At 38.7% G+C, this 288,358-nt stretch overlaps 2 pseudogenes; one reads left to right on the top strand and one right to left on the bottom strand.

Moving 5' to 3' along the window:
- Positions 1-152,449: 152,449 nt before the first annotated feature.
- LOC143400043 (transcription factor AP-2 gamma pseudogene) lies at positions 152,450-159,489 on the bottom strand (annotated as a pseudogene).
- A 28,895-nt stretch (positions 159,490-188,384) lies between these two features.
- Positions 188,385-189,403, top strand: LOC143400044 (dolichyl pyrophosphate Glc1Man9GlcNAc2 alpha-1,3-glucosyltransferase pseudogene; annotated as a pseudogene).
- Positions 189,404-288,358: the final 98,955 nt, after the last annotated feature.

The raw sequence follows: 288,358 nt of genomic DNA on the forward strand, positions 1-288,358 counted from the left end.
AACCCAAATATAAAAACTGCTACTGTAGACGAACGCTTCAACCTAGAAGAACAAAATATGGTGGGCCAAGTGGGATTTGTGTACTGATCATTACCACCAAGTATCATCAAGATTGGGTGAAAATATATTTGCTGGAATTTCGGAAACTCGTTATTTCTTTGAAGTCGGCAACCCCTCTCAATGAAAGTACTTTTCCACAATCTGTGCCTATGGCTACTGGAAGAGAAAACAAACCATAGAGACAAAACTGAGAACTCCTTTATTTTCTCATGTTTCCTAAAAAGCTACTACAAACCATGTTGGGTTTAGAATTCCAAATTCATCTATCTGTATAGGAGAGAACAGAGGGAAACCTAAAAATATACAGAGCTACTGTAAACGAACGCTTCAAACTAGAAGTACAAAATTTGGTGAGTCAAGTGGGATTTGTGTACTGATCATTACCACCACGTATCATCAAGATTGGGTGAAAAAATATTTGCTGGTATTTCGGAAACTCATTACTTCTTAGAAGCTTGGCAACCCCTCTCAAATAAATTGCTTTTCCACAGTCTGTGCCTAGGGCTACTTGAAGAGGAAACAAATCATAGAGACAAAACTGAGAAATACTTTTTTTGTCAAGTTTCAAAAAGCTCCTACAAACCTTGTTGGATTTAGAGATCCAAATTCATCTATCTATATAGGAGAGAACAGAGGGTAACCTAAAAATATAAACTGCTACTGTAAACGAACGCTTCAAACTAGAAGAACACAATTTGGTGAGCCAATTGGGATTTGTGTACTTGTCATTACCACCACGTATCATCAAGATGTAGTGAAAAATTATTTGCTGCTATTTCGGAAACTCGTAATTTCTTGGAAGCTTGGCTACCCCATTCAAAGAAAATGCTTTTTCACAGTCTCTGCTTAGGGCTACTTTAAGAGGAAACAAAACATAGAGATAAAACTGAGAACTACTTTATTTTGTCAAGTTTCAAAGAGCTACTACAAACCATGTTGGATTTAGAGTTCCAAATTCATCTATCTATATTGGAGAGAAAAGAGGGAAACCTAAATATAAAAACTGCTACTGTAGAAGAATGCTTCAACCTAGAAGAACAAAATTTGGTGAGCCAAGTGGGATTTGTGTACTGATCATTACCAAAAAATATCATCAAGATTGGGTGAAAAAATATTTGCTGGTATATCGGAAACTCGTTATTTCTTAGAATCTTGGCAACCCCTCTCAATGAAAGTGCTTTTCCACAGTCTGTGCCTAGGGCTACTTGAAGAGGAAACAAAACATAGAGAAAAAACTGAGAACTACTTTATTTTGTCAAGTTTCAAAGTGCTACTACAAACCATGTTGGATTTAGAGTTCCAAATTAATCTATCTATTTAAGAGAGAACAGAGTGAAACGTACATATAAAAACTGCTACAGTAGACGAACGCTTCAACCCAGAAGAACAAAATTTGGTGAGCCAAGTGGGATTTGTGTACTTGTCATTACCACCACGTATCATCAAGATTGGGTGAAAAAATATTTGCTGGTATTTCGGAGACTCGTAATTTCTTGGAAGCTTGGCATCCCCTTTCAAAGAAAGTGCTTTTCCACAGTCTGTGCCTAGGGCTACTTGAAGAGGAAAGAAACCGTAGAGACAAAACTGAGAACTCCTTTATTTTGTTAAGTTTCAAAGAGCTACTACACACCATGTTGGATTTTGAGATCCAAATTCATCTATCTATATAGGAGAGAACAGAGTGAAACCTAAATATAAAAACTGCTACTGTAGACGAACGCTTCAACCTAGAAGAACAAAATTCCGTGAGCCAAGTGGGATTTGTGTACTGATCGTTACCACCAAGTATCATTAAGATTGGGTGAAAAAATATTTGCTGGTATTTCGGAAACTCGTTATTTTTTGAAAGCTTGGCAACCCCTCTCAATGAAAGTGCTTTTCCACAGTCTGTGCCTAGGGCTAATTGAAGAGGAAACAAAACATTGACACAAAACTGAGAACTCCTTTATTTAGTCAGGTTTCAAAGAGCTAGTACAAACCATGTTGGATTTATAGTTCCAAATTCATCTACCTATATAGGAGAGAACAGAGTGAAACCTAAATATAAAAACTGCTACTGTAGACGAAAGCTTAAACCTAGAAGAACAATATTTGGTGAGCCTAGTGGAATTTGTGTACTGATCATTGCCACCAAGTATCATCAAGATGGGTGAAAAAATATTTGCTGGTATTTCGGACACTCGTTTTTTCTTGGAAGCTTGGCAACCCCTTTCAATGAAAGTGCTTTTCCACAGTCTTTGCCTAGGGATACTTGAAGAGGCAACAAACCATAGAGACAAAACTGAGAACTCCTTTTTTTTGTAATGTTTCAAAGAGCTACTACAAACCATGTTGGATTTAGAGTTACAAAATTCATCTATCTATATAGGAGAGAACAAAGTGAAATCTAAAAATGAAAATTGCTACTGTAAACGAACGCTTCAAACTAGAAGAACAAAATTTGGTGAGCCCAGTGAGATTTGTGTACTTGTCATTACCACCATGTATCATCAAGATTGGGTTAAAAATATTTGCTGGTATTTCGGAAATTCGTAATTTCTTTGAAGCTTGGCAAACCCTTTCAATGAAAGTGCTTTTCCACTGTCTCTGCTTAGGGATAATTGAAGAGGAAACAAATCATAGACACAAAACTGAGAACTACTTTTTTTTTCAAGTTTCAAAGAGCTACTACAAACCATGTTGGATTTAGAGTTCCAAATTCATCTATCTATATAAGAGAAAACAGAGTGAAACCTACATATAAAAACTGCTACTGTAGACGAACGCTTCAACCTATAAGAACACAATTTGGGGAGCCAAGTGGGATTTGTGTACTTGTCATTACCACCATGTATCATCAAGATTGTGTGAAAAAATATTTTTTGGTCTTTCGGAAACTCATAATTTCTTTTAAGCTTGGAAAACCCTTTCAATGAAATTTTCTTTCCACAGTCTGTGCCTAGGGCTACATGAAGAGGAAACAAACCGTAGAGATAAAACTGAGAACTCCTTTATTTTGTTAAGTTTCAAAGAGCTACTACACACCATGTTAGATTTTGAGATCCAAATTCATCTATCTATATAGGAGAGAACAGAGTGAAACCTAAATATAAAAACTGCTACTGTAGACGAACGCTTCAACCTAGAAGAACAAAATTCGGTGAGCCAAGTGGGATTTGTGTGCTGATCATTACCACCAAGTATCATCAAGATTGGGTGAAAAAATATTTTCTGGTATTTCGGAAACTCGTTATTTTTTGAAAGCTTGGCAACCCCTCTCAATGAAAGTGGTTTTCCAGTGTCTGTGCCTAGGGCTAATTGAAGAGGAAACAAATCATAGACACAAAACTGAGAACTCCTTTATTTTTTCAGGTTTCAAAGAGCTACTACAAACCATGTTGAATTTAGAGTTCCAAATTCCTCTACTATATAGGAGAGAACAGAGTGAAACCTAAATATAAAAACTGCTACTGTAGACGAAAGCTTCAACCTAGAAGAACAATTTTTGGTGAGCCTAGTGGAATTTGTGTACTGATCATTACCACCAAGTATCATCAAGATGGGTGAAAAAATATTTGCTGGTATTTCGGACACTCGTTATTTCTTGGAAGCTTGGCAACCCCTTTCAATGAGAGTGCTTTTCACAGTCTGTGCCTAGGGCTAGTTGAAGAGGAAACAATCCATAGAGACAAAACTGAGAACTCCTTTATTTTGTCAAGTTTCAAAGAGCTACTACAAACCATGTTGGATTTACAGTTCCAAATTCATCTATCTATATAGGAGAGAACAAAGTGAAACCTAAAAATAAAAACTTCTACTGTAAACGAACGCTTCAAACTAGAAGAACAAAATTTGGTGAGCCCAGTGGGATTTGTGTACTTTACATTACCACCACGTATCATCAAGATTGGGAGAAAAAATATTTCCTGGTATTTCGGAAACTCGTAATTTCATGGAAGCTTGGCAAACCCTTTCAATGAAAGTGCTTTTCCACAGTCTCTGCTTAGGGATAATTGAAGAGGAAACAAATCATAGACACAAAACTGAGAACTACTTTTTTTTCAAGTTTAAAAGAGCTACTACAAACCCTGTTGGATTTAGAGTTCCAAATTTATCTATCTATATAGGAGAGATCAGAGGGAAACCTAAATATAAAAACTGCTACTGTAGACGAACGCTTCAACCTAGAATAACACAATTTGGTGAGCCAAGTGGGATTTGTGTACTGATCATTACCACCACGTATCATCAAGACTGGGTGAAAAAGTATTTGCAGGTATTTCGGAAACTCGTTTTTTCTTAGAAGCTTCTCAACCCCTCTCTATGAAAGTGCTTTTCCACAGTCTGTGCCTAAGGCTACTTGAAGAGGAAACAAACCGTAGAGACAAAACTGAGAACTCCTTTATGTTGTCAAGTTTCAAAGAGCTACTACAAACCATGTTGGATTTTGAGATCCAAATTCATCTATCTATATAGGAGAGAACAGAGTGAAACCTAAATATAAAAACTGCTACTGTAGACGAACGCTTCAACCTAGAAGAACAAAATTCGGTGAGCCAAGTGGGATTTGTGTACTGACCATTACCACCAAGTATCATCAAGCTTGGGTGAAAAAATATTTGCTGGTATTTCAGAAACTCGTTATTTCTTTGAAGCGTGGCAACCCCTTTCAATGAAAGTGCTTTTCCACAGTCTGTGCCTAGGGCTTCTTGAAGAGGAAAAAACCATAGAGACAAAACTGAGAACTCCTTTATTTTGTCAAGTTTCAAAGAGCTACTACAATCCATGTTAGATTTAGAGTTCCAAATTCATCTATCTATATCAGAGAGAACAAAGTGAAACCTAAAAATGAAAACTGCTACTGTAAACGAACGCTTCAAACTAGAAGAACAAAATTTGGTGAGCCCAGTGGGATTTGTGTACTTGTCATTACCACCACGTATCATCAAGATTGGGTGAAAAATTATTTGCTGGTATTTCGGAAACTCGTTATTTCTTGGAAGCTTGGCAACCCCTCTCAATGAAAGTGGTTTTCCACAGTCTGTGCCTAGGGCTACTTGAAGAGGGACAAACCATTGAGACAAAACTGAGAACTCCTTTATTTTTTCAAGTTTCAAAGAGCTACTAAAAACCATGTTGGATTTAGATTTCCAAATTCATCTATCTATATAGGAGAGAACTGAGTGAAACCTAAATATAAAAACTGCTGCTGTAGACGAACGCTTCAAAAAAGAAGAACAAAATTTGGTGAGCCAAGTTGGATTTGTGTACTGATCATTACCACCGGGGGGGAGGCTCGGGAAGCTGGAGTCTGGAGAAAAGAGGACTTGCATTGGTTGGTGATCCAGCGCCAATCGGGAGTCTAGAGTTGTGGGATGGTTGTCAAGACTAAGGCCATGAGAAGGATGCTTCTGTGGGATTTGGGGAGTCCTTGATGCTTCCCTTGTTCCAGCGGTGATTGAAAGAGCTCTTTAAGGAGCTCCTTTTGCAGTTCTCTGACCCCTTGGAAGCGCTGGTGTTTGGGGATAGTAGCTGGAGTCTAGCCTCATAGCATTAGGAAATGGGAACAGCCCGCGTTCTGGTTCCAGGGGCCGGGGGCTCCTCTCCTTACCCCAGCTTGGGTCTGGGGCACGGGCTATGCCTTGGTGCTGGCCCAAAGCAGCTCTCTGGGCATGAGGGCTGTTAAGAAAGATGGGTCTCTCAACCCTTTCCTTGGCTGCTTTGCCTTGCCGGGCTGCCGTGGTCGGGACGCAGGGGGCGCATCAGCGTCTGGGTTGCCATTTGTGCAGGATTTTTTTCCTGCCTCTCACGCCCTGCCTACCTTCATCTTTGCCCTTTTCAGGCTGTTTGCGGCTGACAGACCCAGACCCGCTCCTTTCTGACCAGGTTAAGACAGGAACAATATTGGCCACTGGTGACAATAATAAATCACTGCACGTAATGGTGTGCAGCTCGGCGACCCTCCACTTCCCGCAGCCGGCAGACACCCTCCCCACTTTGGGAGGGCAGAGGCCAGCTGCCTTTCTCTCCCTTCTGTCTGGGCCCCCGTGCTGCATCCCTAAGCTCCCTCAAAGCTGTCCAGCTCCTTCCCTGGGGATGGAGGCCATGTCCTCTGCCCTAGCCTGGGGGAAAGAGTGGGGGTAAAAGGAGGCAACTCTTCATTTCTCACTCCCCTAAGGACATAAAATCTCCCGTTTTTTCTGCCTTCTCATCCACCAGTTCTTGGGTACTTGGAGATGGGGGTTATCTGAATAAAACAAAAAGAGGCTTGTGTCCCAATGTTTCAGCTTTCCCTGGCAAGAGCCACCTGTCCCCTGCAGTCAGAGGCCAGGTTTTGATGCAGCAGGTCCCGTAGCCCCTTTGTGTTTCCCAGAGCAGGGCACAGGCGTCCTGGTTGCCCTCGGGACCCTCTCCAGTGGGACTGGCTGCGAGTGCACCCTTTGCAGGCTCTGGGGTGGCTTTGAGGGACAAAGAGGCAAAACACAGTCTTTTTTTTCAGCACCCCCTTTTTTTCTCTGCACATCCTTCAGTCCCCAGAGCTGCACTGAATGCTTGCCATAGTACAGAAACCCAGCCCTGAGGCTGAGTGAGTATGTATGTCCACAGTAACCTGGAGGCCTGTTATTTGCCCACCAAAGTCCTGCCTCGACGGGATTGAGGACCATGGGGCATCTCTCTTAAGAAAGAGCCACCCATTCCCCCTTAAAGGCCACCGGTCAGTGTTTGTATTAGTAGACTCCCCTTGCTAGGAGCTCCTTTGGCATGGACTTGGCGACTGAGTAGGTTCAGGTACACACAGGGACTTTGTGAGGGCCATCTTTAAATAGGGGAAGGCAATGAAGGGCAGCCTTGAGAAACCAATTCCCATTGTCATTTCTGGCCTTCTTATTCAGTGATGGAGTTAATGTTCCCATTCCTCAGACAGGGAAATAGAGGTACTTGATCTGTTAATCCTTTGCAAATATTTACCAAGGGCCAAAAGCATGCACTGACAACTTTGACTTAATATGTGTCCTGGCCACATTGTTCTGTGATATATTCAGTGACAGTTGCCAAATTCCACAAGAAGGTCTCACAGTCTCGGAACATTTCTCATTTGCCTGAGCCCCTCCCTCTACCTCAGCAGTGGCTGCTGGCTTGACCCAGATTGAGCCTTGGTGGAGAATTCAGAGTTGGGACCCTCTTTCTTGGCTTCTACAACATTATTAGATTTTATTCCTGTTGAGAGCCACAGCCAAGTTGGCATGGCTCCTGGCTTTTTGCCGGAGGGAGTGGTTGAGAGCTGATGCCATTGAGCCATTGGGATGATGATAATTAAGTTAAGCTGTATATAATTGCTGTGACTGGATGATGCTGGATGGGGCAGGCTGTGTACTGGTTTTTTTATTTGTATAATGTACATATGATGAGTTTTTGTGCTTGCCCTTGCTACTGGAGTTGGAGAAGAAGGACAGGCTGGAGATCATCCCGGGTCAAATGAGTAAAACTGTTAAATTTTGAGGTTGAAGAGATGAGATCCTCTCTACGAGGTGTAAGGTATTGCCTTGTCTCTCCTTGTCTGCATAGTATCCCTGTATCTCTGTTTTCACAGATCCAGACCTGCCAATGGAATGAGAGGGAACCCCCAGATCCAGGCACAGCCCCTGCCCTCTAATCATTTTTTTTCTTTCAGACTGAAATCAGCCTGATGGTTTTCTGACCAAACAACAAAATGTGATTTTAAACTACTCAGTTTAGCTATTTTGGGGGCATAGCAAAGTGACACAGTTGGCTGCTGAAATCTAGCAACTGAAAAGGGAGGAATGAAAGCATAGTTCATGGAATATATAACACTTCCATGGAAGAAAAAAGGACAACTGGTCTTATTTTGGGGTCTGTGATACTATCTTTCTAGCAAGGTGAGTGAGGAGCGGTTGTTGTATAATGTAGCAGGTTTGCTTTTGAGGAATTCATATCAGTTACTCTGTGAATCAAAGAGCTGAGTTCTCATGCTGCCACTGCCTCCCAAATTCCTCAGAGAACTTCAATCAGATAAACTCATTAATTTGTAATAATTTGGGTAGGGGGATGCAGCCAGAAGCCATTTACCAAGCAGAGTCTGGATGAGTAGGGACATGCAGTTGATGTCAAGATTGTTTTTAAAACTATTTCAAAATTCTTAGGAGGGTCTGTTATGTATTAATAGTCCTGTCCATTTAAAAAAATAATACCCCTTAGCTGGGTGCACACCTGTAATCCTATCAGCTTGGGAGACTGAGGCAGGATGATCAAGAGTTCAAAGCAACTTAGGGAGACCCTAAGTAACTCAGCGATACCCTGTCTCCAAATAAAAAATAAAAAGGACTGGAAGTGTGGCTCAGTGGTTAAGCATCCCTGGGATCATTCCTCAGTACTAAAAATAAATAAATAAATAGATAATAATACCCTTTATATTGAAGTGTTGCCATTTGGGGACTGTAGAGGCTCAGAGCTGGTGGCTGCTCTTAGTGCTGGCACTGGATGGCAACACTGCCTTCGGCAAGTGACCCAACATATATTGGAAGTGGGATTGGGTGGTGCTGAGGGTCTGGGAATTCCAGGTATATATAAATTTTATTTAGAAATCATACAAAGTCCTGACACACTGAGGCTGGACTTCTAGGTCCATTGTAGCCGTTGTCTTGGGCAAACAGATCTTAGCTTTTTCATCTCTAAAATGGGTGCAATGGTTATAATAGCCCATACTCATCGAGCATGTGCACCATCTAGGCCCTGTGCCTGGGTTTTTTACATGCCTTTACTTCTCTTTGGAAGTAGAAACCATGCCTATTGCCACTTTGGAATGAGCAAACTTGAGCAGGGGGAAATTTTCACTCATCTGAGGTCACCTGGGCAATTAGTGGGGGTGGCTATAGTAGGTTTCTCTAATGATCTCTCAGGATTATTTTAGTTTTCAGAGCAGTTGCTGTTTGAAGGCAGTTTCCAGTTTTTTTCCTAATTGCACAGGAGAGACAATTAAAAGACCCAGCTTTATGCCTTCTACTATATTATTTTTCCTATGTATGTAAGTCCCCTAAATGCTAGGTGGAATTAAGGTGTCTTCCTGTATTTGCTACAATTAAGTAATGAAGTAATGCAATTAGCATAGGATTTTATTTGGTTCTAGGGACCACCTTTTAGCAAATTACTTCTGCTTCTGAATAAGCAGAAAATAACTGCAGATAGAGTGAATTTGTTGGTGGTGAGGTTTTTTTTCTTTTTTTATTCTCCTCTTAAGAATAATCAAAATCTATTTGATTTGTCATTTGAGAACTACTGTTTGGGGGCGTTGACTATAGTTATTTGGTAATAATGTGGTATTTTTATTATCCTGTATATCATCTGAGTGCAGGATACAGGCTCTGAATCATGTGTGACTTCAGGCACAGGTCTGAGGGAGCTGGACTTGAACTTGGCAAGAGATGGTTTGGGTTTTGGATTTTTTCCTCTGGAATTTTGTCAAAAGTGGCTGGCTAGGCAGCTGTGGGATCATGTGAAGTGTTTTGATTACTTTAGGGATGTTTTCTTCATCCTTAACTAAATAGCTTCTAAAATTCTTTTGGAATTTTTGTGATTATGTACCCTATGCTCAGTAGTTTGGCAGGGTCGTGGCCCTATTGCAATGTGCAAATCAGGTGCCTCGTGCTTATTGTGATTTGTGAGGTGCACTTCCTGTTCCTTTTTCCTGTGAATTTGCTTCCTACAGAGCTAAGATCCCTTCCATTATCTTGCTAACTTTGCTACCTCCAGAAAGGCCAGGTGTTTTATAAATCTCAAAGGGAAGAAAATATTGCCTCCACTTTTATCTATAGGTTGTAAAATTTCAAGAAGGTACCATTGAGCTGAGAAGGTGTTGCACTCTGTTAATCCCAGCAGCTCAGGAGCCCCAAGGATCGCAAGTTCAAGGTCACCTCAGCAATTTAATGAGCCCCTGAGGAACTTAGCAAGACCCTGTCTTAAAATGAAAACTAAAAAATTGGCTGGAAATGTGGCTCAGTGGTTAAGTGCTCCTGGGTTCAATGCATGATACAAAAACAATTTTTAAAAGGGGAAAAACAAAATATCTCCAGGTAGTAGCAACAAGGTGGTGGGCAGATTATGGTTAATTGAATGCTGTATGTTTCCCTACACAAAGAAACTCATTTATTCAGCAGATATTTGTTGAGCACCTATGGCCAAGGGTAGTGATAGAGTGGTAAACAAGAAGGACTTTTATCTGCTTTTTAGGGCTGGGGATCTAGCTTAGTTTTTAGAGTGCTTGCCTAGCATGCATAAGGCCTTGGGTTCAATCCCCAGGCCCACAAAAAATTATAATAATAAACGGCATCTACTTTTCTTATCTGCTTTTGTGGCATTTAATTACAATAGTGAATAGCAAAGCCATTCCATGGTATGTTAGTATGAATTTGTAATCCAGAGACCTGACCCTGATTGGGGATCAGAGTTCTTGGTCTTTGAGGCTATAAATAAGCAGGAGGTGTTTGCGTTGGTGACATGAATGAGCTAATGTGGGTGAAAAAGCAACAAGTAAACTGCAGAGGGTTCATTGTGAAAAAGGAGAAGGTGGGTTGGAGTGGAGGTGCACACTTCTAATTCCAGTGGTCCGGGAGGCTGAGGCAGGTGGATTGTGAGTTCAAACCCAGCCTCAGCATAAGTCAGGCACTAAGAAAGTCACTGAGGCTCTGTCTCTAAATAAAACATAAATAAGGGCTGGTTTTGTGGCTCAGTGGTAAAATACCCTTGGGTTCAATCCTTGTTACTAAAAAATACATACATATGTACATACATACATAAGATGAAAGGAGTAGGTGACAGTGTGCCTTAAATGTCAGCAGAAGTGCAGATCAAAGGCAGTGACATCAGAAAGAGATCAGGTTTACAAACTCATGCTGTTAGTAGGAGTTCAGGGACTCCAAGTTTGCCAAGGAAGGATACAAGAAAAATGCTGTTGTCAAGACCTGGAGATGAGGCATCATGGATGAGTTATCCTATCATAACTCCTGCCACAGGGTTGGTATTCTAAAATGACTAATGGGGGTAAAGTGGGCAGTATTTTATTTTATTTTTTGGTACCAGGGATTGAACCCAGAGGTGCTTATACACTCAGCCACATCTCCAGTCCTTTTTAAATATTTTACTTAGAGACAGAGTCTTGCTGAGTTACTTAAGGCCCCACTAACTTTCTGAGGCTGTCTTTGAACTCGAAATCCTCCTGCCTCGGCCTACCTGAGCTGCTGGGATTACAGTGCACCACCAAGACTGGCAAGTGGATAGTATTCTAATTAGGTGTTCTAAAGTAACTAATGGGGGAAAATTGAACACTCATCTCAGTCAGGTGTCATAAGGTAGTCAATGGGAGCAAACGAAGTAAGGTCTTCTATCAGGTCTCTATAGGAAAGAGAACAGCTCACAGCTCAGCATATAAGGTACAAATTTCCAGACATGGGGCCTTGAGCCTCTCTCTTGCTGGTCCCACTCTGCTATATGTTTTGTAGTGCTATTTCTTCCTTTTCCTTTAACTGATCTGTACTTTGCTATTATTTCTGTGTGTCTTGCTCCGTTCTTTGTTGAGGACACCAAGGAACCACGTCCCAGCTGCATATCCCAAAGATAACAGCGATGCTACAGAAGTCCAGCAGGAGTTAGTCTGAGTTTTTTTACATTAAAACAAGATAATAATACCTGATTCAGGAAACATGACTACATGTATAATACTCCTCAATAACACTGTCCCAGGCTTGCTTTTTTCGTGCTTTTTAAATGAACATTCAACCTTATTTCTTCAAAACTTCAGATTAATAAAATCAGAGATTTGTGCATGCCAATAAAGTTACAAGGTAACTTTAAAAACTGACTCTAAAAATACGTGAAGCTGGGTGTGGTGTCATTTGCCTGTAATTCCAGCAACTCCGGAGGTTGAAGCAGGAGAGTTATAAGTTTAAGAACAGCCTGTAGCTACAGCCTGGCTTAAAAAAAAAATGGGGGGGTGCTGGGGATGTAGCTCAGGGGTTGAGCATTCCTGATTCCATCCCAGGACTAAAATAAAGCAAACAAACAAACAAAAATCTAATGGTTGGGTTGGTGAGAAAGGAATCTCTCTAAAATGAGAAATCAAGGCTAGTTCTGGATTTTTTTTGGTCTCAATGTAGAAGACAGAAGTGGAGAAAGGACATTTTTTTCGATGATCTGAATTTTGGTAGAGGGAATTAAGCCAACAGATGCTCTGATTGTCCAGACTGGGTTTAAAATAAAAGAGAAAAAAATGTAGCCTTTCACATTCATGCCTTAGAGTGTCTTCCAAGAACCTTCTATGTGCCAGGTGCTGTTCTATGCACTGGTAAGATAATCGTGACCCAAACAGATGGAACCTCCTGTCCTCGTGGGAGATTCCCATAAAAAGCTCAGGAAATTCCCATAAAAAGGTTGGAAAACTCGGGATTTAGGCAGCCTCCTCATTGGTTGGCAATGTCGCTAAGCTAGAATTAAATAGCTGCTGCCCCTTGGGATAGGGTGCGCACCTGGTCCTCAGTGGTTATTTACAACAGTAGCTGATCCCTGAAGGTGTTGGCTGGCCTTGGATAGGTGATTACTACCTGAGAGATAGGCTATTTTAAATGCTTGTTCAGGGTTTATACTGCCTTGATTGGTTGCATGTATTTGCACGGGCACTAGTGTAAGCACACATGGGTGGTTGACTGTTAATCAATGGGATGTTTTTGCTGTCATCTAGCCTATGAAGCTGAAGCTCAGCTGGGCTAGTTGGGTCCTTTTTTTGGCTCTTCTAATGGCCTGCTATTTGCATGTTTCACAGTCATCTGTTGACATCGGTTGATGATCTAAATAACTGTTAGCTTGATCAATAAAAAAAAAAAGTGATTCAAATACTCTCCTTTGATGGAAGGATTGGCTCTCTTTGGACTTTCTTGTTATTAAAGTATGCAAAATGGGGATGATGTGGGGTGTTTTAGTCAGGTTTTTGTTGCTGTTACCCAATGATCTGATGAGAACAATGTAGAGGAGAAAAAGTTTACTTTGGTTCATGGTTTCAGTGGTTTGGTTCATGGTTGGCTGACCCTTTAACTCTGGGCCAAAGGTGAAAATCAGCTCAGGATTTGACAACAGGAAGCAGAAGAGCACTGTGCTCACCAGGGACCAGATGTAAACCTCAAAGGCATGCCTCCAGTGGCCTACCTCTTCCAGCCACACCTTACCTGCCTACAGTTTCTGCCCAGTTAATCCATGCCAGTGGATTAATCTACCGGTTAAGACTCAGAACCTAATCATTTCATTTCTAAAAATTCTTGCAAGACTTTTTGGGGGACACTATATATCTAAACCATGACATGGGCCAATAAAGGAGGCCAGTGATCAATATGGTATAATTGGAATAGGTCAGTATTGGAGATGCTGTATTAGTGGGTCCCTTGCCACTTATTTTTATGCACCCCTGATTTTTGCAGATGGATTTCTAAGAAGTGATAGAAGTGTTACATACTTAAAATTTTCCAACACAACCTATGAAAGCCTGTGGTTTTTATTGAGTAGAGTTGCCTGCTTTTGACTTGGACAGAGAGAAGACTTGAGGGAATGGATTCCCCATCTGTGACTCCATGCCTGATTAGACTGTCGGTGAGGACAGGCCCATGTCCCTTCTCCCATCTGTTGTATCCTCAGTGTCCAGGTGGCACTAGTCACATTTGAGGACTGACAGGATGAGTAGCATCATGCTCTTTAGAAGGACCACAGGACATTTGACAAGACACCGATATCATTGCATGTTGTTCCCAGACATCTCACATTTGTATATTGTGTCCTCTTAGAGAGATGATAATGTCAGAGGTAGACGTCTTCCTTAAAAGAATTTGGAGGGTAGATGTTGTCTTCCAAAACGGAAAAGCTCAATTTGCACCTTGGTGGCTGGCCAGCAAGGTTGTCTATTTCTGATGACAGGCTGTATTCTAGTTCAAGGTCAGGGTTTTGGGCTGGATGGTTGTTGTGGTAGCAAACCTCACCTCCCTTCTGGAATAACTTAGGCTACATTCTCTTCTTCTGGTGGTCATTGTGTCACAAACGGCCTTGGCTTTAGAGTTACCTAGAAGCAGCACTCTCATTTCTGCTTTGGTTGTTCTAGAAACAGGACCTTGAGGTATGTAGAGGGCAGCAGAGCCTGCTACAGCTGATCGGATGGCGGGAAGATGCATGTTCATCGGTTGCTTAGAGATAGCTCTAAGCAGGTCCGTCTAGGAGAAGGAGAATACAAATGACCATTTTTGCTTGGATGACAAATACTGACTGGGCTACCCACCTTGGCTAGTGCCCTCAGTTAGACACACGTTGGCCTGTGTGTCAGGATGATTCTAAATGTGTTTGGGAAGAAACACATTTCTAGGAAATTGGCTAGTCCATGCCTGGCCTATTTTATTCGTGATCCAACTAGATTTTTTTTCCTTTTTCTTGCATGAGTGTAAACATGGTGAGTGGAGGGTGTGGACCATCCCTTGACATTTTTAGGCATCAGTCCATCATTTTTCAATTGGTCAATTTGAGAAGAAACTGCTGAAATTATTTCATGTTATACGAGTTGAGTCAGTTTGGCATTAGAATATTTTTGAACTTAATTTTTTTTAATTGTAGATGGACACAATACCTTTATTTATTCATTTATTTTTATATGGTGCTGAAGCCAGATTTAAAGTTAGGTAGTCAGTGTAGTTAGGTAAATCGGGTCTAATATCAAGTGAAATCTAAAATGGAGGCCATGCGGGGAAAACGCAGGACAACTCATGGAATGTTAATGAAGTCCTGAAAAGGCCCTAGGCGAAAGTCCACCTAAAAGAAATGTTAATGGAGCCCAGGAAACAGCCCCAGCAAACTTGAAGGTGCTAACTCAGAAGTCCTTCCTGCTCAGACTACATCTTTGGCCCACCTGTGTCCCACCCCTTGGGCTTTCCCACCTACATTCCATCACCATAACTATAAAAAGGGGAAACAACCGCACTTCTCTGACCTTGACTCTTTGGTGTTATTCTTCAACATTGGGGAAGCAAGAACTCATCACCGGTCAACAGCGGTATCAGTGCTGAGGATGGAACCCAGTGCCTCACACATACTAGGCAAGCAGTCCAACACTGAGCTACAACTGTAACTCTTAAACATTTTTAATGCTTTCTAGAAGAGTAAGTTTTTAGTTGTTATTGCTATTAATTTTTTAATTTTTCAATAACTTTGGTATTGGGGATTGAACCTGGGGGTATTTTAACATTGAGCCACATCCCAAGCCTTTGTCTTTTTTAAATTTTATTTTGAGACAGGTTCTCACTTAGTTGTTGAGGCTGGCCTCGAACTTGTGATCCTCCTGCATCAGCTTCCTGAATCACTGGGATTACAGGCATGTGCCACCGTGCCTGGCTGTACTTTATTAATGTTTGTCTAGTTACTTAGCCTATTTGGTTTCCTCATCTGTAAAGTGGGGATAATGTGAGTTTCAAACTCTTAGGCTCCTTGTGAAGATGAAATGAGATTTTTGAGCAAATCATCAGAAAAGCATTGGGGATACAGAAACTTATAAATTGTTCCTGTTTTAATAGCTGTTTTCAAGATATAGGCAACAAATATTTGCATAATCATGCTCTTAATGAATGCTATGCAATGCCACGAAGAGTTGAGGAGGCTGAAGCTCAGCAAGAGTGGGCAGCCCACAGATATTGAAGTGGCAGAACCAGGTTGGAACTGGCTCGCTGAATGCTGTCATGCTTCTTCTTTGTTAAGAGAGCTGATGGAAGATGAATTTAAGGTCCCCATGGCTATTCAGGAAGATTTTTTATTGACAGAAATTTAGCAGAGATGACTCTTGTGGGGCTCATTTTCCTTGCTGTAACAAAATACCTGAGATAATCAACTTAAAAGAATAAATGTTTATTTTGGCTCAGTCCCTGCTGGTTTGGATCTGTGGCAAGGCATTCCATCATGGTGGGAGCAGAGAGTACAGGAAGTGTGTTTACATTTGAGTGTTGGAGAAGTCACTTCCTAAAGGTTGAACCACCTCCTTCAAGGTCCAAAGATTCAGCTACCTCCTCAAGGTCCTACCACAGGATGATGATCAAACCTTTAACCCATGGGCCTTTGGAAGACACTTTAAATCCAAACTGTAACAGCTGTTGAAGTTTAATCTACCCTGTATGTCCTATAGTTTGAAGAAATGGATTTACAGGTATAGGTTTTTCTTCCTAATACTGTTGGTATTTTCATTATCTTTATGGATATGAATTGTTACACAGCTCTTTCATATCCTCTGGGTGCATAGGAACAGTGCAAGTGAGCAGTGTGTCTTTTTATCCTCGTGTTATTTTGCAAATTCTCTACACAGGGTTAGAAGTTGGCATTTGAGCCCAGGGTTCCCAGTTCCTTAGATATGGCAGACATTGCTAATCAATCACAGAGTTGTCTGTACTCTATTAAAGACATATTAGCCCACCTTTGAAAATGCCATTAACAATGGGAACCACACCCAAAGTCTTTTACATCCTTGGAATTAGTTGTGTTGCTAAATGGGCAATTTTTAAAGTTCTATGATCTATGAAGTTGTTTTGGTTTTGTGTTTGACTCACACATTTTTATTCAGGGTTAAAAAACAAATCCATTCTATCTCTTGATGGTGGTTACATCATATTGTAATTGGTGAGATCTACTTATGGAGATTTAGGGGATCTAAAATTACTTGGTTATATTTTCTTTCTTTAAAGCCCTGTGGTTTTGCATCAGATTCTGGCACTCCAGAACTGTTTGTATTCCAATGTAACACCATTCTGAATTCTTAGCTAGTAAAGTTAAGTGTTAAGTATGGGCTTGGTGACAGCAATTTTTAAAACTGTGACTGACTTAATGGGTCTCTTTCCTCTTGTTGTTTATACCTGGTTAAGTATCTTGTGTTTACTCTGAATAAGTTCATTGTTATCTTTAGGGTAGCTTGTTTCTCAAAATTTGAGTGGTCCTCTGATGAGTGTTATTTTTGTAAGGACATTTGGGAGTTGGGATGAAAGACAAAAGGAATTCTTTTTTGAAGCTGACATGAGACCCATTATTAATGAATGGGACATACCAAATTCTGAGATGGCACCAGGTAATTCTGTGTTTGGTTCCTGGATGTGCAATTTTTCCTCCAAAATTTTCTTCTGATGGTAACATCTTGCTTGACTCATTTACCAGCAAATGTCTGTGAAACTTCTGTGTCTAGTTTGGTAGCTGCTAGCCCTCATATGTCTGTTGCAAGTTTGCAATGTGGCTTGTCTGATTTTCTTTGCGCTTTATGTATAAATACGCATCAGATTTCAAAGACACAAGAAAAAAGGTATGTAAAACATCCTATTAAAGTTTTATATTGACCGCCTATTGAACTGATAGTGTTTTAGATATAACAAGTAGAAAAATACCATTAAAATTTATAACATCTGTTTCTTTGTACTGTTTCATGGGACTACAATAAGGCTTAAAGTTTTAAATTAAAAGAAGTTTAAAATGGAGCTCCTATGCACAGCACATGTCATCTGGGTACACACCGTGTTATCATCTGCATGATCATCTGGAGTAATCCCTTCTGCCTTACCTTATCTTACCTTGTAGATGAGCAGGTTAGACTTACAGTCCTGTGTAACCCAGATTACCACTTCTTCCATCCTTACCCCCTCAAAACTTAGAGCCAAGAGAAACTCTTGGCCTTCTGGAAGACACTGTGGCTAGCAAACATTGGAGTTTGGGTATCAGGACAGGGTGCTGGGTTATTTAACTTTGTGTCTTTGTTTGTGAAGTGGGGCTGACAGCCCCTGCTCCCTGACGTTGTTTGAGTAATGCATTAAGTAAGGCTCTAATAATTTAGATATGAGATATCCCCCAAAAGCACATGTGGGAGACAGTGAAGGAAAATTTAGAGGTGAAATGATTGAGAGCCTTAACCTAATCAGTGCATTAATCCATTTTAGTGGATTAACTGGTTGGTAAGTCTTGGCAAGCAGGGTGTGGCTGGAGAATGTAGGTCTTTGGGAAGGATGACTTTAGGGCTTATATTTTGTCCTTGTTGAGCAGAGTTCTCTCCGTTTGCTTCCTGATGGCCGTGTCCTGAGCTGCTTCCCTCTGCCACACTCTTCCACTATGATGTTCTGCCTCATCTTGGGCCCAGAGCAATTGAGTCAGCTGTCTCTCGACCGAGATCTCTGAAACTGAGACCCAAAATAAACTTCTCCTCCTCTAAGATCATTCTTGGCAGGTCTTTGGGTCATGACAGTAAAAAGCTGACTAAAACCAAGGCCATAGAAGGTGCTATAACAGGCACAGGGACACTGCCAGGCATAGAGAAAGCACTTGGAAATAATAGCCTTTATTGTCATTTTACCTGCTTTCAACTGAGAATTGAGCAGAGTTCCTGGCATTGATTTCTTCCTCTGGTTCCTGTTGATGATGTGTTATGGGTCTTGTGGGGGATTGCAAAGCACACTGGCCTCTGCTGCCCAAGAAATCTAGAGGCAGCAGCGGACACTTTGAGCATTGTAATTGAGCGCCTGTTCCACAGTATGAAATGCAGAAGGGACCTTGGAACTCTTCAGACATTTCACGTGGCCCACAGAAGATCCTTGACAAAAGTGCCCCTGGGTATCAGCCCTGGTCCCTCCTGCCTAATGGAGGATACTTTGTAATCTTTTCTCATATCCCATCCTAGACCCTGGTTTTTGCTGTCCTGGTTATTTTGTTTTATCCAAGTCCAGATTCCCATGTTTAGTGTCTAGCTTAAGTCCAGAAGGATCTGAGCTCTGGACTCCACATTATTTCCAGGGGTCCAGGCTTTATTCAATACAGCTATGGGTTTATTTGGTCAGTAGGATTTGGTGGTGGTCTCTGCATCCAAACTTCCTTTAGGATGTTTGGTTCCTTTCTCCAACATAATTTTAAAATGAGTGGCTCTTTCAAGTGGAGTAAATATTTTATACTTTCCACTTTTCTACAGTCATCCCTTGGTATCTGTAGGGATCTGGTTCCAGGACTGCCCCAAAACATCCAAATCCACAAATGCTCAAGTCCCTTAAACAAAATGGTATAATATTTGCATATAATCTCTGTTCATCTCCCATATACTTTAAATTCTTTCTAGATTACTTCTGATGTTCAATAAAATGTAAATACTATGTAAATAATTGTTATACTCTATAATTGTTATACTTTATTGTTTAGGGAATGTGATAAGAAAAAAGTTGGTGCATGTTTAAAAGAGATGGAAATTTATTTATAATATTTTTTTCAGATTGATTTATTTCTCTTAACATGATATTCTCCAGTTCATCCACTTACCAGCAAATGCCATAATTTTATTCTTTTAATGGCTGAGTAATATCCATTGTGTATATGGACCACGTTTCTTTACCCATTTATCTGTTAAGAGCTCTTAGGTTGGTCCCATAGTTTAGCTATTGTGAATTGAGCTGATATATACTTTGATGTGGCCACATCAATATAGTATGCTTATTTTAAGTCTTGGGTATAAGCTGAGGAGTGGGATAACTGGGTCAAATGTGGTTCCATTCCAAGTTTTCTGAGGAATCTCCGTATTGCTTTCCAAAGTGGTTGCACTATTTTGCAGTCCCACCAGCAATCTATGAGTGTATCTTTTTCTTCCACATCCTCATTAGCATTTATTTTTACTTGTATTCTTTTTTAAAGGTTTATTTATTTCTGCTATCAAAGAACAAAATTATGACAGTGTAATTTAACAATCCTAATTGGCTTCATTTTTAATTTTAAAATCAGGTAACACTTCATCCCATAAAACACAATCAGTTTTCCTATGAGCCAAACACTCATCAAAAAAAATCGATGAATTAATATCAGATTATTTATTTTGCTTACACAAAATAACGACAAGGGAACATCACTATTTTACCAGTTGAGAATAGCTGTTCTTCCTCCAATCCAGATTTATCTTGGAGGACTAGATGTGTCAGCTTGGTTTGATTGACTCCATATTGCCCCCCCCACACCCCGGAATATTGTCTCTGTTGAAAAACTGGCTTCACAAAGAAGGTGGCAGCAGGAAAATTTCAGAATCCAAAGCTTAAAAATAAGTCTTGGGCAGTGTGGGGTTATTTTCTATCTCTGGGAGGGATCATCCAGTGTCTGAGACCTGGGCATAGAAGCAAAGTCCTCAGCCACCCATCCAAGACATGTCACTCTTATTAGCGTCTGGGGTCCTGACCTTTGCTCATCCAGGATGATGGTGGGTAAAGAGCAGCAGGTCACAGGGGCCCCATGACCCTCAGGGAGAAAGAGTTCTTCCTGGGCAGACCCAAGGATGAGAGTCAGTGGCCAGAGGAGAGTAATGTCAATGACTCACCGCTTGTGGTCCCTGAGGTCCTGGGGCAGGAATGCAGGAGGCAGCTAGAGTCATTAGACGTCTCCATCCCCATCCAGGCTGGGCACCTGGCTAAGTGAGAAGAAAGTCGGTGTTTCGCCTCAGGGCTTGGCCCCTGCAATTGGTCTCACTTCCTCCTTGGCACCACCTGGAAGGGGAGGAAATGACACCCAGGGGAAGACCGGGAAGTGAGGCCACCACTGTAACATTCAAGTTCAGGGTGTGACAGCTCAGTCTGCCCCCCAACAGGCACCATACTCGGCTCCCCTTCATGGGCCACATCCCTTCTGAGAGTCATGTCCTGCCCTTTATAGGCACAAGGACCCAGAAGTTCCAGGGACACGTCCATGTTTAGACTCTAGGATCTGGAAGTGCCTCAAGCATCTATATTCAGGCCCCCAGATCTGGAAGTTCCTCAGACATCCATGTTTAGCCCCCCAGATCTGGATCCAGCAGTTTCAAAGGTGCATGTCCATGTGTAGGCACCTGGATCTGGAAGTTCCTCGGGTGCACATCCATGTTTAGGCTGTAGAATTCAGAAGTGCTTCAGCTACACATCCATGTTTAGGCTCTAGGATCTGGAGGTTCCTCAGATGTCCATGTTTAGGCCCCTGGATCGAGAAGTTCCTCAGGCATCCATATTTAGGCTCGCAGATACAGAGGTTCCTCAGGTGCATATCCATGTTTAAGCCCCTGAGTCCAGAAGTTCCTCAGCATCCATGTTTAAGCTCTAGGATCTGGAAGTACCTCAGGCATCCATGTTTAGGCCCCAGGATCTGGAATGCCTCAGGCATCCATGTTTAGGCCCCCTGGATCTGGAAGTTCCTTAGGCGCACATCCATATTTAGGTCCCCAGATCCGGAAGTTCCTCAGCCACACGTCCATGCTTAGGCCCCTGAATCCAGAAGTTTCTCAGGTGCATGTCCATTTTTAGGCCCCCTAGATCCCGATATTCCTCAGGTGCACGTCCATCTTTAGGCCCTCAAATCTCGAAGTGTCTCAGGTGTCCATGTTTAGGCCCCAGGATCTGGAATGCCTCAGGCATCAATGTTTAGTCCCCCAGATCTGGAAGATCCTGAGGTGCACATCCATATTTAGCCCCAAGTCTGGAAGTTCCTCAGGTCCTCAGATCCGGAAGTTCCATAGTTCTCTAGGTTTAGGCTGTAGCATCCAGAAGTTCCTCAGATGCACGTCCAGGTTTAGGCCCTCGGGTCTGGAAGTGCCTCAGGCGTCCATGTTTAGGCTGCAGCATCCGAAAGTTCCTCAAGTGCACGACCATGCTTAAACCCCCAGGTCCAGAAATTTCTCAGCATCCATGTTTAGGATCTAGGACTCAGAAGTGTCTCAGGCATCCATGTTTAGGCCCCAGGAACCAGAGGTTCCTCAGGCGCATGTTCATGTTTAGGCCTCCAGACACAAAAGTTCCTCAGAGATTCATGTTTAGCCCCCAGGATCCGGATCCAGAAGTTTCAAAGGTGCATGTACATGTTTAGTTTCCCAGATCCAGAAGTTCCTCGGGCGCACATCCATGTTTAGGCCGTAATATCCAGAAGTGCCTCAGGTGCACATCCATGTTTAGGCTCTAGGATTTGGAAGTTCCTCAGGTGTCCATATTTAGGCTCCTGGATCCAGAAGTTCCTCAGGCATCCATATTTAGTCCCACGGATCCAGAGGTTCCTCAGGTGCACATCTATGTTTAAGCCCCCAGGTCCGGAAGTTCCTCAACATCCATGTTTAGGCTCTAGGATCCAGAAGTTCCTCATGTGCATGCCCATGTTTAAACCCTTGGATCTGGAATTTTTTGGGGTGCATGTTGGTTCAGAAGTTTCTCAGGCATCCATGGTTAGGCTCTAGGATCCAGAAGTGCCTCAGGCGTCCATGTTTAGGTCCCAGGATCTGGAATGCTTCAGGCATCCATGATTAGGCCCCTAGATCTGAAAGTTCCTGAGGCACACATCCATATTTAGGCCCCCAGATCCAGAAGTTCCTCAGGTGCATGTCCATCTTTGGGCCATCGGATGCAGAAGTTCCTCAGTCCTCCATGTTTAGGCCATAGCATCCGGAAGTTCCTCAGGCACACATCCATGTTTAGGTCCCCAGATCCGGAAGTTCTTCAGATGCACATCCATGTTTAGGCCCCCGGATCCGGAAGTGCCTCAGGCATCCATGTTTAGGGCGCAGCACCTAGTTGCAAAACCCATGGGTAAGTAACTGGTAGGTAAGGAAGCCATGGACATAGAAGGCCAACAGAACTGACAGAAAGCTCTGTTAGATTTGCCCAGAATCTCTGTAGCATGGGATCCTGTAGTGTTATTGTGCCAAGAATGTGGTCCAGGGTGGCTAGTGTTGGGGAAGAAAGCCAAGGGACAGGTGGGAAAAAGCCCATTTCTCTTTAATTGTTTTCCAGGTTCCCACTGGGAATACTTCCTTTGCAGGGAGCTTGGCCCAGTGGATACCTACTTCTTTGTTTGGTGCAGGTGATAAGAATCTGGGTTTCACTTGGAAGTTCTTTTACAAGGAATAAACAAGGATGCTCAAGTCTTCCAGAGAGGGTGGCCGGGGGTTGTGGGATGAGGTTGCTTTGGAAACCCAGGAGAGGGCTGTTGGAGCAGCTGTGTTGCCCACGTGGGAGGGGGGGAAGAGGACTTCTCAGAACTTCTGAGGAAGAGGAGTCTGAGGACTTCTTGACACTCTGCAGCTCAGCCAGATTTCAGAGTGACCTTTTTTTATGTTTAGTTTTTATTTTTCTGTGGACACAACATCTTTGTTTGTATGTGGTGCTGAGGATCGAACCTGGGCCGCATGCACTCCAGGCGAGCATGCTACTGCTTGAGCCACATCCCCAGGCCCCAGAGTGACTTTTGAAGAAGACTGGTTCCCCTGTTCGGTAGGCGGCAAACCCCTTTGTGGAGATGGCTGCGGTGGCCTGTATCTTCCCCAGTGACAGCTGCTTTCTTCCCTGTCCCTTTACTGTCATATTTTCCACTGTAAGCCCTGAGCCATCTTCCTTCCATCCAGCTTGTAGGGCCAGGGAAGGTGTCTTGAAATTCTGCTGCTACTTCTTGCACTGTGTTTTCATAATGCAGCTAAGGGAAACCATCATGTATTGAGCACCTACTGTGAGCGTGAACCAGAAAAATAGAATTGCCTCCTTTTAGGTCAGGATACATACACCTTATCTGTTCATCATTACATTTCCAGGAGTTTCTTAACTAAAAGTGCTGGCTTCATAGCTTGCCATCTTTCAGACTCCATGGTGCTTCTGTTGATACATAGATAACCGTCTACACATCCTTGGTGAATTGCACTTACTGTTTTAAGCTCTGAGTACTTTGCTGGTGGCTGAGTTCTGAAAAGGGGAAAGGATTGAAGGCCAACTTGGACAGATGTCTTAATTCTGTGGCACTTGGCCACCATAGGGATCCATAGGGTAGGGTTATGTCCTTGAATATGCTTTAGGGGTGATGAAATGCTCCAATGCATTTGAAATTTAGTAAATGACATATATGCTAATAAGAGTAAGGGAAAAAAATAAGTCTTGCCGGGTGTTTTGTTCCTTTGTTTTCTTGTACCAGTGATTGAACCCAGGGGTGCTTAACCACTGAGCCACATTCCTCGCTCTTTATATTATTCATTTTGAAACAAGGTTTCACTAAGTTGCTTAAAACCTGGCTAAGTTGCTTAAATAACTGAGGCTGGCTTTGAACTTGTGATCCTCAGGCTTCAGCTACCCAAGCTACTGGGATTACAGGCATGTGCCACCCCCACCCTCCCACCCCCAGCCCAGGTACGTGTGTTTGACTCCTGTGTTCAAGAATTAAGTAAAATGACTTAAAGCTCATTATTTTCTTCTGGCTGCAGAAACCCTTCCAGAGCTCTTAACGCTTTGCCTTGGGTAGCAGATATAATGACACCCTTTGTCTGCAGAGGGCATGTTAGTATAAGGTATTCTGTGTTTGGACTTGTTTCCAGAGGCTTCCAAGTAGATATAGAGAAGTCATGTTTTTTGATGGAGAGAAAATATTTGTGTTTCCTTCATTGCCATCTTAGTCAGGGAACATGGCAAACACATGTTCTTGGCCCTCTGACTTTCTGTATCTGGGGCTTGCTCCAATCAGGGGCTTTTGCTGATGATACTGTGTATCTATAACCAAGGAGGCACTCATGTAGCCAGTAATAAATTTTGAACTTCTGCTGGCAGTGGATACTTCTGAAGGCTGAATAGGTGGACACTGATTGAATAATGACTCCCACCCCAGGATGCCAGCAGTTCCTTCTAGCCAGCAGGAGCTCTGTGTTGCAAACCCACACTCATCAACTCTCAGAGAGAAAGTTGCCAAGGTTGGTGTGTTTCTTTCTTTCTCAACACACCTGTTAATTAGTTGTAGACTCTAGTTAATCAGACTGCAAGTGTGAAAGCCCAGGGGTGACTAGGAAGGTCAGACGGGTTGTCCTTCTGCACACACAGTGGAAGCCCTTGTTTTAATAGAGAGGTTTGGTGTGGGGTCCCCCCTCCCCCTGTGTTCCCTAATGCTGGGTGTGATTCATGTCTGAGTGCATGATACTGGCTGAGTGGCATTTGTGTCCTGTGATGTTGGATTTGTGCATATTGATTTAAGAAGGTGACAGCAGGATGGGGGGGCAGGGGTGGTGACTTAATGGTAAAGTGCTCCCCTAGCACGTTAGAGACTCTGGATTTGATCCTGAGCACCACATAAAAATAAATAAATAAAATAAAGATGTTGTGTCCATCTTTAACCAAAAAAAGAAAAAAAGAAGGTCAGCTGGGGTAGCCAGAGGCCAAGGAAGGCTAGAAGAGATGAGAAGCCGGGTTGTTTCTTTACCTGGGCAACTGCCACACCTTTATTTTTATTTTGGCTGGAAGTGTGAAATACATAATGCAAATTTACATGTGTTTGAGTGCAGTTTGAGGATCCCTGATCCAAGATGCACACCACTGGCATCTGATCAGATGTCAGATTATCCCCCTCCCTCCATTTTAGAATATTTGCATATTCATGATGAGGTAGCTTGGGGATGGGATCCAAGTCCCAGCATGAAATTCACAGATGTCTCATGCACTGTACACACAGAGCCTGGAGGTAATTTTTATGTGGTATTTTCAGTGCACCTGCCTTTTGACTGTGGCCCCTGGCATGCACCAGGTGTGCACTGCCCACGGGCCACATTGATGGGCAAAACATTTCACATTTTGAAGCATTTTGAATTTGAGATTTTCTAACCTGTATATAAGAGCTGAAAATTATAAGGGTAGTAACTAAGTGTGACCAAAATCTTTATATAGAGTTTTTTTTTTTAAAAAAAAAAAAGAAACACATGCATATATATATTAGTTGTAGATGGACACAATACCTTTATTTTATTTATTTATTTTTATGTGTTGCTGAGGATCCAACCCAGTGCCTCACACATGCCAGGCAAGCGCTCTACCACTGAGTCCTTGCCCCAGCCCTTGAAGAGGTTTGAATACATTGTTTCTCAGAAGCTGCTTCTGTGTGAGTAGTGGGGTGCATCTAGCGGCTAAGAGTAGCATAATTTGAACTGAGGACACCATGCTTATTTTTGACAAGAGTGGGGTTAGTGTTGAATTTTGCTGTGGATGATTTTTTGGGGGGTGGGGGGAGCAGGTATGGGTAAATGAACCTAGGGGCACTTAATCACTGAGTCACATCCTCAGCCTCCCCCTTTTTGTTTTAATTTTTAATTTTGAGACAAGGTCTTGCTAAGTTCTTTAGGGCTTTGCTAAGTTGTTGAGGCTGGTCTCAACCTTGTGATTCTCTTGGCTTCCATGGACTTGTGTGTTGGGATGCTTGAAGGGGGGCAGAGGATAACCAGACCCACTCTTAGCTGAAGCAGTATGCTTTGGGACACTTCTCTTCCTAGTCTCTACTGATGGAAATAAAGGTCTGAGCAGTCCCATGGGACAGGCTGGTTTTTTATTGTGGTGACCCTTCTCTTGCACATGATTCCAAGGAAAGGCATCATCAGTCCAAGTCAAGTCTTAGTGAAAACTTAATGAGTTAGCACTTTGCCTGGGGTGATTGGGGTTCTTTGAATGTTTTCAAATTGAGAACTAAGATAAAGGTCCCTAAAACAGCTTGTGTTGCTGAAGATCATAAATTGCTTAGATACTGATTCAGATCTGAAAATTTTCAGGAGCCACAGAGAATTGAGCTACAATACCTCCCTGAGAGGAGGAGGTTTTGTTACCCTTTTTTAAATTTTTTAAAGTATTTATTTATTTTTTAGTTTTCGGCAGACACAACATCTTTGTTTGTATGTGGTGCTGAGGATTGAACCCGGGCTGTACGCATGCCAAGTGAGCACGTTAGTGCTTGAGCCACATCCCCAGCCCTGTGAACTTTTGAAAGAATTTTCACATGTGTTCATGGGAACAGTGGGTCAGCTCACAGAGTTGACTAATTTGCGAATGTGCTTACTCCTAGGGCAAAGTCAGATGCCTCTGGGACTTGAACCCCTGTCTACATTGTGCCTCTGCTGCTTCTTCATGGAATGAGTCCTTTCATAACTAGATTTACAGATGGGTGCTTTCAGAGATTTTTTTTTTCTTTTTTAGGGTATTGGAATTTGAACCCACTTTAACACTGAGCCATATCCCCAGCCTTTTTATTTATTTATTTATTTATTTATTTGAGACAAGGTCTTGCTAAATTGCTTATGGCCTCACTAAATTGCTGAGGGTGGCCTCAAACTTGTGATCCTAGTGCCTCAGCCTCCCAAGTCCCTAGAATTATAGGTGTACACCACCTCTCTTCCCTGAGACTTGAGAGACATGGAAACCAGTGTTGGATGCCTTGTATGACACTTGACTGAGAGGTAGAGACATTTAGACTTGATTGTCTTGTCCTTGGAAACTCCCACGTACAGAGAAAGCTTCAATGCCTTTCTCATAGTGATCTTGTGAACAGAGACCACACTCTCTCCTTGCTTTGTCACAGACCAATTTTTTGTCCCTAGTCCCTCATTTCTTCATATATAAGACGGTCTGATGCTCTTGTATCCGTAGAGTTGATGTAAGGATTAAATTAAGTAAATGCTAGTCTCTTGAAAGCATGTGACTGTGATGGATTTTTTTATTATATTGCTATTTCTTTTCTTCCTGTCCGGCATCTCTTTACCGTTTTTGGCCACCTTTGCTGTTCTTGGGGTATTGATACTCCTCCCACAGTCTTGATAGGACCTTCTGCCAATCAAGGGGCTATGTCATTCCTGATCAAGGGTGGTACAAAGCCCAGGCGAGACTGATCACACTTTTTCTCCCTGGATTTGATTGTTCCAGCCAGGTGACACAAGGATGCCATTATCTCTCTCTCAGTTCCAACTCTGTGAATCCTCACAACCACTCTAATCCCTGCGCTTTCCAAAGGTGGCTTGTTAGGCATTTGATTGGATTCTTTGAGATGTCCAGGTCCCTTTCAGTATATTCTTTCTCTGCCGGTATTATCCCTGTTTGATTCTGGTAATTTTCAATCAAATGTCCCAATCTTGACTGGGAGCAACAAAAAGATGAATGCCTGTATGTTGAGAAGGAAAAGGAACCTTCTCCCTGTCTTAACCAAATAGGCTTTTCATAGTAGTTTTGTCCCTGTCTGCTGGGTGATTCAAGTTCATTCATTTAGACATTTTTGTAAGAATCCATGGACTTTTCTTTTGCTGTTAGGGGACAGCCTCTCTTGAGGAGACACGCTGCAAACACTTAGCCTTATCTGCTTCTGTTGATTTTATTTGAAAATTAGAATCCTAAGGATCTGGAAGGAAATGAGTAAAACTTAATTGAACAACATTTTTGCAGCCAGAATTAAGAAAAAAATAAATAATAAAGAGACTGTAATGGTTAAGAGCCCCTCAGGGATGAGAGGGATGTAAAGCCATGTGTCACACCTAATTCTTCTGGTCATGTTTCAACTGCTGCTTAGACTGGAGGTCAGCAGAGTGTCTGATTGCCCCCAGAGTCCTCCCTTATCATGTCGGGTCCTCAGGAGACATTTCCTCTTTTGACATTATTGGACAGCAAGTGTTCTAAACTAAATTAAAATCAAAAAGGAGCAATTTTATTTGTGTTTAACTACGAAGATGAGCATTTTCAGCTGAGCACTGTACTTCCAAGTAAAGCTCAATTTGGGGGGGGGGTTGTTTTTGTTTTAATTCTTTTTAGTTGGTGTTCAAAATGCATTAATTTTTATCCAGGCACAATAGCGCACACCTATAATCCCAGTGACTCACGAGGCTGAGGCAGGAGGACCAGAAATTCGACACCAGCCTCAACAACTTAACAAGGCCCTAAGCAGTTTAGTGAGACCCTGTCTCAAAGTAAAAAATAAAAAGGGCTGGGGAGTGTCTTAATGTTTAAGTGCCCCTGAAGTTGAATTTCTGGTAGCAAAAGAAAAAAAAAAAGCATATATTTTCAGTGTAAACCCTGCTTTGATTTTTGATTTTGTTGCTTACTGTCATCGTTTTCAAACTGGGATTGTGGCATCTGAATTGTTTTTTTGTTTTATAGATCCTGAGCAATCAAAGCACCATAAAGCTTGTGGGGCCCTTGCAAAGGATCTTGTTGGAAAATCAGGAGCCCAGCCCTGCCCTGGCCAGGGGAACCAGAATTTGCATTGCTACTGGCTCCCCAGGCAATTTGGTACACTGCAGAGTCTGAAGGCTGCTCTCTGAATGGGAATGTTATTTTAATCTTGTTGTTTTCATCATTTCTTCACTGATTATTGAAATGTAACAAATGTTCATTATAGAAAACAAAAGACTTCTTAAAGATACATGAGAAAAAATATAAATCATCTGTAATGTCAACACACAGGGATAAAGCATGGCTCATTACTGGGTCTGTGGCCTGTTGGTGGGTCATTGGCATGTTAAAAAATGGTATAGATTCATACTGTGAATATGAAACTATCTTCAGCACAAAGCTTAATTCTCAGGAAGGTGAAGGTGAGAATTCTCAGAAATTCTCAGAAAGTTCAAGTTCTCCTTGGATTAGTGGTAGAAGAGTTTTTGGAGAAAGCTGACTTGTATCCAGAAGTTTAGAGGCAGAATTTGAACATAATAAAAAAAAAAGAGAGTCCACAATGGTAAGTGAATGTAAAACCGAGTGTCACACCCCATGTTTTAACTACTGCTTATACTGATGGTCAGTGGAGTGTGATCACCTCCAGAGTTCTTCTCTCTTTTCATATCTTGTAGTATTTATGGGGGACCTACTATGTGCCAGATGCTTCTCCCTGCATGATGGAACCATCATGTCAATCAAGTGGATAATCTCAACTTGATTCCTAAATGGAAATTAAGGCATGGATTTGGATTTTCAATTTTTTTTCTTAAAATTTTCTATAATTTTAGTTGTATATAGACCTTTACTTTATTTATTTATTCACTCATCTATCTATCTATCTACCTATTTATTTACTTACTTATTTATTTATATGTGGTGCTAAGAATTGAGACCAGTTCCTCATACTTGCCAGCCAAGCACTTTCCCAGTGAGGCACAAGCCCAGCCCCCTAGTGTGCGTTTTTTTTTATGAAGCCTCTGGACAGTTGAGGCATAGGAAATTATTCATATAGGTTGCTTTTTGCTTAATTTTCCTCCTATTAAAATATATTTATTGCCTTGTTTTTTCTGAATGGATTTTGAATTAATTGCATCTTTAATTGCTTTCATTAGGTAATAGATTTCTCTGATTGAGTAGACATTTTCCATCTCACTATATCCTGGAGTTGAAACATAAGGTCAGCAAGGACAAGTTCTTCAGCAGGGAAATTTTTAAAAAAAGAAGAAGAATAAGAAAGTAAATAAAAGGTTTTTGTCTTGGTAGGATCTGCTTGCTAATCACACAACCAGTTGTAGTATCTATTTATGATGGAGGCACTGGGGACCTGATTAGCAGGTCATGTTCATGTAAGGGCTTTGGGATTGGACCCTGGTGTATGAGGATGATATTGCAATTGGTGATTGCCTTCTCCAGGCAGGGGAGCTGGGGATGCTGTTAGATCTCCTTGCCTTGGATTGTCATCCTTCGTTGACAGGAGACTAAAGCTCCACTGTTCCTTCTCATGGGTGCAGAGCAGGATGTTACTCACTTGGGGGCTTCCAAGGGCAGAGAGAGATTTGTGTTGAAGCCACTATTAAAAGGATGGGAGAAGATGGGCATGGTGGTGCACACCTGTAATTCCAGTGATTCTGGAGGCTGAGGCAGGAGGTTTGAAAGTTTGAGTATGACCTCAGGAGCTTAGCGAGACACTGTCTCAAAATAAAATATAAAAGGGGCTGGGAGAAGCACTTTGATTCCTTTTATTTTGCTCAGGGTTGAAATTAAGGGCCTGTGGTGACAACAGACAGAATCTTGATGTTAGCTTATTTGCAGTGTGAATGGCAGATATTACATTACCTGATTTTGTAAGGTAAAAACCTAGAAAGCAAACAGGTGTGTTCTCTCTACCAAGGGCTTTAATATAATTTGTTCTTTATCTTTCAATTTTGAAATAATTTCAGCTTTCCAGAGAAGTCTCCAAAGGATTCTCCCAATATTAAATTTCTCATATTTGTTTTGTTTTTCTCATTATATACACATATGCAGTCTCTCTCTTATTCCCTCTCCCTCTGTCTCTTCTTAATTCTCTCTCTCTCTCTCTCTCTCTCTCTCTCTCTCTCTCTCTCTCTCTCTCTCTCTCCCTCTCTCCCTCTCTCTGAGTTTGTTTCTGGACAGTTTGAAAGTAAGTTACAGATACCACACTCCTGTACCCTTAAATACCAAGGTGTATTTCCTCAAAACAATTTTCTTACATAAGTATAACAAGGATACAGTTCTGTAATCTAATTGATAATTGATAGTTTTTACTCATATTTGCTCAATCATTCCACTAATGCTCTTTGTATAAAACCAAGAGATTTTTAAAGTTTTTTAAATTTATTTTTTATTTCTTTTTTAACTTTTTTTCCCCCTGGGGCTGATGCTGTAGCTCAGTGGTAGAGTGCTTTCCCAGCATTCTTTTCCCAGGGTCACATCCATGATCACACGTTCCGTTGCTGTGTTTTACTTCTTTGGTCTCCTTCCATCTGGAACTTGCCCATGACAAGGACCAGCCACTTACATTTCAGACTCTTTATCTTTACTGGGTTTGTAAAGACACATCTTCATTATTTGATTCAGGTTGTGGTTTGCTCTGTATTGCAGTCAGGTGTCCTGTTTGAAAAGAGACACCTATCACTCACTTTAATTTTTTTTTTTTTTTGGTGGCACTAGGGATTGAACCCAGGGCATTGTGCACTCGAGGCAAGCACCCTACCAACTGAGCTAGATCCCAATCCCCTCACCTTAACTTTTGGATCTGATTCTCTTTTTGGGGGAGAAAAAGTTTTCAACATAGACTCCTAAAATCCCTATTTTTATAAATTATAGCTGTACCACTATACTGATATAATACAAAATAGAATATTTCCCCACAGAGGGATAAATTAATATTTATGTAATATGTTCATATGTATATATACAAGTACCTATAAAACTACCTGTGTGTCTCAGTATTCAGATGGTCTCTTTATTTCTTTAAGTAGCCTGGTGCTGGAGGGTTCTGCAGGCACCATCAGTGACGGCTCTCCACATGGTGGAAAGACTTATTATGGGATAGGTTGGCAGTTATTTTTCTATATTATAGGATTTCTTCTAATACAGGGGTCAGCAAACCAGGTGTGGCTCCTGCCTGTAATGCCAGCTCCTTGGGAGGCTGAAGCAAGATAATCACAAATTCAAAGTCACCCTTAGTAACTTAGCAAGACTTTGTGTTAAAATTTATAAAAAGCCTGGGGATGTAGCTCAGTAGTAGAGCACCCCTGGGTTCAATCCCTTGTACTCCCCCTAGCTCCCCCTCACGCCCCTGAAAAAAATCACCCAGCCACAAATAACAAAAAAAAAATGGCAATGATAAACTCAACAACAACAACAACAACAAATCCCAAAAGCAAACAAAATAAACTTCTCTCTAATATGTGAATATGTTATTGTTCAGGGCATTTCAGCTAAAGCTTTAATCTGTTGACTACTTCCTCCATCCTGCATGTAGACAGCACAAAACTATTTGAATAGTTTTATATAAGTGTTTATACAAATACATAGATAACTTTTACACAAAGAATACTGAATTTATCATCCCACTGCTTGTCTTTTTAAATTCAGTAGTGTTTTTTTAAAGAAAAATTTATTGTTGATCTCTCATATATTTAACAATAGTCCTTTTCATTGCTGTATAGTATTCCTTTATTAGAATTATGCCACACAGGTGATTTCATCTGTTCTTGCTACTAGTCATTAAGACAACTTCACAGAGAAAAGTCGTTGTATGTACTTCCTTGTGTACATTCATCAGTATTTGTTTAAAGTCAGTACATGGACTTGGACCTGCTGGGTCATAACAGAAAAGGGTGGTCTTGGATAGCTTGTGGCTCTGGTCCTGATAACCTAGCTCTTCCCTAGGTTCTGATTCAGCCTTCTCTAGCTGATTCTCTTGTCCCTGTTTCTTGTATGCATCATTTCTCATTCTTTCTTTGTGCAGGTGGAGAGGGCTCAGGGATCAGCCTGCTGTAATATTTGCAGGCCACGTATGCACAAATCTAGGGACATCCTGCATTCTTTGTCACCAGCCAGGATACATTTGCCTTAGTTCTCTCTGTGTATTGAGCAAGAGAGGCCAGCGGCAACCCCTCTGCTTGGATCCTGCAGAAAACAGTAGGCAGAGGAGAGAGCAGTGACGAGTGTGGACGATTTAGAGAGAATCCTGATTATGGGATGTGCTCCTGATGAGAAATATTCTTGAGAATCCCATGGCATAGTTTCAGAGGAACAGGAGGTTGGAGGGCAAGTGGATGGGCTTTGGAGCTGGATAGATAGATTTGGTTCAAATCTTCTTTGAATGCACGACCAGCCTAGTCAGTCAACTTGCTCTGAGCCTTGACTTACCTGAGAATCCTTTGAGATTCATTCTTCAAAGTAGACATAACCCAGAAAATGATGGGCATCAAGTGCTACACATGTGCCTCAAACTTAAGAACCTTGTTAATTATTAGTTCTCTGCTAGGTGTCGTTTACTCAGTAACTAAGACATGCTCTAGCCTAGAATGCTCCTGGTTATAAAATTCCATGTAAGGAGGGCGCAGTGGCACACACCTGTAATCCCAGTGGCTTGGGAGGCTGAGATAGGAGGTTTCCAAGTTCAAGGGTAGCCTCAGCAACGTAGCAATACCCCATCTCAAAATAAACATTTTTAATAAGGACTAGGGGTGGAAAGGTTGTGGCTCAGTGGTATAGCACTTACCTAACATGTGTGAGGCATTGGGTTTGGCTCTCAGCACCATAAATAAATAAATAAATAAATAAATGTCCATCAACAACTTAAGAAAAATAAAAAAGGACTGAGCATTGACTTAATGGTTAACCACCTCTGGGTTCAATCCCTGGTGCCAAAACAAACAAAGAAAAAACACCAGAAACTCCCAAAGTTACTTGTAAGTCAAAATTACTATTTGATGAGCATGAATTGCAGAATCTTAGGACTGATTCTTACTGGACCCATTCGGAGTGTGGTGTCTCCTCTTTGGCCTAAGTGTGGTGGCCAAGGGGACCTACTGAAGGTGGTTTCCTAGGGAGAAAGATGCTGGGGGTCATATCAGCAGAGGCTCTGTATGGGGCTAGGCATTCTGGGCTATGCAGTATCTCACTTCTCAAAGTCTCCTTTGATTGGTTGCATTGGCATCACTTGGGAACTTGTAAGATGCAGAATCTTAGACTATCAGCCCCCACACGGGGACCTCCTGGATCAAAATCTGTACTCTTAAGTGATTCTTAGGCAGGTTGAAACATTCTTCTTTCAACCAAGGGCCTTACATATGCCAACACTTGCTGTCCACCATGAGCTACTCCCACTCCACCTCCACATGGGAAATTTGAGATGCACTCAGCTGGGACCAGTCAGGGCCACTCTGCCCACATCCACCATGCATGTCCTCTGCAGACACTTTGAAAGGATACAACTGTGTGTCAAGAAAGACCCCATGTTGGGGAATTGCTTTCAGGTGGCCCATTCAGTTCAGGAATCAGCATTTTCTTTGTTAGCTAGGTAAAAACAATGACACTTAAAAAAGAAGGCCCACATTTTCCTCATAGTCCAAATAACTGTGGTTTCATGGGTGGGAATTGCTGCTTTAAAGGCTGGAAGTCTGTTCCTTCAGAATAAGCTGTGTATACAGTTCTCTTCCCGTAGCTAAACAAAATGAAATGACTTTCAAAAATTGAGGATGAATGAGGTTTTTATAATAATCACTTGCATTTACTCACCAGCTGTTGTGTCTTCATTTTCTTTTCAGATGGAGGCTTTTTTTTTAAACCAGGAAAGGAATTGGAAGGGGGGGAGGAGAGGGGTTAAGGGAAACCAACACACATGAAGAAAAATTCTGCTGAGCTCCATAGCCCTTCTCAGTTCTTTAAAGTGCTTGAAAAGTAAAATTTTGTTGCTACTACATCTAATTAACAGTGGACTGGTACTCATCAAGGCCCCATTTATTTCAACCTTGAAGGCAATTGTAAAGATACACAGTTCTGTGTATTAACACCACGAACACATTCTCATTTTTCCTTAAACACTTAGAGCTTTATCAGCAAGGTAGACAGCAGATGGACAGCTGAATTTAAAAAAAATAAAACACTTCTCAGGGTGTTCACTGTGGCATGTAATGAATGTGTATTGATTATGAGAATTACTTTTTTTAAAAGTGTGATTTTTGAAAGCAGCATGAAAACATGCTTAAACTATGTACTAAGCATGTTTCTTAAATTGAGTACCACAACGTGCTCCTGAGCATCTGGATGAAATGAACAAGTATTTGGAAGCTGGATTGGACAAATCAGAAAGTCATGGACCCAGATGGTTTTAAATATAGTGAGAGAGCCAGGTGTCTAGGTGCATGCCTATAATTCCAGTGGCTCAGGAGGCTGAGGCAGGAGGATCGTGAGTTCATAGCCAGCCTCAGCAGTTTAATGAGACCCTAAGCAACTTGGGGAGATCCTGTTTCAAAATAAAGTATTCATGCAATTTCCATTTCTGTTCATCTTCCAGTCAACATATAAACAATCATGAAGTAGCAAGTGGGAAAGAGATGGGTTTCAAATCCAATTGTAACTCACTGTGATCTACAATGGGTCTCAGACTCTTTGGACCTAAGTTTTTCTCTCATCAGGAGTGAGAGATGATTTCCACTAGTTCAAAAACAAACGTGTTTTCTTAAAGCCTTATGATAGCAAAGATCTCATTCTGCTGCTGTTTGTACTTACACACAGATTTGACCAATCCATTCCCCAGGATTTTCCCTTTCCCTCCCCATTCTCCTTCTGTCTGGTACCTTTTCTTTATTCTGCTGATCTCTGTTCAATTTTTTGAATTTTTCCTTTTATGAGGAACCCAATTCTGCTGTCATGAACCCACTTCAAGGATGACAGTGACCCACTCGTGAGAGCAGTACCCCTACATCCAACACACCTCCCTTAGGCCTCACTTACCACTGTGGCTCCAACTTCTAATCCATGAAATATGGGGGATTCTTTCAAACCAGAGGAATACATATATAATTGAAATAAAAGATTGGAGAATGTTTCCCTTGTCTGTTAGCTTAAGATACCACCAGCTGCCCTTGTTGTCTAGGGTAACCAAGTTATTTGTTAAAGAGTCTGATATTATTATTATTGGTACCAAGGGTAGAATGCAGGGGCACTTAACCACCAAGACACATCCCCAGTCCTTTTTATTTTTCATTTTGAGATGGAGTCTCACTGAGTTACTTAGTTCCTCTTCTTTGAACTTGCGATCCTTCTGCCTCAGCCTCCCAAGCTGCTGAGATCACAGGCCTGCACCACCCACCTGGCCAAGGGTCTTATTTAATTGTACCATGTACAATTTCATGTCAGGTCCTTGTCCTCAACATAATGGGTTTGTTTTAACATCTTATGTGTTGCATGCTCATGTCATGTTTCATTAAATCCATTAAATAATTCGAAAGGTTGTTGAAGATCCTGAATTTCTTGAACAGATTTTTGCGAACCCTTTAATGACTTTATTTTTTTGCCACCTATTGATATTTACAGAAAAGGAAATGGAGTGGCTTGCATTAGTATTTAGGGTCATTTTACTAATAAGAAATTTATCCTCTTAAAGCTTTCATGGTCATTATCATGGAGCATAAAATAAAACAAAAAAACAAACAGTGTTCCAGCATGGCCAGTCCACTTAATAGGCAAAATTTGTTGCCACAGTTTTTTTTTTTTTTTAAGCAACCAAAGATATGGCTTTGAAAATCAGTGGCATTGGCCTTGGGAAGGAGCCATGGCCACTGAGGGATTGGAGCTTCTGCACATGCTTGTTGTGAAATTCCACTCCCCTTGTTCGGGGTGGACTTGTCTCAGTGGAAACAAGCTTAAAATGAAATAATGCCCTTTTGCCAACACCATCTTGATTCCTCTTGTATGGACCTCTGGAGCCAATGCAACACATAATGTAGAGTAAAACAAGGAATCGATAAAGCCATTAAGCTGTTCACTGTCTAGTGAGTAATGTTGATGAATGGGTCCCTGTTTCCCCTTGTGTGTTTTTATTCACTGCAGCAAGAAAAGGAGAGGTTCAGCTCAGCAGAGGAATGGAGACCAGCCCTTATCCACAGACTGGGGCCACCCAGCCAGTTTCTCTTGTCTTTTTACCTTGTCCTCTTACATGTGTACCTGGGTTTGAGGTTGGCTTCTCTGTGCTGTCCCTTCCCTGTCTTTTTAATTTTGGGGGGCTCCTTACTTAATCAAAGAGAGAAGGAGGTGTAAATCGCACTCAGGAAACTCAGCCACCTGTTAAGTTTAAGACAGCTTAGGTAGACATGAACAGTGCCCTAGAACTTGGGTTTGACAGCCATGGCAGACTCAAGCTGCAGAAGAAAGTGTGAGCTTTTAGTGTGTTTTAGGTAACCTTTAACAAGACACAGCATGGGTGGGTTGGACAACAGATGGAGCGTTTCATAGGTCTGGAGGCTCCAAGTCTGAGGTCAAGGTCAGGTAGGATTGGCTAGGGAATGCTGTTCTGTGCCTCTCCTTTAGCTTCTGCCAACAAAGGCTGGCAGTCTTTTGCTTATAGAAGTACCACCTCCTGCCTTCTTGCTCATGTGACATTCTCCAGATTTCCCCTTTTTGTAAAGACACCAGCACTTATTGGATGAAGGGCCTCCCTAATGACCTCATCTTAACTCATTACATTTGCAGTTGCCCTGTTTGCAATTAAGGACAGATTTCAAGGCACTCACTGAGATTAAACAATGGGTGTTAGGGCATTGGGAGTTTGGGGGATATGATTCAACCCATTGTGGATAGAAATATAATTAGTTTTGTGTCTCTAAAAATCCACATCAAGAGTGACCCCAGCCAGATGTGGTGATGCACACCTGTACTCCCAGAGGCATGGGAGGCTGAGTCAGAAGTATGGTAAGTTTAAAGCCAGCCTCAGCAATTTAATGAGGCCCTAAGCAACTCAGCGAGACCCTGTCTCCAGGTAAAATGCTGGGGATATGGCTCAGTGATTAAGGGCCCCTGGATTCAATCCCTGCTACTAAAAAAAAGTGACTCAAGCAAGCAACCTACAGATTCAAAATGGGAGACACCTGCGATGTCAGGATATATTTTCAGCATTTTAACACACCCTGCATTCCTTATTACAACAGTCAACTATATTCATGTGTCTAGAAGCTGCAGAGGCATTCTTAGTAGAATAAAAGAGAACAACCCTATAGGTGAATGGACACGCTCCAGAATCTTCTACTCACCTTGTGTTCTTTTGGGGGTACTGAAAAGCAATTCTAATCCCCACTCATTTACCTGAAGGCTTTGATTTTAATCCAGCTAAGTGGGTGTCAAATGTAGGCATTAAACAAAACATGTACTTTGGGTTGGGCTATTCAAAAATTCCTCAAGGGTCATTTTGACTGTGACTGAAACCTTGTGTACTGACTGGCTTTACCAGAGTTTGGTGATGATGTGTCTTTGTTTTGTTTTAAAATGTCTTCACGTTGAGTGTTTTCAAGACTGCCTTTAGCAATGGAACATGTTTTGCAAATAAAATCATATTTAAAATGTGAATATAAAAACAGATTTTTTAAAATTGCTTCATTGATTAACTCAGGGTAGATGCTTCTGGTCAAGCTCTTCCTCCTCATCATCTTTCCTTGGCAAGCTAGTGAGCTCATTTCATCCAGAACACGATTGGGGAAAACTTAGAGAAATATTGAGCTTGTTTGCCTTTGTGTGTAGGGGTGTGTGTGTGTGTGTGTGTGTGTGTGTGTGTGTGTGTGTTTTGTGTTTGTGATTTCTATTTTTAAATTTTTGTTTATGTTTTGGTACTAGAGACAGAAACCAGGGGCACTTTACCACTGGAGCTAATGCCCCATCACTTTTTATTTTGAGACAGGGTCTCACTAACTCATTTAGAGCCTCACTAAGTTGCAGAGACTGGCCTCAAAGTTGGGATCCTCCAGCATCTGCCTCCTAATTTGCAGGGAGTACAGGTGTGCTGCACCAAGCCTGGTTATTTTTTATTTTGGGGGGATACCGAAGATTGAACCCAGATCTTCATAAATGCTAAGCAAGTACACTACCACTGAACTACAATCCAGTCCATGATCAGCATTTTAATACCTAGGGGAAAATTGCAATAAGTACAAATATTTTATGCTTTAGGTTGTCACAGGTTATTTATATTCTCAAATCAGTGTTCATGGTATATTCTTTATTCAGCAAAAATTGAATGTAATTTGTGTAAGATGTTGGAGATTTGAAGATCAGTGATAATACATAATCTCCTAGAGTTCATCCATTCATCCATCTATGGAGTACCTCCTATGCGCTATAGCCCTTTTTAGGTCACTGAGAAAATCACAAAACCAATAAATAAAATCTGTTCTTATGGTGCTTGTGTTTTAGTTGGGGAGGGTGGTAAGTGTCAGGAAATGGGAGAGAAGGATAAGGGAGTTTGGGAGTTCCTGGAGGTAGAGAGTTGGATAGGTTGTCACCTATTTTAATTAAGCCTCATCAGAAAAAGTTGACATTTGACAAAAATACAAAGGAGAAAAGTAAAGCCTGTAGGATCTTGGAGCAGAGGGACAGACACCTCCCTGCAAGAGTGGGCAGTGTCACAGCCCAGCTGAAGTTCAATTGTCCAGTACCAGGTGGCTAGGAGACAGTGGCGGAATTGCAGCCAGTTGGTGGCTTTGTGCTAGATGCACCTGGCTAATAGGACAGAAGTGTCTGTAACTCTATTGATGGGAGCCTTCTTGGGGCTTCTGTTTCAGGCTCTCTCTAACCTTTTTCCAGCCCCTGCATGTCAGGAGGACCGGGGCTTTTGTGTCTGTCTTGCTCACATGGTCTTGAGTGTGCCTAGCTCAAGGTGGTTGCTCACTGTATATGTGTGAGTAGACCAAGAGAGATGGAGTCCTCCCCACCCCCTGCCTGCTATGTAATTAGCAAGAGGTTCAAACACCCAAGGCAATAGTGTGAAGAAAACAGTCCCCAGAGTCCCTGGAGAGTAAGCCTGGCTTCTGTCTTGTACTACAAGTGGAGCATCATTATGTAAGGCAGCTGGGGCTTCTGTAGCTGCCTTACATAAGCAGGCCTCTAATTTTCTCTGCGGGTCACACTAAACAGTCCATTGTTCTTCAAAGAGAGCGGAAGTTGATTTCAAATTACTGCTGTATTTGTTAAAAACTGAACTGCCATGAATGCTTTATGGGATCATGGAGAAGATAGGCCCAGGGTTTTAGCTTCAGTAAAACCTGCTTAATTAACCAAACACTGTCTATTACCATGTGACAGACAGTGGGACCCTCTTCTGCACAGGGGCTTTGTTTTGAAGACCATGTTCCCAGGGCCAGGTGTAGTTGAGAGGATGGGGGATTTGTATTGTGAGCTCTTCTTATTTTCATCTCCTTGCCGGAGACACTGCTTGTGCTGGCTACTGAGGTCATCAGAGGAGTTTCTGGCCAGGAGGCCTGGACTCAGGGCCAGTAGGGTCCTTGGCATATGTGATGGAAAAAACAATTCAGTACACACTTGTCAGAGACACAGGTTTATTTAGGAAGCAGATGCACAGGTTCAAATGAGGATGCCAGTCATCTCCAGAGGAAGAGACAGCAACCTCTTTGTCTAGGGTGTTAATATTTAAGGAAGGATGCTGGGGATGTGGCTCAAGCAGGAGTGCGCTCGCCTGGCATGTGTGCATCCCAGGTTTGATCCTCAGCACCACATACAAAACAAAGATGTTGTGTCTGCCGAAAACTACAAAGTATTTAAAAATTCTCTCTCTCTCTCTCTCTCTCTCTCTCTCTCTCTCTCTCTCTCTCTCTCTCTCTATCTCTCTTTCTCTCTCTCTCTTTAAAAAATATTTAAGGAGAGGCAGGAGCCCCAGCTTACAGAAGCCCCAGCTGCAGCTAGTGGCTAGGCTAGAGGTGAAGTGAGGTTGGAGTTACATTGCCTGTGTTGGGGTATTGCCTAAGTCATGTTTTCTTTTGCTTGCCTGGACACCTGCTAAGGACTTAGGCTAAGGAAGGACAGGCTGGGCTGCTCATGAGTTGCCTGTTTTGCATTTCAAAGTTTCTTGGATGTTTCCTGCAAGGCTTCCTGGGCTCTTCACTTTTGAGACTCAATATATCTTTCTTTTTCTGTATCCTCAGATTCTTGTCTCAGTGAGAACTGATTATTGCATATTAAGGAATGTTGACAGCTGGTAATTAAATAGTCTTTTAAAAACACAGAATTGTGTAAACTTACAATTAAATTATATTTAAGAAGTAATTAATACCCCCAAACTCATCATTTTTAAGAAGTAATAAATACCCCCAAACTCATCATTTTCCAATCATTTCACTACATTTTCTATCATCTATACTCCTGAGGCTATGTCGTGTGTGTGTGTGTGTGTGTGTGTGTGTGTGAAAGAGAGAGAGAGAGAGAGAGAGAGAGAGAGAGAGAGAAGAAGAAGAAGAAGAAGAAGAAGAAGAAGAAGAAGAAGAAGAAGGAGGAGGAGGAGGAGGAGGAGAAGAAGTAGGAGGAGGAGGAGGAGGAGGAGAAGGAGGAGGAGGAGGAGGAGGAGAAATAATGCTGTTTGCTACTGCACATCTCTTTCCTGCTTCACATTTGTTTTTTGGTTTTGGCTTTTTACAATTTAATTTTTTTGTTTTAATTAATTTATTTATTTTTGGTACTGAGGATTGGACCCAGGGTGCTTCACTACTGAGCCACATCCCAGCCCTTTTAAAAAATATTTTACTTAGAGGCAGGGTCCTGCTGAGTTGCTTAGAACCTCGCTAAGTTCCTGGGGCTGGCTGTAAACTTTCGATCCTGCTGCCTCAGCCTACTGAGCTGCTGGGATTATGGACATGCACCACCACATCTGGCAATACCATGTCATTTTGGTAGCTTGAAATTGACCATGGAAAATGAGCTGCCTTGGGGATGGAGTTATAGCTTAGTGGTATAGAGTGCTCGCCTAGCCTGGGCAAGGCCCTTGGTTCAATCCTCAGCACCACTAAAAAAGAAATAAATAAAGATATTGTGGGCGACTACAACTAAAAAAAAAAAGAAAAGAAAAGAAAATGAGCTGCTTTTCCAGAGCTGGGTGGTAAACTTGTATCAAAACACCACTGACCAAGATCATCTTCTGTGTTCGGTTCTCACGGTGGCCATAACAAAGAAGCATGACAGAAATTTGTTACCTTTTTGTTCTAGAGGCCAGAGTCCAAAGTCCAGGCATTGGCAGACTTGGCTCCATCTTGGAGGCTCTGGGAGAGGTTCCATTCTTGTCTCTTCCTGGCTTCAGGTCCTCCCTGGCTGTCCTTGGCATTTCTTGTATTGTGTGTGTCCCTGTAGATTTCTGCCTCTGCCGGCTCTTGTTGTTCCCTGTGTCTGTGTTCACAGGGGCACCTTCCCTCTGTTTCTCTCCTTAGCATGAGGACACAGTCACGTTGGCTGAAGGACCCATCACTCTCCAGAATGAATTTATTTTAGCTAAATATAACTATAACGACCCTATTACCAAATCTCATCCCTCACATGGTGAGGGATTAGGAATTCAAGTTTTAATGTATCTTTTTTGGGGATGGGCTGTTCATGAGTTGTGCTCAAGGTTAACTTCTTAGATATCCTACAGTGGTCTTCAGTTACCTGTTGGGGTACCTTGCCTGTGTAGGAGCCCAGCTCAGATAAATAAATGTAAGAACCCTTCCATGATTATTCAAGTGGGTTCCTGCAGGCTAGGGGGGTGGGGATTGTATTATTTATTTTGCTCCCGTTTACTCTCAAACTCCTGAAAATGAACTGACATTGGTCCCATTTTACAGACTAGGAAGTGGGGTTTGGGTAAGTTGGAATAGGTGTTCTAGGTAGCAAGTGGCATATTAGTTATTTGAACCCAGATCTGGGACCACTATATTATCATAGTGTCTGACATCAATTTGTCATATGAGTTTTTATTTTTATTTTTTAAGTTGTAGATGTACATAGTACCTTTTTAAATTTATTAAAATTTATTTTTGTTTCATTTTTATGTGGTGCTGAGAATCGAACCCAGTGCCTCCCATGTGCTAGGCAAGCAATCTACCACTCAGCCCCAGCCGCAGCCCCAGCCCGTCATGAATTTTATTTCTCCAGAACCCATTAGTTGTAGGAAGTCCACACGAAGGGTTAATTATGTCAGAGTAGGAGAGATGAGGGAGGTTACACACACACACACACACACACACACACACACACACACATGCACTATATATAAATATATGCACACACATGTACATATATGTGTATATATTTTCTTCCTTTTTATTTTATTATTATTTTATTATCACTTTGTTATTATTTGTTTCACATGTATGTGTATGTGTGTGTGTGTATCTGTGTGTATGTGTGAATATGTGTGTGTTAGTTACTGGGGACTAAACCCAGGGGTGCTCCACCATGGAGTTCTTTTCCCTGCACTTTTATTTTGAAACAGGTTTTGTTAAATTGCTGATGCTGGCCTTGAACTTGGTGATCCTCCTGCCTCAGCCTCCTGAATTGCTGAGATTACAGGCATGTACCACCATACCCAGCCTGCTTTTTAATAAAATTACTCATACTCTCAGGCACCAAGCCAAAGGCCTTGATATATATATTGCTTGATTCAGTTCTGAGATGGGGCCTCAGGATTCTCCTGACTCACAGCCCTCCTTATGGGATCCTACCACATTGACCTTGAGCACATCCCACATCTGATAAACTGGCACCTCCCATTCCTGGTCTTTCTCCTTGGTGGAGGATTTAGCTACACATTTTTTTTTCTCATTCTGTTAATAAGTATTGACGAAACCGTGTCCGTGTACTCAGGCTGTTAGGGGATGACTTGTACCTTGAAAAGAAACATCACCAGTTCAACTGTTAGTACTAGAAAACAGTCCACTACAGCCATGTGCCCTTGGAAGGGCACTAGGTCCCCACCTCTGTCTCTGTCATTTTCCTGCTGGCTGGCAACTCTCAGTACATCTGGTGTATACAGTTTCTTTTGCTGAGTCATAAGTGTCATTTTCTATGGAAAGAGAGGTCTTTGCCAAGAGAAGAGGGCAGTATCCTTTTAGCATGTGAAAGTGACAGATGCCACTTTAGAGAGACATGCATACCCATGCCTATCACAACACAGTGCACAGTAGATGAGTTACAGGATCAACCTGGGTGTTGGACAGCAAATGAGTGGATCAAGACAAGGTGGTATATGTTTGCAGTGGAGTTTGATTCAACCATGAGAATAAATTTATTTGCAGAAAAATGGATGGACCTGGAGATCATTAAGTGGAAATTAGCCGAACTCAGAAGGTCAAGGGTTGTATGTTTTATCGCCTATGGGGAAGCTAGAAGGAAAAAATAAATGGTCGTCATTAAAGCAGAAGGGAGACCACAAGGGGAGAGGGATTGAGCAGAGGAGAGAGGATGAGAGGACAGGGGGAGTGACTGGGTAGTGAAATTAAGCAAATGATGTTAAATGCATGTGTGAATATGCCACAATGAAAACCCACCATTCTGTATTATTACTATGTACCAATAAAAATGACAGATGCTGCTGGGTGTATTGGTAAATGCCTGTTACCCCAGTGGCTTGGGAGGCTAAGGCATGAGTATTGCAAATTCTAAGCCAGAGTCAGCAATTTAGAGAGGCCCTAAGTAACTCAGTGAGACCCTGTCTCTAAATAAAATACCAAAAAAGGGCTGGGGATGTGGCTCAATGGTTAAGTGCCCTTGGGTTCAATCCCCAGTACGAAATAAAAGAAAGACAGATGCCCACCTTGGAAACTGGGGTGACTGGCACATCTTCCACGTGGACCTGACATAGTTCTATGGGTCTAGAATTGGAACTCTGTCCTTCTGCCTCTACTACAGCTGGTGAAGATGGAAGCTGCGTGGATAGCCCCAGGTGGCTGCGGGTTAAGTGTTCATCCCTGCTAGGTGTTTGATTTGGTATAAGTCCTCTGTCTTCTTGACATCAGCATCCTTTTAAATACTTTTGAATATAGTCCTGAGAAAATGCCACAGGACTTTAGAAGGCAGATTAAACTGTGTTCCTTGGGATTCATTAAATCTAGAATGCCCAGAGCCAAATGCTAGCAAGATGCATCAAATGATCAAGTCAATCTGGATCACATCTCTATGATGCTTTCATTTCACTGGGTTTCCTGACCACAATAAGGCCATCCACCAAGTCTTTACATTTTATGTGTGTATGTATTTTTTTTTCCATTTTTTTGGAAGGGGGAGGAATTTGAATGGAGCAAAGATGTCAGAATGGGGCTAGAAATTTGGTGAATAACGTGGATCTCCCCTCCTGCCTCTTTTTTGGAAGTAAATGCTCCGGGAGGAGACCTAGAGATGGGAGTTCTATCTACTGGATTTTCTCTGTTTGAGGGACCACTTTCTTCTGCAGGTCTCTGTAGTCACTAATGCAGTGGTGTCCTATTCAAATAAATTCCATTGTGTTCAGGAGGCTATAGATAAGTCAGGCTTAGGCTGGTTATTACACTGTGGGTTTGTTTACTCTAGTACTTTTGTAGAACCTGGAGATCTGAAATTTCACCTAATTTTTCTAATGAATTCTCTCTGTTATATCACAAGGCCTGGTTTAGGCTTTTCCTATGGGTAACGAGTTTTAATCTCTGGTCTGTATCTTGCCCAGGTAGGAAGGTTTTGGGGCATCCATTTCTGATTGCCTTTTTCCTAATAGAGTCTCAGTAGATTTTTGGTACTGAGGATTGAACCCAGGGATTCTCTACAACTGAACTACATCCTCAATCCTTTTTGACTTTGAGGCAGAGTCTCACCAAGTTGCCCAGGCTGTCATCCACCTGTGTCAGCTTCTCTGGTACCTGGTTTCACAGGTTTGTGCCACGGTAACCCACTAGACATTCAGGTTTGCACAGGTGCCTACCTTTCCTTGTGGAGCCCTTTAGCTCATGATAAGCTCTGTTTTGGATTTATTGAGTTAACATCCCTTATTCATGATTGGTTCAGTACTGATCATATGGTTTAACTCTGTCCAATGAAATGGGAAAGTGTGCTTTTGGTCCCTCCCCATGGAAAACATCATCTTTCCTTGAATCCTGAGAAGTTTGCTCAAGTGGCTGTTGGGCTGTGCCACCTGCCACTTACTGCCTGACTGAGGATGGAGTCCAGAATCCCACCCAGGAAGGGAAGGGAAGGGAAAATCCTGGACTCTTGAGCTGCTCAATCAGCTGCCTCTGAAACCTGTCCTTTATTTGGACTTCTGTTTGTGGGAGATAATAAATTTTTTATTGCCCTTCTTTACTGTTGAAGACAGCTGGAAATTGCCTGAGCAGCAGACTGGGGGAGAGGTTCCAGTCCACTCCTTGACCTCAGAAACATTTGTTGATAAAGAATGCCTTTCTTGATGCTGAGTTAGGGGATAAATGATGGTGGAAAGATTTTTGTCTTCTTTTTCTTTCTGTGTGTGTGTTTGGTACCATGGGCACTCAAACACTGAGCCACATTCCCAGTTCTCTCTCTCTCTCTCTCTCTCTCTCTCTCTCTCTCTCTCTCTCTCTCTCTCTCTTTGTTTGGTACCAGGTACCAGGGATTGAAATTGAAGGCTCTTTACCACTAAGCACAACTACCACCCATTTTGAGACAAGGCCTTGCTGAGTTACATAGAGCCTCACTAAGTTGCTAACACTGGCTTTGAACTTGAGATCCTCCAGTCTCAGCCTCCTGAGGTGCTGGGATTATAGGCATGTGCCACTGCACCAGGCTAGTATATTTATCTTATATCTTTACACCGATCCTTTGCTGTTAGCTCTTTGGAAGATGATCCAAGGCAAATTTTCATCCTTCTTGAGAAGGAAGCCACCTTTCTGGACTTGGGGGAGAAGAGGAATATGATCAGTTATATTTGCTTCAGGGGCTCAAGGTAAGGACTGTCAGTGACATCTTGTGTTCACCATCTGTGGTTCAAGATCTGGTGAGCCTGATCATGATCCCAAGAACTTGGGTCTCTGCAGAGGATTAGATAAAGATGAATACTAACTACAAACTCTGACCTTTTCCATTTATGAAAATTATTCATCAGGATGTCCCTTTATTATGGAAAGAGCCTCTCACCCTTCAACGGAGGCTGAATTATAGTCAGTGCAATCCAAAAAGTTTTAGGTACTTAGAAAAGTTACCATCAGAAAAGCAATTCCTGCCTGACCATTGGTTCTCCATGAAAATAAATAAACTTGAAGCACTCCACATCTCTGCACATTCCTGATGTTTCTCTCTTTAGTTAAAAATGAGAAAATAACATTGCATTTTAAGAAAATGTTTTTATTATTTCTGTAATTTTGTGCAGGTTATCCTCACAACATTTTTCCAGATAGTTAAAAATTAAAGACTGCTTTTTTTCAAAATAGCACAGCTAAGTTTCAATTGTGCACAACTGATTTGCACACTTGCATATATTATATTTCCTTTGTGTCTAGTGTGATGAGATGGTGAGGTTTTTGATATGGGGTGTAAATTCTGGAGCCATGTTATCTGGGTTTGAATCCTAGTTCTCCTATGAGATGTATTGGCCATCTGGCCTTGGCAGTTAGCTTACTTCTGTGTGGCTTAGTTTCCTAATCTGTGAAACAAAAGTAATTCTGGGACCAATCATGGGGGGATATGAGAATTAATAATTTAATGCATTAGTACATTTGAAGTCATTGGAACAGTGTCTGGAACACTGTAAATTCTATCTCTGTGAATTTGCTGTTAGGCATAGTCAAAAAAAAAAAAATGGTAGTAAAATCTGTTGTACTCTGGCTGACTGTATCATCAGTCTCCGCTAAGAGATTTTGGAAGACCGAAATAATTTGGTAGATGTATTGACACTGTGTCTTATATTACAAGTGATTTATTGCTATACATTAAAAAAATGCCCTGTGGGGTGAGCTTGGGGGAAGGAGTATCCTTGTGACAAGAATACTGGGCTGTACCAGCCGTCTTCATGGCAGATGGATAAAGAGATTATATAGTGATATTTCCTAGGATAAATGTGGCTGTCCTCAGGCTGATAGTAAGTACAGGAACAAAATGTTACTTAAGAGCTCAACACCAAAGCATGTGGCATTTAGCGAGACAAATCTTTCTTTGTCAGATGGCCATTCCTCTCAGAACTAGGTGAAGCTCTTCCTTTAATTTACTTATCATTATTCTTCTTTTGTCTCACCCACTCTCTTTCTCAATGTTAAGAGCTGTGGAAGTGTGCGGGCACCAATCCTAATCATCTTGTAGTAGAAAAGATGTGGATTCCAAATAGTAAAACCTGTACATGAACTCTGACGACATCGTGGAGTGCTGTGACCTCAAGAGGAGGTTATTAATCTCTCTTGAACTCAGTCACTTCATCTATGAAATGGGGACATGCATCTCTCAGGAAGCTTGCTGGATGAATCAAATGGAATCAAGTGTGTAAAGTGACCAGCACTGTGACATTCTCATTTTTTTTCCTCCTCTTTTTTTCTGGTCTATTTCTAACCAGCATCTTGGTTACCAAGTCAGAGAATCTGACAACTTTTTTGGAGGACTATTATATTGTGTGCTATTTTTTTTTCTTTCTGATAATTCCAGTAGAGTTTTCTGAGATGGGAACCTATTTTTAGGCTAAAAAAAATAATAATCACTTTTTTCCTCTCTCATGAGTAACTTCATTTTTATCCTGTGTTTTTTGGGATACAGGGTTTCACTGTTTCCTAGGAACTCCTGGGCTCAGGCCATACTCCTGCCTCAGTCTCCCAGGTAGCTGGGACCACAGGCAGGTACCTCTGTACCCAGCTAAGTTACTACGTTTTTCTAAAGGGGATTTTAGTGAATTTGGGGTTGTTTCTTGATATTTTTGTGTGAGTCAAGCCAGAGGATGGCAAACTTTCTGCAAAGAACCAGATAAAAGACATTTAGGGCCTGTGGGCTGTCCATTTTATCTGTACCCACTCAGTAGGTTGCAGCACAAATGTAGCCACAGACATACATCAATGAGTGGGCCTGGCTGTCTACAAATAAAGCTTTATTTATGCACCTTGAAATTTGTATTTCATATACTTCCATGCTTTTGATTTTTTTTCAGCCACTTAAAAATGCTAAAATAATTCTTCACTTGATATTGTACAAAAAATGCCATCAAGTCGAAGTTTGTTACCTCCTGTAATAAAGGGTTTGATAAATAACATTAGAACCTGTCTAGGGGAGAGGCTGTCATTTAAAGACCTGGCCTGGTCAATTAAATACCTGGCCTGGCCATATGCAGTGGTTTATGCCTGTAATCCCAGTGCCCTGGGAGGCTGAGGCAGGAGGATCTCAAGTTCAAAGCCACCCTCAGCAACTTATTGAGGCCCTAAGCAACTCTGTGAGACCCTGTCTCTAAATAAAATACAAAATAGGGCTGGGGATGTGGCTCAGTGTTCGAGTGCCCCTGAGTTCAATCTCTGGTACCAAAAAAAAAATAAAAAAAGAAAAGAAAAAAGACCTGATGTGGTGAACATCTTTGGTGTAAAGCATCATTCTGGAATATTTGTAAGGACTCTGCCATTTGATCCTGTCGAAACTGTTTTCTTGGCCAGCCTTTGCCTAAAGTGAGATGCACTCATGCTTTCTTCCCAGTTCAGTGCCTGGTAGTTCTGGGCAGAGTAGCATGTAACATGTTTTCAGTTACCAATGCTCACATTGTGAGCCCCAGAAGCTGTGGATGGCCACCCTGAAAGGCTGTCAACTTCCCCCGACAGCTCCTCTGAAACAGCTTCAGCTTTGTGCTGTCATTCCTGTGCCGATTTTCTTTCTTTGGCGTCCCCCACACCTGGCTTCTTCTTAGACTGTTAAAAAGTAGAAAGCACAGTTATTCCTCCATATTCAAAACTGAAGAAAATCACACCCTTCCCACCAGGACACTCAAAAGACTGGCAGCATCCTAGCAAAATGCAGTTGCTAGCAATAGAAAGTGAAGGGCTTTATCTGTTTTCCAGTGAATAAACTGTGCTTTTTACTTTCTAACTTAATACAGAGAGATAAAAATATGCTAAAATTTCTCTTCTCTCTCTCTCTCTCTCTCTCTCTCTCTCTCTCTCTCTCTCTCTCTCTCTCTCTTTAAGAGATAGACCAAAGACATTCTGAAACCCTTTTATCTTGCAAAGCCAGCTTCCCTTAAAGCAAAGCAGCAGGATTGCTTCAATATTTAGGTATTAATATTCCCTTGTGGTTCAATCAGCTCTTTGAAAATAAATTTCTCTGCAGACTGGCATGCTGAGGTGAATGGGAATTTGTGTGTTTCTTAGATAGGAAGAATGTGTTTAGTCAAATGAACATCCTCTCAAGGTTAAGTTATCTATTTAAATCCCTTCCAATTACAGTGCTACGGACAATCTCTGATGAGATTCAGGGAGAATAAATGACTTCATCTGTGGGACAGAGATTCTCTTTGTATGAAGGCGAGGCTATGAAATCAGAATGAACTGGACATTGTTTACTATGAAGGGAAAAATAGTTACATAAATTGAACATGGTGTAGTCTTGATAAGACACAAGTCATTATTGGGTGACTGAAGACGTCACTATAGAAGGGAGGAGGAGTGATTTCCTTGCTAGTTGTTAATGGTTTGGATATTTTTGTTGCTGTTGTTACCAGGGATTGAACTCAGGAGCATTCAACCACACTTCCAGCCCTATTTTGCATTTTATTTAGAGACAGAGTCTCACTGAGTTGCTTTGGGCCTCACTTTTGCTGAAGCTGGCTTTGAACTTGCGATCCCCCTGCCTCAGCCTCCCGAACCACTAGGATCACAGGCCTATGCCACCATGCCTGGCTGCTTTGGGTCTTAAATGACACCCAAATGCTTGTGCATTGAAGGCTTGGTTCCCACCTGATGATGTTCTTGGGAGCTAGTGAATCCCAGTAGAAAGGAATTAGCTTATTGGGAGAGGTCTCCTTGAAGGAGATATCAGGACTCTGGCCTCTTCCTCTCTCTAGTTCCCAGATGTTATGAGGTGAACATGTTTCCTCAGCCATGCACTCTTGCCTTGATTATTCTGCTTTATTACAAGGCCTAAAGCAACCAGGTCAATGGACCAAGGCCAAACCTCTGAAACTCTGAGCCAAAATACAGTTTTTCTCAACTTAAGTTGTTTGTCTCAGGTTTTTTGTAACAGTGACAGAAAGCTGACTAAAATACTAATTGTGCTTTTATGGGGGAAACAATCATGAGATGAACAGAACAAAAACCCACCAGCAATTGATGCTGTGACCCTTCTGTATTGCAGAGTGTTACTGAAGGAATTTGGTTGGGACTACAGTTTTTTTTTTTAAAGATGATCTTCTGGTGTGACTTTTCCAGAATCATTACCCAAGTCCTGTTGATTTTTTCCTCCAAAATAAATCAGGAACTAGGCCTGGGGTTGTGGCTTAGTGGCAGAGGGCTTGTCTAGCATGCATGAGGCACTGGGTTCGACCCTCAGCACCACATGAAAAATACTAAATAAACAAAATAAAAAAATTTTTCCAACTAAAACTATATTAAAAAAAAGTCAGGGTCTCTGTGGCCAGTTCTTTTTATCCCTACCACTACTGACTTGGTAGGACATTGTTTGTCCTCTTGTAGTTAAAACATGGTGACTTAAGTATGTCTCTGTATTCAGAAATATCTTCCCATTACACATGCTAAAAATCTGAACTCTGAGCCAAGGATCTGCCTTCAACTTTTCTTTAATTTGCTCCTGCTCCAGACTTTGTGGCTGAGATGCTCCAATGGATTTGTTTCCATTTTGCCTCAAAATCCTTTGCAGTTTGTGACTTGGGGTTACTGGAACTAGAATGGTAGGTTCAAATCAGAGCTGTGCTACTAACCAACGTATGACCTTGGGTGAGTCATTGAAAACTTTCTGTGTCTCAGTTTTCTTATCTTTGAAGGTAATAGTAATTCAACTTTAATAATAATAATTCCTCTTTAAGTTTGTATTGAGGAGTAAATGATTTAGCATATGGGAAGAATTTAAGCCATGGCTTTGTTCTCATTTTTAAGCACTGCTTAGATGCTGCTGCTGATTAGTTATTAAATACCTATTGTAATTATCATCTTTGCCCCCTTTTTTTGTATAGTTTGTATAGGACACCTCCATCTCTTGCACATCTTAGCTCAAGTGCCCTTTTCTTTCTTTTTGACTTCCCTTTTCTACCTTCTGGAAAGAACCTCCCACTTCCAAACATACCTTGCATTCTATTTCAGATTAAAAAAGAAAATTAAAAATCAGCTAGGCATTGATGCATGGTGCATTCCTATAATCCTAGTGGCTTGGGAGACTGAGGTATGAGGCTCTGATCTCAAATTCAGAGTGAGGATTAGCAATTTAGTAACATCCTGAGCAATTTAGGGAGACCTTGACTGAAAGTAAATAATAAAAAGAGCTAAGGATGTGGCTCAGCGGTTAAGTGCCCCTGGGCTCAATCTTTGGTATCAAAAGGAAAAAAAAATCACAACAGCATGTAAGAATTCTTTTCTGCTGAACCACCTGGGTTCATTTATCAACCTGATGTCTTATCATCTCTGAGCACTTGAATATATATTTCCTTCAAAGAAAGAACTCCTACAGTACCACAACATATCAGTCTAAATTGGGAAGTTAGCTTACACCATACTATCTAATCCCCAGATACCATTCAAAATTGCCTTGACTGTGCCAATAACGAGAAACAACTTAGAATCCCGTGTCACTTGTTAAGTCTCCTTCAGACCTGGAGCAGTTTCTTGGGTTCTTCTTGATGTTTATGACCTTGACACTTTTGAAGCTAACATGCCATTTCCTTGCTTGGCTGCCCTTTGGTTTTGATTTGTGTGTCTTTGTTGTTGATTAGACTCAGGTTGTGGGTCTAGCAGAACACCACAGAAGGCCTTTTTTATTTCTTCCTGCTGCCTCCCATCACATAATTTTGCTTTGCCCCTTGCTGGTGGCATTAACTTTGATCACTTGATAAAGTCAGCATCTGCTGAGTTTCTCCACTGTCAAGTTACTTTCTTTCTCCCCTTTTGGTAAACATTTTGTTTTTAGGGACTTGGAAAATATTTTTCTAATTTTCAGTTTATTCATGTATTACATATATTTGAACTTAAAAGTATCATTATATGGTACTCAGTTTGCCCCACATTTAGATAGTGGAAATTTCTTTCAGTTGGTTCCTGTGTCCTTTCAGACATATCTCCATTATTATTTTAATATTTCTTAGTTTCTGGATCAAGAAATTCCAGGTTCATGTATTTTGCTGGACACAACCCTGATTTCTTGGCCAAGGACCTGAAGAGCCAAGGAGCTCTTATTTCTTTTAGAGAAGAATGGTATTGAGTAGCCAAGATGTGGGCATTATGTATCCTCATTATTCTTAGAAAGTTACAGCTCCTAAACCTTTGAGTGATTAATAAACATGTCCATTCATGTGTCTATACACACTCAAATCTGTTTTTCCCCTACCATTTTATATATTAAAAATCACAATTTCACACTGATATCTCCAATTCAGTTAAACACTGCATAGTTCATGTTGGTATATTCTCTTTCATAGATACGTGTTTTCATTAGTTTTTTTCATTGCTATGAGCCTAAGATCTGATAAGAACAGCATAGAAGAAGAAAAGTTTATTTTGGCTCATAGTTTCAGAGGTTCAGTACATTGTTGGCCAACTCTATAGCTTTGGGTCCAAGGTGAAGGAAAACATGGCAGAAGAATGTGTCAGAGGAAGGCTGCTTAGCACAGGACAGCCTGAAAGCAGAGAGAGTGCTTCACTCACAGAAGGACAAAGCAAACCCCAAAGGCATGCCCCTAGTGACCCACTTCCTTCAGGTACCCCCATCTGCCTATACTTACCACTCAGTAACTGGATTAATCCATCGATTAGGTCACACCTCTCATCATCTAATTATTTTACCTCTGACCATTCTTGCATTGTCTAACACATAAGTTTTGGGGAGACACCTCCTATCTAAACCAACAATGTAGAAGTCCTTTTTCCAGCAAGAGAAAAATTTTGTTCTCACTGAGTGTATTTACCTAGTCAGTCCATTGCATCTCATGTTGTGCCACTCCCCTGTATAGACATCCTCCTCAAGTTTGCTAGACAACAACACTTCACACCAAGTTCTTCCTATGGGGTATAGATGCCCTCATCACTCCACTTGGATATCTCTTCTGGGCAGAGAATGCCTTTGGGCAGTAAGACCCTTCTGGGTGGACAGTAGTGCCATGCTAGGGTGTACTCAGCTTGGCAAGCAAGCTGTGGGGGTTTGATGTCATTTTCCTTAGCTGACCCTGCATGTTTGTATTATGTTTAAAGCACCCAACTTTATGTGGCAACCCTGAAGACTTTTGGTCCCTGGTTTCAGTTGATTTCCATGGTGATAGGCTTCTGACCCACCTTGGGACTGAGATGCCACTGCTGTGGCTGCCATCACTGTGTTGAACCAAGGAGATTGGAGATACAGCAACTGGTAGTTGACTTCTTGGTCTTAATGGTGGAAGACAAAAATCTTGACTCAGTGAGAAGGAAATAAAACTGATAGGGCAGAGAAGGGATGGAAAAAGAGAACTGTTGGAAGCTTGGGTTCGTGTTTGGATCCTGGTTTGTGTCTGAAGTTTTTGGCAGGAACAATCCTATATTCTTAAAATACAGTTATCTGCAAGTTAAACTGACAAGTCATATGGAAAGCCACAAGACAAGGGACAGAGTGGTGCATTGTGTGGGAGGTGCTGTGAAGGTACCTGGCCAATTACCTAGACACAGGGACCAAGTATCCAGTCTACTTAGAGAGAGGTCAAGTTGTTTGCCAAAGGCCAACTCTTCAATAAGTGGTAGAGCTAGGAATCCAATGAGGTCTGTCCAGCTAGGTTGATGGCATACACTCCTCCATGTCTTCTGGATAAAATACTCAGGGATTTGATCTGTAGTTTTTTTGGGGGTGTACAAGTGATCCCAAGGTCTCTCTCTCTCTCTCTCTCTCTCTCTCTCTCTCTCTCTCTCTCTCTCTCTCTCTCTCTCTCTCTTCTTTCTCCTGTCTTCTTGTACATAAGGAAGTTTACTTTCAAGAAGACAGTGTTAATCAGACACACATCTTCCAAAAACCAGATGGCTTTCATTTCTTTCTCCCTGATTAGCTATATAAAACTAATTGTCCACCTGAGAAAGGCTTAATTTTAGAGGCTTATAGGGGAGGCAAGTTTATTGTTTACAGCTTTTTGCCCCCTTTTTGCCTCCCTTGCCAGAGGGCTCTGCTCCAGCAGGGGGATCTGCATCTAATAATTGAAGACTTTTGTAAGAAGTCGGATTTTTTTTTACAAGGAGTTGTCACCTAACAGGTATGAGACCCATCAATTCTGTGAAGTTCAAGTTGTGTCTGTGAGGTTCTTCTTCCTCCATTCTATGTTCTCTTTTAAATGGCTTCAACCAGCAGTGGGAGTTCCGAATGGTGTTTTTTTGGAGAATGTCTGCATTCATGTCCTGTAGGCTGAGGCCCAGTAGTGCCACAGTCCAGAGTTAGTAATTGTAATATAAAAATTAGGCTGCATTGTAAATGTGCAGGAACACATTATTCTAACTAATTATTAAGCTTACAAAGAGGCCAATTGGTACTTGATAAATCTGATTATTTAGTGTGGCAGAAAAACCATTTTTGCATCGTGGAAATATTATACCAAAGCATTGGGCCTTTTATGTGGAGTGAAGATAATAGTGGCTAGAATACAGGATTAGCCATGTGCTGTGTAAAAGATGGCAGGCTCTAAAAATCCATTTTTATTTTTTGGCAAATTATCTTAATAGAATCCAACATGCCTTTCTAATTTAAAATACAAAAGTTACATAAAGTTTATGCCAGAGTTCTATCCATTAAGAAACCGGTAAAAGAGTAAAGTCATGAAGCCTGGACTCTTGCATTTGGGGTGTGGGTGTGTGTGTCCCTCTAACATTTGAACTGTAAATTCACTTTGTATTTTTTAATTAAAACTAAAACATGGCGGGGTATTCTAAATTAGGACTGATTATAATTGTACATGGCAATTGAGCTTTTGGAAGCTGTTTAAAAAAAAAAACTCTTAAGTAAAAATTGTCTTTTTTAGTATTGGTTTGTGAAAGTTCAATAGTAGTTATGGGGGAAGGATATCTTTCACCTCTATATTTCCAGTCAACTAAATATCACAGCATATCCACCTACTAAGTTTGTTTGGCTCTGAATTTTTTTTTCTTAAGATTTTCTGAACAATGGATCAAGTAAGAAGTCTTGGCCCTTAACTTTTGCTGAGTGCTGTGGCACAGGCCTGTAATCCCAGCAGCTCAGGATGCTAAGGCAGGAGGATCTCAAGTTCAATGCCAGCCTCGGCAAATTAGCAAGTCCCTAAGCACCTAAGTGAGACCCTGTCTCTAAATAAAATACAAATAGGGCTGGGGATGGGACTCAGTAAAAGAGAGCCCTTAGTTTAATCTCCAATACCAAATAAAAGAAAAACCAAACCAACAAAATAATAACAAGAAAAAAAAAAACACAACTAAACCCTTCTACAGACTTTCTCTTGATAAATATGGAAAATTCATGATAAATGTTTTCTAGATGTTGTTCTCTGGATAATTTTTGAAGCAATGCAATATAAACTGGTAAATTTTGGGGTTTGTATTGCAGTCTAAACTCACTCTACCACTGAGCTACATACCCAGCCCTTTTTATTTTGAGATAAATTGTCTCTTATTTGACCAGTTTGGCCTTGACCTTGCCAGCCTCCTGCCTCAACCACCTGAGTCACTGGGGGAATCACTGGGATTCCAGATGTGAGCCACAACAAGGGGCCTGTTCTTTTTTTATGGCAAAGAACCCACTGGACCATGAGTTCCCTGTTAAAGATCACAGTCAGTATCTTACTTTAGCCTTCTGTTGGGGAGACAAACTCTTTGTTTCAGGTTTGAGAAAGGATATGTGGGCATGATAGGCTGTTGCCTGGGTATGGAATGGGTTTGTGCATGGAGTTTTCTGTGGATAGAAATGATTGACATACAGCGCCAGTTTCTACCTGTTTATGGTGTGTAAATTCACCAGACCTGCAGTTCACAACTGGGATTTCAGTTTTGTTCTGCCAGCATTTTCCATTTTCAGGACTAGGGGCTGATGTCCCTGGCATTTGCAAGCTAGAGGCTGGGATGCCTGGAATGCCACCAAATGTCCTGTAGTTCACAGGACAACTCCCTGCCTCCTGGAAGAATTATCTACTGCAACACATTCAGAGTGCAGCTGTTGGAAAACCCAGCACTGAACCCTGAGGCTATGGTGCCTCCCCTGGTCTCCACTGTACAAATGGACTTGGAATCACCATGAACCTACTGTATCTTATCCTCTTATTACAGTACCTGTGGGTTGTCTGGTGAATTAAAAGTGACTTGATAAGAACTAGTTTTCTGACTGAGGGTGAAGCTCAGTGGTAGAGCGCTTACCTAGCAGGCTCAAGGTTCTGTGTTTGATTCAGAGTACTTCTTACCACCCCCCAAACTTTTTTTTTTTCTGGAAGAAGTTAACAAGGAAGTAAGAGCTGAGCCATGAATTAGTTTTGAACTGGGTAACTGGTATCCTGGATCAAAGCAGAGGTTATAGGAGGCCAGGTGGTGGATTGATTAGTGGGCTCTGAGGAAACAGGATGCTGTGATCCCTAGTAGTTGACTTCTGGTGGGGGGCAAGTGGTGTTGGGGATTGAACTTAGAGGCACTCTACCACTGAGCCATATTCCCAGCCCTATTTTGTGTTTTATTAGGGAAAGGGTCTCCCTGAGTGGCTCAGGGCCTCGCTTTTGCTGAAGCTTGATTTGAACTGACGATCCTCCTACCTCAGCCTCCCAAGCCTGTGGGATTATAGGTATGCACCACTGCCCCTGATTTAGGAAGTCGACTTTAAAAAAATTATTTAGGGGCTGAGGCTATAGCTCAGTGATAGAGTGCTTGCTTAGCCTGGGTGAGTAACTGGGTTTGATCTTTAGCACCACATAAAAATAAATAAATAAAATAAAGGTATTGTGTCTATCTACAATTTAAAATTTAAAAAATTATTTATTTGCAGGTGGGTACTGGGGATTTAATTCAGGGGCTCTTTAACACTGAGTCACATCCCAGCCCTTTTTATTTTATTTTATTTTTTTATTTCAATATATTTTCACTAAGTTTCTTAGGCAGGGCCTCATTAAGTTGCTGAGGCTGGGTGGTCCTCCTGCCTCTGCCTCCCTGATTGCTGGGGATATATGCCTGTTCCACTGCACTCAGCAGAAATCAACTTTTTCACAGGGCCCATCTTGTCCCTGAAACATTAGTTCTCCTGAGTGCTGCATTCTTGCAAAGGTGCTATGAAAACATCTTAGTAAATAACATCCCATAACTGTGTTATCTTTCACACTGAATTCTGCCTAATGAGGATTGCCTGTGTATGGCCACCACTGCTTCATTTTATTACACTTGGTATACACTGCTCAGAAAATTAAGAGACCCAGGGAACAAGTATTGAGTAGAAAAATAAAAGTAATTTTTTGAATGGTGGCACTTGGGATACTTCTTTCTGCTTTCCACGACTGGAGGAATAAGGATGTCATGGGGTTTATAAACAGCTGATAACAACAGGCTTCATTTATATTTTGTAGCTCGTGTGCCCACCTCCTTCAGGCACGTGCGGAGGGAATTCAAATTGCAGTTTGTCTATTATGTGTTGGCAGTAATCTTTCAAAAGAAAAATTTTTATGTTTCAAAATCAGGCAGCCAGCAGCAGTAGCCAGTGATCTATGGGGCTATTGATGTGAATTGAATTTGCAGAGGGAAAATGGGATTTGGTTGCAGTATGAACTCATAATGAGGTGGCCCCACACATTTGTAATTGTTTATGCCCAGAATCAGCTAGAAATCAAATATCTTCTGAGCAGAGACTGAAATGAAACTTGAGAGCTTTAAAAAATGTTTTTTTCCTCTAATGCAAATAAGTCATTCCAAGTTGATGTCATTTAGTTGGGCTGTCAAAGATGTGAAAAATTAACAAAATGACCCCTTTTGATAAGTGAAGTTGGATCAGGGATCTTCACTATTTTCATTATCTTATTGATAAGGAAATGGGACCCAGACCCCCAATATATTTAATCTATAAATATATAAAATACATGCATCATTTTTATCAGTAATCTATATGTGTTAATATACTGAAATCTTATGTAAAGTAGAAAACATAAAAAATGCAAAGTCTGAAGGAAAAAATAGTTTTTACTGGTTACTTGTTTGAAGGGTAGGTATCTTTTCTCACAGGCCCAATGTACTTTCTTACGAACCACTGTGCTCATGATGGAAATGACAGTCACTAGTTAATATGCTTTAGGTGACAGTGGCAGGTGAGGGAGGACCCTGGCTGGGCTGCCCTTCCTATCAGAGTGTAGCAACTGGCTGAGATACGTGAGTTCATCCTGAGCATTTCCTCTTATGATTTTGTGGAAGCAGTAGACAAGGATGGGTTAGTATTGAAGATTCAGAAGCTGTTTTCCTCCACTGTGGAGTGTGGGCTAGGAAGAAGTTCAGCCAAAGGAAGGGCACCCACCCGCCATGTGTTACCCGGATGTAGTGCCTAAGAAGTTCATTTCCTGAGTCATTGCAACATTTACTTTTTTACTTCCTCTCTCCCTTTCTTCCTCACTCCTTCACTCCTATTTAAACCTCACTTATTTTTGTTGTTGGGAGACTGGGGCACTGTATTTCCTGTAAATATATTTCTTCTCTGAGGTCAGAGTTTTGGGTTTAGAGTATGGCTTTGAAGTTACAGTGATTGCTGTATTAAAATAAGTTGCATGAATGAATATTGGGATCTGTTCTCGTAGTCCACATTGTGATGCTTAGGCAAGCTGGTAAAGCCCTCTGATTTGACATTTCCTTAATGGTGGGCCATGTGAACCTAGGTGCTTCTCTGTAGGTTTAAGTAAAGGGCATGTGACATAGCCTGCATAGGGTTTGGCATTGTGTAAAGACTCATTTAATCTTGGTGGGTGTGATCATTCTCATGGTGGTTTTGTCCTTCCTATGAGTCTTCAAAGTTTTTCTTTCTTTTTTTTTGGCACTAGGTATTGAACCCAGGGGTGTTTAACCACATCCTAGCCCTTTTGATTTTATATTTTGTGACAGGATCTCTCTAAGTTGTTTATAGCCTTGCTATGTTGCTGAGGCTGGCTTTGAACTCACGATCCTCCTGCCTTGGCCTCCAGAGCTCCTGGGACTATAGGCCTGTGCCCACCATGCCAAACATTAAAATATTTTTTAAAGCCTTATCTTAACCTCAGAACATCTTATATACCCAAGTGATAACTGGGACAATATATACTGGGCCTGGGACATACACTTTGGTGTTCTTCTTTTTTGGAGGTTTGGAATTAAATAACTTTCTATTATGGTTCATGTGTCTTACCTTTTCCCCAACCCCAGGCCAAAAGGGGAAACCAAACCGCTAATCTTTAGTTGTCAGGTGAAAAGGGATATTTGATGTTTGAGTATGGCCTTAGATTTGATCAGAGGAGTTGTTTTTAGTATTACAGAAGTTGAATGAGGAAAGGAGGAGCTGGAAGGATTTCAGAAAGTAGATTTTGCTAATTGTAATTAGTGTTGAACAGAAGTTGGTGGATTTCTGTAGTTTTCTGATGTCAATCACTTTCAGTAAAAAAAAATGCTATTATTTTTAAGTGACAGATTGCAGTATGTATTTTAGGACCTGCCACCCATTTTGATTGGAAAAATTATGTTGTTTGAATTTTAGATAATGCAGGTAAAGTTCTCATTTAACTAAATAACAGGGACTTAAGGATCTTAAAAATTACTCTTGTAATCGAAGGTGTTTTTCTCTAACTTCTTATTCAGATAAGTGTATATCCTATAACTGAGCAGAATAAAATTTTTCATGTTCTTTAGAATCTGTTTTCTGGCTTCATCTGTAATGGTCTTACCTTAATAGGCAAGAAGTATAAGTTGTGTGGATTATGGAGCAAAGATGAAGGGCAGTATATTTTGTTTATTTGTGGTTTGAAGCTGCCTTTTACTGCATCAGATTGAATGCTGAAGCTACTTACCTTTATCCAAGGTGTCTTTGGTAAGGCACATTTGCATCTTTTTTGAGGGGGGGGGTCATAGGGGCCAGGCATTGAACTCAGGGGCACTCAACTGAGCCACATTCTAGCCCCATTTTTTATTTTATTGGGAGACAGCATCTCACTGAGTTGCTTATGGCCTTGCCATTGCTGAGGCTGGCTTTGAACTCATAATCCTCCTGCCTCAGCTTCTAGAGTAAATGGAATTACAGGTGTGTACCACTGTGCCCAGAACATTTGCACCTGAAATGCTAGACAGATTGTTATTTTGCTCTTTATTTAGTAAAAAGCAATAATGTCCTTATTTGTTGATTCTAGAATTCTAGGCATCAACCCCTGAAGCTGAAGGAGAATCTAATTTTGCAACATATATGTTAATATCAGGGATGTATCTCAAATGCACTTCAAGCCAATGACACATAATTTTTCTTTGCAGGCAGCAGAGTGGGTTTTGACTGACTTGGCTTTGAAAGGGTACTACAGATTTCTCAGGATAAAGGAAAAGAATGGAATCATCAAAACTTAGAAAGTACAGGAGCTAGTAACAGTGGGGACTGAGGAACAATTGGCATTGGAATGAGTTGGTCCCTACTATGTTGTCTTTTTAGGGATGCCACTCAACACCCAGATCCCTCTCTAGGAAAGCTTCTGACCAGCTTGGTGGGGAAGACAAGGTGCTTGCATGGATAATGTAGTGGAACATTGGGAAGTATGACATGGAGAAGTGGGGAAAGGACCATGGAGTTAACTACAGCTGGGCCTTCTGTCATAAAGTGGCTTATCAATCATGGGTGCCAGAATGAGCTCTGAGCCTCCTCATGCAAGCCCTAAGGATGTCCTTGTCTGGAAGGCATAGCCAGTTCTGTAACTGATGACTTAGCCTCCTTTTCTTTACCTTTGCCCCAGGCTAGAGAATTTGGTTTCTGAGTGATGCTCTCTCAAAGTGGGAAAGAAAAATCTCTCTTAAAAGCAAAGATAAAGTTTTGACAGTGCTATGGAGCAGATGCTTGGAAACATAGGCCTTCTATAATTGGAAAGGAGCATTTAAAGAAGACACAAAGAAAACTTCCAGTTGATGCTTGTAGAAGCCAAGTTAAAGTTTACCTGTGAAAGGCTTCAGCTATTTAAGGATCTTAATGATTCCTTGAACAAGGAGGGCACCTGAGGGCAGGGTAGCATGCAGGCATGTCTATTCCCAAATTTCACTGACCAGCACCGATTACAGCCTCTTGTATTTAATTGGAAAAAGATCTTTTTAAGGTTGGGGCATGGGGGAGGTCTCTGCTCACTCTATTACTTCTTTGGACTTGTTCCAAAAAGGTTCTCAGTTTACCTTGAAACCCCAAGGAGGGGTCACTGAGCTCAGAAGCAGCTCTTGGGAAGCCAGACTCTACAACCCCCTTTCACATAGGATCACCACTTTATACAGGTTTTGTGTTTTCTGGGGATGTAGTACAGTCTGGAGATTCTGAGTGTATGTCAATGAATCCTACTTTTCCACTAAAGAGCTGGGCATGTTTTTTAACCTCTTTGGGTCAGTTTTAACTCAGTTTTGTGGGTTGTGACCAAAAGACTATTGAAGAACAGTTGGGTGGGCTGGGATGTAGCTCAGTGGTAGAGTGCTTGCCTCGCATGTATAAGGCACTGTGTTTGATCCTGAAAATTCTTGCACTATCTGGCACATGAACTTTAGGGGGACTCCTCATAGTTGAAGCATAACCAGGATTTTTTGCTGGATTGGCCTAATCAGAAGCTGCACCTCTTTTTTCCTTCTTAATTGAATCTGCTATTTTGATGATAGTGAACCCTTAAAAAGAATGGTATTTACCAGCTCCCCTGCCTGTAGGGATGGTTGTTGAGTTAAATGTAAAACTTGTTGTTTGGGGCATCTGGAAATTTTATTCTTGAATTTTTACATTTTGCATTTCAGATGTGAAACAGATGTAATAGCTTGGAGCTGCATCACCCATTTTGGGACCATTGGGGAAAGGCCAAAAGATTTACAGAGATTGGGGGTTTCTTCACACTGCTGTGTATCAGTAGCTACTGAAAGAAATCAATCCTTAAGTATTGCATCCCCTGTAATGGGTCTCCAATAGGGTTGATAGTAGAGGTAAGACGGGGAGGGATATGGTAATATAGTTACAAGGGTTGGTTTTGTATTTTGATGTTGTTGCATGATGGAAACAGTGTTAGGATTGTTTAATAAATAAGTCAAGCAGGAACAGAATACAGCTTTTGATATCAAAACTCAAGGTTTCCCATATGGAAACTGAGGATACGAGCTCTTACCTTGTAGGGTCATTTCACAGGATTAATTGACAACATACAATCTGCCCCTGCACTGACAACCAACACCTGGTACTTTTCACTTTAAATTATTATCACATAGTGCAGAGAAACCACTATTAGTTTGCTAGAGTTGCTATAACAAAATACCACAAACTAAGTGGCTTATTTATTGCCTTGTGGTTCTGGGGACTAGAAGTTTAAGATCAAGGTGTTGGTAGGGTTGGTTAAATTTGAGGACTTGAAAAGAAGGCTCTGTTATGGATCTTTCTCCTTGAAGGAGATGGCTCACTAAAGGCAGATTACTGTGTTTTCCCTCCTTTTTACATCTTATCCTTTCTCTCCTTGTCTTGTTTCCAAATTGCAAGGCTACCAGTCATGTTGATATAGGGTCCATTCTAAGGTCAACTTGTAACTTTATTACCCAGACAAAAGCTTATTTCCAAATGAGTTCATGTCCTGAGGTTACTAGGTAGAGCAGAGAACTCCAGCATACCTTTTTTTCAGGGCACAATTGAACCCATAAATTGTACCTATATAAAATACTGCCAGTGAAGCTTTACCTTTCACTCTTTTTCTGATTATAGAATCTCTCTCTCTTTTATGGTAGTGAGAATTGAACCCAGGGGCACTTCACTACTGAGCCTTTTTTTAGATTTTTATTTAGAGACAGGGTCTTGCTAAGTTTCTGAGGGCCTTAATAAGTTGCTGAGGCTAGTTTGAACTTGCAATCCTCTTGCCTTAGCCTCCTAAGCCCTGCTGATTATAGAAACTTTACAAACAAATCAAATACCTGTAATCCCACATACACACACATAGATATATAAGTGTTGTATTGAGAGAAAAATATAGATAGATGGATAGATAGATAGATAATTAGATAGATATTGTATGGAGAGAAAGATATATATATATATATATATATATATATATATATATATATATATATATATATATATATACACACACACACACACACACACACACACATATAGATATATAAATATTGTATGGAAAGAAAGATAAAATAATTAGAATATAATCCCTACCTTGGAATATTTCAAAGCAATAAAATTTTATTAGCTTCATGTAAATATACTACATATTTTATGTGAAGTTAGTAGTAACAATAATATAATATTATGTACAAGTTTTAGTAGGTGTATCTTTGAGAGTATAAATTTCCGAAAAGGGATTTGACACATTTTAAATTCTAGAATTTTTGTAATGGTAAAAGTACCTGGCTGTTAAATTATTATTCTTCAAGAAATTTTATACTTTAAAAATCACTCATGTGAGATAATAATACTTACAATATTATAAATTGCAATATTACAATGATTTAAAAAAATAAAATTTTATGTAAATAATAACTCTGCTAATATTAAAGAAAGTAGTGTATCACATTAAAAACAAATACATGTGTCCTGGTTATGATGTATTAAGAGTTAGATTTTAAAATTCCTTCCTTCATCCCTTAACTAGAAGTCTTCTTTTTCTTCTCTTCCACTCATCTTTGCAGCTGAGGCTTCCAAAGTGAGGTAACATGGAACATACAGATTTAGCTGATGTCTCATTAGATTAGTAGTGTTGGTGTTGCATCTGAAGTCTGACAGTACCTGTCTTGGAGTAGTTAGAGAAGATGTTCTCAAAGGAAAACAAAACAAAACAAATTAAAAAAAAACCTAATTCTTCCATCATCAGACAATGGTAAATTAGCCCAATCTAGACAAAAATTTTTTTGTCTGTAGCTCTAATTTTGCAAAGCAAAAAGTCTTGGAATTTTTTAGGGGGGGTGGTTAATAATTATAAAAAACAGATCTTAGTTCTCTTTTGTTAGATTTATTCCAATGCATTGCATTTTTACATGCAAGTGCAAATAAATTTTTTAAAAATTTGTATTGATTTGATCATTACTGGTTACGGTTATATAATAGATGATCTTTTTTAGTATTTATCTCATAATCTATAATTTTCCTGAGTTCATTCTATAGGATCTGGTACTTGTATTTTTCACTCAGATTCTTTGGGATATTATGTGTATGGGATCATGTCACCTGCAACAGGAATAGTTTTACTTCTCCCTATTGAATTTGAATGTCTCCTCTTTTCTTTTCTTTTTTTTTTTTTTTTTTTTTTTTTTTGCCTAATTTATCTACCTAGAATTTTCAGTACAGTGTTTTTCCCAGCAGAAGGGAAAGAGGGTATACCTGTCTGATTCTTGTATGGGGAAAAGTTTTAGTTTTTCACCATTCAGGATGATGTCAGGTGTGGGTTTTTTATAAATATGCTTTACTATGTTGAGAAGGTCCTTTTCTTTCCCTAGTTTTCTGAGTTTTTAAACAAAATAATAATACAAGTCTTTTCAAATATCTTTTAAATATCAATTGAAATAATTGTTGAGGTTTTTCTGTGTTAATTTGTTACATTGCAGTTACTGACTTTCTAATATTTTATGATCATTGCATTAATAGAATAAAATCCTTTTGGTAAATATTTATTCCAAAAATTCCATAGTTCACATTATTCTTGGTTTTGAATATTTTATGGGTTTTGACTAATATATAATTATATTATCTTTTTTTTTCTTTTTTTCTTTGGTATCAGCATAATTCTGCTTTATGGTACCAATTAGACAATATACACTACAAATTTTATTTTGGAAGCGTTTGAGAAGTATTGATGTTAATTCTTCTAACATTTAATAGACTTTACCAGTAAACTCATGAAGTATTGGACTTTTTCTTTTTTAGAAAGTAATTGAAAATTTCTTTGATTTTTACAATTCTTACATATCTGTTCAAATTTTTTATATCTTCTTTTTCTCATATAATTTAAGGCACAATGGGTATTGTGATCAGGATCATTTTACCACTGAGCTTCATATAAGCCATTTTAATTTTGAATGTTGAGACAAGGTCTTATCAATAAGCCGTCAAAGATGGTCTGAAACTTGCCTTCATCCTGTCTTGGCTTCTTGAGTTGCTGCAACTACAAGAGTGTACCACAGATTCTTGCTCAAATTTATTATTTTTTCTAAAAGGCAATTTTGGTAATTTATGTTTCTAGTCAATGTCTTTATATTCATTTCTGATTTTAGTTGATTTGCATCTGTCTTTTTGTTACAGTGTGTTTAGATATAATTTTATCAATTTTGTTCACATTTTTAGAGTCAAATTTTGGCTTTGTGCTTTTCTTTTTCAGTTTTTCTGCTGTGTTGTTTATCTCTTCTCTAATATTTACTATTTTCTTCGTTGGGCTAAAATTGCATTCACTTGCCTCTTTTAAAAATTTCTTGAGGTGTAAAATTAGGTTATTATTTTTATTTCTTTCTTCCATTTAATATAGACTTTCACAGTTAAACAATGTAAGTGAATTCTATTAACATGACTTTTTCCTCTAGAGAGATTTTTAAATATATATTTTAGTTGTGGATGGACACAATACCTCTACCTCATTTATTTTTATGTGCTGAGTTTTAAACCCATGTGAGGCAAGCACTATACCAGTGATCTTCAACCCCAGACTGAGAGATAGTTTTTGAAGTACAGTCTACTTTTTGTGATGTAAGTATATTCTGCACTTATTTATATGTGGAAACCTGAGTACATTGCTTATGTTCACATTATTTAAGCACTAAATGCTGAGTAGTTTATGCACTTTTTCCCCAAACAAACAAAAAAGTAAAAACAAACAAACAAACAAAACAAAAAAAAACAAAACCTCTGTCTGTTCTTTGGGAACTCACTACCTCTACTAATAGACAAGCAAACCTGGGCATGGAGTCCAGGTTCAAATTGTGCTACAGTTAATCTAAGAACAAGATGTTATTTAAGTCCAAGTGATGTAAGTTGATCTGTCTCAGTTTTATAGTTGATGCTCAGTGCAGGGTGACCCAGCTGTTCTCACAGACTCAGAAAGCCACAGGATTAGTTGCATTCTCCCTGGCTATGTGCAAACAGATGGTCAGCTGCACCTGGTGTCTTTAACATTTTCTACATAAAGATACACATTAAGTAAACAGGGATGATTCAGTTTTCTTTTTTCCTATGTAGGTTCCCCTTTTTCTGTCTTTTACTGCTCTGAGTAAAACTTCCAATAAGAGCAGTTGAAGCCAGACACCTTGGTCTTATTTCTGATCTTAGAGAATATGATTTCATCATTATTCCATTCAGAATTTCTCCAGTATAATGTTGACTATGTGTTTTTTTATGTAGGCAGCAGTTTGCATTATTCTATATCTGTTTGAAGAGATTTAATTATGAAGAGATGTTGTGTTATATTGAATGTCTATTATTGGGATATTGCAATGGTTTTTGTCTTCCATTCTATTGATATAGTACTTTACATTATTGATTTGTTTATGTGTAAGCATCCTTGCATCTTATGGTCAATTCCACTTAGTCAGGGTGTATAATATCTTTTATGTGCTGTTAGTTTCAATTTGCTTGAATTTGGTTGAGAAGTGTTGCATTTATTCTCATCAGGGGTATTGAATTGTATTTCTTTTGTATAGTTGTCTGGTTTTTCATGGGGATAATGATAAACCCAAGTTCAAGGAAAAAATTTATTAACAAAATCACAATTTTATTGAAAGAGAATTGAATTAAGCAAAGTGTACTTTTTAACACAAGAGCCCAAGATCAACCTAAACATGTAATAAGAACCTTGCCAGAGGATCATGAATGATATATACAAAAGAGTACAAAAACAGCAGCAGGTATATTTCCATGTACATTTTATGCTTATTTTTCCACTTTCTGTTGAACTTCACCAATAAAACATAAGCACAAAGATGAAATTAATAATTGGATAAGGCCACTCTGAGCACAGAGACAAGTGTGATTATATAGGTTGAACACCCATGCAGCTAGCTCCAGTCTCCTCTCTCTCTCTCTCTCTCTCTCTCTCTCTCTCTCTCTCTCTCTCTCTCTCTCTCTCTCTCTCTCTATATATATATATATATATATATATATATATATATATATATACCTTTTCAAAAAAGAATACTATCCATGAAATACACCCTCTTAACAAACTTTTAAGTGCTACAACATTGACAACTCTAGACCTAATGATATACTGATATACACGGTGTGATAGTAGGTGCAAATGTGACTCCATTTTGTTTTATGACTTCATCCTGTAAAACAACCATGCCAAGTAGAAGAGTCATGACTGGTGCAAGATGTTCTTTTCCTTTTGTTATTGAAACCTTTAAGAACACAAAACTACCTAATGGGGTATTGTTTCCATAACTTGGGTAACAGGGCTCTGTTTCTGTAACTGGGGTGACTGGGCTAACTGTGATTGGATAGGCTTCCCTCCGCTTGACTACTCTGTCCAGCTTCTGTAACCTGGCTTGTTTGCATTGAATAGACCCCTCGAACATCCCTTTTGCGGTTTTCAGGCTTATAAGTTGTGTCCTTGCAATTGTTTGGGGCAGATCAGGGGAAAAGTTTTATGTTCTGGTGAGCTGCCACCATTGTGCTTCAATAAAGGCTTGATTCGATTATACATGAGAGGTCTGGAAGTCAGTTTATGAAACCCTGGGATGAAGCTTTAACTATAACATCTGGGCGTTCATGCTGGATCCATTTCTTCCCTACCCTCATGCCAGAATTGCCTCCAACTACGGGTCTTTGAACCTTGGCCCCGGAGTAAAGGTGAGCTCCTGAGAGATGTTCCTCAGCCTCACTCCAAGGACAACTCCAATCCATCCTAGGATGCTATGAAAAGCCTCCTGCCTCCCTGTCAGCTCTGGTGAGTCGACTCTTCTGGGGGAAAAGGTCAGATTGGACGCAGTTATTTACACCTCCCCCAGGATAGGACAAGATGTTGTCACTGTCTCCATGGAGGTCTCCCTGTGTGACCTCATCTGTCTGTATCTGGGGCCCACTGGAGGCCTCCCTGGGAGGCCTCATCTGTCTGGGGACAGGACGAGATGTCATCTGTGCCCCATTAGAGATTTTCCTGTGTGACCTCAGTGATTGTTGCTTGTCCTGTTGTTTGTCATTTCTCCAGTGTCTTCTGCTGTTGGTCATTTGTCCAGTGTCATTTTGCCATCGTTTTTTCTGTTTGCATGGTCTCTGCCCCATTAGAGGTCTCCCTCAGTGATTGTTTCTTGTCCTGTGTCTGTTCTGCTGTTTGTTGTTTCTCCAGCATCCTCTTGCTGTTTGTCATTTGTCCCATGTCTCTTTGCCAGCCATTTGTCTTGTGTTTATCTGTCTGTGTGTTGTGCACGGGCCCTTTTCTTGTTCTCATAACTGCTCTTCTTTCCTCAGGACTACTTCGCTCCACATACATCATGGGACAATGAAGTGCTACAGAGATCTCTACCTGGACCCCTTTAACATGTTTTCTTAACAATTTTCAGAACTTTGTCAGTTGTTTTTTTGTTTTGTTTTGTTTTGTTTTAAGAGAAAGTGAAAGAGAGAGAGAGAGAGAGAGAGAGAGAGAGAGAGAGAATTTTTTAAATATTTATTTTTTTAGTTTTTCAGTGGACACACCATCTTTTTTTGTATGTGGTGCTGAGGATCAAACCCTGGCCTCACGCATGTCAGGCGAGAACGCTACCACTTCAGCCACATCCCCAGCCCAGTTGGTTTGTTTTTGTTTGTTCCCTTTGTGTTCTGTGTTAATTTCTACCTCAGTTTGTTTCTAATGGGAAAAAGATGGTTTACATGGTTTTAACTATGCTCACTACAGCTTGCATTAAAATGTATAGTGCTGCCAACAGGACTAAAAGAATTGTCAAAAGTAAAAGCTAAAGGTAAAAAGAAAAAGGCATTCTAGAGATTGCCTTCATTTAGGAACTGGGCCAAGTGGCCAACTGGGTGAATCCTGTCAGTTCCTATAGAGGACAGATTAAAACTAAAGTGTTTTATAAAATTATTATTCTTAAATTGTATAACAAAAAGCATAATTTTGTCTAGAAAATTTGGCTTTTGTCTCTCAGTATTTGCAAGCATGAATAACTCCCAACTATTAAATAATGGTCTAAAGATTTTTCAATGTCAGGCTAAAAGTTGGTGGCCGCTATCCAAGAAACCTCCTCCTTCTTCTCAGGATTCAACTGGAACAGATGCTTTCTTGGCCCTCTGTTCTTATCTCTTTAAAGTCTCTCCCTTTGAAAGATCTTTCTGCCTCTCTAACACATTGATTTCATCATATGATCTTTTTTTTTTCTGCTTTCTCACCATTCAATGTGCTGAATCTTTTGACTCTAAATTATTTTTGCAAACTGAGACTTATCTCAGTTCTCCATTTCAAATATTCTGCCTCAAACATGCCTTATAAACAAGGCTTGGTACTTGCTCCCCTGGACTCTGGGTTCTGGCCTCTGTTTTACTTGGTCTCCACTAACAACTACTGTCCACCCATGAAAATGTTAAGTACATCTTTAGGGAGAAGAAAAAATCTTCAGGAAGTCATTTCTGTGCCCATGGTGACGCCCTCCATCTCTTCCCTCCATTTTTTAAAAATTGCCTTCTCCCTGCCCTTCCTTGTTACCCTGGTAGTGTCTTGCAGTAGTTGAGAACACAAGCTCAGAAATTAGACTAGTGGATGCTTAGTGCAGCCTCAAGGCTTACTTGATTTGTAAACTACAACAATTTATTACATCTCATCAATAAAATAGGAATAATAATAGCTAACCCAAGAAATATATACTATGATGATTGAGTTAATTAATCTTTTGATTGATTGTCACAGTTAAGATTAGAAATGCCTATCATATTCAGTGGTTAAGTGCCCCTGTGTTCAATCCCTGGTATAAGAAAATAAATAAGTAAATAAATAAATAAAAAGAAGAGAAATGCCTGCCATGTAGAATTTAGCACAGATTAACTATTATTATTACTCAGTTATGTATAGAAATGTGTAACATCTCTGGTGATGGCATTTAACTTCTGTAGGGTTTCCTATCTCTTTCATTTCCTATAGTCCACTCTCACCTTGTTCGTTTTTATTTTATCTGAGCCAGACCTGAAGTTGAATCCAATGAATTGGTCTGTTTTTCTGGATTTTCTGAAGTTGTCACTTGTCCTATATTCAAATCACTTCTGTTTTTCATGTTTTCCATTTGTTACAGTTTGGATCTTAAGTGGCCCCAAATGACATATGTTAGAAGCTTAGACCTCAGGCTAAGTGAGGGAAGTGGTTGGAGCCTTTAAGAGGTGAAGATCTTTAGGTCAAAGGGGGCATGACCTTGAGGAAGATTCTGGAATGCTGATCCCTTCCTTCCTCTCTCTTTTACTTCCCAGCCATGAGGGAGGAGTTTTATTCTACCACATACTCCTATTATGGTGTGTCACCACAGCCCTAAATCAACAGGGTTAACCAATCATGTGTTGGAATGTTCAAAACTGTTTGCTACAGTGAGGGGAAACTGACTAACATAGTGTTGACAACAGATTCATTCTCGCTATTATAGTCCAATGTTATGACCTTTGTAATTCCATCCTATCATCTCCTTGAAACTACTCAACTATATTTTAAGACTATTAAAAAGGAGGAGCTGGAGTTGTGGCTCAGTGGTAGAGTGTTCGCCTAGTGCATGCAAGGCCCAAGTTTCCATCCTAAGCACCACATAAAAAATTAAAATAAATAAATAAATAAATAAATAAATAAATAAATAAAACAATGGTATTGTGTCCAACTACAACTAAAAAAATAAATATTTTTTTAAAAGGAGAACTATTTTTTGAAAATGTTTTAAATTATTTATTCATTAAATTGATGACATAAAAATAGAGATATTCATGGCTTATTATTATTCAGTTTCCCAAAAAAAGACATTTTATATCAGTGAAAATTGACTGGATCCAGTGAAAGCTGAATTTTAGTCGGTTAAAAGAGATATTCAGAACATTTTATTTGGTTATAAAAATAACCAAGCACTTTTACCTCTTACAAGCAATAACACTTTAAAAAAACCTCTATTTCGGGAACCAGATGCTGGCGGTGCCCCAGCCACTTGTGTTGGTGGCCACCACCGCTGCCCAAGCCTGAGACCAAGCTGCCGCCTTAGTTCCGGCGCGTCGCTGCTTCCCAGAGCAGTGGAATGCAGGGGAAAGAGGTATTCGGAGGTGGCAGTGGCACCAAAGCGCCAAAGCCCTCCTTAGTGTCGTACTTGCGCCCAGAGTGCTGGGGATTGAACCTTTTGGATCTCTGGCATACTATGCAGCGTATTTCTGGGCCAGAACCAACACCACATAACTTCTGCAGATGGAGCATCATAAAGCATCATGAGGCTCTGCCAAGCAACACTTCCTGCAGCATTATCAAACAGCTGCCACGTGTATAGCCTTCAGCTGAGAGCCAGAAACTCCTCTGTAGCCTTCCATCTGCAGTGTTACAATAAGGACTATTGAAGGTGCAGGTATAGCTCAGTGGTAGAGCACATGCTTAGCAGGTGCAAGGCCCAGGGTTTGATCTTTAGTGTGCATGTGCACCCCCCCCACACACACACACAGTACTACTATCAGAATCTTAGTTTGTGGGATCACACTTAGAAGTTTAAAAGTTCTAGATCTTTCTATGAATATCCTCAGTAGAATGTTGGATATTTTGGAATACTTCCACATAAAACTATACTATACAACAGTGTGCTTTAGAGAGAATATGATTTTCAGGGACCAGAAATCTTTGTAAAAAGTCCATACTTTGTTACAGTAAAGTCAAGTGTAATAACATTGGTATTTGGAAGTTAATTTTTTTTTAATTGCCCTTATTTATGGTACCCTAGCCAAAGCAATTATTCCATTTTAATAGTATACCCAAGCTTTGTTCTTGTGTGTATCTCATGTGATTCTACTTGTGTGTAAAAATATATAGCTTTCATGTGTAGTAAAAAAAAATCCCTATTTCATTAATGGAGAGTGTCTATTTGCTTATGGCTCCTGGAAGACAGGAATTTGATATTGATTCTCAGGGAATTGGAAAATTGATTTTACCCACTTAGGAGTTTAACAATGAATTCATAACTGTTGCCAAGAAGTCCAAAAAGAACAAGTGCATCAATTGATCAATAGTGCATTTAAGAAGAGAAGGGGCTCACAATCAAGGAATGTAAACACACTGCAGAAGAACATTTTATTCAGATAATTAAATCATAAAGTGTCACAGCAGGTAAAAAGAAAATGAGTTAGATGTTTCTTTAACTTAGGATGCCAAAAGGGAGGTGTGGAGGGCTCCAAACTCTTTCTTGTCACTGGAAAATCAACATCCCCATCCCACTCAAAACCTCTGGGTCATTGACCAAATTTAATTCCATCGTGTGGTCAGTCCCTGATGTCAATTTGAAGAAATTGTGGCTTCCCATAAAGTATGTGCTCTTAGCCTTTTCTTGGGGACAATCAGATTCATAGATAGAGTAATAAACCCCAGGGAGCCCTGATGAAAAAGATTTGTTTAGGCAGAGGCTGAGTGGCTCTTTACATTGAAAACCAGCCAGAAAATCAATGAGCAGTTTGCAATTTTTCTAATTACTTCTACAAAAAACACCAGCAACATGGGGGGAAAAATCCCATCAGTCATTATCTGGAATTGATTCTGCTAGATTCCTAGAAAATTCCAGTTTAATGAGTTTGTTTCTGATGTTCCCAGATCCATTGGCTTTCTTCTCTTTCTCTAATTGCTCTAGCTCCTGGGACACAGCCACTCTTGTGTTCTGTATCATGTATATCCATGCGCCTAGCAGTCTTACTTCTCTGAAAGTCATTGTCGCCCACTTCCAATGCCTCCCCTGTGCCACTTACTCTGATGCATAGAGCAAGATGGCTGAAACCCTAGGAGTATTTTCTGCATGATGTCACTGTGCACTTACCAGACCAGTCCACTATCTATGTGATCAGCTTTGTGCTGCCTGTCAAAACAGAACTGGACTGGAGGAGGCATCACACTCTGCCCCATCATGGTTCCAGTGGCTATGGCTGCCCCTGCTGTACTGTTGCTCCCTTTTTCATGATGCCCCAAGAATATAGATCAGCTACTTCCTCACCAAGGCTACAAATCTTTTCCTTGACCTTATTAAGAATAGGGTGACTTGAAGCATCAATCAGAGGGACAGATGCCTGCCTCTGAAAACAACATTCCTGATCTCTGGAATGTTGCCCTCTCACAAAGAAAACTAAACAATTTGGACTAAATATAGAACCCAGGCACAGAAACATGCCCCATATATTTTAATCTCATTTCCAGTACAGGGTTAAACATAGGCTTTCTGAGTCTTGATTTTCTTTTCTAAAGTTATTGTGATAATAATAAAGATCATCCTTTACATGTTCCTCTTTCTCATAAATAACTGGTCAAGCAAAAGGTCTATATGCAGACCATGATGGGTAAGATCATTACCCTCCAAGTCAAACCCAATAACACCACAAAGAGGCATCCTGCCTGTCCATCATGTGTGATGTTTGCAGGCAGATTGCTATAGAATGCCAACTTTTTTTAACCAACATCCAGAAGGAGTCCATCTGCTCCCAATGCTTCATCATGGGGCTCGACCTTTTCCTTAGTTAGCTTACACAGAAATAGAAAAACATGAAGATTATTCACACAAGTTGCCAACTTGGCCACAGTCCCTATAGCTCACATCCCAACCCAGCCAAAAAGGCCTCTTCAACTAACTCTTTCTGACATCTCAGAATGACCTCCTTCCCGAGCCCCTGGTTCTGGTACTTAAATAAATTTGCCATCCTTAAATGGGAAAAAAATCATGCAGGTAATGGTGTTAACACAGAGGTTCCTTATAGCATGACCACCATAGATGGTGGTGAGGGGTGGTTGATGGTTTTTTGGTGTAGCTGATGTTGCTGAAAGCCACACCTTCTTTCAAGGTTCTAGTCCAGAGAGTTAGCACACTGTTGTACATACCACGACTCTATGTTCATCATTGTGGAGATGCAGCTGTGACAATGTACCCTCTTGTTTCACAAAGCCTGTCTTCTAAATATCTTTAGAGATAAAAATATTTTTATCTGTATATCCCACTAGAACATCTAATTGCATATTTGTGTCTCCATAGGATCTGTAATGTATTGTCCAGTAGTTACTAATTTTTTAGTTGTGCACGCACACAACTAGAAACTTAGTAACCACTGGAAAACAATATCTTATTATATATATATATATATATATATATATATATATATATATATATATATACTTGTGGGAAGCCACTCTTGAGCTATTTAGTGTCTTCACTCAGCCTAAGCCAAGGAGATTTTGTTTTGGCATTGCAAGTCATTTTGTGTCTCCTCCTAGTTAAGAGATTATGCAATGCACATGACCTCAGTATTCACTGGAAAAGAAAGGCTGCTTTCCTATCTCCCCTGGGCATGACCCATTGGGACTAGACAGCCCAACTCCTTCTTTATTTAGCAGAAGAACATTCTGTGGAAAACCTTTGAAGTTTTCTCCACATACAATAAAGCAAATGTGGGCTCTTACTCTCTCTCATTCCAGTGTGAAAGCTTGACCCCTAAGGTTGTAGAGCCATCTTGCCTTTGCTTTTCAAAATTACTTTCTGTGTCCTGTGATTTTTTGCCACCTTTTTTTTTTTTAGTTTTACTTTGTATCCAGTCTCCTTCATGCAGAAGAAACACAAATTCCATCACCCATGTGGGATGTGAATGAGATAAAATTATATATTACAATTTATATATATATATATATATATATATATATATATATATATATATATATATATATATATATTATATATACACACACACACACACACACACACACACACACACACACACACACAATACCGGCATGCATACTTCTGCATACTTGGACAAGTACTTCAAGGTAATTATCCCATCTCTTTCCATCATAGATGCTAGGACATTGAAAAATCAGAGGAACCCTCCCCATAAAGATCTGGTCTCCATGCCACAATGGCTCCCCTCTTCCTGTCCTAGCCTTCATCACAGAGGATCACAAGGGACCCCTTCCCTACCCATGGCCCCTGGAGGCAGTAAACACCCAACGCCCTGATCTATTGGCATTTGCTGAGTGCTGAACAGACCCAGCTCCCCTGGTTGCCATCTCTGCGTCCTTTCAACTGGTGGCTTGGCTTAAAGGGCAGTGCCAGTGAGCTCCCCCCATGTGACCATTCTAGTCAGCAATTGCTTGTCACTTGTGTGTGTGTTGGGGGGTTATGGCTCATGGTCAGCAGGGCTGTTCTCTCAGCACAGACATTGGAGAGGCGGTGGGGCATCTGAAGGCACCCCCTGAGTTGCCCACGGCCCTGCCTCCATGCTCCGGAGCTGCAGCCTCCCTCCCTCCATCCACCATGGCCTCTGAGAGCATGAGATCAGGGAGGGGGCTGATCAATCACAGAACTTTAAAGGACTGGCGTTTGGACACTGTGACCCCCAGTGTTTCTCTTAGCTACATGGTAACACCCGTTTGTTTAGAACTCACAGCAAATACATCTTGGAGAGGACTTTGATCCCTGGCAGCTGCGTATGTGTGAGTGACGTCGAGTCCCAGGGCAGAGAGGACCTGGGAAGGAGGCAGGCTGCGCCGGTCTCCCTCATGCCCTCTGGGCTTGGCACTTCACTCCAGACATCACTCCAGCATGCCATGCTTGGAGACCAAAGTGAAAGTAATAGCTCAAGCTCCAATATCAGAGGGTCCTGTGTTCAAATCCCAGCTCTGCCACTTTTCAGCTGAGTGACCTTGGGCAAGTCACTCAACCTCTCTCAGCATCACTTTCTTCATCTGTAAAATAGACATAATCGTAGTTCTTGAAGTCAGTAGCTTGCGCGGGAGTAAATGGGATCATGCACTTGAAGAACCTGGGGTAAGGCAGGAACCTAACAGGCCTTTGAATGAACAAGACCTTTTGCTGTGCTTACTGGAAAGGCAGCGTAACCCTATAACTGAAGTGTTACAGATGGCAGCCCCATGACTGCCTGTGAGTTAATCCCCTTTCTGAGCCTCAGTCTCCTCATCCATAAAAGGGAAATGATAAATCTCTCCCTAAATGAGCTGAGGCAATACTTTAAAGTGCTTAGAATATACCTCAGCACATGGTGACCTCTGTATACATACCACCTCCCTTGCAAGTGTGACCATCAGCAGCAGCTGCTGCTGTGTGACCACAGGTATTGCCCCTACCTCTCTGAGAAGCTTCTTATCAGAAAAAGGGTAGTCATAAAAATAACAAAGAAAAAAAAAATGGTAAGCTGTCCTCCCGGGTAGAGTTGAGGAAGTCATGAAGTGAGATCACAGGGAGCAGGGGGAGGAGGGGGACAACAGGCACACATTACGGTTATCCAAGGACAGATGGTGCCAACTTTGCCTCAGTTTCCCACCTGGCACAGCACAGGAAGGCTGTGGACAGAGGCTGGCCTGCCCCCACACACAAGCAGGGCCTGGCTGGAGGGGGAGGAAGAGGGGGTGTCCGCGTCCCCTCCCCCTCTGAATGGAAAGAAACTTGGCTCAAGTTCACAGTAACTCAAATCCCGCAGCTTAACCAAAAAAAAAAAAAAATGATGCTTATGAATGCCCCCCCCCAAAGAACAGCACATAGGAACATTGAGCAGGAAAGAAAATCTGCTGAACCCCAAGGGGGCCAGATGCTGGGCTCCCGGGGCCTGGACATCCACCTGCTACTTGCTGCACTCCTCACTTACACTCCTGCTCTCCAGAGGTCAGCTCCTGCTTGGGGAGCCCCAGAAAACCACAAAGAGAAGTCATCAGGACATCAGGACACCTGACCAAAGGTGTCTCCTCTTGAGACGAGGGAACCACCTCTGCCCAAGTGTTTCTGTGAATGTACAAATGGATGCTTGGGTGTCACCATTGGAATCTGGACCCTCCCTGTGTTGCAGGCTTGGTTTCCAGTGCAGCAGTATTCAGAGGTGGGGCTGTGGGTGTCACTAGCTGGGAGTGGGTGGGTCCCTGGGGACATGGCCTTGGGGCTCTATCTGGTCCCTCATCTCTTTCTTTCACTCTCTGCTCTAGGCTGCCAAGAGGTGAGCAGCCTTCCTCCCCCTCGCCCTTCCTCCATGATGCTCTGCTTCTCTGCAGTTGGGAAGCAATGGAGCCAGGGCAGGATGTGGAAATGAAACCTTGGAAACCAAGAGATGAATTTCACCTTTCCTCCTCTAAGTGGCTTTTCTCAGGTATCTTGTCACAGCATCAGACTGACGCCATGGCTTTGGGGATACTTTGTCACACAGCCTTTGTAACTAGAACTTCAGGGTGTTCTCTCTTTAGGGCTGCTAAAAAGAAAGTACCACAATCTAGGGAATTTAAACAATGGAAATGTATTCTCCCACGGTTTTGTGGGCCTGAAGTCCAAAACCAAGGAATCAGCAGAGCCATGCTCCCTCTGAAGGCTCTGGGGACAATCTGTTCTGTGTCTTTTATCCATTTCCTCGGCTGCTGGTGGTCCTTGACCCTCCTTGCCAAGGGCATGAATGCATGGCTCCACTCCATGTCTCTGCTGCCACAAGATGTCCCCCTGATCATCTCTTATAAGAACAGCAACCATTTTGGACTAGAATCCCCTTCATCCAATACAAACCTATCTGATTTTGAGTACATCTGAAAAGACCATATTTCTCAGTCAGGTCAAATCCACAGATACTGTGAGTCAGGACTGCCAGGTCTCTCTGGGAAGAACACAGTTCAACCCCCCTACACAAGTAGTCAAGGTAGGTAGTGCATTTTCTGGATGAGCCAACCAAGGCTCAGAGAGGTGGAGTGCCATCCCCAAGGCCACACCTTTGGCTAATGGCTGAGCCAGGGTTGGAACCCAAGTTTGATTCAACAGGTTTGTCCTCATGTCACCACTCTGATACCTTGGTGGAGACAGTACTGGGATAATTTTCCATGCCAGCTCAGAGAGGTTAGGTAACTACTCCAAGGACACACAGCTTCTAAGTTTAGCATCTAGACTTTGAACCCCCAAGCCTAACAACCTCCCTCAAGCCTCACCAACTCCACCAGGTCAGGAGGCCAGCCTTTCAGCTGGGATGTAGAAGGTAGGCCTCCCTGCAGGGTCAGGATGCCAAGACACCGTTCTCTCGTGAGGAAGTCGAACAACTTCACCAGCTTAGATTCTCTGGCTCTTCTCCCCAAGGATCCCAGAGATTCAATTCTTGGGCTTGTTGACAGCACAGAATTTAATGGCTTCCCCCTCCTTGCCCTACAGAGGCAGCCCAGAGGTCCCAAGCCCCATCGAACATCCCCTACGGGGGGGAGGGGAGCAGCACCCCTTCCCCTTCTTTGCCCCGCCTTCCCTCCTGGCATCTTCTCCATCCTGCATGGAAGGATGGCTCTGTCCTCTGGCGTCCAGGTGAGCACAATCAAAAGGAGATCTCCACTTGGGTTCACAAGAAGGGAAGACCCTTGGGTTGGGATGTTTTTTGCATGTCTCTCCTGCAGGGCGGCCTCGGTCTGGATGCATCCCTGAGGGTCCCAGCTGCCCTAGATAGTGCCGTATACATGCCCCACTGGGCTCAGGAGCCAGGCCCTCCCCTCCCCACTTCAGCACGAGAGATGGCTACTGTGCCTCTCTGGGACCATCCCTGGGTCCTGGGCGCTCTCAGTTTTACAGGTCACAGGCCTACACTTCCTAAGAAGCCCTCCGGGAGGGACCATCCTTTGTGTCTTCTCATTTCGGGAGGCTCCCACAATCACTGGGGCTGTAGCCCCATCACCCCATCCCCATTCCTCTCTCTGTGTGGGCCAAGTCCCAGGGTCCACCTGAGAGATCCAGAACGATCCCAACTCAGGACCCTTGGCTCCTTGAAACCACAATTTTTAGGGTGTGGACAGCCTATGGTGGCCACTTTTTGGGCTCCCTCATTGCAGGGTCTTGGCTTTCCCTTAGGCTGCCTACACCTCTGGGGGCCATCTCTCCAGCCAAGTCCCTGAAGAGCCCCAGGGGCTGCTTTCCTGCCTAGGATCCTGCCCAGCACCTCCCCTGCCCCCCTCCCCAGCCGGACCTCCCTCTGGAGCAACCTGCACTTAGCCGCCTTTGACTTCTCCAACTTACAGGTTCAAATCAATGTGTGGATGCAGAAATGTTGACCAATTCTGTAGCCCGGCGCTGCGTTGAGCTCGGTAGCAGGGTTCTGTCTCCCAGCAGCGGCAAAATCAGGAATAAACCTCACCCTCTGTGCACCTGGCCAGCTTGGGAAGGAGGCTGGGTTTCAGGAAGCCAGCCCTATTCTGTGCTTCCGCTTATCCATGGTCCTCTGGCGCCCCCTGCTGACCACGGTGTAGAACTGTGGGCAATTTTTTAGCATGTGCAAAGGTGCTCTGAGCCCAGATGCCTCCTGGTCATTAAGCAGCAGGGAAAGTGAGATGGGTACAGTGGAAACCAAAACCTAAAGCAAGCAAAGAGGCATCGAGCTGGCCCGGGCCATGGCAACTAGGATGCGGGCTCCAAATTCTCGCCTCCTACTCCCAGCTCCATGAGCTCAGAGAAGTTATTTCATGTCTCTGCTGAGTGTCTTCATCTGTAATAATTGTCCCTGTATCACTGGGTTGTTTGGAGGTTTTTTTGTGACCCAACAAAATATGATTTTGTGGTTGCTGTTATGGGTACTGTACTGGATGGTATGAATATATCATCTCTAATCCTCGCCACCACCCCGAAAGTGGGTGTCGGTGGTCCTGCTTTACAAATGAGGTAAGAGGTTCAGAGAAGGTGACTGACTTACCCAAGGTCCCACAGCATGAAATGTCAGGGTTGGAATTTGAGCCCAGATCTCCTCATTTCCTATGTCCACCCACATACTTTCCAGGGCTCCATATCCCTGAGGATCTCAGGATTAGCTAGTTCACGTCACGGTGTTCCAGGGTTTACCTTAGCAGCACAAGGGGAGAGGACAGGCAGGTAGATGGTTGCACTATTTATTCTTAAAGAAAAGCCAGGAGACAGGAGGCCACATGTGGGAACAGACGTTAGATGTGACCTTGACGTCACAGCCACCTTCACTTCTAACAAGGTGCCCATGATGGCAAAGCACATGACCCACAGGGAATGTGTTCAGTGACAACCTTAAAGGTTTGTCTTAACTTTAGTCTCATCCACTAGATAGGACCTACGGAGGCAGGGACTTGTCTGACCAATTGCCACCTCATGCTCAATGGCTGGCCATGGCTGGTACAGGACAGGTTCTCCACAGACACCCGGATTAATAAGCATATTCGCTCACATGTGAAGGTAGTGATGATCTTAAGGTGACATTTTCCACCAATGGCCGCTCTGTGGTCTAAGGACCTGAGGCTCAAATAACTTGAGAGGAAGCTGCTGCCCATGGGCAATATCTGTGGAGTAGGTGAAGGGCATTGGTCAGTGGCTGAACCTCGAAGCTGCAGTCAAGAAATGGACTCATCACAGGCACTCAGGGTCACAGATGCACAGGGATTCGCAGCCTCCAGAGCCCAGGACAAGACACAACCAGCTCATCGTCTTCTAATGAGTTTGGCTTAGCTGCACACCCGCAATCCCTGCAGCTTGGGAGGCCGAGCCAGGAAGATCACAGGTTCAAAGCCAGCCTCAGAAATTTAGTGAGCCTTTAAGCATCCTGATAAGACCCTGTCTCAAATTTGAAAAAATAAAAATAAAAAGTGCTGGGGATGTGACTCAGTCATGTAGCACCCCTGGGTTCAGACCCTGGTACCAAAGAGAGAGAGAGAGAGAGAGAGAGAGAGAGAGAGAGAGAGAGAGAGAGAGAATGAGTTGGGCCTTTCCCTGGTCCCACCCTGTGTGATGGATGGCCTGTGGATTCTGAAGTTCCTGGAAAACTTTTATGGTTTCCTGCCATGATCAGGAGGGACCCCCACATCTCTATGGTTCAGCCCCGGCTGGGTCTATGGGGAGGTAAGGCTCAGCTGCCTCCTGATCACACAAGTGTGGCTGAGACCGGTCACACCTGGTCTCCTGTGTAGGTTCCTCTGGCCACCTGGGAAGTTGTTGACCTAAGAAAGCTCTGCCTGACACCCCTTAAAGTCATGCAATTTGTCATTGGGGACAAGGTGACATCACAGTCAAAGACTCATCAGGCAACCAGTAAGTAAATAAACTAAGGCGAGGGGCACAGCCTGACCCCATGGCCACGCAGAGTGCTCCTGGGGGTACTTCCACGTCTAGGCCCACAGACCACCTGTGACCGTCCTTCCTTGCACTTAAAATATCTTCTAAATACGTCGGGCAAACTCTACTTTTGTTCCGGCACACCACCCTGGTGCAGAGTCCTTAGCTCTGCTATGGTTCTTAGACACAGTCAACCAGCATGGACGCATCGTCAGTTACTAAGGTCTGACATCATTCAGATTTTCTTAGCTTTTACTCTGTGTCCTTTCTCTGTCCCAGGATCCCACGTTACGCCGAGCCCCCGGGTCTCCATGGTCTCCTCCTGGCTTGGACGTGTTCACAGTTATCCCTTGTTGTTTGCGACCCTGACAACTCTGGGGAGTGCTGGTAGATTTTATGGAGTGTCCCTCACAGTGCCGTTGGTGTTCTCATGGGTGGACCTGATTATGGTCTTGGGCAAGATGTCACAGAGGCTCAGATGCCACTGATGTGATGTCAAACCAGGGCCATGTGCAGTCACTGTGACTGGTCACTGTTGACATTGACTTTTACCACTTAGTCTGAAAGGTGGGAGCACATCCGTCTTGGGGCCCCCAGAGGGAGGCAGCCTAACCACCCCCTGACTTGGGTGTCCTTCAGTCCTGGAGAACTAAAGACTGTGGTGAGTACGGTTCTCAGTCACTAAACTTGCAGCACCTCCAGGGACACAGAGGGTGCCAGGATCAGGTTAAGACAGTGGGGACAGGGGGAGAATGGGTGGGTGACCAAACTGGCCAACAGAGTAAACAGGCTGAGGACACTAGAGGGGTCTCAGGAGAGGCCCAGGTTTCCAGGGAATGTTGATCCTGAACATTTGGCCTGAGACCCAACAATCTTTGCAAGACGCCAAGAGACCAGACCCAGGAGCATCTCCCCACCACAGGCCTTTCCCTGGGTGGGATGTAGTTCCCTTGGGGACCAGCCCAGACTTCTCACAGCCTGGAGGGCACCCCACTGTGGCAGGAGCTGGTCAGACATCCCTGGCTGACTCAATCCCGAGGCACAGTCCCTGGTGGGGTCCAGGGACCCCCAGATTGTATTTGCAGGGACAGAACGGGAGTCAAAAGACCAGGAGGGCTAATGATAACGTCCAATAATGTGCGTGCTTATGAAGGGCATGCAACACGGAGCATCTGAATGGCGCTCTCCTTCTGATATGTGGTGGCCACATTTCCCGGCCAGGCCTGGGGATGTGGATATATGTAAAGAGCATTCCACTTTCTTTTAATACATTTAAAACACCTTCTGATTTGTGAATGTCTTTGGGGAAGGCTATATTTAGTCGTATGTTTCAATAAAGGCCATTCATGAGGATCATAAGAAAATCTTATGAAGCCAGCCAGGGCTGGTGGGCAGCCCCCATCTGACCTCTCATCCAAGGCTGATACCTCGAAGCCACCCTCAAAAGGCATCCTGACAGGGCCATAGGCACAGAACACCCCCACCCCACCTCCACCTTGGTCATTTAATTAAAGACATCAATAAATAGAAATAGCCATTGAATAAATGAACAATCTGGAAACAAGGACCCCCCAAGTCATTGCCGGGGGGGGAGGGTATGTTTTTAAATTTAAAAAAATTAATTGACACATGATAATTGTTCTTTTGACAAAAAAGATTAGAAGAACAAGAACAAAGTATAGCAGCACCAATACAAATAAATCAAGGAACGGATAGACATGGGTTGGATTTTCAGAAGGGGTCACTGAGACAATAAAAATTACTTGGAAATCAGAAAGACAAGTATGGGTTCCTCAGTGGCCCCTGACTAAAGAAAAGATACAAGCAGCCCATAACCTTGTCAAACAACATTTACTTGAAGGACATATACAACCTTCTGTAGCTCCCCATAATACTCCCATTTTTGTCATCAAAAAGAAATCTGGTAAATGGAGATTATTGCAAGATTTAAGAGCCATTAATAATGAGATGGTTATTATGGGACCTGCTCAATCAGGGATTCCTCAATTGACTTATTTGCCAAAAACCTGGTATGTTTTAGTTATAGATATTAAAGTTTCTTTAAAATTCCAATTCATACTGAGGATAGTCCAAGTTTTGCATTTACTATCCCTGCACTGAATGATGAAGGTCCTGATCAGAGATATGAATGGAAAGTACTCCATCAAGGGATGGCTAACAGCCCAATTATGTGTCAAATTTATGTTACAAAGTAATCCAGCCACTTAGAAATCAAAATTCTGAACTACAAATATTTCACTATATGGAGGATGTATTATTAGCATACAAAGATAAAAACACATAGCTAGAATGTTATGCCACATTTAAAAAATTATTATAAAATTACAATCTAGAGATAGCAATAGATAAATTACAATTAAATTTTCCAATTAATTATTTAGGAGTTCAATTATGCTCAACCATGATTCATCCACCAAAAATTCAAATACGAGTAGATCAACTCAGATCACTTAACGACTTTCAAAAGTTATTAGGAGACATAAATTGGATAAGGTCTTATCTAGGTATACCAACAGGAGAGGTGGGACCTTTATTTGATATCCTAAAAGGTCCATCAGATCCAGATTCACCCCGAATGTTAATGCCTGAAGCAAGAAAGACATTAAAAATTATTGAAACATATATGGAAAATACACATTTGAATAGAATTGATATGTTTGCCTTTATTATTTATTGTACTACCAACAAAAAATATTCCTGCAGGAGTATTTTGGCAAGAAGGTCCATTATTATGGATACATTTATCTTATTATCCTAATACTATTCTAATTAGGTATCCTGAGGCTGTAGGACAATTAATATTCAAAGGAATAAAAGCAGCAAAAAGAGTGTTTGGAATTTCTCCAAATAAAATTATTGCTCCATATACTATGGATCAAATTGATGAGTTAGCTAATGAATTAAATACTTTGGCAATAATCATGTGCAAATCTAATGTTTCATTTGATATCCACTTACCATCTAATCCTTTATTGTCTTTTTGGTCATTGCATCCTGTAATTTTTCCAAAAATGACAAGAAAAACACCTATCATGAATGCTCCAAATATATTCACTGATGGGTCAAATAATGGTACAGCAGCAATAGTTACACCTGATCAAACTTTAACATTTTTAGTACCCAAAAAATCAGCTCAAAATGTAGAGCTTAATGTAGTATTACAAGCTTTTGTGATGTTTAAAGATTCCGTATTTAACTTATTTTCAGATAGTCAGTATATAGTTAATGCTATAGTATCCCTTGAAGATGCTGGTAGGATTTCCCCTTCCTCTACTGTTTTATTTTTTCTTTCACTATACAAAATCTAATCTGGGTCAGAAAAGATCCATTCTTTATAGGACATATCAGGGAACATACAGGATTGCCTGGAGCCCTTAGTTTGGGCAATGATTTAGCAGATAAAACTACACATGACATACATATTTTCTCTACACTAGAAGAAGCTACAAATTTTCATAAAAAGTTCCATGTCAATGCTAATACTTTGCAAAAGCATTTTAAAATAACTAAGGAACAAGCTAGACAAATAATAAAACAATGTCAAAAGTGTGTGACCTTTTTACCACAAGTTAATCTTGGAGTCAATCCTAGAAGACTGATAACTAACCATATTTGGCAGATGGACGTCACACACTTGCCAGAATTTGGAAAATTAAAATATTTGCATGTTACAGTTGATTGTTCTTCTGGATTTTTGATGGGCTCCCTTCATGCTGAAGAAAAACTTAAGATATTATAGCTCATTGCTTACAAAATTTTGCCACTGTGGACTTTCCAAAACAGTTAAAAACAGATAATGCCCCTGGTTATACTTCTACCTCTTTTAAACAATTTTGCTCATCATTTGGCATTACTCACATAACAGGAATCCCATACAATCCACAGGGACAAGGCATAGTTGAAAGAGCTCATCAAACTATTAAAATGTACTTATTTAAGCAAAAAGAGGGAATTGGGAAGGAGTATATATTTTCCAAAGATAAACTTAAAATAACACTCTTTACTCTAAACTTTTTAAATTTGGATTCATCAGGGCTTAGTGCTGCGAATAGGCATATGTGTCAAAAAAAAATGTACATAAGCCCAAGGTACTTTGAAAGGATATTCTAACAGGACAATGGAAAGGTCCTGACCCAGTAATTGTATGGAGTTGGGGGTCTGTTTGTGTGTTTCCACAGGGAGAACAGAAGCCGATTTGGATTTCAGAAAGATTAACTAAAGCGATTTCTACAGACTGAAAAGAAGATTATTTGGCTCAAATACATAACAACTGATATCCAAAACTCCAGTTTGGCTAATCTGACATATGAGAAAGAACCAGGATGCTTTTTACAATATCTATTTTATTTTTACCCTTTCCCACATTATGAAGATCTATTTTGTTTTTTGAGCTCATACAGACCTAGGTTAATGTTTGGCTGATCAGTTCTATTTTTTGACTATACAGTTTTCAAACATTGTAATGGAGATTTCACCTGTAAAAAGTTTTAAGGCCTTTATTATTATGTTATGTGTTGCATATATTCTATTATGTGTGCACACTTGTGTTTTATGTTGTATGTTTGTATGTACATATGTCCATATATCATATATGATGAGCGCTCATGAAAAATGCATCCAAATATTTTTTTATTCACGTGATTTAAATGGTTTAATTTAAATTGGGTAAACAGTTGTTGAGGATTGTTTTAATATGTGAACAAATAAGGAGGTTAACAGATCTGTTTGTTTACTTTCACCTTTCCCTTTCATTATATTTAATAATTCTGTTCAAGATAATGCAAATTGTTCAGAAAATTGTTTTCTTTTAGTGCCTTCTGGAATGTTGCACATTTTTTTTTCTTTAGCCATTATTGCCAGAATTGCTATCTTCATCCCAGTGCCGGTGAAGACAAAGATAAAACCAATCTACAGCTTCTGCAAGAGCCGTCACTGAACTGCTTGCAGAACTTGCCTGGACTATGTATCACTTGTATGCATTGTGAACTCACTTGTATGCATTGTGAACTATGTGTTGGTGCAGCGACTTATGGTAGTGTTGGGGTATTTTTGCTGATGATGTCATCAGTGGTACAATTTTTCCAAAAGGAGCTGTCAATTGGCTTGGTTTATCCTCCTCCCTTATGTTTGTGATGGTTGTTTCAGCTAAAATTTGGGGGCCAACAGAGGTGAGGCAAAGAACCTCACCCCCCCACCTAGTACAAAGACCTATCCACAGGTGTGGCTGTATGCTGAACCGGTAGTCAATGACAGGTAAGATCCAATTGCAATGGTACCAACCTAAGTCAGGAGGCTGACACCTTGAGGTCAGTTCATCTGATGACGGGTAAGGACCATGTGTAGTATTGGACTGTCAGACCGCCCTCCGACAGAGGTTGAGGAGAATCACTGGACCAGGTAGTGAGTGTCTCCGGGTTGAGCGAGAGGGTAAGTGTCGCAACCCGGCCTGCCACCCAGCCTGGCAAAAATTACACCCAGTCGGGAGTTGAGTCAGCTGAGATGGCACAGCAACTCAGTTTATTGTGGAGGAAGAGGACTTATATAGAGGGAGGAGAAGGAGGGGAGGACAAAGGCAGGGGCCAATCAGAGATCAGAGAGTACCCCAGGTTGGGGTAGCCTAGGCACCCCAGTTACAGAAACAGAGCCCCATTACCCCAGATACAGAAACAGAGCCCCGTTACCCCGGTTACAGAAACAGTACCCCATTAGGTATGTGTGTCCTGTTGCTGGGGAGTTATTTTTTGTGTTTGCAGAAAGATAAAACCAAACTATAGCTTCTTCGATAGCCATTACAATAAACTGTATAAACTGATGCATCAATGAATAATAACTCAACAAGTAATGCTCAATCAAGGAGTTGATTTACTTTGGGAGGAAATGGACATATTGATAGATTCCTCCACTTTGAACTGCTTGCAGAACTTGCCTGGACTATGTATCACTTGTATACATTGTGAACTATCTGTTGGTACAGTGAATTGTGGTAGTGCTGGCGTATCTTTGCTGATGGTGTCACTGGTAATACAATTTTTTCAAAGCAGCCGTCAATAGGTTTGGTGTTGTGGCATTTCTGTATCCTCCTCCCTTATACTAGTGATGGTCTAAAATTTGGGGGCCAACAGAGGTGAGGAAAAGAACTTCACCACCCCCACTGGCACCAAGGCCAAATTTGGGGGCCAACAGAGGTGAGGCAAAGAACGTTACCCCCCCACACACTGGTGCCAAGGCCTATTCACAAGTTTGGCTGTATGCTGGACCCGTAGTCAGTGACAGGTATGATCCAATTGCAGTGGTACCAACCTAAGACAGGAGGCTGATGCCTAGAGGTCAGCTCATCTGATGACAGGTAAGAACCATATGTTGTATTGCACAACCTAACAGGCATGGTCCCTAAACCACATTGCTTTTTGTTTAATTAAACAGAAGGGGGGAGATGCTGAGAGCCATAGCCAAGTAGGAATGATGCATGGCGTTTTTGGTTGAAAGGTGTTTCCAGCAAGCCATTGAGATGATAATGATTATGTTAAGATGTGCATTCCATTGGAGATTAGACCCCTGCTGTCTGCCTCAGCCTGCTACTTTTGAGCTCTCACAGGATTCCTGGAGAGTTCCTATTGGTTGGGGAAGTGCGGTAGAAAGGAATTCCGGAGGAGGGATTTTCTACTGGTGTAGTGTGTCCTGGGAGAAGGCCGTGTGCATGGCATTGGCGGGAGTTTTTGAAATAAAGTTTGTTCCTGCTTGAGTGGCTCATGATTTTTGTGTCCAGCCAGACTGTGGCAAGTGATGCCTGTGTGAATCTTGGAATAGTGCAGATGGAACCACCCAGCGTTGATTCCGGCGAAAACACCAATCTCCATGGAAGGCATTTTGTCCCCATGAAACATTAGGCAGTATATGGAGACATTTTTTAGTTGTTACATCTTGAAAGGAAGGAGGTGGCTGCTAACATTTAGTGGGAAGCAGCCTGAGACACTGCTAGACATTGTGCAGGGCATGCAGCAGAGCCACAGCCCTGAGTTATCTGGCCTCAAATGTCAGTGGTGCATGGGGTGAGAAATGGAGTAACCACAAAACTCTGACATGGGAATTAAAAAAACTTTTTTTTTTTTTTAGTGGTGTGTGTGTGTGTGTGCAGGGGGTGCCAGGGATTGAACTCAGCGACACTCGACCACTGAGCCACATCCCCAGTCCTATTTTTTTTTTTTATTTAGAGACCTGGTCTCACTGAGTTGCTTAGGGCCTCGCTTTTTGCTGAGGCTGGCTTGAAACTCGAGAACCTCCTGCCCCAGCCTCCGCGTGTGCCACCACACCTGGCCAGAATGAGCTTCATCTGACAAAGAGGCACAAGGCTAATATGGATGGAAGGGTGGGGAGGCCTGGGAGGAGTGAAATGTGAAAGAGGGATGGAGAGGAGGAAGGCCTGAAGAGCAAATCATATGGGACATTTTGGGGCGTGAGTGAAAATGAGTACACCTCCATTGTGGTAGTTTGGAACAATTAACCTGAATTCCATAATAGCTGCAATATAGGATTTTAGATGGATAAGTTATTTTCTTTTTCTCTTTATTTATTTCTTTCCTTCTTTCTTTCTTTTTTTTTTTCTTTTTCTCTTTTGTGGTGCTGGGGATGAGACCCAGGGACTCACCCATGCTAGGCAAGTGCTCTACCACTGAGCTGCACCCCCTGCCCCAAGGAACTTCCTTTAATAACTTTAAAATAAACATGTCATCCTAGGCTGGTTGCTATTCCAAGCTCTCTGCTATTCCAATAATAGAGGGAGGAAAAAAAAAAAAACGATTTCAGTATAATTTTCTTCAAAGAGTTTGGGGAAAAAAAGAACTTGCAAACAATTGGCCCCTTCATTCTGTGGATCAAAAAAAATTTCGGCAGCAAAGAGGGACCCAGAAAATGGAATCTTGTTTAACCTTGTTTGATCCAATTCTCCAGTCCTCTGTCATACTTCTTTATGGCTCTTTCGCCCACCTAAATTGCTAATGTGGGAAGAAAAACACCTTCATTACCGAGAGCTCAGACATGGTGAATGATGATGTAATGATTGATTGGCCCTTGTTGGAAAATGGAGCTGTGCTGCAGTCTGGTTGGGCACAATTCAGGAGCCACTTGTCAAAAGGAACAAACTTTATTTTTAGAACACACACCAAACCACACAGCTTTTCAGGAAAACCTTCAGAGCCCAACTGCCACCACCGGCTTCCCACAGGTCTCTCCACCTCCCCCAACTACTCCTGCTCTTGAGGCCAATTGGCTGGGTCACATGGGTGGAGCCAAAAAAGTCCCCCAATGAGCAGCTCCGTGGTCTGAAAGGGTGGGGAAACAACCCAATGAGCATCACCACAGAGGAGCCAATCAGTTGGCAGCTAGAAGTTTGCTGGGGTCGCTGTAAGCCAATCATAAGCTGGCAGCTGGAAGTTTGCTGGCAGCTGGAAGTCTGCTGGGACCCTTCGGCTGTGGCTCTCAATAGAGCTGTACATGTTAAAACCTCATTGAGAGAAGCAAGAATGAATGGGAACGTGGCTATTTATGGGGTTGCAGAGAAACATGAAATAATGTGCCTTCAGGGTTTTTTTGTGTGTGTTCACACAAAGATATAGCTTTATAAACATATTCATAAATGCTTGGTTTTCTGTCATGCTTGCTGTTAATACTATGGAGCTACTACTCTGCAGAGGAGAATGTGTACAGTATTCAAATCTGAATGGAAAATAAGGCAGAGTCCTTGGTTTGATTCCCACTTACCCTTATACCACTGGGTGTGAACACAGGACCCAAGCCCAGCCAAAAGCATATTCCATTCCTTTGGCCACAGGTGAGCATGGCCCATGATCCCAGGATGTACACATGACCTACATTGGTCCAAAGAGAATCAACCCCATTAAAAATAAAGTCTCTACCTTTCATGACCTCTCGCTGCCCCTACCACCCTTCTGCCCTATCTAGAGTTCTTCTAATCCTCCCATGCCCCCCCTTCCTATCCCACTATGAGTCAGCCTCCTTATATCAGAGAAAGCATTTGACATTTGTTTTTTTTTGGGGGGGGGGGATTGGCTAACATCACTTAGCATTATCTTCTCCAACTCCATCCGTTTACCTGCAAATGCCATGATTTTATTTTATTGAGATGATCATGTGATTCTTTAAGTCTATTGATGTGATGAATTACAGTTGTTGATTTCCATATGTTGAACCAACCTTCCATCCCTGGGATGAATCCCACTAAATTGTGATGTACTCTCTTTTTAATGTTTTTACATTTGATTTGCCAGAATTTTGTTGATAATTTTTGCATCTTTGTTCATTAGAGATATTGGTCTGAACAAACAGAATCTTTTTTCAAAGGCAATTTAATGTATACTTATTTTAATTGTGTGTGCATTGGTTTATATTTGCTACAGTGTAGTGCTTACAAGTAGCCATTCAATAAATTTATATTGAAAATATGAATGTTAAAAAAAAAGAAAGTCTCTCTGAGACTATATCCAACATAGAGCAAACGAGACAAGAGTTGGAGGAGGTTAAGTCTTTTTGGCATTGTTTAAGCTCCTAGATTCAGCCATGCCTGAAGTCAAATAAAGAAATAAATAAATAAATAAATAAATATATATATATATATATATATATATATATATATATATATATATATATATTAAATTACATGCAGAAAAGCATCAATAGTTCTATTGATTTTTAACACATGTATATATTTATGTAGCTAGCACCACAATTAAGATCAGGAAAATTCCATCACCCCCTAAAACTCCCTCCTTCATGATATTGTAATCAGACTCTTTCCATAGCAGGTTCTGTTTCTTTCCCTATAGTTTTAACTTTTCCAGTATATTACATAAATAAAACCATGAAAATTTAACTTTTTGAGACTCATGTCTTCCTTCAAGGATGATTCCTTTGAAACTCACACAAGGTTTTACATATATTAGTATTCATATATTTGTATTGCTGAGAAGTATTTCCTGGGAAAGACATATCACTGTTTATCTGTCTCCCTTTGAAAGGAATTTGGGTTGCTTCCAATTTTTTAATGTTTATGAATAGAGCTTGTGATCACATTCACATGCCAGGTTTGGTGCATACATAGGTTTTTCATCTCACTTGAGTAGGTGCCTAAAATTAGATTGTTGGATTGTATGATAAAAATATATTTAACCTTAGAAAACTGCCAAATTTTTTTTTCCAGAATAGCTGTGTATACTATATTCCCACTAGCAATGAATAAGAGTCCAATATACTATGAATCCCAGGCAACCCTGGGCTTTGTCAGTCTTTCTTAAAGCCCTTTTAACAGATGTGTAGTAATATTGTGAATTAGCTTGCCCATATCTATGAAAAGTCCTTCTGGAATATTGTTAGGAAATGCTTACATCTTTAGATTGATTGAAAAGGGACTTCGGAACTGTAACAAGTCTTCCAATCAATGAGCATGGTATAGTTATCATTTGTTTAAATTGTATTCTATGTTTCATCAGCATTTTGTAGTTTTCAGTATACTGATCCTGTGGATGGGTTGCTAGATTTATACCAAAGTGTTTAATTAATGAGAGGGGGGTATTGTAAATGTCCTTTAAAATATTTTGGTGTCAAATTATTTCCTGTTCATATGTGAACAAACAACCGGTGTGTACAGATTAACCTTGTATCCTAGACCCTTGCTAAACTCACTAGGATTTTTTTTTAATAGATTCCTTGGGTTTCTCCATATAGACAGTCATGTCATCTGCAAACAAGGGCAGCTTTATTTCTTCCTTTTAAACATATGTCTCTATCTATCTATCTATCTATCTATCTATCTATCTATCTATCTATCTATCTATCTATCTATTTATTTATATTTGGTACCAGGGATTGAACCCAGAGTTGATTATCTGCTGAGCCATGTCCCCTGCCCTTTTTTTATTTTGAGACAGGATCCTGCTAAATTGCTTAGGGCCTCACTAAGTTGCTGTGGCTGGCTTTGAAATTTTGATCCTCCTGCCTCAGCCTCCCCAGCCTCTGGGATTATAGGCATGCACCACAGCACCCACCCATATATGACTTTGTAACTTGTCTTATTGTATTGATCAGGATTTCTAGTGTAATGATGACTAAGAGTAGTGACAGTGGATATCCTTGTGTTGTTGCCAGTTTTAGAAGCAAAGAATTCAGTCTTTGACAAATAAATATGAGATTAACTATTAAAAAAAAAAACATAGATGTCCTTTACCACATTAAGGAAATTCCCTTCTGTTCCTAGTAGGCTGAGAGTTTTTGTCATCAATGGATTTTGAATTTTGTCACATCCTTTTCTGTTCTAATGGATATGATCATATAGTTTTTTTAGTCTGTCAATATGATAGAATAAGCTAGGCACAGTGGTTCATGCCTGATACCAGCTGCTCAGGAGGTGGAGACATGATGATTACCAAGTTCAAAGCCAGCCTATGCAACTTAGTGAGACCCTGTTGCAAAATAAACTAAAAAGGGCTGGGGAGGGCTGGGATTGTGGCTCAGTGGCAAAGCACTCGCCTAGCATGGGTGGGATCCGGGTTCAATTCTCAGCACCACATAAAAAAATAAAGGCATTGTGTTGAGTACATCTACAAAAAAGATTCTCTCTCTCTCTCTCTATCTATCTATCTATCTATCTATCTATCCTTAAATAAAGGGATGGGGATTCTGCTCAGGGGTAGAGTATTTGCATATATATGAATGATGTAATATATTGACTGACTTTCAAATATTGAACCAGCCTGGATTCCTAGGGTGAATCACAATTGGTTATGGTTCATTCATTCATTCATTTTATTTGTTATATATCATGAAACTTAATTTGCCATTAAGTTTTTGAGGATTTTAAAGTCTTGTTATTCATTTATTTGTTTTTTTATTTGTTTGTTTGTTTATTGTGTGGTGCTAGGCATTAAACGCAGGGTCTTGTGCATGCAAGGCAAGTGCTCTAACAACTGAGCTATATCCCAGCCTATATATATATATATATATATATATATATATATATATATATATATATGTATTCTTGTTTAAGGCAGTTAAAGTTTTATTTCTGTCACTTACAACTATAGATTCAAGAAACTAGTGTGAGAACTAAGAAGAAAATAGAATAATTTCTGAATGTTATATTCAGGGACGATTACTCAGAAGAGGTATGTAATACCTGTCACAAATTGTAGCTGGGTGCAGTGGCACATGCATTTAATTCCAGCTACTTGGCGGGAGGATCACAAATTTAAGGTCAGCCTCAGCAACTTACTAAGACCCTGTCTCAAAATAAAAATTAAGATGTAGTTCAGTGGTAGAAGTGGTGAGTTCGATCTCTAGTACTGAGAAAAAAAAAGTAATAAACATAAAAAAAGTGATGGAATTAAATTATTGTAGAGTTTCCTATAGTTGTTTTAATACATATTCTTAGACTTCCATCACAAAAGCAAGTTGTTTTTATAATTCAAGTAGCTTTACTTTTTGAGATTGTGCAGGTCATATGTACAGACAACATAAAATGTCCAAAATAGGGAGACATTTCTGTAAGACAGAAAAAAGATCAGGAGTTTTTCAGGAGCTGGAGGGTTGAGAAATGGGACATGAATAGTTATTAGGCATAGAGTTTGTTCTGGGAGTGGTGAACATCTTCTAGAATTAAGTACCCGGGATGGTTTGCACAACCTTGTAAGTATGTCAAATGCCAACCAATTGTGCATTTCTGAATTTTAAATTTCATAAATTTTATATTCTGTGAATAATATCTCAATAAAAGTGTTATTAGAAAAAAGAAAGAATACAGAGAGATTCCAGGTGTTCAAATGGTAACATCTCACAAAAACATATCATGACGTCACAACCAGGATATTGACGGGAAAAGCCCATTGGCCATCTGTGGGGTCCTTTCATGTCTTTTGCCCACTTTCTAATTAGTTTATTGATTAATTTTCATTCTGTTGAGCTTTGAGCAGTCTTTAAGTACTTTAGATACTAGTCCTTTGTTGGATAATTGTTTTGCAACTATTTTCTCCTACCCTTGTCTTTTTGAGCTTTCTATATGAACTTTTGCAAAGCAAACACTGTTAATTTTGATGAGGTAGAGTTTAATCAGGCTCTTATGCTTTTAATGTTGATTCTAAGTATTCTTTGCCCAGCACTAGATTCTAAATATGTTCTCTTTTTTTTTGCTCCAAATTTACATTTGACATTTGAGTACATGATATACTTGGCTAATTCATTTATATATTGGGGAAAAACATATATATATATATATATATATATATATATATATATATATATATATATATATATATCAGGGATTGAACCCAGGGATACTTAACCACTGAGCCACATTCCTAGCGCTTTTTTTATATTTTATTTAGAGACAGGGTTTAACTAAGTTGCTTAGGGACTTGGTAAATTGCTGAGGCTGGCCTTGGACGTGCGATTCTTCTGCCTGAGCCTCCCAAGTCACTGGAATTATAGGAGTGCACCACTGTGCCTGGCTATATGTTTATATATTTGACTGCAAATGCCCAATTGCTCCAACTCCATTTATTGAAAAAGCTATTCTTTTTTTAAAAAAAATATGTATTTTTAGTTGTAGTTGGACATAATACCTTTATTTATTTATTTTTATGTAGTGCTGAGGATCGAACCCAGGGCCTCACATGTTCTAGGTGAGCACTCTACCGCTGAACCACAAACCCAACCTGAATCTGTTCTTAATATATTGAATCATTATTCCATCTTTATGAAATAGTTTTGGGACTGGTGCTATTCAAGAGGGCTTTCCTGCAGTGGTGGAAACACTCTAATCTGCACTCTCCATTATGGCTGTCAATAGCCCCTGATGGCTACTGAGCCATTGGAAAGTAGGTAGGAAATGGAATTTTAAAAAAATATATGTATTTAGTTTTCATTCATTGTAATAACCATGGGTGACTTTGGCCTCCCACACTAGATAGCACAATTTTGGATGTCTTCCCATATCAGAATTTACACCTCTATAACTTAATTTTTAAAATTAAGCAAAAATTGATATATTTTGTGTATTAAGTCTCTCTGCCTAAACTGTTCTGCCTAACAACCAACACTCCGTACCAAATTCACTCACTTACTAATTACCACCTGTCTTCCTTCCTTTCTTGCAGTACTAGGAACTGAACCCAGGGACTTGCAAATGTGTTACACTGAGCTCTGTCCCCAATCCCCAAATATATATATATATATATATATATTTAAAAATGGATATTTTTGTAAAGAAGTTTTACTTTCCAGATAATGGTGGGAAAGGACATGGAAATCTCAGTTTTGAGAAAGATTTATTATAAAACAATTATATCTGAGTTGCTTTGGACAATAACTAACAGAAAACTGTTGCAACAGTAGCTTAAGAAAACACAAATGTGTTTGCTATAGGAAGTCTGAAGCTCATGAACATCACCAAAGACCCAGGATTCCTTCCATATTTCTGCTCTGCCCTTCTCATCTTCTGCTCTTAAGCCTCGTGGTAGCAGGAATGATAGCTCCAACATCACACCCATTTCCAAATGAAGGGAAAGGAGAAAAAGGAAAGTATCAGCTAAATCCACTAACCATGTGCACTTTTAAGACATTCTGGGAAATTTCAAACTTATGCCAAAGTATACACATAAATGTAACAAACTCCATGTATCCATCATGTACATTTCAAGGAAGATCAACTAATAGGCAAAATGGTCTAATCTATCTCCCTATCTACTTCTCCCACTCCAAAGATATTCTGAAGTAAGTTTGAGCCTTCACTATTATTTTGTTTTCAAACATTTTAATATGCATCTCCAAAACCCACGGTGAGGCATGAATAAAATGCTAAATATCATCACTACTCTTACAAATAAATTCATCTTTTTTTTTGAATTTGGGGCCTCTGCTAATGGTTGATATGACTCTCAAGTCACTTTTAAATCTATAGATTATATATTTTTTTCCTTCACAATGAGTTTGCTGATAAAATAAGGCTTTCCCCTGGTTTTCTTTGGTCAGGGTTCTGATGTTAGTGATGTGAGGTCCTCCTCAGGGCCTGGCCTCTACGCTTGGTCTCACTTCCTCCCTGGCAGCGCCTGGAAGGGGAGGAAATGACACCCAGGGGAAGGCAGGGAAGTGAGGCCACCACCGTCACATTCAAGTTCAGGGTGTGACAGCTCAGTGTGCCCCCAACAGGCCCCATACTCAGCTCCCCTTCATGGGCCACATCCCTTCTGAGAGTCACACCCTGCCTTTTATAGGCACAAGGACCCAGATGTTCCAGGGTCACGTCCATGTTTAGGCTCTCTAACCTGGAAATGCCTCAAGCATCCATATTTAGGCCCCCGGATCTGGAAGTTCCTCAGACATCCATGTTTCGGCCCCTGAATCTGGATCCAGAAGTTTCAAAGGTGCATGTCCATGTTTAGGCACCCGGATCCAGAAGTTCCTAGGACGTACATCCATGTTTAGGCTGTAGAATCCAGAAGTGACTCAGCTACACATCCATGTTTAGGCTCTAGGATCCGGAAGTTCCTCAGGTGTCCATGTTTAGGCTCCTAAATTCAAAAGTTCCTCAGGCGTCTATATTTAGGTTCATGGATGCAGAGGTTTTTCAGGTGCACATCCATGTTTAAGCCCCCGAGTCCGGAAGTTCCTCAGCATCCATGTTTAGGCTCTAGGATCCGAAAGTGCCTCAGGCATCCATGTTTAGGCCCCAGGACCTGGAATGCCTCAGGCATCCATGTTAAGGCCCCCCCGGATCCAGATGTTTCTTAGGCACACATCCATATTTAGGTCCACAGATCCGGAAGTTTGTCAGGCATACATTCATGCTTAGGCCCCTGGATCTGGAAGTTTCTCAGGTGCATGTTCTTTTTTAGGCTCCTAGATCTTGATATTCCTCAGGTGCACGTCCATCTTTGGGCCCTTGGATCTGGAAATGTCTCAGGTGTCCATGTTTAGGCCCCAGCATCTGGAATGCCTCAGGCATCCATGTTTAGTCCCCCAGATCTGAAAGATCCTGAGGTGCACATCCATATTTAGGCCCCCATATCTGGAAGTTTCTCAGGTGCATCTCCATCTTTGGGTCCTCAGATCTGGAAGTTCCATAGTTCTCCAGGTTTAGGCTGTAGCATCCGGAAGTTCCTCAGGCTCACGTCCATGTTTACGTCCTCAGATGCAGAAGTTCTTCAGGTGCATGTCCATGTTTAGGCCCCCCAGAACCAGAAGTTCCTCAGGTGCATGTCCCTTTTTCGGCCCCAAGATCTGGAAGTTTCTTTATGTCCATCTTTGGGCGCTCGGATCTGGAAGTGCCTCAGGCGTCCATGTTTAGGCCACAGCATCCAGAAGTTCCTCAGGCGCACGTCCATGTTTAAGCCCCTGGGTCCAGAAGTTCCTCAGCATCCATGTTTAGGCTCTAGGATACAGAAGTGCCTAGGGCATTCATGTTTAGCCCCTCGTATCCCTAATATTTTTGATTCTTAGTTGCAAAACCCATGGGTAAGTAACTGGTAAGTAAGGAACCCATGGACATAGAAGGCCAACAGTACTGACAGAAAGCTCTGTTAGATTTGCCCAGAAGCTCTGTAGCATGGGATCTTGTTGTGTTATTGTGCCAAGAATGAGGTCCAGGGTGACTAGTGCTGGGGAGGGAAGCCAAGGGACAGCTGGAAAAAAGCTCATGCCTCTTTAATTGTTTTCCAGGTTCCCACTGGGAATACTTCCTTTGCAGGGAGCTTGGCCCAGTGGATACCTACTTCTTTGTTTGCTGCAGGTGAAAAGAATCTGGGTTTCACTTGGAAGTTCTTTTACAAGGAATAAACAAGGATGCTCAAGTTTTCCAGAGAGGGTGGCCAGGGGTTGTGGAAGGAGGCTGCCTTGGAAACCCAGGAGAGGGCTGTTCGAGCAGCTGTGCTGCCCACGTGGGAGAGGGCAAGAGATGGAGTTTTCTGAGGACTTCTTGACACTCTGCAGCTCAGCCAGACTTAAGAGTGACATTTTTTTAATGTTTACTTTTTATTTTTCAGTGGACACAACATCTTTCTTTGTATGTGGTGCTGAGGATCGAACCTGGGCCGCATGCACTCCAGGCGAGCATGCTACCGCTTGAGCCACATCCCCAGCCCCCAGAGTGACTTTTAAAAGAGACTGGTTCCCCTGTTCAGTAGGCGGCAAACCCCTTTGTGGAGATGGCTGTGGTGGCCTGTATCTTCCCCAGTGACAGCTACTTTCTTCCCTTTCCCTTTACTGTTGTATTTTCCACTGTAAGCCCTGAGCCATCTTCCTTCCATCCAGCTTGTATGGCCAGGGAAGGTGTCTTGAAATTCTGCTCCCACTCCTTGCACTGTGTTTTCATAATTCAGCTAAGGGAAACCATTATGTATTGAGCACCTACTGTGAGCGTGCACCAGTAAAATAGAATGGCCTCCTTTTAGGTAAGGATGCATATACCTTATCTGTTCACCATTACATTTCCAGAAGTTTCTTAACTAAAAGTGCTGGCTTTATAGCTTGCCACCTTTCAGACACCATGGTGCTTCTGTTCGTGCATTGATAACCATCTACATATTTTTTTTGAATTGCACTTACTGTTTTAAGCACTGAGTACTTTGCTGGTGGCCAAGTTCTGACAAGGGGAAAGGATTGAATTCTAACTTGGACAGATGTCTTAATTTTGTGGCACTTGGCCACCATAGGGATCCATAAGGTAGGGTCATATAATTGAATATGCTTCAGGGTTGATGAAATGCTCCAATGCATTTGAAATTTAGTAAAAGACATATATGTTAATAAGAGTAAGGGAAAAAATAAGTCTAGCTGGGTGTTTCGTTCCTTTGTTTTCTTGTACCAGTGATTGAACCCAGGGGTGCTTAACCACTGAGCCACATCCCCTGTTCTTTATATTTTTCATTTTGAAACAAGGTTTCAATAAGTTGCTTAAGACCTGGCTAAGTTGCTTAGGGCCTTGCTACTTTTGTGTTAACTTAAGAAACACCAAAATGGCAACTACATGATTGACTTGCACCTATATTTTACCAAATGCTTTTAGTCTGAGCTTTATGCTCACCTTGGCTGCAAATTTCACTACTTTTATCATCAGGTGAGAAAAGAAGAAAAATATAACATGCAAATGACATTTCCAAGTTAAGAGTAAATTATTAAGCTGTAGGGGATTGTACAAAAGAACGTTCCACAGGGAAGCAGAGAAAAGTTGAGGAGAACCAATTTATCCTAGGTTATGGGAAAAAAATGGACATCTGCACCCAGCAGTCACAGTGTGTCCCGTACTGATGGCCATGCCCCAGTATATTACTGTTGTTGACTAGAAAATCATTTGTTGTTTTTTTGATGTGTGTGTGTGTGTGTGTGTGTGTGTGTGTGTGTGTGTTTTAGGTGTAGATGGACACAACAAAATGCCTTTATTTTTATGTGGTGCTGAGAATCAAACCTGGGTCCAGCCCATGCTAGGCTAGCGTTTTACCACTGAGCCACAATCCCAGCCCCACATCATTAGATTTTTAACTGCTTACTCTGAAGCAGTTAGTTTACTAACCTCTGACAACTTAAAGGTAAATAAAGCTCCTTTCAAGTACTCCTTTGAAGTCAACTGTATCACAAAGTACATTATGGAGGCTTTCTGTTAATAAAAAAAATCTGCTCCAATAGAAATGTAGAGGATAAAAAGTTGCATCCACTTTCAGTGTGGCTCTTACAATATGTCACTCTGGGGTTGAGGCAGGGAGAAAGACACTGTATGCACATCAATATGCTTTAATCCACATCCCAATTCTGCCTTTGGGGTTCCAAGTTACAGGCAGGAAATGCAGGAACCTGGCTTTAAGGGAGGCTGGAGACTGTAGCGCACCAAGGTGTCTAAGTTTGTGTTCCTGGAAAGCCCTGCAAAATATCTGTGAAATGCATTTTCCTCATCAATGAGAAGTGCCTTGTTCACATTGTGAATATGTAAAAGGTGCTAGTGTTTAAGCAGATGTGACCCCCTCTCCCTAGTCTTTGAATTAGTAGCCATGGCCCAAGGTCAATTATTTCCAGGATGGTTCAAAATTCATCAGCACCATTAAACCAGCCATACACATTCTACTCTTAATGGCTTGTTTTTAGAAAGTAGTTCATCCCCTAGTCCCTTTCACTAATCTTCAAGCATAGCAACAGAAACACAGGAACACACATTCCCTGCCCTATAGCTTCCTCTATATATTGAATATAGTTAACATATAAAATAGAATATTTGGGTAAAATTTAGGAAACTTTCTCACTGTGAAATGCCATTCACTGTAAATAATGTGATTTTGCATTTATTCCAGCATTAAAATGCTCCAAAAGGTAGAAAATTTATTTCACTTACCATCTGGATCAATCTGGGGTAGATTTGGAGAGTTCTTTGATCAGTAAGGCTCTTCTCAGAGCCCTAATTGATTATACTCATATCCTCAGAACCTCATTGAAGAACAATGTGCTGTTGGTGCCATGCAAGACATGAACTCATCACCATCAATTATGTTAGAATTATTTCCCAGGAGATTTAAAATCTATCCATGACTAGTTCAATTCTGGCAAATGAGAAGCACTCAATGGCACTGCTGCAGGACAGATGTTCCTTGACTTACAATGGGAATATGCTTCCAATTAATCCACTGTACACTGAAAAAATGATGACTCTAAAAGGCATTTAATACACCTCACCCACCAAACACAGTGTATCAACTCAAGACACTGAAGACATAGTATCTCTTGGTTCCCCATGAGATGCATAAATGACTGAGCTGGGCTCACTGCCATTGCCCAGCATTCTTTTGCCTAAGCTATTAGAACAATTTGTATTGTGATGAACAGATACTTTATTTCTGGGGACGTGAAGTTTGATATTTGCTACACAGAGGATGCTACATAGTTGGCACCTTTATAAAGCCATTGTCTCCCAGGCTTGGGGTAATGTCATGATTGTCAACATTTTGTGTTTGTCCACTCAGGTCACTGCTGGAGAATCTGAGCATGTCCCACTGCAGCTCCACTGGGGAAGGAATCTGGGGACCTAGCATCTATTTTCTTCTACATCTTGCATATACATCAGGTTGTTTATCCTACAATTATAAAACTCATGTGCTGAGTTCTGTGACTCTCCTGGTGAATCACTGAACCCAGAGGTGGTATTGGAAACTCCTTACACAATACCTATTAAGTGCAAAATTCAGAGGCAAAATCTCAGAATTGAAAAAGCCTAGTACAACTTCTACCTTGGTGAAAACCCCACAGAGCGAGGTCTGTATCACCAGCCTTCCTTTCATCTTACACAGATGAGCTTTTTTTCTTTCCCCCCTCCTAGTATTCTTTATTATAAACCATCAAATAAAAATATAAGTATGCATTTGAAGGATAATCAAAGCCAAGGTAATTATTATCAAAAGTATTGCTTCCCTCAACTAGAGATAGTTTCTTTTCTGGTTAGTGTGTATTACATGCATTTGAACTTATCTTTAATGTTCCAATTTGAAATGCAGGTTATATTTTAATTATTTATTTCTTGAATATATATACAAAATATTTCAGACACAAAGTTAGGAGCTTAATTTCTGCCAAGTAATATTTATAAGATATTTTTGTTACTGTTATTGTTTGCTGTTATTGGAATATCTATATCTACAAGAGAAAATCAAAAGGGATCCTAAATGCTAGCAGTTGGCCAACTTTTCCTGATTTATGCTGAGTTAAAAAAAATAACATATTAAGTATATGTATTAAAAAGTGACAGCTTGGTTCCAAAGCACTGGAAGTTATTAACTCATTATCTAGCTAAAACAAACTTTTCACATCTCATTTTTTAACAGACAAAAAAGTACTAGATTTCTTGTAAGCAGGCCTAGATGTTACTGTTCTCTGTCTCATGATCCTTGTCTATTGCAACCTGAAACATGATTGTGATGATGCTGTATTAAAATGAGCACCCTCTCCTCAGAGGATTCTTTCCCTGAATTTTAACACTTTGAATAAGAATCACAGGGCAGAGGAATGTTCTGGAATGCTTGTACCACCAGATAACTAGAGCATTTCTATTTCTTTCTCAACATGTTGCACGTTTGGCTACTTAACTGCTCCTCAGAATGACCTATTGTGCTTACTATAAAGTATGCAAATAAATGAATGCACTGATGTCTTTACTAACTGTAAGATTTTGGTAGACTAGTGTAGGCAATGTATGGTAGGACTAATTCTTACATTTATCTTATACTGTGCTTTTAAGGGTAACATACTGACAATCACCAAGTTTGTTAGCATTTGTTAAAAATTACTAGTCATTTCAGGGTGGTGGTCCCACCTCTGCTTTCAAAGAAAGTGTTCATTGAAAAATATTTAGCCAAACATAAAAAAATACGTCAAGATGATATTACCGTTTTTCTAATTTTGTATCTAAAGCTAAACTTATAGTTTTAGTGATGAAATAAAGATTTTTTTTCTAGAATTTTAAGTTTGAATTGTCACCTGGTTGACTATAGGCTTAAACAGATTAACAAATGATTACAAAAGAAGAGTCTGGAGGTACTTAACACAAATAAACTGGGCACAGGAGACAAATAAGCGTAATGTCACTCATAGGTGAAATTTTAAAAAGTTGATCTCTTAGAAACTGAGAGGGGAATAATGATTACCTGAGCCAGTGAGAGGAGGGCTGAACGTGAGAAAGGTTTTTCACTAGCTACAATGTCAAATTTAGTTAAATTTAGATGGAAAAAAATAAGCTCTGGTGTTCTATTGAAGGACACAGTGACTATGGTGAAAAATAATATAGATTTCAAGATAGCTAGAAGAGGGGATTTTGTTTGGTTTAAAACAAAGACATGATAAATGATGGAAATGATGAATATTTCAATTACCTTGGTTTAATTAATGTATTATTTATCTATCTATTTACTTATTAATTGGTATGAGGAATTTAAGCCAGGGGCACTTAACCACTTAGCCACATCCCCAGCACATTTAATTAATTAAATTAATTTATTTACTTATTTTACTTTGAGACAGGATTACAAAAGAAGAGACTGGATGTCACTAAGTTGTGCTAAGTTGCTTAGGGCCTCACTATGTTATGGAGGCTAGCTTTGAACTTGCTGTCCTTCTGCCTTGGCCTCCCAAGCCACTGGGATTGCAGGTGTGTGCCACCACAACCAGCAATTACCTTGTTTTTATCTTTAGAGTGTATATATGTGAAAATATCACACTCTATCTCACAAGTATGTACAATTATCACATCAATAAAAATGAAATAAAATTTATTTCAAAAAGCCATTATGTCACTTTAAGAATCAGAAAGAAAAGAAGAAAGAAGAAAAAGAGTGAAGAAGGAAGGGAGGAAAGAAGAATAGGAAAAAAGGAAGGAAGATTATACAGATTAACAAAATCCATTTAATAATTCCTAAGCAAATCACAATGTATGATTTTTAGTACACAGGAAAGTGGTTACTCTGTCTCCAAATGTCTCTTCCCATCTTCCCTATAGTGTCTGAGGGGCTATCATTAGGTTAAAATCTTGATTTACCCAAGTCTTTAAAGTTATTGAAACTTTAGAAGTCTTTAGCTGAAATGATTTGGGCCTCTCACAGGTTTGGGTCTCACATCCATGTGCCCTTCCACAGGTATTCACACAGTGAACAGCCTGGACAGGTGCTGACTGGGCTGCAGAGCAAGGGCAAGTATAACAGGTGGGACTGCTTTCCGAGAGGAGATTATGTTCCAGTATCCTTTACACTTACCTGACACCAATTTACTTATGTATCATAAAAAAACACTCATCTCTGAGGAAATGAGATGACAAAGGGCTTTCTATGACCCCCGTCCTATTTTTGCCTCAGACTGGTTCTGTGGACAGAATGTAAACCATGCAGAAATGCTGTGTTGGGGTAAGTTCTTTTACACCAAGTCTTTCTATGATTGTGTTATGGTCTTACCATTTTTCACATTTATTGTACAACTGTGCCATTTCTGGGTACATTTCAGAGATAAAATTCTTAAGCGAGATTCAGCTAAATCTATAAAATTGTACTGCAGTGTGACCAAGTGGTTATTTAAACAGTTTATAATTATAGCTTCTAACATAAAAGCTGCTTCACACTTCACATATGAGGCTTGTTAAAAGTCAGATAAATTCCTGAATGTGAGCAAACTCCATTGTATTTCTGTCCTGACCTTTTTTTATAAGCATTTCTATAGTAGTTTTTAAGAGGTGACTTTAAGGAAAAACTTTGACTTCTATCTTTTATTTTTATTTATTTATTTTTAATTTTTATATTGGTATGTTAGAATTACATAGAATAGTAGGCTTCATTGTTCACATATTTATACATGCACATAATTTGGTCAGTTTCATTTCTCAGCATATCCCCTTTCATCTACTCTTCCCTCCCCTTGATCCCCTTGTTCTATTTTACTGATATACCAATTTTCATGATTATTTGGTATTTCAATACTTCAAGTACTATAGAAACAATAGAAGAAATAACTCAGCCTTGAAGAAGGTTTCTAGTTTATTATTTTGAGTGTGAATTGTTTTTAACCTTGCATAAGAGTGGTAGATGTTCCAGTGCAAGGTTGGCATTTTTAATTCATTGTCCACTGCTCAGAGATTCACTTCAGCCAAATAATATCCTCTGTCTTCAGTTGCTTCGACTTTCTTGTCATTGAACTTGCCTCAGACCCTGTGTGCCTTGGGTCATAGGCCTTGAGGGGTCTCTATACAGATTTCTGGTTTCTAAGATGGACATACTGGAGGAACCTGTATACCAGAGGAACACTCACAGGGTCCTGTTATCAAGACAGAAGAGTAGAAGAACTGTGGATGGTGAGATTGTTTAGAGCTGCTGCCCCCATATTTCCTTCCCTGGGCAGTGCCCTGATTCTGAGGAGGCAGCTATAGATGCTCAGATATTAAATTCCTCAGAGCTTTCTGCCATGTCTGAAGTCTGTAAAAACTTAGGTAAACAGTGATTGATTTTTTGTAGGGGTGAAATCTCTCTCTCTCTCTCTCTCTCTCTCTCTCTCTCTCTCTCTCTATATATATATATATATATATATATATATATATATATATATATATATATATATAAATTTTTACTTGCCCCTGCCCTACCTTGCAGTTTAGGGGGTATAGCAGCTGGATCTTCAGAGACAGCAGAGAATGATTTGCAACTCTGCCTGAGCACCAAACTTAAGAGCTTAAAGAGCCAGAAATGGCTCAGAATAGGAGAAACCATTGGAAGTAATATGTACAATTCATGAAAAACATTCTTATAGAAACTACAGATGCTTAAGTCAGAAGACCACTGACTGAGTAATATGATAGAAAAGCTCAAAGTCCCTAGAAAAAGATGGAGTAGATTCCCAGGGAAATTCAAACAGGATGCAAGCACACACAGGCATGCAAAGGAGGCAAGAGAGACAAACAGGTAAGGAAGTTAATGCATAAGAATTCTCAGAAGGCACAAGCCTTTAAGCAGGCTGGCTAGTGAGGGCTCTTCATGAACAGAACTAGTGTGGTGGCTGTTTTCTTTAATGCTCAATTTTCAACAAACAAAGAAACAATAAAACTTGGTCTACTCAAAAGAACAAAATGAAGCTTCTGAAATCATAGGTTTTGGACTTACTAAAGAAAGTTGTTTTTATTTTCTTTTTTGCTGTACTAAGGATGGGACACAGGTCCTCATTCATGCTAGGCCAGTATTCTAACACAGTATTCTAACATGCCCAGTACTTTTAGAATTTATTTTGAGTCAGATGTCATCACTAAGTTGGCCAGGATAGACTTGAACTTGCAATTCTCCTGAATCATTCTCACATAAACAGTGGCTAATAGAGTCCATTTTCATTATACCTGCCCTACAAAAAATGCTAAAAAGAGTTCTTCAAGTTTAAATAAAAGAATGCTAAAAAGTAACCCAAAGTCATATAAGAGTATCAAGTTCTCTAGTAAATGTAAGTACATGGTGCAATTTCCCTAAAGCAGAGATGTTCAATGATACATTATGTTCCTGAATGTCTCCTCTCTGTTCCCAAAATACCCCACCAAGTTAAGAGAATAATGAAAGTAAGAGTAAACTGGAAAGTCTGGATGCATACTATCTGAAAGGACACTTGCTTTCTCTTTTGCACACTGGAAACTGCAGTACACCAGTGCTATCTGTAGAAAGCTACTTTCTTGCATATATCCTCAGAATATAGTCAGGCTATGCCTGCTAATGCTGATGACATCACTGCTTCTGCAGTTTAACCTAAAACAAACAAACAAAGAAAAAAAAAACTTTTCTGAGTGGGGACAGACATGGAACACAGAGCTTTGTGTAAAGGCTATATATCACTTGTCTAGCCACCCACCAGTGAAAAAAACACTGACAGAGAAGAGTCATTTAACTAGCAAAGTACTGTGAGGGCAGAAGTGCTGTCAGCCTGTCAGCATTGAACTCTTCTTGGAGCAGTCACTGACCTTTCGCAAGCTTTCTCCAGCAAACCACAGGTCTCCCATACTGCACTCAGTCACTTTCTTTGGTCTGTCTATAACGACCCCAGTACCCTGGCTCACTTGGGCTATAGATAAATTGGACATGAATAAATTTAAGACCAGTTATTACTAAAATTTTGGTTTATAGCTACAATTCATTTTTCTATAAGATTTGAAAGCCAAAGACATAAAATAGTTATAAATCTATGTTGATGGGTAAAAAATACATAAAGATGTAATTTGTAACACCAATAATAAAAAATGAAGGAGGAAGTACTAAAGAGTTTTGTATGTGATGATATTAAGCTGGTATCAATTTAAAGTAGATTGCTTTACCTTTTGGATGTTACATGTAAAATCTATGATAATTACAAAAAATTACAGAATTTACACAAAAAGAAAATAGAAGGATCTAAAAAACTCTTTACAACAAAAACTCAATTAAGCACGAAGAAAGCCACTAAACAAAACAAATGTAAATTGAAGAAACCAAATTACCAAGTCGTAACTGAGGCACTGAGAAGTTCAATTAGACCCCATTTATAAATAAAATATAAAATAATACTCAGGATGTGCCTCAGTAGTTGAGTGTCCATGAGTTCAATTCCTGGTACCCCCACACACAAAAAAATGCCAATTGTAAGGCCATCAGTAGAAGTCTGTACTTTAAATAAAATAGGGTTAAATTATCCAATCCAAAGGTACACGTTATAGTAATGGTTTAAAAATCCAAACAGGGTTGAACTAAATGGCCTACAGGGAAGTCACTTAAGACTCAAGAATACAAGTAAAGGTTGAATGTGAAAGAATAGAAATAGATAGTTTATGAAATTTGGAGGAGAGTCAGGCATGGTTATTAGTAACAGCAGACAGAAACAGACTATGCCAAAAAATTGTTTTAAGAGGCAAATAACATAATAACATGATGTATTGACCAAAATGATGTAAAAATCATAATAAATATATATGTAGCAAACATCAAACCACTTCAAATTAAATAGAAAAACAGAAATTGAAAATATGAACACAACAAAAATTGAACATAAATTACACATACCCAAAAGAATGGTTGGAGACTTCAGTAGCACACTTTCAATAATGGACAGAATATAATAAGATCAAAATGAATTAAAAGACTTAGCCAATATGATTAACCAATTAGACCTAACAAGATATAGAAAACATTTGGCCTAAAAATAAGCATATACATTTTTTTCAAATGCACATGCAGCATATTCCAGCATCATAAATCATAAGAGAATAATTAATAAATTTTGAAAAATTCAAAGTATCTGTATCATACAAAGTATCTTTTTATCACAATTCAAAGACAACAAAGTAGTGAGTGAAAGAAAACTGGAAAATGTTCAAATACATGGAAATCAAAAAACATAACTTGAAATAAACAACCAATGAGTCAATGAAAAAATTGCAAAAGAAATATAATGAGATTGATGAAAATAAGAAGATATCATGCGAAAATTTTATACCACAAGTGCCTGGAATAAGAACAAATTAAACCAAGAGCTGACAAAATTAAATTAAAATAAAGTGAAGAGATAAAATGTATTTCCCCCTCTCTCTCTAACATGAAAGATATTATGCTGAATGAAATAAGCCAATCTGCTTCTATGCGGTAAAAAGAGCAGCCAAATTCATAGAGAAGAAAGAATGATGGTACTCACAGGAGCTCAGAAAAAAAAAAAAGGTCAGTATTGAATGGCCATACATTTTCCCTTTGGGAAAACAAATACTTCTGAAGATGGATAATGATGATGATGACACAGCAATGAGAATGTATTTAATGCCAATGAACTATTCACTTAAAATTGGTTTTAAATTGTCAATTATGTGTATTTGCCCACCATAAAAAATTAAACAAACAAAAGAATATCTTAATTAATGTGAAGATTGCCAATGAAGCCAACAGTGATTAGTGGTACAGAAAGAAGTTTAGAACTTCTGGCATATAATCTTCCTGTGGTGATGGGAACTCATCCACCTGGTAACACATGTACAGACTTCCTGTGCACTCTGGGCTTCTGCCATCTGTCCTCATCCTCATTTCCAGGCCATGAAGACACTTGCCATTACACTTTATATTGAGCCACCCAGTGGTGGGACACAAGTCCTCATCCGACTTACCCACCAGGCAATGTGAACAAGAATTTCTCTACCAACAAAAACTTCAAACAGTAAGAGTCCCACTATTTCATCGACATATTGCCATTACTAATACCTTTCCATCTTAAATTAATAAATACTAAAAGACAGAAAGCACTGGGTACAGTGGCACACCCCTGTAATCCTAGTAGCTCAGGAGGCTGAGACAGGAGGAGCACAAGTTCAAAGCCAGCCTCAGTAACCTAGTGAGGCCCTGTCTCAAAATAAAATATAAAAAGGGATAAGGATGTAACTCAGTGGTAAAATTACCCTGGTACCAAAAAACACAACAACAACAAAACATACAAATAAACAAAACCCAGAAAGCTTCACACCCAGGATTTCATTGAGAGGAAAGCTAAGGATCCATAGCCTCCTAGCCTATGACATGGATGCTTACACCAACCAACTACTGTCAGCTGGTTTTGATTGAAAGCACCTCCAACTGAAATCAGCCAGTTAATAGAACACTGAGAGCAGATTTCCCAGGTGAATGCCTTTTAGACTGGATCCCTTGGGATCAAAATGGGGCTGCCAAATAGATGAAACAGATATAAAGACTACAAAGTCAGCATCTGGCATGCAGAAAAAAAATGGTGTTAATAAGGAAAATAGTACCTGAATAAAGAAATAACTTGGAATAATACAACTAAAATCAGGAGAAACAAAACAAAACAAAAAGTGAAAACAAAGCAAGCTCAACTGAAAATTAAGCTTACCTGAGAAAATAAATTTGAAATGGAATTTGAAAATTTCATAATGAATTATAAATAGATAAGGGTCAGTCTAGGCATATTCTTTGACCACCATCTGGGAGGACAAGTGAAATAAGGCTGCAACAATCAGGTGGAATCACTCCTCTTCTGCAGGTGGGTCATACCCCTCCAACTTCTCACCTGTATCCTCAATTCATTCTTTCTCCCTTTGCCTTGTTGATTCTTGGCCTGAATCAGAAAGAAAGCATTTTGCCCAAAACTGAATGCCTCCTCAATGCTGCCTTATGAACTTGGGGAACCATGCCTGTTCTCTGTCTCACCCTTGCTAGGAAGACAGAATCCATATAGGCACCATACAGTTTTAGACCTTTGCTTTCTTGTGAAAATTTGAAAAAAGGTGACAGGCATCTATGAACAGGAGTACAGCAAAATGACATAACTCAGCATCCTCACATGAGCAATGCCCCAGGACTCCTCTGGCCACTGTCCTCATGCTTGTGTACTATTGAAATGATTAAAACAAAGCCTGGTACACAGAATATTAAATGACACTGTTCTTCATCTTTACTCAAACATGGACTTCTTTTCTGGATCTAATGCCACATAGCCCTCGGAGTTGCTGTTCTCTCATGCACACACATTCTGTTTGATGAAGAGTTCAAAGCAATTTGTAATAAATTTCTTATTAACCCCCAGATCTTAGTTCTTCTTCCCTTCTAAAAACCAAATCAAACTAAATGATAAAATGCCTTTTCTCTTAGAAAACTATCACTTATGCTGTTATAGTTAAAGCTTTGTCCCAGGGTTTCATAAACTGACTTCCAGACCACTCACATATAATTGAATCAAGCCTTTATTGAAGCACACCAGTGGCGGCTGACCAGAACATAAAGCTGTTCCCCTGATAAGCCCCGAACAATTGCAAGGGCACTCCTTATAAGCCTGAAAACCGCAAAAGGGATGTTCAGGGGGTCTAGCCAATGCAAGCAAGCCAAGTTACAGAAGCGAGACAGTGCAGTCAAGCAAAGGGAAGCCTAACCAATAATAGTTAGCCCAGTCACCCCAGCTACAGAAACAGAGCCCTGTTACCCTAGTTACAGAAACAATACCCCATTAGATAGTTCTGTGTTCTTAAAGGTTTCTATAGAAAAATGAAAAGAACATCTTGCTCCAGGCATGACTCTTCTACTTGTCATGGTTGTTTTAGAGAATGAAGTCATAAAACAAAATGGAGTCACATTTGCTCCTACTATCACATTCCCCACTGTTTTTGGTAAGTTTGATGTCAATCTTGCACATCATTAGGCCTCAGTTTTTGTTCCAACCTTCTGAGTCTAAGGGACTAAACTGGGCTCGCAAGACCATAAGTCTGACCTCACCTACATTCTTTTGTATATGGTTAGGAGGGTTTTTTTAAGAATCGGTGTGCTACAGTAATGCCAATCAGGAGAAGGGACTAGGAGCCCAACTATGGCTGGACTCATGGTAGTCAACCAAGGGGACCATGAGAATAGGTTTTGGAACCAATTGCCTGAAATTTCTAGTGTTTCATCTCTTTCCTTTAACCTGTTTCTCACAAGTGCCAAACTGTCCTTTATTATCCCAGAATGGTTTGCATAGACACAAGTTTCTCCTGGAGCCATACAAAGTCCTCCTTGTTTCAGAAAGAAACCATCTAGACTTATCTGTTTTGTAAGACTATTTCTGTCAGAGAGTATAGTGAAATCTTTAGTTTGGAGAATGACCTTTCTAGTTTTCCTAAATCTATATTTATTTGATGGCTGAGAGACTTAAAATTTTTAGAGCTTGTGATAAGACCTGTAGTTCCTAAAGCAGTAGATTTAGCTATTTCCAAACCTGTTAGGAGGGGTATTAAAATGGGGACAGCCAGTCTATGTTGATAAATCAGTGGAGCCTGGCCTTTTAATAAGTCCAGGTGTTCTTTCCCTTTACTCCACCACAATAGTAGGTTACATAGTTCAGAGTTATTGACAGGTAGTACAATTTTTGGTGAACGGGGAGTTGTCCCACTTATAAGTTGGGTTGTGGAAGCAAGTGTCTCTTTCTGGGAGATCACCCAGGGTGATCTTGGGAGTAGTTTTCTGGGTGCATCTTCCTGAGCTAGACATATTGGCGAACATTTATATTGACTGCAATTTTTCCTCTAATATTAGACACCTCCAACTGCCATAAGGAAAAAGGGCAATGACCGTTCTTGCTACTTCCAGCTGAAAAAGGGGCAATGTGCAGTGGGCAAGCAGTTTGGAGTCCCTTTTTAGAAACTGAGTGGGTCAAGGAGTCCATGGTAAAAATCTGGCTCAGGAAAAACAGGATGTAAATTCACCTGGGGTGGGCACTTCTATGAGAGAAACAAAAAGACATGAGTGCTGAAATAAGATTAATACAAAATAGCAGTTGTAGCATCTGGAACCTGTCCATGAATATCATGAAAATGACAGAAATTAATAATTGATTACCAGGAGGCAGAAGACCTGAGAAAATATCCCAATAACAAGGCCTAACAAAGCCTAATAAGGCACTATTTAGGGAACATAAATCTTTAACATTGTCAGAATTATCAGGAATGTAGACACAACATTTAGTTAAATTAGTTAATGTCATCTGATTTTTGTAAAAATACCTTTTTTGGCATGACCACTGTGTTCAGTAAAGACCCTTTTGTTGCTTAAGGCTAGATAATTATATTAATAAATATTGATTACATCTGCCTGTGTAGGAAGTTAGGAAGATCTGCAGGCCTTGAACTGACTAAAAACTTCTGGCAGGTTTTTTTTTTTGTTGTTGTTTTTTTGTTTTTTTTTTTTTTAATTGATGGTTATCAGGCAATTTTGCCTAAGAATTTTTCTTTTCTTGCCTCCAGTTTTACTTATTTTGGGGAATGCTCATGCTAGTGTACATTTTAAGTTACATTAAAATAACTGTTGTTTCTTTTTAAATGTTCAGGAATGGCTGTGCTTTGGTTTTAACTATTTTTGCTAAGTGTTTAAGACGAAGCTGGTCAAACTGACCTTGTTTTTATCTATTGGTAAGAGTCAGCTGAGTTTCCTTGGAGGACATTCTTGGGGAACGTGTGAGTAGCATTTTAGCTCTGTTGGTGTCATCTGCATTAGGATGGGTCAAGGTCTTGCTGACCATATGGCTTCCATTGGAAGCATCAGGCATGTCTCTTTTTTAAATGACCCTCCTCTTTCGCAGCATGTACACTAATTGGCTTTCTGTTCTCCAGCGGTCTCATTAATCTCCCTTATCTGGAGATTATGTGGCTCAGAGTTGCAAAGCTTTTCCCCCTTTCCTGGGTTCAGGCTGACTTAGAGGGCAACAGCCAAATATTGGTTTCTTTGGCCCCTTTATTTTAAACTTAATTTTTAAGTTTGGCCTTAAACATCCAGCAAGTCAGCTTTACCAGTTTTAAAGTAAGAATTCTGGGCTTTAACTTTAATCTTTATAACTTTACAGTTAATTTTTATATAACACATTATCCTTATTTTATTTATTAATTTACATAATGCTGAACATCTGCCTGAAGGCAAAGATGACACCTTAGCATCTACTGTATGATCCAATCACTGTACACCAACAAGGCAGCTTGCAGATGCAAAGAGCCCATTAGATTTTGGCTATAAAAATTCTCTCTTGCCAGGTCCCCCTCTCTTGCTCTCTCCTTTTTCTCTCACTTTCCCTGTCTCTCATTCTCCCTTTCACTTGTTTCCTCTCTTTCTCTCTCTCTCTCTCTCTCTTTGTGTTAATCAGACACTGTCACAGTAAAGGTCTCTTGGTTGCTTTGAGTGTAGTGGTCACATTTTTTAAGATATAATAAAAATATAAAGTGAAATTAACAATAATAAAAACATATTTAGCTTGTATATAATTTTGAACCTTGGATGAGTTATACATTATATTTTCTATATGAGATCACAGTAATCTTTTTAATAAATTAATCTTTGAATATAACTTTAAATTAACTGAAATCTGGCCTTCTTTGAAGTTATTTTGACATGTTGTAAAGTGGGAGGCAGACCCTTATCTCAGGTAAGGCAGGGCTCTTCACAATTTTAAGTAAAGTGTTTTAGTTTTAAAACTGATCTTTGTCTCTCTTTTTAGATATCATTTTATAAAGTTTACATATATTGTTTCCTGACTCTGTATGAATGTTAGTAGTACAATATGACATACATCTGAAACATTAATTAAGGAAAGGTTGAGAGCTCTTAACATATTTTTTAATGTGAAAAAGTGGCAGAATGTTTTATAATATTTAACCTTTAAATAGATTAGGCTCTCATTACTTTTTAAAGTTAGGGTAAAAGGTAACATAAGATTTGGTTACAAAACATCAATTGATATAAAAAAAAATCTCCAAAAAAACTTATTATCTCTATAAGTTTAAATTACCATTACAGACAATTTTAGTTTTGGAGAATTGATAAAATGTTTCTTTAAACCTTTTTCCTTAAAGACTTGTATACCTGAAAGATATGAAGACATTTAATCTAAAGAGAAGAGTAATGTACCACACTTTTATTGATGTTTTTATATTAACCAAGATTAGCTTTTAAAGGAAAATCTAGACTTTGTAATGTAAGACAATACTTTAAAAGAACAGTTGCTGTTTAGTTACAGATGTAAAAACCTTAATTTCTGCAAGATTACTTGTTCTAGGGGATAAACCTTAACAGACATAATGTAACTAATATTTTTATAAGTTTTTGTCATTTTCACATATAAATATATCAGTACATTATTATTTCTCCTTAGGGAACAACCTTGAATAGTTTTAAATTTGTGAAACATGTATAACCAACTTAGTTGTATATAAACCTTTTAATATTTGTCTTTTATTTATAGACCTTTATATTACTTAATTAGACCCTTTTGTTGTTTACTTAAATGTATTATAATTATATTTTATTACATAAAGACTTTTTACCTGGAAATGTTTTTCATTAAATATATTTTTATATTTAGAACTTTTTAATAATTTTTAACCCATTGATCTTTTTTTGTTTGTACCTTGAAATAACTCATAGATTTTTGAATTTAGATAAATTAATCCATTTTATTAAGATAAAATATTTGTTATTTATAATATTTTAATTAAAATATAGTTGAAACATTTTGACTTCTTGTATGTAGAATTATAACGTTGGGACTTTGTAATTTAGAGTAACATTGTTTTTATAATAACTCAAATTTTAAATTTCTTTTTTTAGTTTACCAACTAATAAAAACACCAACGTTGTTTAAGTATTTAACCTTATGGAATTTAAGGAGTTAAGAGTATTTGATATTATATTTAACAGTCAGCATTTTAACTTTGTACCAATTAGATGTCTCTAACGAACATGTCTATGATAAATTTTAAATACGCTTAGATGTAATTTACGTATTTTTTTTTAAAAAAAGGTATCAGACAAGTGCATTGAATAGTATTAGTCATCTTTTTTTCCTGTTGAAGAGAAATTCTAGAGACAATGGATGCTAGACATTTTATAGACATTAACATTTTAACAGCTGTTTAATCATCTAGAAACAAAACTGTGTATTAGTAACTTTAAAGACATTTGTACTTTTATCTATTTTCCCAATTTAAATTGAACCTTTTAAGATACATTAACCAAAAGTATTTAGATCCATTTTTTTAAATTTTAATTTATGAGCTCATATGTCAATTTTTGTACCAAATATATGTAGACATGGCAGTACATGTAGACAGAAAGTACACCGGTGCACACACACAAAGAAAACATACAAACAAAAGTCTTGTAGCTTATTTTTTAAAAAAGCCTATTAGATTGAGAGTTAGGCTTTGTAAACTGGCCTCAGAATAAAGCAGAGTGTAATCAGAAAAACATATTAACCTAGGCATATTGGATCAAAATTTTGAGTTTAACAAATATAGAATTTTAAAAGTTTTCTGACCTTTTTCCTGAGATGGTCCTGTGCATGAAAGCTGAAAAGAGTTGAGGGAACATAGACAAACAAATGGGGCTTATTTCTCCCTGGAGGAACTTTCCAAAGATGCAGCTTTATTGGTCTCCTTGGGAGAGTCCCCCAGGTTGGGGTCCCATTTTAAACTGGTTTTTCTGGTTTCTTGGATAGCAGCCACCAATTTATTTAGCCTGACAATGAAAAATCTTTAGACCATTTTTTACTAGTTGGGAGTTATTCATGTTTGTAAATACTGAGAGACAAAAGCCAATTTTCCTAGACAAAATTGTGTTTTTTTATTATAGACTTTAGGAGCAATAATTTTATAAAACACTTTGGTTTTAATCTGTCCTCTATAGGAAGTTACATGATTTACCCAGTTGGCCACCTGGCCCAGTTCCTAAATGAAGGCAATCTCTAGAATGTCTTTTTTTTTTTTTTTTTTTACCTTTAGCTTTTACTTTTGACAATTCTTTTTACTCCTGGTGGCACCAATTTACATTTTAATGCAAGCTGTAGTGAGCACAGTTAAAACAGTTTTAACCATTTTTTTTTTCATTAAAAACAAACTGAGGTAGAAATTAACACAGAAAACAAAGGGAACAAACAAAAACAAACCAACAGACAAAGTCCTGAAAATTGTTAAGAAAACAAGTTAAAGGGGTCCAGGTAGAGAGCTCTGTAGCGCTTCCTTGTCTCTGGTGTCAGTGGAGCGAAGGAGTCCTGGTGAAAGAAGAGTGGTTATGAGAACAAGAAAAGGGCCCGCATACAACACACAGACAGACAAACACAAGACAAATGGCCGGCGAACAGACACGGGACAAATGACAAACAGCAAGAAGATGCTGGAGAAACTACAAACAGCAGAACTGACACAGGACAAGTAACAATTGCTGAGATCACATAGGGAGACCTCTAATGGGGCAGAGACCCCACAAACAGAACAAACGGCCGGCAAACTGACACTGAACAAATGACCAATAGCAGTAGACACTGGAGAAATGACAAACAGCAGAACAGACACTGGACAAGCAACAATCGCTGAGGTCGCACAGGGAGCCCTCTAATGGGGCAGGGACAACGTCTCGTCTTGCCCCCAGACAGAGGAGGCCCCGCAGGGAGGCCTCCAGTGGGATAGAGATAACGCCTCATCCTGCACCCAGACAGATGAGGCCTCCCAGGGAGGCCTCCTGTGGGTACCAGATACAGACAGATGAGATCTCACAGGGAGACCTCCAGGGAGACAGTGACAACATCTCCTCCTGTCCCGGGGAAGGTGTAAGCGACTGTGTCCAATCTGACCTTTTCCCCCAGAGAAGAGTAGACTCACCAGAACTGACAGCCAGCAGGAGGCTTTTCAGTGCGTCCTAGGACGGATTGGAGTCTTCCTCGCAGTGAGGCTGAGGAGCATCTCTCAGGAGCTCCCCTCTAATCCAGGGCCGAGGTTCAAAGGCCCATCACCGGAGGCAAATTTGGCATGAGGGTAGGGAAGAAATGGATCCTGGACAAGCCCCCAAATGTTATAGTTCAAGCTTTGTCCCAGGGTTTCATAAACTGACTTCCAGACCACTCACATATAATCGAATCAAGCCTTTATTGAAGCACACCAGTGGCGGCTGACCAGAACATAAAGCTGTTCCCCTGATTAGCCCCTAACAATTACAAGGGCACTCCTTATAAGCCTGAAAACCGCAAAAGGGATGTTCAGGGGGTCGAGCCAATGCAAGCAAGCCAGGTTACAGAAGCGAGACAGTGCAGTCAAGCTAAGGGAAGCCTAACCAATCATAGTTAGCCCAGTCACCCCAGTTACAGAAACAGAGCCCCATTATCCTAGTTACAGAAACAATACCCCATTAGGTAGTTCCGTGTTCTTAAATATTTCTATAGCAAAAGGAAAAGAACATCTTGCTCCAGTCATGACTCTTCTACTTGCCATGTTTGATTTACAGGATGAAGTCATAAAACAAAATGGAGTCACATTTGCTCCTACTATCACAATACCACCTCTGACTTTCCTGGCTACATTTGCCAAGACTCATCAAAGAAAAAATCAACAGGAGATGCAGACAGATGACAGATATATAAAAAGATAAGACAGATGAATATATATGGAGGCTTATTCTAGTAAATGGCTTACATCATTATAGAAGCCAAGAAGTCTCACAATCTGCTGTATGCAAGATTTAAGCCTGAAGGTCTAAAAAGCAGGAAGCCAAAGGGTTAAGTCCAAGACTAAGCCTGAAAGGCCTCACAACCAGGCCTGAATGTCCAAGGGCAGGAGGACAACAATATCTCAGCTCAAACAGGAAGGAAACCTGCTGTTCCTACAACTTTCCATTTTGGGCAGGCCCTAAATAGATGGGATGAGGTTGAGGGCAATCTTCTTTATTCAGTCTACCAATTCAAGTGTTAATGTTTTTCAAAAACAACCTCCACTACATACTTAAATAATATTTTGACAACTATCTGGGCATTCCTTAGGCTAGTCAACTTAACACATAAAATTAACCATCACAGTGACCACTATCATGTTGAAATGTTGTCACGTTGTTAAGAATTTGTCTTAATCTATTCTTTTTATTGCTATGACAGAATGTCAAAGACCACATAATTCATAGAGAAAAGAGATTGATTTTGACTCATAATTCTGAAGGTTAGAAAGTACAAAACAAAGGTATGCTACATTATAACATGTAGGATGGCATCAGTTAGGAGAGTGGTGAGTGGGTACATTCAAAGAGGCAAAACACTTTGCATAAACTTGCTTTAGAATAAACGCCCTCTCACTGACTAATCCAATCTCATGAGAGCAAGGACTCACTGTTGCAAGACACGCATTAATTACTCCTAAGGATTTAATCACCTTTTAGGCCTTAAGCCACCACAGTGAGGATCAAGTCTCAACAAGAGTTTTGATGAGGACAAAATGTATTCAAACCCTAGCAACTCCAGGAATCTTTCAATGTCACTTTATTTGAAAAAATTGTCTTTGCACATATTATCAAGATGAGGTGATTGTGGGGGGCTCTAATACAGTATAACCACTACAGTTATAAGAAGAGGAAAAACACAAATAGACATAAAAGAATTCTTATGGTTTAGGTATGAGGTGTCCCCCAAAAGCTCATGTGTGAGACAATAAAAAATGTTCAGAGGGGAAATAATTAGATTATGAAAGCCTAAACTCAATCAGTGAATTAATCCACTGATAGGAATTAACTAGATGGTAACTCTAGACAGGTAGTAACTGGCTAAAGGAAACACTGGGGGGTGTGCATTTGGGATTTATATTTTGTCCCTTGGGAACAAATCAGAAATACCCACCACCTCTATTTCTCCCTTTTCTGTTTATCATAATATGAGTTGCTTCCCTCTCCCATGCCTGTCAACCATAATGTTCTGCCTCACCTCTGGCCTTACCTCTGCCTCACCTCTGACTAATCCAATCTCATGAGAGGAAGAACTCATTGTTGCCCAGAGCTATAGAGTTGTCCAATGATGGACTGTATCTCTGAATCCATGAGTCAAAATTAGCTTTTCCTATTCTAAGTAGTTCTTGTCAGATCTTTTTGTCACACTGAAACAAAGCTGACTAAAAAAGGAAATCAGTAATGAGAGTGGGGCATTTGTGTGAACCTGTGGTTTACAAAGCTGGTTACCTGGGGCAGGACTTTGAAAAGTTTAGAGACCCAAGCTGGAAAAGCTTTAGAATACTGTAAATAGAATTTAATTGGTGATTCTGCTGGGAGTTTAAAACACCAGAATGCTGATAGAATTGTGAAAAGTAAAGACTGGGCTCATGAAGTTTCAGTAGAGGAGGATTTTATTGGAAATTTGATTAGGGGCCATTAGTGTTATAGTTAGGCAAAAAATTTGGCTATGTTTTGTCAATGCGTTGAGACTTTCTGAGACACTTAACTTAAATGTGATTAAATTAATCTGGTGGAGGAAATCTCAAGGCAATACAGCATTCAGGTGCCGGCATGGATATTGCTGGTGGCTTTTAACCATCTTTTTTTGTGATAATCAGAAACAGAAAGCGAAGCACACAGATTTGAAAATCTTAGACTTTGGCCAGAAAAGTGTGAATAAAACTGGGACTGAGATAGTTGTGATTGTTAAAGAGTTTATAGTCACTTAAGAGATGCTAAGTAATTGGCATAGAGAAAACAGGAAAATAGACCGAGGGCATCTTGGAAATTGAAGGACCATACCCATTTCAGATTCAAGGGTTTAAAACAAAAATTCCATTGAGAAGAAGCCAACGGGGGGATCTTGCTTGCACAGGGTGGGGGTCTAAGAAGTTGTTTCAACATGCTTAATTGCCCAGGCACTCAGAGGCTTCTGTAGCCAATAGTGTAAGAGGCTTGAGTACTGCTCACAATGATGGCTGACCTTGGCTTCAAGCATGTGGTGCTTTTTTTTTTTTTTTGAAGGAATTTAGGATGGTGGAGTTATGGGGTCATGGAGGCTTCCACTGGGATTTCGAAGGAAGACCTAGGAGACCAGGCAAAATGCAGTAGGTTTGGAGTTAGAGGGCTAGCCCTGAGAGGATAATACAGGAATATGTGAGAAGGAACCCAAAGCTACACTGGAGACCCTCAAGGGTGTTAGTAACATGGAGCATCTGCTCAGGAAAACTGTAGAAACAGATCAGAAAAAAAGCAAAGAAGAATTCCATGTGGACTAAAAACAGCAAGTCCGGAGGTTAAGTTATACAAGCTTCACCTTGTATAAGAAAGAATTGTGGTGCCAGGTGCTCCAGATATTGGACATGGAACTTCAGAACTTGTTTTCTCAGGTGGATTTAGTTCTTGCTTTGGTCCCATACCTTCTATCTATGTCTCTATTTCTCTTTTATTGAAAGAAAATGTTTATTCTATGCAAAATTTAGGATATATGTGACTTACTTTTGATCTTTACAGGGAAAAAAATATTCACGAGTTTGCTTTGAATCTTAGATGAGAGTTTGAACTTAGACTTTTGGATAATGCTAAAACTGTTAAGATTATGGGGACTCTTCAAAATAGACTAAGTCTATTTTGCACTGTGAAATAGACATGAGTGTTTAGGGGTTTGGGCGGATTGTTATGATTTAGACATGAAGTCAAAAGCTCATTTGTGAGACAATACAAGAATATTCTAATGTAAAATGATTAGATTGTGAGAGGTTTAACTTAATCATTGGTTTGATTCATTGGTATGGATTAACTGAGTGATAATGGTAGGCACAGCAGAATGTGGCTGGAAAAAGTAGGTCACTGTGGGATGTGCCTTTGGAGTTTATATTTTTTTCCTGTGAGTAGACATCTCCCGCTCCTTCCTTATTTCTGTGTCCTGAGCTAACATCCTCTGCCACACATTTGTACCATGTTATCTGACCATTATCTGAGTTATGAGCTATGAAGTTATCTGACCATGAACTGAGCTTATAAATCCATGAGCCAAAATAAACTCTTCCTCCTTTAAGTTTTTTTTTTTTTTTTTTTTGTCAGGTCGTTTGGTCACAGTGAAGCACAGTTTAATAATACAATGATGTAACACAAATAGAGTGCCACATGATGACAGATTGGAGTTATGCATCTGCAAACCAAGGAACACCAATAATAGCTGACAGCATCAGAACCTGAGAACAGATATTCCCCTAGAACATTCAGAGGAACACATCCCTGCTTGCACATTGCCTTTCGATATCTAACCTCCAGAACCGTGAGAGAATAATTTTTTTGTCATTCACACCATCCAGTTTCTGGTACTTTGGTAAAGGACCCATAGGAAACTGAGACAGAACTCTTTCATTTTAGTTTTAAAATTCATTGCTCTGACTGACAGGCAGGTGTATTAATAAAGCCTGGATATTGCTGGAAGCTAATTGAGTGTATACACTTGTTGATCTACTTCAAGGAGATCTATTTAATTCACCCTTTCCTTCATTACCTAGTGATATACAGATTAAAAAATAGTACCACAGCAATTTGTATTCACTTCTTTATATAAAATATTTATTTTTACTTGTACACAATACCTTTATTTTTGTTAATTTATTATTATGTAGTGCTGAGGATCAAACCCAGGGCCTCGCTCATGCTAGGTGAACACACTAAGGCTGAGGCATAACCCCAGCCCCTGTATTCACTTTTTAGAATTTTTTTTGATAGCTCTAAAACTTTTTTGCAATTCAGAATTGTATAGAATTCTTAAAATTCAAACTTTTAAAAAGAACAGACTAATATAAAATAGATGACAGGTGCTCAAACCCAAAAAACTTGCATTTGCCTGATGAACAGGAAATGTGATTTATTTTGAGCATTCCTCAGTGTGTTGCAGACATATTTTGAAGAAAATTTCTGGCATTTCTTTTGCCTGCCCTTCTTTTTTGTTTGCAGCTACTTTTAGAAAAGTGCCCTGATCTTTTAATATTTTTTTTTCCAAATCTCTGCTCTCCCTCAGCTCTTAGCAAGGGAAGACCTGTGTTCTTTCTTAAGGACAAAGTAAAAGATTGTCTTGCCAATCATAAATCAGGGAGAAGAGAGTACCTAGGATATGAACAGAAAGTGAGCCGCATGCTGCTGTCCTGAAACTGTCCTTGTATGTATTTACAAAGACACCATATCAGACGTAATAAGTAGATACATCCCAAGAGAACTTCACCTTTTGTCTTTTAAGCAGAAATATATTTTATGTGTATCTGTTAAGACTATTTTTAACAAAACTAAATATAAGTAGAAGAAAACCAGTAGAGAAAAAGAAAGGAAGTGAGGAGGGGAGGAAAAGGAGAAGTACTGGGGCCTGAATAGGAACAAATTATGCTTGTATAATTATGTCAAAATGAACCCCAATATTATTTATAATGATAATGTACTAATTTAATTTTAATAAAATGTAGTGGGGCACAGTGGCAAACACCTGTAATTCCAGCAGATCAGGAGGCTGAGGCAGGAGGATCGTGAATTCAAAGCCAGCCTCAACAAAAGCAAGGTGCTAAGCAATTCTGGAAGACTCTGTCTCTAAATAAAATACAAAATAGTGCTGAGATGTGACTCAGTGGTAGAGTGTCCCTGAGTTCAATCCCTGGTAACATAACAAAAACTTTTTTTTAAAAAAAATGCGGTGGTATTTATTTTTATTTTTTATCAAAGAGCTTGTATTAGGAATATATTCCTGGTAGAGATAAATGATTTAGATTGTATAGATATGAAGGAACCTCAAGACTAAATCATCACTTGACCAAAGTTTCAAAAAGCAATGAGTTTTTTAAATGTATCAAATTAATTTAATTTTAATTCATTAAATTTTGCAAAATGAATAGAAATAATGTCTTCTAGCCATTATCATATATATGTTATATATGAAAAAATTTATGTCAAATGTGTAATTGAAGGAAGAGATCAACATGGAAGACCAAGAGAAAAAAAATAACTGAAAGTGCTTTAAATACATAATGGAAAGCTTAGGCAGGAAGCTGTAGATCTGCCAATACAGGAAACTCTCTAGACAGTGGCAGGATTTTAGAAACCATCCCACAACAGAGGAGACTAGGCTCAGTGAAGATCATGTGGATTTTCTGGGCCTCCCTAAGTAATGACCCAAAGTGTAGCATGTGTGCTGGAGCACACAGCAGAGCACTCCACAGCAGAGGAATGCTGAGCCACAGGAAGGACAGCAGCAGCAGGCGTCCCCTGAGGTGCAAGAGCACCTCACTTCTCAGGACTATTGTTTTAAATACACCTGGCCTGGATAAGCTGAAGCCAGAGCCTTGTGTTTCTGGGAAATACAACAAGAAAATGCAACAATAAATCAGGGTGTTCAAACCCAAAAAAACTTGCATTTGCAGACTTCCTCTCCCTACACATCCTAAGGGTACAATAGTCCCCCTATCCCAAAGGGAGCCAAATTTGGACACCCCAGAGGAGGCCCGATAATGCCAAATCCTAAATATACTAGGTTTTGCCGATACATGCACAATTTCGATAAAGTTTAATTTATAAATTACACACAGTAAGAGATTATAAACAACTGATAATAAAATAGAATAATTATAATGATATGATAAATGTCATTTATGTGATTGTGGTATCTCTCTCTTCAAAGAATAAAGACAAATGTTAGTGTTTTTAAGAAATGGTTGACCATAGTAAGAAAACACAGAAAGAGAAGCATGGATAAGAAAGAACTACTTACTATATTTCAATGGGTAATGAAAATAAATGAAAACAATTTTATGGGAAGAGTGAAGAGAAATTACAATCCATATGTGCTGTTGATAAAAGAAAAATAATGTAGCCACTAGGAAAACATAAAAGTTTCTAAAAAAAAATAATAATAAAGAACTATCATCTAATCCAGCAATCCTACTTCTGAATATATATATATATATATATATATATATATATATATATATATATATATATATCAAAAACATTGAAATCCAGATATCAAAGAAATATATGTATACCCATATTAACCAAAGCATTATTTGCAGTAGCCAAGAAGTAGAAACAACCAAAGTATCTATGAACACATTAATGGATGAAGAAAATGTGGAATGTACATATAGTGGAATATAGGAAGCCTCATAAAAAAGAATAGAAATTCAATCACATGCTGCAACATGGATAAACCTTAAAGACAATATGTTAAGCAAAATAAGTCTGTAATAAGAGGTTATACACTGTATAATTTAACTTGGTACAAACTATTTAAAATATTCAAAATCATAGAAACAAAAAAATTGCTTCCAAAAGACAAAAAGATGGAATTAGTGTTCAGGGGTACAAAATTTTAGTTTTGCAAGATAAAAAAGTTCCAGAGATCTGTAGCCTAACAATGTAAGCCTTTTTAACACAACTGAACTACCTACTTTAAAAAAGGTTAAAATAGAAAATTGAATGCGGATCCAACATGGCGGCGGGTGTTAAGAAATCAAGTCTCTGACCTCTTCAGCTGCACGGGCATAGGGAGTCTTAAACCATCTAAATGCCATTTGCTCAGGATCACTAGGCAATGGTTAGTTGACACGGATCTGGGGCAAACAGTCTGTGCCTCTCAGAAAACACACCGAGCCCGGATCGGCTGAATTCAATCTCCCATTCACCTGCGTCTCACAGACAAACCGCTGTGACTCAGCACTAAACGATACCGCTGAAATAACTGGTTGACCCTTCTGAACCTGTGGAGGTTAATACCAACCGAGCCTCAATAGGCAGTGGCCACAGGACTGAGACGGGGCTTGGGGGAGCCATTCAGGATGCACCCGTTGCATTGGTAACCCGGGAAAGGGAACAAACTGTCGCCATTTGAATTGGATACCACCATGGCTGAGAACTGATGTCACCAGAATTCAGCAGAGGAGATAACTTCATTAAAACCGGCGGCGACAGGTGTGTAACGCCCTAGCCTTCCCTCTCCACACAGTGGGGAAACCTTAAGGGCCCCTTGAGCTCTCCCGTGATCACGATAGTCAGACCGAGGGAATTAGGAGTGGCACAGAACCCGTGCCGCAGGACCCCCGGCTACAGCTCCCACCAGTGCTGACAACTGAGGTCTCTTGCACCAGCTACCGAGGGCGTGGCTACCAGAGGGCAAGGAAAATACACTGAGGATTCTCAGCCACAAGCTCCACAAACTTAGGGTCTGAGGGAATGGCAAACAGGGAGAGTGTGCCCAATTGTTAAAGAAAATAGGGCTCCCGAAAGCAACAGTCCTGGCATGTAGCCAGTATTGTGGTGAGCATCACCGGTGAGTGGGACCTGCTTGAAGAAAAGTGGGGAAGTAACTAGAAACAAGAAAAGGCCCTAGGAACTCAGGATTGGAGAACCACTCAATCTGGGAGGAGGAGCTGCTGCACAGTGATTGGTTCCTGCGTATTGAGAGGAGAAGCTTGGCCCAGTGGGCACAGCTCCACCTACTGGAAGAGAAGTTAACCAAACTCTAAGACTGCATTTATTAATTTTTTTTATTTGTTTTTTTTTCATTTTCATGTTTTTTATTTTTTAAAATTTTATTTTTATTTTTTTAATATTTTTTTATTATTTTATTATTTTTTATTTTTATTTTTTTGATTATTTTTTTAAATTTTTTTTTCTTTTTTTCTATTTTTTTCGATTGTCTTTTAATTTCTTTTCAATTTCCTTATTCCCCGTTCCTTGAATTCTACCTGTTTACTCTCATTCTCTTTAGTGACTACTTCCCGTACCTTGTAATACCTTTCCTCCAAAGCATCAAATAAATTTATAGGAGTAAACAGTAACTCAGCAGTCAAACAGAACAAGAAGTAACATGAGCAGCATGAAAAAGCAAGAAAAAAAAAGGAGTACAAACAATGCAGGACAGCCTAAATATTTAGGAGGAACTAGAGGCATCAGAAAAATGGTTAAATAAAGAAGTCAAGGAACACCTTAGACAGATGCAATGGAATCTTAAAAAGAATATGAGACAGCAAATTCAAACAATTAAAGAACACATTGAAAATGAATTACATAAACAGTAAAAAAAAGCAAATAAGCATCTTTATCAGGAGATAGAAAAATATAAAAACAATCAAACAATAATTTTAGAAATGGAGGAAACTATAAACCAAATTAAAAACTCAAATGAGAGTATCACTAACAGAGTGGAGCAAGTAGAAGCCAGAACATCAGATAATGAAGACAAAATATATCATCTTGAAAAGAGTCTAGCCCACTCAGAAAGGCTGGTAAAAAATCACAAGAAAAACATCCAAGAGATATGGGATAACATAAAAAAACAAAACATAAGAGTCATCATGATAGAGGAGTCATCATGATAGAGGTTCAAACAAAGGGAATGAGCATCCTGCTGAATAAAATAATTATAGAAAACATTCCAGAAATAAAAAAGGAAACGAATGTACAAATTGTAGATGCATACAGGACACAGAGCATACAAAATCACAGTAGACCAATGCAAAGGCACATTGTTATGAAGATATCCAATATACAAAACAAAGAGAAATTATTAAAAGCTACAAGAGAAAGGAGGCAGATTACATTCAGGGGTAAACCAATAAGGTTAACAATGGATTTTTCATCACAGATGCTGAAAGCGAGAAGATCCTGGAGCAACGTATTTCAAACACTGAAAGACAATGGATGCCAACCAAGAATTTTGTATCCAGCAAAATTAAGCTTCGGGTACGACAACAAAATAAAAATCTTTCATGACAAACAAAAGTTAAAAGAATTTGCAGCCAGAAAACCAGCAATGCAAAGCAACTTGAGCAAAACACTACATGAGAAGAAATGAAAAAACAATAATCAAAAGTAACAGTGGGAAGTAACTCAGTAAAGCCAGAGGGCAGGGGGAAAGCTAAACATCAAGAAACAAAACAAATTTAAAAAAAAAAGATAAATAATCAAACATGGCTGGAAGTACAAACCATATATCAATAGTAACTCTAAAAGTTAATGGCTTCAACTCTCCAATAAAGCGACATAGGCTGGTAACATAGATTAAAAAAAAAAAATCCAACAATATGCTGCCTCCAGGAGACACATCTGTTTGGAAAAGCATACACAGACTGAAGGTGAAAGTTCGGGAAAAAATATACCACGCACACAATCCTCGTAAGCAAGCATGGGTGGCCATCCTCATATCAAATAAAATCGAGTTTAAGACTAAGTCAATCAAAAGGGATAAGGAAGGACATTATATACTGTTAAAAGGAACCATTCACCAACAAGACATAACAATTATCAATATTTATGCACCAAATAAGGGTGCTGCAACGTTCATAAAACAAACTCTCCTCAAGTTCAAGAATCAAATAGACCACAACACAATAATTATGGGTGACTTCAACAAACCTCTCTCACCATTGGACAGATCCTCCAAACAAAAGTTGAATAAAGAAACTATAGAACTCAATATCACAATCAATAACCTAGACTTAACTGACATAGAATATATCAACCATCATCAAGTGGTTATACTTTTTTCTCAGTAGCACATGGATCCTTCTCAAAAATAGACCATATATTATTTCATAGGTTAACCCTCAGTAAATATAAAGGGGTGGAGATAATACTATGCATTTTATCTGATCATAATGGAATGAAACTGGAAATCAATAATAAAAGAAGAAAAGAAAAATCCTACATCACATGGAAAATGAACAAAATGTTACTGAATGATGAATGGGTTACAGAAGACATAAAGGAGGAAATAAGAAAATTCTTAGAGAAAATGAAAATACAGACAAACATATCGAAATCTATGGGACACAATGAAAACAGTTTTAAGAGGGAAAGTCATTGCCTGGATGTCATTCCTCAAAAACAGAAAAAAAAACAACAACAAATAAATGAGCTCACACTTCATCTCAAAGCCCAAAAAAAGAAAGAGCAAAACTACAGCAAATGTAGCAGAAACAAGAAATAATTAAAATCAGAGCGGAAATTAACAAAATTGAAACAAAAGAAACTATTGAAAAAATTGACAAAACTAAAAGTTGGTTCTTTGAAATAATAAATAAGATTGACAGACCCTTAGCCATGCTAACAAAGAGAAAAAGTTAGATAACTCAAATTACTAACATACGGGATGAAAAAGGCAATATCACAGCAGATGCTACAGAAATACAGAAGACAATTAGAAATTATTTTCAAACCCTATATTCCAATAAAATAGAAGATCGTGAAGACATCAATAAATTTCTTAAGTCATATGATTTGCCCAGATTGAGTCAGGAGGATTCACACAATTTCAACAGACCAGTATCAATGGATATAATAGAAAAAGCAAACAAAAGACTACCAATCAAAAAAAGCCCAGGACTGGATGAGTATACAGCAGAGTATTACAAAACCTTTAAAGAAGAATGAATACCAATACTTTTCAAGTTTTTTCAGGAAATAGAAAAAGAGGGAGCTAGTCCAAATTTATTCTGTGAGGCCAACATCACCCTGATTCCGAAAACAGACAAAGACACCTCAAAGACAGAAAATTACAGACCAATATTTCTAGTAAACCTAGATGCAAAAATCCTCAATAAAATTCTGGCAAATCGGATACAAAAACACATCAAAAAAATTGTGCACCATGATCAAGTAGGATTCATCCCTGGGATGCAAGGATGGTTCAATATACATGAATCAATAAATGTTATTCACCACATCAATAGACTTAAAGATAAGAATCATATGATCATCTCGATAGACGCAGAAAAAGCATTTGACAAAGTCCAGCATCCCTTTATGTTCAAAATACTAGAAAATATTGGTATGACAGAAACTTACCTCAACATTGTAAAAGCTATCTATGCTAAGACTCAGGCTAGAATCATTCTGAATGGAGAAAAATTGAAGGCATTCCCTCTAAAATCTGGAACCGTACAGGGATGCCCTCTATCACCACTTCTATTTAATATAGTTCTTGAAACACTGGCCAGAGCAATTAGACAGATGAAAGAAATTAAAGGCATAAAAATATGAAAAGAAGAACTTAAATTATCACAATATGCAGACAACATGATTTTATACCTAGAAGACCCAAAAGGGTCTACAAAGAGACTCCTGAACTAGCAAATGAATTCAGCAAAGTGGCAGGATATAAATTCAACATGCATAAATCAAAGGAATTTCTGTACATCAGTGACAAAATTTCTGAAATGGAAATGAGGAAAAACACCACATTCACAATATCCTCAAAAAAATAAAATAAAATACTTGGGAATCAACCTAACAAAAGAAGTGAAAGATTTATACAATGAAAACTACAGAAACCTAAAGAGAGAAATACAAGGAGATCTTAGAAGATGGAAAAATATACCCTGTTCATGGATAGGTAGAATTAACATCATCAAAATGGCGATATTTCCAAAAGTTCTCTATAGGTTTAATGCAATGCCAATCAAAATCCCAATGGCTTTTCTTGCAGAAATAGATAAAGCAATCATGAAATTCATATGGAAAACTAAAAGACCCAGAATAGCAAAAGCAACTCTAAGCAGAAAGTGTGAAACTGGCGGCATAGCGAAACCAGATTTCAAACTATACTACAGAGCTATAGTAACAAAACCAGCATGGTACTCCTACCAAAACAGGCGGGTGGATCAATGGTACAGAATAGAGGACACAGAGACTAATCCACAAAGTTACAACTATCTTATATTTGATAAAGGGGCTAAAAGCATGCAATGGATGAAAGTTGGCATCTTCAAAAAATGATGCTGGGAAAACTGGAAATCCATATGCAACAAAATGAAACTGAATCCCCTCCTCTCGCCATGCACAAAAGTTAACTCAAAATGGATCAAGGAGCTTGATATCAAATTAGAGACTCTGTGTCTGATAGAAGAAAAAGTTGGCTCTGATCTACATATTGTGGGGTCGAGGTCCAAGTTCCTTAATCGGACACCCATAGCACAAGAGTTAATAGCAAGTATCAGCAAATGGGATTTACTTAAACTAAAAAGTTTTTTTCTCAGCAAGAGAAACAATAAGAGAGATAAATAGGGAGCCTGAATCCTGGAAACAAATTTTTACTCCTCACACTTCAGATAGAGCCCTAATATCCAGAGTATACAAAGAACTCAAAAAATTAAACAATAAGATAACAAATAACTCAATCAGCAAATGGGCCAAACACCTGAACAAACACTTCTCAGAGGAGGACATACAATCAATCAACAAGTACATGAAAAAATACTCACCATCTCTAGCAGACAGAGAAATGCAAATCAAAACCACCCTAAGATACCATCTCACTCCAGTAAGATTGGCAGCCTTTATGAAGTCAAACAACAAGTTTTGGCGAGGATGTGGGGAAAAGGGTACACTTGTACATTGCTGGTGGGACTGCAAATTGGTGCGGACAATTTGGAAAGCAGTATGGAGCTTCCTGGGAAAGCTGGGAATGGAACCACCATTTATTTTTTAATTTTTTTTAATTTATTTTTTTTATTGATTGTTTAAAACATTACAAAGCTCATGACGTCATCTTTCATACATTTGATTTAAGTGGGTTATGAACTCTCATTTTTACCCCAAATACAAGTTGCAGAATCACTGAGAAGTGTTTGTTCAGGTGTTTGGTTCTTATCTTTAATTCTATTGATTTGGTAAATAACATTTATTGATTTCTGTATATTGAACCAGCCTTGCATCCCAGGGATGAATTCTACTTGATCATGGTTCACAATTTTTTGGATATTCTTTTGTGTTCGATTCGCCAGGATTTTATTGAGAATTTTTGCGTCTATGTTTATTAGAGATATTGGTCTCTAGTTTTCTTTTTTTGAAATGTCTTTGTCTGGTTTTGGGATCAGGGTAATGTTGGCCTCATTGAATAAATTTGGAATAGCTCCTTTTTTTCCTATTTGTTGAAATAGCTTGAAACGTAATGGTATTAATTCTTCTTTGAAGGTTTTGTAAAACTGCACTGTATATCCATCCGGTCCAGGGCTTTTCTTGGTTGGTAGTCTTTTGATGGCTTCTTCTATTTCTTCCTTTGTTATTGGTCTGTTTTAACTGTGTGTGTCTTCTTGACTCAATCTGGGCAGATCATATGACTTAAGAAAATTATCGATATCTTCACTATCTTCTATTTTATTAGAATATAGGTTTTCAAAATAGTTTCTAATTATCTTCTGTATTTCTGTAGTGTCTGTTGTGATATTGCCTTTTTCATCCCATATGTTAGTAATTTGAGTTTTCTCTTTTCTTCTATTTGTTAGCATGTTTAAGGGTCTGTTGATCTTATTTATTTTTTTTAAAGAACCAACTTTTAGTTTTATCAATTTTTTCAATAGTTTTTTTTGTTTGTTTGTTTCAATTTCATTGATTTCCACTCTGATTTTAATTATTTCTTGTCTTCTGCTATATTTGCTGTTTTTTTCCTCTTCCTTTTCTAGGGTTTTGAGATGTAGTGTGAGTTCATTTATTTGTTGTTTTTTTTTCTTTTTTTGAGGAATGAACTCCAGGAAATGAATTTCCCTCTTAAAACTGCTTTCATTGTGTCCCATAGATTCCAGTATATTGTGTCTGTATTGTCGTTTATCTCTAAGAATTTTTTGATTTCCTTCTTTATGTCTTCTGTAACCCATTGATCATTCAGTAACATATTGTTTATTTTCCATGTGATGCAGAATTTTTCCTTCCTTCTTTTATCATTGATTTCCAGTTTCATTCCATTATGATCAGATATGGTGCATGGTATTATCTCCACACCTTTATATTTACTACGAGTTGCCCTATGGCATAATATATGATCTATCTTTGAGTAAGATCCATGTGCTGCTGAGAAGAACGTGTTTCCACTTGATGATGGTTGATATATTCTATATATGTAGGTTAAGTCTAGGTTATTGATTGTGTTATTGAGTTCTATAGTTTCTTTGTTCAGCTTTTGTCTGGAGGATCTGTCTAACGGCGAGAGCGGTGTGTTGAAGTCACCCATAATTTTTGTGTTGTGGTCTATTTGACTCTTAAACTTGAGGAGAGTTTGTTTTATGAACGTTGCCACACCATTGTTTGGTGCATACTATTTGATAATTGTTATGTCTTGTTTGTGGATGGTTCCTTTTAACAGTATATAGTGTCCTTCTTTATCCATTTTGATTAACTTAGGTTTGAAGTTGATTTTATTCGATATGAGTATGGCCACTCCTGCTTGCTTTCGAGAACCATGTGAGTGGTATGATTTTTCCCAACTTTTCACCTTCAGCCTGAGTATGTCTTTTCCTATCATATGAGTCTCCTGAAGGCAGCATATTGTTGGATTGGTTTTTTTTTTTTTTTTTTTTTGATCCATGTTACTAACTTATGTCTCTTGATTGGTGAGTTTAGGCCATTAACATTTAAGGTTACAATTGAAATATGATTTGTACTTCCAGTCATGTTTATTTATTTATTTATTTTAGTTTGGCTAGTTTTTACTTTTTGGTTATTTTCCTCCCCCTTTACTGAGATCCCTCCCACTGTTAGTTTTGGGCACTATTTTTCAATTCCTCTTCTTGTGGTATTTTGCTCAAAATGCTTTACAGTGCTGGTTTTCTGGCTGTGAATTCTTTTAGTTTTTGTTTATCATGAAAGATTTTAATTTCATTGTCAAATCTGATTCTTAATTTTGCTGGACACAGTATTGTTGGTTGGAATTCATTATTTTTCAGTGTTTGAAATACATTGTTCCAGGATCTTCTCGCTTTCAAAGTCTGTGATGAAAAATCAGTCGTTTACCTAATTGGTTTACCCCTGAATGTAATCTGCCTCCTTTCTCTCATAGCTTTTAATATTCTCTCCTTGTTCTGTATGTTGGCTATCTTCATAATTATATGTCTTGGAGTTGGTCTATTACGGTTGGTCTATTGAATGTTTGGTGTCCTGTAGGTTTTCAGGATTTGGCAATCCATTCCATCTTTCATCTCTGGGAAGTTTTCTAGAATTATTTTATTTAATATATTGTCCATTCCTTTGGTTTGAATCTCTATGCCTTCTTCTATCCTGATGACTCTCAAATTTGTTTTTTTTTATGACATCCCATATCTCTTGAATAGACTGCTCATGGGACTTAAGCATCTTTTCTGTGTTGACTATATTCTGTTCAAGTTGATAAACTTTGTCTTCACTGTCTGATGTTCTGACTTCTACTTCATCTAGTCTGTTTGTAATATTCTCATTTGTGTTTTTAATTTGGTTTATACTTTCCTGCATTTCTAGGATTACTGTTTGATTTTTTTTAAGATCTCTGTCTCCTGATAGAGCTCGTTCTTTGCCATTTGAATTTGTTTGTTTAATTCATTTTCAAAATATACTTTTATTGCTTGGACTTGCTGTCTTATGTCTTCTCTAATATTCCTTTCCATCTGAGTTAGGTATGCCTTGAGTTCTTTCCCTATCCATGTTTCAGATGCTTCCAGGTCCTTCTGTAGATTTAAGTTGTCCTGCATTGTTTGTACTCTTTTTTTCCCTGTTTTTTCATGATGTTCACGTTACTTTCCAGTTCTGTTTGACTGCTGTGTTTTTGCTTTCTTCTATAAATTTGTTTTGGCTTTGCATATCTCTGTTGTCTCTCCTTTGTGGTGGGAGATTATGCCTAGACTTTTTGGGGTTTATTGTACTTTAAAGCTGATTCATTCAATTTATAAAGGACTTCCAGATTCTGTATGCATATAGTGATTTGTTGTTTGTTCCTAGGACTTTATGTTTAGGTTAGGTGCTATGAAGCTATAAGGGTTAGTATGTCTTGGCTACTTTAGAAGGTTGCTCTACTGAAGGGGGATACTAACCATCGATTGGATCAGGGTGTTGGTAGTAGCTAGGTATTTAGGAGGCTTATAGACAGCCTCGAAACACTCACCTATTTGCATTTAGACTATTACACATAATGGAGGACGTAATGACTGGGATGAAAGTTGGGGGGAAGGGGAAGGAGGGTTCTCTTAAAAAGAAAGTAGGAGAGGGAGATAGATAGAATAGAGGAGAATGGAAAGAACAATAAAACTTGAAAGGGGAAAGAAAGAAGGAAAAGGGGAGAGAAAAAATAAAATGAAATAATATAAGAAATAAAATTAGGTCTTAGAGATCCATTTTCTCATCTTCCCATAGGCAGAGCTGTGCCCTCCGAGCTGAGTTTTGCCGTCTATGTGTTGACAGCAATCCCTGTAAGGCGGCTCCTGGGAGTCTCTCAATCCTGTTAGTCCAAAGCTGTTTCACTTCTCAAGCCCCTCCTTCCCTTCCTCCTGCCAGCCAGGCAGGTCCTGCTCACTGGAGGCGGTTCCCCAAGGATCTGGTTACACTTTCAGCCCCACTGCGTGCCCTATTTCCCAAACGACTGAGCTCTCTCTCTGTCATTCATCTAAGCCCCAGTGCTGTGGAGCTGTGATCTGGGAGTCAATAGTTTAATTTTTCCAGACCCCTTTATTGGACACACCCTTGGAAGCTGGCGGTTAAGACCTCGGGTGTCGCCACTGGTGGTAATAGAAATTGGGGGTCGAGAATCCCCTCTGCTTCCCTCAGCCCCTACAATCATGACCCCTTCACTGGTGGTAGGAGGAGTTGGAGGTCAGGAGTGCCCTCTGTTTCCCTCCACCCCTATCGTCACGTCCTCTTCGTTGGCGGTTGGAGGAGTTGGGGGTGGGAGTCTTCTCTGCTTCCCTCCACCGCTACAGTCACGCCCACATCACTGGTGATAGGAGGAGTTGGGGGTTGGGAGTGCCTTTTCCCTTAAGGTCATGCCCTTAGAGAGATTTTTGAAGTTTCCCTTTGTTTGCATCTGGTGTGGGTGTGAGTCACACACCTGGTAAAGTAGATTCTGCTGGGAAGGAATCTCATTGGCTGAACACTGGTGACTTCCCCTCTCTGCTATGGCAGGCCGCTGGCTCCTTGCAGGAGTGTCTGAAGGGAGGGGTGGGATTGGCTTGTCTCTGGTCTGACTCAATCTCTGGTTTTATTTCCCAATTTGCTATTTCATAAAGGCTTGGTTAGAGTCCCTTCACGTTGCCTCGGGGCCATTCGCAGAGCTGGGAGGGCGGGGGCTGTTCGCAGAGCCAGGCAGGTGGGAGCTGTTTGCCTGAGCCAGGCGAGCAAGGGCCGTTCACTGTTCCGGGCCGCCCTGGGCCGTTCACAGAGCCAGGCCTGCAGGGGCCATTTGCAGAGCCTGTCAGGTGGTGGCAATTTGAACGTTTGCCGCAAGGGGTGGGCGGCGGCCGTTTGGCGGCGGCCGGTGGGACTGGACCTCTGTGCCTCGTGGCCGAGATTCACTCATCTGGGACAAACTGTCACCTTCAATAAACTTACTAATTCCCGGCAGGTCACCTTTCAGCGTAATTTTGCTAGAATTTTCTCAGCAGGTAGAATCTAGGCATATTAATGGGTCTCTCTGATCCTGTTAATGTGGAGAATGGAATATTACTCTACATTAAAAAATGACAAAATCATGGAATTTGCAGGGAAATGGATGGCACTAGTGCAGATTATGCTAAGTGAATCTAGCCAATCCCTAAAAAACAAATGCCAAATGTCATCTTGGATATGAGGAGAGCAACTAAGAATAGAATAGGGAGGAAGAGCATGAGAAGAAGATCACCATTAAAAATGGGCAAGAGGGGGGAGGGAAAGAGAGAGAGAAGGCAAATTGCATGGTAAAGGAAGAAGACCCTCATTATTATACAAAATTACATATAAGAGGAAGTGAGGGGGAAAGGGTAAAAAACAAGAGAGAGAAATGAATTACAGTAGATGGGGTAGAGAGAGAAGATGGGAGGGGAGGGGAGGAGAGTGGAGGGAGGATTGTAGAGGATAGGAACAGCAGCAGAATACAACAGACACTAGTATGGCAGTATGTAAAAGAGTGGATGTGGAACCGATGTGAATCTGCAATTTGTATACGGGGTAAAAATGGTAGTTCATAATCTGTATAAAATGTATAAAATATGATATGTCAAGAGCTTTGTAATGTTTTGAACAACTAATAATAATAGTTAAAAACATATTATCCTAAAAGAATTGAATGACATATATTTTTTAAAATTCTATAAAGTATTTTTTTCTTTATTCATTTCAAATCCTAGTATTTAATTGAATAGCAATGCATGCAGGTTGTTTAAAACTGGAAATACTTTTATGTTCTTTACCTCTACTTCTATACCCAGAAAAAAAAATTCCATTAATAATTTCTTAAGTATGTTTCCAGAAATACTCCATACATTTATGCGCATGAAAATGTATATGTCAATCTGAAGAATATCAAATCATCACACAATGTAGTATGTCGTATCTCATGCTTAAACACTCAGGGTCACTCCAGTTTAACTAAGCTACATGAAATAACCATACAGAGACAGAAATATACATTTTTATTTGGGTCCTGTGATGGCTTCTCTGAACTCAGAGGTCCATGAAAAGAGAGAAAGAGAAAGAGAGAGAGAGAGAGAGAGAGAGAGAGAGAGAGAGAGAGAGAGACAGAGAGAGAGAGAAAGAGAGAGAGAGAGAGAGAGAGAGAGAGAGAGAGAGAGAATTTAAATATTGCTGAACCCTTTTTTGGACAGGACATTCAAATGAGGCAAGAAATCAGGTTTCATGGGATTGAATCTAGCCTCATGATGTCTGCTGTCAGCAGGTTGACTGACATTAGGGAGGCAATGCCCATCTCATAAGTTGTGGAGATTATGGCAGAGCAAACAAAAAGACCAGAGAACAGAGGGACAACATCAGTTCATTCAACTTTGTGTGCTTGATTCCCATAGTTCACACACATATGGACAATGGCTGGCTTGCCACATCTCCATATTCTCATCACTCAAGGCTAATGGGCACTCGTTTCCTGAGTGGCACCTCTTAACAGTAGTACATTGTTTTTATGTGCTTTAAAAAATGTTTCTTAAAGCTTGTTTTTCAATAAGTATATTTACTTTATTCTTTTAATAGAAAGGGCCTGCATATTCCAGTATTCCATAAAACGTAGGTGTCATGATGTGTCATGTGCTCATCTATTTACATGAGCGGGATCATGATTGTTCAGAATGAGGTAATGGGCTGGGGGGCTGGGGTTGTGACTCAATGACAGAACACTTGCCTAGAATGTGGGTTCAATCCTCAGCACCAACTACAAACAAATAAATTAAAGGTCTATCAACAACTAAAAAATATTTTTAAAAAAGAATGAGTAAATAGGTAGTTTGTGCACACCATCTGTTAACCTTTGTGTCTCCTAGTGATTAATTTCAAAACAGTGGGTGTTCTATGTGGTGTAGATGGTATCTTTAGGGAACTTAAAGCACTGATCCTAGGGCTGGAAGTATAGCTCAGTGGTACAGTACTTTCCTAGCATGCACAAGGCCCTGTACAGGCCCATAGCCCTGTAAAAAACAAATTTGGATTCTCATTTCTTGGAGAATTGAAATACAGATGCTTTTAGACACTGACTTAATTTCACAGAAACAAACCTTGAAAGGGTTTAGTCATTTTTATGCACCTGCCTACACTGAGAGAACCTGCGTTCCCTGTGCCCTGAGGAAGAGAATCCTTATGCTGAATCATCTTAACTTCACAGTCACAATTGCATCTATGACCTGAATCCCCCTTGCTGGCTGTGAAGACAGTTTTTGTGTAGGTCCTGCAGCTGATGGCCTGTGACTTCATAATGATCTGAGTTACACTGTACAACTGGTGTTCTCTCACACACAATCTCTTTATTCTTACATAGCAGGGCCCATGTGAGGATTCAGGGAATAAATGTGCATAAAGAACAGAGCATGGTCTTTGGCATTCACCATGCACTCAGCTACATTAATTTCTTTTGTTTGTTTCATAATTCTCTTTCTTTAGTTTTATGCTCTTGCTATTCTGTGATATCATAGATCTCATATGCTATTTACATTTTAATCTGAAATTTCAAACAAGATGCACAAATTTAAAATGAAAAGCAGTTTTTACTATGGCACCTTTGGAAAAATACTATTCTAAGCAATGGTATTGGCAAATATTTTGTGTAGCACACTGTTGTATCTTGCATTTATTCATGGGTAAGAGGAAATGAACATATTGTCAACACACCTCTTTTTTTAATTTTGTGAACTACCTATTTCTATCACCACAGCTCTCCTACTGCCTACAGAATAGGCTACTTGTCTATTGCCTCCTCTTCATCACCTTCAGCCTTTTCAAAGAAAGCTTGGCAGAATAAAAAAAAAACAAAAGCAGCAACAACAAAAACCTATTTATAGAAATAAAAACATGTCCACAGGGCCCCAATTGCACAGAGTAAGGTCCTAAATTCTGGGAAGCCATCTGCCACAGAAACATTTTTCCCCCTGTGTAAAGATCCAATAAGAGGATTGAGAAGTGCCTAATAATTCCCCTCCAGGTACCATAACCTAATGGAAAACAGTCAGGCTGCCTGCAGCAGGTATTGCTGCCCTCATGACAATTACAGCAAGAGGTCATACCAAGTGCTGCAATCTGCAGCAATTCCATGATTAGTCATCAGTCATCTGCAAGTTTTACTACAGGTTCCTCAGGAGTTAACTCAAAAATACTGAAAATTTTGAAGAAGATGAGAAAATGAAGAAAACAAAACTAGCCACAATCATGTGAAAAGCTCAGAACTTGCTCTGCCTTCATTAGTGGGGCGAAAGATGATTACACTGGCCAATGCCTTGGTGGCCCCTGGGAATACACTGCCCTAAAGAGTGTCAGAGTGTCAGCTTTTTCAAGAGAGGAAAATTACTCAGAGATGAAAGGTGAAAATAAGTGCATGCCTTCCTGTATTTTTTTTTTTTGTCTGTGTGTAAGTACTGGGGACTGAACCCAGGGCTTTGTGCCTGCAAAGCAAGTACTTACAAGAATGAGAGCACAGATAAATTAAAAGATTTGCCCAACTTCAGGGCATCCAGATTTCACTCAAATAATGCTATATTGGAATTGTAGCCAAGGTATGTTTTCCCCCACTGTTAACATTGTTTCTGATTGCATAGGAACCAGCTATGTTTCTTTCCTCACTTAACTGCATCTGATTTCACAGGTGTCTCATTTGGGTTTCTTGATAACCAGTGTGAGTTGGAGGGCAGAGAATAGGCAGTGTTCACAGTAAGATGCACGCAGCTGGATGCATGCTACTTGCTCACTCTCTCAGAGATCTCTGGGCTTTACACCTGAGGTTTTGCACATGACCCTGGAATTTACAAAAGTATTTACTTTAGCTTTGATTCATTAGTGAACAATTCCAGTTATCTACATGCAGGCTTTCTGGCTACCAGGGTGTAGAAAATGCAGAATCTTTTCTCTAGAGCCATCTAGGTTTGCTCTGACTCCCTTCTCCATGTTTCTTGCGATTTTCCCGAAGTCTGAGCTGGTGTGCAATCTCCCTAAAAGCGCATCCATGATTTAAAAAATCACACTCAAAAACCTAATGGTAAAACAGTTTCTAACAAAGTACATACATACTCTACAGCGGCTCTGCAAATAAGCAACTCAAAAATAAATTGAAAATAAATTTGATCAATCTGAGATGTTCATTAAATGTCAGAAATACTGAGGCAAAGAAAGTACATTTAAAACCAAACCCTTGCTAGATGGGCCACAATCATCCCTTGGGCATGTAGTAAAAGAAGGACCTACAATGGTAAATATGTATCTTCTGAAGCACAAAGGCTCCATCATTGTCAACCTCCTATTCCCCACTCAGTTCATTCTCAAAAACTTAACCATCAAAAGAATTTGTCTCCCAAGTCTCCAAGGGATGAAAGAACCTTAAATTTGACAATTACCAGCCTACAGCAAACACAGCTGGCCTACTCTCACTTACACTAATCAAGCCTTTTTACTTCGCTGACTCTGAGACCCTATACTCCCTGCTTAGTTACTTCTTTTAGTTACCTTTAAAAATTACTAACTCTGAAGGTCACTCAGTTTAGCAAAATAATATTAGTCTCCTACTAGCCTTGCTGTAGCCAGTACCTCTGACACAGGTGTTACAATGATAGCGGTTACCTAGGTTATTTTTCAGGCATGAGAAGGCTGTTTTTTTAATTTTGTTTTATTTTTTGTTTGTTTTTTAAAAAGGACTCTTCCCATGAGCCTGTTCAGATATGCAATAGGTGTCCTATTGATGTCAAAAGACCAAACCTCCACCCTCATATCATGCTAATGCTGACATTTTCTTAACACACAACCCAGGAAGAGCCATGAAGATTGATTACACCTATAAAAACCACTGATTACCTCACTTCCAATTATGCTCTAACCTTAAATACCCTGTTTCCGTATCCCATAAATGTGCCCAAACCCTATTCCCAGGAGGTCAATATGACATTTAGGCTTCCTATCTTCATGCTTGACCAACTGGTGGATAAACTCTTGCTCCTTTACAAAACTCATTTCAGTGACTGGCATGCTGTTTTGTGGGCAAAAGGAGCCTGGTTTGGGAACACATCATGAGAGGTCACCAGTAGCTTCCTGAAGATTTGTGTGTACCATAATCAGCAACAACTTTCACTGCCTTTTGGCATTTGATATGCACTTCTGTAGCTCTTTCTACATAAACAAAAATCTACAAATACTGTGTGTTACTCTGTTTTTTCATGTGCACAGTCTCCTGGACAAGTTAAAAAGGAAGAGGCCAGAGAGGCACCATGACATTTTGAAGATCTGTGTTGATCTGTTGCTTTCAGGTCTTAGCTGTTGGAAGTTCTTTAATGACAAATTCTAAAACAGTTCTGCTAACCTTTCACATTAAAAATAAAACTAGAATTGCCTAGAAAATCTATAGACAATCTGAATATATACAGTATCTAATTTATGCATTAATAAGGTATGCCACCAAGCTGATTTTATCATGTAAAATCCTCACATTTATGAGGTGTTGTTCAAAGATCTGATCAGGGTCAATGAAAGCATCTGTGTGCATCTTCCAGAGGTCCCCTGAGTTACTTCAATACATAAGATTTCAGATTGCCACACAGGAGTTCAGAAGAGTAGTATGTCCCTTTGATATTCTCATAACAATTGGGAGTCTGCCCAGCAAGCAGGAGTCCAGGTACCCCAAATCTGAGAGCTTTTTGTTACTATTCTTAAGGAAGTTAGTCACTGTTTTATTTTTTATTTTTTTCAAAAATTAAATGTAGTATACATCCATGGCAGGAAATTCAAGGGTGAGGCCCTCAGAAATAATTCCATGAGAACTAAATACTCTATTTATTGGTATGGTCTGCCAAATGATTCTGGGAAAGAAATCCCATTGATGAAAAGACATTTTCTCTAAGGATACTATGATAGATTAATTCACTGCAATTTGTAAATGTGCTGTGAGGGTCTTGGGAGAGAAGAGGCACAAGTAAATTCCCTGTCATAGGATATATATTGTTATAATACACAGGAGGTCCAAGAGGAGGTCCAATAGAGGAGGTCCAAGCTTCACAAATGGTGAATTCCACTCATAAAGGACATTCCAAGAGGGGGCATGTGTCCCCGTAGTGTGACATTTGACATTATTTCCATGGAGCAACATCATAAGAGTCAAACTTCAAGGACTATGGGGAAGAGAGGTGAGGGAGTCTCAGAAACAGTCTTATAGTCAACCCTTACTAAGGAAGGTCTCCACTAACATTCAGCAAAATGAGTTATTCCATTAGTCTGGAGCAATTTCTATGGTACAAATTAGACCTGCTGTTTAGGAATCCCATGTGCTTTGATTTAAAAAGGATCCATGTACTGTAGTGATCCCAACTGCCTCATGAAAGGTCACTAATTCATCCTCAGCCTTTGGCCAAGAATGAAGGCCCCCTTTGTTTGTAGACCTTTCCCCAGGATCCCTGAATGTGAAAAATGGAAATCTCTCATTTCCCAGAAGAGGCAATGCAGTTGTTTGTGCATGGATGGGAAGCCATGGAAAATATGGCAAGCCATGGGCAAAATACACCTTAATAGAGACAAGCATTTCATTCACAAACAGTTTAAGTAAACAAAGATATTTTGGTTATATAAAGAGCACACACTAATATTCTCAATGTACTGCAGTGTATCATGAATAATATAAGAAGCTAAACAATAAGAATAGTTATTGTGCAGAACAAAAGAAATAGAATTTGCTACCCAACTTGGTTAGAATTTGGTTGATCCCAAGAAGGCCTCCCAACACCATTTGGGAAGGTACCAAGTGAACATTGGGTACTACCAACTCTCAAATGATTGGAAATTTTTCATGAAAAAATTCTGGTCACCATGATATACTAACCACACAGATCATATACACAAAAATAATTTTGAAATAAGCTACTCTAGTTTTTATTTCTCACCTTTAGTTATTGCTGTTTTCCAGGGATCATTATACTTTTAAGTCCCAGAGAATCCAGGGAGAGTAAGAACATTTCAGAAAAGAGGAGTGTAGGATGTGATGAGTTTGGGTTGCCCAGGAGGAAGAACTAGCTAACACATGGTGGGACAGTAATCCATACTCCTTGCTCAGGGACAAAGGCCCAGATGATCAGAAAAGTCAGAGGAATATGTGTGAAGTACAGGCAGGCTTTTGCTTTGTTTCCCTGTGGAATTTAGGGATATGATCTTGAAGGGGCAAAGTGGTCATTAGCTATTACCACCCTTTTCCAAATACTAGTATTCATTCACTTTAAATGGAATTAAAACTGGTAAACCTATCATTTATAAATATTGAAAATGGAAAAAATGCATTAAATACACCTAACCTACCAAATACCACAATATGCTATAGAGTACAGGTTGTTCAACCTTAATATTAGATCACATGGCCCAAGAAATGTTCAAATACAAAATTCAAAGTAGAATTTCTACAGAACACATATCACTATCACACCATGGTAAACATGAAAAATCACATGTTGGACCATGCCAAGTCAGAGACAGTCTGCAGTTCCTGGTTTTACACTCCCTGGCAATGTAAAGCTTTTATTTTCCATGCCCTTTGTGGTTTCATAGGGCAAAGTGATTAGTTGTTGCAGCTGAGCTGATAGGTCAGTTCTGAGACAAACCTGCCAGGACAAAACACATCAATATTTTTTCCACTCGTTCAGAGTAATCCAGAATTCCCATCAAAAGGTCATCAAAAGAAGGCAAAGAAGTAAACTGAGTCTAAAGGAATCTAAACAGAAGATAAACATGACAGGGGCAAAGTAAACATAATCCAGGCCTTCACTTTCTGCTCAGGTCACAAATGAGACTCACAGACTTCTGGGAGGCCACACCATCAGCAAGAAGCCAAATGACATGGGACACATTCAGCAGAGGATGAAGACTGCTCCCTGGAAACACTTAGATAGTCCACCACAGGCTCCAGGAGAAGATGTAACAAGTCTTCAGGGTTAAGGCCAGGCAAAATCCCTCAGCACCAGGAAGAGCCAAGGACCAGCATGAGAAGTTGACACACACCATGATGTCTCCTTCTATCATGCAGTTCCCCAAGGGCAGGAGACTGTCCTGGGCATCCAAATACCATATTGGAAGGAAGGAACAACACGAATAAATCTAAGCATTCCTGGAAATTGTTCAACCATCCAAAACAGGCAACTGAGTCCAGCAGAGCCCAGATCCTGAGGGTAATTCTATAATTCGATGTAGTTGGAGACAAAGTCACAACTCTCTGAAGGCTGCTGACTACAACAAACCTGGCAGATTTATTCTGTTTGTCTCATCTGATAACTTCAACTCTATGGAGAATATGGAAGCTCTTAAACTAGAGGAGGAGCAGGAAAGAACCAGAGCAGATGAATGTTTACCTTCCATATAATGACTCCAGGGCAGATTCTGTCCAAACCTTGTTGTTTCAAGGTGCTTCCCCATGCTACCATTTTGAAGTCTGTAAAAGCTGACTAAATAAATCTCTGTAGCTGCCAAGATAGGATTGTGTGCTAGCACATGGACATATTGAAAACACAAAATTTTATCTTTGGCCTGTCCACAGCACTTCACACCCATAGTGCATCTTGCAGGGCTTAAATTTTTTTTTCTCTCAGGACAAAAATAATAGTAGCTTAAAAACAGAAAATTTCTTGGCCCTTATAGGTCTAAAATTTTTAGAAAAAAATAAACCAAATTTAATATCTGATGTGCAAAGGCAAAATCATCCCTGTATTTCATTCACCTTTATAGAAATCTAGTTTGCAAGTCCCTTTGCTGTGATTTGAATTGACCTACATAATGGAACACAGACAAATTCCATTAGGCATATGCCTGTGCATAATGATGAAAATACAAAAACAAAACATAGCAAAAAAAAGAAAAGAAAAGAAAAGAAAAACCTAGGTTCTATGGAAAAAAAAATAAGGTAAAATTCACATTGAATATTTAGTAATATTTTGATTTGTATCAGAGATTGACATATTTTCAGATATTTTAAATAATCATTTACTCTTTCAAGTTTTTAAAAAAACATTTCTTGGATTAAAAACCAATAATTTTTATATCATATGCTATTTGAAAAATTTCAGAATTCAAATAGTTAATCCTCATGTTGAAAGAATATTTTTAGGATCTTATGGACAAATTTAAATATTTTCCCTTATCTAATCATTTTATTTTCTTATTTATTTTCCTGATACCCATAACATAAATGTATATACTATGGACTCTATTGAAGTGAGAAATAAGTATCTTATTTTTAACAAGAGTTTCTAAAATGCTCAGCAATGACTAGTACTGGAAGTATTAGGCAAATATTTTCCTGGCTCCACCAACAGATGAGGTAAAAATGTTCAAATACAAAATTCAAAGTACAGTTTCCACAGAATGCATATCACAGATTAGCTCATGATAACTCACAATGGGGTAGAGGGAGAATAGAAGTACTTCAGATTAGATAAAGGGGAATGAAGGAAGATAAGTGCAGTCCACGTTCGTTCTATGGAAACATATTCAATGGCATTGGTAAGGCTAAGAATTACAAGGAAAAAAGAAACAATCAAATCAGTTCCATTTTTCTCCATGTACTTTTTTTATGCAAAAAAATTGATACTTCATTCTCACTGCCACTTTTGATACAGTTGCAATAAAAGCAGTTTACAATTTCCACTGTCTCCAATGGGATCACTCATGTAGGTGGACACTTTCAGCTTTAGAGCTCACAAATTCAGCATCTGAGTTATGAACAAAGCAATCCTTTCCTGGAAAGGAGCATTCATGCAAGCACTTCGGGAAGTTGAAAAAAAAACTGATATAATTTTCTAGTCAATTTCAACCACCTCTGCCAAGACCATGGCTCTGGTCTCGAGGTCTGCACCTATAGCCCCCATTACTGACGAATGAGAAGGTGCCAATGAGGCTGGAAGAAAGAAGCATCTGAATGCTATGAGTCAGCTTTATATATGGTCCCTAGAATCCATAAACAAGCAAAATGTGGAGTGAAAGCTCACATGAAGATAGTTTTTTGGGTGTTGTTTTATTTATTTATTTTTTTTATTTTTTAACATTTAACTTGATAAATGTGGAGTACAAAGATTCTTAAGAAAGTTTTTGAAAAGAAAAAAGTGAAAATTAACATTATAGCATGTTCTTATTTAGAAGGCATATTCAGCAATCTGCTTTTATATGAGACATACTAACTCTCAATTTTAGAAAATACAAATTTAAATTTGATGGCAACAAAGTAAACAGTCAAATCTAATTTTGTTAGAAATTTCACCTGTATCAATTGCACAGAAGATGGAAGAAGACCCTCATCATTATACAAAATGCATGTATGTGAGAGGGGGGGAAGAGAAATGTGTCACATTTGATTGGGTAGAGAGAGGTGATGGGAGGGAAGGAGAGAGGAAGGGGGGAAAGGAAGGGCAGCAGAATAAAACAGACACTAGTGTTGCTGTATGTATATACATGGCCATATAACCAATGTGATTCTGCAACCTGTACAGTTGGAAAAATGAGAAATTATACCCCATTTGATTCAAATATATGATATGTCAAGACCATTGTATTGTAATGAGCAACTAATAAAAAATTAATAGATAATTTTAAAAATTGCAAGAATATGATTATTGTTGGACCATGTCCATCCAAATACATCTCAGTAACAATGCCTTAGATATGAATTTCTGGTCAAAAGCTAAAATTGAGAGTTCTTCTTTTATGGAGAATTCAAATAAGTAAACTTATAACCCCTAATTAAAGAGGAAAATATTTTGGAGCAAAAAGATGGCCATATTCAAGACTTTAAATTTTAACTGATATTTAATTGTAAATTAAACATATCCTGAAAGTAAACAACAATAAACTGTCTCTTAAAAAATGAATTTTACCTGTATCTAATGACATGAATTTTTTTTAATTGGGAATAAGTTTTACTTCTTAAAATCTATCAATTTTGGAGCTGGGGTTGTGGCTCAGTGGTACAGTGCTTGCCCCACATGTGTGATACACTGGGTTCAATCCTCAGCACCACATAAAAATAAATAAGCAAAATGAAAGTATTTTAAAAATCTATCAATTTAAAAAAAATTAGTGGAGACATTGTGAGATATTAACTTTTAAACAGTTTATGTTTCTTGAAATAAAAAGGTAAGGCATATCATGTCAGGGCCACTCTATTAAATATATACCTGGAACTTACCCTCAGGCTTTAAATGGCAATTCCAGAAGAATTACCACAAGCAGAGCTTTTTAAAATAAACTCTTAAAATGCATTATATATACACAATGGAATATTACTCAGCCATAAAGAGAAATGAAATTATGGCATTAGCCATTATATGGATGGAACTAGAGACTATCATGCTAAGTGAAATAAGACAATCTCCACCCAAAAAAGGCCAAATATTCTCTCTGATATGTGTATGCTAACTCACATTGGGGTAGGGGGTGAATAGAAGTACTTTGGATTAGATAAAGGGGAATTAAGAGAAGGAAGAGGGACTGGAAATAGAGAAGATAGTAGAATGAATCTGACATCACTTTACTATGTTCAAAGATGTACAAGACCAATGTAATTCCACATTATGTACAACCAAAAGAATGGGAAGTTTCAATCTATTTTTATATGTTAAAATATATTCTATTGTCATGTATAAATAAAAAATAAATGAACTCTAAGAGCATTTAATTCTATGTTGAATGATAATACAAATCCATTCCTATCACTACAATAAGTTTCTCTTGTAGTAAGAAACTCAAAAAAAAAATCACTGACTCTAATATGGCCAAAAGATGACTTGCAATGATGCTCAGCCCCTTTGAAACTGCCTCTCTTTCTTTGGTCACTTCAAACACCTTAACCTGCCCAGACTTCTCTACTCAGCCTTCCCAGTAGAGTTCATGAGACAACTTTCCTTTATTTGTCACAAAAGTGTTGCTAAGAAATACTTTATTACTTTTCATAAGTCAATAGAAAACAACAGAAATACAGAAATAAATAAAATGCATGAGTATAAAAGGAAAAATCATACACATAAAACAGATAACACATAAATAATCATTCAGAAGAAGTACTGATGCATTAAGCTTTGTAAATCACATTTCAGGAATGAGCATGAAGTTTGGTAGCAATATCAAGGAATATTTACTGAAACACATATTACATGCAATCAGAGTTGCAACCATAAACACTAAACCTAATCAGCTGAATGTTAGTCTCTTAACATTAACTTAAATATGCAGTGAAAGTAATCTAAATATACATGGTGAATTTAGTACTACCATTTGTAATTTTGGAATGACTGCTTATCATATTCTGAGGTGTTAACTTTATAAAATTATATGTAATGGAAATAAGTAGATTTGAAACTAGAAGACTTTTTCCTCTATATGTTTATAAATTCCAAAGTACTATAGCAGGGAAGCCTGAATCTTAACAGGTTTGTGTCTCTGCAGATCAAAAACACATTATGCAAGCCCATTGGGCTTCTTTAAAATAATTTAATTGACCCTTCAGTAAATGAATGGAAAAAAAACGTGACATATATACACAATGGAATATTACTCAACAACAAGAGAATAAAATCATAGCATTTGCAAGTAAATGAATGGTGTTGGAGAAGATAATTCAAAGTGTAGTTAGCCAATCCCCCCCAAACAAATGCCAAATATTTTCTCTAAAATAAGGAGGCTGATTTATAGTGAGGTAGGGAGGGGAGCATGGGAGGAATAGACAAACCCTAGATAGGACAGTGGGGTAGGAGGAGAAGGGAGGGGGCAAGAGGTTAGCAAGGATGGTGGAATGAGATGGACATCATTATCCAAAGTACATTTATGAAGACACAAACTAGTGTGAACATACTTTATATACAACCTGAGATATGAAAAAAATGTGCTGTGTATGTGCAATAAGAATAGTAATGCTTTCTGCTATTACTTATTTAAAATAAAATTTAAAAAATTTAAAAAATAAAATAAAAAATTGAGTGTTTACTTAGTTATTATAATCTTTGCAAACCATTTTCTGGGTTTTTCTCTTGTATCAACTCTTTCCTATCATTGTATCTGATAACTAGGCACCATGCTTGATTTTAAAGAGATAAAGAAACTCAAGCTACACTTAAACCCATATCTTTGAAATATTACATAAAGGGAGCAAATACTCAACTGCAGGTTACATCACCAATACTTACAAGGATGTGCTTAGAAGGGGCAGTACTCATTTTAAATTGTACTTCCTGAATGAATTAGCTCACCTTTCACAGAAAAAGCAGTCTACTTCTTTAGAATTTTATAGAGAAATTTATTTTTTATTTTATTTATTTAATTGTTTGAACTACTATTTTTGCAACAGAAAAAGTAATTTACTCAATGACACTGGAGTCCTAAGATGGAAAGATACATCTCCAAAAAGCAAGTCCACAGCTTCTTTTATACTACCTGGGAAGGAAATCCCTACTATCAGCACAGCCTTCCCCTGCCTTTCTCTCATATGATGTCCCACGACAGTGCTCATTGCCCATCAGGCAGCCCTGGACTCTTTCTATCACAGATATACTGTGTGGTGGCCTGCTGACTAATCCCAGTGACTCTGACATTGGCTCTTTTACTTATTGATATATTTTAGTTTTTCATGATCAGCTCACTGGAATAGTAACCTTTTCATAGTCTATTGTCATACTAAAAAGATTTGGTATAACTGGAAATAATGAATAGCTCCAATAATTACATTCTGACTTAATTTCCTTTATGAGTATTTACTGGGCAACCAATAAGGAAGAAATTTATCCAAAGAAAATTTTAAAAAATTAAAATAAAAAGAAAGATAACATGAAAAGTCCAATTTCTTCAATTTTATTAAAATGAAAATAATTAATTTTTGAGCTACAGGAACAGAAATAAAGATGCAAGCTCTCTCTGAGGAAGGACCAGAGAGAACAGCTGACTCATCATCTCTCTGATTTAGATGTGCAAAGCCAAGGCCATGGCTACTGGCCATCTCTGAAGAGCTGCTGAAGGACACCCAGAGCAAGGAAGAGGCCAGAAGAGCATCACAGATGTCTTCAGAGAAAATCAACATATGAACGTTAGCACACTGGGAGAAGCTCTCCTTTCTCCTCTTTCTTCCTTCTCTCCTTTCTTTTTTAGTTAAGAGTTTAGAATTTGCACAATCTTGCTCATAAGTATATTAGTCTATGCCTGACAACAGACTAATAAGGAAAATAAAAGCCCTAATTTTCAGTCTTTGTCATTATCCTATTATTACTATTCCCATCACGGCCAAGTCAAAGCCTTCAGTGTGATGTAACTGGAAGGCATGCAATCACTCACCATGGAACACTTCTATCTCACAGACACAGATGACACATAAACAGCCTGAAGTGCAGGGATCATAGCAAGACACCACAAAAAAGAAAAAGAGGTGAGTTTTGATAATTGATTACCAGTATTTTTAATATGATTGGCTTAGTTTCACATATCCATAATTTAATTTTACTTTTTCATTTTTTATTTTTCCACAGATTCCATCAAGAATACTTTTATTATACAGGTATCATATGCACACTTTGCTTTGAGGAATATTTACATGCAGGAAGTTCAATTCTAAACCTCCATTTCATCCATATCAAATATAACACACATTCACCTTACAGTGAATGAGCCTCACAGGAACAAGATGTGAAGTTACTGCTTTCTGAACAGAGAGCCCCAATTAAACAGAATCTTCCAAACTAAGAAAAAATCTCTGTATCCTCTTAATTATTCATATCCCGTGTACAGATTAATAAAATTGAAATACATGTTATGAAATATCCCACCACCATTAAAAGTTAATATTAAAATCGAATCCTATTTCTCAAAAATTTGTAAGAAGTGCTCCAGTATTTACAAATCTCATTAAACTATGCATACATAAAGTCTGTACACTCAGCACACTGTTTCTCAAAATACAGAGCCTCCACAGGGGCTTGAGGTGTGACAGGCAGCAGCAGACACTTAGTGCCCACCCTTTTCATGTTTACTTGAAAAATCAAGATCTGAAATAAATATGCAATCAAAACTTTCAGTTCCTTATAGGAACGTCTCATTCCAAAAGTCACCCATTTAAAGAGTTAATTTTCAAAGTTAAAAAAAAAAAGAGACAAAAGAAAAATGAAATTTCAGCAGGAATTGTTTCTACAAGTTTCCTACACTAGACGACCCCTCTGTGCACTGGGTTTGCATCAACGTAGCACCTGCTCACTGGCAGGAGAGCACATGGTACCTTTGCCTCCTCTTGGAGGGCATCATCACCGAAGTAGGTAGACAGTCTGAATATCATCAATCTGAACTTTCAACAGCTAGGCACATGACTTCTTGTCTGCCCCAGGGAACTTATGAGAAGGTTCTAAAACTCTGTAGCATCAATTTCAGAGGAAGGAGAGATTGGGTTCCAAAAAATAAATGCTGAACAAGTAAAAACAAAACAAAAACCAGTACTTGTCACCTTGGGATCATGTGTTCAAGGACAGACACTGCAGTGCTAGAGAAGCTGCAGGGATCCTGGAGGGCAGGTCAAGATCCTGCATGCCTCAAGTGACAGAGGACTTTGGAAACTCCTCCCCCAGCAAGAGTGCCTCCAATCTGTCCCAGTGGAGACAAATTCCTCTGTCCTTTCCCTTCCCACCCTGTGCTTACCCCCATTTTACTTCCTGTGCTTCTCCATTTTCTCCAGGGTCTTGTTAGAATCTGCTGGACTCTGGTCTCCGGCGTTCATATAGGATTTGTCTATGACAATTGGGGCTTCTTTGATGTAGTTCTGCACCCCAGACACAGGGGTGCAGATGACCTGGCTGCCGAACCCATGGGTAATCAGGCAAAAATGAGACAAGTGCTTGTGTTGTAGGTTTCTAAGACCAGGGAGGGCCTGTTGTTGCCATTGGGTGTTCGATCTTAATTGAGGGGGTCAGTGAATTCTTTACACATTTGCTGAGACAACCACAGCATTATTCTTCCTTGTTACCATCTTGGTTTACCCTCCTAGGTGAGGCCTGGTTAAATAATTGGCCACTGACTTACTAGGAAACTCCAGTTCACAGCCATATGCAAAGTACCAAGCTAAGTGAACAGTTTTTTCTTGCACCAAGGATGTCAGGAGGGTCTCAAGAGCAGCTTTTTGTCTTCCAGATGGAAGATCTAGCCCAGTCTTGTCCAACTTTTCCCACAACAATCAGCCATTTTTGGACTTTGCTTTCCTGAGAACACCTCCCAGCAGCGAGGCATTTAAGCATTCAGAAGGTGACAATCGCCTCTGCACTTCAGTCACAGTCACTTATATTTGGACATGGAGCTGAAGACAGACATTCTTCCTAGAATGGAGCAGAAGACTTCATGGGATTCATCAGGGCTACCACTAGATCCTTCTGACAGGGGAGACTCAGGGGGTTCTTAGCCATGGAATAATGGGACTTTTGCAGATTACAGACTGATCAGGCCCAAGCAGGTGTGGGTTGACGATCTGCACCTCTTCCATCTGGTGATCCATGTTGTGGAGCCCCAGGTATTTTTCCAGGCCTGCAGCGTCCAGGGCATGCCATGTGGTAACAGTAGGTCTGAGCAGCTGTAAGCATCCCCGAGGGCGCCCACAGCACCTCCCTCTATCCTAGAGAGTTGGGGAAGCAGGCCAGCCAGGCACCCTAGGTGCAAAGGCAGGGCGGCCCCCTCCTGGCTCTGGCAGCCAGACCAGGACTGTTGCTGGCTGCTGGTGGACACAGGCTGGTGCAGGGGGCTAATGCCTGCAGCATAGGCTTCACTCAGATGTGAGTAGGGATCCACCGACTGAGTGTAAGCCTACTGCTGGTGGGGCACTGGAAAGTAGGGTAGTGGCTGGTATTCAGGGACTCTAGTGTGGGACAGCATCCAGGTGGATATGTAAAGATGCTGCCCTGCGGTTAGGTGGGAGATGCAGGAGTGGGGGCGGGGATGAGTCCTCAAAGCCCTGAGAGAAGATCTGGGCGCTGGATTCCCAGGGTCTTCAGAAGAAACATCTCAGGACATCTGGTCCCAAGCCAGATAAGTTCAAGCCTGTGCTCCAGAGGTAAGTTAGCTTGCAGCAAACACCATCCAAAACATGCTCGCTCATCAGCCGCAAATGTTGGAGTTATAATTTAATTTTAAATAATGACTATATTTTAACACTGATTTGTAAAACTCATGAAAAGTAAATGGTTGGCTCTTGCTAGCTGCTGAAAATTGGTACTAGCACATGACTCAATGGGGACATATTAGAAGGATTTTCTTTAAAATCAGGAAGACGACTCACTGATATCACTGCTTCTGTTATCATTGTACCAAAAGTCCTATCAGTAAAGAGAAGAAAATTTAAAAATGAAGACCATATAAACTGGAAAGAAGAAAAAGCAACTGTTAGAACTTCCAGATGATGTGACTGCATAGATAGAAAATTAAAAAAATAAAATGATCGCTTAGCTATTAGCTCAATATTCAAAAACTAATGCTATATGGGAACACTAGCTATACTTACAAAACAAGAGAGAATATCAAATGGTAAAAAAAATATGCTGGCTTCTAAGAGTTCATCCTACAAAATGATGCAAGTGTTTATGGGGATCATTATAAAAACTGTGTTGGGTAATGGGGGTGGACTACCTAAATGCAGTCTGCAAGAACCACAAGCAGGAAGACTCCATATTTTTAAGGTATCCTCTTCCCTATCTTGAGTTCACTAGAAGCCCAATTGAAAGCCTAGGAAGTTGTTCATGAGACTTGAAGGAGTGCCCCACATGGCTCAGGGTTCTTAATCCAGGGGAATGAAGGGAAGGGGCTATGCAAACATGAGTAAAAGACAATTATATCTTTGTTTTCACTAATCTCTAACTAAACTCAACATTTACTTCAATGACAGAAGTAGACAGGCCACATAGGTTCAGCATGCCCTGTGCATTTGTTATCAATATAAATTACAGATGTTTTTGGTGATAACTGCATGGTTGGAAAAGTTTGTGTCTCTCATCTCTTCAAAGTAATAGTAGTTATTAAGTTCACCACCAGATTTTGTTCTTTTACATGCTAATTAATAGCCAAGGATGCCTATCATATTAACATTTCTAGTATTCTCATTACTGCACTTTAATAATAGCTTTATTCTGTAATCCCAGTTGCAAATGTTCTGCATCTTCTAGCATTACTCTGAGAAGGTGCTCGTTGGCTTCAGCAAACTGCAGAATTGATTTGTTCTTGGTGCAAACACACACACACACACACACACACAAAAAAAAAAAAAAAAAGTTTAAGAAGCCCCAAAGTGGTTGGGGTGTTACTGGAACATTATATTTCTGGAGTATTATAAGCATTTTAATAAATGCTTTTTGGGCTTTGCTACCTGGAGTGTTAACGTGGCAATTTCTCCAATGCCACCAATTTAGCAGTCCAGTCAGAGTCATTCATATTTTATGCAAAGGGGATTCCCCATTGGTGGGGGGCAAGTGAGAATTAGCCCATGAACTACTTAACATAAGGGCCTGCTCCCTTTCCCAGTTTCAAATGTTCTTGCATCTACTAGCATTACTCTGAGAAGCAGGTGGGGGTGGGGATGAGTCCCAGCAGGCCTTCATTTATGAGTGTCCACTGATCATCATGGCCCACCTCTGCACACATTTTTTTTCTAACCACTATGGTGTCTCCCTCCTCCTGTCCCAAACACAAACCTTAGCTTGCTGAGGACCAAGCACAGATTCATTTATGAGTGTCCACTGACCATCATGACCCGTGGCTCTCCCTGTAGTCACCTCTGCACACATTTTTTTTCTCACCACTATGGTGTCTCCCTCCCCGCCCTCCCCCCAAAATAAACCTTAGCTTGCTGAGGACCAAGCACAGATTTTAGAAGCAGAGCAATCAGGGAGCATGAACAAGTTGACTAATCTTGGGATGTTCCTCTGCCTCAGCCTTTTCACCTATACAGTGGAGATCACACAACCAAAAGGATTGCTGCTAGGATGAAAAGCATTTGTGTTATTTTCTTATGGTGAAACAAGTTATCACATATTAAGACCCTACAAATAATCCTGTGAGGACAGTTTTCTCAGGTAATGAGTATTTATAATTTCTGTAACCTCCACATCCAATTTGAAATACAACGGTAGGAGAGAGGTATTCACAGTGCCAAACAACACATTCATTCATAAACCAAAGCTTATTAATAAAAAGAAAAAGAAAAAAAAATTGGTCACAGTAGTGCATGCCAGCAGCTCAGCAGGCTGAGGCAGGAGGATTATGGGTTCAATGTCAGCTTTAGCAACTTAGCAAGATCTTAACCCTCTTATCAAGACCCAGTCTCTAAATTTAAAAAAAAATGTTAAAAAGGGCTGGGGATGTGGTTCACTTAACCACAGTGCCCCTGGTTCAATTCATGGTATCAATAATAATAACAACAATAATAGTAATATTGTAATATCTTTATTTATTTATTTATTTTTATGTGGTGCTGAGGATTGAACTCAGGGCCTCACATGTGTCAGGTGAGCACTCTACCACTGAGCCACAACATCAGTGCCAATAATAATATTTTTAAAAAGAAAAAAGAAGTAACAACTTTTATAGTATAATCTTTTCTTGGGAAGAACAATCTGATACTTTTAAAAACATGATCATTTTCTTTACAAACCTTACTGGAAGGCCTTAACATCAGCTATTTTAATTGATTCCTGAGGTCACTGTGAAATTCTGTGATCAAAACAAGATGCCCTGCTTCCTCTGACCTACTCAGACAACTGAACTTAAGGTTGCTAATGTGAATTTCCAGGGACACCAAATAAAACACAGACACATGCTCTACATTTAAACAAGCTTCAGGATGGCTCCACCACTCTCAGCCTCAAGCTCCCCAAATGGGAGAGCAAGGGAAAGTCAGGAGAGGCTGGCCAGAGAGAGGGAGCATGTTTGGAAGTGGGCTTTTATTGGGAGGACCGGCATTCTTAGAAAGTCCATTCCAAAAAAAGGTCAGGAAGGGCAGGGTTACAAAGGACAAGTGAGTGTAATTCTACCCAAGAGGCTGCAGGATGACATTTCTATGTCTGAAGACACATCCTCAACTTCCGGGACCAGGGCAATATCCAGGTCACTACTAGATGTATTGATGGTCAAATCCTCCAAATCCTCTCTCCTCAGAAATGGAAAAAAAAATCATTCAGAGTAACCTCCCACAGTGCCCACCTCCTGTGAGGACCTGGGACAGGAGCATCTCTCTACCTATGCACTGGGACAGTGCATTTCCTGCACTTCTGCATCTTTTAGCTAATTGACATACACACAAGGTGAAGTCTCAAATACCCTCAGAAATCTTCACTCCTTGCTGTTTTCAATATGAACTGTTCTTTCTTTTATACTATGATGCCTGAAGAAAAATTTGGTAGGTTCAGATGTCATTTTGATTCTCTGACATCATTATAAAATATGCATTTTCCTTAACTGAATATTATTCTTATAAATAATCTGATAAATAATATGTCTATAAGAAAGAGATAAATCTTTAAATGCTTCAAAGGTACAAAAATTATTCAAAGAAATTTTTAATAGGTGAGAGTTTAGAACAATTGTGAAGAACTATAACTTAGGAGAAAACAAGCTGAGGACAAAAAGGAAGCTTATAATAATGAACATAAGAGAAAAGAAAATACTGTAGTTAGGCCAAAGCAAATTTATTTTTCTGCATAATAGTCAGTCATATACATGAGAATGATTCTGCAAAGTTATCTCAACTTTTGAGTGCATTTATTCCTTCATAGGTATGACATACTCAAGGTTGTATTTCTAAAAGAAGCTGAAAAATTGGGCTGGGGGCATAGGTCAGTGCAGAGTGGTTATCCAGCATGAGTAATATGATGGGTTCCATCTCTAGAACCACAAAAGAAAAAATTTTAGTTGTGATGTGTTTTATAGAAAAACTAAAGACATCACAAATGTACACAATTGACTCTGATTCAGATCAGATTGCTAGGGATATCCTCCTAGGCAGTCTGATGCAACAAATTCATATTTATGAAACACTTAAACCATATCAAAAAGCCACTTTAATCAATAGCCTGTTGTTTGTCATGCCATAATAACAACCTTAGACTGAGATAATAAAATAATATTTCAGCTTCTAATTTTAAAACTTAAGACACACTCATTCTTATGATTTGGATATGAGCTACCCCAAAAAAAGTCATATAGAATAAAGGAATGTTCACAAGTGAAATGATTAATTATGAGAGTCATAACCTAATTGGTAGATTAATCTATTTGAAAGACTAATGATTTAAATAGATTACTGAGTGGTAACTATCAGCAGGTGAGGCACCACGGAAATAAACAGGTCACTGGAGCAAGCCCTTGGGAATTATATTTTTGACCTGGCTGCTGGATGTCTGTCTGCTACCCCTCTAATGTGAGGTAAACAAATTTTCTCTGCCACACCCTTCTGTCATGGCAATGTCCTGCTTCACCTGAGGCCTACAGCAATGAATGAATGAGGCTGACTCTTGAACTCTGAAACTTTGAGCCCAAAATAAACTTTTTTCCTTCTAAGTTGTTCTTGTCAGGTCTTTTGGTCACAACAACACAAAGCTGACTAGTATACACACATACAAAATTATATATATTTATTTTTCCCCAGGTGAATTTAGAAATCTGGAACCTCTTACAGTTGGGTAAAATATAACTAACTCACTCCTCCCAATCTAAATGAACACTATGACAGTTTTCTAGGCTTTTTACCTCTTTCTAAAACTATTTAATCTATTCTTCCCCTCAAATGAAAAACAACTTTACACTTCTTTGGTTAACTACAGTCCCTTGGTAATACATTTGCTCTTACTTTGCTCATTACTTTCCAAATTCTATGCAAACACAATTGTATATAAATGATGTCTATTGGGGATGAATTATCTTCTAAGCTAGACTAAATATTCTTCAAAAGAGAATATGTATTTCATTCCTCAACACATCATAATGGAACCTATACCCTAGACTGTAAAAGAGAATGTATATAAACTCCCCTGGAGGTGGACTTTGACCGTACTTGGTCCTTACACATTAACTGCTGGAATGTCAGGAGGTTCCAATGCTTAAGAACCACAGACACACATTGACTCTCCTCTGACTCTGGACTTGGGCCAATATCTGGATTCAAAGAACCTATAAATATCTGGGAGAATTTCTCTGTTTATAAGAGTGATGTCTGGAACTTTTCTTTGGATCCAGGAACCCCTGTTCCTAGTGCCTAGTAACACATTAAAGCCTCTAAGAATTTGTGAATATCAGGGTCCACCTACTCACCCTTCCCAAGTTTGTACTCACTCTTCCCAGGTTGCACTCACCCCTCATACCTGGCCCTTAATCCATCATCATGAAGATTTCCATAGTGTCTTTGCTAGATTATACCTAGTTATGAACTTTACCAAGTTTACTGGAGTACTAGACCATTTTTAACCCCCAAATATACATAGTAGAAAGAATGCAGATACCCCTTAAAAATCACAGTGCATTCCAAGCTCAGAAACTTTGCATGCAGAATCTTTGAATGCCTAATTCCCAAACCTCACCTCATCCCCATCTACCTGTTCCCTCATTTGCTTCTAAACATGTCAGCAATGGTTCCAATTTTTCACTTTCAGCAACCACTCTACCTGGATATATGTCTGTCACCATTTTGCATACCATGAGCTTCAACAGCTCTGCCATACTGCTTAATTCCATGACCCTCAAAGCCCAGCCCCAAAAAATATGAAAATAGGCAAAGAGAACAGGGGTTATTTGGTATCTTTTCTGCTTTCTGTTAAAAAGAACATGGATATATCTTTGATAGAACAAAGAAAAGGCACACTGCCTAAATTATTTATTTTACACATACAAAGGGTTTATTTCTAGCTAGTAGCAGCATCCTAATTTAAGCTCTTTTGTTTCTACTTCTGCACTCCTGTTTCCTATTAAAATAATATATTCATGAATTATTTCATAGGTTTGCCTTATACCCATTACATTAACCCACAGATGTGTCATGAATCACTATGTTACCTGTGAAATTATTCCTCACTGTTTGAAAATTTACTTGTAAATGTAAATCTAGTGGTAACATTTCAAGAACAATTTCCATTCAGTTTAGAGTTGCAATAAAGTTAATAAGTACCCATCAATTAAAACTATTATTAAGCTCCTTTTTGTATAAATGAAAACAATAAGAATAGTGTTTTTAGATCACAGTATTTGTGAAAAACCTTACACAATTATTAGAAAAAGATTGAATTATAAAATTAGTGTCTTCCAAATATTGAAATTTTAATAGCAGAGGACATTTATTTGGACAGGTACTTGCTACTAAAAAGAGTTTCCTTTGTAATATCTGGTTTTAAACTTCCAGAAAATCTGGGAGAACACACAAAACCTGCTTTTAAAAAAGGCTTCCTCTTTATGTACATACTTAATTCAGTTAAAAATGAAAACTCTGATTTAAACCACTTTATAGGAAAAAAATATTAAAACTTCTCTTGAACGAGCTGACATGGTTATGAAGTTGCTTTTCCAGCTGTGTGGTAAGAGCCAATTGGGTTGAGCAACAGAAAGAATCAAGTCTGTTGCTTCATGGTTTTAAAATTGTAATAAATGTACAGAAAATTTATGGAACTGAAACTGTTTTAAGACATGTTCCTAGTTCTTACTGACTATTCTGATTGGTGCCCTAAAAAGAAAATGATTTAGACTTGCCAGAAAGCCAGACTTGCATACCTGGAAGATATGAATACATTAATAGCACCACAATTACATTGATGTTTTTATATTAACCAAATTTAGTTCTTAAAGAAATAACACATTACAATATGGCAAAATAACAGTTGTTGTTTAACCATAGTTGTATAATTTTTAATTTCTTTAAGATTACTTGCTCAAAAAATTTACACATATAACCAACTTACACAGACCTTCTTTATCATTTATTTAATCCCTTTTATTAACTTAATCACATAGGCTCTTATCCAGAAACATATTTTTCTTCTATTAAATCCATACTTGGAACCTTTAATTTCTCTTTTCCATTTGTTAACCTCCTTTTTCTTTTCACATTTTGAAAAAATCCTTGTAAATTTCTGAATTTAGGCAGATTATTTCATAGACATCAACATTTTATTAGTTTTTTTATCACCTAGGAAAAACTTATAAGCTTAATTTTAAAGCTATCTTTACTTTCATCTGTTTACCCAATTTAAATAGAACCATTTGAATCACATGAATCAAAAATATTTGGATACATTTTTTTTAAATTTCATGAGGCTCCTCATATATCTGCCAATTGTCATATCATTGCATGATATATGGCATACACACACACAGACATACAACACATAACACAAGTGTGCACACATAACACAATAGTAAATATTAAAGTCCTTGTAGCTTTTCTCAGGTGAATTCTCCATTGCAATGTTTAAAAATACTCCAGAGTTGATCAAAAATAGAACTGATCAGAAGATTATTAACTTAGTTCTGTAGGATCAAAATCATGAGCTCAAAAAAAAAAAAAATACAGAATCTAAGAAAAAGCAAGAGTCCTAGAAAAAATGACTTGCCAGTAATTAGTAAATACCATACAATTTACTTTTTGGTTTAATCTAGTTTGAGTTCAGGAAAAAGACACCTTTACTTTTGTTTTCTTCCTTGGGCCTCAAATCAGTCTCCTACTGAGCTCACAGGCTTCTTCTATTTGCATTTCAACTTAAATCCTGGCTGAGGTCTGGAAGAAGCAGGAAAAACTGGAATTCTGAGCAGAAGCTTCATGCCTAAGGCATTTTAACTTTAAGTCATAATTTTCAGGTTTGGATGTTGAAAATTAGGATACAAGTTTAAGATACAATTCACAAAATTTTTTTTTTTATATCTTCCTACACTAGAAAAACTTGCTCGCACAAAACTGAAAATAGGATCTTACTTGATAACATAAAAGTTACTATCAGAAGAAGTTCCTTCAGAATCATTAAGTCACTTACTTTGTTCTGAAATTCCTAAAGTAGTATTAAGTTACATTAAATCACCTGAAAAAAATCCCAAAAGAAAACCACACACTACCATGTATATCCAAAATTAAGCTTTAAAAATTCCCAAGATTGTTGCTATTCAATGTCATTTCAATAAACCAGACCAATGTCCCAATCCAACACTATTTTTTCCCTAAATCCTATACACTGAGGGGAACAGATATCATGTCATAATTTACTGTCCATTCCCAAATGAATATACTGGTATTCCTAGTGAAATCTTCCCTGGCTACCCAGTTCAAAAATTAATGAAAAAATAAAACTTGGAAGCAAAGGTCTTTAATTTTCTATCCTAAGTATTTAAGTTCTCTGGCATGAATTATCTCAAATCATAAATAAAAAATTACCTAAACACAACTTTTAACTGCAAGATTGTGCAATGCTTCAAAACTCCATTCAGATACCAGATTGTTACAATGAAAAATCATCTTTTAGATACACATTCAGCCAAGATCATTCCCAAGAAACAATCCATAATAACCTTTAAAACAGACAGAACAGATAAGAGAAAAATCTCCTTAGGTTTCTAACTCCCATTTAATTATGACTCCTACATCAGTGGCACCATAGATTTCCCCAGGAGGGGACCAGATGTTCTCACATAGGGGCAACCAGAAGAGTAAAATCAAGGGTCTCTTTGTGGCGACTTTACTGCATTCAGTGTCTCCTTCTTTTTAAGTAGACAGAGATAAAGCAACACTTACAGTGCAGGGAAGAAATGAGGGAGGTTCCCTGAAGCAAAAGGGGCTTCAGAAGCTGCTGGGAATCCCTCAGTCCCTCCTTTTACTTAGAGGATTAGCTGCTTTGATTAGGTCTGATCCCGGGCATGTTGGCATATCTCATAAATTTCCATTAGTCAGCTCTCAAAAAGTTAATCCTCTGATTACGGTTGTTTTGAGTGCTAGGCTTCCCCAAGAAAGCAGAGTGGGGGCTCCTCTAAATTCCCCTCTGGGGTGCCAAAATTTGTAACTGAAAATTTGGTTCCCAGCCCCAAAGCCAATTAATGCCAATTTAATAATGAGAACATGGTTTTGATAAAAAGTAAAAGCGAGATATCAAAATTCTTAGACCCCCAGCAGGCATATCCCTGTACAGTGGGTTCATTGAAGCAAACTACGGGAAGAAAAGAAAACGTTGCTTCCCTAATCCTGTAAAGGTCAGGCAAACATTGGAGGAAAAGACCACCAAGAGACTGTCTCATGCAACAGCAAAGGGGTTTATTGGGGGTCCAGCATGGTGGGGCTCAGAGCTCACTTCAGAGGAGCAAAGAACAAAGAGCCCGGGGAACAACTTGAGCAGAGCTTATACACATTCTTTAGAGGGGGCAGCGACTTTACATACATCATAGCATCCTTTAGCAAATCATCACATACCTTGGGAAAATCAAATAACAACTCTAAAACATGATTAGCACATTCACTGGCAGAAACAGGTCGGGTGGGTGTGATTGGTCAGTACTAAGAAGGGGTATACATTCAAACTGATTGGTTTAAGCCCTGAGGTGTATACGTGTGGGACTGCATGGCTTCTGAGGAAAGGTGGTTGTTCTCGTTGAGCAACTAGGTGGTCAGAGGAGATTTCGATACACATCTAATAGGCAGTTCCGGGAATTGTTTTACTGCCACATGAATTTCAGGTTCCGAATGCAACTAAAAAAATTTTCAGGACAAAACTTATCCCTTCAATCCCATTTAACAAAGGAGAGTAAAGTCATCAAACTTATTTAAGAAACAGCTAAAAGGCGTGTAAAAAGTGAGAACAGAAAAGCTGGTCGTTCTATTGACTTTTGGTCCCTTTCAGGAGAAGCATACTAGGGACATTCTTAGGCTAAAATTTAGCTAAAGATACCTCCACACATCAAGGCAGATAGGAACTTGGGACTCTGCATCTCTCCGAAGTAAATAATGCCATCACACTTAACAGAGACACAGACAAAAAGACAAAAAGACACACAAAGAAAGAGATTCTCTTTTCAGATTGTCAAAAAAAGGAAGTGAGGTGCTGGCTCCAAGCCAACTGGGGCCTTTCCCTCAGACAAATGGATTGGGGGAGCATTCCCCTCAGATTGGGTCTGATGACCCCAGATAGGGAGATTAGATCTCTTGCCAGGGTGTTGTGGTGGAGACGGACAGGACAATAGAAACAAACACACATCACACAAAATTCGCAGCGCGGCCACAGAATTCGCAGCGCGTCATGAATTGCTACACAGAAACTAAAAGCAGAGGCAGACCGCGGATCCCTCAGCTACAAAATACTTTACCAAATACTTCACTAAATACTTTACTACCAGCAATCCACTCAGAACCCAGAAAGGGGCTGGGGACGTCTCCCACAAACCCCGTCGGCTGCCCTTTGGTGCGTCCACCTGGACCTTCTGCTGACTATACAACACAGAACCAGAACCTGCATGCAACCAGAGTACAGAAACTTACAGATTGGCAAAGCCTTTACTTACCAGCTGGGTTTTCATCACCTCTCAATCGGGTGTCTGGGTAGGCTTACTAGGGGGATCCTGAATGAGCCCCCATATGTTATGCTCAAATTCGGAACCCCCAAAAGACCACCAGAGACCAAGATTGATGTAAGCAGCAAAGAGGTGTTTATTGCAAGCTAGCTCGGTCCTCCATGCGCACACACTGCAACTTGTGATGCTGAGAGGCCCTGAGCCCAAGGTTTGCAGCAGTTTTATACATTCTTTGGAGAAGGCAGGGACCCCCAAATACATCATAGCATCTCTTAGCAAATCATCTCACACCACGGGAAAATCAAATAACAACTCTAAAACATGATTAGCACATTCACTGGTGGGAACAAGTTGGGTAGGGGTGATTGGGATGGGGATTCATGTGAACTAATTGGTTTAAGCCAAGAGGGGTGTTTGTGCTGAACTACATGGTTTCCCAACATGTTATCAACCACCATAAACTACTGGGAGGGTCATCTGGCATCCCAGGTATTTCCCTGTCTCGTGCTGATTGGTGGCTGCTAAGGGGTTGCTATGGATCTCCACCTAGCCTGACTGAGTCAGGGACACCTGGCACAGCAGTTATCTCCTGTTATTTGTAGATAAACAACTTAGAAGTGTGGGAATGTACCTAGGAGTGCTCTGTGGGTCTTTCCAAAGACAAAGGCCATGTCCCTTCCTTGGACAGTCTTTGCTCTGAAGTAGAGGCTGGTTTTTTTTTTTTTTTTTTTTTTTTTTTTTTTTTTTTACCATAGGTTAGCCTCCTTGGCTACAGCAGGCCCCCTAGAAAGTGGATTATGGGCCAGGAATGGTGATGCAGGGCTGTAAATCCAGTAGCTCTGGGAGGCTGGGCCTGAACAACTTTGCCTCAAAACTAAAAAAATAAAAATAAAAATGGCTGGGGATTTCTCTCAGTGGTTAAGCTATTATGCTCGTATTTGGGACCCCCAAAAGACCACCAGAGACCAAGATAAATGTAAGCAGCAAAGAGGTGTTTATTGTGAGCTAGCTCAGTCCTCTGAGTGCACACAGCAACTGGTGACACTGAGAGGCCCCCAAGTCCAGAGTTTGCAGCAGTTTTATACACTCTTTGGGGAAGACAGGAACTTCACATATATCATAGAATATCCTAGAAAATCATCACATACTGAGGGAAAATGATAAAACAACTCTAAAATATGATTAGTACATTAACTGGTGGGAACAAGTTGGGTAGGGGTGATTGGTTACTACAAGAGGGGGATTCATTTGAACTGATTGGTTTAAGCCAAGAGGGGTGTTTGTGTTGAACTATATGGTTTCCCAACACCATAAAATACTGGGAGGGTCATCTGGTATCCCAGGTATTTTCCTGTCTCATGTTGATTAGTTGCTGCTAGGGGATTGCTATGGGACCCACCTAGCCTGACTGAGTCAGGGACAGCAGATAACAACAGATATCTCCTGTTATTTGTAGATAAACAACTTAGCAGGGTGGGAATGTGCCTAGGAGGGCTCTGTGGGTCTTTCCAAGGACAGGGGTCACACTCCCTTCCTTGGACAGTCTTTGCTCTGAGGTAAAGGCTAGTTTTTCAAAGCACCCCTGGTTTCAAACTTTAAACTCAAAGCCTTGTGACAAATTTCTTCATACCTTCACTCTCTGGTAAGTTTTCCTCTGAGGGCTGCCATTCCTCAAGCCAGATTTTTTTCCAAGAGCCTGAGGTCTCAAAAGGTGCATCTCATTCCTTGACAGTCAAATTCTTCCTGAATATGGATTCCTTTCTTTCCTGACTAAATCTCTGCTCCTCCCTCTCTCTGACATGTTCTTAAATTCTTTTTTGCAACTTCGTCAAGAACCCAGTCATCCTGAGTTAAGGTCCCCATTTCAGGATCTCCTCAGACTCTCTTCAATGACATTATGATTTTTTGATTTGGGTTTTCATTACTGTGGTGCAGGGGATCAAACCCAAGGCTTTATGCATGCCAGGTAAGTGATCTACCACTAAGCTACACCCCTATCCCATGGGGTCTGAATAAATTACAAAATTATCTTCCCTTACTATGTACTGTTTCTACATTTCTTTTTGCTTCTTGTATCATTGTTCTGCTAAAGACAAACTAGTTCTCATTTCTTCACAGCAAATAGGTTTACATCACTATGTTTGGTGGTTTAAAATATCACCTTGATGTTTCTTGGTGTGTTTTTCTTATCACTGTTGTTTTTTAAAAAAAATTTCCATTTATCTATTTCAGCATAACAAAAGTTTTATAATAAGAACACATTATCTTTCATCAGTTTCAGGAAGTTTTTTTAAAATTTTAATCTTACTAATTCTCTAAAATATATGGAATGAACTTTATAGTCAAGGATAGATGTACATATTTCTTAAGTAATTGAGACTGCATAATATTTATCAATTGTTACATATAAACCATAAAAATCAAACTGGGAAATAGTTTATTAAAATCTCTTGTATCCTTATTCTTTCTTTTAATTATTTCCTATGTGTCCATTGTAACCAGTTCTTTTCTTTTCTTTTCTTTTCTTTTTTTTGTACTGAGGATTAAATACAGGCGTGCTTAACCACTGAGCTACCTCCCCGGTCATTTTGGGATTTTATTTAGAGACAGGGTCTCACTGAGTTGCTTAGGGCCTCACTAAGTTGTGGAGTCGGGCTTTGAACTCTTGAGCCTTCTGCCTCAGCCTCCTGAGCAGCTGGGATAACAGGCATGCACCACCTCACCCAGTTTAACCAGTTATTTTCCTTCTGCTATCTTTCTTCTTCTTTGAATAGACTAAAATCTCTCCTACCCACCTCTCTCTCTCTCTCTCTCTCTCTCTCTCTATATATATATATATATATATATATATATATATATATATATATTAACTTCTATTCAGTGATCTTTCTTGAAATTTTATGCTGATTCTTCCTAACAGTTGAAGCATAAAAATAAACAAATTTCAACTCCCTTACCAATAATGTAAGAACCATGACTGCAAACCAGTTCAAATAAGAAAATCCAGATCTTTGGATTTTGCTAGATATTTTAGGAGAGAGAATTATTCACATTTCATTCATACTTCCTGAGCAAATATATACTGAGAACTCACTATCTTCCTGAACCCAACCAAATTTCACCTGATCTTCTTGTGGAATGCTGTGATTCTCTCTTCAGTGTTCTCCACCTGTCACCTCCTCAGGACACACAGACAGGTGCACAGGTGCACAGGCACATAGCAGAACCCACAAAAAGTATCCCAATAGCTAATTTGACCTGAACTCAAACCCAGCTTGAGAGCCATTTGACTATTGTAACATGCTGCCTGGGCCTGTGCATTGCTGGAAGGGCCAAAGCTAAAGTTGGTAGCCTTCACATGAACACATGTGTCGTTGCCTCAGATGCCAAAACTAATGGTCCCAGAAGTTCTCAGGTTTTTATTGTTTTGTTTTTGCTGCTTGGACTAGCCAATAAGCTAGAGCCTTCTTTTTTATCTTGATTTCTACCCTAGTGAATTTCTGTTGACAGCAGTGATAATTTCACCACTTTTCCCAACAGTTCACTAATCCTAGAAACACTATATTCAATTTAACTTTACCAAGCACTAAGGCAACCCAAGGAATTACGTGTTAACATAATGAAGGACTTACAGAGTCTGAGTCCCTCAGGCAGCACCTGCTAAGTCTTCTGGCAGGAAATAAAACCTGCAGGACTCCAACCAGAGGTTCCACTGCATGCTCACACATTAGAGAAATTTTCTGTTGGGTCTTGAATATTCCAAATAATGGGACATTACAAAGAAGACTGAAGCCTCAGTCAAAGTTACAGGAAACACCCAGGGCTATGGAAATAGAGTCCAATGTCCACCAGTCCCCAAACTCACTTGGAACTACAATTCATTCTCCAGAGAACCAAACCACTAAATCAGGTGATGGAACCACAATCAATACAGGTTCTGAAAGCCACAACATAAAAATATTTAGAAAGTTTCAAAATTTTAAATATCAGACACATTCATAATATTCTTCCAATGAAATACATAAATGTCATGTTTGTTAGTCAAAAATCAAACTTTATCCAAGTTTCTTTTCATAGGTAAGATATAATTGGCTCTGACTCCATGCACATCTTATATTTGCAAGTATACCTTATCCTAAAATGTATACAGAAAACATTTAATGAATGCTACAGTACAGATAAGAAATAGTATACATTTTTCCCCACTTTGTGATAAGTACTCTTGGAAGAAATATTTTATTGCTGTGATATTAAAGAGTATCTAATAAGAATGTAATTTCTAATTTTAATCTAATTAAAATGCTAAGTGTTTTGTGAATTGCACTGCTATAATCATTGATATTCACATATCACTATAGTATACTGATTTAGTTCAAGATGTGGAATCAGCCCAAGTGCTCAACAGATGAATAAATGAATACAATGGACTTTTAATCAGCCATAAAGAAGAATGAAATCATGTCATTTTTTAGTTAATGGATGGAACTGGAGAACACCATGCTAAATAAAATAAGTCGGACTCACACAGTAATGTTGTCTCTCATATGTGAAGCAAGAGAGGGGGCAAAAGGAGTAAAAAAGATATCTCATGAAAATAGATGGGAATCAATAGAATAGAAGAAAGGGATAGAGAGAAAGATAGAAGAAAAGTACATGGGGAAGTCACGGGTAATGAAATCTACCTAATTAGATATGTCCTTCCATGAATAAATCAAAATGCATCTCGCTGACATGTACAATTATAATGCACTAACAAAAAATTATAATTATAGAAGAAAGATAAGTAGAATAAAGTAAGTGGAAGGAAGAGGAAAAGAATGAAGAGAAGAAAAGGTATTGGGGAACGAATGAGACTAATCAAATAATGATATATGCATATATGAATATGGCATAATGAATTTCACTATTATAATTATAATACACTAATACAAATGATAACAATTTTTGAAAGTCAAATGTTTATGCTTCCATTAATTTTTATTATAATACATTGAAAATATCCAGTATTTTAAATCTAATGATACCTTTGAAGCCAGATTTAAAGTTAGGAAGTCAGTATAGTTAGGTAAATCGGGTCTAATACCGAGTGAAATCTAAAATGGAGGCCATGCTGAGAATGATTCCAGGAAATGCAGGACAACTCATGGAATGTTAATGAAGTCCAAGAAAGGCCCTAGGCCAAAGTCCACCCCAAAGAAATGTTAATGGAACCCAGGAAACAGCCCCCAACAGATTTGGAGATAGCCTATCCCAAGAAGTGATAATGAAGTCCTTCTTGCCCAGATTACTTCTTTGGCCCACCTGTGTCCTACCCCTCAGGCCTTCCAACCTATATTCCATCACCAAAACTATAAAAAGGGGAGACAACCGCACTTCCATGGATTCCACCTCTTGGGTCCCCTTCTACCTCTGGGAGAAGTCTTTTCTGCTGTCCCTTAATAAACTTCTAATTTCTACTCTGACCTTTCCTTGGTGTGTTTTTCTGATGTTATTCTTCAACATGGGGAAGCAAGGACTCGTCACCGGCCAACAGTGGTAACATTTTTATCTCTTTTCCAAGCTAGATCTCTATTCCATTATTGAAGATTAAAGCTTCTAATGGATAAGAAAGGATATACTGGAGAAGGGTCCCCGCCAGGCCGGCAGACAGCTCCAGCCATCCCGCTCTTGCTCTGCAAACAGCCACCCCGCCCGCCTGGTTCTTAGCCACGAGGCTGCAGCCGCCCGGCTTTACAAGCACCCCCGGCAGCCCTGCTCGTCGAGAAGGGTCCCTGCCTGGCCGACAGACAGTTTCCGCCATCCCGGCTACCCTGGCGGCCCCGCTCTTGCCCTGCAAACAGCCACCCCGCCCGCCTGGGTCTTAACCACGTGGCTGCAGCCACCCGGCTATTCAAGCGCCCCCGGCGGCCCTGCTCGGCGAGAAGGGTCCCCGCCCTGCCGGCAGACAGCTCCCGCCATTCCGCTCTTGCTCTGCAAACAGCCACCCCGCCCGCCTGGTTCTTAGCCACGAGGCTGCAGCCGCCCGGCTTTACAAGCACCCCCGGCGGCCCTGCTCAGTGAGAAGGGTCCCTGCCCGGCCGACAGACAGTTTCCGCCATCCCGCCTACCCTGGCGGCCCCGCTCTTGCCCTGCAAACAGCCACCCCGCCCGCCTGGGTCTTAGCCACGAGGCTGCAGCCGCCCGGCTTTACAATCGCCCCCAGCGCCCCTGCTATTCGAGAAGGGTCCCTGCCCGGCCGGCAGACATCTCCCACCATCCCGGCACTCCTGGCGGCCCGCCCGCTCTGTGAAGGGTCACCCCGCCCAGCTCTTAGCCACGCGGGCGCCGTCTGCCTGGCTCTGTGGGCGCCCCCGGCGGCCCAGCGCAGCCAGAAGGGTCCCCGCCTGGCCCGACAGAAGGCCCGTGCCCTTCCGGCTCTGCTAACGGCCCTGCCCACCAGGGAAAGGGCTCCCCCCCTTGAGAGGACGGGAAGGAAATCTAACCAAGCCTCTATGAGTTAGCGAACTGGGATCTAAAACCAGAGATTGTGTCAGACCAGAGACAAGCCAGTTCCACCTCTCCCTTCGGTCACTCCTGCAAGGAGCCAGGGGCCCGCCATAGCAGAGAGGGGAAGTCACCAAAGATCGGCCAAAGAGATTCCTTCCCAGTGGATTCTAAATTAGCAGGAGCGGCACGGGAGCCGGCCGGAGCTGGCGGGAACCGCGGCAGCGGCACGGGAACCGGCGGGAGCCGAGGCGGCGCTGACGCAGGAGCCGGCGGGAGCCGCGCGGCGCGGGTCTCCCAGCTACCGCTCCCACCAGTGCTGACAACTGAGGTCTCTTGCACCAGATACGGGGGCGTGGCTACCAGAAGGTAAGCAAATTTGCTGGGGGTTCTCAGCCCCAAGCTCTACAAACTTAGGGCCTGAGGGAGGCAAACAAGGAGAGTGTGCTCAGGCACTAATGAAACAGCTGCTCCACGCGTGTGCAAGGTAGGCGGAACTGTGACCACCGACAAAACAGGCCCAGTGGACCGCCAGACACATCGTTCCAGTTGGGGGAGGGGCAGAGCCGCCGGGCGCCTGCAAGGTAGGCGGACCCACTACCCACCAGCAGAACAGGCACAGCAATACACAGAGCGGCAGAGCCACCCCCCGAGCCTACAAGGTAGGCAGACCTGCGACCCACCGGCAGGTCAGGGCCAAAAACCTGCGGAGGGGCACAGCTGCCCCACGTGCCTGCTAGGTAGGCTGAACTGTGACCACCAACAGAACAGGCCCAGCGGCCGGCCAGACACATAGCCCCGCCCCGGTTGGGGGAGGGGCAGAGCCACCGGGCACCTACAAGGTAGGCAGACCTGCGACTCACCAGCAGATCAGGCCCAGTGACCCGCGGAACGGCAGAGCCACCCCCGCACCTGCAAGGTAGGCGCACTTGCCACCCACCGGCAGGTCAGGCCCAGCAACTCTCGGAGGGACACAGCTGCTCCACGCACGTGCAAGGTAGGCGGAACCGTGACCACCGACAAAACAGGCCCAGTGGCCCGCCAGATACATCGCCCCGGTCGGGGGAGGGGCAGATCCGCCACCAGCGCCTTTTAGGTAGACAGATCTGCAACCGACAGACAGAACAGGCCTAGTGGCCAGCGGACGGGCAAAGCCGCTGCTCACGCCTGCAAGGTAGGCGGACCTGTGACCACCGAAAGAACAGGCCCATCGAAAGTACAGGTACAGTGGCCTCCTGGCGTGGTTGGCACATTGCCTCAATTGGAGGAGGGGCAGAGCCACCGCCAAAGCCTGCGAGGGAGAATTTGAAGCTATACAAGAGCAATATAAATATATAGGGGGAAAAATCAATAACACAACAGTTTCACCAAGCAGAAAGAAACGCGATCAGTATGAAAAGACAAGGAAAGAAAGGACCACAAGCAATGCAGGTCAACTCAACTTTAGAAGAGGTAATATCTGCAGCAGATGGAATGTCAGATAAAGAATTCAGGATATACATGCTTCAGATGATCTGGAGTCTCAAGGAAGACATTAGACAGCAAAATCAGACAATGAAAGACCACTTCAACCACTTCGACAATGAATTACATAAACAAATCCAAGAAGCAAAAGATCAATTATACAGGGAGATAGAGGTTATAAAAAACAAACAAACAGAAATCCTGGAAATGCAGGAAACAATAAACCAACTTAAAAACTCAATTGAGAATACTACCAGCAGAGTAGAACACTTAGAAGATAGAACATCAGACAATGAAGACAAAGTATTTCAATGGAGAAGAACATAGACAGCTCAGCAAAGCTGTTAAGAAACCAGGAGCAGAACATTCAAGAAATATGGGATAACATAAAGAGACCCAACTTAAGAGTCATGGGGATACAGGAAGGTATTGAGGTCCAAACCAAAGGAATGACCAATCTATTCAACGAAATAATACGAGAAAACTTCCCAGACTTGAAGAATGAGACAGAATCCCAAATCCTAGAAGCCTACAGGACGCCGAATGTGCAAAATCATAAGAGATCCACACCTAGACACATTATAATGAAGATGCCCAACATACAGAATAAGGAGAGAATTTTAAAAGCTACAAGAGAAAGGAAGCAGATTACATTTAGGGGTAAACCAATCAGGATAACAGCTGATCTTTCAACACAGACTCTGAAAGCTAGAAGATCCTGGAATAACATATTTCAAACACTGAAAGAAAATGGGTTCCAACCAAGAATTGTGTATCCCGCGAAATTAAGCTTCAGGATGGAAGATGAAATTAAAACCTTCCATGATAAACAAAAGTTAAAAGAATTTGCAGCTAGAAAACCATCTCTTCAAAACATCCTCAGCAAAATATTACAGGAAGAGGAAATGGAAAATATCAATGAAAACCAACAGCGGGAGGTAGTACAGTAAAGGTTGGGGGGGAATAATCAAAGAGGAAAACAAACCATGTTTAGTAACATAAATAAACAAATATGGCTGGAAGAACAACCCATATCTCAATAATAACTCTAAATGTTAATGGCTTAAACTCACCAATTAAGAGACACAGGCTAGCTGAATGGATCACTAAACAAGACCCAACAATATGCTGCCTTCAGGAGACGCATTTGATAGGAAAAGACATACATAGACTGAAGGTGAAAGGTTGGGAAAAATCATATCACTCATATGGACTTCGGAAACAAGCAGGAGTGTCCATACTCATATCAAATAAAATAGATTTCAAGCCAAAGTTAATCAAAAGGGATGAAGAGGGACACTACATACTTCTCAAGGGAACCATACACCAACAAGACATAACAATCATAAATATATATGCCCCAAACAATGGTGCAGCTATGTTCATCAAACAAACTCTTCTCTAGTTCAAGAGTCTAATAGATCACCATACAATAATCATGGGAGACTTCAACACACCTCTCTCACCACTGGACAGATCTTCCAAACAAAAGTTGAATAAGGAAACTATAGAGCTCAATAACACAATTAATAACCTAGACTTAATTGACATATATAGAATATACCACCCAACATCAAGCAGTTACACTTTTTTCTCAGCAGCACATGGATCCTTCTCAAAAATAGATCATATATTATGTCACAGGGCAACTCTTAGACAATATAAAGGAGTAGAGATAATACCATGCATCTTATCTGATCATAATGGAATGAAATTGAAAATTAACGATAAAAGAAGTAAGGAAAAATCATGCATCACTTGGAGAATGAACAATAGGTTACTGAATGATCAATGGGTTATAGAAGACATCAAGGAGGAAATTAAAAAATTCTTAGAGATAAATGAAAACACAGACAAAACATATCGGAATCTATGGGACACATTGAAAGCAGTTCTAAGAGGAAAATTTATTGCTTGGAGTTCATTCCTTAAAAAAAGAAAAAACCAACAAATAAATGATCTAATACTTCAACTCAAAATCCTAGAAAAAGAAGAGCAAAACAACAGCAAAAGAAGTAGAAGACAAGAAATAATTAAAATCAGAGCTGAAATTAATGAAATCGAAATGAAAGAAACAATTGAAAAAATTGACAAAACTAAAAGTTGGTTCTTTGAAAAAATAAATAAAATCGACAGACCCTTAGCCACGCTAACAAAGAGAAGAAGAGAGAGAACTCAAATTACCAGCATACGGGATGAAAAAGGGAATATCACAACAGACACTTCAGAAATACAGAAGATTATCAGAAATTATTTTGAATCCTTATACTCCAATAAAATAGAAGATAGTGAAGGCATCGATAAATTTCTTAAGTCATAAGATTTGCCCAGATTGAGTCAGGAGGATATTGACAACCTAAACAGACCAATATCAATTGAGGAAATAGAAGATACCATCAAAAGACTACCAACTAAGAAAAGCCCAGGACTGGATGGGTATACAGCAGAGTTTTTCAAAACCTTTAAAGAGGAACTAATACCAATACTTTTCAAGCTATTTCAGGAAATAGAAAAAGAGGGAGAACTTCCAAATTCATTCTATGAGGCCAACATCACCCTGATTCCTAAACCAGACAAAGACACTTCAAAGAAAGAAAACTACATACCAATATCTCTAATGAACCTAGATGCAAAAATCCTCAATAAACTTCTGGCGAACCGGATACAAAAACATATCAAAAAAATTGTGCACCATGATCAGGTAGGATTTATCCCTGGGATGCAATGTTGGTTCAATATACGGAAATCAATAAATGTTATTCACCACATCAACAGGCTTAAAAATAAGAACCATATGGCCATCTCGATAGATGCGGAAAAAGCATTCGACAAAGTACAGCATCCCTTTATGTTCAAAACTCTAGAAAAATTAGGGATAACAGGAACATACCTCAACATTGTAAAAGCAATCTATGCTAAGCCTCAGGCTAGCATCATTCTGAATGAAGAAAAACTTAAGGCATTCCCTCTAAAATCTGGAACAAGACAGGGATGCCCTCTCTCACCACTTCTGTTCAACATAGTTCTCGAATCACTGGCCAGAGCAATTAGACAGATGAAAGAAATTAAAGGCATAAAAATAGGAAAAGAAGAACTCAAATTATCACTATTTGCAGATGACATGATTCTATACCTAGCAGACCCAAAAGGGTCTACAAAGAAACTATTAGAGCTAATAAATGAATTCAGCAAAGTGGCAGGCTATAAAATCAACATGCATAAATCAAAGGCATTCCTGTATATCACTGACAAATCCTCTGAAATGGAAATGAGGACAACCACCCCATTCACAATATCCTCAAAGAAAATAAAATACTTGGGAATCAACCTAACAAAAGAGGTGAAAGACTTATACAATGAAAACTACAGAACCCTAAAGAGAGAAATAGAAGAAGATCTTAGAAGATGGAAAAATATACCCTGTTCATGGATAGGTAGAAGTAACATCATCAAAATGGCGATATTACCAAAAGTTCTCTATAGGTTTAATGCAATGCCAATCAAAATCCCAACAGCATTTCTTGTAGAAATAGAGAAAGCAATCATGAAATTCATATGGAAAAATAAAAGACCCAGAATAGCAAAAACAATTCTAAGCAGGAAGTGTGAATCAGGCGGTATAGCGATACCAGATTTCAAACTATATTACAGAGCAATAGTAACAAAAACAGCGTGGTACTGGTACCAAAACAGGCAGTTGGACCAATGGTACAGAATAGAGGACACAGAAACCAATCCACAAAACTACAACTATCTTATATTTGATAAAGGGGCTAAAAGCATGCAATGGAAGAAGGATAGCATCTTCAACAAATGGTGTTGGGAAAACTGGAAATCCATATGCAACAAAATGAAACTGAATCCCTTTCTCTCGCCATGCACAAAAGTTAACTCAAAGTGGATCAAGGAACTTGATATCAAATCAGAGACATGGCGTCTGATAGAAGAAAAAGTTGGCTATGATCTACATACTGTGGGGTTGGGCTCCAAATTCCTCAATAGGACATCCATAGCACAACAGTTAATAACTAGAATCAACAAATGGGACTTACTCAAACTAAAAAGTTTTTTCTCAGCAAAGGAAACAATAAGAGAGGTAAATAGGGAGCCTACGTCCTGGGAACAAATCTTTACTCCTCACACTTCAGACAGAGCCCTAATATCCAGAATATACAAAGAACTAAAAAAATTGGACAATGAGATAACGAATAACCCAATCAACAAATGGGCCAAGGACCTGAACAGAAATTTCTCAGAGGAGGACATACAATCAATCAACAAGTATATGAAAAAATGCTCACCATCTCTAGCAGTCAGAGAAATGCAAATCAAAACCACCCTAAGATACCATCTCACTCCAGTAAGATTGGCAGCCATTAGGAAGTCAAACATCAACAAGTGCTGGCGAGGATGTGGGGAAAAGGGTACTCTTGTACATTGCTGGTGGGACTGCAAATTGGTGCGGCCAATTTGGAAAGCAGTATGGAGATTTCTTGGAAAGCTCGGAATGGAACCACCATTTGATCCAGCTATTCCACTACTCGGTCTATTCCCTAAAGACCTAAAAAGAGCACACTATAGGGACACTGCTACATCCATGTTCATAGCAGCACAATTCACAATAGCAAGACTGTGGAACCAACCTAGATGCCCTTCAATAGACGAATGGATAAAAAAAATGTGGCATTTATACACAATGGAGTATTACTCTGCATTAAGAAATGACAAAATCATAGAATTTGGAGGGAAATGGATGGCATTAGAGCAGATTATGCTAAGCGAAGCTAGCCAATCCCTTAAAAACAAATGCCAAATGTCTTCTTTGATATAAGGAGAGTAACTAAGAACAGAGTAGGGAAGAAGAGCATGAGAAGAAGATTAACATTAAACAGGGATGAGAGGTGGGAGGGAAAGGGAGAGAGAAGGGAAATTGCATGTAAATGGAAGGAGACCCTCAGGGGTATACAAAATTACATACAAGAGGAAGTGAGGAGAAAGGAGGGAAAATATAAGGGGGAGAAATGAATTACAGTAGAGGGGGTAGAGAGAGAAGAGGGGAGGGGAGGGGGGAGGGGGTATAGTAGAGGATAGGAAAGGCAGCAGAATACAACAGACTCCAGAATGGCAATATGTAAATCAATGGTTGTGCAGCTGAAGTGATTCTGCAATCTGTATATGGGGTAAAAATGGGAGCTCATATCCCACTTGAATCAAAGTGTGAAATATGATATATCAAGAACTATGTAATGTTTTGAACAACCTACAATAAAAATTAATTTAAAAAAAAAAGAAAGGATATACTGTACAAAGGGACAACTGAACTAAGCAGCTTTATGATCACACAATGACATTGAAGCCAGATTTAAAGTTAGGTAGTCAGTGTAGTTAGGTAAATCAGGTCTAATACCGAGTGAAATCTAAAATGGAGGCCATGCTGAGAATGATTCCAGGAAATGCAGGACAACTCATGGAATGTTAATGAAGTCCAAGAAAGGCCCTAGGCCAAAGTCCACCCCAAAGAAATGTTAATGGAACCCAGGAAACAGCCTCCAACAGATTTGGAGATAGCCTATCCCAAGAAGTGATAATGAAGTCCTTCTTGCCCAGATTACTTCTTTGGCCCACCTGTGTCCTACCCCTCAGGCCTTCCAACCTACATTCCATCACCAAAACTATAAAAAGGGGAGACAACCGCACTTCCATGGATTCCACCTCTTGGGTCCGCTTCTACCTCCGGGAGAAGTCTTTTCTGCTGTCCTTTAATAAACTTCCAATTTCTACTCTGACCTTTTCTTGGTGTGTTTTTCTGATGTTATTCTTCAACATGGGGAAGCAAGGACTCGTCACCGGCCAACAGTGGTAACATTTTTATCTCTTTTCCAAGCTAGCTCTCTATTCCATTATTGAAGATTAAAGCTTCTAATGGATAAGACAGGATATACTGTACAAAGGGACAACTGAACTAAGCAGCTTTATGATCACACAATGACATTGAAGCCAGATTTAAAGTTAGGTAGTCAGTGTAGTTAGGTAAATCAGGTCTAATACCGAGTGAAATCTAAAATGGACGCCATGCTGAGAATGATTCCAGGAAATGCAGGACAACTCATGGAAAGTTAATGATGTCCTGAAAAGGCCCTAGGCCAAAGTCCATACCAAAGAAGTGATAATGAAGTCCTTCCTGCCCAGATTACTTCGTTGGCCCACCTGTGTCCCACCCCTGGGGCCTTCCAACCTACATTCCATCATCAAAACTATAAAAAGGGGAAACAACCGCACTGCCAAGGATTCCACCTCTTGGGTCTCCTTCTTCCTCCGGGAGAAGTCTTTTCTGCTATCCTTTAATAAACTTCTAATTTCTACTCTGACCTTGCCTCGGCATGCTTCTTTGGTGTTATTCTTCAACATCGGGGAAGCAAGGAATCATCACCCATCAACTGTCTGTTTGAGGTGCATCTTTCTCTCTCTTTCTTTCTGGAGGGTAAGGTGGGCACCCGACGGCTACTGAAAGGCAATTAGTGCAGCCGCCACTCTTCAAGACTCGGGTGAGAGGTTTCCCGGCCTAGGCAGCTCTCAATCACCTGTTCAATACAAAGCAGGCATGTTGGGTTCTGTCACAGCCTCTTCCAACTTTTCTGTCTGGGCCCGGAGAGAAATTGGCGTGAGTACACAGTGTTCTGAATCCCGATCTGCCTTGGATTCATAGAGGTGGAGGAAGGAGTTTGGAACAACTGCAGAATTCTGGTCTGGGCTACTCTCAGAGGATTCCAAAGGTTCCTTTTTCTTGAGCTTCCTCCTGACAGCCCTCAGGGGTATCTAGGGTAATCGGTAGATGAATGGCACTGAGGGAAAACCCCAATCACATTTGCCTCTGTATGGGCTACGCAACACTTCCAACCTCGCATCCATTTCTCCTGGATGCTCCCCTTCCTTCGCAGGTCAGAAACATTAGCAATTCAGGTTGTAGGACTGAGAAAAAGGCATGGGATAATTAGCAAAATCTGTCCAGGTTCACTAAGGTGCATAGGTAACTTTCAATAGTCTGTTTTACCGCCCCAATGTTTAAAATGTGCTGTGTTCTTTAAGCTACTAGAGAGGCATTTTTAGAATCAACTCCTCTGGTAATCTGCTACCTTACAACGAGTAGATATCCCTTAACCCTTAGGGGGTTCCTTTAGTCTACAGAGCAAAGGCAACAAAGGAGAGCATGTTTCTCTTTTTGCAATGGGTTTTTAGTGGCTGGGAGGATACAGTAATACCCTTGAGTCTGAATCCTCCCAGGGTCTCTGGCACAGGTAAAATTGAGACCCTAGCACTTTGCTAAAGGGGACCAGAAACCCCTTGGCAAAGCAAGGTGAGAGATGGGTTTTCTGGACCGTTTAGGAAGCTCAAGCTTACGGAGATGTCCCTAATGAGAACAGTTTTCTCTGGCACAGGGTGGGCGCCTGAGTCCTGTTTTCTTCTCACTCAGATGGAAGCTTCTCTCTCTTCAATATGCCAGGTGCACCACTAGCCTGCATATTGAAAAATTGGGATATATTTGACCCTCAGACGCTCAAGAAAAAGCGCCTCAATTTCTTGGCCTGGCCTCAATAAAAACTCTCTGATGGAGAAACCTGGCCACCAGAGGGAAATATCAATTTTAATACAATTTTACAGTTTGATAAAATTTACAAAAAGGAAATGGTGTGAGGTGCTGTATGTTCAGATTTTCTTTGCTCTAAGGGAAAATCCTAAATTATGCCAACATTATAAATTAGACTTAGCTATAATATCTGCCATAAAGAGAGAGAATCTTGGACTCACTGAGGAAAAAAATCAAGAGAAAAATTTGGGCCGATCAAAGTACATACCTCCTTCCCCCTTCAAGACCCAAGGCAGATAAAAACTGACTCTACTGGAAAGTTAGGAGATATGCCAGATTGCCTGGGATCAGATCTATTCAAAGAAGCTAATCCTGTCAGTAAAGCGGAGACTGAGGGACTCCCAGCAGCTGCCAGAGCCATTTTTGCTTTGGGGAAATTCCTCATTCCTTCCCTGCACTGTAAGGATTACTCCATCTGAATGCAGTAAAGTCAGTCACATTGAGACCCTTGATTTTACACCTATAGTTGCCCCTATGTGAGAACATCTAGTCCACTCATGGGGAAATCTATGGTGCCACTGATAGGAGTCATAATTAAATGGAAGTTCAAAACCTGGAGAGATTTTTTTATCTTGTCTGTTTTAAAGGTTATTATAAATTGTTTCTTGGGGATAATCTAGATTAAATGTGTATTTAAAAGATGATGTTTCATTGTAACATCTGATATCTAAATGAGTTTGCATAATCTTGCAGTTAAAAGTTGGGGTTAGTTAATTGTTTAGTTTGTGATTTCAGATAATTCATGCCAGAGAACTTAAATACTTAGGATAGAAAATTAAAAGAACTCTACTTCCAAGTTGGCAAGTAACTCCCAATCATTTAGTTTTATTTTTTCATCAATTTTGAACTGGGTAGCCTGAAAAGATTTCACTAGGTGTACCAGTGCATTAATTTGGGCAAGGATAGTAAATTATGATTTGGTATCTCTTCCTCTCAGTGTGTAAGATTTAAAGAAAAAAAGTGATTAAAAAACAACAGTCTTGGAAATTTTTAAAGCTTAATTTTGGATATACATGGTACTGTGTGGTTCTCTTTAGAAATTTTTTTTTCAGGCGATTTAATGTAACTTAATACTACTTTAGGAACTTCAGAACAAAGAAAGTGGCTTAATGATCCTGAAGGAATCTCTTCTGATGGTAGCTTTATATTATTAAGTAAGATCCTATTTTCAGTTTTGTGTGAGCAAATTTTTCAAGTATAGGGAAAATATAAAGGTATGAAATTTTGTAAATTGTATCTTAAACTGTATGATAAGTTTCAACATCCAAACCTAAAAATTGTGACTTAAGGTTAAAATGCCTTAGGCATGAGGTTTCTGCTCAGAATTTAAGTTTCCCAGTTTCTTCCAGACCGCAGCCAGGACTTAAGTTGATATGCAAATAGAAGAAGCCTGGAGCTCAGTAGAAGACAGATCTGAGGCCCAAGGAAAAAAAAAGAGTAAAAGTTTTATTTCGGAACTCAAACTAGATTAAACCAAAGAGTAAATTGTATGGCATTTACTAATTACTGGCCGGTCAATTTTTTCTAGTACTTCTCCTTTTTTCTTAGATTCCGTATTTTTTGAGCTATGATTTTGATCCTACAGACAAGTTAATGTTTTTCTGACAAATTCTATTTTTGATCAACCGTGGAGTTTTTAAACATTGCAATGAGATTTCACCTGAGAAAGCTACAAGGCCTTTACTATTGTGTTGTGTTACACTTGTGTTACGTGTTGTATGTTGGTATGTGTGTATGTGTGTATGTCCTTATATCATGCAGTGATATGACAATTGACAGATGAGCACTCATGAAAAATTTAAAAAAAAAATGGATCCAAATATCTTTGATTCACATAATTTAAATGGCTCAATTTAAATTTGGTAAATAGATGAAAAAAAAGATGTCTTTAGAATTAAGCTTATAAGTTTTTCTAGGTGTTTAAAAAGGCCCTAATAAAATGTTGATGTCTATAAAATTTACAAGTATTGTTTCAAAATGTGAACAGAAGGAGGTTAACAGATGAAAAAGAGAAACTAAAAGGTTCTAGGTATGGATTTAATAGACGGAAAATGTGTTTCTGGATAAGAGTCTATGATTTAGTAAGAGGGTTTAAGTAAGGGATATAAAGAAGGTCTTTGTAAGTTTCTGAGCAAGTAATCTTAAAGAAATTAAACAGCTGGTTAAACAAGTGCTGTTGTTTTAGAGAATTGTGCTATGTTATTTCTTTAAAAGTTAAACTTGGTTAATATAAAAACATCATTGTAATTGGTGCTATTTATGTGTTCATATCTTCCAGGTATACAAGTCTGTAAGGTAGAAACTTTAAAAAGAGCATTATATCAAGCTGTGTTCTAAAGTTGTATGGTAATTTTAGGCTTAAAAAAGAAAAAAACATGTTGGAGATTTATTTATATCATTTGTGTTCTATAACTGGACTTGCTATCAATAAGTTATGTAAAGTTCCATGTTACTTTTTACACTGAGTTACAATTTAAATGTATTTTTAAGTTAATGAGAGCCTAATCTGTGTAAGGGTTTATTGCAAAACACAAAAACACAAAAGTACTTTGCTACTTTTCTACAAAAGTTTAAAAGCTTTCAGCCTTTAATTCATGTTTTAGGTGTGATATTATATTGTGTTAGCTAACATTCATGTGAAATTGAGCAACGATTTATCTAGGCTTTGTAAAATGATGTCTAAAAAGCAAAGATCAGTTTCAGAACTACAGTACCCTGCCTTACCTGAGATAAGGCTCTATGTCCCATCTCACTACATGTGAAAGTGACTATGAAAGAAGTAGGCTAGATTTCAGTACTTTTAAAGTTGTGTCCAAAAGTTGTTTCTGTCAAGATTACTAGAATCTCAAACAGGGGATTATAATGTATAACTCCACCAAAATTCAAGGTAGCTATTACATGAACTAAATATGTTTTTACTCTTGATAATTTTATCGTGTAGTTTTCTTATAAATGGCTTAAAGATTGCCTGTTAATGTTTTGCAGAGGTACTGATTTAAGAACTCACAACGTGGGTTAATTTAAGATAAGGAGTTATCACCTATAGGATAAAGAGATAGACATTAAAGCCCAGTACACTTAATATAAGTCTGTTGAAATTTATTTGCTGAATGTTTAAGATTAAGTTTTAAAATTAGTTAAATTAAAAGGGCCAAGAACATCAATATTCGGATCTTGCCCTCTGAGTCAGTCTGAATCAGGGAATAGGAGACTTCTCCAAAGAGCTTTGCAACTCTGGGCCACATAACCTCCCGATCATGGAGATTAATGAGACCAGTGGAGGACAAAAAGCCAATCAGTACATTTGCTGTGGAGAGGAGGGTAATCAAAAAAGGGAGACATCCCTGATGCTTCTGAGGGAAGTCACATGGTCAAGCAAGGCCTGGACCCATCGTAGCACAAATGGCACTAGCAGAACTGAGAAGCTGCTGTAAGTTTCCCGAGGACTCCCAGGGAAACTCAGCTGACGGTTAACAACAGATAGAAACAAAAGTCAGTTTGACTTGCTTCATCTTAAACACTTAGCAAAGACAGTCAAAGCCAAAACACAGCTATTCCTGGGCATTTTAAATAATAATAATAGTTAAATGTAACTTCCAAAAATAAGTAAACTGGAGGCTACAAAAGAGATTCTAAGACAGGAATGCCTGATAACTATCAAAAGAAACTGCCAGAGGAGTTTTTAGTTTAAGGCCTTTATCTCTAATCTGCACAGGTAGGCATGGTGTTTGCTAGTATGAGTATCCAGCCATAAGTAACAGAATTAAAGGTCTCTCTATTAGACACAGAGGTCATACTAATAAAAGGATTTTGCAAGACCAGATGAGATTAAATTATTAAACTATATCTTAAAGGGAAGGACAACTGTAACCCTAAAAGTTAAATGTTGTGTTTACACCCCTGACATTTCTGGCAATGTGACAAATATCCTTAAAGATTCACATGCTCAGATAGAAGCCATGTCCTCAGCAACTTTGTCATGGAAACAATATCTTAGCTCCTGGTTCTTGGTTTTTCCTGGTGGAAAACATTGTTAGCCTTTGTCTTTGCCATCATACTCATTGGCATATTCCTGTGCTATGGGATTTATTGCTGCATAAATATGGTTCCAGTACTAATGAATTCTTGTTTCTCTTATAGACCACTCATCACTCAAATGGCCTTCCAGTCTATTACTTCTCAATCAGACTTCTAATATGGACCACTCGATAGACCCAATTTTTGAAGGGGGACTCCAAACTGCTTGCCCCACATCGACCCTTTTCAGCCTGAAGAGGCCAGAAAGATCTTCTTTGGCCCCCTTCCTTACAGCAGTAAGGAGTTCCCAAATTAGAGGGGGGAATGAAGCCAGATTTAATGTTAGGTAGTCAGTGTAGTTAGGTAATTCAGGTCTAATACCGAGTGAAATCTAAAATGAATGCCACGCTGAGAAAGATTTCAGGAAACGCAGGACAACTCATGGAATGTTAATGAAGTCCTGAAAAGGCCCTAGGCCAAAGTCCATACCAAAGAAGTGATAATGAAGACCTTCCTGCCCAGATTACTTCTTTGGCCCACCTGTGTCCCACCCCTTGGGCCTTCCAACCTACATTCCATCATCAAAACTGTAAAAAGGGGAAACAACCGCACTTCCATGGATTCCACCTTCTGGGTCCCCTTCTTCCTCCAGGAAAAGTCTTTTCTGCTGTCCTATAATAAACTTCTAATTTCTACTCTGACCTTGCCTCAGCATGCTTCTTTGGTGTTATTCTTCAACATCGGGGAAGCAAGGACTCGTCACCAGTCAACAGCTGTAACAATATGTGCAATGCCTATGTCATAGCACCATTTTCAAACAGTTCAAAGCAATTAAGAAAAGTGTTTGACTCTTAAGCAAATACAGAAAGTTTTGTAAGCTCATCAACAAATGATCCAGGGAAAGTACATTTTTGAGGAAGTGGAAAAAAGAGGCATTTTTGAGAGGACGCAAGAAGGAGGTGGGTAGATTACATAAAAAGTAATTAATGTCCTAGCTAATAGTGAGTAAGTTAAATAAAATGAAGGCCATTATAGAGAATGGATTCCAGCAAACCAGAGCAGCATTGGGGAGATTAAAATGTTAATTTCCCCAAGGTCCAGAGCTCAATACTAAAGAAATGTTAATGAAGCAGCTCCCAGCAAACAAGAAAATGCTAATCAAAAGCTGCCACAGATCCCTCGTGCCCAGATCACTCCTCCAGCCAACCTATCTCCCACTTTTGGACCTTTCCACCTTCATTCTGTCACTGAAAGATAAAGTGAACCAGAGAAAACCATGAATGTGGGAAAGCTGAAAGAATACCTTAGCTATAAAAAAGTGAAGACCTCTCCCTTCTAAGGATTCCACCTTTTGGGTCTCCTTCTTCCTCTGGGAGAAGTCTTCTGTTTTAATAAAGCTTCTGCTCTCCACTCTACACTTGCCTCAGCGTCCTTCTCTGGTGTTATATTTCAGCATTTGGGGAAGCAAGGACTCCTCACCAGCACACAGTGGTAACACCTGTTAAACCATGCCTTTGTAGAAGACTGAAAGGTCACACTATCACACTCTTTGGCAGTATTTAAAAGTGGTACAGAATTTTCTTAAGCAGCGATTTGAAAAAAACATTTAAAACACATAATTGTATGCTTTAGAATTGAAACTAGAGAAAATATATATCTATATTTTGAAGAAACATTTTATATTTGGTTTTATGCCTTTCAGAAATATACAGAAATGTATAGTGCAGTTTTTAAGAAGGTATTCAATACTAACAGCATAGGCCTAAGGCAACTGGATTTTCAGTGGGTCTCAGAGGCAGGTAGAAATGTGTAAAATTTATAAGACAAACTAAAGAACTTTGTTGAAATAACCCTTCAAAAGTTCTAAAAACAAAATAAGTGAGGGAAATATCCTAAAGTTTAATTCATCATTGTTATTTAGAAACCTGAGGCTACAGCTCAACCCTAGATCAATTACTTTCAAATCATTTAAGCTATTTTACACTTTTATATTCAAAAGTGTATATATTATATTGCTTTCTTCCCCAGTCAAAATTGTCCTTCATATTCCAAAAAAAATTAATTCTGGATCACTATAGGTAGGACATACACTTCAAGACACAATTACCTAGAAATATTATATTTTATATCCCTTTTTGATTTCCTTTTAAAGAGAGAGAAAGACAGAGAAGAGAGAGAGAGAGAGAGAGAGAGAGAGAGAGAGAGAAAGAGAGAGAGAACTTTTTTCACATTTACTTTTTAGTTTTCGGTGGACACACATTTTTATTTAATTTTATTTTTTATGTGGTGCTGAGGATCGAACCCAGTGCCCCATGCATGCCAGGCGAGCCTGTTACAGCTTGAGCCACTTCTCCAGCCCCAACCTTTTGATTTAAAGGGAAAATTCACCATAACATTTACTTATTTTTATTGATTTTATTTTTTAAATACACAGCAGCAGAATGCATTACAATTTTTATTACACATATATACCACAATTTTTCATATCTCTGTATATAAAGTACATTGATACCAAATTTGTGTCTACATAGATGCACTTTGGAAAATAATGCCCATTATATTCCACCATCCTTGCTAACCCCCTGGACCCTCCCTTTGCCTCCCACCCCTTTGCCCTATCTAGATTTTGTCTATTTCTCCCATGCTCCCTGTCCCTATCTCACTATGAGTCAGCCTCCTTATATTAGAGAAACATTTGGCATCTGTTTTATGGGGATTGGCTAACTTTACTTAGCATTAACTTCTCCAACTCCATCTGAAAAAACAGCCTCAGAACAAATCCTGTCCAAGGAAGGGGGTGTGACTTTTGTCCTAGGAAAGACCCACAGAGCACTCCTAGGCACATACCCACCCTGCTGAGTTGTTTATATAGGAATAACAGGAGATATCTGCTGAGCCAGGTGTCCCTGACTCAGTCAGACTATGTAGTGACCCATAGCAACCCCCTAGCAGCCACCAATCAGTATGAGACAGGGAAATACCTAGGATGCCAGATGACCCTCCCAGTAGTTTATGATGGTTGATAACATGTTGGGAAACCATGTAGTTCAGCACGTACACCCTCATGGCTTAAACCAATCAGTTCAAATGAATCCCCCTATTTTAGTAACCAATCACCCCTACCCAAATTCTTCCCACCAATGAATGTGCTAATCATGTTTTAAAGTTGTTTATGATTTTCCCGTGGTGTGTTATGATTTGCCAAGAGATGCTATGATGTATGTAAAGTCTCTGCCTTCCCCAAAGAATGTATAAAACTCCTGAAAACCATGGGCTCAGGGCCTCTCAGTGTCACCAGTTGCTGTGTGCACATGGAGGACCAAAAGTCAGCTTGCAATAAACACCTCTTTGCTGCTTACATGGATCTTGGTCTCTGGTGGTCTTTTGAGGGTCCTGAATTCTAGCATAACACATCCACTTACCTGAAAATGCCATGATTTTATTGTCTTTTATGGCTGAGTAAAATTCCATTGTTTATATATACCACATTTTTAACATTTACTTATTTAAGGACAGTTTTTGGCCCTTTATCAGGTACTTTGGAATGACTTGATCTCACTTTTCCCACACAATCTACACAGAAAAGAAGATTTTCCTTAATGCACATGAGGCTTGAGTTCTCCTCATAATACCCTAGAGGCCTGACAGGGACACTGAGAATGGGTCCTTATGGTTATTTAGTTTGATTTTGCTTAAAGAATCTCCTACAATTCCACAAGCTTCAAACCCCACCAAATCTGGATCTCTCCTCACTTGACACTATGGGCTTAGCAGTCATATGAACTTTTATTAAAGAAAATGCTATTGTTTTCTGTAAGTATGCAAACACATCCTAGTCTTCATATTTCTGGGAAATGTGTTTACGTACTATGAATACAGATCTGTTTACTAGTTTGTCAAAAGTTCTTTTTCAAAAACTCCAAGGTCAAATGCCCATAAAGACACTGATCACTGTTTCCAAGGCTATTTCCCCATGCCTACATCAATGCATGGTTTCCTATTCACAGGGAGCCTTCCTACACACACCAGGTTGATACAGATCAGACTCACTATAGGCAAACAACAAGCATGTTACTGAGGAAAGAGGAGACTGACTCAGTTAAAATATCAGCAAAAGTTTAGTCCCTGTTATTCAAGGCTTTATAGACTATATTGACCTTCTTAGCACTCATATCATTACTTGAGATTGAACATGTTCCTTTAGCAATAAAGAGTTTGGACAGCATTTATCAAATAAGGACAAACAATCCATGTTCACTAAATGACTTGACTACTGAGAGAAAACTCTTGGAGAGTTTGACAAAGACACTATTAAATAATTTTTTAATAAATGCTCAAGATGTTATATTCCTAGAAATGGGAAACTGTTAAGAGCCTCCATTCTGCATGTCTGTGATTTATACAAAGTACTTAGGTTTGATTGTGTTCTCAGGTAAGAATAACTTATACATGGAAAGTGTGCGGTGCTGCAGCAATGGTGGCGCTCGGAACCCTACCGGGTAGTGGCAATTGGTTTTCTGTTTTGGCGATCCGGGTGACACTCCTAAAATGCTTTCTCATTTCCACCTACCATTCTACAGATTTTGAAGTACACCACAACTGGCTTGCTATCACTCACAGTTTGCCAGTATCACATTGGTATTATGAGGCAACTTCAGAGAGGACCTTGGCTTACCCCGCTTTTTTTGTGTGGTTTGAATATATCCTGTCATTTGTTGCCAAATATTTTGATCAAGTGATGCATAATCTTCATAATATGGACTACTGCAGTTTAAGAACCTTATTTTTCGAGAGATTTTCTGTCATCTTTACAGATGCACTCTTTGTATATGCTGTCTATGAGATTGAATTATATCACTACATCAAGCTATCTTGATTAATTAAGTTGCCCACCCTGACCTCAGAGTTGCAGTTCTCCTGCCTCAGCCACTGGTATTACAGATATTCATTTCCAGTACAATGGATTTCTATTTTGATTAATGTTGCTCTCCATTTGCACGGTTATTTCAGAAAAGGCATGTGGAAGGAACATTTTTCTTTGCCATTCTCCTACATTTCAAGCACATCTACCTCTATGTAGCACCAGCTTACAGTGTATACCTGCTATGCTCTTACTGTTTTGCTGCAAATAAACCAGATGGGTCTATCTGATGGAACAGTTTTAGTTTTGACCGTGTTATTTTGCTGGGCCTCATTGCTTTCCTAGTTTCTGCTGTTTCACTGGGTCATTTCCTAGCCTTAAACAAGCTGCCTCAAGTCTTTTCCCAACTCTTTCCTTTCTAGAGTGGCCTCTGCCATGCATACTGGGCTTCAAACTTCTGGGCCCTATACAATGCTTTGGGCAAAGTTCTGTCTGTCATTGGTTTGGAATTGAAACTTCTTGATCCCAACAAGATCCCTAAGGCCTCAATGGCAAGTAGCCATACTCCTCAAAATTCTCCCAATTATCCTTTTGTCTGTGGAAAAAAGCAGGAGATGCTTCAATTTTTCTGATTCTGACCACAACAGGACATTATTCTCTCTTCCCTCTGCTCTTCACTGCCTCATTACTTCCCATTAAAATCTTACTCATGTTACTATTCTCCATCTATAGTATTTCTTCACTGAAGATTCTATTCAGAAAAGAAAAAACTCTTTTTAATTGGATGGAAATTTTCTACCTCCTTGGCTTGGGGATTCTGGAAGTCTGCTGTGAATTAGTATTCCCTTTTACCTCCTGGAAGCTGAAGTGCTCCTTTTTTCCCTTTGTTACTGACTTCAGTGTATTGTGCAGTGGGTATCACACATGCTTGGTTTATACTGTATATTTCAGTGTTGACTGGTCCTCCTACCAGCAAGACAAAGGAGCAATGAATAGAGGAACTGCTTGGAAGTAGGCAAAGTAATTATTTCATGGAAAATTAATCAGAACTTGACGAAAGTTGCTTGTGGCATGAGCCATTCATTTTAGTAGATCTGTTTAGAGAATCATTTTTCCATCATTGGCCTTGTCGAGCCTAGCAACCTGATTGTTACCATGGTAAGAAGCCACTGCCCTCCATAAGCAGTGAAATTCATCTGAAAAAAAAATCTCATCTTCCTCTGTTAAAATTGTCTGAGATCATTCAGACTGCTATGTTTTCTGAAAGCTAACAGAGTCTGATTAACCACATAATTATTTGTAGACTATGTCAACCATTGTCAGGATATAAAGGATAATTAGACTCCTCTACTTAAGGATACATAAATAAAATGGCATTTTTTTTATTTCTTCAAAAAAAGAATATCTTATACAGTACAGTTGTATTGCTCTTAGGTGACACTGTGCATATTTATACTTGAAACTGGTAATACTGTGCAGAAACTTGTAGGATTAATACACTATAACAAAGATAATAAAAAGTAATGTTTTCCACAAGGCTTCAATGAAGAAAGTATACAAATCTTCAAATCAAGGTATCAAAATGGAGATTCCTCAGGTCAAGTATATTACTTGAACATCATGGGTTTGTTTCCCATGTAGGCCAACAAAATAGATTGGTCTACACCCCCAGTCATGGTCAGGGACATTTCCATGAGCGATTTTTTTAACTTAATGGAGAGGAGGGAAGACATCAATGGAAATGGATGAAAACAAACATTATCTCTCTTAGAAGAGTGATTCAAAGTGTACGCCCTATGTATACTGATCCAGAATTTCTTTTCATGGAATATGAAGGGCACTTTTGACTGGTGAAGAAAGCAAAAGAAATCTTCTAGAGAAAAATTACAAGTGCGGAGGTTCCATGTCAGACCTACCCACTGAATTGACTCCATGGATCTGTAAATGTGGCCACTCCTCAGATATCACCATCAAGGAGTAAAATGTACTTCAATATGTACTTCAATCCTCCTTAGAGTAGTTGGGACACAGAAGCTGTCAGGTAGAGTTTGTGCTTTACCTAAAGGAGAAAATGATGCAGGTGTTAGATTCTAACTGTGTAGTTGCTACATAGGAGAAGAGTGAACCCCATATATCTGAGTGACAATCCATGAGACAGATTTAAAGAACTGGATTAAAAATCAAAACATTGACATTTTATTATTCTCCCTCTTCTTTTTCCAAATACCCAGAAATTAATAAATGGCAGATTCACAGGGAAAAAGGTAAAACATTTTCTTCTTCCTCCAGTTGTGTCTCCCAGTAGGAAGTGAAGGAAATGACAACTGCTTATACAGAAAACAGAACTCTAACTCAGAATCTGTGTTCAAAATTCCCCTAGAGTTCTCTTCAAGAGAACAGTTCCACATAAAACACTCTTATTTGACTAAAAGAGTTTTAGAAGGCAGCCCACGCAGTTGCTCATATTTTTTAAATAATAGATCCTGTCTTAGACTATAGATGCAGTCCACACAATTTGGTTTATTCTCAGGGACAGAGAGAGTATATAGAGAAAAGGGAACGAGTGAAGGGGAAGGAAGGAGGAAAAAGTAAACACAAGCCAATGGTACTATCTAGAAACATTTTACCCTCTCTGCAATATTTGTCTGACTCAAAAATCTCCTGCTGATTAAAAAGATCATGTAAAAATGTGCATGATCTCTGAGAGTGCAACTTCCAGCAAGTCCTGTTCTGGAAGAGCTGCTCTCAAGGCCAAACCTCATGCAAGCTGACACATAGGGAAGAATGGTTTCCTCCTGAGAATTATAAATAGAGGAAAAATGGCATTCAGTCTGTGTGGGAAGAAGACCTATGCATTTTTTTTAGAAATGTATGTACATCTCATTACATTCATGTTGGTTCTCAAGCACATTTCAGTTTAGTCATAAAGTCTACAGAAAACTACTATTTAAGTTTTTAAAGCACTTCTTATGAAAATAAAGGTTAGCCAGCAAAAGCATTGAGCATCACTGACGTCCATGGTTTTGTATTGGAACCTGATTTTCCACCCTGCTAGCAATATCCTCATTAAAATTTCTCAAACACAGCAGGCTGAGGCAGGAGAACTGCAAGTTTGAGGTCAACCTCAGCAAACTAGCAAGGCACTAATCAATTTAGGGAGAACCCATCTCAAAAAAAAAAAAAAAAAGGTGGGGGATGTAGCTCAATGGTAAAGTGCCCTGGGGTTTAATCCTCAGTAAAGCAAAATTACTTAATTAATTAACTAATTTAATTTCTCAGAGGATAGCACAGACATGAGAATAGCTCTGAATGACTTGGTAATAACAGATTTTAAATACAAGTTTTAAGTGTCTTAATTGTATACACATACACACACAAATAGTTCCACAAATCCTCAGAAAAAAATAAATATTAGCTTATCTATCTTACCTATTAAGATTAATAACATTTATTCTCCATTATTTCTATTTTTATAGTTGTAGATAAACAGAATGCCTTTATTTTATTTGTTTATTATTATGTGGTTCTGAGGATCAAACCCACTGCCTCATGCATGCTAGGCAAGCACTTTGCTGCTGAGCTTCAGCCCCAGTCCTATTCTTCATTATTTTACTTCCACAATTCATACTATCAGAATGGGAGCCCTAAGGAATTATCAAATGTAATTTTTCTAGTCTCTGTGAAGCTTTGAAGCCACAAGCCATTTAAATATAATCTTGACATTTGAAGAACCATCAATAGCCATCTCTTCCCTATGGAGATTGACCTTATTATCTAAAATGTTCATGGCAATGTCAATTTATTTTTTTAACATTAATTTGAGTACTAAATACAACAAATTAAAAAAGAGGTGATACATGAAAAAGCTAGCACTGAAATTTACAGAGTCATCCAGAGAGCCACAGAAAGCTGAGCATAGAAACACATTCACTGCAGGCAAGTGTACTGCCCCTCCCCACAGAGCACCTGCACATGTGACTCTTTAGCAAGAATGCTCAGTGTCAGAGGGAGCACCGCCTTGGGTTCCTGGGAATGCAATACCAATGGAAAACAAAGAATAAAACTGTTAACAACATCAATATTATGCAATTAAAACTAAGGAAACAGAAAAGGCAGCAAAGCCGTCTGCTCCTCTCATGGCAAAGTTTTCTGAAGTCACATTTCCTTCAGGTAATAGTGACATTCGGTGACTTACTTTTTAATTGTACTTCAGTGACTGTATGTAGAATTATCTGGTAATTCATTTCTATAAGCAAATTAATTAGTCTAGTTATTTTTAAATCTCTTAGCAAAATAACAATGTTTTCTTGCAGAACTTAATGATTAGGTTTTATGTAAATGTTCCATTTTAATTAATTTGTGGAGGTGGTTTCACAAAGCTAAGTTAAAATTGTGTCTAAAATGCAGGTCAGTATTTGCATGTTCATTTGTTTCAGGGACTCACATACACTATGGTCTTAAATGAGTGAAATAAAATTATTAAGCCATTTGGCACAGAGGGATGAACGATGGAAGAGTAACTTTGCAATGCCTTTCTTTTCAGGCTAAATTATTCATGACGACAAAACTTAATCTGAATACATGGCAGCAAAGTGACTTTCTTGAAAATCACATTAATTTGTCCTCCTGCCCACAATGTGCTTTCTTTCTTTCTTTCTTTCTTTCTTTCTTTCTTTCTTTCTTTCTTTCTTTTTTTTTTTTTTTGAGGGGGGATGGTAATAGGGATTGAACTTAGGGACCACTCAACCATTGAGCCATATCCCCAGTCCTATTTTGTATTTTATTTAGAGACAGTGTCTCACTGACTTGCTAAGTGCTTCACTGTTGCTAAGGCTGGCTTTGAATTCATGATCCTCCTGAGTCAGCCTCCTAAGCTACTAGGAATTCAGGAGTGCACCACAATGCCCAGTCACAACTAATTTAAAAAAACTTAATAAGGAATGGAGAGAGTGAAAGACATGAGGAATGTTTTAAAAATTCCTCAAGAAAAGAAAAGGCCTGTGATCCAGATTTTTAAACCTTTTTTTAATTGTCAGATTAAAATGCCTTGAGGTCTGCTGAAAGCATTTGGCTAGCATATCATAGGGTTAATGCAGAGCAGATAAATCAACGTGTCTACCCTGAACCCACAAAAGTCAGAAACAGAACAAATCACAAAACATAAGCATTTGAACATTTAAAACAACCTGAATGACAAACCATTTTTCAACTAAGCAAAAGCCCTCTAGGGAGAGAAGCTGGAAGTCTCCCAGAAAATGCCAGAAAAATCCAGATTTATTCTTGTACCTGATGCTGTGCCTGCCAGTGCAGTGCCAGAGTTCTCTGGTCCACTCTACTCTGCAGAGTAGAAACTGCAAGGATCTACACTATGCAGGACAGAGCCAGTTCAACCTCTATTACTTTTTCTTACATAGTTACTATGAAACACATTTGTAATGAAATGGCATTAGTTGCAAGTTCCTATTATGTGCACTCACCTCATCTCACCTGTCAATATTCTAGCGCTAATCTGAGGTTTCACTAGAACTTGCACTTACTCAAAGAATATACAAAACAGCAGCCTACATTTAGATTCACAAAAGTCAAAACATGCTTCTTATACTTTAGATGCAACAAGAGGAAAAACAATTTTAGTGGTGGAATTTGGAGATACTTTAAAAGCTTCATTTTCAGAAACAGACCACTGATTACATTTGTCAATATTTATTAACAATAACAACACAATTTCTAAGTTTTCAATATGAGTTTTAAAAATCTGCTGTACTTACAAGTACACCAACCACTACTGTGCTGCAGGTCTGCAATTTCAAAAGAGTGAGCATCCTGAGCAACGTTTCAGGAACAGGGTTCATGTCCACATTATCTGAGCTTCCTCCATCCCACATCCAATATCTCACTCGATGCAGAGGTCTCTTGCCACACATCCTGCCCACCTTTTCTCTCCTCTCTTACTTGGGGTGAAGGTGGAACTTGCAGACACATTCACTCATCTGCCATTTTGCACTCCTTGCCCCACACACCTGCAGAGCCCCATGTACAGGCTGCCCTGGTGGTAATACAAGGAAGTGCAGGCAGGGACAGTAAATCTTAAACCTGTTTGGCTGCTAGCAATGCTAGGGAGGGAGAGGTACACACCCACTTTTCTGGCTAGTTTATCCTATGATTCCCACTCTCAAGAGAATAACATTTCCATATATTTCAGTCTAAAGAGGCCAAGTATGATGAGTGATGCTTGCTCATTAACTGGAAATAACTGACATTTATAGAATACTTCATCCAACAATAGCACAATTGACATTCTTCTCAAGCTCACATAGAACTCCAACCAAGATGGATCGCATGCTACGATATAAAACACAACTGAACAAATTAAAAGAATAATGATCACACAAAACACATCCTTGGACAACAACAGAGCAAAGTAGAAAACTATATCAGAATAATACACCAAAATTCCCAAAATATTGAAGATCAAACCATAGACTTCAAAATAACACATAAGCCAAAGTCTCAAGAGAAATTAGAAAGCATTTTGAAAATTAAAACTTTTGATCAAAATTTGAGGGATGTAGAGAAAACAATACTTAGAAGTAAGAGTTTAGCACTGGAAAAATATAACACTAATAATTTAAGAATCCACCTTAAGAAAATAGAGAAAGAGCCTAAATAAAGCAGAAAAAAAAAAAACACAAAAATTAGAACAAGAATCAATGAAAATTTTAAAGGGAAAGCAATATCAAAAGGTCAACAAAATTAAAAGTTCATTTTTTGAAAAGACCAATAAAATTGATAAAACCCAAGCCAAGGTAACTGAAAGAGAAGGGAAAACAGCAAAGAGAGAAGAAAAAAAAAAGGTAGAGGAGAATGAAAGATAAGAGGAGAGGAAACAGACAAAAAGTATTTTAAAACTACTAATGTCAGAAATAAAAGAAGTTCATCACCACTGCTGTCATGGACATTTAAAAGTTATCAAAAATATTATGAAAATTATGTATGCTTAAGAATTTTAAAATGCACTGATTTCTTGAAAGACACAAAATACCAAAACGCAGTGTGTTCATATATTCATGAAGCTATGTGACAGAAAAACACAAACCGGGTGGATTGATGTTATTTTGAATTGACCAGAAACTTATTTCTCACCTTACTGGAGGATGAGTAGGTACAAAATCAATGCAAGCCATCAGCAGTTTCAGTGTATGATGAGGATCCACTTCCTGCAATATGAATGAATGTGTTCTCACATGGCAGAAGGGGTGAGGATCCCTGTGGCTTCTCTTATCAATGCACTAATCCCACTCATGAGGTTCCACCCTCAGAAATTAACTGTCTTTCAAAGTCCCTACCTCCTAATATCATCACATAGGAGACAATGTTTCAACTAATATATTTTAAAGGGATACTAACTCAGTCAACAGCATTCACAAAAGCAGAAAGAGATAATGTTAAGTAGGTTTGGTTTATATCTTAAAAAAAGGTGAATAATCAACAGCCTTCCAATGAAAATAAAAGGTGCAGATAATTTCACTGTTAAATTATACCCAAAATTTAAGGAAGGAATGATGACAATGACTTATAATCTCCTCCAGAAAATGGAAGAACATAGAACATTCCCCAAATTATTCCATGGGGCTAAATACCAAAACAAGATAAAGGCAAAAATAGAAAAAACACATGCTGACCAATATCTTTCAGGAACAAAAGATTTTTTTAAAAAATCCTCAAAAAAGTATTGGCAAACAGATTCTAGCAATACATAATAACAATTCTACACCAAGATCAAGTGATATTTACTCCAGGTGTGCAAGACTAACTTAACATTCAAAATAGAGTTAAAGTAATTAACTCATCAATCAGACTAAAGAAGAAAAATTATTTGATCATATAAAAAGGTCCAGAAAATGCATCTGGCAGACTTCAATGCTCATTCATGACTAAACTTTCAGGAAACTAGAAATACAATGGAAGTTCCTCAATTTGATTTAAAAATCTATCAAAAAAAAAATAAGAAAACCAACAGTAATGTAATACATAATGTGAACAACTGAATGATTGCTCCTAAGATCAGGAGGATGTCATGAATACCCCATTTTACTGTTCCTGGATTCTTAGCTAATGCAGTAAAACAACAAAAATTAAAAAAAAATAAAATGTATACAAGTTTGGAATAAAGAAATTAAATGCTTTTATTCACAGATGACTTGATTTTTTATGTAGAAAATCTCAAAGATTCAACCAGAAAAATTTCTATAATTAAGAAATGATTATACAATGTTCCATGATATAAAGTTGCTATACAAAGTCAACTACTTTCCTATATACCTTCAATGAACAATTGGAATTTGAAGTTAAAAACACAATACTATTTGCATTAGTATCAAGAAAATGAATACTTTGACATAATCTGGTAAAATATGGTCAGAGACTATATGAGGAAAATTTAAAAATTCGATTGAAAAAAATCAAAGAAGATTTAAACAAATGAAAAGATGTTTCATGCTCATAGATGAGAAAAACCAATGTTGTCAAGAGGTCATTTCTCTTCAAAATGATCTATACATTCAATAGAATTCAGTGAAGACACCAAAAAAATTATTTTGTGGAAGTTAACAAACTTATTCTAAAGTTCTTATAGAAAGGCTTAAGACCCATATAGTCAACAATATTGGCCTCACTGAGTTACTGAGGCTGGCCTTGACATGCAGTCCTCCTCTCAGCCTCCCCAGGTGCTGGATGACAGGCATAACCCACCATGTCTGGCTCCACATCATCTCTAATGGATCTTTTTTATTCGCATCTCAGATCAAACGTCTGTTCCTCAGAGAAACCTTCCTCTGTACATCATCCAGTCACCCTGTAACAGTGGTCCATATTGCACTTTGAATATTGCCCTTCCTGCTCTGCCACTGTGACTTATTTTAAAAATGGACCTGTTTCTTTCTCTTCCTTTCCTCTTCCCCTATCTTGGGAAAAAAGGATTAACTTTCTTCCCCATCCTAGGCAGAGTTACCTGCTTGCAGACTCACCATGGGAATGAAGTAATTCAGACTTGGGGATGGCACCAGAAAATCTCAGAAATGACTGTCTCCCAAATTAAAAAGTGAATTACTACTATGACAGAAAACACAGGGAGTGTTGCCTTTGATTAATCTCTTAAAACCCCTCTGTTCCCCATGATAGGCAGAATCGCAGACTCTGGGACAAGAATCAGTCCCCTGTGTTTCTCCTTTGCTAACAAAGCAATAAAACTTACTTTTTTTTCTCAAAACGGTGTACTTATTATTGGTTTGGCATCAGGCACAAGTAACAAGCTTTTGTTTTTTGTTTTTGGGTACCTGGGATTGAACTCAGGGGCACGTGACCACTGAGCCACATCCCGAGCCCTATTTTGTATTTTATTTAGAGACAGGTCTCACTGAGTTGCTTAGGGCCTTGCTTTTGCTGAGGCTGGCTTGGAACTCATAGTCTTCCTGTCTGAGCCTCTTGGATTACAGGCACGCACCACTGTGCCTGGCTAAGGACCAATCTTTTGATAACAAACCTGTCTTAGGTTTTTTTTATTATGAAGTTATTTTCTTTGTTTATATTAGCTCCAACTTTTACACACATAACTCTCCAGCACCTGGAAAAATGCCTGGTGCACGGTAGGCACGCAACACATTTTTCAGGAATGAAGAAATGAATGATTATACAACAGAAAAATCTGTATACTATGAGAATTCTAAAAGGGTCACCTGCCAAAGTAAGGTGTTGGGTAAGTGCTGGACATGTGAAATGTGTATGAAATTTTTCTTTAAGTGGAATATAAATGCCTGAAAGAAAGGGAGCTTACTTTACATTTTTTTAAAAATATTTTTTAGTGGTGTTGATAGGTCTTTATTTTATTTATTTATATCTGGTTCTAAGAATCGAACTGGGTGCCTCACACATGCCAGGCAAGCGCACTACCACAGAGCCATAGTCTCAGCCCATTACTTTATATTTTTATGAATTCTCTTCCAACAGCACATAGCACTGTTTAAACTGAAGTTACTCAGCATTCATAATTTGCAACAGGGGATTTGTAACTTTTGAGCACTTGTTACAGGTGAGCTTATCATCTTTTATATCTGTATCCTCCTTTTATTCAGTGAACATCCTAGAATCATGTTCTGCTGTGTATTTCTGCCTAAGACAGTGAATGAAGAATGAAGTGATTTCCAAGACTACCTTTCCCCAAGCCTCTTTGTCAAGAAGTTGATCAGCAAGCAGTTGGTACATAGTATCCTGCTCCTAGAAGATGATTAATACAATTATGGAAATAATGAATTCTTTAGCCTGGTGCAGCCTGGAAAATCAGGATGACACATTCACAATGAATGGCTCCTTTTGCTACATTATAGTAACAGGTGAGGAATCCTGGGCTTTTGTATGGTTCTGCCCAAAAGCTGTTGAGTTACTCTGAAAATGCTCCAGAACTTCTGCTTCTGAGTTTCCTCATCTGTGAAATTATGTGCTAGGGGATGATACGCCAGGTCATGGGGATTCTGATTTTTTTTTACTCCAATATTATTGGCACCTGTAAACCTCAGGCAAATGCAACCACTCTGTCCCTCAGTTTTATCAGTTCTAAGGGGAAAAAAACAAAAGTCCCCCCACCTCCTAAGATGGCTGCTGGGAATAGGGCACAAAATGAAGGCAAGTGCCCCAAAGCTCAGCAATCAAGATAAATAGTATTTTAATACTATATTTTTAAAAAGTCAAAATTAATGCAAAAAAATTCACGATGAAAAAACTATCCACATTTTTCAATAAAGACAAGATTAGTAACAGTGCTGTGCCAAACCATACTGAGGCAAATAGGGAAAAGGATTAAATGAGATCATGCTTGTAAGGTACTTGGCACCAAGCCTTGCACATGGTAAGTCTACAGTAAACATAAACCAATATTATTGAATAATCTTCAAGGTTTCTTCTTGTTCAAAAATTGCTTAGCTACCACTGTCCCCACAATTTAGTCTTTTAAAAAATGGCAACTACTGATTTAATTTTAGGCAAAAATTCTGCAGAGTTGGCGCCATGCCTATCATCCTCCTGTAAAAATGTAGAATTAGTTCCAGGTGAAAATAAAATAAGTTAGACTCTAAACTTCTTTTATATTTGCTTAGGATGCAATTAAATACATTGAAGTTTTAACAGAATTTCAGAACAAAGTAGGTCTTAATACTGCCAGAAGCACAGTGAAATCAAGCTCAAACAGCCACCAGTTGCACCCAAGTTTCCATCCACCTGCTGAAGAAATGCTTGCTGAAGTCCTGTTATATTCCTCTGCTCTAAGCTAAATACTGGACCTGCAGAGATTAAAGAGATGCAGATTCTGCCCTCAGAGTATCTAATGTGGAGACGAAGCTTGCCTGAAAACATGAGGGGTTTATATCATATGTCAAAGCTATTTCCCAGGGAGAAAAAAAAATGCAACTCATAGAACTTAAAATAGAAAATTATTTCCATAAGAATTATTGTACAAGAAGATACATATTTTGAGCCACATCATCCAAAATATTTTATCAATTAACACTGACCCAAAACACAATTATAAAACACTTAAGAGGCATTATGTAAATACTGAAGAAATAATAGAAGGCCAAGTACCACCATTTGAACCTTTAAATGCTGACCCTTGGCTTAGTAGAGGAATAATGGGGACACAATAAGATGTTGTGCAAAATGCCATGGCCGTACACAGGGGAGTGATAATGAGGAAGAGGTGGGGGAGAGTCAAGATGATCAGATCCACCTGCGTCTCAATCTGCATCACCACCACCTATAGACTAAGGAAGAGAGATGCAGACTGGGGGCTTGTAGGAGCAATTTAGTAAGCATCCAAAAGAAGTTCTCACTCCCTTTATAGTCTTCTTTAAAATAATACAGAAGTAATAAGCCCATCTGGAAAGTTTACTACTACTGTAGGATTCCAACTGAGGGTCATTCTTGAAAAGTTAACACTAAGACTGAAGAACATACTCGAGTTTTACATCCTAATCTTGCAAGGTTGAGAAATGTATCTAAAAGGGACTGGGGTTGTGGTTCAGTGGAAGGATACTTGCCTAGTATGTGTAAGGCACTGGGTTTTACCCTAAGCACCACATATAAATAAAGAAATAGAATAAAGAGGTATTGTGTCCATCTACAACTCAAATCCAGTTTTATCCATTAGGATTTTAAATAAATGTGCCCTAAAATATTTTCAGCCAATCTACATCTGTTTTCTTTTTTCTTTTGGTATCAAAAATTGAAATCAGGGATTCTTAACCACTGAGCCACATCTCCAGCCATTTTTTTTTAATTTTGAGACAAGGTCTTGTTAATTTGCTTAGGGTCTTGCTAAATTGTTGAGCCTGGAAAAACTGTGCTCTATATGTGTACTAAGAATTGAAATGCATCCTGCTGTCACATGTAACAAATAAGAATAAATTAATTAATTTAAAAAATGAAAATTTTTGCAAATAATATATATAAATAAACTCTGCAGGGCTGTGGTTGTGGCTCAGTGTAACAGTGCTCATCTCACACATGGAAGGCACTGGGTTTGATCCTCAGCACCACATAAAAATAAAATAAAAAGCATTTTGTCCATCTACAGCATATATATATATATATATATATATATATATATATATATATATGTGTGTGTGTGTGTGTGTGTGTGTGTGTGTGTGTGTGTGTGTATGTGTATAAAACTCCAAATTTTAATAAAAAATTAAAATAGAAAAAAAAACCAAATTGCTGAGGCTGGCTTTGAATTCATGATCCTCCTGCCTCAGCCTCTGGAACCACTGGGATTATAATTGTGCACCAACATTCCCAGCCACAGCCTACATCTCTTGAATACTAGACATTTTACCAATGAAAACCCACTTCTAATATTTATTATGCTAATTAATAGGACCTTTGATACTGGTCAAGGATGACAGTAACAAGATCAATGGTTACTAAAGGTTGCAGGGACGGATTAGTGGGCAGAGCACAGAAGATTTTTAGGGCAATGAAACTCCTCTGTGTGAAATGATCATGTTGGAATCATGTTATTACAAAGCTGTCCAAATGTAAAGAAGGTACAAAATCAAGAGTATCCCCTAATGTCAACTATGGACTTTGGGTGATAATGGCATGTCACTGCAGGCTCATTACTTGCAACTAATGGACCCCTCTGGTGGGGGATTCGATAATGAGGGAGGTTCTTCACATGAAGAAAAGGGATGTTTGGGAAACCTCTGTACCTTCTGCTCCACAAATCAAAAACTGCTCTAAAGAAGATTTTTTTTTTTTAGTACCAGGAATTGGACCCAGGGGCACTTGACCACTGAGCCACATCCTCAGTCCAATTTTTGTATTTTTATTAGAGAGGGGGGTCTCACTGATTTGCTTACAGCCTTGCTAAACTGCTGAGGCTGGCTTTGAACTCTCAATCCTCCTGCCTCAGCCTCCCAAGCTTCTGGGATTATAGGCCTGTGCCACAACACCTGGCAAGAGGAAAATCTTTTTAATACAAGAATAAAACAATGTATTGGAAGCATTCCAAGACTGGTATAGGAGCATTGGGGTGAGACTTCTATCTTTCTGATAGGTTAGGAATGCTGAGCCTTACCTGACAGCTATTCCCACTGTACCAGGATAGATGTCTTCTTGGTGGGTCAAATTCTCCATTTTATCACATTTTCACAGAAGTTAATGTGACTGGAAATACACAGACAGATCCCTATGGAGCTTATTGTTTGCTGCCACCCCAGATTTCCAGAGCTGGATTTGTTACCCTAATTTTTGTGCTATAGAATCTTCTGTGAGCAACACCTGTGTCTTGATGATTGTAAATGATTTTAAATTATTCCAGTGGTGGGAATGGTGGTATAAATAAGCAATTGATCATTTTTAAGCTACACCCTAGTGCCTGACAGACTGATTGGGAATATGTTCCAGAGATGGACATTTGCACCTGTTTGTTTGAAAGACAGCCAAGCTCTATTCATGCTTATCCAGTACCCAAGGTCATGTTAATTAGTGTAATAAATATTAGAAATGTGCTTTCAACTGTAAAGTGGTAGGTTTTCAGGATATGTAGATTGGTTAAAATATATTAGAGACATTTCTCAATCTTACATGAACAGGACACAAAACTTGAGTTTGCTTTTTAGTCTCTGATGTTCAAAATGGTGCTTGAGGCTTGATTCTAAACTGGTCCTACCTCTATTAAAAAACACATGATTCTGGTTACCTGATGCTGGTTCTGAGGTTCACTGAATTGTGCCTTGAGAATATAGGCTGGGATATTGGCTCAGTGGTAGAGCACTTGCCTAGCATGTATGAGGCCCTGAGTTCTATCCTTAGCACCACATTAGAAAAATAATAATAAAATGAAGGCATGCCATCCATCTACAACTAAAAATAAATAAATAAGTAAATAAATAAAAAAGAATATGGGTGTGAACTGGGTGCAGTGGTGTACATCTGTAATACCAGCAGCTTGGAAGGCTGAGAAAGGAGGATCTCAAGTTCAAAGCCAGCCTCAGCAACGGCGAGGTGCCTAAGCAACTCAGAGAGACCCTGTCTGTAAATAAAATTAAAAATAGGGCTGGGGATGTGGTTCAGTGTTTAAAAGAATGTGGGTGTGTCCATCTCAAGGGAAAGTTTTCTGCAAAATGGTCAGAGCACACAAAAAATCAGATAGCTAAGGTGAGCTGAGGTTGAGTTTGGAGGTCATGTTACTGTTTTTGTACCTTTTTTTTTTTTTGCTTTTTCAATAAATGTTTGTTTGTGTGTTAGAACTTGATGCTGGACTTGCTTTTGTTTCCTGACTTTATTGAACCAAGAGAAGGAAGAGGTAGTTTACACGGATTTACCTCCAAGTATGTATTCAACAATAAATGAACAACTATTATATTCCCTCTTGGAACAAACAGTCTGAAAAAAAAAAAGACAGAAAAAACTTAGTAGTTGTACTCAAGCTTCTTCCAGTTATTTCACATTGTCCTGCTAGATCCTTCCAAGCCAGAGACATCCCACCAGAGAGACTATTCAGATACCAAAGGTCATCATAAATCCCTTTGTCCTGAGTTTTGTCAGTAGGAAAATCATGACGTATAGAAAAAAAAATACAAGAATGCACTTGGGGTTTGAGAATTTGAGCTACTTTAAGGCTTCTAGGCTTTTCCAAATCCTTCTTTGGAAGGTCTTGTTTTATATACTAGTGCTCTGATCACACGCCCTTATTGGCTCCAAGGGAGAGCTGCTACCCAATGATGTAACTGATGATTCGAGAACAGAAAAATGTGTTCCGTGTAAACCAACAATGTGATCGCAAAACAGAAGAGTGAGTTCACAAGGCAGCCTCTCTCTCTCCAATTCACTAAAGCAATTGTTGTAAAAAAGAAAAATACATGGGACTTTAGAAGAGGGAACTGTTACTTAAGCTAAAAATGACAAAGAATAACTCCATGAAAAAGGTGACACTTGAGTTGATCTTCAAAGAATGGCTAGGTTGATTCTCAAATTCCATTCTCAGCAATATTAGATCTGGGTTATTAAATGCTTGTTCCACGTGGATGCTAACTCCCAATAAGGGCAGAGGAGTAGGGAGGGTAGAAGTACTTTGGGTTAGACAAAGAGGAATGAAGGAAAGAGAGGGTAGATTGTAATAGGAAAGAAAATGGAATGAACAGGACTTTCCTGTGTTTATATATGAATGTCCATATATGAATACAAGACCACGGAAAATTCACATCATGTACAACCAGAAAAACAGGAAGTCGTACTCCAAGTGAATAAAATATTTTAAAATACACTCTACTCTCAGGTATAACTAAACAGAACAAATTTTTAAAAAGTGATTAGAGCTGGGGTCCATCCTTGTTTCCTCTTGTTGAATAAAGGTAGAAGACTGGGTACCGTAGATCATACCTGTAGTTACAGTCACTCGGGAGGCCAAGGAGGGAGGATTACAACTTTGAGGCCAGCCTCAGCAACCTAGGGTTACCCTGTTGCAAAAGAAAGAATAAAAATGGCTGAGGACTTGGCTCAGTACTAGAAGGCCCTTGGTTCAATCCCTAGGGCTTTAAAATAAAGAAAATATAAAGGAAAAGATATAAAGTTGTTTATGTAAATTTTTAAAAATAGACTTTATTGATTTAAATGTGGTGCTGAGAATCGAACCCAGTACCTCTCACATGCTACACAAGCGCTCTACCACTGAGCCACGACCCCAGTTCCAATGTGAATTTTTAAAAAGGACATTCTAGACAGTAATATATAATGCACAGTGCTCATTTGGAGAGGTAAAAAAAAGAACCAAGATAGTGATATGCGATGTGAATAGGATTACAATATAGTTGTTAAGACTATTGGGCCTAAGATGAGGCCAGCAGAAAGTGAATTAGGAGGTGTTAAAAAAAGACAAGGATTTAAAAATCATGAGAAAGGCTTTTAGTTGCATATTAGCATGGTGGAATATTTTTGAGAAAATGGGATTTGTTAATAAGGAGTATAAAATTAATGAAGCCTTGGTAAGTGGCAGAGACATTACACACCTTTTTTCTCTGAGCATCTCTAATAAGTCTAATGGAAGAGAGAAATCTATAAAATTCAGAAAAAAAATGCAAAAGTTATGTGAGAAAACAGAAGTGTGAATTGGCAGAAACTTTTCTGGAGAACTATTTGGCAGTATCTATCACGTCAGGCCAAAGTAACCAACAATGACCCAATGACAGTGGCTTTGAAACATGTTTCTTTCTCATTCAGCATTTGTGGCAGGTCAGCTAAGGTGTTGGTCCATATTGAAATCACTACAGAACTCAGGTTGCTAAGAAGCCACTCCCTGTAATATCAAGGATCACTGTTGTAGAAGCTGAAAGAGATGCGGGAAGTCTTCAGATTGGTAATAAAATGGTAAAGGTTCACGTCGCTCATAAACATGATGTTTTGACTGAATTTTGTGGCTTTTCTACTGGCGAGGGGAAAAGGAGGGACAGCTCTATGAGGCTGCAGAAGGCAGAAAACTAGAAATATTCTTAGAGCTGGGCAGATGCCTACCTTGGGCCATATCTATTTTTTTAAATACTTTTTAAAGAGATAGATAGATAGAGAGAGAGAGATAGAGAGAGAGAGAGAGAGAGAGAGAGAGAGAGAGAGAGAGAGAGAGAATTTTTTAATATTTATTTTTAAGTTTTTGGCAGACACAACATCTTTGTTTGTATGTGGTGCTGAGGATTGAACCCCAGGCCTCATGCATGCCAGGCGAGTGTGCTACCGTTTGAGTCACATCTCCAGCCCCATTGGGCCATAACTATTAAAATCAAAACATCTATAGCCATTGACTGAACAATGCCATTTGTGAGAATTCATACTATGAAAATACTCCCCAAAACACCCAGCCTTGAATGTTCAAGGATTTTCTCTTCAGCCTTGAAAATCTGAATTGAAAACTGGAATGACCATCAATAGTTGAATTATTAAATAAATAATAGGGTACCAGTACTTTGGCATTCTATAATCATTACAAAAAATAAGACTGATATCGATTGACGAAACAATACCAAACTTATGCATAGAATGATATCATTTATCTTATAATTATGTTAAAATTAGGACTATATTTACAATAGAGAAAGGATAAGAAATGTTTTTGATAATAGTACTAATATCTATTGTTTATTGAGCATTTAGCATGGTTAGAAACTCTACTACTAAATGTTAAATGCTTCATAAGCATGATTCTCACTTTACAGATGAAGAACTTAAGGCTCAGAGAAGTTCAGTGACTTGTCTAAATTCACACAGATAAGCAGTTCTACAGTTAGAATCCCAGGGTGTCTGAAAAATAGCTGGCACTGGGCCAGCTATAAGGTTAGTGGTGGAGCATAGGAAAAAAGTCTTTCAATGTCCACTTTATGGGGTTTAATTAGCTTGTATTTATTTTTGTTTTTCTTGCAATAAGTATGCATTCTTTTTTGCAAAAATGATCTAAAAATAAATGTGAAGTAATGTGAAGGGGATGAAATAGGTCGGAGATAGCCATGCATACATAGGGGAAAAAAAAACTACAAATGTACCAAAACTCTATCCAAGTGCCTGAGTTCCAGCAGCAGCGGATAGAAATCCTACACCGAATTCAGTATCTAATGCAAAAATTGGCTGGTTAGCCTGTTGAAGACGCTGGGAGGAGGGGTCTCTCTTCGAAGCAGGGTGGCCTGGCAAATGGCTCTCCAGTGAGTCTAGCAGTCTCCTGGGGAAACTGCAAAGGCCATCTTGAGAACCTTTTGGTAAATATTGAGGATGATGAATCACTGAAAACAAGCAGCACGGTTCATAAGGAATAACTCATGTCAAGCAATTTGACAGCCTTTTAAAAATAGAATTATTTGGGTGGTGAATAAAAGAGCCATTATGAGCCTTGGCATGTGGACTGCATCGGGACTGTCTCAGGAAGCCCTCCCATCTAATTTTTTCCAGTAGGCTGGTGCTGGGGACATGGGAGAGGACTGACACTGGGAAATAGAAGACACTCATTTATGCATTCAAGGATGCAAAGTTGCACATACAAGGACATTCATCACAGCACTGCATGTTATAGGGAGAAATTAGAAACCAGTTTAACATCACCAGCAGAGATTAGTTAAAAACATATTGGGGGCTGGGGTTGTGGCTCTGTGGTAGAGCGCTCGCTTAGCTAGGGCCAGGACCTGGGTTCGATTCTTAGCACCACATAAAAATAAAGGCATTTTGCTCTATCCATCTACAAAAAAAGAGATTCATATTCTCTCTCTCTCTCTCTCTCTCTCTCTCTCTCTCTCTCTCTCTCTCTATCTCTCCTTTAAAAACATATTTTAAAAAAGCATATTGGGTCAGGTGCTCATGTCTGTAATCCTAACCACTCAGGAGGCTGATGCAGGAGGATTGCAAATTCATCACAGGCCTCTAAAATTTAGCCAGACCCTGTCTCAAAACAAAAGATAAAAAGAACTGGGGATGTAGGTCCATGATATAGTGCCTCTGGGTTCAATCCTGGGGACTAGGGAAAAAAGAAAAAAAAAGATGGGAATATCCATGAATGGACTTACATGTAACTTTAGTTTTTTCAGTCAGGGTTTGCAATCTATGAGCCCTGGGCCAAATGTGCTCCAAGAATAGGGAATAATTTTTATTGTTTTAAATGGTCAAGAAAAAAAAATAAATGAATAATAATATCTCATGACAGGTGAAAATGTGTTGTGAAATTCCAATTCCCCCATCCATCAGTGAAGTCCTGTAGTAACACCACCTGCCTTTTCATCTCCGTGTTGTCCCTGGCAGTTCTCAGGCTGCCATGCCAGAGCTGAGTAGTTGTGGTGGGGACCTGAAGATCTGCCAAGTCTACAATATTTACTGTTGGGCCCTGGACAGAAAAAGTTTGCTGACCTCTGTCTCCTATAGATCATTAAATGAGATAATTAAGCAGAACAGTTTCATTCTGGTATTGGAGTGTCTGTGTTTTCCCTTTCAACCTGCCACTTTCTCACCTTTCTTTTAGCTTGTTTATTTGGTTACTTTTCTGTCTCTGTTAGTATGTCTACTTCTGTCTTTATGGCTGTTGTGGATCTCACTATTGGTGGTTCTTTTTTGGGGGGTGGGGTGGGGTGGGTAGGAATTGAACCCAGCAGCGCTTAACCACAGAGCCACATACCAGCCCATTTTTGATGCTGTTGTTTCTGAGACAGGGTCTTGCTAAGTTGCTTAGGGTTTCACTAGATTGATGAAGATGCCTTTGAATTTACGATCCTCCTTCCTCAGCCTCTAGAGCCACTGGGATTTTAGGTTTGCACCATTACACCTGGTTCATTCATGATTGCAAAAAAACAAAAATTATATATTTTTACTAGACAAGAAATATCTAGTCCTTGGGGGAAAAATGTCAAATGTTAAGGCAATATACCTCAAGTCAGCCTCTGCTACTTGATTGGAAACTCGCTTAGAGCAAGGGACCATATTCTTGTTTTATCCCCTGTACTTAGAATAGAACCTGGTGCATAGTAAACACTAGTAATACTTCTTTTTTGGGGGGATGGGTACCAGGGACTGACCTCAGGGACACTTGACTACTGAGCCACATCCCCAGCCCCATTTTGTATTTTATTTAGAGACAGGGTCACTCTGATTTGCTTAGTGCCTTGTGTTTTGCTGAGGTCACCTTTGAACATGAAATCCTCCTGCCTCACCTTCTGAGCAACTGTGATTACAGGCATTTGCCACCATGCCTGTCTTCTCAATAATACTTCTTAATGAACTATTGCATGCTGTATCTGTGTCTACGATATTTTTTGCAACTTACTATTCTGCAGTGTGCTTTTTCTTTTCTTTCTTTTCTTTTCTTTTTTTTTTTTTTTTGGTATTGGGGATTAAACCCTGGGGTGCTCTACCACAAAGTAACATCCCCAGCCCTTTTATATTTTATTTTGAGACAGGATCTTGCTAAGTTGCTAAGGCTAGCCTCAAACTTCCAATCCTCAGACTTCTGTCTGCCCCACAGTGTACTTTCTTGTAAGTGCTAATACAATACAAGAAAGTATGAGGATAGAAGGCATTTCCCATTCTGGCCATGGAAAACACACCCTTCTGTGTAGTAGCCAAGGCCCTCTTAGTAACTGGCCTTCTGTACAGCTCAGATGTTGCCTCGGGAAAGTGGAGTGGATCACAGTCAGGAAGCATTTTGGCAATCTTTTTTGGGGGTGACACACCAGCAGAGACACAGGAAACCTGGCATGGATCATTTACTGGGCCTTCTTACTTAGGACGGTAATTGAATTTCTGTGCCATGAGCCCAAATATCGTTGTTCTCTCACCTATCCATCTTCCTTCCTTGTTTCTATTTATTTTATTTTATTTTATTTTATTTTTAAGGGATGCATAATAATTAAACATATATATATATTGGGTACATTGTTAATTCTTTTTTGTAGTGCTGGGGATTGAACCCAGGGCCTCATGCATGATAGGCAAGTGCTCTACCACTGAGATACAACCCGAAAACCCATCCTGATGTTTTGATGCACATACACATTGTGTACTAATCAAATCAGGGTATTTGGCCCATCCATCACCTCATGTATTTATCTTTTATTTGTGGTGAGAACATTCAGACTCCTCACTATTTAGAAATATTTGATATTATACCATTAACCATAGACACCCTGCTGTGCAATAGAACTCAAAGACTTATTCTTGCTGTCTAACCATAGCTCTGTCTCGATCATTCAGTCACTTTCTATCCCTCCCTGTCTTCCACACTCCTCCAGCCCTTGACAATCACTTTTCTACTCTTCCCTTCTATGAGATAAGCTTGGGCAGATTCCCAACTCTTTGATCTGCTACTCTGACCTCCTTTTCCTGCTTTTCTAAGACTTCATGCAAAAGCAGGAGTTAAGAACATTATATTCCAAGCAATTGGCTCTGTGCATGGCATGTTTGGAACCTCAGATTTATGGATCAAGTTGGGCAAGTTTCATGCCACCTATTTTTACAGATAAGGAAACTGGTGCACAGAGAAGTGAAACTGGTTGCCAAGGTAAAGGCCTGCTCCAGAAGCAGTGATCCAAAGCACTTTGCTGGGCTGTGTCTCTACTGCACACTATTCTGTTCCCACAGCAGCACCATCCCCAGCTTGATCCATGGGAGTGGAGAAGGGGGTGGCTTACTGGCCTTTGTATTCTCAGTATCTGGCAGAAAGCCAAGGGCCAGGAGCAGATACTGTCTGCCTGTTGACAAGGTGGATTAGAAGCACACTTTATGACACTTCCCCAGGCTTCCTCATGCAGCTGCTGTTGGACAAGTTCCCTTCTAACCTGGCTGAGGGTGGGATGGAGTACACTTGGTTAGAACTTTCCTGGAAAGCAACTAGGCAATGTTTCCCTCCAGCAAAATGTGCTAACCATGGGACCAGAGCATTTTTATTTCTAGGAATTTGTCTTCAAGTTAAAAAAAAAACCCAGATGTGTGTGCAACAATGTATATACGATGTTTATTGCAGTGTTGGCTATCACAATGGAAAACTCAAAACCATCTTAATGCCTGACTATAAAAAGTTGGTTAAATAGCTTATGGTACATTTCTCTGATGGATCATTTTGCAACCAGGAAAATATCACTCTTAATGCATAAAGTGGTTCCCCTGGAGAAGAGGAAAATGTATCCTTAGGAACACATGGAAAGCTCCAGCCGTGTTTGTAATGATTTCTTTCTTGAGCTGAATATTTATTATCTCATGCTTTCCCTGCTCCCCCCTGGGGGCCTCATGCACACTAGACAAGCACACTACCACTGAGCTGCATCCTCAGTCCTATTATCTCATTCTTTATACCTCTTGATATGTCTAAACTATTAAGTAATTAGGTGAAAAATGGAATTTAAAAAAAAGTGTTTAGAATACTTAGTGATGTGTCACAATAATCATAAAATAGTATGCCTAAGCAAACAGGTTGCAATAAAAAGTACAAACAATATCATGCTGATTTTCTAAATCAGAGTGTGTATTCAGGTATGAAAGAAACCCATTAAACCTTAAATTGTGTTTATACTTGGACAGTGTGTTTCAGGTGATTTCCATTTCTACAATCAAACAGTATTATTTTGCACAAAAAAAGTAATACTTTTTCACTTGCTGACTTTCATCTCTTACTTCTTTCTGCTTTCTAATTTCCTCAGCAAGAAACTCCAGAATGATTTTCCACTTGTCTCTTACTTTGAATCTACCCATCCAGGGATTTGATTTGATTTTTGTTATTCACATTTTCTTAATCTTCTCCTTTGTTTCTGGCTAGTCTCCACAAGATTTTAGACCTTATTTTTTGTCATGAAGCAAATGCACTTGATCATGGGGTTATCCACACCCTGACCTGGTGATGTTGAAAACCCTGAGTTTTCTTTTAGCCAATCTGAGTTTCATTTTTAAGCTCCTTGTGGATATAAGTCACAGGGTTTGGCAATAAATTGCTTGTGATGAGTCAAGAATGGTAATAAGCTGCACATTGACTTTATAACTTCATGCTAGTGAGGTGCATTGGGATACTCAATAGTTCTGTCCCATCACATCCAAAAGGTGATTAAATATTAATGGACTAGAGTCCCTCCCTGGGTGTGAATTCATAAAGGGGAAGAATGTGTATACAGGGTCAAGCAGGGGAGCCTGACCAGTTTTCTTCAATTCATTCTGATGGAGAACAGTCTCAATATTGAGTGGCAGTGTGAGAGCTCATGACCTTGACCTCGGAGGGTTTCTTTAAGAAATCACAACTGGAAGAAAGACATCGAGGTGACAGGAGAGGTCCTGCCACTCCATTGGAAATTGAAATGGTTTCCTGAAGAAAGAGAAACAGCAGAAGTCAAGTTTATTTGCAGTGTTTTAGCATATGTTCTGAATTTGGAAACATTGTACAGAAGGAAGGCAGGGAAACAAGATTTTTGCTGCATTGCTTAGGAAATGTGTGGGGAAGTGTTTGTTACAGGAGGATTCAATTATAAGAGCTTTGTGTTCTTTTCTTATTACTTTATCACTTTCCTTTCTAGGCCAGAATGAGTAGATCAGAAAGTTCCAGATGAATGGATTAACGAACTGATCGAATCACCTATGTGGAGGTTAATCTCCTGCCTCCTGTGTGGATTCATCAAGATGTTGGTGGTTGGAAGTGACAGAAACCCAATTCAGAAACAACTTTGGTAAAACCAGAATGGACTTTATTGGCTGCTGTGATTGAAAAGGCAAGTGGGTAGTGCTATGTCCATCATGGCCGGATTCAAGGGCTCCCACAATGGGATCAGAAATCTGTCTTCTTCAGTATCCTGGCTTTGCTTTCTCCTGAGTTGGCATGATTCTTAATGGAATCTCCCTTAAAGGCAGCAAAACTGGCCTAGCTAAAGTAAGTTAAGCAACTCAGCAGAAAGCAGGTTTTTCTCAATAGCTCTAGGAAAAGTCCAGCTCTGAGTCTCACCTGTCTGGTCTGCCTACCTTGGCTCGGTCAGTGTGCACAGGGAAACGTAATGTGTTCTGTGCCCACCTTGAACTAAGGAGATGTGTCAATTCCATTGAAATGACATTGACTACCATGGGGAATGAAGGTCTCTCAGAGACCCATTGGGATGTCATCCTTAGAAAGAGAAATAATAAAAGAAGGAAGGTAATAATGATGCTGGATAGTCAAAACCTCAGACGTCCACACCCCATCAGAAGTCCATGCTTCTGAAGATCAACACAAAGGCTACATCCAGAACCAGTTTGCTAACAACACTACATAACACCAAAGTACACAAAGATTGCCTTAGTTAGGTAAAGAAGGTCAAGACCCTTATTCTTTTCTGCTATAATTTTTTCTACAATGACTAACTCTTTAGCCACAAATCTGTTACCAAGGGCTTATTACCATAGAAACTCCATTTGAGGTGACAATTAGAATCTGTGGTTATCATTGGAATGTCATGATTTCATCAGGAGTTGCTAATAATGGTGCTCTTTTGGTTTTTCCATGCTTTCCTATGGATCTTCACATTGTTATCACTTCCCTGAGGTCATGGCCCACATCAGCATACTACCAGGAAGCTAATTAGTGGCTTGTCAGATGTCTACTTGGTTCTCCCAACTCTCCTTCCACTGTAACAGAGGCCCCTGAGGTGCACACATAAAGAAAAAGCTGGTGAGGATGATTCTGGGTTTGGCAGCCCAAGAAATACATTCTGGAGCTCCAATGTACTGGTCCAAAAAAGATCCTTATTCCATGTAGAGATTACATGCAAAGTGTGCGATAAGGAAACGAAAATACTCCATATTTCATAATTTCTGCTTGTGTTGTCAGAACAAGTTAACCTCAAATGCATTAAATGCCCACCATGTGCTCTCCATGGAAAGGGACCAAGAAGTTTGTTTCCTTTAAACCCTTTTCAAAAAAATTGTCCTCATGTTGATGAACACTGGTCTTCCATTTGTTTTAAATGAAGAGAAAGATCTCTGTAGGAATCTTCCAAATAAACAATTCTAGTTTGGCAGAGTGCCGCACACACGCCCAGATGGTGGGCAGCTTTGGAGCAGTGGTGGCAGCAGCAGCAGCGGCGGACTTCCCACTGAGCCCTCCCCAGCCACCAGCTGCCCCGACCCCCCCACAATGGCACTTGCCCATCTGTCCCCAGCCCTGCCACCAAGCCCCAGGCCCTGCTGCAGCTGCTCCCTTCTGGAGTTGCCCGCCACCGAGCCCCCTGCTGTCCCTCACCTTCCTCTTCCCGATGTGGCCCCTGGCTTTCTAGCCGCCTGCCACCAACCTGCTGGCCTCCACGTGGGTGGAGCTGGAGGAGGCCATGCTGCCCACCGGTGCAGAGGGGTCCAAAAGGGCAGCATGCTCAGGTGGCAGGGGGGGGCAGCGACAAGGCCCACAGTGGCCCCTAGCTTAAGAGCAGCTGCAAGAAGAACCAGCCTGGCAAGTACAGCCAGCTAGTGGCAGAGATGTCTGCAGGCTGGGCGAGCAGCCGCTCCTCGCTAGCGTGCATGTAAGCAGAGGCCAGCAAGGTGGAGGAGTTGGACCAGCAGAATGGCTGCACCTACCTCGAGTACTCAGTGCATGCTGGTGCAGAACAACTTGCTGCTGCAGGTCAAGGGCACAGGCGCCACCGGCTCCTTCAAAAAGCTGGCGGCCAGCTAACAGTGCGCCCTGCGCCCCCGCCTGCTGCACACAAGTCCAAGAAGCCGGCCTGGTGCCCTGGAGATCCCTGACCCGCAAAAAACGCCGCAGCCAACAAGCAAGTGTCCCAAAGGCCGCCACTAAAAACAAGGGCAGCTGCGGTGGCAGCAGCAAGGCCAAGAAGGCAGCCAAGCCCAGCGTTCCCAATGTTGCCAAGGGCTGCAAGTGAGCGCGCCAGCCCCACAAGCTACAATGTCGAGGGGGACCATTGCCCGAGGGGCCACGACCTCCCCTCCCCTCCCCCATGCGCCACCGCGGCCTCCACTCCCTCCCCTCCCCCATGAGCTTTGAGGAGGCTTTTGAAACAGCCCAGGTGATGCCCTGATTGGCTCTGGCCCTTGACAACATCCGTTGCTATGGTTACTGCCCCACCCAGGCGCCAATGGGCAGAGCCCAGGTTGGCCATCTGCTGCAGCGCCAGACCTGGCCCCCTCCCTCTGGCCGCCTCTGGGCTCCGGACAATCTCTCTGGGTGCCAGGCAGCGCAGCACTCCCCACCCCAGCCGCAATAAAAGATTGTTGACATTTGCAAAACATCAAAAAAAAAAAAAAAAAGAAAGAAAATTCTAGTTTAGACGGAAGGATTTAGAAGTGGAACATGGTGGCACATGCCTGTAATCTCAGCAGCTCTGGAGGCTGAGACAAGAGTCTCTCAATTTCAAAGCCAGCCTCAGTGATGGTGAGGCAATAAGCAACTCAGTGAGACACTGTCTCTAAATAAAATATAAAATAGGGCTGGGGATGTGGCTCTGTGGCTGAGTGCCCCTGATTTCAACCTCTGGTACTCGCCCCACAAAAAAAAAAAAAAAAAAAAAAAAAAAAAGGATATAGAAATGTGTATCTTCTTTTAGCAAGTCACTTTTGAATAGTATTTAGTGCTAAAAATTAATCAATGTGCTGACATTTTTATATATTTCCTATTTCATTGTCTCTGAGATGCCATCACCTTTAAGACACTTAGAACATTCTTACTCTATGTACCACTCAAAAGAAAAATTGCCATGCGGTTACAACATGCCAATTTTAAGATTCCATCCATCTCACATGTGTATCTTAAAAATCAATGAAAGGCCTTAATTATAATTTACAGAATTGTATGGTAAAATTTGTTTTTCTTCCAGTTAACTCTTATGTCTCTCAAATGTAAAACTCCATAAAGGCATGCATGTTTTGCCCATTTGACAAAATATCCTCCATGATTAGAAACTGGGACTTTTTCAATATCTTTGTAACTCATTATTTATTTAGTTTACTTAGGAACATGTGAATATGAAAAAAAAAAAAAAAGTAATGATTTTTAACAGTATTTTTAACAGTACTGATGTCTTTTACTCTGGGAAATTTTGCTTGCTCAAAATGATAAAAATTAATTATTTTCAATATGGCTGACTTCTCAGGTCAAAGAGATTCAATATATCTCTAGATAATTGAAAATATAATCTCTTTGGAGAAGTCTTTACTTACATGTTTGTTTCCATAGCACCTTTCAATAGTAATAAGCAACAAACACCTTACAAGATTTTTAAAAAGTCAAAATAAACATCCTTTTTAGAGTTAAACAAGTTGAAGAAATTTTTGTTTTCACTGTAGCTAGCTTGAGTTAAACTCTATTTTAATTTTTCTCTATCATAACTAGCAGTGTTTCAAATGAAAAGATAATTTGTAATGAGTCATACCATGAGGACTGGTATATGTACATCTATCTACTTTTTCCAAATTTGCTAATATTTACACCAGTAAGTAGAAAGGGTTATTTTAAAAGTCATTACAGCTGGGCATGGTGCTGCTTGCTTGTTAATCCCCACAATTTGTGAGGCTGAAGCAGAAGGATTCCAAGTTTGAGACTGCTTCAACAGCTTCAGAAGATCCCATTTCAAGAAGGGGAGAAAGGGCTGGAACTCAGTGGTAGAGTGCCTCTGGGTTTAATCCCTAGTAAGTAACTCACCCCCCAAAGTGATGACACGGATGTATATTCTACTCAACTCAGACCTGCTATCATACACACTGCTGTCACTTCCCAACTCTGTTCTCACATCAAACTGCTAAAATGATACTAGTGTTTAGATGTCGACATTTCTAATGTTAATTCCCATTAAACACAAACACAACCTTGCCATCCAAGATTCAAGAATAATTGACAAAAATGTCACTAACCAAAATCATGTCCTTTTTCATATGTCAGACACTTCAGAACAAATAATTTTTCCAGAAAGAGGTTTTTTGTCACTCTTTCCTTGTTAATATTAAGTACATAATGGATATGTTTTAATAATATTCTCAAAGAGGCAGAACAGTCCTTAAGGAAAATTTTTAGTTATCAAAGAGATTGGGGGACACTCAATTTAGTGTTTGGGGGCATTTAGTGTTTGGGGGCCAGGATATAGGCTTCACATAATGCTTCAGTGGGATGGATCAATATAATCAATATTCATCCTGGTCACAAAAATTTTGATCTTAAAGTGGTTTAATCAAGCCCACTTAAATGAGCATTACTTTAAGACACAATATGTAAAAGTTTTTATAGGAAACCCCACCCCCACCCCTTGCCTCTAATTATGTAAGACAAAGTAGTAAGGGGTGTTTCAGGAGAATAAGAAAACTAAAAATTAGTGCTAATTTCTCCACACTATACATTAACTGAACATAAATTTAAATTATAATAATGAGTATACATAGACTAGCATATATGCTAAGAGTATGTGATGACACATAAATCTTACCCTAATGAATCAAAAAATTTCAATCTTATTAATATTTTACTTGTTATTAATAGCAACTGAAGGAGTTCATTATTATTCCTTCAAGTAGCAGTACCTAAATGTACAAGACACAAAGAATGTGCTCCAACATTTTTGGGAAAAAGAGGGATCTATGCAAGGACCATAGTATGACCTGTGGTTAGACTGAGGCAGTCTGTAATTGACCTTGGCATGTCATCCTAACTTAAATCTAGCCTCTCCTTTTTATTAGCATAAATATTGTTATCCCAACACTAAGTGTGTTCTCCCTAGTTTCCATCTTCATCTCCCTATTTGATTTTCTTGTTTGAACTAGATCCTAATATTTTTTTCTTTAACCAACTAAAACTTTTTTATTAGCAACAGGCGCAAGCATTCCAATGCATGCTGTCTTCCACCACAACTGAAAGTTCTGGTTATAAATGAGATAGCAACGCATGTCATATATTGTCTCCCTTTATTTCTCTTTTACATGTAAGTGAAAGTATTGCACCCACTTTCACTTATGTGTGTAGGCAGGTTCTGTTATTTAAGAACCTCAGTGCTCAGTATCTAAAGTGGGCTCCACAAAAAGTTCAACACCAAGGAGACGAGATTGGTTCTGTGGTTCGCTTCAAGAGGAATCAAACTTTTCTTAGCCTGAGGAAAGACTTCAGCTCCAGTATTCCACTTTTGTTGGGCTAGTGACCCCACCCCTGGAGTACAAAGGTCACTCTAAGCCTACCTCTGCTCTTTCACACAGGGCCAAAGGATAGTTTAGGGGTGGTAGAGGTTCTGGGAATCAGACAAAAGGCATGGAAAAAGCCTGTCCCAAAAAAATCACCAATCATTCTGCATCCAATTTCAGAGTGAGTCCCAGACACACCCTTGGCAGCCCAACCAGGATCGAGGTGACCAGCTTTGAGCACCGTTGGGAGAAGGACCAGAGGAAAGGAAGGGGTGCAGGCCCGTGGGTGTTTGGAAACCCATCCCACCATATCCCAGGAGTGTGACTTTGGGCAGGGCGCTGCACCTCTCTGTGTAGCCCAAGAGTTAGAGCACACAAGTTAAGTGCCTGGCACAAAGCAAAGAGGTGCTGCCATGGCTAGAAGCACCAACCCCGCTGCCCTCAGAAACTGAGGCAGCCCTGGAGTCGCACAGGAGCGTGAGGGCTGACTGGCCATGGGGACTGGCCTGGCAGCCCGCAGCCCTGGTCACCCTTCCAGGCGTGGGTCCTGGAACAGTGCGGACCTGGTGGCGCTACTGCAGCTGCGGAGCGCTGGGCTGCGTCCGAAGACACAGGCAAGCCAGCCGCCCCACTCCTCTAGCCTGTGCCTTGGTCTGTTCTGCTCTCACCCTCCTCAGCCCCCAAGGGCTGCCTCTGCTGACTGCAGCCACCCCTACCACTGCAGTGAGATCTCAGGAGACTTTGCTCCTCCCCACACTCCCCCGCCCTCACTGATGCACACAGACCCAATCTGGAAACAGCGTGAGGTGCTCTCATTTACACTGCCTACCGCGCCTGGGGGTCAAGACTAGCCATTGGAGACCTTCTATTTGTATCCATGCCCCTGAATCCCCTCCACCCACCCCCGTGACCACAAAGAATTAAAACCCAGGTGCTAGGTGTGCCTGCATTCCTCTCACTGGCCAGATGGGAGTTTGTGGGCTTGTACCTGCCAGGGCCCTGGATCAGGTGGGCCACAGTCAAAGTAGTAATCTTAGTAGTGAGAACTTTAATGACTCCCCTTGGGTCTTCACAACTGCCCTAAGAAGAGGGTATTACCATCCTCCCTATTCCACAGAGAAAAAATTGCCCTGGCAAGGTTAAGCAATGGGCTCCAAGTCACACAGCTAGGAAGTGGCAAGAACCCACTTTGGAATCTGGGGTTCTCTGGTGCCCAAAGAAGCACCCTCTATTACATCCCCCAGGTCCTGTCCCTGCTTGCACCAAGGGCGCTGCCTCTTGGTCCCTGAGACACGTAAAAAGAGACATGCCTAGGAGGTCAATTGCTACAATACCCCTTGTCTTGATAAAATTTTTATGAATAAAATGTGTCAGCTTTATTGCACAAATTTCCTAAAGCCTCCAATATACATGACATCAGGGAGAAGACACATGGAACTTTTTCCAGGCAAAATCTTTTTTTTTTATTTTTTTTTTTATTGGTTGTTCGAAACATTACATAATTGTTTACCAAAAAGAGGAGGTAACATTTTTTGAAGGCATATATTCTTCCAGTCCGGGAGATGAAGAAACCAGCATAAGCATTCATAGCATAAGTGTTAGTCAGAATCTGTACCTGAGTCTGAGTTTGATCCTGTTACACAGGACAGCATAGATTACTTCTTCTGGATGAGCTTCTGTAAAACCATGAGCCTCAAACGGTCAGTTTACCCCTTTTTAGGGGTCTTCCTGGGCTAAGGCAGCTTACCTGATAGTTGACTTACAGTTACAGAGATGTCATTCCTTGGTCAGTGGACCCGGTGACTTTTAGCCTGTGGTGAAGCAGCTTCATGGAGGGAAGCACAGGGCAGACAGACCTGTTCAGCTCATGGCTGGGAAAAGAGGGAGAGAGGAAGAGAGGCCCGTGTCTCAAATCTCTTTTGGAGGTGCAGCCCCAGTGACTTAAACACTCTCACTAGGCACTGCCCCCTCAAGACCCCAGCCCCTTCCACTGGTGCTCAGCTGAGGGCCATCTTTATTCAATTCCTGGGCCTCTGGGGAAATCTCCAGGTCCATTACAGGGGAATAACAGGAAGGAAGACAGACATGGAGTCAAGCTGCTCTGACAAAGCTGGAAAAAAAATATCAAATGGACAAAGCAAGAGAGACTGTGGAGTAGGATGGAGAAGGGTGTGTTCCATGGTTACTTAAAGACTAAAAATTTTCTTTGCTATAGAAAAATTCAAACATGCAAAAAAATGGTCAAATGAAATCCAAGTAACCATATACCACCTCAACAATGTCAACCCATGGCCAATTTTATTTTCTCTGGATCCCCACCAGCTCTGATTATTTCATTTTTAAGTATTTCATTAAGTTTTTCCAAAGAAAAAAGAGCCATTTTTTTCTCTTATTATATAAAACCACACCACTATGATTGCATCTAAAGACAACTTCCTAACATGTGGTAATATTTCAGGTTTGGAACTTTGAGGAAAGGCCCACAGAGAGATGCACATTTTAATAAAGTCTGAGTGAAAAATCAAGGCAGTCATGGGAATAAAGAGGACAACACAAAATTTATTTATTTTTGTTTGTGATATTTATTTGTTTGTTTATTTGGTGCTCTTAACCCCTGAGCCACATCTCCAGCACTTTTCATTTTTTTGAGATTGGGCCTCACTAAGTTACTGAGGCTGGCCTTGAACTTGTGATTCCCTTGCCTCAGACTCCCAAGCTGCTAGAATTACAAGCATGCACCACTGTGCCTTGTGTTTGTGATTTTTGAACAAATAAAAAAGTTTATGAGCTATTAAAAAGTGGATTCTTCAAAATCAATTCTGATTTTTTTTTCTGTAAAATAGTTCACTTTTATAAAACTTTACCTAAGGAACAAACTAACAAACAAATCTATGATTTTCATGTACTGTGTGCCAAATTTCATTCTCCTTATTCTTTAGATGACAGATGGTTGTAGCTAAATCTGCAAAGGAGTTTACATGCCCCAGATTTATAACATGAATATAGAATCCACAGGAGACTTAACCAAAGCAGGAAAAGTTTGAGTCGCAGTGAATCTTCTGTGCAGGATTGCAATATTCCCCCCAAATGCCTGTTCCAAAGCTTCTGATTAAATACTGAGGCCTTGTTCTTTCATGATTTCTCTTTTAAAACTCCACTTAACCAAACTGTTCTTGAACCAACAGATCAAAATGCTCCTAAAAGCCATTGTATGACCTCATTCACTCTGAGAAGCATCTCTGAGCATCTTGTTCTTTCTCTGGCTGCAGATCAGCCAAGCACAGGAGCAGCATGAATCATACTCTGCTGGTATTTCTATCCAATGGCTGCAGGATGGCACATGGCCAAGCCCTTCTCTGTCCAAGAAAAATTTAAATCCCTTGAATCAGACTCAGTGTCTCCTTTGTCCAGAAACCTCAAAGGCTCCAGTCCACATCTGTCTGCTAGAAATTATAAAGGCACATACGAGGGCATAGGAAGAATAAACTTTGTTTAAATAACTTCCAGGGTGGTTGTGAAATAAATTCAGTAAAATCAAGACATTCCCTGTTAAGCAGGACTCTGTCCTCAAGTCACCTTCTGGGCAAGATGTGGGCAGACAAACAAAAGGTGGAGTTCTTACTGTTCCATTATAAACTCAAGATTTCGATATTCAATGGCTACTTGTGCTGAAAAAATAATGTGACTTTCCAGTGTTTTGTAGCCTGTGAGGGGCTCATGCAGGCTTTCAGAAACTGGAAGAACATGGGTCTATTTCCCAGTCCAGCCACATATACACTCGAAGGCCTTGGATAATTGCTCTGGAAACCCTCCTGCTCATTCCACATCTGCAATGTGGGACTTATGCAGGTTTGGATCCTAGGGTAATTCTGAGGATCAAAAAACAGGCTGTGGGGATGAATGGGAGACCCCACATAACTGGAAGCCTTATAAAACTAAGGTATGCCCAGGAGCCATGGGGCTGCACTTTGGGCCTGAGAGATATTAGTTTGCAGTGTGTGGCCGGATTGGCTTCTGGGGGAATTTAGCAGGAAACCTACTCTGCATTTAGCATGCATGTTCTGGTGCCAATGAACTCATAGATAAAGAAAGGGGCAAGGAAAATGATTAGGCCATGGTACACACCCATACCACATGTCCTTAGCAAGGTTAACTTTGTTACATTGATTCCTTATTAATAAATGGAAAGACTATGACCCACCTCATGGAATTTTCAGGAAGACTGAGAGATATGGGTAGACAAAGCATCGAGCCCCGTGTCTGGCACACAGTAAGCTCTGTAAATTTTATCTGTGTTTTAGAAGACAATTTATTTATTTTTTCCTCCACAGACAGTAACATCCTGATATCTTCTCTTTTGGCTTTTAGAAGAGTGGACTCACCCTGACCATCCCTAACCCAGCTGTAACTGGAGCCACAGAGGTTTCTGAAAAAGAGTGACTGCAAGATGAACCTAGGAAAGGAAGACAAGGAGGGGAGGCCATGGCTAGAAGGCTCAGGAAAGGCAGTATTTTAATCACTCCCAATGACAGGCATATAAAAGGCCATGAGAGATCACAATGATGGAGTGCAGGCTCGGGCAAGGCCAGAAGAACCAGGACCAAGAAGTGCTGGGAGCCATCAGCCAAGTAGGTATGACAATTTCCTTGCCAGCTACTCCCATGCTGTCTAGTGGAAAGACTCCTGAAAGGTGACCTTGCTCAAGGACCAGGGCGGATCCGTGTTTAGGGTGTCCCCAGTTTAGCATAATAGGAGATTAGGGTGTCCCCCCTTTAGAATAGGGCGATTTAGCATAATAGTAGATTAGGGTGTTCCCCCTTTAGAATAGGGCATATCCTGCTGCCTGGTTTCCTCTTGAGTTCTTAGGGTCAGACAATATATTTGGGAGACAGAAGCCCAGGAGTGGTGGATTTGGCCAGAGAACGTGGATTCTCCCAGAACGTGTTTGTAGATGGCCGGTGTGAGTTCGGGAATAAAGAACTGCTGTTTGAATCTACAAGCTGTGTGGTGACTCGTGATTTGTGCCCAGCCAGAGACCGCGGCAAAGAAGACAGGACTTGTTGTTATATATCCTTTGCCCACTCTGCTCGGTGCTTTACCCTGGGCCAAGGAGGGCAGTATGACCAAGTCATTGCAGTCTTTTTCACTGAGTGAGCACTGTAAGGGTCACTGCCTTTGACTGACACTTGGCACAACTCATGTACTCTCTCTAGAGGAGATAGGTTCCAGAAGGGAAGACTATGGACTTTCTAGGAGTGGAAGTTAAAAACGAGAAAGAGAAGGAATGGAATGAGAAATATCAAGATGAAAAGACCAGATACTCACAATTCCCTGTTCAGAAAAGAACCCTGGCCTCTGACCTGAGCACACAGAATAGAATGGAGTAATATCAGGTGAAGAGCAGACAGATTTAGGCCAGTCTCTGAAGAATCATGTTAACTGTATTAGCCAATGGTCCATTCCTGTGACAAAATACCTGAGATAATCAACTTACAAAGAGGAAAGGTTTAATTTAGCATAGAGTTTTGGAGGTTTTAGTCTGCTGTTGGTTGGACCTCTTGCTTTTAGCCCCCTAGCAGGGGGCAGCACATCATGGCAGGAACATGCCAGAAAAGATCCTTAACCAGATCCCTGGTTAATCACAAGGGAGAAGGACAGCAGGGCCCCACAGTCTTCTTTGGGGCATGCCCCATTTACCTAAAGCCTCTAAGCAGGCCCCGACTTTCACAGGATCTACCCCCCTCCCCTCCCATATCCCCCTACACTAAACTTAAGCTGTCAACACATGGGCCTTGGAGATACACTCAAGATCCAAACACAGCAATTAAAAATATTTCTTGAACCCTTCTCCTATGTCAGGCACACTGTGGCCGCATTCATGACCTTTCTCATTTAATCCTTACTGTACTACTGTAATGTTAGCCACAGCACAACCCCAGCCTGTGAACAGGAGAATGAGCCAAAGGTAGCAATGTTCCTCAGTCATGCAGGTGAGGCAGGTAGGATGGACAAGTCCAGCACTACCCACACAGAGCCTTCTGAAAACATTAAAGACACAATTAATAAATAAGCACCCCATAAATTAAAAATGCAATGGACTTTGCATTGAAACCCAGGGCTTAATAGTCACTTTTTTTCAAACACAGTGTTTTATGGCCATAAAAATTGAGTAGGAGTGGAACCACATCTTTTGGCCTCCTAGCAGTGGACAGTACATGAAACAAGCACCAGAAGCTCTAGGACATCCTAGTCTGAAATAGAAAGTGAACCCCCTGCTTGTATCCATCAGAGAACTGATTGCAGGTGCCACAATGAACACTTATTCATTTGATGACAACATCCGCTTTCCTGGTGCCAGCTGCTGGTTGACATGTGGTGAGAACAACAGTCAATGCCTTTGTTTATGTGAGTTTGGGCATGTGCATGCAGGGAGGTGGGCATGTGTGCATGCAGGCAAGCATGCATGCATGCATGTAAACCTTTTGGTGGCTTTACCAAACACAGCTAGAAACTGCACCAAACGACCATCTCCCAGGAAGCAGCTGAGCAAGGGTTTAGAAAGGTCTGGTCGTTGTGTCACTTTCCTTTGATTCATTCTTTTCTTTTTGCTTTTGAGTGTCAGTCTAATGAACCAACTAGTACAGCTCCATAGAGCAGCTGATGTAGTCTTAAAAAAAAATCAGAGGATTTTGTTATCAGATGTGATTTCTTAATAGATGGAGGTGTCAGATATCCAAAAGAAACACCGTGTGGGGTATTCATACCCCTGCCCCTGTTAAATGAGATTATTTACTGATAGATGGCAGTTTTCAAAACCAACCCATTCCCATGCAATGGCACACACATTCATGTAAATGTTTATTATATCATGTGTGTCTTTTGAGATTTTTTTTTTTTTGCTTTGAGTTTCTTATCAACATCAACTGTAGAAAAAGTCACTTGTAGAAAAAGGTGGTAGGACCTAATTTATCTCTGATGATACACAGTTGAGAAAATCCTTTCTGTTTAGAATTCAATGAAACTTCTGTATCAGTTTTCTATGAGTCCAGAAAGGGCTCCTAGGATAGGAGTGCAATGAAAACAGTAATTTTTTTCCTTAGCGCCTTTTCCTAAATACTTTGACTTTTAGAAATAACACTGGATAGCCAATGGAAACACTTCTGCTGCAGTCTGGCTGGGCACAAAATCACGAGCCACTCAAGCAGGAACAAACTTTATTTTTGAAACTACTGCCAATGCCCTGTATGCTCCAGGAAAGATTGCCGACTGACCCACGCAGCATTCTCCCAAACCTCAACAGGAAGTCCCTCCTCCGGAATTCCCTCCTACCACACTTCCCCAACCAATGGGAACTCTACAGGAGTCCTGTAGCAGGCCAAGGTGGAGAGCAGGAGTTCAATATCCATATGAATGCAGATCTTAACATAATCATATCATCTCAATGGCTTGCTGGCATCACCTTTCAACCAAAAATGCCATGCATCATATTACTTGGCTGTTGCTCTTAGCATCTCCTCCCTTCTGTTTAATTAAGCAACAAGCAATGTGGCTAGAGACCGTGCTTGTTAGGTTTGTCCAATTCAACATGTGGTACTTACCCATCATCAGATGAAATGACCTCTAGTTGTCAGCCTCCTGTCTTAGGTTGATACCACTGCGATTGGATAATACCCGTCACTGATTACCAGTCCAGCATATAGCCATACTTGTGGATAGGCCTATGCACAAGTGTGGGGGGTGAGGTTCTTTGCCTCACCTCTGTTGGCCCCCAAATTTGGTCTTGGTGCTGGTGGGGGGTGAGGTTCTTTGCCTCACCTCTGTTTGCCCCCAAAATTAGACCATCACTAGTAGAAGGGAGGAGGATACAGAAATGGCATGACACCAAGCCAATCGATAGCTCCTTAGGAAAAATTGCTTCACTGGTGACACATCAGCAAAGATACGCCATCACTACCATAATTTGCTGAATCAACAGATAGATCACAATGCATACAAGTGATATATAGTCCAGGCAATTTCTGCAAGCAGTTCAAAGTGTAGGAATCTATCAATATGTCCATTTCCTACCAAAATAAATCAACTCTTTGAATGAGCATTACTTGTTGAGTTATTATTCATTGATGCATCAGTTTATACTGTTTGTTGTGATAACTATCGAAGAAACTGTAATTTGGTTTCATCATTGTCTTCACTGGCACTGGGATGAAGATAGGAATTCTGACAATGATGCTAAAAAAAATTATGTAACATTCTAACTGGTACTAAGAAAACAATTTTTTAAACAATTTATATTATCCTGAACAGAATTATTAAATATAATAAAAAGGAAAGGTGAAAGTAAACAAACAGATCTGTTAACCTCCTTAATTGTACACATATTAAAACAATCCTCAACAGCTGTTTACCCAATTTAAATTAAACCATTAAAATCACGAGAATAATAAAAAAAAATGGATCCATTTATTCATGAGTGCTCCTCATATATGATATATGGATATACGCACATACAGACATACAACACAAAACAGAAGTGAGCACACGTAACATACAACACATAAGACAATAGTAAAGGCCTTGTAGCTTTACGCAGGTGAAATTTCCATTATAATGTTTAAAAACTCCACAGTCAAAAAATAAAACTTATCAGAAAAACATTAACCTAGGTTTGTATGAGATCAAAAAATAAAATAGAACTTTATGATGTGGAAAAATGCAATAATAAAATAGATATTGAAAAAAGCATTCTGGTTAATCACTGTCACAGATGTAAGAATAGACAAGCTGAAACTCTGGATATCAGCTGTTATGGATTTGAGTCAAATCATCTTCTTTTTAGTCTGTAAAAATCGCTTTGGTTAGTCTCTCTGGAATCCAAATCAGCTGCTGTTCTCCCTGTGGAAACACACAAACAGAACCCCAACTCCAGACAATCACTGGGTCAGGACCTTTCCATTGTCCAGTTAGAATATCCTTCCAAAGTACCTTAGGCTAATGTACATTTTTTGGATACATATGCCTTTCTGCAACACTAAGTCCTGATGAATCCAAATTTTAAAAGTTTAGAGTAAAAAGGGTTATTTTAAGTTTATCTTTGGGGGATATATATACACCTTTCCAATTTCCTCTTTCTGTTTTAATAAGTACATTTTAATAGATTGATGAGTTCTTTCAACTATGTCTTGTCCCTGAGGATTGTATGGGATTCCTGTTAAGTAAAACATTAACTGATTTTTCTTCAGGGATGATGTTCCAAAATATTCTATATGCATCCTTTGGAAATTTAAAGATCCTTTTAAATTCAAGTCTTCCAAAAGCATTTTGCCTTAGTTTTTAGAATTACTTTAGAACTTTTAATTTTTTGATGTAGTTTAACGTTTTCTAAATTGGCTCTTGTCTGTAAATTTTAACACTTTCATCTGAGACTTCAAATTTCTGCACCACCAGAAATTAAAGTTGATGGGCTTTTTGAAAAAAAATTACTAATAATCTCCTTGTTCTTCTATTTTATCCAATATTTTACTTTAAACTTCTCTCTTCTATATTTTTCTATCTTGAATGTCTGTATCTAATAGTTGTCTTAGCTTTTTGTATTTTTTATCTGAAATACTTTATGTAAAATTTTTAACCATTTTTTTATCTTGTTTCTATCTTTTAGTTTTCTTCTAAAACTAAATTTAGATTACCCTTAGTTGCTTTTTTTCCTCCTAGTCTTTTTTTTCCTTGTTATTTTGGGGGTTTAAAATTCTTGTCTTCCTACATCTTTTTTTATCTTTTAAATCTTCTCATTCTTTAACCTTCCTGTACTTGTGTATTCAAAGTTTTTCACTTCAAATTTCTAATATTCTTTCTCCAAATTGCTTTTATCCTATTATCTTCCAATTTTCATGTTTTTTTAAGTAATGCTTTTAAGATTAACAAGGCTTTGAATGATGCAATCTTTTCTCTGTCATAAAAGCATCTTAACTACCTTCAATTTAACCTTTTAAAGCCTTTTGCAACTTACTTAGACATTTTACAACTTTTTACTTTACCACACAAATATTATCTCATCTAGAAACATTTCTTTTTTCTTTTTCCTTTTATATTAAAATATATTTCCACATCTTGAGTCTTTTTATATCTCTTTTCTAGCTGTTAACCCTTTTTTAAAAAATTCACATTTTGAAATGACCCTTAAAAATTTTTTGAATTTAGACAAATTACTCCACTTTAAGAAGATGAAATATTTTTATGTTTTTTATGTTACTATAATACTATAATTGAAATCCAACTGAAACTTCTTATACTCTTTGTGTATAAATTACACATGATAGAATCTTAACTCTTAGTAACCTTGTTTCAGCAAAGACACAGACACAAAGCAATATTAAACTTTTTTTTTCCATTTACCAATTTATAAAAACACACATAATATTTAAATATACTACCTAATGGAACGTAATAAGTAAAGAATACTTGATTTTATATTTAGTGGTTAATGTTTCAACACTTTAAATTCATAAATTAATCAGATGTCTGTAAAAACCAAGATCTTAGACAAACGTAGTATACAGAACTAGGCATCTCTTTCTTGTTGAAGAAAAATCCTTCTACAGCATACCATGATGGTCCCATTGATATACTTAATAACTCGTCTTTAAAAAGCCATGGGCTACATTTTTGTATTGTATCAACATATGTTCTAACTGTTCTTCATCTTACTGGGGTGCCTTCTTCCTCTAACAATTTCTCTTCCTTGGGGGTGAATAACTTCAAACCTTGAGTCAACCATTTTCCCCAGTTTGCCTGAGAAAGTTCTAGGAAGAGGCAACTTGAAATAAAAACAAAATAAATCAAAACAAGAACACATTGTTTTTTGAAATGGTCACCCATTCTCTCACCTTCCCTCAGGGGTGAGCAATTTCACTTACCTCCAAGCTTCAGACGCTCCCCGCACGGGCTGCCAAATGCCGCAGTCTGGCTGGGCACAAGATAACCGAGCCACCACCATAACTTGTAGATTCCAACAGCAACTCTTTATTCCCGAACTCTCACAGGCACTCTACACGCACGTTCTGGGGAAAATACATTGCCTCTACCCAGTTCAGTGCACCGATTCTCTCAGGACTCCGCGAGAACTCCACGGGAACTCAAGGAGCGGGGGGGAACTCAAGGAGCGGGCGCCTAAGGCAGCAGGATACACCCTATTCCCAGCAGGATCCACCCTAAACCTGGAACCGCCCTATTCCCAGCAGGATCCACCCTAAACCCAGATCCGCCCTAATCCCTGAGCAAGGTCACCTTTCAAATCAAACCTCTCAAACATTCATGCAATGTCACTGCAAATGACCTGGGTCCAAGGCAAGCCCATTTCCACAATGGAGAGTCCTCCCTCTAAGCAACATTAGGTAGGCTGACAAAAAAATTGCCATGCCTCATTCCTACTTGGCAATGGCTTTCAGCAATTTGCACCACATTGAACTAAAAAGGAAAGAGAACCTGGAATTCAGAAAAAAAAAGATTCAAACTTTTATACTTGGGATTGTGAATGACATGGATGCCTCAAGTGAAAAAGTAATTATAAGCTTTTGAAAGAAAATTTATGTGAGTGGCAGATAATGGTTAACAAATTAGTATCTGCTCAGTTTCTTCCCAGCACTTTGTCAGCTGTGCACAACAGAAAATACAGGTATTCATAGCCTCCATTATTCATCTACGCCCTCTAAAATTATTTCCATAATAAATAGTAAAGATAAGAAAACATGGGTATCTTGATACTAAATGGCAGTTTAGCAGGCCACAGAAAATGATGACGAGACAGAACTGTATAAAATTTATTCAAAGACCATCAATGTATTATTAACTCCTAACACAGGGATGTCAGTCTGGAGAAATATTATTTTCTCTCCATTTTGAAGAGAGTGCATTGAGAATACATTTCAGGGGCAACACAAATACTTTTTTTTCTTCCATGTTAAGAAACTCTTCAGAAACAGAGCTCTCAAGTCAGATTTCTTATAAGGGCAAATGCCTGGAGATTACAAAATGAAAAAAACAAACAAACAACAACAACAACAACAACAACAAAAAAACACATCAGTGGCCCTGAGTGACTCAGTAAGGAAGTAAATCTAAAAGGTTATTAGAAACTGAAAAGCAAAAAAGTAACTATTTCTAAAATAAATGTGCTAATTAGTTGCTATTTACACAACATATCAATAAGTAAACAACAAATCTAGGATTGGTCAAATTTTATTCCATATGATTTTATATTAAACACCAAAATCCAGATAATAGAATTTATGATTCACTGCAAAAATTATTGCAGAATAAAATTTTTTAAAGAAGTGGATAATTAGTAAATATATCATTTAACAATTTAATCACCATATTATTTTGAGGAAATTTACTCATTTTCCTGCAGCCATACTGTAGAGATATTTCTTATTTATTTTTCCTGTAGTAATTAACAATGATAACTCTAGAATCCACTTTAAATAACCTACACTTACAATCACACAAGAAACCTATAATAAATGATGAGGGAAAAAAAAGCAATTTTAAAAAATAATTTAAACCTTTTTCATTTTCTTGGAATTGAAATTTAGCTGCAATTTAGATTTATTTTCTAATCTTTTAAGCCAAAAAGATATAAATGCCAGAAGTTGTGTTATGCTCGAATTCGGGACCCCAAAAGACCACCAGAGACCAAGATCAATATAAATAACAAAGAGGTGTTTATTGCAAGCTAGCTTGGTCCTCCACGCGCACACAAAGAAATTGGTGACTCTGAGAGGCCCCGAGCCCAGGGTTTGCAGCAGTTTTATACATTATTTGGAGAAGGCAGGGACCCCTACATACATCATAGCATCTCTTAGCAAATCATCACACACTGCGTGCGGGAAAATCAAATAACAACTCTAAAACATGATTGGCACATTCACTGGCGAGAACAAGTTGGGTAGGGGTGACTGGTCAGTACAAAAGGGCTATATATTTGAAATGATTGGTTTAAGCCAAGAGGGGTGTTTGTGCTGAACTACATGGTTTCTCAACATGTTATCAACCACCATAAACTACTGGGAGGGTCATCTGGCATCCCAGGTATTTCCCTGTCTCATACTGATTGGTGGCTGCTAGGGAGTTGCTATGGGTCCCCACCTAGCCTGACTGAGTCAGGGACACCTGGTGCAGCAGATCTCTCCTGTTATTTTTAGATAAACCACTTAGCAGGGTGGGAATGATCCTAGGTGTGCTCTGTGGGTCTTTTAAAGGAAAAAGGTTATGTCCCTTTCTTGGACAGGCTTTGCTCTGAGATAGAGGCTGGTTTTTCACCCCACCTGTTGGCCAGTAGGACTGAGGACATAGTGCCCAGTGGAGAACTTAAACCTGGAGACTCCAGAGACTGCCCAGAGTAACAATCTGCTAGCTCCTATTTTCACCACAGCCAGTCTTCTGATTTCAATAGTCTTTCTTCTACAGCCTCCCTTGATAGGCCAATGCACACTCACCATTTCAAGGTTCTCAGGAGTTGGGCCTGCTTGGGATCCTCAGCTCCTGAACAGAACAACCTGTGACTCTGAACTGTGAGAGTAAATTCCAGCCAAATTTCAATAAAATGGAGGACTCAGGAGATAAGAAGTAAGAGTGAAAGCCCACTCTCCTCCTCCTCCCAGATGACAAAGAGAATTGGACAGTTCCCACAAAATGCTCTTGATTAGAAAGGGCTTCAGATCATGCACACTGAATCTGAGACCAGTGAGACTTTTTTTTTTTTTTTGAGTGACAGGGAATATTATCCAATCCAGGCATGAATAAGGGCTAGAATCTCAGGTCATTGAGTGCTGCATATTTTTTTTTTAATCTTGGAAATGTACCCCAGGGATGGCTATCCACTATGGTCTTTTCATTTTCATTCACATATCCTCTTCTCTTTATAAGCCTAATATGAGCTGCTTCTTCTAAAGATGATGAGGTTTACAAGGATAAGAACTGGAAGAATTTAAGACACTTTAGGTCTAAGCACAATACCAATAAATTTCCATATTTTCTCTCTTCTACTGGCTGTAATATAATAGCCATTATTTATTCTCATATTGTCAAAGAGATATTGCCTCTTGATAAGGACAGCTATAAAAGAGAATTGACAATTTTCTGGGAAACAGGGAAGAATACGGAACCGGAGATAATTTGCATTTATACTTTTTTTCTCTTTTCTTTTACAGAATATCTGTATGTCTATTCAAAATTAATAAAAATTTATAATACTACAGTTAATAAGAAGCTAATCAGGTTTTGAACTCAGAATCACAGCTGTCTGTCACAAAACCTCAAAGATTTTCCTAGACAACAGTAATCACACAACATTTCTAGGGCTCTTGTTATAGTTCAATTGATAGAGTGCTTGCCTGAAATGCAAAAGACCCTGGGATAAATTCCAGGCACAAAAAAAAAAACATAAACTTTTCTACAATTATAGGAACTGAAGAAATACATCTCTGCTATAGAAGCACTTGTTAAGCTTTATATCCTTTATTACTTTTTACTATTCAAATACTTTCAAGAACACTCATGTTTTGGTTTGTTTATTTCTTTTTAATAGGGTATAATTTGAATAAATCATTTTGGACTATGTTTTGAAAATAAAGCTAAATGATTTATTTTTATATCTCTCCATGAGATAATAGTAAAACTATGCATAACACACAGTACATCTTCAACTTAGTTTATTCTCTTTTTTTTTTTTGGTGTTCATAGTCTACTTATAATTTTGAACCTAGGCTAAACCTATACATTCTTTTAATAAAATAGTTTCTTGATATGAGACAAGAGAACAAGATTGATCTACTGACAAAATATTTCCTCCACCAGCAGTTTGACTAAACACCTGAAAATTTAAGAAAATAATTGTTTTATTTTTTTCAACATGGCAAATCTGTTCTCCCTAAAACCCTACATGAAAGGCTTAAGTGGACAAATCCACATAGCACACAAGGAAACCACATGAGCTAAGGCATATTCACATTTGAACCAGTGATTCCCAGTTCTGACTTAAGTGTACAGTTACCTGAAGGCCTCTTTAATTAAAAAAAAAGTTGCATTAAAACAATGTAATCCATATCCTTGGAATTTATATCCCTGGAGAGAAATCCAGGCATCAGTGTATTTAAAACATTGGAAATCAAAACTAAACACCACTACTTTAAATTAAGATCTTTTGATGAATGAGTCACAAAGACACATAAGATATGTGCGCATGACATTGGCCACCCAATTTGTAAGGTTTGTTTGTTTGTTTTGTTTTGTTTTTAGCTATGAAAAATACTTGTGATAATCAACTAACAAGTAGAAAAATCTGTATTTTGAGTCAAAGTTTGGAGATTCTTGTTGATGAGTGATTGGTATTACAGCTTTATGTTTGAGGTGAGTGAGCATCTTATGGCAGAAGCACATGGCATTAAGAAGCACCAGGTATAAACAAATCACTTATTTTTACTGGTTGCTATGAAAATTATAATTTTCACCTTATCATTTTAATTTAATTAAAGTCAATATTATATGTGTTTAATAAATAAAAAATTAAACATTACCACAAACTGTTTATTTTCTTTCGCTGTTTGTGTAATTACTATGTTTATGTATATATTATACATCTCAAAATACACTGTATAATTTTTGTACAAAATAATCATATTATTATAAAAAAAAGAGTGACAAGTATCAAAAAATGCCTGGGGATAAAATTCAGTGAAATGGCACCCTTTATTTCAATCTCAATTTTAAAAAAGGTGTTATTTCTTCTAAAAAAGTTATACAAAATATCTTAAAAATTCATAAACTGAGCAACATTAAAATGAAAATTTTATTCATAAATAATACCATTATAAGATACAAAGAGAAGAGACAGTGGAAGAACTAGAACTTACATATAACTAAGCATTTTTAATAAAAAAGGAAATGAAAGATTCACCAAGAGAAAAGCAGGAAAGAGACTCAAATAATTACTTTATATAATATCAATGTTCAAAAATTTAAAAAAATAAGAAATTAGAGAAATAGAAAATAACATCAGATACAAAAATTACATAGTATTGATGAGAACATGAAACAAATTCTCATGAACTAAAGATGGAGATGTAAATAACTGTTATTCATTTATGCAAACTGTTTACCTTTTTAATATATGTGATGCTCCTCAATAAGTATCATAGTGAGCTCTGTTAGTATACAGTTACGTGATAGCATAAGGCTACTGGTATATTGTTACATATTTGAATAAAGAGAAGGTATATTAAAGCAGAAAGAAATACTGAAGTCTGAGAAAAATTGGATTTTAGAGACCAGAAGCATTTTATTTTATTACATCCTATTTAAATAACCCAACAAAAAATCCCAGAAGTATTATATAAAATTGATATCTGCTTAACACATCATATGTATAGAGGCTTTCAAGGAAATTATGTAAAACTTATTACAAAATAAAAATTTTCAGAAACACATAAAATACTTAATTAGAAATACCATGTGTGTAAATAAACCTCCTATTTGCAAAACCAACCACTTTTCCTAACTTTAAAGTATAATTTTTCTAGCTTCACTTAGCATAATCTGCTCTAATGCCATCCATTTCCCTGCAAATTCCATGATATTGTCATTATTTAGTGCTGCGTAATACTCCATTGTGTATAAATGCCACATTTTTTTTTATCCATTCATCTTTTGAAGGGCATCTGGGTTGGTTCCACAGTCTAGCTATTGTGAATTGTGCTCTATGAACATTGATGTGACAGTATCCCTGTAGTACGCTCTTTTAAGGACTTCAGGGAATAGTCTGAGAAGGGAAATAGCTCGGTCAAATGGTGGTTCCATTCCCATCTTTCCCTGGAAACTCCATACGGCTTTCCAAATTGGCCGCACCAATCTGCAGTCCCACTAGCAATGTAGAAGAGTACCCCTTTCCCCACATCCTTGCCAGCACTTGTTGTTGTTTGACTTCATAATGGCTGCCAATCTTACTGGAGTGAGATGGTATCTTAGGGTGATTTTGATTTGCATTTCTCTGACTGCTAGAGATGGTGAGCATTTTTTCATGTACTTGATGATTGATTGTATGTTCTCCTCTGAGAAGTGTCTGTTCAGGTCCTTGGATCATTTGTTGATTGGGTTATTTGTTATCTTATTGTTTAATTTTTTGAGTTCTTTGTATACTCTGGATATTGGGGCTCTATCTGAAGTGTGAGGAGTAAAAATTTGTGCCCATGATGTAGGCTCTCTATTTATCTCTCTAATTGTTTCTCTTGCTGAGAAAAAACTTTTTAGTTTGAGTAAGTCCCATTTGTTGATTCTTGTTATTAATTCTTTTTATTAACTCTAGCCAATCCCTAAAAAAAAATGCCAAATGTTTTCTTTGATATAATGAGAGCAACTAAGAACAGAGCAGGGAGGAAGAGCAGCAGGAAAAGATTAACATTAAACAGAGACATGAGGTGGGAGGGAAAGGGAGAGAAAAGAGAAATTGCATGGAAATGGAAGGAGACCCTCATTGTTATACAAAATTACATATAAGAGTTTGTGAGGGGAATGGGAAAAAAAACAAGGAGAGAAATGAATTACAGTAGATGGGGTAGAGAGAGAAGATGGAAGGGGAGGGGAGGGGGGATAGTAGAGGATAGGAAAGGTAGCAGAATACAACAGTTACTAATATGGCATTATGGAAAAATGTGGATGTGTAAACGATTTGATTCTGCAATCTGTATTTGGGGTAAAAATGGGAGTTCATAACCCACTTGAATCTAATGTATGAAATAAGATATGTCAAGATCTTTATAAAGTTTTGAAGAACCAATAAAAAAATCCCCCCCAAAATAAAGTATAATTTTTCTGTAAAATTTTAGCATGATGTTGTTTCAATAAAAGAGACAAAACCATTTTTTAAATTTATATGGGAAGTAAATATGTAAAATACTCCCACACTTTTAATTTAGAAGAACAAATACAGTAGTGATTGTTATGTGACATATAATATATGTATATTAGAAACTATATTGCAAAAATACAGACCTAAGAATTATAATGTGAACAAATCTGAATCCATATTTGTGTCCACTTTTAGTATTGTTAAGAACAACAGAAATGTCTACCCAAATTCAACCATGTGAAAAATAACATTAGACATGAAGGCATAAAATTGATCAATCTAAAGTTAGAATTTTGGACCGGTGGCACAATTCAGTGGTAAAGGATGTGTGCATAATATGCAGGGTACTGGGTTACAACCTTAGCAACACACACAAAAAAGGCAGATGTTAAGGGGGAATGATGTTAAAAATAAAGCAGAATGTTAAAATTATGGATCATTCTTCTACCTATATACAAATTTAATAAAAAGCTACTCATGTTGTAAGTTTCCCTTTTTAGAGTCACAAATGAATACATAGATTAAGATTCATTGTACAATTTAGAAAATATCTACCTTCAGTTAGCAGAAAAGCTGCAGTATACTGAGCATTAGCTATGTCTTGAGCAAAGTACCTCATTTGGGACAAAATCCCCAATTGCCAGAATTACCCTCAGTAAAGAGAATTGTGGAAGAAGTAATACACATGTATCTAGGGAACAAAAGATATGGTGACTTTCTAGGTATCATAAATGTATTTCCAACTTTTCCATGAGCTGGGATCAATGCAGAGAAATAGCCAAATATCAAAGGTGTCCATTTATTTCAAGACATTTGTCAGCATATTTTCTCAATTGCTTTTTCTGTCAGTATTTTATTGTGGGTGTAAATAGTGTAAAATACAGTAAATTGTCAATACCCTGAGTGAGATTTTTAAAACTTCCAGAGACCTGCCCCAACACAGTCAACCACAGTAATAACTGCACAACTACCAATTGCTCCTAGGAGAAATGTTTGTGCACTGAGTTTTTAAACTTTAACAAATTTCGTTCAAGCTACTATCTTCTGAAGTTCCAAGCTTTAGGTAAAAATGTGACTGAGCATGTACAAATATTCACAACTTGCAAACAAATTAATTTACATGTATTTCTAGGACTACTATGGTCTATAGTTTCCAACAGTAATTCAAAAAAGGAGTTAAAAAAAACCCTGTTTATTTCCAAGAAATCTTTTTTTGTTTTAGTTTTTAAATACATGACAGCAGAAAGCTTTGCAATTCTTATTACACATATAAAACAATTTTTCATACATCTGTTTGTATACAAAATATGTTCACATCAATTCCTGTCTTCATACATGTACTTTAGGTAATAATGTCTATCACATTCCACCATCCTTGCTAATCTCTACAAAACACTCCTACACTGGCTACTTCACATAAACTTGCCTCAGGGATTTAATGCATTAATCAAATAGATTTTCTGCAGCCTATGCAGTGCTGTTGGAATGGCTATTATAAAAATCAAAAAATTGTCATGTATGGTGCCATATTCCTGAAATTCTAGAAGCTATGAAAAATGATGCAGGAGAATTGTTAGTTCAAAGACAGCCTCATTAACATAACAAGGCTGCAATCAACTTAGTGAGAGCCTGTCTCAATATATAACATAAAAAGGAATGTGGATGTGTCTCAGTGGTATGCACCACTGGGTTCAATACTCAGCACCAAAAAAAAAAAAAAAACAAGCAAATATCTCATAATTAATGGGAATTCCAGGGTACACAAATATATGAAAATGTTGATGACAATATAATTTTAATAAATATATTTTATATAAGTGTTAAGGTTCTTTAAAAGCCCCAAATAAAAATGCCACATAATCCACTAGTAAGAATTTGGGGTAGCAGTGCAAGGTTGTATATGTCTGTACTCCAAGTGGCTTAGGAGGATGAGAGTTTGAAAACTAGGGGTTTATTCTTAAGTTAAAGACCAGACTCAAGAACTTGGAAAGGTCCTAAGATTTTCCATAAAACCTTATCTCAAAAATAAATAAATAAATGTGTTGGAGACTGGGTATGTAGCATATAGGTAAAGTTCCCTTGGGTTAATCTCCAGTATCTAAATAAATAAAAAATATATAAATAATAATTCTTGATTAAAAAAATGCCATACAATCAAGTAATGATAATTCTAGGTACATATGTAAAGGAATTGGAATTCTTTTGCTAAAGATACTGCCACACTTCTATTTTTATTGTGTCTTTATTTCAGCATCTAATAAAAGGAAACAAATGAAGTGCCTTTTAGATAGAAACTATATCAGAAAATGCCTTCCAGCTGCAAAGCATCCAATTAGTCCATTCCTTCAGAAGCTACACACATAAAATTCAAACTGGTCTCTCGAAGGCAAGACTCAGTGGTTTTTTTCTAAATACTCCAAAAAAAATTGGAATCTTTGGGAACCTTGTTTCAGATATTCTAAAACTCAGAACTAGGTCATATGGGAGGTCAGAATGAGAACACAACACACAGTAAATTCTTCAATGGAGGAACTTAACTCAGACACTGTCATAACTGAAAGCAGCGTTGGAGATAAAAAATAGATTCTCTGTTTCACTGGTTTCTGGGTTATGGATTTAATCCAAACATATATTAGATAAAAGTTAAGGCTACTGGTTAAAATCTATGTAAAATGGGTATTAAAACAGGTACCAGGGGCTGGTGTGTTGGTGCAGGCCTCTAATCCCAGTTGCTGAAGAAACTGAGGAAGAAGAATCAAAAGTTAAAAGCCAGCTTCAGCAAAATCAGGTGCTAAGAAGCTCAGTGAGACCCTGTCTCTAAGTAAAAACAAAACAAAACAAAACAAACAAACAAACAAACAAACACAAAACCCCTTTGAATGTGTCTTAGTAGTGGAGAGTTCCTGAGTTCAATCTCCAATATCCCCCATAAAAAAATGTACCAGGGGGCTGGGGCTGAGGCTCAGTGGTAGCTCACTTTTCTGGCACATGTAAGGCACTGGGTTTTATTCTCAGCTCCACATAGAAGTAAATAAAATATAGGTCTACCAACAACTAAAATATATATATATATATATATATATATATATATATTTTTTTTTTTTTTTTTAAATAATATACCAAGTTATTGATATGGACCTTGATTTGATTTGCTTTGTAAATCCCTTGAGATTGAAGTTGGCCAGGCATGGTGGTGCATGCTTGTAATACCAGCTGTTTATAAGACTGAGAGAGAAGGATCATGAATTCAAAACCAGTCTCAGCAATGGTGAGGCACTAAGCAACTCAGTGAAACCCTGTCTCTAAGTAAAATACAAAATAGGGGTAGGGATGTGACTCAGTAGTAGAGTGCCCCTGACTTCAATCCCTGGTCTTTCCCCCAAAAAATGGGGCTGGATAAATAACTCAGCTTGTACAGTGCTTGCCTTCCAAGCATGATGGGGAAGAGAGAGAGAGAGAGAGATTTAACTTGCATATAATTTAAATTCAAGTTAGTCCCACTTTTTTTTTTTACTGCCACACCAGAAGAAAAGAGTTTCCTGAAAAGTTTGGAATGTTTCTGTGAGTTATTTATTTACTTATTTATTATTCATTTTTATGTGTTGCTGAGCCACATAATCCAGGGCCTTGCACGTGCTAGGTGAGTGCTCTACCACTGAGCCACAACTCCAGCACCTTCTGTGGGTTATTTTAATAAAATGGTCTGACAATAAATAAACAAATAAATAAATAAACCCTCAATTGAGAACCCATTACACTTTTTAAAAATCCTTAATTGGGACACAGAAACCTCAATTAGGAGAGATTCATTCTTTATAATGTCACCTAAATTTATTCTGCTTTCTTCTCATGTGAAAATTTCAGAATGATAAATTAAAATATTATAAAAATGTCCTCCAGTTCTTGGAAAAAAACATTATAAATGATGCATCCATTTGAAATAAAACATGGGAAAATAATGATTGATGTTGCTGAAACCGGAGTTTTGAGATGAACCAAAATTTCTCAGTTTGCCAATTTCATCTGGGTGCTTGTGTCATAAATTTTGAAGAAAAAAAATTCTATGTAAGCAATTAGAAATAGAACTCCCACTATGTGGTATGAGGAATGATACCAGAAAAAAAAAAACTATTTTTGATGTACCATCTTAGAAATTTACTGATGATTTTGGGAAAAACAAGGAGCAAAATGCATTTAGAATAGGCTTTGGAAAAGACATCCTGAGTACCACATGGGTTCACTTTCATCCTTTCTGTGTCCCATTCTTTTTTATTCCAATCAATCAGGAATCACCCCTGGGACAAAGGACTTTGTTGAAGGTGTTCACAAAAGTGGGCTTCAAGGTCTTTTACATTTGAAATAGGCCTTAATGGTTCTCATTAATATATCTTGTAGTTAGCTTCCAGATGTGTTTGAGTGTGGCCCATTATCCTAGTTGCATGGTCATTAAACTATCTATTCTATTTTATACTTATTCTTTGTGAACAGAGAACCCTAGATTTGGATATTGAACAGAAAGCTACAAAATTAGGGGGTTTACTATGAGATATATGAAGAGCTAAGCTGAAGTTCTGGATTTCAGATTTTTGTTCTGGATTTGAGATACTGCTTCCCCTACATGTAAAAACTCAGGACTCATGAGGAACATGAGTTCAAAGCCAGTATCAGCAAATTAGTGAGACCCTAAGGAACTCAAAGGGTCCCTGTGTCTAAATAAAAATATAAAAAGTGGGTGGGGATGTGAATCAGTGAATGAATGCCTCTGGGTAGAATTCCTGGTACCAAAAAAGAAAACAACACACATAATAATAATAATAATAATAATAATAATAATAATAATAATAATAATAAATTAAATAAGTATATAAATGTTTACAAACCCTCATGAGTAACAAGCCCTAAATTCAACAGCCTCTCTCATGCATGAATATAACAAATGGATTTGAGGTTCTCTCCTGATTATTATCTCAGTTTTTAGTACACAATCTGTGGACATGCTGGACTCACAGCACATGGATGCTCACAAAGTGCTTCAGAAAGAAGCTGCAAACAGCATACAATTATGGAACAAAATGCCCAGGTTTTCAAATGCTGACCTAAGCCTCACTAGACTAGTCAGAGGCAGGTGAAGGCTAAGCTGCCACAGAGAGACCCTCTGGCCACAGGATTCTGGAGAGGACCATGAGGAGTCCCTAGCCATGACTGCCAGTTTCCACAATTGCCACTCCTGTCAGCTTTAAACCACCTTCCTACCAGTCTCAAGATAGAAAGGCATACTTACCATTTCCTGGCTTTCAGAGTTCTCAGAAATCTCCCTGTGATTTGTTTTCAGCTTCTGCATAGCACAGAAACATGGGCTCCATATGCAAGACAGAAAGCCTACAAAAAGATTGAAAAAAATGGCAAGCTCCAGACATAAAGGGAACAGAAGATTGTTCAATCCCATCCCCCCATCTCCTGCCATGTGAGTATTGGACAGTTCTCACCTAAGAGACTGACTGGTCAAGGCTTCAGGCTTGCCTCCAACCTGAGCCTAGTGTGTACACAATCAAAGTCTGAATCACAGACTGGCCCATTGTCATTTTTAAAAGACTATAGATCAGGGCTGAGAATATAGCTTAGTTCAGTAGGGTGCTTGTTTTGCTTATATAAGGCCATGGATTCAGTTGCCTGCAATACACACACACCCACACAAACACACACTCCTCCACCAAAATAATAATAATAATAATAATAATAATAATAATAATAATAATAATAATAATAATAATTAGAAGAAGAAGAAGAAGAAGAAGAAGAAGAAGAAGAAGAAGAAGAAGAAGAAAAAGAAGAAGAAGAAGAAGAAGAAGAAGAAGAAGAAGAAGAAGAAGAAGAAGAAGAAGAAGAACAAGAAGAACAAGAAGAAGAAGAAGAAGAAGAAGAAGAACAAGAAGAAGTAAAGGACTTTAGGAACTAGGGTTATGGTTCAGTGGTAGAGTGCTTCCCTAGCATGGGTGAGGTACTAGGTTGAACACCCAGCGCCACATTAAAAAACCAATCAACAAACACACTACTAATGGTATTGTGTCCATCTACAACAAAAAATATTCAAGGAAAAAAAGACTGTGTATTGGACTTGTGCACCCTCACTACAAAACCCATAAACACTTTTTATATATAATATATATACATATATGTTTTCAGACAGTGTATAAAATATTCCCATGGTGGATTTTCAAGTAACTTATATTACAGGTATGCTTTACAACCCTAAAATACTCCACACCTCTCTCCTCCTCCTCCTCCTCCTCCTCCTCCTCCTCCTCCTCCTCCTCCTCCTCCTCCTTCTTCTTCTTCTTCTTCTTCTTCTTTGAGGGCCTGTGAATTGCACTAAGTGCCTCTGGATGGGGTTATTTTAAGGCAAACTTTTCTTCCAATAATAGGACCTAGCCCAAAGTGAAGTGCATTGGCACTTATAACTGTTTATAAGGCTAAAGCAATTTATGAATTAATATGTATATATTTTTATTTACGAAAATGATACCACAATTACTTTAATTTTTTTAACTTTTCTGTTCTTTATCTCATAAAAAAAAACAGTTTGTCCTTTAAACTCATTAACAATTCTTTGAGGCAGCAGTGTCCCCATATCCTTTCTCCCAAAAAAAGTGACTCACAGGTATAATTCAAGTTATTGAGACTCATTAAATTTTTGATCTTTTATTTTAGTTAGTGAAGTCTATAGATTTTCTTTTTATTTTCACCTTTAAATGAAGCCTGCTTTTTATAGCTTTCTTGTTGTGTATTTGACCTCTAATATTCTGCATATTTTAACCCAATTCTGATCACTTTGGACTATTGATGTCCTGATGGAGGGGATCTCAAAGTGGTCATGCACAAGGCAGAAAATGGATATGGTAAGTTGTAAGACTGGTGATTGCTGAGTATGTAGATTTTGCTATACAAAATAAGTATTGGTGGAATATATGGGGGTAGGGATAAAAAGAGCAATGAACAAAAAGAAAAACTTGAGTAGTAGAGTGGTTTAGATGCTACAAGTCTACAATGATAACATGAATGTAGAGGGGTAGTGTTCTGGGAAGCAGCAATAAAATTTGGGGGGGAAAAGTAATTTTTTGCACAGTTCCCAAGTGAGAGATCCAGGTGAATGAGTTCTGTGTTCAATTCTTTGCACCTAGGAGTGGAATTTATAGGTCATAGGGTATGTCTCAGTAAGTAATAAAACACCATTTTCACTATACTTTTATACTTTACACATTTTTATGGCTACAAGCTGACTTAGACAATTTTAATCATATTACATCTTTGCACTTGTTAGTTATTCATTAATTAATTAATTCATTCCATTATTTATTTGCTTCTTTATTTTTTTAAAGAGAGAGTGGGGGGAGAGAGAGAGAGAGAGAGAGAGAGAGAGAGAGAGAGAGAGAGTTTTTTAATATTTATTTTTTAGTTCTCGGAGGACACAACATCTTTGTTTGTATGTGGTGCTGAGGATCGAACCCGGGCCACACTCATGCCAGGCAAGCGTGCTACCGCTTGAGCCACATCCCCAGGCCCATATTTGCTTCTTTAATAATTCACTTTTTCTTTAGTTGTCATTGTTCTTACATTACTGGTGATTATATAATTGCATAAATTTTCTGGATGTTGACTTTTTCTTAAATATTGTTTTATGTGCTTATTCATATATTTACTTTCCATTTAAATATATTTTTCTTTGCCAAGCGTGATTTCTATTAGACCTTAATCTTTGTTTAAGAAGGGTAGATAAAATCACATTATTCCAAATAACAAAAGAATCTATCATCTCGGTAGAACCCTAATCACCCATTAAAGTTGTCCCAGTCTGTGTCAACTAAAATTTGTGTCAAAAGTCCTCTTTTTTCTTATACACATCTTAATAAAGAATTTCTCTCTCACTTTTATACATTGGAGAGCAGACTAACTTCCCAAAGCAGCAGTTAATAACCTATAGGAATTCTCCAACTAGCTTGCTGTTACTTTTAAATTATTTACATCCTTGACACTAAGAGTGTCACTGATTACTTTTTTAATTTTTGCAAGATCTTTCTCTCTCTGTCTCTCATATTACAAATTGAAACCAGATATGCTTTTTTTTTTGTTTGCTAAGAAACACTCTCAGACTTTAATAAAATATCCTATAAAGAAAAAGAGTTTTGCTGATTTTCTTAGAGAACCACTAAGTTTCCGAGGCTGGCTGACTTTTATTTAATGTTATAAAATCTAATGTTATAGAATATATATATACATTTCTACCATTGTATATTCATCAGGAGTGTACACAGAGTAGCAGTAAAGCAAAAGCGAATAAAAAAATGGAATGAATAAATAAAAGAGATGAAAAAGTACAAAGAATTTTTGTGACTGAAATTGTCAAATGTTGATTGTGGTCACACAAATTTGTAAAGCTACTTGGAAATAGTTTCATACTACCTACAAAAACATACTCTGTGAATTATCAATTTCACTCCAAGGTGGTGAGAAATAAAGACATAATCCATTCATATGACTCTTTCTCTTAGGGACTGTGCCAGAGTTACCTTCATCTTTCACTTCTACCTTATTTCTACCTCCAACGAAACTAGCCCTTACCCTCATGATACTATTGATCCACCATTAGAATTTTTTTGAGAATAAGAGAGAGACAGACAGACAGAGAGACAGAGAGAGAGAGAAAAAAAATTTTTTAATATTTATTTTTTAGTTTTCGGCAGATACAACATCTTTGTATGTGGTGCTGAGGATGGAACTGGGGCCCCACACATGCCAGGGAAACGCGCTACTGCTTGAGCTACATCCCCAGCCCCATTAGGCTTCTTAAATCTGAACCCTTGAGCTGGTCATTCTTTCCTCTTTTCTTCACAGTACATTTTCCTCTACCCGTATCTACTCCATCAATACTTTTTTCATGAATACTCACTACTACATACTCAGCATCCACCAATCTCACATCCTGACCCATCCCAAACCTTCCTTTTCCATGGATCACTTTGAGATCCCCCCACTCAGATATCAATAGTACACAGTAAGGTCAAGTTAGGGTGTTATAGATGCAGATTTTTAGAAGTCATTTACATAACAATAAGCCTATAAAAATGGAATGTATTTTAGCTGTGGTTAAAAAGAAAATCTATAGACTGCACTGTTAAACTGAAGTTTCTAAAATTTATTAATCTCAATAATTTGGAAAAATCTATAAAAAGGAGAGTAAAGAAAAGTGCATAATATATAAAAGTGGCAAATTTGAAGATACACCAAGTGTATATATCCAAAGAGTGTCATATATTGGTGCTTTCATTTTTTTTAAAGAGAGAGAGAGAGAGAGACAGAATTTTTTAAGAGAGAGAGAGAGAGAGAGAGAGAGAGAGAGAGAGAAAGAGAGAATTTCTTAAATATTTATTTTTTAGTTTTTGGCAGGCACAACATCTTTGTTTATATGTGGTGCTGAGGGTCGAACCCGGGCCGCACGCATGCCAGGTGAGCACGCTACCACTTGAGCCACATCCCCAGCCCCAGAATTTTTTTAATATTTATTTTTTAGTTTTTAGTTTTCAGTGGACACAACATCTTTGTTTGTATGTGGTGTTGAGGATCGAACCCGGGCCACACTCATGCCAGGCAAGCGTGCTACCACTTGAGCCACATCCCCACCCTATATTGGTACTTTTAAAAGACAAATTAATTTGAAATAAATGTGGTTAACGTGAGATGTAGTCATCATTTATTAATTATATATAATGGTAGTATATATGTACAAAATGCATCTCACATACTTATGAGTATACATTGCAAGAAATAAACTCTACAGTACTTTTTAAAAAAAATTTTGCTGACAACACTATAAATACCTACATCTAGGTTTGTGTATTACCAAATGTTCAGGATACATTTTGTACTTTATAAAGTTTATCACTGACCAACAGACCTTTTTTTTCCCAATTTTTAAAGGAATCGTATTTATTTCCAGTTAGAACCTAATGCCATTATTTATTTTTAATTTTTAATTATTTTTAATTACATTTGATAGCAGAATGCATTACAATTCTTATTACACATATAGAGCACAATTTTTCACTTTTCTGATTTTATACATCGTATATTTACATGAATTTACTTATTTATACATGTACTTTATATAATAATATACATCATATTCCACCATCATTTCTAACCCCATGAGCCCTCTGCTCCCCTTCCAACCCATTACAGGTCATTTTGATACACACTGATGTATGCTATGAAATTATAGAAAAGAATATATACCTTATAATAATATGAACAGATAAACTTTTGTAACTAATAGATAGCTTAATAAATAATAATAATAATAATAATAATAATAATAATAAACAACTTGCCATTTAGACAACAATAAAGAATACATCTGGCACTACTGACATCTTTTCCCAAAAAATGACATCTTTTCCAAAAAAAGGATGTTATTTTGTGGGAAAAATACTATTCTATGCTTTCTTAATATCAATAATAAATTATTTTTCAAAAGGAATATATATTTCAATATAAAAATAAAATAGAAGCAGGTTCCATGGCACACACTTCTAATCCCATTGGATTGGGAGGCTAAGGCAAAAAAAGCTTGAGTTCAAAACCAGTCTCAGAAACTTAGTAAGGCCCTAAGCAACTATGTGTGACCCAGTCTCTGTGTGCCCATGATTTAAATTTCCAGTAAAAACAAAAACAACCAAAAGAATACAGAGTATTGATGAGGACACAAAACAAATTCTCATGAAGTAAAGATGGTTTAGAAATTACTGTTTTTTTCTTCATGAAAACTGTGTGTGTGTGTGTATATATATATGAAATATTCCTCATCAAGCAGCTTAGACCTGTAGAAATGATAGTATGTGTGTACCATGACAGCATACAGTTACATGATAGCATAAAGCTAGAGCTATACTTGTCAATACAGTGGAAATCTGGGGCTTAGAAGAAAACAAGAGGTACATTCAAAAAAATAAAAATAATAAAGTTTGAGAAAAATTGGTTTCTAGAGCCCAGAAAGATCTGTTGGTTTAATTAGAGTACAAAATACCACATAAGAATTATACTGAAGTTACATCTGTTAAATACATCACATGTATAATGCTTTCAAGGAAAATATGTAGAACTTATCACAAAGTGAAATTTACAAAAACACAAAAAATACCATGTGTGTAAATAAAACTAATCATTACAAAGACAAATACTTTAACTCAATTTAATATGTAATATTTTCCCATCAAAATTTTAGCATGTTTTTTCTTTAAATAGAAGAAGAGAGCTGGATGTGGTGGTACACAATTTTAATCCCAGCACCTTGATTTTCTGAGAAAGGTGTATTGTGATCTCAAAGCCAACATCAGCAAAAGTGAGGCCCTAAGCAACTCAGTGAGACACCATCTCTAAATGGCATAAAAAATAAGTCTGAAGATGTGGCTCAATGGCAAATTTCCCCTTAGTTTAATTCCTAGTACCAAATAAAAAAAGAAAAAAGAAAAGAAAGAAAAGAAGGGACCAAAAAAAAAATAAATTTTTCTTGGAAATAAAATATATAAAATACCCCAAAACCTTTAATAAAAAATATTATAGTTATTGTTATGTGACACATTTAATGTATATTATGAAACTATATTGCAATAATACAAACAAACAAAGCATAACATGAATCAAATTTGAAACCATATATACATCAATAGTATTGTTAAGAGCAATAGAAAGGTGTATGTAAAACCAACCATATGAAAAATAACATTAGATGTGAATAAATGAATCTATCCAACCTAAAGTTAGAATTGGGACCTAGTGGCCAAGTTCACTGTTAGAGTCTGTGTGCAGAATGTGCAAGGTAGGCAGGTCCAACCTTAGCCACACTATAAAAGGCAAATATTAAAAGGGAATGATGTTGAGAATAAAGAAGAATATTAAAATGAGACACTCTGTCTCCATCTATAGATACATTGAAAAAAAAACTACAATGAGTGTCTCTTTGGCAAAATCATGAACAGTAGAGATATTTAGATACACTGGATATTAGTCCTGTCTTGAGCAATGTACCACATTTGGGAAAAAATCTCCAATTACCATCATCACTTGTAGTTAACAGAAATGTGAGATAGGGACTGAGGATGTAGCTCAGTGTTTAGAGAGCTTGCCTTGTATGCACAAGGCCCTGGGTTCAATGTCTAGCACCACAGAAAGAAAGAAAGAAAGAAAGAAAGAAAGAAAGAAAGAAAGAAAGAAAGAAGAAAAGAAGGAAGAAAATATGGGAGAAGTGATACAAAAAGAAATAGAAATACCAAAATATCAGAGCTGTCAATTTATCTCAAAAAAAAAAAAAAAAATCTGCCAGCCTATTTTTCCAACTGCTGTTGCTGATAGATGAAGTTCACTCTAGCTTGTATTTTAGGTGAAATAGGGAGGAATCCAGTAAACTACTCTTAGCTTGAGTGAGATTTTAGCCTTCCTGAATCCTGCTCCAAACCTGATACACTAGTAATAATGCTAGAACCACCAATTTCTCCTAGAAAAAGTATTTTTTTTTTATTTTTTGTGTGAGTGTATGTGTGTAATGAATGGCTCAACTTTAACACATTTTGTTGACCTTACTATGTCCCTGATACACTAGTAATAATGCCAGAATTACAAATTGCTCCTAAAAAGTTTTTTTTGTGTGTGTGTGTGTGTGTGTGTGTGTTTGTGTGTGTATGTGTACTGAATGTGTCAACTTTAATATATTTTGTTTATGTTACTATGTCCTGAAATTCCAAGCTCTGAAACAAAATGTGACTGAGCTTATGTAAATCTCTGTAGATTTCAAACGAATGAATTCACATTCGTTTCCCAGCACTTTTATGATCTATGAAACCAAACCATAGTTCAGAAAAGAGGTTAAAACCAATGATCCCTGTTTATTCCAATAAATTTTTAAAGAATAGTCCTACATTGGCTACTTCATATACACTTTCTACAGAGATAAAATGCATCAGTCAAATAGATTTTCTGTAGCCTGGGCAGTGTTGTTGAAAAGGTTATTATAAAAACCTGAAAGAGCTAGGTGTAGTGGCAAATATACTAGAGGCTAGAGAGGCTGAGTCAGGAGGGTTGTGATTTGAAAGACAGCCTTAACAACAGAGTAAGACTATAAGCAACTTAGTAAGATATTAGTGATATATCACCTGTATCAAAAAAACAAACAAACAAACAAACAAACTCGGGACATAACTCAGTGGTAAGCACCCCTGGAGTTCAATTCCTAGCACTAAACCACAGGAAACCAATCAAATACCTGAAAGACAGTAGGGTCTCCAGAGTATATGTGTTCATGTATAATAAAAAATTTTGGTTACAATATAAATTTTAAAAAGATACTTTTGAAAAAACTATCATGGTTTTTTAAGAGCTGAAAACAAAAAATGCCATATAATCTACTATTAATAATTTTTTTTTGAAGGAGGGTATTATTGTGAATTTCTGTACTCCAAGTGGCTTAGGAGGATGAAACAGGAGGAACTTAAATGCAATACAAGCCTCAGAAACTTGGCAATAGCTTAAGTGACTCAGTGATACCCTGTCTTATTGAAAAAAAAAATATAGGGATGTAACATATCCTAAATAAATAAAAATAAACAGCAATTCTTGGTTTAAAAAATGCCCTATAACTCAGTAATAATAATTGTGGATATATATCTAAGAAAATTGGAACACTTTTCTTAAATAAATTACTTCACTTCCATTTTCATTGCAGGTTTATTCACAGTATCTAATAAAAAATCAAATGAAGTGCCTTTTAGATGCAAGGTATTCATGAAAAGGTTTGTTCCAGCTGAGATCATCCATCCACTTGGCTTAAAGGCTGCATACTTATAATTCAAACTGCTCCCTAAACAGCAAGACTTTTTCTGAGTAGTCCAAGAGATTTTGGTACCTCTGGGTAATTGTGTAAGAGTTTTCTAAAACTAAGGAGTAGGTAAATATTTGAGTTTGGAATGTGGACAACATACAGTAAATTTCTCAAGGGGGAATCTTAGTTCAGACACTGTGATAAGGTGTCTGAGTCTGAGGAAAAATGAAGAAGTAAAATCAGAGTGTGTGATAAAACTAGACTCTGCTTCACTGATTTCTAGGTTATTGATTTAATCCAAACAGATATTGGAAAAGGGTTAAGGCTACTAATTTTAATTTATGTAAAAAAGGTATTTAAAAAGTACCAGGAAAGAGCTGAAGGTGTGGATCAGTGGTACAGTGCTTGCCTAGCATATATGAGGCCCTGAGCTTACTTCTCAGCACCACATATAAATAAATAAAATATAAGTAAACATTAAAAAATAATACCAGGTAAGGGTCCAGAGTTGTGGCTCAGTAGTAGAGTGCTTGGCTTGTATGCATGAGGCAGTCTGTTTGATACTGGACTAATAATAATAATAATAATAATAATAATAATAATAATAATAATGTGTTCATCTACAACTAAGAAAAAAATATTTTAAAAAAGTACAACATTGTTAAGGCCTGTGACCTTCTAATTAACTGTGTTCTAATTAAACCCTTGCAATTGAACTTTCTTGTTATTTAAATTAAAGTCCAGTTCCACTTTTATTTCCTGCCACACAAGGACAAAGGAGTTTGGTTGAATGCTTCAAATGTCATTTTAATAAACTTGTCTTATATATTTAAAAACTCAGTTGAAAGCAAACTTGGTGGCACAGGCCATAATCGCTATGGCTCAGAAGAATTATACATGGGTATAATGAGTTCAAAGCTACCCTCAGCAAGAGCAAGGCACTAAGCAACTACATGAGATCCTTTCTCTAAATAAATAATAAAAAAAGGCTGGATATGTGTCTCAGTGCCCCTGAGTTAAATACCTGGTACAAAAAAAAAAAAAAAACTCAATTGAGGACAAACATATTAAAGAAACAAACAAAAAATGAACCAAAAAAAAAAAACTCTTAATTTTGTACAAATTAACTACACTATTGTGAGGATGGCCTTAGGCCTGGCCTAAGCAACTCCACTTTAAAAACTTCAGTTTGAAATATACAGTCTCGCCAAGCATGTCTAAAGAAGCCCTGCAGTATTGCCCTCAGACATTAACAAATCACTTCCCCTCACACTGAGAAACAGAGTGAGGCCTCTGGCAGGTTGTCTTCAACTAATAAGAGCGATGGTTGAGAAGGCCAGGGTGCAGACCTCCAGACCAGATGTTTCTGGCCCTAGAGTAAATGATGTCATGAAAAAAACTTGTGGTTACTGAGAAGAATTGAAAATGGGTTTTAAAAAAAGCCTCAAAATTTAGTATAAATAATAGAGCAAATAAACAAATGTTCAGCCAGCTGAAACAAAAATGCACTTGAGCTGGAAAGGCTGATGAGGACTTCAAATGACATCTCATCACTTCTCATCATTTGCATTATCCTCACCACTCTTAAACTCTACTGCCATATAATGACCTTAGTGAGATGAGGAAGGATAAAAGATTACCTGATGTTCTTCTCATGTGAGGAAAACTTAACTTCAGTGGGGAGGAACCCAATGGGGAAAATAAAACCAAGAGTCAAGGTCTCCTGCACACCCAACCTATATATTTTTACAAATAAAAATTTCATCACAATTACTTTAAAATTTCCTTTAACTTTCCTGCTATCTGGTGTTATGAGAAAGCCAATTGTATTTTAAACTTTTAAGCATTGTCCTAAGGCAGTAATATTTCTTTAGAGGGAAAAACAATATAATGAATGAGTATAATTTAAAAATATCTAGTATTTATATTAAAAATTAAGGACAGCTTAAATCAATTGGAATAACTTAAATCACTCTATACAAAATATTATTATTTTTAACAATATAAATTGACTAATAAATAAATTTATTTTTCAGACTTCATCCTAAAATTCACTCTTGACATCTCAGGGATATCTATGTTCTCAACAGCTATATTCCATGTTTGGGATCTATGAATACCCTGACCTCAGCAAGATGAAAAACCTGGACAACTCAGTTCTGTGTCATAGGTTATGGAATAAACTATGACAACATTCAAACAACATTCTCTCAGGACCAAAGAACAAGAGAGACTTTGCACTTTGAGAGAGCTGCCATCTACAACTCAGAAGTGTACAAAAGTGGACACTGTTTCTCACAGGATTCTGGGCATAGATCCACTTCCATTCTGATATCATACTGTAACAAAAAAGAGATAGGTATCACTGGAGAGAAGACTCTAGGTCATCAGATCATCAGTAACCCAGAAACTAGAGTCTAAAAATTTTAAAGAAAAACTTATTTTGCAGTTTTGTCTTTAGCCTAATGCAGGGTTGTGATTTCAATTTTCTTGTTTGTTATGGGATCCTGTGAGAATATCATCAAATATTAAAGCATAGAACTCTACATATATTTCTATATAATTCAATAAAATCTGTCAAGAGATTAAAGTTTAAATTTAAATTAATAAAAACTTAACCACTACCTATAAGGCACATGGTGTTTTTTATATAACTTCTGTTCCACATGTGATTGAATCCTGGCATTCAGCCTATGGTTATTGGATTAGTTATCTATCATCAAATAAAAAGGAACTATATAAAAATTATTGTCTCATGTGTGAGCTTATCATCAATTAAGGCTGTGTTCATATAGGATCTTTTCACTGCATGTAATTAGATGATAGCTGATAAGGTTACTGAACTTCAGAGGAAGATATGGTTGCCAAAAAAAAAAAAAAAAACAGCCTTCTTCTCAAAGTCAAATAAATTAAGGTGGGCTCATTCTTATGGAGGTGACAGTGTTGTGAAAGCAAATACAATCTTTTCAAAATGTTTTCTAATACACTTTCATAATCAAAGCTTTACATAAGCCACACAAAAAATAAGAGCTCAGATCCAAAGTTTATTAAACATACTCTGCACTTTGGCTAGAAGAGGAGTAAAAACACAATGTTAACTTTATGAGTACAGATAAGGCTAAAGAATTGCAATATGTTGACACTCAGTATCATTCTGCCTTTTGTAATAGATGAGGTTTACATAGCTGTTCAGTGTAAAAGAATATTTGGAAGGTCTCACAAATATTCAGCAATTTACTGGAATTCAGGATTAACTCTATATGACCCCAAATCCACAACTCATGTCCTCTAGACTACATTAAATTATCAATCTTTCATTATTGCCTTAGAAGTTAGATGGTGGCACAAAAAAGAATTTTTTTGTACCAAGAACTGGACTCAGGACACTTTATCACAAATCACATCTCCAGCCCAATTTTTTAAAGACGAGCCAAGTTCTCACTAAGATGCTTAAGGCCCCACTGAGTTGCTGAGTCTAGCCTTGAACTTAGAATCCTTCTTCCTCAGCCTCTTGAGTCACTGAAATTACAGACATGCATTACAATATTGGCTCTTGTTTCTAGGTTTATGAATAGACAAAATTGAAATGCTAAGCAGAGAAACAGCTTTTATAATCACCCCTTTGTAATTCTGGTTTATTTCTTAAGGTTTAAATATTGAAACCCATATTTCAATGTATATTGAAGGTAACATTATCTATTGTAGTCAACACTCTGATTTCTATTTTATCCAGACAATTTTTTACTGCCTAAACTTTGATTTAATTGGAAAATATTACTCAATATGTTTGAACTTCTTTTTTTTCTGCTGGACTTAATAGGATACTAGGTTCAAACCATACAACCTGTGAAAAATTATAGTGTGGTTATAGCTAAAGAGAAGACTATATGATAAATAAAATTTCAAATTCATGAGGATGAAGTATTTTCTTTGTTATTTTTTTATGTCTCCTTGGTGAATAAGATACAGAGTACACAGACAAACCTTAAATCCTACAAAGCAGCCCTATCTCTAGTTAATAAAATAAAATATCAATAACAAAAAGTTGAGTTGCAAAATCGCATGGCATTTGGTTTGGTAACAGCAGGACAGGAATGGATTTCTGCCATATTCAGTTGTATATATATTCTAATTAACCAAAATAATATCATGTGACATAATACATATGACATCTTTAGTTTCATCCACACAGCCATTGATCAATGATAAGTTGCAAGAATGATGAGCTTGTCTAAATACCATCTGGAGATGGCTTTTAGTAATCCTAGGCAGGGGGATTGTGTTCTAGCAATATCATAATACAACATATTTTTTGTGGCCTGTGAATGCAGAGCTCTTACCTCCTTGCTAAAAGATTATTGCAGAAGACTTCAGGTCTATAGATTTTTTGATGATGAATCCTAAAAAGGTGGATCAAAGGATAGGCCAAACATGATTATAGCTACTCTCTTGTTCATGCTTCCAACAGGTTATTATTATTATTATTATTATTATTATTATTATTATTATTCATTCAAGTAATAAATACCTTGATTTATGTATGCATTCATTGTCATTAATATTTTCTTTTGAGCATGTGTTCACTATGTAAAATATTGACCATGCACTTTTGCTTTGTGGCCTATATATGAAAAGGCCTATGGAATGATGCAGGAGTCTGAGTTCTGAAGGCTCTGGGTTACCTGGCTAAAGAATATTTTCTTTTGAATAAGAAACACTTTCAACTCTGCCTCACACCTCTCAATTGCTAGAGACCTAAATTTTACATCCTGGGTCTCAATACCCACACAGCAAATGGCATAGTCTTTAGGCTATTTGCAGGTGAGAGATATCTCAGTCCTGATAGATTAATGAAGGTTGTTAGGGGAGTGGTGACACCTATGGACACAAAGAAGTATACAACACTTAATTACAGTGGACTCCTATGGAGAGTTGTGATATAATGTGATGAGTTCCTTGTAAACACAAATAAGGATTCTGATTGCACTGTGGGCAAACATGAACCTTGCAATTTGAATTGTCAAAGAAGTGTTGAAGTCCAGGCCCCAGCCCCTGGCCAAAAAGAAAAGTGGCAGCAGTGGCATAGATGATTTGGAGAAGTAGTCAAATGAGTCATGTGCAGCTGCTGTGGCCATGGGATGAATGGTTTTTTTAGATCTGACAGCAAAAACTGATGCACGTGTTTGAGAGACTACCAGAATGAGGAATTGCAAGATAATCAAGAGGTCTAGGAAACCAAAGTACATCCAGTAGAGTAAGATCTCTGTATTTTGAAAATACCTATCAACCTTCCCCATTGTGATGATTGAGTCTGGGGAGAAGAAGAAGGATAAAGCTCTTCAAGTCCAGTCAATGGATAATGCATAAAATAAAACAACAGCAGCCAATGGCTCCAGTGAACAACTGGCATGGCCAGGCCAGGTTTCCAAGTTTACCTGTTAAGCAGAACTGGTGGACTTAAAAAAAGTAATCTACCTAGGTGGCAAGAAAGCAAGATTTTTTTTTGTTTGTAAGATTTAGAGATATAAAGCATTCTGTGTTGCACTGTAAAAATGGAGAGTTTAGCATTGCTCCTTACAGTAGAAGTTTTAAAATTCTCAATGCCATGAGGCATTTAGGGACCAAAAAATACCAAGTATGATAGTACCTGGCCAGGCTTCCAGAGGGCTATGTTTTTAGCAAGTAGCTAAGGTCATAAACACTCACATTCAATGTATGTACTCAAGGTCAAAAACATTTGTTTGTGAGCATGCTCTTACATCAGTAAAATGTTGTCCATGTGCAATCTTTGTCGGACCTGCATAAAAAAAGTTCTATGTAATAACTTGGAGGGCTGAAGGATAGAAGCTAGAGGTTGGTTTTGGGCTATTTCTGCCTTCAAAAGTAGCATGCCTACTATCCCAAAAGTTCCTCACATCTTCTTTCAACTGCTTGAGCTCCAGACCTTGCTTTTTTATTTGAGCCCCTGCACAGCAGTCACAAAGTGAAACCATTTTTAATTTGAGACTATCACAAATCCTCTGCTTTATGCAAGTAGTATTGTTTTTTTTTGTAGACATTCTTCCAGATAATATTTGTATAGTGAAGATTTATTGTATTATTTATTTTATATTACATATATTGCATTAATGTTGTCTATTTTTCACTTTTTATGTAGTGTTTCATAATCCCCATTTACAAAACTTTTGTGATACAGTTGCAATCTTTCTGTTGCAGTTTCCAAAGCATACTGAATTTTTATCATGACTGTAATAAAATATACCTGTTTTGAAATTTCTCCTGATAAGATTTAAAAAAAAAATGCTTATTCTTGATTTTTCAATTCAGTTCTCAGCCATTTCCCAAGCTTATTCTAAATCCTTGCTATGAGATTCAAAAGTCTTTCTCAAATATATTATCCCCATTGAATAAAAAGTTCACCATATGTAAAAATTTTGTTTTTATTATTCCTTTCTTTAATTTTTTTAAGGGGAGAGGAATGAGTACTTAACTCAGGGTAGTTCTTTTAAACCCCCGTATCACCAGCCCTTTTTAATTTGTATTTTATTATATTGTATTCTTAGTTCTCAGACAATGTGTTTTTTAGTTGCTTAGGGCCCTCTTATATTATTTAGGCTGAATTTGAAATTATGATTCTCCTGCTTAAATCTTCCAAATTATTAAGATTGCTGACATGAGCCACCATATGTGTGTAAACCCTCCCATCATTTTTGAATAAATCTCACTACTTAACTTTTAAGAGAATTTAAAAATAATAATAAATCATGGCTTCTAAAAGAGGTAAGTTTTACCTTTGGGTCAGGGATATTTGATATTCATATGTACTTAAAAATTGTGGGTACACAACAAAGAATCTTTGTAAGATTCTATCTCGAAATTTTTAAAAAAAGAAAAGAAAAAATTGAGAATATAGCTGAGGAATAATAATTCCCTCAGTTTAACCACCAGTACTAAACTCATATGAACACACACACACACACACACACACACACACACACACACACAGTACTTGTGATATTTTGAAAATATTTTTTGATACTGAACAGCTGTATAAAGCTCATCTATTACAAACGGCAGAATTAGTGCCATAATATCAGTAGTCCTTTAGCCTTATCTATGTACAGAAATTTGGTAATGTGATTTTATTCCTTCTCTAGCCAAATGCAGAATGTATTCTCCAAACTTTGGGTAAGGGCTTTTCTTATTTTTTATGGCTTATATAAATTTGTGGCTATGAAAGAGTACTAGTAAGGTAACTAGTCAAGAAATATTTTTTAATGTTTTTGCTTTTGCTTTTAGAACACTGTCTTCTTGATGAGAACAACCCCACTTTAATTTATTTGTTAATGAAATATCAAGTGAAGAAGATTCAGGGTGCTTTTTTTTTGGCAGCCAGATCACCCTCTGAAGTTTACTAATATTAACAGCTAAACACATGGGGCAAAAATATTGCAGATGAAGGCAGTTCAATCCAAAAGTGAACTAGTAAGTTTTAGAGTGACTTCTTATACAGTTTTAGAGAACAATATACCCACTGTAGGGAAAATGTCAGGATTCAATCACATGTGGTACAGAGGATATCTTACAAACAGCAGATACCTTATAAGTAGTATTTTAATTTCTTTTATTTAAGTTTAAAGGTGAATCTCTCAAAATAAGGGATTAAAATATTTAGAAATATGTGTAGACATCTATGACTTTGATTTTTGCTAATATTCTCACAGTACCCTATACAAAAAAAAAAAAAAAACAAAGTAGAGACATCACAACCCTGCAATTAGACTCAAGGTAAAATTGCCAAATAATATATATATTTTTAATGTATTTGTACTCTAGTTTTTAGCTGCTGACAGATCTGAAAACCTGGCATCCTTTACCTTCTGGGACATCATTTATTTTTGCTTACACTCTGATATCTGAAATAGAAATAAATCTGTGCTCGATGTCTTGTAAGAAACAGTGTCCAAATTGTAGCCTTTTGAGTTGGAGACGGCAGCTCTCTAAAGTCAACCACTACACCCAGCAAAGTCATTTTCACGTGCATTAAGTATATATCTCATACGTTGAGTTTTTCTTATATACACATATAAATGCAACTATCCTCCTGGCTGGGCTAGATCCTACCACTATGCCGCAGTCTGGCTGGGCACAAATCACGAGCCACTCACAGCTTTGTAGATTCAATCAGCAATTCTTTATTCCCGATCTCACACCGGCCTTCTACAAACACGTTCTGGGGAAATCCACGTTCTCTGCCCAAATCCACCTCCACTGGGCTTCTGTCTCCCAAATATATTCTGAATCCTGTGAGAACTCAAGAGGAACTCAGGCAGCAGGATACGCCCTATTCCCGGCAGGAATAATCTTCCTATACTGTGAACGCCCTAAACTCGGATTATCCTAAACCGGGAACACCCTAAACATGAATCCGCCCTGGTCCTTGAGCAAGGTCACCTTCCAGGAGTCCTTCCATCCACTAAGAAACATGGGGGTATGCTGGCAAGGAAATTGTTATACCTACTTGCCTAATGGCTCCCAGCATCTTCCCCCTTCTGATTAATTAAACAGCAAGTTAAGGACCGTGCCTGGTAGGTTGTCCAATTCAACATATGGTTCTTACCCGTCATCGGAAAACTGACCTTTAGGCGTCAGCCTCCTGTCTTACGTTGATACCACTGCAACTGGATCATACCCATCACTGACTACTGGTCCAGCATATAGCCATACTTGTGGATAGGTCTATGCACCAGTGGGGGGGTGAGGTTCTTTGCCTCACCTCTGTTGGCCCCCAAATTTGGCCTTCGTGCCAGTGGGGGAGTGTGGTTAATGTGGCTTAAGGACCGTGCCTGGTAGGTTGTCCAATTCAACATATGGGTCTTACCCGTCATCGGAAAACTGACCTTTAGGTGTTAACCTCCTCTCTTAGGTTGATACCACTGCAATTGGATCATACCCGTCACTGACTACCGGTCCAGCATATAGCCATTGGCCCCCAAATTTTAGACCATCACTAACAGAAGGGAGGAGGATACAGAAATTCCACGACACCAAGCCAATTGACAGCTCCTTTGGAAAAATTGCATCACTGGTGACACCATCAGCAAAGATATGCCAGCACTACCACAATTAACATGGGGTTCACTGGCAAGGAAATAAAAATTGCATCACTGGTGACACCATCAGCAAAGATATGACAGCATTACCACAATTTGCTGCACCAAACGATAGTTACTTAGTCCAGGCAAGTTCTGCAAGCAGTTCAAAGCGGAGGAATCTATCAATACATTCATCTCCTCCCAAAGTCCGTTTCCTCCCAAAGGAGGAAAGTTGACTCCTTGATTGAGCATTACTTGTTGAGTTATATTCACTGATGCATCAGTTTATACAGTTTACTGTGATAGCTATCATAGAAGCTGTAGTTTGATTTTATCTTTGTCTTTACCGGCACTGGGATGAAGATAGGAATTCTGGCAATGATGCTTAAGAGACATTATCCTGAAAAGAATTATTAAATATAATGAAAAGGAAAGGTGAAAGTAAACAAACAGATCTGTTAACCTCCTTTAGAAACAATCCTTAATAGCTGTTTACCTAATTTAAATTAAGCCATTTCAATCATGTGAATAAAAAATAAATAATTCGGATCCATTTTTTCATGAGTGCTCCTCATATATGATATATGGACATATGTACACACAGACATACAACACAAAACACAAGAGTACAACACATAAGACAATAATAAAGGCCTTGTAGCTTTACCTAGGTGAAATCTCCATTGCAATGTTTAAAAACTCCACAGTCAAAAAATAAAACTGATCAGAAAAACATTAACCTAGGTTTGCATGAGCTCAAAAAATAAAATAGAACCTTATGATGTGGGAAAAATGCAATAATAAAATAGATATTGAAAAAAGCATCCTGTTTAATCACTGTCACAGATTTAAAAATGGCCAACCTGGAGTTCTGGATATCAGCTGTTATGGATTTGAGTCAAATCATCTTCTTTTCGATCTGTAGAAATCGTTTTAGTTAGTCTTTCTGGAATCCAAATCGGTTGCTGTTCTCCCTGTAGAAAAACTAACAAACAGAGCCCTGACTCCAGACAGTCACTGGGTCAGGACCTTTCCATTGTTCTGTTAGAATATCTTTCCAAAGTACTTTAGGCTTATGTACATTTTTTGGATATATATGTCTTTCTGCAGCACTAAGTCCTAATGAATCCAAATTTAAAAAGTTTAGAGTAAAAAGGGTTATTTTAAGTTTATCTTTGGGGGATATATACCCCTTACCAATTCCCTCCTTTTGCTTTAATAAGTACATTTAAATCTTCTATTTTATCCAATATTTGACTTTAAACTTCTCTCTTCTACCTTTTTTTGTCTTGAATGTCTGTATCTAATAGTTGCCTTAGCTTTTTGTATTTTCTATCTGAAATGCCTTTATTTGACATTTTAAATAATTTTCTATCTTATTTCTATCTTCTAGTTTTTTTTTCTGAAGGTTTGTATATTCACCTTTAGTTGCTTTTTTTCCTCCTAGTTTTCATTTGTTTCCTATTTTGTGGGTTTAAAATTTTTGTCTTCCTCCATCTTCTCTATCTTCCTACATCTTTTCTATCTTTTTTCTTTTTAATTTCTATACTTCTGTCTTTAAAGTTTTTCACTTTAAATTTTTAATCTTCTTTATCTAAATATCTTTTATCCTATTATCTTCCCATTTTCACATTTTTAAAGTAATGTTTTTAAGATTAAATAGGCTTTGAAAGATACAATCTTTCCTCCATCATGAAGGCATCTCAACCACCTTCAATTTAATATTTTAAAGCCTTTTAATTATCATCTATATTGTACATTTAAATGTACTTTTTCACCACCTACAGCTTCACTCTTTTAAACGAGGCTTAGATTCTGTTTAAATTGCTTAATTTTAGTTTACATGGCTGCCCTTCAACCAAAGGCCTTTTTTACTCCATTAAGAAGCTTTGTCTCAATCTGCCATGTACAAATATCCTTTTCTTCTTTCTTCCTTTCTCAAGCTTTTAAAGTAAGTCTAGTTTCCTCAAAATCTTTATAAATGGTATTTTATAACTTTTTACTTTACCACACAGAAATTATCTCATCTAGAAATATTTCTTTTTTTTAACCTTCCATATTAAAGTATATTTCCACATTGAATCTTTTAATATCTCTTTTCTAGCTGTTAACCCTTTTTATAAATTCACATTCTGAAACACTCTTAATAATTTCTGATTTAGACAAATTACTTCACTTTAATAGGATAAAATACTTTCATGTTTTTTATGGTACTATAATACTGTAATTGAAACCCAACAGAAACTTCTTATATTCTTTGTATATAAATTACACCTGATAGAATCTTAACACTTATTAACCTTGTTTTAGCAAAGACACAGACCAAAGCAATATTAAACTTTTTTCCATTCACCAATTTATGAAAACACACATCATTTTTAAATATATTACCTTATGGAACTTAATAAGAGTACTTGATTTTCTATTTAGTGGTTGATATTTTAACATTTTAGCTTTGTAAATTAATCAGATGTCTGTAAAAACCAAGGTCTTAGACAAATGTAGTAAACAGAATTAGCCATCTCTTTCTTGTTGAAGAAAAATCCTTCTACATGATACCATGATGGTCCCATTGATATACTTAATAACTCATCTTTAAAAAGCCATGGGCTACATTTTTGTATTTTATCAACATATGCCCTAATTTTTCTTGGTCTTACTGGGGTGCCTCCTTCCTCTAACAATTTCTTTTCCTCGGGGGTAAACAACTTTAAACCTTGAGTCAACCATTTTCCCCAGTTTGCCTGAGAAAGTTCTAAGAATAGGCAACTTGAAATAAAAACAAAATAAATCAGAACAAGGACACATTGTTTTTTGAAATGGTCACCCATTCTTTCGCTCTCCTTCAGGGGTGAGTAATTTCACTTACCTCCAAGCTTCAGGCGTTCCCCGTATGGGCCATCAAATGCCGGAGTCTGGCTGGGCACAAATCACGAGCCACTCAGCTTTGTAGATTCAAACAGCAATTCTTTATTCCCGATCTCACACTGGCCTTCTACAAACACGTTCTGGGGAAATCCACATTCTCTGCCCAAATTCACTTCCACTGGGCTTCTGTCTCCCAAATATATTCTGAATCCTGTGAGAACTCATGAGAAACTCAGGCAGCAGGATTCGCCCTATTCCTGGCAGGAATAATCTTCCTAAACTGGGAACACCCTAAACTCGGATTATCCTAAACCGGGAACACCCTAAACACGGATCCACCCTGGTCCTTGAGCAAGGTCACCTTCCAGGAGTCCTTCCATCCACTAAGCAACATGGGGGTACGCTGGCAAGGAAATTGTCATACGTAGTTGGTTAATGGCTCCCAGCACCACTATATTAAAATGATTTAATACTAAGGCTCTGCATTCAATTCACAGTTACACAAAAGGAACAATAAAAGAGCAGTAGATTGGTGCATTCCACTAATATAGGCTACTTTACAGGCCATGGTAGAAAGATTCAAGGCTAGCTTGGGTAAATTACTGAGACTTTGTTTCAAAATTAAAAATAAGAATGGTGATAGGGAACAATTGCAAAGCGCCTATGGATTCAGTATCTAGTTTAAAAAAAAAAAAGGCCACAGACATGTCATTCTAGTCTGATTCATTCTTTGATTGGATGCAATGACTTTCACTCAGAAGGTATGTTTACAAGATTTAGCCTGGGGACAGGACCTGATATCCTAGTCCAATTGGAGGAACTGCAGCAGTCTCTGGCTGGGCACAAATCACGAGTCTCCACACAGCTTGTAGATTCAAACAGCAATTCTTTATTCCCGAACTCACACCGGCCGTCTACAAACACGTTCTGGGGGAATCCACGTTCTCTGCCCAAATCCACACTCGGGTTTCTGTCTCCCAAAATATACTGTCTGACCCTAAGCACTCAAGAGGAACTCAGCAGCAGGATACGCCCTATTCTAAAGGGGGAACACCCTAATCTCCTATTATGCTAAACTGCCCTATTCTAAAGGGGGAACACCCTAATCTCCTATTATGCTAAACCGCCCTATTCTAAAGGGGGAACACCCTAAACACGGATCCTGCCCTGGTCCTTGAGCAAGGTCACCTTTCAGAAGTCCTTCCATTAGACAGCATGGGAGTAAGCTGGCAAGGAATTTGTCATACCTACTTGGCTGATGGCTCCCAGCAAGGAACTTGCAAAAGAACTGTTCAATCCACACACAGCCTGTGAAAGGGTGAGAGCTTTTATAACTGGTAAAGGGTTAGTATTCCAAGTCTAACATTCTTCAGATATGTTTCTAAGTTTCCTATTCTCAGAAGCCTTATGTTTCTGTGCTACATATATGCTTAAATTACCATAGGGAGAATGCTGGGAACCCTAAAAGCCAGAAAATGATGAGTGTCCAGTGGATTTTTTATTTTATTTTTTTTAAGTTGCAGATGATACAATCTTTCTTTCTTTCTTTTTTATTTTAGGTAAAACATTTTTACCAGAAGCTTATATCATAGACTAATCAAGACCTAAGAATAGCAACTGCTCAGGTCAATACTCAAGTCAATTCAAAATAACAAGTCAGAAATAGATAAGAATTTTCTATTACCAAACAATATATGTTAAACCCTAGACATAGTGTACTTATTCATTATAACATGTAGATTTGAGATTTTTTTTTAAATTTTAAATAGAATTTTATTGATTTTAACTTAATTTGGGAAGAGTTGATATTTTAAGATTAATTTTGTTGGATGAAATATTCTATTGATGTCTGTTAAGTCCATAATTTTCAAATTCAAGAGTTTTTTCTGAGTTTATGTCTGGATGACTTATCTAATGGTAAGAGTGGTGTGTTGAAATCACCCAGTATTATTCTGCTGGGGTCTATCTGAGGCTTCAATTTGAGCAGTGTCTCTTTTATGAAATTAGTTGCACCCATGTTTGGGGCATAAATAATTTTTTATTGTTATAATCTTCTTCTTCAATTGTTTCCTTTAGCAGTGTAAAGTTACCTTTTTGTCTCTTCTGATTAATTTTAATTTGATGTCAACTTTGTCAGATATGGGAGTAGCTACTCCTGCTTGTTTTTCAAGGTATATCAATTTCCATCCTTTCACTTTCAGCCAGTGACTGTCTTTGCTTGTAGGGTGCATCTCTTGCAAACAACATATAATTGGGTCTTGGTGATTAATTCATTCCATGAGCCTGTGTCTTTAAATTTGAAATTTGAGACCATTTATATTCAATGTTATTGTAGAGAGTTGTTTTTTAATTTTTGCCATTTTGACTTATTTATAATATCTAATTTGGTCCTGTTTCTCATTTGCTTAGCTTCTCTTCCAATGAGATTTGTTTGTGAGCTCTGGGGTTTATTTTTATTTCTTCTGTGTGGAATATTTCTTTAAGTAATTTCTATAATGCCAGTTTAGAAGTCATGAGTTTTTTCAGTTTCTGCTTATCTAGGAAGGTTTTTATTTCTTCTTTAATTTTTGAAGGATGTCTTTGCTGGATGTAGCAATCTTGTTTGATAGTTCTTTGTTTTTTATCCAGAACTTGGAACACATCATTCCAACCCCTCCTGGCTTTTAGAGATTGTGCTGAGAAATCCAAAGTGATTCTGATTGGCTTGCCTCAAAATGTGTTCTGACGTTTTTCTCTTTATTTATTTCTTTCTATGTGGTGCTGAGGATCTAACCCAGTGCCTCATGTGTGTTAAGCAGGCATTCCACCACTGAGCTACAACCCCAGCCCGCCAATGGAATCTTGAGATTGGGTTGGGTAGGAGGTTGTTTGCACCCATGGGCCTGATGGTATAGGAAACTAAAAACGGCAAATGGTGACTCCTTATGATGTTCTCCAGTTTCTGGTGGCCCGCGGGCTTCTCCATGGCAGCTCGGCTCTCAGTTACTTCTGTCCATTCTAGTGGTGGTATGTCAATAGCTGAACTCTCTTCATCTTGTCACATCACTGAATAGTGTCTTTAGCCATTTTCTTAAGCCCTGTACTGGCATTAGTGTACCACTATCCCAGCATCTCTCCAGACTATGAGGTGAATACTGGAATTATAATGGAGGAAAACTTAACTTTATATGCTGTGTTTTCGCATCAAAGTAGCTGTGTTCTGTGGGAGCACAACTTTCTTCTTCCTCCTAAGATTTCTAAATGTCTGAAAAGTAGTATGATAAATCCAGAACTGTGTCCTCCAGCCTAGCTCTCCATAAGTATTGAAATAAATTCCTAAACTTCCTTTTTTTCTATTTCTATGGGAGTGGGGCACCAAGAAATAAACTAAGGAGCACTAAACCATTGAGCCACATTCACAACCCTTTTTTTATTTGAGTGAGAGACAGGATCTCACTGAGTTGCTTAGATCTCATCCTTGCTGAGGCTGGTTTTGAATGTGTGATCCTCCTGCCTCAGTCCCAAGTCACTGTGATTAAATTCCTGATGCCAGAATTCCCTCTTTGCCTTATCAACTCTTTTTTTCTCATGTTACATATCAACTTGGTGTGGGATTTCCATTTTTTTTCAAGAAATAGTTTGTACTGATTTCACTTTCTCATTATGAGCATTTTACATGAAAGTAAAGCAGACCAGTGTAACTTCACTATGTAAATATAATAAACAAATGAATAACTAAATGAATAACTAAATAAATAAAATGTGTCTATCATCTCTCTGTCTTCTCAGGCAGTCACCTTATCATATATGTGATTTGAGATTCCTCCTTAAAGATTTTACTGTGTGATGTATCCTCATCACAACATCTCATATTTGCCTAGTCTTCGATTAACTGCCTTACAAAAAGATTAAACTGACACAGTCTCTAAAGTCTGTTTGAGTGTCTAGTGAATGTCATTCCATGAGTCATTTTCTACTACAGAGCAGTTTGTAGTATAAAGTGAAGGCTCTCTAGAGAATCTCTGGCAAGAAACTTTCTGTGATAAAGAAATAATGTTCTCTGCAAAAGTGAGATAATGAGAACACCCCAATTTTAAATGCAGATTTTTTCAATCAAGACACAATGTTTTTCTGGCCTGGGGTTGTTGCTCAGTGGTAGAGTACTACCATGTGTGAGACACTCAGTTCAATCCTCAGTACCAAAATAAAAAATAAATAAATAAAATAAGGTTAAAAAATGTTTTCAAATAAGACACAAAGTTTTTCAGACTTATTTCATAGAGTAACAAGAAATGAGTTTTTTAAAAGTGATGTTAAAAAAAGAAAAAATCAAGGAGATACTCTGAAAGAGAGTTGGTACTCTCAGAGAGAAATAATAACATGTTTCTTCTGCACTCTAGTTTTACTGAGGATCTAAGAAAAATTTCTAAAAACCCTTGCCCAGGATTTCTTCTTGATTTTTGTTTGACAGCAGAATAACAGCATAGTGTGAAGTCCCCACTGCCATGATGCCTTTATGTTAATTAGGCCAAGGGTTACCATATCTATTTAGAATGAGCATAAACTACTGTAATTTTTTATACTTTATTAATTCTACTCAGTTACACATGACAACAGAAGGCTTTTTTGATTCATTACTAACAAATGAATAACAGGTTTTTTTTATTTTTATTTTTTTAACTTTTCTGATTCTACATAATGTAGAATTACACCATTCATGCCATCATACATGTATTTAAGGTAATGATGTCTGTCTCCTTCTACCATCTTTTCTATTCTAAGTCCCCTCCCACACTCCCATTTGTTCCATTAAATGTTCCTCCACTCATCCTATGGCCTCCCCAATTCTTGAAAATTATGATTATTAATAACTATCCTTGTGTCCCTTATGAGTTCCAGTATCTAGTCTGTGACAGAGTACTATAAGTCTCTTTTTTAGTGTTGGTGTTTCTGTTGTGAACATTGTTTTGAAACTGCATTACTCTGATGATAATAGTTTGCTGAGAAATGTGACATAGTCTGTCCACTTAAGCCAGGCAGAGCTCTAAGTGAATTTTCTCTTGGAAAATAAAGCATGTGGTGAGCATGCCAGGTGCATTTTACAGATTTTTCTCTTTGCCTTATGTTTCTACCATTCACATTTGTCTGTCCCCTATCACTTGTATACTATTTATTTACCTATTTGTTTGGAGGTATATATATATATACCTCCACACACACATACACAAGTATAGTGTATTGAAACCACAGCCATTCAAACAATGAGCTACATCAGCAGCCTTTTAAAAAATATATTTTTAGTTGTAGATGGGCAAAATACCTTTATTTTATTCCTATGTAGTGCTGAGAGTTAAACCAAGTGCCTCACGTATGCTAAGCAAGCAGTCTACCACTGAGCTATGATGTCATCCCCTTCACCAGCACTATTTTTTAATATATTTTTGTTAGAGACAGGGTGTTACTATGTTGCTTAGTGCCATGCTAAGTCACTGAGGTTGGTTTTGAACTCATGATCTTCCTGCTTCAGTATCCCATGCTGCTGAGAATACAAAAATGTGTAACCATTTACAGCCTACTTTTAATCTTTAGAATGCTTCAGTTCTTTTACCAGGTTATGTAAATGATACTACTATAAAAATTAGAGTGCAGTGTTTTCTATCATGTAAAGATTCCAATTTCTTTGAATAAATACTGAGAATTACTAATACTGGATCCTACAGTATTTTTATTTTGAAGTTTTGGAAGAACCTTAACACAATTTTCAAAAAAAGCTTTATTGAATTATATTCTCACCATTATTTGTACATGTGTTTTTCTATATTCATGCACATATACTTTTTAGTACCCACTATAATTCAGATTTTTTTTACTTCTAAATATTCTTTTTATTTATTAATTTTTAGTTGTAGACACAATTAATTTATTTATTTTATGTGGTTCTAAGGATCACATGCAATGTCACAAGTGTTCTAGGCAAGCATTCTACAAATAAGTCACAACGCTAGTCCCAACTTTTAGATATTTATCATAGGCATTCTGAAAGCACTGCACAGGCTGAAGGGTAATTTGCTATCACACTGATACATTATATCTCTTATAAAAGTTTATTAGATTCCAGGCTGTCAAGTAGCAAGAAGAGAGTGTGCTGTAAATCTTTTATAAGATAATACATTGACCTGTTATTTATTTATTATTTACTTATTTATTTTTGAGAAGTAGTACTGAGGATTGAATCCAAAGCATTGTGCATGTGAGGCAAACATTCTACTTGCTGAGGTATTGTCCCCACTGCAGGATCTGTAATTTCTAACCCATTGTTTGCACTATTGTTGATAATTTTAGACATTGAAAATAGTTAAATAAAATGCAAATCTACTTGTTTGCCATCTATAGAGATTTTCACCTGTTCAGCCACCTTTGCTCCTAGAACTTTAAGGTTTAGAATATACACTCTTGAACAGAAGATGCTAAAGAGTGACATTTAGTGCATGGACAAACTCTTTCTGGAAACAATTGGTAGGCCCAGAATTACTACTGTGTTGAGAAAGTGTATGTCAGAGATTAAGAAATGCTCAATTCTTATTGAGTCTAGCAGTGGTTTACTGAATTTTACTCTATTAAACCCAATATTGAAGTCAGAGACAAGTAATTTTTCTAGCAACAGCAGTTGGCAAAACCACTGACAAATCTTTGCTAGGCATAAACAAACACCTTGGAGATTTAACTTTTTTGCCTTGATTTCAAATAATGAAGCACATGCTATGCCAAGTGTGTATAATTTCTGCTGATTCAATGTTTTTGAGGCTATAACTGGTACTCATTGATTAATATTTTAGTACTGGATATTGATCCCAGGTATGTGCTTAACCATTGAGCTACAAACATAGCTTTTTAAAAAATATTTGATATAGAGACAATGTGTCACCCAATAAGTGGTTAAGCATGCCTTTAATCTCACAAGCATCCTGCCTTAGCCTTTATAGCTGCTGAGATTACAGGTATGCATCATGAAATCTGGCTCAAATGGATATTGTGTTTTGTAGATCTTGCAATTTTAAAAAATTGAGGTTATTGAGGGGCTTTGAATAAAACTAAGTTGGTAGAGTGCCTCCTACACATAGACAAAGTCCTGAGTTCAATCTCTGACATCACTAAATAAATAAATAAACAAACAAATAAACAAAATTATAAAAATTGAGGTTATAGAAACTATTCACATAAATTATATAAAACATTTTAGAAAACATTTGTGTAATTTTTTTATAAAGTTATTATTATTTAGTAAATTGTGTATGTGATGAATCATTATGAATCATTATGGTATACTATAAAAGTCAACATCAAAGCATATATTTCTTTATTTGTATCTGCTCTTGAAAATTATATATAATGTGAATCTGCAATCTGTATGTGGGGTAAAAATGGGAGTTCATAACCCACTTGAATCAAATGTATGAAATATGATATGTCAAGAGCTTTGTAATGTTTTGAAAAACTAATAATAAAAAAAGAAAACGATACATACAACTTGAGTCTCTAGGACCTCAAAAAATAAAGAAACAAAGACATACACCATGTAGGAATATTTCTCACGACACTCCAATACCTTTTCTTTAAATATATTTTAGTTGAACATGGACACAATACCTTAGTTTTATTTATTCATTTTTATGTGGTGGTTAGAATAAAAACCAGTGCCTCAAACATGCTAGGCTAGTGCTCTACCATGGAGCTATAACCATATCCCTCCTCTGTATTTCTTTACAAAACACATGAAAGAAAATGGGTCCTCTATCTGGAAACTGAATTTTTAAAAATTTTTATTCACCAATCTATACATATTCAGTTAGCCTGGCTCAAAAACACTGATTTAATTTCACCATTTTATTTGGTTGGTAGGGTGTAATAAAAAAACTTGAGGATTGTTTCTTGCAGTCTTAAGTATCAGGTTATTTTTCAACATTCTAATATATGTCCTGTAACAGACTGAGATGAAAACATTATGTATTTGCATTTCATCTAGCTTTTCCCTGTTTAATGTATAGAAGAAAATCTTGTAAATTATCTTAATGTAAATCATTAGAGATGGGGATGTAGCTGAGAAGTGAAGGACTTGCCTCCCATGTGCAAGCCCCTGGGTTCAATCTTCAGTACTAAAAAAAAAAAATAAACTGATTATTTAAACATTTTTCTATTTTACTTTGTAATGTATTTTACAACAATATTATTGCTTCTGTCCCAACACTAGTTTCTCTTAAGTGTTTTCCCTGTTTGCATGCATGTATCTCTGTTTTAATACAAGATTTTAGGGCTGATTTTGCATTGTAAAGTACAGTGAAACAATTAATTAATTCCATATGACCACATGCACTAGCAACCATATTCTGACAAAATTGCAGATATTGGATTTTAAGAGAGTAGAGTTGAAATAAAACAAAGTTGTTCAGCTGGTCTTTTAACTGCAATTCTCTAAACTCAACCTCCCAGATTGCTAGTATTACAATAATATAATAAAGTCACTATAAAATTATTTTTTGTTTTTGGTATATTTGTGTGATACTCATATAGATGATTTCAGTGGTCTTCTTTATGCTTCTTATTCTCAGGGTTTATCCTGTCTATTAGTGAATACTATGTGACCCATTCTCAAATAACGTACTGACCCTTTGCATAGTTTGTTCTGTATAAAAAAGATGGATAGGAGCCAGCTGTGGTGGTGCTTGCCTGTAATACTAGAAGCATGGGGACTTGAGTCAGGAATATTGCAAATTCAAAACCAGCCTCAGTAAATTATTGAGGCCCAAAGCAATTTTTAAAAACTCTAGATAAAAATACAAAAATAAATAAACGAACAAACAATAAATAAATATATAATAGGGCTGAGGATAGGTCTCAGTGCTTAAATATCCTTGGGTTTTATTCATGCTACCAAAAACAAAAACAAAACAAAACAAACAAACAAACAAAGATAAAGAGTAAAAGAGAGAGAGAGGGAGAGAGAGAGAGAGAGAGAGAGAGAGAGAGAGAGAGAGATGAAGTACAAGGGTTAGCCAATCAAGTGGAATTAAATTCATTTAAGAAAACAATGAAGGGCTGGGGATAATTGCTCAGTGGTAGAGCAATAGCCTTGCATGTGTGAGGCACTGGGTTCAATTTATATATATATATATATATATATATATATATATATATATATATATATATATATATATATTTCTCTCAACAACTTAAAATTTAAAAAAATTTAAAAAATACAATGACAGTCATCATGATAATAATAAGAAAATGTTGCTTTGGTTGTAAAACAGTATGATTGTAAGTTCAAAGCAAGCCTCAATAAAAGTGAGGTGCTAAGCAACTTAGTGAGACTTTGTCTATCATTAAAATTCAAAATAGAATCTCAGTGTTCAGTGCCCCTGAGTATAATGTGCAAGTACCTGCCCCCCAAAAATGAACCAGAGGTGTAGGTTTGTTTCTAGATTTTCAGTATTCTTCCAATAATTTATTTGTCGATTTTAATTTTTTAAACACTTAGTGAATATTCAGATAACTATCATGCTTAGTGTGTTAAGGTATAAAATTATTGTTTTTAAAGATGGCACGCAGAGCACTTCTCTTCTAGGAGCTCAAGTCTGTGATGCACTGGATGGCACCCACTTTGAATGTCATGGGAACCATAACCTCCAATCTCTGTGAATGGTGCAAACTTCAAATGGCGCACCTAAAATCTCTGAAGTGGCAAGAACTCTTGCCAATAAAGAAGTAACAGCCCACTCGCCCCTGCTCCTCCTCACCCCGTGTTGATCCCATAAATATCAACACCCTATTCATGCTCTCTTTCTCTCTCTGAACCCCTTTCTCTTCTGTGAGCTGCCACTATGGTCCCACTAATAAAATCTCGGACAGGTAAACTGTTGTTTTGTCTTGTTGATTTTACAGAGCTTTTCCACTATTTCTACAGTTATAATAGATAATTAAACTTGATTATTCCAGAAGAAACAGGTAGAAAACATTAAACAGTTGAAAACACATTTTATATAGTGAATAAATGGTGAAAAACAAATGTTTATGACCATGAATATATACAATGAGTCAAGGCATCTATTACCTTGAAAAAAATATAGAAAACAACCTGCTGGAAGCATCAGCAAGACAGCATACCTATAACCATCATGGGCCTCCCCCCAAATCCACTATTTTAGAATCCTTCATCATAAAATCTAAACATCTGAAGTCTTCTGCAATTACCCTTTAGCAAGAAGGTCATAGCCCTACATCCCCAGGCCAAAACAACGTACTGCAAAGTCATTGGATCAGAACAGAACACAAGACCCCTCTCTAGGATTACTAAAAGCCATTTTTTCAGGTGGTACCTAGACAAGCTCAACATTCTTGCACATGATCACTTGTCAGTTGCTGTGTGGTTGCAACTTCAAAAAGCAAATGTGCTGAAGCCATACTAACTTTTTTTTGTGATCTAGAATACAAATACAACTAAATAGGTTACATGCTCGTTACTGCGCTGCTGTTAACAAACAAAATGTCATGTGATTTTGCAACACAAAATTACATATCTGATATTTTTTTTTCATTCAATAGAAATAGACCCTGCAGTGGATGATTTAAGGCTTGTGCTGTGTGCTCTTTGAAGGCAATTATCTTCATCTTAGTCACCATGGATAAATTTTTAAAAAGTGAAAAATAAGTACCTTGTCGTTGGGAGTCACTAGACTTAAAGACATGCATCATTAGGTGAGTCTTTAACTCAACTTTTAAGAATGTTACAAAATAGCCAGGTGAAGGGTCATGCACTTCAATACCAGTGATACAGGTTGCTGAGGCATGAGGATCAAAAGTTTGAGATTAGCCTTGACAACTGAGAAAGACCCTGTCATAAAACAAAGAAGAAAAAGAGCTGGGAATGTAACTCAGTGATAGAGGACTAATGAGTTAAATTCCTAGTATTTCTAACTAAGTTGGAAAATAATAAAAAATTTTTTAATATTAATATTATTAATATTTTATTAATTATATAGACTTCTCTCTAGCTGTAAATTCATCATCACTTTGCATGGGTATTGAAACCAGTGTTCTAACATAGTGCAGGAAAGCAGAGAAATTTAACATGATGAGATATATTTTCAAATTAAATCACATTTTACACAGTTACATATTGTATAGACAAAATGAGAATCAACAGATTCCTGACTAAAATAGATAATATTTCCACAATATATGTCAAAACAAGTCCAATGTGTAAACCTTAGGAAATAAGACACCATTAAAAAAAGGGGGTGATTATCACAGCTCTTTCTCTGTTTGACATTCTGATTCTACCTGTGTGCAAACCTGAAATGAACCTATATGATTATGTGTTTCTGTAATTTCAGAGACTCGGGAGGTTGAGTCAAGGAGATTTCAAAGCCAGCTTCAGAAACTAAGTACCAAAGTAATATAGTGAGACACTGTCTAAAAACAAAATATGACTGTGTTGGGCAAGATGGCACACAAGTAATCCCAGATAGATGAAATAATGAGGCAGAAAGATGGTAAATTGAAAGTCACCCTCAGCCAAAGTGAGACTCTAGGCAACTCAATGAGACTATGTCTCTATGTAAAATATAAAATAGGGCTGGGGATGAGGCCCAGTGGTCAAGTGTTCCTGCCTTCAATTCATGGTACCAAAAATAAAATAAAAAAACACAAAATGAATTCAGAGGTGTAACTTTGTCCTTAAGTGTCCATGAATACAATCTCTGGTACAAAAGAAAAAAAATCTGCACTTTTGAATAAATTTTACTTTCTAACATCCAAGAGAATATTAAAACACTGATAACTCATGTAGCCTAGAGTAATTGAGTTTCGGCTTTGGAATTAGGTAGAGTTGATTCTGAATTCCAGAAAAGTTACTTAGTAGTTGTCAGACTTAGCAAATGTTCTTTCACACTGAACACCTATGTAAACCTCACACATTAAAAAGAGGCAGAATTATAATGAGTGTCAACAAGTCAGAAATTCTTTAGCTTTATCTATATACATAAAATTCAGTAAGTGTTTTTCTTCTACTCTAGCTAAACGTAGAATTTGTTTCCAAAATTTTGTATTCGGTCTCTTATTGTTTTTATGGATTATGTAATGTTGTGGCTATGAAAGAGTATTAGTTATGTACCTAGTAAGAAAGCATATTGAATCCTTTTGCATTTGCGTTCAGAACACTGTCACCTCCATAAGAACAAGCACACAATATTTTTTTTTTTATCATTATTTATTCCAGGGAAGAGAGTCAGGGTGAATTTTGGACAGCCAGATCACACTCTATAAAGTTCAGTAAACTTACAAACCATCAGATAATCACATATGACAAAGATCCCAAATGAACCAAGCCTAAATTGATGACCAGCCCAAACATGAACTAATAAAGTTTTAGAGTGAGTTGTTATCTAGTGACAGATAATTAATTAATCTAACCACTAAAGGCTGGATGCAAGGATTCAATCACATCATGTATAGAAGTTGTATGGAAAAAAGCAGTCATTTTACAGATAGTGATTTACTTTTTCATCATTAAAATGTTTTCTCTGTTAATGGTCAATATTGAACTATAGAAAAATATTTGTTTACATATATGCCTTTAATTTTGCTAATATTCTACCTGTAACTCTTGCCAAAGGGGGGGGGGGCAAGATATCTCAACTCTGCTTCTAGTCTCAAGGTAAAATTGCAAATAAGTTTCCCATTTTTGTGTTTATGCTCAAGAGTCTGGGCTACTTACAAATCTAAAGTTCTGGCACCATTCACCTCCTGGGACACCAATTTTTTGTGTTTACCATGTGACATCTGAAATTAGAATGGATCTGTGCCCAGAATCTAGTGAGGAACAATGCCCATATTTGTACACTTATGGGTTGGAGCTTCCAGTTGTCTCACAATTCACTGTCTTTCCTGTTCTATGGCCCTGTTGAGAATATGTCCAAGAAGTGTATTCCATCACCTAGGACATAAAATGACTGGCTCAGTCCTGTTACCTCACTGAGTTAAAAGAATTTTATATTTCAGACATGAAATTTGGATGCAGTAAATTTAGATGTGCCTGAGAGTTCAGAAAAAATTGTGAATATTAAGATGGATTTTCAAAAGTACATGTATATTTTAGTAAATTCATAATATCAAGCCATGATAATATTTTGAATATAGTGCTTTTAGTTGTTACAATTTGTTTAAGCTGTTATTTTATCCTCCTCTTCCTCCTCCTCCTCCTCCTCCTCCTCCTCCTCCTCCTCCTCCTCCTCCTCCTCCTCCTCCTTCTTTTTCATTTAAAGACAGGGTCTCACTGAGTTTATTATTGCCTCACTTTTTACTGAGGGTAACTTTACACTCACAATCCACCTGCCTCCACCTACTGAGACACTGGAATTAAGGGTGTGTGCCACTTCACCCAACATTTTTTTTTTCCATTATTAATGTGATAGTAGCAACTTTAAAATTATATTTGTGAGTCACTTTTTTTGAGGGGAAAGAATATGGGAATATTGCTGCCTCAAAAAATTACTAATAAGTTTAAAGCTCAAGCTTTGTTTATTATGAGACCAGAGAACAGAAAAGTTAAATAAAATTTGAAAGTAATTGTGATATTGTTTCCATAAATATAAATATATACATATTTATTCACAAATTGCTTTAACCTTATATATGTGATAAGTGTCAAAGCACTTCTATCTGGGTTAATTCCTAGTACTGGGAGAAATCTTTGCCTTAAAAATAACCCATCCTGAAGCACACAAGGCAATTTGCAGCCACTCAAATAATAATAATAAGTGGGGTGAGGGCAATTCCAGGGTTGTGAAGCATATGTGTAACATAAGTTACTTGAAAAGCAATCACAGGAGAATTTTATAACCTTTCTAAAGATATATATATATATATATATATATATATATATATATATATATATATATATATATATATATTATGTGAAATATATATAATATATTATGTGTAATATATATATATATATATATATATATATATATATATATATATATATATATATATAATGTGAAAAGTGTTTATGGGGTTCTGTAGTGAGGGTGAACAAGTACATACACAGTCATTTTTTGTAAACTTTTTGTTTTGGATGGACAAAATATCATTATTAGTTTGTTGGTTGGTTTTTAAATGTGTTCCCGTGTGTTTAACCCAGTACCTCACACATGCTAAGAATGTGCTCTACCACTGAACTATAACCTCAGTCCCCACAGTCCTTTACTTAATCATTTTCTGTGTGTGTGTGTGTGTGTGTGTGTGTGTGTGTGTATGTGTGTGTGGTGTTCAGGAGACTGAATCCATTGCCTTATATAAGCAAAACAATCACTCTACTGACTAAGCTATATACTTAGCCCTGATCCTTAGTCTTTTAACAATGAAAATGGAACAGCCTGCCTTTTGGATTTGATTTTTGGGCCCACTTGGTTTAGGTTGGAGGCAGTGCTTGAGGACTTGTTCAAACAGTATTTAGGTAAGAACTGTTCAATCCTCACCAGCCAGTGATGACGGGGAGGGCTTCTACAATCTTCTGTTTCCTTTTTGTATGGAGCCACCATTATTTTAATCATTTTGTAGGCTTTCTTTCCTAGATCAGGATCCCAAGTTTCTCTGCTAAGAAGAAGCTGAAAAGAAATCACAGGGAGAATGCTGAAAACCCTAAAAGCAAGTAAATGGTAAGTGTTCCTTCTTATCTTGAGACTGGAAAAGTAGGTTTTTTGAAGCTGGCAAGAGTAATAATGGTGGATACTGGAAATTGTGACTAGGGACATGTTGGGAGGGGGCAATTGTGACATATGCAGTACAGGAGAGAAATAAAGAATTTCCATGCACTTCTGCCTCTTTCAATGTTTTATTCACTCAATTACTCAATACAATTTTACTATATAGGTTCTTAATTAAGAAAACAACAATTCTTAATGCTAGATACTGCAATAGATATAATTCATTCACAGAAACAAATATAAATTAATTCTAAGCATTGAAAAGCACACTTAATCATGACAGGCTAATTACAGAAATTCCCTCTTTATGCTAAGTTTAAAAGTCTCAAGCCTTAGGCTTTATGTCCAGCATATGCACACTCACTCAGACCATGGTGATCAGGTCAAAAACAAAAGCAGGCCTATCCTGGTGTGGAGCATGACTGCTTGAGGAGAGAATTAGAGGGAGAATTTGCAGCTCTCACCAGGGTTCATACAAGGGGGGTAGAGTATGAGAGTGGTGAGGATCACGCAGAGGATAAGGAAATGAAGACAAGTGATGGGATGTCAGGTCCTCTTCAGGCTCTCCAGCTCTAGTGAATTCTTGTTTTGGCTGGCTGAATCCCTGTTCATTAGCTATATTATTGATATTAAATTTTGGGTTTTTTGACTCCCCTTGCAATCTTCTTTAGCTACCACCAGATTTCTCCATGACATAATTTACCCTGGGGTCAGAAACACCTGGTCTAGTGGTCTCCATCCTGATTTTTTTGCCTTTCTTGCTTATCAGGCTAGCACAACCTGCCAGAAGCTTCACTCTATTTATCAGGGTAAGGGGAAATAACTTGTTTGAGGCCATACTGGAGAGCTCTGTGTGTGTGCCTGGGGTGAGACTGCAGGTTTGAAACTGGAGTTTTTAAAATAGAGTTGTGTAGACTCAGGCCTAAAGCCACCTTCACAGGACTCCTCAGAGGGTCTCTGTGGCACTTAACCTTCATCCCCCCCCTTACTAGTCTAGTAAAGCTTAGATCAGCATTTAAAAACATGAGCATTTTGTTCGATAATTGTATGGTGTTTTCACTTCTGTCTAAAGCCCTTTGTGGGCATCCATATGCCCTTTGTCTCCTGTTGAAGTCAAAGAGGAAAGATGGGTCATGGAAAAGATAAAAGTGAACCCATATGGAGTCAGGATACATTTTCTAAAACCTATTTTAAATATTTTTTTCCATGTCTGCTGAAAAACATCTGTAAACTTTTAAGATGGCACACTAAAATGAGTTTATCTGGTATCATTCTCCATCCCACATGGTGGGAGTTCTATTTCTACTTGCTTAAATAAATAGATTCTATGCTTCAAAATTTGTGATACATGCACCCAGATGCAATTGGCAAAGTGAGAAATTTTGTTTCTTCTCAAAACTCCACTTTCAACATTATCAATGATTATTTTCCAATATTTTATTTCATTTATTTCAATAACTAGAGGGCATTTATAAAACATTTGATTTTTCATCTGTATAGGAATATCAGAAAAGCTCCACAAACTCAACTAGCTGAGATTTTATTAGCAGGACTGTAGCAATCTGTCACAGAAGGGAAGGGGGAACAGCAAGGGAGGAAGTGAGGGGCAGGGGAGGGGGAGAGGAAGGGGAACAGTGTTGATATTCATGGGCTCAACGGTGGATGAGGAGGAGCAGGGGGGAGTGGGTTGTTACTTCTTTATTGACTGAGAGTTCACACCACTTTGGGGATTTGGAAGTGCACCATTCAAAGTTCACACCATTCAGTGTGTTATGGACCTGAGCTTCTGGAAGAGAAAAGCTCCAGGCACCATCTTTAAAAACAATCTGAGCTTTTCACATCTGAAAAAAGCATAATAAAATTAGGTGACATTAAAAAGAATTAATCTTTCTTAAATGAGGTAGTGTCATTCATGTGTCCCAATAAAGAATTTTTCAAAACTGTAATGAGTCCTCAATTTATTTATTTTTCATATATAAGACCACTTTATTAAAATGGCCTTGAACCATAGAAACATTCCAAACATTTCAGTAAACACCTTTCTATGGTGTGGCAGGAAAATATAAGTGGGACTAACTTGAACTTAAACTACATGAAAGATCAATCTCTCTCTCTCTCTCTCTCTTGTTGTTTTTTTTTTTTTTTTTTTTTGTTTTGTTTTGTTTTGTTTTTTGTGGTACTGGGAATTAAACCCAGGGCCTCATGCTTAGAGGCTACCAGCTGAGATATATCCCCAGCCCCATATTTTTTGGGGCAAAACCAGGGATTGAAGTCATGGGCACTCTACCACTGAGTAACATCCTTACTCTTATTTTCTAGTTTTACTTAGAGAAAGGTTTTCAATGAGTTGCTTAGTGCCTCACCATTGCTGAGACTTACTTCAAACTCAGGATCCTCCTATCTCAGCCTATGAAGCAGCTGAGATTACAGGCATGCACCACCATACATGGCCAACTTCAATCTCAAAAACTAAAGTAAACAGCAAATTAAGTCAAAGGCTATGTCAACAAATAGGTACATTATTTTAAGAAACTATTTTTAGTTGTTGATAGACCTTTATTTTATTTACTTATATGTAGTGCTGAGAATTGAACCCTTTGCCAGACAAGTAAGCTACCACTGACCCCCAGCCCCAGCCCCCTGGTACATTTTTTTATTGTGAATACTAGAGATTGAACTCAAGAACACTCAACTACTGAGACTCAGTCTCAGGGTTATTTTTTACTTCATTTAGAGATGAGGTTTCACTGACTCATTTAGCACCTCATTTTTGCTAAAGTTGGCTTTGAACTTTTGATCCCTCTGCCTCAGCCTCTCCAGCAACTGGGATTACATGCCTGCACCAACACTCCCAGCCCTTGGTATATTTTTAATACCTATTTTAAATAGATGTTAATCAGTAGCCTTAAGTCTTTTCTAATATATGTTCAGATTGAATCCATAACCAAGAAATCAGTGAAACAAAGAATCTAGTTTTATCTCCAACACTGTTTCATCTATCAGAGTGTCTGAGTTAAGATTCACCATTGAAGAATTTACTGTATGTTGTGGTTTCATCCTGACGTCCCATATGTACCTCGTTCTGAGTTTTAGAACACTCTGAAAAAAAGGTGTCCACAGATACAAAATCTCTTGGAGTACTAAAAAACACCAGAATCTGAGTCTTGCCTTTTAGCGACCAGTTTTAATTTTATGTGTGTAGATTATTCAACTAGTAAAGGGACTAGTTGAATAATCTGCAGCTGGAAGGCACTTTCTGATAATACCTTTTATCTAAAAGGCACTTCATTTTTTTTTCCTTTTATTAGATACTGTGAATAAAGATACAATAAAAATAGAAGTGCAGCAATACCTTCAACCAAAGGATTTCAAATGCTTTACATATATAACCATTTTTTAATTTATTTAGAATTTAAATTACATGCAAGTTCAAACTATCTCTCTCTTTCTCTCTTTTATCTTATTTATTTACTTATTTATGGTACTGAGGATTGAACCCAGGGATTAACCCATGGAAACTTTACCAATGTGCTACATACCCAGTCTCCACTGCTTTTATTTATTTACTTATTTATTTATTTATTTATTTATTTATTTATTTATTTATTTATTATTGAGACAGGGTTCATTGATATGCTTAGGACCTTGCCAAGTTTTTGAGTCTGGTCTCTAACTTGAGATCCTCCTGTTTCATCCTTCTAAGCCACTGGAGTACAGGAATGTACAAGTTTGTGCTACTACCCCAAATTATTACTAGAGGGATTATGTAGCATTTTTATTTTGGGCTTTTAAAGTACCTTAACACTTTTATAAAAAAAAATATTTCTTAAATTTATGCTGTTGCCAACATTTTTACATATTTTTGAACCCTGGAATCATTATGCTTATTTATTTTTTATTTTTTGGTTTGGTGCTGAGTATTGAACCCAGGGGTGCTTTCCACTAAGCCACATCCACAGTCCTTTTTATGTTATATTTTGAGACAGACTCTACATTTCTTGAAGCCTTGTTAAGTTAATGAGGCTGTCTTCAAACTAACAATTCTCCTGCCTCATTTTCCTGAACTTCTAGGATTTCAGCCATATGTCACCACACATGACAATTTTAATTTATTATAATAGCCATTACAACAGCACTATACAGGCTGCAGGAAATTTATTTGATTTCTAAATTAAATCCTGTGGGAAGCTTATGTGAAGTAACCAGTGTAAGAGTGTTGTGTAAAGATTTCTTGGGAATAAACAGGAATTTTTTTTTCCTAACCTCTTTTGTGAATGACTATTGGAAACCATAGTCCATTAAAGTCCTAGAAAAAAGAATGCAAATTTATTTGTTTGCCATCTACATATATTTGCACATTCCCAGTCAACTTTGCATGTAAAACTTTAAATTTCAGAACATAGTAATTTAAACAAAATTTGTTGAAGTTGAAACAGTGCATGAACAAATTTCTTTTAGGAGCAATTGGTAGTTGTGGAGTTATTATTGTGGTCAACAGAGTTGGGCAGGACTCTGGAAGGTCTAAAATCTCACTCAGGGTATTGGTGATTTACTTTATTCTACACAATTACACCCACAATACAATACTTCCAGCAATATTAGTTGAGAAAATATGCTGATAATGTCTTGAGCTAAACTGGCACCTTTGATGTTTGGCTACTTCTCTGCACTGATCCCAGCTGAGTCATTAGCATAAAAGAGGAATGTCAATAGGGTATTTCCTGGGCTTATTGTTTTGAGGTCAGCTGCTCCATTAGGTTGGGGGGGTCTGAAACCAGGCTGGTGCAAGTAGTTTGGTGTATGTTCCTTTGCTCTAGCTAAGGTCTATAATTTTAAATGACAAAAGATTTAGAGTAATGTGCTTGGACTTATTTTCCATACACTTCACAGTTTATATCAAGGACAAACAAAAGCTAGAATTTATCTCAACACCCCTTTACATACAAAACATAGGTTGACATTGAATATGTTGGAAGTTTAATAAAGGTTTATTAATTATAGAACAGGATGATCTATAGAGATGTAAAATATCACTAAGTCCTATGTTTTCAAAACAAAAAGAAATGTGAACTATATAGACATACAGAAGAATTTTTTCTTTTTTTCTTGGTTTATTTCATTTCATTTTTAATAGAAAGCACATAGAAAAAAAGGGAGACCAAGGTGGGAAATATAATTACTGTCAGGACTATGAAACATTAAAAAATAAAATCTAGATTTCAGAAAAGAAAGATTTGACATATTTTATTTGGAGACGTGGATGCCATGAGTGCCCATGATAAGAATTTTTTAAGCTTCTGAAAGAAAATTGATATGGTGAAAGAAGCTTATGTAACCCAGATGCTTACTTAAGCCATTTTCTGCCCCCAAAATAAGTCATGCTAGGTAAACCACTGCTTGACTCTACTGCTGAATACTGAATAAAGAAAAGATTGCCAATGAGAGGTTTGCTTTTCATCTTCCACCTTTGTCATGTTTGTGTCACTTATGATAATGTTAATCAATACAAAATTATACAAACAGTGATGACATTTCAGCCCTTTTGAAATTTGTCAATGAATTCCTGACCATTTTGATGGAGGCTCACAGCAGGCCTAGCAGGTGCCCTGGAGAAGACTTGGACCTGGCTAGCAGGGTTAGAACCTTATTTTTGTCCTTCTGAAATTAATCAATATCTTGAGATTACTTTCAGGCTAGAGGCAGAGAACAGCAATCATTTCAGAATAGTCAAGTCAGCTCAGAAATGTGTAAAACCCAGCGGGGCACTCTGGCTCAGTAGTTTACTCGTCAGAAATATCTGCAGTGGCCTCATGATGGCAGCCTTGCTTAAAGAAAGAGCACCTGTGGTGCTTGCCCAGTTTCCAGGTAAGTCACATGGATCCCAGGCATTGGGCACTCACCTGCCTTCCTACAAAACCTGCAAAGCCACTGCCCAGGTATTCATTCTTAATAGTAGCTAAAAACTCTGTGATTTTCAAGGCGAATAAAGAAATAAATAACAATATCATGACTATTCACCCCAGCCTGCTTGTTCTAAGTGGGGCTGTGATCCTGGCTCAGTGGTAGAGCACTTACCTAGCATGTGTGAGGTCCTGGTTTCCATCCTCAGCATCACATTATATAAACAAGTAAATGTATTGTGTTCATCCACAACTAAAAATTATTTTTAAAAGAGAGGCTAAGTGTTCTGTCTTGCTCCCGAAGTTTCAGTGGTGCAAAAAGTCACATAATCCAGAGAAGACTTATCATTAAGAGAGACTCAAGGAAGAAGTGGGCAGGAGGCGCTGGCAGGAAGAAATCCACAGCTGTGGAGGGTCTTGCTACTGGCTCTCAGGACTTTCTAGAGGGAAGAAAATGAACCCAGTGCCTCCCTGGGAACCATGCCTCTGTTGTGGCTGGGACCCCTGTCAGCCAGACTGGACTGTTTCTGGAGGGTTTCTCAAAGTCACCAGTTCCAGTGAAGGCAGAGTCCCCCTCTCAATCTTTCTTCTTCTTCTTCTTCTTCTAGCTCAGTCATGTCTAGGGTCAGACACCAGGAGTACCAGTTGCCTTGGGAGTCAGAGCTCGCCCACACCAGGGGGCGGGAGGACAGGCCCCAGGGCAGCAGAGCCTGGCAGCAGGGGAGGCTGGAGCTCTCAGGCCACATCTGCAATGAAAGTGGGAGGCTTGTTGGGTTTGCGGGCTGTGCTCTGGACTCCATATGCTGGGCCTCGTCTCCCAGATCCCTGGGCTCCAGAGATTGCAGGGCTTCGTGGTGTCTCTGGCACTCTGTTCTAGGGCTCTTACCTTTCGCTCTTCATCACAGTGAAGGGAACAGTATTGGAGCAGGCATTCCTTGGGGTTGTGAATGCCTGCTGCTGTGTGCTCTGGAGGCCGGGCTGCCCAGCTTCTGAAAAGAACCAGAGCACAGCATCTGCTCCACGACCCTGAAAGTGCCTCATTGGGGAAACTGACTCCAGTATGGTGCTCCTGGGTGCCTGAAGAGATCTCAGGGGACATGTAAGTTAGGGGCAGCTTGCAGAATGTGGGTTTGGGAGGAGTCTGCAGCCTGTAGGGTAGGTGACAGCAAAGAAGAGCAAAGGTTAATTCTCTGAGCTGGCCAGCCAGGCACTGTCAGGTAGGGCCACTTGGGGCCACCTGTGGGAGATCAAAAGGATGAAAACAACACCTCCAATCCCAGGATGGCAGAGCCTAACAGAGGGGCATTTTCTAAAAGATATGAAGAGATGGAAAATGGTCAAAACTAGTATATTTTAATGTTGAAATGAAAGCTTACAACATTTTGAGACCATACAGTTGTGTACCTAGTGCCTAAAGAAATATTAGGTCATTGACTCTCTTCTACCATTTTAGTTTTTGTTTTTATTTTATTTTAGAAATGCAAGCATTTTCCTCAGGAGCTGAGCATTACCCACAGCAGGGAAGACAAACTTACAATTCTCATGTTGCTTTTGAGTTCAAGTCTGTGCTCTAGCACTTCTAAATGTAGAGGAAAATAATTTATTGCTGTATTTTCCATGGTTGATTCCTTCCCTTTTCCTCAAGGACCCGGTGATATTTGTTTATTGGTTTCATAAGCATCTATCTAAATGTAGTTTTTGTATGAAATACTCCCAGTTGCCACAGGGTGTAGTTTGGGGGTTAGAAAATGCTGTTGGAGAAAGCTGCTAGTGGCTTCATTTTCCAATAATGTAAGTCATTTTCTTTCTGAGATATCAGGGAGTTGATAATTTACCCCATCAGAACTTTGTGGGGAAGATTTTCTGTAATACATCTGTCATTAAAAAGGCTTTTGGGTTTCCTTCTTAAGAGCAGTGCATAAATTTAAGACAAGCAATGTTAAAGGATAAGAAGTTTTTCAGCATTCAGAGCATTACAAGACTACTGTACAAGTAAATTTTAACAACCAAGACCTATAAATTGTCTGCAGGATGTAGAATGGTGGAGGGGAGAAGACCAGAAAAGGGCAGGAAAACAGATGTCTTTGCTTTTGTCTTTTGTAGTATAAAACTTGTAGCACTTATCATTTTTTGGGATTTAGTTTTGGGAAATAAAAGGTTTATGTTTAAAAGAAAATACTTCATAATATGAGGCAGTTAACATTTGAATGCCTTTTGAGTATGTTTGGAAACATATTGTATTCATATTTCATATTACAATGGACTTTGTGTAGGATTGTTAGATGTAAAGGGTCCCAGAGGGGATATCTCATATCAGGTAATCTGCAGGATATCTTCTTCAGAAAGCAGACTGGCTATAACATGAACTAACCCACCCTGCCATATCCCCCTTTGAATTGCTTGTAAGAATCCCTGAGATTTGACATTGATAGGTCACACTAATCAGCAGTTCTTGCAGTAATCAAAACATTTTAGGGGACAGGAAATCTTTCTGTATATCCAGCCCCACCTTTTGGTGGGTATCAGGAGTAAAAACACAATTTGAACTGGAAAATTTAAGATGCCGCTGGTTCTACAGAAAAATGCCTGAAAACAACATGGACTATGTTACAGACACTGCTTTTGAAAACAAATTCCAGTGTGCCAGGTAACAGTTTTTAGCTACAAGTTTCTTAAAAACTGTCATTAAATTTGGTTAGCTAAATTAGGGATGAATTAGAGCTTTTTCTAGATTTTTGATCCTGTTTCCACCTTTAACTATGTTTATTAAGCTTTTGGATTTAAGAACTTGTGACATAATAGACTGTGTACCCTTTTGTGGCAGATACATGTAATAAGAGTCTCAAACAGCATTGTTTTTGAGCCTCAGTGGTTAAGCTTCAATGTAGGGGGTAGTCTATTTAAATTGTACCTTATCCTGGGGTAGAGACTTTGGAGGGGGCTATAACAATAAATAAAAAACAAGTTAAAGAGATAATTTGAGATGAAAGAGGAAGTAGAATACTGGGCATTCAGTTGAAAGGAAAATTTAAACTTAGAAGGATAAGTATTTAAAACAAGGCTGAGGTAGGGAGAACTTTTAATTTAGATGTGGGAATTAAAGATTGAGATCTTCTTTAGTTGAGGAAAAAGGACTAAATGATTGGAATTGAGCTGCCTATAAGCATGGAATATATCTTCTTGTTGCTATTTGCCTTGGAAACCTAGTCTGCCTCAGTGTTGTATTGAATAACTAGTTTGATCGTAAATAAAGTACAGAGACTGGGTGCTGATCTCTGTCCCCTACCTCCACCAAAAGCCCGTTTCTGTTTCAAAGATTAGGAACATGTTTTGTCTAAGAGCTAATGATGAAATAAATACAAATAGTTAATTAGTCCCCCAACATTTGGGAAAGCTGCCAATGCTTCCCTCCTATGTTGTGGGACCAAAGGGACTATACAGCAGTAATAGCTGAAGTTATTATAAAGTTTTGAGTAAAAATGAGTAAACTGTATTTCTCATTATCTTATGTAATTCAGTGTAAAATTATTTCTGATGCAAGTTTGTATACTTTCACTTTTTATATGAATCATATTGAGCTATCATGGATTTTACCATATTGATCAAAGAGGGACTACAGAATACTGAGAATGGCAAAGAATTAATTGATCTGACCGTTGGTCATATTACCTTATCAAGATAAAAATCTTCTGAAAAAATTCCCAGATGAACCCACTATAGATCTAAGAAGAAGGCAGTGCTTTTTGGACATTACTTTGAGTTTTATAGCATTATCTTGAATGGCTTTCCCCACCTGTGGCCTTACCAGTAGAATTCAATCTCTACAGCAGGAAACTTAGTAGAGATTGGGTCATTACTGAGGTCCTTGCATTAATGTGGTGATAGTTGGGGTGATTTTTAGACCCTTAGTATTCCAGATATTTTTAGATGTTTTCCTGTTTTTTTTTTATTTTATATAAAACAACACCTTATATTAATTGATAGCCATAGTTTTATGTGAGAGAAGAATTTATTGTAAGAATGAATTCTGGAAGAAGATTTTAAGAAATGAATTGAAGTTGCAAGGTTAGCTTTCTATGTGGTTCTCTTTCTGGTCACATTAAGTGATACATAATAAATTTTCTCCCCACAGGTAGCAGCACTTGTGGTATATCATTTCAGTAGATGTCCTCTTCCTCCTTCTCCTCCTCTTCCTCCTCCTCCTCCTCCTCCTCTTCCTCCTCCTCCTTCTTCTTGGTGAGGGTGGGGACTCCATATATTATTTCTTCAAATTTGTTCTTGAAGTTTTACACATAGCCAGGAAAATCCACAAATCAGAAGCATTCAGCACAAAGTGATTACATTTGAGTAATTAGCATTCAAGTCAAGGAACAAAAATCTCACTGTATTGTCATAGTCCTTGTGCCAAGGTTAACTACCATTCTTACTGCTAAGGTCATAGGTTAATCTGTTGTTGGACTGAATTTAAATTCAATCAAACATAAGATGTCATTTTTATTGTCTTCTTTAACTCAATATAATGCCATTTAATATGTCCAATTTGATAAAATAGCAACAATTCTTTTTTATTTGTGTGATTGAATATACCTAATTTATCCATTCAGCTGATGAACATTTGGGGAGTTTGGGGATAATATTGTTGGGTAACATTTTGATAGCTCATAAAGTTAACATTTTAGGTTGGAAGGAGAACACAGTCTTATGATTAACAAAATAACTTTCAATTTTTTTTCAGAATAGTCCAGTGTTTAAAAAAAGAAAAAGAAAAAAAAGCTTCAAAGAAGATTCATTTTTTCATTTTTTGCATTCTTCCTGTGTTTATGCTTCTCCCTTCTACAAATTTCTTTGCTAACTCTACAACACCCTCTCCAAATTAAGTTATCTTTTCTTAAATACCCATGAAAATATCCAGTCTTTACTAAAAATAGCAGTGAAATTCTGATGTTAAAGTGTGTGGTGGTCCCCAGAAAGCTCTTTGTATAAAACATAGGATTATGATTTCACTGAGAGAATGGATTAAAAAAATGTGGCATCTATACACCATGGAGTATTATGCAGCACTAAAAAATGACAAAATCTTGGAATTTGCAGGGAAATGGATGGCACTAGAGCAGATTATGCTTAGTGAAGCTAGCCAATCCCTAAAAAACAAATACCAAATGTCATCTTTGATATAATGAGAGCAACTAAGAATAAAGCAGGGAGGAAGAGCAGGAAGAAAAGATTAACATTAAACAGAGACATGAGGTGGGAGGGAAAGGGAGAGAAAAGGGGAATTGCATGGAAACGGAGGGAGACCCTCATTGTTATACTAAATTACATATAAGAGGTTGTAAGTGGAATGGGAAAATAAACAAGGTGAGAAATGAATTACAGTAGAAGGGGTAGAGAGAGAAGATGGGAGGGGAGGGGAGGGGGGATAGTAGAGGATAGGAAAGGTAGCAGAATACAACAGTTACTATTATGGTATTATGTAAAAATGTGGATGTGTAACCCATGTGATTCTGCAATCTGTACTTGGGGTAAAAAAGGGAGTTCATAACTCACTTGAAGCTAATGTATGCTAATGTATGAAATATGATATGTCAAGAGCTTTGTAGGGTTTTGAACAACCAATAAAAAAAAATGATTTCACTGAGAGATCTAATAAAAGAATACAAAGTGGTTGCAATGGAGGAGAATTTGTACAGATATTTTATTTCATGTTTACCTCAAGAATAAAAGACATTTCATGGTTCAAGAAAAGGGTCAGCCTTTTAGTTTTTTGCTCATTAAAAGGTGAACATAGTATAAAATTATAGATGTTATATAAGTTTGTAGTAAATATATCCTGCTTGGATGAGATACTGCTTATAATAGCAGAATTTAGCATGTGTAATGTTAGATTTTTTTAAAACATTCTCATTAGAGATCCACTTTAATAAGTTGCTCAGTGAGTTAAAATGGTATATTACATTTTAAACACAGAAGAGAGGCAAAAAAAATTTTTCTTAAAAAGAGACCTTTGAGATTAGTCTTCTGATGTCCAAATCCAGTTCTGTTATTCTCCATTATTATGTAACTTTGGGAAAGTTACTTCAACTCTCTGAAACTCTT

The sequence above is a fragment of the Callospermophilus lateralis genome, chromosome 5, assembly GCF_048772815.1.
Source record: "Callospermophilus lateralis isolate mCalLat2 chromosome 5, mCalLat2.hap1, whole genome shotgun sequence".
Taxonomy (NCBI): Eukaryota; Metazoa; Chordata; class Mammalia; order Rodentia; family Sciuridae; genus Callospermophilus; species Callospermophilus lateralis.